Source organism: Triplophysa dalaica, chromosome 17, assembly GCF_015846415.1.
Source record: "Triplophysa dalaica isolate WHDGS20190420 chromosome 17, ASM1584641v1, whole genome shotgun sequence".
Classification (NCBI taxonomy): Eukaryota; Metazoa; Chordata; class Actinopteri; order Cypriniformes; family Nemacheilidae; genus Triplophysa; species Triplophysa dalaica.
In genome coordinates, this window is record NC_079558.1 from 6,539,574 (window position 1) to 6,774,100 (window position 234,527).

The following is a 234,527-nucleotide window of genomic DNA, read 5'->3' on the forward strand; positions in this document are numbered from 1 at the left end:
CAATACAGTTATTTTGTGTTGGGTGTTTCCAAATTCTCCTAAGCGTCAGAACTGTAATGCAGCCTATGGATAATCCATAGAAGAGGAAGTGAGATCATAATGGCCTTGTTCTTGAGAAATGGGGAGTTTAATGTGATCGACTTCTCAATCTTGCCTTCAAAACATTCCATTGTTGGGCCCTTGAGTTTTTCTGAGCTCTGGAATAGTTTTGTCGTCATGGCATTCATCTTTGCATTTTCTATGATCAGCAGTAACTTCAGAACACCAGAATGGACGAAACATGTACACAGCAACTGGTTAAAGCACAACACAGATTTTTGGCGTATTGTTCTGGATCATATAAAAATCAACTCAAAGTTTTTTCTGGCAACAGAGCTGCAAGACAAACAAATCACTTCTGACATTTTGAAATTTCTACACAGATGTTAGCATCTAACTGCCAATCTAACTTTTATGGTTTTGAGGCCTTGTCTACATATACTAGTTTACTATTAAAAGTTGACTAAAGGGATAGTTTACCCAAAAATTTAAATCATAATTTGCTCACCCTCTTTTCATTTCAAACCTGCATTGCTTTCTTCCTCAAAACACAAAATATATCGTAACCGAACAACGGTGGTACCCAGAACCATTGTTTTGAAAGAAAAAGTTATTCACTGTTTTTCTCTTTATATAATATATTCATGACATTGGCTTGTATCTGCTGTTGATTGAAGTCTTTTGATGTGTCCCACCCAAACATCTTGTTTAAAAAGGAAATACATTAACACAGAAAAGAAACCTGCGTTTGCTTAATGGGGTCTCTAAATCTGTGTAGTCTCCAGCAAATGCCAGTTTTGGTTACCTTTATGATCCGTCCCTGGTTTGAGATGATTACATTTCTGTTTTCTGTGATTGTATAATAGAAGTTGGCTGAGTGCATTGCCAAAGGTCCCAGAGTTCTCTTTTTTCCATCCATTATTGTAAGTACACTTTATTTCACTTTCCTTTCTCAAATGTTTCTACTTACCTGTTGATCCCTTGTTCCTTAAATATGTTCATCTTTTTTCTCCAGTTCTGCTTGACACCTGTGTTTCTCTTTCATTTCTCTCTCTTTCTGTTCCCTTACTCTGTTCCTTCAACGAGCGACACAAAAAACAATTTGAACTGACTTTATCCTATACATTTTCCTGTTTCTTTAGAATTTCCTTTACTCTTCCTTCCTTTTTCTCTCTCCTTTAACCCCCCCAACACAAACACTCACAATTTTCCCTTCCCCCACACAGCTGGCGCTCTGAGCTGTTAGTCCAGATGGTTCGAAGGGGAGGTAGGGGCTTGTTCTCCACGTAGCCCCACAGCAGGCTCTCTGTCCTGGGCAGCACTGACTCGGCTCCCCCCTGGACCAACTGGAACTCCCCCCCTAAACACTACTGCCAGCATTAATCTCCTAAATGATCCCGCCAGGAGGAGGATCAATACTCATTTACAGAGATGCGGCCTGATCCCTTAATGTAGAGCAGTGAGGATGGTTTCTACAGTCCCCCTCCCCACGTTGCTGTCGCTCCTTCTATCTCCTCTCTTCCTTTCTCATTCACTTCTTCTCTTCCATTCTGTTTCGTTCCTGTTTACCTTCCTGGTGAAAAAAAGTAACATTAGATAAAAACGAGGTAAAATAGATTGTCAGAAATGTTATTTTAAGGATCCGCATCTATGTTATCTAATCCTTTTGTAAGGTATAGCATTAATTCAGTCATCATAAATATTAATTTTTATATAAATAATATGTGACCCAGTCTGTGAAAACCAGACTAAAATCTCAAAATCGAACTCTGATATAACAAGCATTTTGCCAGAATGTTATTTACATCATAAAGAAATAAAGTAAACTGGCTAAACATGTTTTACATTGTTGATAACAGGTGAAGAAAATTTAGTTTATTTGATTATTAGATAAACTTGATAAATTGTCTAGTTGTATGAGATCACTTGCTCAAATAAAAAATAAATATTGATGATGTCACCACTGCTCCCGTTAAACTGTGAATTGGAACCCGCCAGACATTGTTGGATTTTAATTTAGTCCATCTGTGTGGTCCTGTCACCAGTAACCGGGTATAGAGGCTACTGGCATTTGTATTGCTATTTTAATAGCACAGTGGATATTATAATGTAGTTTCAATATATGCACTAGCATTATTTTTACTCTTTGTTTTCCGTGGTCGCGAGAAAATATGACTTCATGTCGAAAAGGCAGCATCCAAGGAAAACGGGAATAGACTGGACTTTCCACAGAATAATAGCCCTGTCTTTTCCAGTCGGTTAGCACTAGCAGAAAGAGAGAGAGTGAGCACGTGTGTGGTTTTTAAAATGCCTCATCATTGATCTCTGATGAAGCCTGCCTTTTACTGAACCGCCTTTTTTTTCTTTTTCTCGAAGCCAGGGAAAGTCTGTTTTTCACCTTCTCTCTGTTTTAATGCCGTCTGTCTCTGAGCTCGCCGGTCTGCCTGCTGGAGCGGAGTGGCACCTGGAGCAGACTCAGCTGGACAGCTGCTGAAGTCACACAGGGAGAATTTAACTGATGCCTGTTTAAAGACAAGCTAAACCACAAAACAATATTTTACCATTCCAAGTGCTCATGGTGAGGTCCAAGTCCACAGAATGTCGGTGGTGACGATTTCTTTCGAGGCGGCACTGCGTACAAAATTTGAAAGACGATGTTCGTATAATCCCACCGAAAGCTTACCTCACTCCTTCCCAATATTATTTCTGCAACTCTACCTCAGCAATGGTCATGACCAGTGGGGAGCATACCTCAAACCCCTTCATTACAGACAGCGAGCCAAACCTGTCCGCCCTTTTCCACGTTGCACCTTTCCATTATACGCTCATGCAAACTTGCAAAATAATATATATCTCGAGAGGACGGAATGCCGAGTGCTAACTCACTTAATGAAGTTCTGTGGACATTAATGCTATTATTATCTGTTGCTCTATAAAGCCTCTGCACAGCCAAAGAGCACTTTGTCCTGTTGAATAATTCACTGTCAGCAGCCATGGGCAGAGAGAACTGGCTTAATGATGAAGGGACAGGCACCTTACTCAGCTCTGTCTGTTGTCTCTTTGATGAAGTGAAAGAGCCCATGGGTTGGAGAGGCTTAGACAGATGACAGGGGAGGGTATCTGAGGCTACCACCAGAGACCATCTCTAAACTATTCTTTGCAAAGATTCCACCACGTACTTTGAGGATATTGCTTTCAACACGTTCCTTGTCTTCTCTCTAAACATTCAAAGTGAAATTGCCGTGTCATTTGTCTCCTAACCATTGTTTCATTTCCTTTTCTACTTCCTGTTCTCATGACCATGGCTCACCTGGTGAGTGTTTACAGATTTGAATAAACGTGTGTGACGGCTTTGGAATGTTTTAGAAGGTCATGGTTCCTTTCGAACCGTATTGTCAAAAGCCGCTTTATGGAAATAATTTTCTTGGCCGATTTCACCTCAGCGTGTAAAAATGCAAACACACAGAAAGTTAAATGGAGGGAAATATTATGACACAGTAGGTGGCACTTTAACTGTAAATTCAACATGCAGCCAAAACATAAACCAATAATGTATTATTTTTTTATAAATTGTCTAAATTGAACTTTTCTTATGTAGTCCTACAGGCTTTGTTTCACAGCATATCATTGTGAGATTATATACTTTATTCACTTAATCAATGCGGACTATACTCTGCAGACCTATGCTAAGTACACCACACCCAGCTGAGGTCTTACAGAAACCTGATAGTCATCAGGTACAAGAATAGCCCTACCCGCCACTGCCGCAGCACTCGCTTTTGTGACCTGTAACGGAGAACGGCAGACCTTCAGACAGTACAGGATTGGTATCCTTGTTGGTGTCCTTGTGTTTAAAGATATAAATGTGCAAGCTCATATTTTGGTCTGCTGAATTCATGTTTCTTAAGATACTTTGCTCTTTGCTCTTTTTTTCCATGGGTTCTGAGTGATATGATGTCAAAAAATGTGCGACATACAAAGCTTTGGTTTGCCTCGTTCTCCATCATACATGTTTCTCTAACTTCCCTCTGTTCTTTTTATTCTTACAGTACCACTTTCTGTTAGAATCTCTCTCTCTCATTCTCTCTACCGCTCACGCGTTTCTCCCTGGTCAGAGTAAGAGGCGTAAACATCCCTGGGGAACAGCGAGCTCTTTCTTTGGGTGGAGGACTGAATCATTGCAGTGAGGGTCCCATGATCCTCCCTGTGCTTTTGGACACGCACTGCATTCCTATTTCCTACACAATCGCACACACTGAGGTATTTTCATAATACTTTAAATTGATAAAAATACACAGACCCCTTTGCTATAACACAGAAATATCGACATTTATGGAAGCAAACTGAAAGCGAAATGTTAAGCAAATGTTATTTTTTCCATTATGACATGTGAACTGTTTGAAAAGTTTCTCAAAAAAACCTACATGGGCGACCAATTAGCCATTGACATTACTATCAATAATCAATAAATGAATGGCACTACTTTGAAGTTGCAGACATGTTTCTTTGCATTCAAATATAGACTAAATAAAAACGTGCGATTTAAAACGAACGGGCGAAAACTGGCAGCCATATAAAAGATTTAAAACGGTCTGTATTATCTTGACAGGTCTATTGGAACATTTTGAAAACCTTATTTTGAGTGATGTTATTATGAAGTATATAAATGTGGAAAACCGGGACTAGATGTTCCACTAGAAAGCTTGGAGCAAAAAGTCAATTACACTAATAATTTATGAGAGCAGGGTGTCACGTGTTCTAAAAGTTAAATTTTTTAAACAACTTTTTTAATATTTCTGTTCAAAAATGGTTTATATGTTATTTATTGCGTTCTTGCCATTTTTGCAGTGTCATTAGTTGTTTTGAGCTGCATTTTGTCTTTGTTTAATTTGCATAAATAGTTACATCATTTTTCCAATAGAAATATAAAATGTTCAACAGTTAGCTGCAACTAGTTTTTTCACATCGAGTTTTCTTATTTTTAAACAAGAAGGGCAAATACATCAAAGATGTTATTTATGTGTCAATGCGCGCAACTAACAGGTGCACGTGTCAAACTTTCCCCGCCCCCACTCTTAGTGAGCAAAATGTATCATGACGCTTGATTCAGTTTTAATGTTTACCGCTGCGGTTTCCCTTAATGACGGCCATGGAAATGTTTGTATAGGACAGACAATCATCCGCTCTTTGAGCTGTCAATCAAAGCAGATTTTCTAACTGCTCTCCGTGTACATGGACAGGTTGTTTAGTGGCCGTTTCGGAACGAGGTGGGGTGGAGTAACCTCACATGAGGCAGCAGCGCCACAGGGATTGCGTTGAGGGGCGGGAGTTGGGCAGAGACGGGGGTCTGAGCGCCAGAGAGAGAGGTGTAGGAGCCAGAAGGTAATGTCGTAAAGCCGAGTGTCGTAAACCAGGTGCAGGGAGGGGAGGTGGAGTAGAAGGGAGGGAGGGGAGGTGTGGGGGCGAGAGGAGGTGACTCTCCAGCAGCATTTAGACACAGCGAAAGGATCATGGCGGATGGCCCCAGGTGTAAGCGCAGAAAGCAGGCGAACCCGAAGAGGACAAACGGTGAGTAAAAACCCTTCGCTCCTGCCGGTCGTCGCTCACTTTGGCGGGCGACGACTAATTTCATTCAACTCCGGACTCTCGAACTTCCCGAGCGGCACAATTTCTAGTCAGTCAAAGTGCTGGAAAGTAGCGCTGTGTTATAGCGCCTATGTAGTGTACCGTTATACCTGCCGCGCTCGCGACTCTCTCTCCGCCTAGCGGTGCAGAGCGCGAGCGCGGACCGTTATACGCACCAATCCCATATAACTGACTATCGCTTTTGTTTCCCTTTTTATTCCTCTTCGCCTTTCGTTAACTTTATATAAACATTTCAGGTTGAATGTCTATTCGAGTCGAATATGTTACTTCTGTGAACGACACTGTTTGCGTCTGAGTCGAACTGAAACTTATTTTCTTGCTCGAAATGTACCTGTTTGGTCCGATGCGGGGAAATTGTTTTGACAAATCGTTTTGAGACTTTGAAGTGGTGAAAATGTTGGGATAAATACGCGCTTTTATAATCCGAATTTTTGTGAAGGATTTCTTTTATTTTCGTTAACAACAAACTTTGATATATCTGCATTGGGTTGTTCCGCTGTCTGCGTGGTAGCAGGTAACGTTAGCTAGCGAGCTAACAGAAACTAAGAATAGCTTCTTTAAATGGATGAACATGTGTGTCACCGTTTTATCTTATGTCATATTTTTGAACAAATACTTTCATATTGCAAGTGTGACGGTTAGGCTTGTTTTAGTTTCTGTGGTACAGCTACAAGTCTCACTTTGCCTTAGAGCTCATAAGAACTGCCTGATAACACCAGCACGTTGCTCTCTGTGTGATATTCGCTGGGAAATTTGACAACAAAGTTTCTTCCTAAAGAAAGTTTATAATGCGAAGATAAGGGTGTGTTTATGTAACAGCTCTGCCCGTCTCCAGCTCCCATGTGGGACCGGGACTCATAAGCACGATGCCAGTTAAAGCAACCTGTTTGTGGAGCCCGTCTGCCACATTTCTAGATGGGTGGTAACGCTGAAGAGAAAAGGAAAGGAATCTGAACGGCTGTCTGCTGCTAACAACTGCAACAGCCTATATAAGGAATGCGTATACATCCCGAGCAGCGCAGAGAATCCTGATAAATCGCGCTCGGATACTGGTGCTGCAGCTGGACTTATTGCATTGACAGTTTGTTTTGAGGACTTTATGTATCTATAGGTTTTATGCGTTTTAATATACGCGCGTAACAGGTTTATATGGGGTTAATAACTTATCGTGCTTTGGCAGTCGCTCTTCTGAATTATGACGATTTATCTGAGCGCATTCTGTACCGTCGTCCCGGGGTATATACCTTAAACGATGTTTTTTTCGGACAATTGATAGGGAAGATCGATAAGTAGAAAAGTGAAACATGATTTCTTTCTCGCTCGTGCGATGGGGAGTAAGCGCACTTTTAAAACATTTCTAAGTCGTACCTCCGTGGAGGTTTTTGAGAGCACTCACCTATTTCAGATCACTATATATCTTTAATAATTTGGACGGGTTATATTTTAATGTTAGTAGGTTGTTTTGTTGAGAGATAAAGAAAGAAAGACACTTCTGCTCGGACTGACGCCATGCGCGCGCCATGTAGCGGTTCTCTCTGCACGCGCGTGTAAGCGACCTGTAAATATGTGCCTACCTGATCGGAGGGGAAGACAAATGTCTCTTAGGTTTTGTAGAAAATACCATTCGACAACATCCTGCTATTGATTTTTCTCGGTTCCTGAACTCGCTGAACAAGGAAGGAATCTTTTTTTAAGATACATTTGAAAGCAGACGGAAGGCGTTTCTCGTGCGTTGCAGCAAATGTCAACTTGTGCAGGTATAAAAAAGATATATGTGCAGTGTATCTCGCATGCTCTCTCAGCTGTTGTCAGTTGTTTTTTTACTAGAGAAGGACGGGCGTCTGTTATCACCCAGCCTTCTATTGAGCTTACTCTTAATAGCTGTTGTAAAACATCGCCACAGTGCAGAGAGCATCCTCTGTGTCCTCGGTACTTGTAGGTGCTGGACCATCGCTCATTATCCTATACTCTCATCCGGTAGTTAAAAGCTTAGATGTGTTCTGAAATTGTTTCGAAATCTAATGATTTAACATTATGTCGGTTACTGGTGGTATTGCTGCGCTGCTGGATTAGTAATGTTAGTGCTTTGTCATAGGGCGTTTGGCACTGCTCCCCGCACTGCAGGTATCTCGAACACAGCGGCGCACCTGAGCCGCGCAACAGCACCTGCGTGTGCTTGTGTTATTATATTAATACATCTATATATGAATTTTAAAGGCATGATATCATTTTTTATTCTAAATAAAGTGAATGTTTTAGAAAGCAATTTGGTTTATTGATCGTCTTCATCACAATCCCATAAAACTGTGCTTGAGCAAATTGAATAAGGTTCGTGATGATGACATGAGCCATTGTTATAATATCAAAGCACGGATGGGCTTTAAGTGTCCTGATCGTTAACTATTTGAAGTCACGGAGTGAATGTGACCTCGGAGCGCACCCGCGGTGTATCAGCGCTCCCGGTGCGTGATGAACGCATCCTGACTGTGCGCGTCCCTGCGTCATTAACATACGTCCCTCCCCCTCCGCTCCTCTCCACCGTGAGGAGTGTTGATCAGACCGTGAATAATTGGAATGTGGCTGCCAGAGCATTTCACCGTTTGGTGTAAAGGGCAACAGTAAATGTTCACTGTAGGCAAACTGTCTTGTAATAGATGGATTCACTTTCTGTTTACCAGACTTACTTTAATTTTATTACACATAATCAGGATAAATGAAATCTTTGTCCTCAACGCACTAACTTTAAAACTGTTTAAAGTCGGACATGTTGCCTTGTGGATTTATTTATGTTGTATGGTTGATTTATATATACCAATAAACTGTTTGCTCATAATGACATATTCATAATTATTTATAATTCACATAACACTCGATGATGTTGCAATCACACATTAAATGTTTCTTTTAGAACTTTAGATCTATAAAATCCACTTGTTTTTGGCACTGATCCAAAAGGCCTAATTGTTAGGAACATTGCTATTTTGATAAATCACAGTCGAGATGTGTGTTGTTTCTGTAAGACTGAATTATTTAGAAACTGCTAAAATGTTTTGTGGCTGTTAATGGGTCAATTGAGAGATTAGCCACAGGGTTAAATTAATTTAAGACATTCTTAGCGATGGGCAGTATTTAAGGTGGCTTCTATCTTGCCGTCAAGAAAGTGTTTGTCTTGGCTGTCAGATGTATTTCAAACTGCTGTTATGTTAGTAATATACCTCCATTTGGAAGGGTGGTATCAGAGGGGGAGGTTTGGGTTAGTGGTGCTGAATCTTTTACCAGACGCTATAAGCATGTGAGAGCAGCACTTCACCATCAGGTGAAAAATCTATGACATCCCTGTTGCTTTGGTTAAAGGCAGGGTGTTAACCCAAAGGAGAGCTGTTGGGCAGGTGAAGAATTTTTTACAAGTTATGGAATTCATTAGCGAGTGTCTCACACTTTACACTGGACTCCTAAACAGCCTATCCTGAAAGCAAACTATACTCGGATTTATAGATGTGAAGATAAATAGAGATACTTCTCATCAGTTATCTGTCCGCTAAGTAAGTTTGCAGTATTCTGTTGTAGTAAAGTTTAAGGCCTGCATTCATGTGCTTTACTTCAGGAACAAAAAACAACCCACAAATTTGGACTTTCCGGTTAGGAGTGGAATGCTTAATAGCCAACTCTTCTTCAGAGTGTTTTAAGTTGTCTCAGGTGGAAATATCTGTAAAATGTGAGGAAGGTGAACTGTGTCGGACTGCGTCTTAACATTCTGAAGCTTCGTGGCTGTTCAGCGCAGTCATAATCCATTTGATTTAAAAGCACACCTAGCTTATATCACCAAGCGCTCTAAAAAACGCAAGTCACTGAGCATACAGTGAGTCACGGAGCGTCCACTGAAATTGCTTCGCATCCATTTTTTCCAAAACGCTTAGATTCTTTGAAACATAGTGAATGATAAAGCCAGTTTTTTTTAAGTCACTAGGCCGCAGCAGTGACCCAGCATGCCTATTTTCACCTTTCCAGGCAGGACTCATTCTAATGGCGTTCCCGGCCACTTGGCACTCTCGCCGTGCGTAACATGAAGGTGATCAGGAGATTAAGCTGTAAACGTGAAGGTGCTAATAGTCCGCAAAACGACAGGTGTTGTTCACAGGGCAGCCCTCGCTCTGTCCCGTCCTCCTTTGGCTCCCGTCAGGAGTACTGGAGGGCAATTTGAAACCTCCCAGTTTGGGAATAGAGGAATGTGGCTGACCGGTATTAGCATGGCTAAGAAAATAAACATGGCAGCAGCCGTTGGGCGTGCTGTGCTTTGTAGTGGCTTTCCAAAATGGAGGTTATGTTTCAACAGAACTTTAGCAAGGCTGTGTTTTTATACCGTGACAATTTAGGTCAACGATTTACACCTCAGAAATGAGTTAAACGTTTTGCTTGATTGGTTGGCGTTACTCTAAGGTTCACAGACAACATTTTTATAAATAGTCACAATGGCGCACCCAATGAAGGCCGAGAAATATTTAGCTTGTTTACTGTCATAACCTTCGAAGAGTTGTGGGCCAACGTCAGGCTACTGCCAGCTCTGTGATAAAATGGGTGAAGCGTAATTTATTTGGCTGATAAAACTTAAATTACTACACTGGGCTATTTCCACACCCTAAACCAAACTTTCTAAGTTTAAACCAATAAACTAAACTGCTTGTTTTGCTGTGAAAATGTTACTCATGCACATTAAGTCGAGACTTTTTTTGCATGCATTTATATTCCTTTAGGTGTGTGAGAGGTGAGCACTTTTCTGCAGGATAACACGCTGCTGGGACATTTTAAAAGTCATCTGCTAACATTTAGGATCTCTTCCCGTTCGGGAGGAAATTTTCATGTATCCATCATCTTTTCAGTCTATTCCTCCAAAAGTTTGTAATCTAGAACCAAGTTATGAGAAAGATCTCTCTTATTTTCCCCTCTCAACCCTTTCTCTAAGCCACAGTAGCGGGTGATGTTTAGTGACCTCTGCCATGGGCGCCCATGCATTGCCTCGAGTATGACTTCACTTTCCCCCCCTGTGCCATTGTGAGGCGTCCAGCGTAACAAATTGGCTGTGTGTTAAAGCCCCCAACACACACACACACTCACAAATACACACACTGTGAATGGATCTCTAGGTAACAAAGCTCAGAGGCAGCCCCTGTTTTTCTGTTCTTACCCCCCCATTCCCTTTCAGTTTGCCCCCCGTGTGGAGGTCAGCTGGGGGAGGGATTTGTTGAAGATGGGGGTCAGTGTTTTGGAGGCCTGCTGAGGTGACAGTGAAGAACTGTTGTAAACTGGCAAGCTCTTCTCTCTCTTCCTGTGCTTTGCATAACAAACATTGCTTCCTTCTCATTGAGGGCCGGTGTGTGAATGTGAGTTGTGTGTGTTTAAGCATGTGGAAAACACTGTATGTGAGTGAGAACTTATATAGTGTGCCGGTGCATTTTTTTATCAATTGAGGTGAAGTTTGTATTTTCTCTTGCAATGTTCACATTAGTTCTCTTTTAAAGAAGGATCAGAGAAGGAAATTGGCCCATTGTTTTGTTGATTAGGTGAATAAAAGGGAAAGAAAGGAAAATGCTACTTGACAGTGTGTCCCATTCAGGCCTCAGTACGACCCAGAAGAACATTTTATTGCTCAGACTAGGTCACCTTAGAAAACCTGACGGAGATCTCCATTGTGTTTTGTTTAAGATTAAACCTAATCTTAGATGTTTCTCAGAAAATTGCTTAAGGATGTTCAAACTGAAACATATGAAAGGGATAGTAGCCAAACAGATCTCGTCCCCCATTGACTCTCATAGTATCTCTACTTTTACTTACAGGGATTAATGATTGGCCTGCCCACTGGTCCCACGGAAGGAAAGGAAGTATTACCCCCAAAGAAAAACCTGCTCTTTATTTCTCTTTCCTTCATCTCTCCCCAGAAGAGCCCAGGTTTCACGAACCCCCTTTTAGCCGCGCATCGTTGTACTTTATTGCCCGGTTTGTGCGTTGTGTGTATTTGTGTATGCCTGCATGCTTAAGTGAGCTATTGTGTTGTAAAGCTTCAGCGAGGGGGAGAAAAGGGGTTTGCTACCTATGCAGCAGGCCACTGTCGGCCATTGAGGGGCTTAGCGGCAGAAGAAAAGGGCCATTGAAAGAGCGCAGAGAGGGAGGGAAAACTCTTTCTAACGCTGCCTGTGGGAAACTACTGCCCATGCGGAGATACGCATTTGCATATGACCCCTTCTCCTCCTAGAGGAAGACGGAGATGCAGAGGAATCCTTGTCCCTTGTGTGTAGGTGGAGCATTTGGCCTCCTGCGATAGAGAGGTGTGATTTGAGGAACAAGTGCTGGAGAGAACATGTGTCAGCGGCAACGGACAGAAATATCCTGAAGGTGTCTGGATGTGGGAAGAGACACGTACACACATATCATGAACACTTTAAGAATGAGTGTTCATCTTGTAGGGTGTCATCTCGGCACCCTGCAAGCCTATATACATGTTTAGCGATTTAAATTAGCATATTCATATAAATCAAATTTAAAATATATCTGAAGATTATTTATGAATTGATTTATATTTGGAGCGCCTCCCTGCAAAAACAACGCCCCGTATGTATCATTCACAAGTATTGTGCTGTCTGGATTCATCATCAGCACACATTCCACCAAGCATCTGTGTGCGTGTGTTTATGGGTGTGGCAGTTTTTATATTATGTGTTTTATTCTGCTGTGTGTTATTGTGTTGATCTCATCTAATAGTGTGTCTATGAAATAGATTCTCTGGAGATAAACACTCCTCCTTAGTTCCCCTGTCAGTGTGAGTCATATGAACAGGTGTGTGAGGTGTATGACCTCATCTAATACAATCATCTATCCCAATGTGTGTTTGTGTATGCGCGCAGGCATGGTGGGAAGGTCGCTTCCACATCGCACAGGAAATTAAGACCCCCTCCCACACACACGCTGTTACTCTTTGGGGATATTATGTTTGTGTGTACACCTGTCCTAAAGACTCTGTCGTGAGGCTGACAACTTAAGTGGCATTCTGTTCAGGGATAAGATAGTGAGTATGTATCTGTGAGCATGTGCACCTGTTAGGGCTTCTTTTGTGCACCTGAGAATAGGAGTGTTTATAATTACCCCGTGTGGTGGGTAATTTCGTGTGTCTGCTGCGCCGATACATTCATTGTTTTTAATAACATGACATGGGAGTAGTTTTAAGGGTTAGGATAGTCCTCGGAGTCCCTCTCTCGCTTTTTCTGTCTTCTGTTTCTCTCTCTCGTTGTAGTTTTTGCTCCATCTACTTTTTTATTGTATGCTAGTGGATTTAAGTGTTCTTGAGTGTTTAAAGGTCTGGGTAATCTGGGGATCTAAAGGTTGTAGATTCAAATCCCACAAGGGACGATCTATGAACTAGCATCATTGTCCTCGGGACCAAAGCATTTAACCTTAGGTTACTCCAGGGAGAATGTACCTGTGTTTTTCACGTGGTGGTATTCTACTGCAATATAGGGCAAAGTACATATGGTGGTCATGTGATGATAAATAAAGATTTTGTTCTGGATGTAATGTGGATACAGAAAAGGAAAGGCAATGGATGAACTACTTTAACTTCACCAATTTCTATTAAAAAAATATGCTAAAAAAGAAAAATGTAGCATTTCTTTAATCTTACTAACCTCACACTCGTATCCAGTCCTATCATCCCTATATTGCCTCCGTAATAGGCAACGACCTGCAATATCTCCTGATTGATCCATAAGGAATGGCAATCACTTTTCACCGAGGAACATCTTCTAAAGGCTCAAAAAGCACAAACACACCTTCTGCCGTCACAGTTCTCTTTTCAACGTTTGCAGCTCTATTGCATCAGAAAGCGAAATTACATCTGGAAATAAGGCATCCTTTTTAACGTGTTCACCTCTTATCACATCAAAACAACGCTAAGAAGATAATGATGAATATGCCGTATGCTTTTATCTGCTCGTAGGCCCGCGCGGCCTTATGAATACAGCTCTTATGCCGGCGAGCGGCTTGGATGATAAGGTGATCTATCAAAGTGATGTATGAAATGTCAGGGATGGTGTGAGGCTGCCTGAGATCTCTGTTCTCTGTGGTCCCGAGGAGCTCTGCTGGTTTTGCTGTGCATTATGACTCAAGAGGGCACTCGTAATGCATCTCTTTTCGTAGACCCCTGGAGATGTGTGTTTGTTTATCCTTGTCTGTCTGATCTCCCTGGAGAAGCGATTATATAAGTAGGATGTTAGGTCATATTATGATGTAGAGTAGAGTTTACTTGGTCATCCTGTGCAAGTGTGCGTTTGTATGTGTAGTAGTAGCACATACTTAGAGATGATTTTTTTCCATGCAGATGTCAACACTGGTAAACATCTAGAAAGTTAAAAATGTAGTGGAAAATAATGTGGAATACACCATGTAGACCTGTCAGATGTAATAGAATACAGAAACATAGTGAGTTATATTTAACAGGGTTCCTATGTGGAAATTTAAAAGAATTTAGATTTTCAGGCCTGGCATGTCAAGGAAATTAATAATTATGGAAATCAAATTCATCCGATCCAATTAATTTAGTAATAAAGCAATTACAGAGTCATTGCAATGCAAAGAAGTGATAACTTAGAAATTTAAAAAGCAACACTTGGCAATGTACCGCCCAAAATTGTAAAAAAAAATGCTGTTATCCCCCTTTAAAACATTTAAACTGTGTCTTCTGGAAGCGTCTGTGTTTAAACAGCCAGACATGTATATATGTGTGTGTGTATGTGTTTGTCATGTGATGATGAATATGTTTAAGCACTGTTTAGTAAACTGTTTGTTTCTGCTATCCAGCTCCATATGTTCGCCCGAGGTCCCCACAGGTTTGGTTATGTCATCTGTCCATGTGCTAAATGGCATCGCAGGAATTTCTCACCTCCGCCTGTAATAATTATGCTGGGGTCCTATGTGAAGCTGGGGGAAGGCCGAATCCAGGGATGTCATTGCAACATTTCCTTTTAAAAGTTCCCTAATGCGAAGCAGATTCAGATCTAAGCTTTGTTTCTGTGTAGGCTGTGTGATTTTGACATTTTGGAAGCTTTGAGCATTTACCACAACTGGCAATGTGAAACCCACCCCTCCTCTGTCTGTCTGCACCTGGCACCTGATGGTATCAGAGCCTCCCACTCTATTTTTCAGCCACTCACAAGGCAAGGAGTGGTATCCCTCCTGTGTTTGCAGTACATAGAATTCGGCCTTGCCAAGTTTACCTGATAGTTACCTGATACTGAACTGGGGTTTGACATCAAGAGCAAATACATTTCTTGTGAAATAATCTTGCACAGTGTCTTGTTAAGATTGGTAACTTATTCCAAAAAATGCCCATAATTTGCCGTTCTGCTTAAAGTCAACATAAAGCGCAGTTCAACTTTTCTTCTAGAATATGTCATATCTCATGGTGAAACAGGATACTTAATGAGAAGAAATGTGTAAATGCCGAACTTGATTTTATCCATCGGGAATTGTTTCATGGTGGTCCTTATATGACGGAGAGTCTGGAGGAAGTAAAAGGGATTATTGATGTCAGCTGAAAAGTACATTTTTTTAAGACTGCAAAACCAATAATTTATGGTGTGCATTAATAATTGCACATTGAAATTAGGAATCTGTATTAAGGGATAAACATTGATCAACCCAAAATGTTCTATAGGCATTTTTTGTCCATTATGTGTTAACAGTTACTGGCAATGATGCTCTCTAGTCTAGCAGATTAAAGTCCACCTGTTGTGATTCAGGTGTTTGCAATCAAAACAAACGGTGACCTTGCTGTGTTCACCTGTGTGTTTACCTGGTTACGACATTGACAAGAAGTGATGACTAAACACGAGTCCAGTCCAGTAAACCAAAAAGTCACGATTACCTGTCTTCATTTTAGCAAATCATTTTGTATGTCTTTATAAGCATTTAAATGCATCTTTCTAAATACAATCCATAAAAATTTGACAGCTGTTATGATAACAAAAAAATCTAGTTTTGCCTAGTTTCTGAATAATCATAATTCTGATTAATTCATCGTTTTCCATCAGCTCAGCTAAATGTTTTATTCTTAAAAACTCTTAGGGTATGGTTAACGGTTCCACTTTCAAAAATATGTTCAACGTTTAGGAGAAGGTTGTTAAACTTTCTGGTTCACACAATGCCTTCACAGCGTTTATGCACGGCTCGCAGCTTCCCTGAACAAATCCACTACGCTTTTTTCAATGTCCTTTAATGTTCCCGGCCTCCCGTAACACTTAAATAACATAATCACAGTGCTTTCACAACATTTCCCTGCTCTCACAGAGTACAGCAGCTGCCTTGCTGCTCCCCGTCCAACAAGAGCAGGTGCTCCAGGCTCACAGGAATTCCGCTACACGTCTCATAAATAACACCTGACAAAAGAGAGAGAGAGAAAGAGAACATGGTACCTTTGATGGTTTAGAGTGAAAGACTTCAACAGACATGGATTTTGCTTTTAAAGTACAGAGAATACAAACAGGTGAGGAGGAAAAGAGACTGTTCACATTGAGATAAATGGAGAGATGCAGGCTGTGTTCCAAAACTTTAGGCAGCTGCTTTGCTTCCCCGCTGCCCAGTCAGTCAGTGACTTTAAAGGCCATGCTTTTGTTTGAACTTATTGTATCTTTTAAGGTCTCAGACAGGCTCCACAGCACCATAACATCATCCAAGTCAGTTGGACATAAACATGCATGTATTTAATGACTACAACACCTATTTCTTATTAAAAACAGAATCATAAGTTTATCATTCATCATTGACATTAATAAATTCATTTAGACAAAATCATACGGTGAGAAAGTCAAGAAGGGCGACAGAAAGCAGAGATTGAAGATTTCCAGTGGGTCACATGGTTTAGCTTCAGTGGCGTCTTGTGTTTGCCATGTTTTATACTATAAGCATATGCATATCTGAGGTTAACTTTGTGAATGAAATAGTGGAGTTTATGTATCAGAAAGGTGAGATTCGAGTCTTTATGTGCTCACCAGATTAGCCGAAAAAGATAGCTAAGCATGTGCTCACCTTCAGACAGCAATAAAAAAACACTGTTTTCACAATCTGTCAATTTTTTTCATCATTCGTCCTTTTCATCCTGCTCCTTTAAATCGTGCTTTTAAGCTTGATATTAAGTGTTAGAGTGGAGGTCACAAAAATGATTTTTTTAATAAAAGGCAAATGGATGTGTTTAGTTAATGGATGCCGAAGAGAACATGAAAGTGCGTTGGTGAATTCAAATCAAAAAGCAGGGAGGGCATTATTCTGTTCTCTCAGAGTTTATAATTCCATAAAAGAAAGCCTGGCGACTGTGTTAATTGTGCCGTTAAAAGCCTTTAACGTCATCAGGAATGACATTGAATGAGTGTTAAAAACAGTGTTGGGGTAATAATTAAGAAGTGTACATTAATCAGGTTAGATTGGGCATGAATAGACATGTGTAAAGTGATTAATTGAATCATTACAGCACCCCTCTTCTCCTGGTTTGCTTTTCTCAGAGGTTATTTACAAAAGGCTGAAGTTACTGATGCTTGTACGTGGCATATTTTAGCTAAATGAATCATTTCATCAATCTGTAAACTTGTCCTTCACTGATGGCACCCGCTGGAATTGAACACTGCTGGATATCCTAATTTCTGTTTGAGCATAAGGATAGATTGCATATACCATAGAAAGACTAAATCAATCATTCATGCATACAGAACAAGGTAACGTCACCAAATGCTAATGTTTTGGGGAATGTAGCTGAAAAGTTTGTAGTTGTTGTAAATAGACCACATATTGGCTAGCCCTGGTAATACCCGGGACTATAAGTTTGTGACCCACATCCAGGCCAATCCAAACAAAACCAGGAAGAGACAAAGAGAGATTACTTACCCAGGATGCACAGCCTAAAGGTCTTGCCCCCAAAACAAAACAACAAAAAACACACCAAACAAGTATGTGACTTTCTGCAGTTTAGTTGCAATTTTGTAGTTGCTGTTGCCTGACAATAGAACTCAACTGAAGTTTACAAAACATGACGATCTCAGCATCATTAGAAGCAATCGGACAGATCAGTTCTATCACACAAACACAGAATGATCCTCTGACACACTGGATCTCTGTATTCGGTTTCCTCTCACCAATACTAAAGTCTAGCAACACTGTGTGCATACCAACAAGCCTCTGTCTTCTTTTGTACTGTTTTCACTGACTGGCCTTATTCACGCGCCGGGATACATAAGACTCATTCATGACCACTGAATGCCAGAGTCTGCCTTCGCTGGCACAGACAGCCCCTCTGCATGTTCCTGCCTGGTATCCGCTCGCCTGAGAGGGCACTGCCAGCCTGAATGTATTAAGATAATCAGTTAGTGAAAAACGAATCAAGTTTTTGAGAAAAATAAGTTAAATTGGGCTTTCACGCCTAGGATCTTTTCTTTTTATTACCAACTGTGTATTACTAAGATGTATTTAACAGATTTTCAGTTTTATTGCAAATTTGTGACATGAGACAGCAAATTTATAAAATGGAAAGTTTTTTTTGTGCTTTTGATTGTCAATTCAAGTCTAGTACTCTTATATTTGACCATGTTAAAATCCAAGGAAGTGTCTAGATTTGGTCTTACCCTGTGTTTTACTTACACATGTGCAAAACATTATTAAAAAAAACAGTCTACTCAAACATTTACCAAGCGATTACATCAAGTTCATCTTACATTAATTTTAAATCAATAGTTTTTGTTTTGCTTGAAGTTTACATCAGTAACATTAATTTAGGTTTACATTAGACATTTTTGTCTTTCATTTCACAAGAAAGCCTGGAGAGTTTAATGTGTGTGTTATCTGAAAACGAGATGATAGGTGAAAGAGAGTGAAGCAATCATTTGACAGGCAGAGGATGGTAAGAAAGAGCAGAGAGGAGGTATAAAGGAAGAGTGTAAGCGAAAGGGTGGGGAATGGGAATGCACCCATGAGATAAGCGGGTGAGACTCACATGGTTGGCTTATGTGTGTGCGCGTGTGCGAGTGTGGGTGGATGATTTGGTTTGTGCATGCATTCCTAACCTCCACCTGAATACTGACCTCAGTGTGAACTGGACATGCATCTTCTCATTCTCGTCACAAATCTCATTTAACCTCACACTCCCTAGCAACTAACGCATTTCTTCATGGGTATTAAGTTAACATTTCTTCATGTTTTTGGCTTAGGCGATGAGACAAAAAATCTGGCGCTGCCATGACAGCATGTACGGAAACTGCACAAGGCAGGAAAGGCTCGTTTAAGAACAAATGCGAGAAAGATTGAGTATTCTCTGTTGTCTTTTTACCTCCACTTGCGGCTTACATTCGCCGACTTTTTCCACCCACGTTTTTGGACTCATCATGATACAGTTTACCACCAAAGAGCCCGTCAGAAAGCACGGCACAAGTGGAAAATGTTACCGCTGACAATTAAGTTTCAGTGGCTTGAAAACCTGATACGTCTCGGGTAATGAGAACGATTAGGGAAGCCGTTAGGCGAATTGAAATCTCTGTAGAGTGGAAGAGGGGCTTGGGCATGTGGTAGGCAGCTGAGGCAGACTGTACTTACCCTTTCATTTAGCCTCGGTGCGGCCGATATACCCTCTGCCTGAGCTGTCGTTTAAGGCTGAGCCCTCTTTCTGTCGTAATCAAATCAAAGCCTAATAAATCTATTAAATCAAGGAGAATCTCTTTAGCTCCACAGACGCTGGGGATGTCTAGACGTGGCTGATGTGCCGTGCCGAAACTTTGGAATTTGCAGAATATCAAAGTCTTTGAATTTTACTCTCTTGTGATTTAACACTTTATCATCATAGCTTTAAAAATTATTTTTTCACACAGACGGATAGATTGTTTGGCTAGATCAATCTCTCTTTTATTTTAGGATTATAAATATAAATAATATAAAAATATTATTATGTATTTTATAAAATAGTCTTATGACCACGATAATTGTGTAGTGAAAATCTGAAATATCGTGACACCAGTTATTCCTTCATGTAATGGATGTTTTGAAAATGATTGATTTGCTATTTGTTGACATGTTTTTATGGGGTTATCACCATATCGCAGTCATGCACCAGCTTGTCCTTTGGAGACACGTAACATTAAACCATCCCATTTACACAGATAATTTTTTAGCAACACCATGCGTAATGATGATCTTGCTGCCTGGCTGGTTATTAATACATAAATACAGAGGATTAGTCTGCTCGCAGGCTCTCGCTTGGAGGCCAGGATTACGGAAAAGCGCATGAGTTTATACTGCACGGCGCTCTACTCATGTACACGCTCATGTGCGCACACAAATACATAGACCACCTGAAGCACCCGGACGGGGGATGATTAGTTCATGGTTAATCTTCTGTATTGAGGTTGATCTCTGTATGTCTGACGCCACCCCTCCCCCAATTACTCTCAAGACTGACTCGCCAGATAATGACCAGGTCAGACACATAAACACACTCGCAAACACACTTAAACGCTCAACATTTTATACAGTACATAAAGATTTGTAATCTAGACACACACACAGACTTCAACACTTGTAGCCAGATGGAACAGAGGACACTGGGGGGAATCTGGATCTTTCTCTTGCTTTGATAACAGCGTGCTTGTTCGCATCAGCCACGGGCTTCCAAACGGGCGCACATCAAAAGCCACCTCTCTCCCGTCACATGGTCTGCACAGGAAACATGATAATGGCTCCAATCATGCTGATTCAATCAGGGCTTCTCCGCAAGCATTCTGGAGCTAAATAGTTCCTTGTTTACTACATACACTCACAACTCGGCGAAAACCACACAAAACCTGGAATCTGGCGCTATGGGCGAACGTAGAGAGAATAGCGATGGAGTTCAGTAAACAGTTTGTTTTCTCAGCTGTGCTTCTTGAAAACAACAAGGAAGAACAAGTGACCCCTTTACACAATAAAATCAGAATAACATGCACAAGAAATCTTGTATCAAAATTGGGGGGTAGATGCATCATTTTTGTTGACCTAACCTTTTAGAAGGGGAGGCAAAGGACATTACCTAAAAATATCAATTGAGTTAAGAGACATTCAAACCGTTCCAAACACATAATGCAGTTGACTAATCATAATCTAACTAACTCAGATTGTGTAATAATGCACATTGTGGTGATGAACCATAATTCTGGGCATTTAGTTGGTGTAAATGACAATTAAAGCAAACATAATACAATGTTTTTGTGAAAAATTTAAATAAATACATTGGGTTTGACCATTTTTCTTTTCATGGTAACAGATTCATGAGGGCCTTGTGTAACCTTGCGTGGCTTTGCTGCTGTGGGTCGACCGTGCGATTAGTGCAGCTCAATCCATCCACATTATGTCTGAAATAGCGGCACATGAAGTAGTAAGCACAACCTCCTGACCCAAAAATGAGGGGCTTAAGAGACCAGCTGTGTGTGTGTGTGTTTGTGTGTGTGAGTCCAGGAGAGGTAGAGTGCATGTTAGAAAGGTTAAACCTTTATAGCGAGAGAGAGGGGGCTTTAATACATGTATCTAGGAGAGGAAGAGAACAGGTAAAGGTGTAAAGATAAACCTGATTTATTAATACCTCTTCCTTTAGTTTCTCCTAATCTCTCTCCACCGTGTATTTCCGTTCGCTTCCTTCCTGACACTGTGCTTCCTTTCTTCCCTCATTCACAAAACATCCTCCGCAGACGTGCAGAACGAGCTTTGCATGTCCATTGTCCACATTTGTGTACCTGAGTGCAGTTTTATCACCTGTCTTTTGCTTTTTCCTCTTTGTTATCGCACACGATTAATGAGGCCGTTGTACGAAGTAACACGGGCTAACAGCCAACAGAATTATCCTTTCCTCTGAGAGCCGAGAGAGGACACAGGAAGCGAGACGCAGAAGAGATGTATGACAATTCAGAGGGATACTTCACCCCAAAATGTAAATTTGGTCATCATTTACACACCTTCGAGTTGTTTCAAATCTGTATACATTTCTTTGTTCTGATGAAAATAGAGAAAGATATTTGGAAAAATGCTTATAACCCAACAGATCTTGCCCCCCATTGACTGTCATATAGTAGGAAAAATCAGAACAAAGAAATGTATACAGATTTGGAACAACTCGAAGGCGAGTAAATGGTGACAGAATTTTCATTTTGAGTGAACTGTCCCTTTAAACGCACCTCGGTGTGCGTTTGTTTCACCTCTACTTCTTTACATTCACCCTCTCAGCTTACACTCCCACACACTCAGGGTGGCATCATAGACAATCATCGTGTCTGAGGACATGGCACAGGAAATCAGGGTTGTCTTGGAAACGAGGCTTTATTGATTAAGTGGTCATCTTCGCTCGGCACATGCGGCTCACAGCTCTCTCTCTCTTTTGTTCAATCTCTTGTTTTTGGTTGTCTGCTTCCATGTTTTTTATTCTTCATTATCCGAATTCACAACAGGTGTGTATTACACCTATGCATGTTTTTGTGGAGGTTTTAATGTAGGTGTCATCTAAGACATAAGCTACTTAACATTTTTTTTGTAGTCTATTTAGACACGAATATATTTGAAAGATTATGTATTTATCTATCAAATAAACGTAAATATAAATGTACTGAAAGACCTAATTAAAACTACATTATAGAAATAAATCAAAATAACGTAACGTAAAAATATTTTATAGTCCAAATAGTCTGTGATGGAATTATAAAAAAAGAAACTAAATGCTATATAATATATATATTTCAATACAATTCTTAAAAAGTATATATATAAATATATATATATATATATATTTATCATGAAATCAAGAGATGTACTGAAAGACTAAAACAAAGCTATAGTCAGAGTGAAAACAAATAAAATACAATTAAATTACATAATAAAATTAAAATAGAAATAAAAACTAAATGAAAACTATAACTTTCATATTGGCCTTGATATAAATGATGTAATTCTGTAGAGGTTATCTCTCTCTCTCTCTCTCTCTCTCTCTCTCTCTCTGTAATGAAATGATGCCACAGTTTTTCATTTGATATTTACCTCTGTATCTGCACTTGTTCAAGATCTCCCTATGGTCAGCAGTCAGTTGTTTTTGTGTTTTTATTCTGTCCTGGAGCATTGAAATGATTCCGGCACGCACAGGGAAATACAGTAGAAATCAGACTGAGACCACCAGCGGTTTTGCCGCCGGCTGGTAGTGGGATATTTTGAGTTTTATTTAAAGACAGATTAAGTCAGGGGTCCCGAGGTCATTTAGAGACTGAAAGAGCTTTTATGGTTTATACGAATCTAGCTTCAGGCCAGTGTGTGGGTCAGATTTTGCATACATTCTGCTGAATAAATGTGCCCACAAGGATTTTAAAACCCCAAATCACCTGTGTTGTGGGGCCGGCCAACAGTCCCTGAGAGGAAAATGCCTTAATAAACATACTAGCCAAGATGCCTTGATGAAAATGTAAGGATGCAAAAAGGTTTGTGTGAGAGTTAGGGGATAGAAAATAGGAGGCCTAGTTTAAACAATAGTAAAACTCAATTGTTCTGTTATTGTGTAACACATTTTAATTTCTCCCATGAGTGTGTTACTATTTTTATGAATTTACATTTTCTGTCGACAAGCATGTGAGAATTTCTGCATACATAAATGTGTTTGTATGTAAGTGTGATACATCTTCATTGTGTATCAGCCTTTCTAATATCACAAAAAAGATATGAACAGTTTGTGTGTGCGTGTGTGTAAATAGTTTGCCAACATTTCCAAAGTGTTGTTTTCAGGTGGACGTCATTGCTTGGTTGCAGAGAGTTAAATGATTTTCACATTAACAATTGTAGTCATTGCAAATTGCTATCAGTGTGGTTTTATTTAAGAGAGTATATCATCAACTGTGAACACTGCAACACTTGTAGACCATGAAACAACCTTGACTTCATTGAATATCTCAATCCTGTTGGGTAGGCCTTTTTTGCAAAATAATCTGATGGTGCCCTTTGAAAATTTGTGAAGCCCATTCCATAAAAGGCCAACCCTACAGTTAAGATTTAGTCTGACTGTGGACTCCTTCCAGATTGATTTTGATCTAGCTGCTATTTAGTAGTTCGCGTAAGACTGCTAAGAGAGCGAAAGTACGGCACTCTTTTAAACAGCTGGGCTACATCACGTCATGGAAACTCGAAAGGAAAAGTATTACGGTTCGTAGCGAGTTTAACAGGAAGTTGAAGTTGCTTTTGCCAAGGTCATGACCCAGGAAGTACATTACCTCAGATAAGGGCTGGTGGGAATTCAGCCATTGTGGCAGTGTCACGAGAATAGAGGATGTGGATAGTGTAAACTCTGTGTGTAAGCAGTACGTCTCCATGTGATGGAAAGCTGAGCTACATAAAATAAATATAGACTCTTTCACTATTCCTGGTACATTGTATAAGAATGATTTGTGCTGAGAATTTTATTCTAGTTTAGCTAATCAAGACTTTGCATAGTAAAAATGTTAAGAACGTACTTCTGCATGCTAAAACAATAATGCATTTGAAACGTTTACGGAACGTTAGTGAAATGCTGTTGTTTGGTCCATGTTGTAATTTCTTGAGTTATCTGAGGTGGCTTCAGTTTTATACAATGAGAAAAAGAAGCCTCCAGGTGCCTTGATGGAGGCTAGTATGTGTAGAATATTGTTTTTTACATCAACAACAAAAAAGATTGCCCGTAAAATCAGTGTGTTGTAGGTGGTTGTCAGAGTGTTGCTAGGAGGTTGCTTATAAGTCTCTGACATTTTTCTAGTTTCATATGGCTGGGGACCTTTGTCTATGGGATTTAATGGGAAAAGGTCTGATTACTTCGTAAAAAACAACACGGTTATCCACATGACATCACATGATTTAAAGGTTTTATTTAGGTAGCACAAATGGTACAGGACAAGTTGCAAACCTAAGTTTAATACTTACGGTTGATATTCTGGGCACTGACTCAGGTCATTCCTTCAAGTTTTGTTTTTGCTGGCTATCAAGAACCACTAATGTCACAATGCTAAAAACGTAAATGCCTTCAACTTACATCTCTATTTTTACCTAAAATCCTTAATTATGTCAACACATACATCATAGTGGCCTGACCTCCCTCTCTTGCTTTGAAATTGAGACGTTGATGACTTCAGTGTTTTTCTTTCCTTGTCTCTCTGTACTTTTTCTTCTCTCTCTTTCGGTTCTTGGTTCCACCCTTTTTTAATTTCTCTTGCTACATCAAAGCACATGCTAGTGTGTAGGCAGTTAAATATGGCCCAATGTCAACAAGCTCTTGTACTTTTCACTTCTCCTTTTTTTGGTTAAGAAGGACATGCCTTTCTTAACAAACACTATGTCCCCTTCGTTCTGCAATACAACATGTAGTTTTGTAGTTGTCGCGTCGGGGAATTGTGGCATAAAGAATGATCAGTTTCATCAGAGGCAGTTTGGTCTGAGCTCAGACATCACGCCTATGCACCGCCCACAGACCACCTAATCTGAAAAGTACATTCTTGATCAGGCAAGCCATTATCTGATTGGCTGATTTTATACAGTTTACGAGAGTATGGGGAAACAATTTATTTCGCTTTTGTGGACAAAACAATCAATGGATTTGAAAGGTTATCCAGAGCTAAAAAGATTTTCCTAGTTTTATTAGTGGCACTTACAACATATATGTGTCTCTGAATAATTTTCGAATCACTGTAATTTCTTATAATTCCACAGATTAATGTGATGTCGAATCTCCTGTCATGACAGTATGTTTTGACTTGAGACACAGACATCATTAGAATTTTCAGTTCTTACTCATTGTAAATCAACTATCAGCAACAGAACTTCCTGTAGACTCAAAGATGCTGCAGTTCTTCTTCATCATGGATTCTATGTTGACTTAATAAAGCCGTCTGGAGATGGAAGAGGTGGATGAGACAGAGACGCAGGGAAGATTGAGATGATGTCTGGAGCTCACCTGGGTTACACACACACACACATCGCTCTGCCTCTTGTTCTGATGACTTCCATTTGTTCTGTTTCCGTTTGATTTCTTTTTCAATAAGGAAAATATCTTGTTAAAGATAGAGAAAGGGTTAGGAAAATATTATTTAAAAAGGTACAGGAAAAGATACATCAAAGCAGAAAGTCTAGTGTAACACATCCCCTGATGGCGGAAAGTGAATAAATAAGTCAATTAAAGTACATACATCTGTCAAGTAGATGATTTTCAGACTGTTTCAGTCCAAACTTCTGTTGGTTTGTGTGTTTACATGTTTGAGTCTGTACGTTGGCACAAACTATTTAGACAACTTTGAAAATATAAAAATTGTATTGCATCGCAAAACTAAATAATAAACAAGGCATCATCTGCAACAACAATGCCATAACAAATTATTTTTATGACATTTTAAAAAGCAGCATAAGTACTGAAATATTTTGAGAGTCACTGTAAATGTGTGGATAAGCTAGAATCAGAGGGAAAAGCTCTCTTGACTAAACATCTGGCCTAATTCTGTCAACTTTGGGGTTAAAGAGAAAATTAAGGGTTAACGGACGGGGTGGGGGACAAGCCTTGTGCAGCAGAGCAGTTAAACCATGTTGTTAAGATCTCTCAGTCTCTCTCTCTCACTCTTTCTGACTCTCTCACTCTCTCGTTCTACACACACACACACACACACACACACAGTATGGCTATCAGCATATGCTAATAATGTAGGCTTATAGCACAGGGATGGTGTTTTAAAGTAATAGTCATTATACTGATGATCTGCTGTGCCTGATTGTTTCTGTAAACCCACAGGTGTGTTTTTGTTTTTTCTGTGTCTGTTTGCAACTGTGTGCATGTGGAGATGCAATCAGATGATTGTAATCTCTAATCTGTTTTGTTTATCCGTCGTGCTGTTTGTTTTACTCGGATTAAGAGATTGTTTAGAGACCCGTGTTTTGATATTATTTTCCATTAATTGTGGTGTTTTTAAAGAGAAAAAGAACATTACCAAATGCGATCGTTTGCGATTCAGACCATGTTTTGAGAATTTGCGAATCGTGTAAAAAATAAAATAGATAATCTGTGTTGTGTTTTACGGTGATGAAGGTCTTTATACTTTCCTTTGTGAATTGTTTGACAAATTGTGTGAAATTTAGAATCCAGACTGCATGTTTGGATAAACAAAGCCTATTCTGCTTTCTTTTCTAAGTGTGCTCTTGCTTTTATGCACATCTGCATGTGTTAATGCGCGCATGTTTATGTGAATGTTTTGTATTTGGTTATTTGGTCTGGCAGGTAAATGTCACGCATGGGAGTGTTGCCTAGCTACAAAAATCAAATGCCATTAGCCCAATGAGAACGAGCTTCACGTTCCAGACAAATAACAAGCCCACAACATGGCGCCACTCATCTGCATATTTGCAAGCTTTCCGTTTCCTTATCATTTTGATCAAATAATTAAAAAGCAAACTCTGCAACATTTCCAAGAACCTTGTTGTGTTTTTTTCGAAATCAGGTTGTTGTAATCGTTAATAGATTTTTGCTGCACTCATGTTTACATAAGGTATACTAATCTGTTCAGAGATCAGCACCCTGGCCTCACACTTTCTTACACTTCTAAAAAACTAAAATAGTAAATGACAATAATTCCATTATGATGTAAACACCATTATATTGTACTGTCTAAGTATACTAAATAAAAGTAGAACGCTGCATCACATTTTAAGATGTTGAGAATTAACAGACGTGTTTCTTTTGTTTGCATCTGGGTCTGCATCAAAGTCTTTCAGTCCTCTCCTTTCCTATTTTCTTTAGCTTTTCCCCTTTGCACTTAAGGGGGGAATCAGGGACAATCCATCCATCAATCACAAAACACGCACACTTCTGCAATGCATTGCGTCACACCCTCCTATTGTGTTTATTAAAAGAACCATAAGTGAGTTTCCTGAAGTCAAGGGATCTTCAAAGTGTATAAAACAAATACACACAAGCACCAATGTTCACCTTGCTTTAAAGTGTGCTGTCTTAAAAGAGAGTTGTGTGTTAGGAACTATCACAGGAAGGGTTGCGTTCAGGGTTGCATTGACTAATGGAATTAGGTCAATGTGTACAGTTCAATAGAAATAGTACTTAAAACGCTCTTATTATGCGATGGGACAACATTTACACTCGGTCTGGTGTTAAAGCGAACCGAAGTTTTGCTGCATTGTGTTTGTGTGTGTGTAATTGTATAGGTCAGAGATCCCATTAGTAAAGGTGAGATGAAATTAGAGATCTGTGTTGTTTTGCATTGAGTGGTTTGTCAGTGTGCACATTGATTTCTGTCAGTGAGCTATCAGTGTACATCTTTCGCTCTGACACGCACACGAGTCACAGACAAAAGGGAAGCATCAGTTTGCCAATATGTTTGTCCCCCGTGACATCATATATCTGTCAGGTCAGCCAAGATGAAATGAAAATCCTTTTTACTTTCCTTGTGTTCATTTGCATAATTTGTCAATGTACATTAGTCCTAAAATGTTTGTGCGTGAAACAACGCTTCTTGTGGATGATCATCAAGCAATTTTTGCCTCCACCAAGCTCTGTTGTGATATCAAACAGCCACTCATTGTAATCACCCAGTCAAATCCTGATGGAAAAAATCAAGCCCCGCCCTACAGATCTATATTGTCCTCATTAAATATGCGGTTTTAATACAAAACATTATGGAAAGGTTGACTAACTAGTGCTAAATAGATACACAATTTCTGTGTGCGCGTGTTTTGCAGGAACGACATTCAATCTAGTGATCAGCGATCAAAGCAAAAACAGACCAACTGATGCTTGTCACTTCTTGTAATTAGTGACTTCACCGACATTCAATCACTTTATTCTCTCTGTCTCCCTGTGCTTCTCAACACAAACATACTGTACACTCACACTCTCTCATGGCTGGTTAGGTTAGATATAGCTCGGCTGCTTGTGATTGTGTAAGTGATTGCTGTCTTGTCCATTTAGTAGTGTGTAATGGAGCAGCATTGGATGGATCAGTGAGCTCCAGGAGATGGGGGGCTCAAGCCCAACTCACTGCCCAGGAACATGACACACCCTGCTGGCACTCAGTTGACCATCTCAGAGCTGAAAAAGATCTTTGAGATTACGTTTTAAAAAATATTTAAAATTATGAAAATTACTTAAATGCTACTGTATATTCAACGTGTATACTGTACATACCCAATAGCTAGTATTTAAGATTAGAATAGATCCTAAATCGTACTGAATGTTAAAAATGATCATGTCACAGATGGTGTACTATTTAAAATGTTTTTTGTAGATATGTGCATCTCTGCTTGCACCAATGTGGCCACTATTGCCCACAACCCTGTGCCCAACACAGCAGAAGTTGTGACATTTGTTTTCCAACATTCTTAGTGGATTAAACATGGCAGGAAGTATGAGGTTGAAGTTTTGACAGACATTTTAAATGCATTAACTCGAAAGCAAAGTTTTAACGGAGTCGTACGGCATGGCTAAATCGAACATTATCATTTGTTTTAGATGTAATGCAATGTGTTACACAATTTAAGTATCTATTTTCCACATACCGTGCATGTTTGTATCTTCGCTTTGCCCCGCCTCTCTGAAACGCGCAGATTTTTTAAAAAGCTCATCGCTCTGAAAAGCGAGGTGTGCTATGATTAGCCAGTTAACCAATTCGTAGTGATTGGTCGAATACTGCAAGCGTGTGACGGAAATGTAACGCCTCTTACCATATTTGGAACATCAGGTTTTAAAGCAATTGTACTGAAAGGAAAACGCCCAAATGCCGAGTGTACATTTCGGCGGTCTTAGTCAAACCATACCATGAACTGACATAGATTTGTGGGGGTGTGGTTACAAGAGGCGTTTCAGACAGGTCAGCATTCGCTTTTAGATTGAATGTATCTTCGGTTCTGACACTTTAATTTTTGCAATTTTACATGTCTAATACATGCAAGAACAACTTATAACATGCCAAAGACACAGAAAAACAGGTATTCACGCCATATGACCCCTTTAGTTAAATGTTATTTAGTTATATGCCTGCAAACGCAACAGGAGGTCTGCGGCGTCAATATTGTTCTGATGTTGATGACAGAGACCGATATATTCGCCATGTTCCATTTTGTAACATTTTTTTAAGAGTGTCACTTTCAAAATCTACCAGCAGCTTTGGCAATGTCTTATAAATTCTTTGTGAAGTTTTGAGTAAATATTGTGTATGTCTTATAGATAATATATTGGAAATTAACCACCCTGTTCTCTATATCAATATTAGTCATTGGAAACCCATTTTGAGTGTTGATCTTTAAAAAAATTATATATTTGATGACTTTGAGTCACACGGACCCGTGAAACAAACAGAGAGTGAAATGTGCAGATCTCTGCTGTTTCTGAGCATGACGTGGGAGTTTCTGAATTTTTTTTGTTGACTCATCTCTGCCTCTAGTAGCAGTTTGTGAATGTATGTGTGTGTATGTGTGTATGCCTGTGGCATCTCTTCACCTCTGTAAGTGTCAGGCTGTCTGAATGATCAGCTTTATGAGACCTGACCTTTAAATACAAGAATCTGAGCAGCCTCTCTCTAAGTCTTCCTGTGACCGTGTGTGACAGGATCTGCCTCCAGCGAGCTCTCTATCCAGATGAATATGGACTTTGACAGCGCTGCTTTGTCTTTTCAAGCCATTAAGAGATTTTTCAGCGCTGTATGCAACCACAGTCCGACACCGTTGAATGATGTTATTTGGAATATTTTAGGTTGGAAAGGGAGGGACAGCTTGACTGTTTTCCCATCCCCCAAGAATAGACATCCTTTGCTGCACACTTCACCTGTTCCCACAACCCAACAGCTGAGACTGCGAGTGGGCCTCCTTTTGGTGTGGACTACAGACCGGTTTAATCCGGTTTAAGGTGTTCAGCTTGGGCGTCACAGGGTGTGATGTACCCACTTTTAAAACTGAAGTCGTGTCTTAAATTTGAAAGATTTTTGCAGAACTGTTTCAACAACCTGATTCAGCATGCTGTCTTGATGCATTGCATTGCTGTTTATGATAGAGATGTATTTACATTTTTTTTTAAATTAGACAACTGAGAAAAACTATGTTTTTCGCTACTATTTCCTCCGTGAAACTTGGTGACTAACCATAGATGATATTATGTACTGTATGTGTTTTAAAGCTTAACCAATAGTTTAAGCAGTTTTTGTCATCTCTAATTTTTTATTTAGATTTATATAAGTAGGGGAAGTTTTATTTTTAAATGAGAAGCACAATGTACTTAGCTCCTTTAGCCTTAACTCACAATATATCAAGGCCTTAAGCGTCTTCTATTAACTATTGTTGTATATTATGGACACAAGTTTACAGTAATGTTTTATTCTATTAAGAAAAAATATTTACTACACACACACACACAATGCACTCGGATGCTCTTTAATTGACTAATCAGGTCTGAATCGTACTTCAGACTGTGCGCTGTTCATGTCGATTTAATCGTGTGTGTGTAGCCTATAAATAAATGTGAATTTGTTTGAGTGTGTGGTTTGGGTGAGCTGGTCAGTCGAACAGACTGTTCAATGTTTCGTCTAGACTTCACTGGCACATTTACTCCTTCTTTTATTGATCATTTTGTAGATTAAAACTTTTGGACAGCGTTTATGTGTGTGAGAAAGTGAGATGAGAATATTACATGTCTGGAAAAACCGCAGCATAGGCAAGCTGTACCAAGAGGAGAATAATCATCACTTGGATGTTGTTCTTTCATGGAGTCCATAGATTTGTCATTGAACTATCGCCTGGTCCTGGGTGTTTTTTGACAAGTTTTAGTTTAAGTTCACCCAAAAATTCTAGCATCATTTACTCACCCTCTTGTCATTCCCGACCTGCATGACTTTCATTCTTCTGTAGAACACAAAATATATTTCAGGAGATGTGATGGTATGAAAATTTCACATTGCGTTTATAGTGAACAAAATTATCACGGTTATCAGTATTATCCTGTTTTTTAACAAGGTGCTGGAAATTTGCAAAAAGTACTGATAGCAAGTTTAATATTGATGTGACTTGTTAAAAGCACTTTTTGTTGTCGTAAACATCAAATAAATAACATTAATATTGATACTGTCACAACGGGTCATTAGGTAAAAATGTATCTTGTTAAAGGGATATTTCACAAGCAAATAAAAATGTACCCATGTTTTACTCGCCCTAAAGGTTTCCTAACTGAATATGTTTTTTGTCTGGATGAAGTTATATTACCACATATCCTTTTACTTCCAAGCGGTAGAATGGGAAGTTACGGGTGTTGATTTTTTGAAGTTCCATAAAAAACTTAGCTATGTATACTGTGGTAGGCTACATGAGACCAGTTTGCTTTTTATTGCACTTATGCTTTTTGTTGTCCTTATGTTTTTCCAATCGCTTTGAATAAAAGCGACTAAAAAATAATAAACAATAGCGATGGCATAAAAAAAAACATTGATGCAAGATTTACTCAATAGCAATTGGAATGGATCCGTCTTGGGCAAACTCCGCGCTCATCCCGTCAACTAAACTGGACAGAGCAAGGAGCGCAGCGTTAAATTCCCCCCCGAACCTGGAAAAATTACTAGGTTACATACACAGAGACTCGTACATAAAAAACTGTAACGTAAATGAAAATAGGAACAATTACAAATCCAGGGTAAAGAAATGAATACACTCAAAAAAGCAAGGAGTTGGGGGTGGAGGTGGGTTACGAAACAACGTGCTGATGTGGCCATGCATGCCAAAATGGAAGATTGAAATCCACCGATCTATTACGTGAGGCTTTCCCATTGGTTGACCTGCGGATAAGAGAGCTTGACTGACGTGGCCTGCTAGAACTAACACCGTAAGCTTCATTTCCTGCGAAGATGGCTGCATTTTTCGTTTTCAACCAATAGGATAGCCTTTACGTTGGCGACAAATTTCGTCACCTTCATTTGCCTTAAATTACGAACATTTCAGACAGTACTTGCATCGTGCAAAGACCTCAAGCATTAGTCGGTCCTTATTCTTGAAAGTCTAGATACCTGTTTAGTAACCATTTTTTAAAACTTTTCATTAAAACATTGCAATGCTTTAAAAAATAAAATGAAGTGAAGAATGGATAAAGTTCTAATGCTTCTATTGTCAATTCAACAGACCAGTTGAGGAAAAAAATAGATACGAGTAAAATGTTATACATTAAATTAATTATACACTTATGCATACAAACTAAAGAAATCCCCATTTTCGGTTGACACGGGTGTGTGGTCACATCTGTATATTCTCAAACAACAGTTTTGTGCTTTTTATATTGTCTGTGTTAATTTTGTTGGTGTTACCACGACGACGGGACTTTCCCATCCTAAACAAAGTGTGTTAAGTAAGAGCCTAAATTCAGCGCGCGGACACTGAGTCACTCCTTTATCTGCTTTTGAAGCCAAGTGTGGATCAGATTTACAGATTGTGACAGTTCAGATGGAGGGATGAGTGGGAGGTGAGAGAGAAAAGAGTGAGAGAATGAAAGAATGAGAGAGAAAGGTAGTGAAACTGTACAAGGGAAGGTCCAGGTTAGTGAGCTATATCAACAGGTACATGACTGACTACCCAGCAGGCTCGACACAACAGATGTTTCCTCCATAACACACATGCAGTCACAAAGTCTAGGACGGCGTAGACAGAAAACAGCCGCTGATAATGCACGAGTGTCGCAACATTCCGGCTTTACTTTCACTGACAGGTAGTGCACTGCCGTAACATCAAAACCGCACAGTTTCTTAATTTTTAAAGGTCTGGATTAAACCGCAAACTTTAAATTCATGCACATCCTGTGTGCGTCCCGGAGACTGTAACATGCCCGTGAATGGGGTGAGTCTCACCTCAAACGTAAACAGACTAAAGTAAGCGCTGACGCCTTGGCAGCACAGATGAGGCCGCTTGCTTTGTTATCGTGGTGCAGGTATGATCGCGCTCTCTGACCTTATTTAGAAGAACCCAGTTGAGCCGAGCAAGATTAGCTCAAAATACTCGCACACACGTGCAGACCCACACACACACTTACATGAAGGCCAGGCATGCATCATGCATGGTCAGATGTGAGCTCTCAAAGTCAGCCTTGCTCATCACAGGCATGCATCACACTTTCTTGCACAAATGGATGTAATCCAAACTATGAATTTTTTACCGCATAATAATATTAGCATTAGCAATGTGTGTGCACTCAAAGTGTGTCAATCGAAGAGGGCAACCTGCTGCGACTAATCAACATCTTAGCATTGGCCGGATAATGATGCACTTGTGAAGATGTGTTTCACCGCTGCCATCTATGACACAAGCTTGTGTGCTGATTCCCAAAGGACAGGAAGTGGAGGAAACGTGTGAGCACAAAGGGAACGAGACAGGGGATTGAGAAGAATGCAGTTTCTTTTAAAGTTGTGAGTCGGTTGTTTAGGGCTCTGTCCTGTGTAGAACACATGTTCGGAGATGTTGCGGTCTTGCAACACTGCTGAAAAAAATTATAGAACCCTGCCCAAAACATAAAAGATAAGTTAATGGATTTAATGGTTAAAATGAGAAATGTGTTGGTTTTAATAGATACGATAATGGTGTCTACTTGTACGTGATTTATTCTGTTGGTGGGATGTTTTTTGGCAGATTAATCCTTTTCAATTAATCCCCAAGAAACACTACATAAAGTAATTTTGTAATGGTTTTAAATATGGAAAAAGCGAATGGTTCATAATGGTATTTTAATGGAAACCAATGTTTTCTGTTGGTTTTTTATAGTTTTTTCATTAGGAAGAACAGACAAAGATCATATCCAATCTTTGCTTTTTCATTCATCTGACTGGTCAAACTTTGTGATTTTTTTATATCGCTGCTGTCCTTCTAAAACCTTGTATCTCCATATTTCGTTCTTAATTTTTTTACCATAAATCATTAGTAATAGTCACCATTTATGTTTGTCACTGGGTTTTGCAAATATGTAATAAAAAAAAAGTATTAAAAAGTGCTTGTGATTAATCAATGTAAAAGCACAGTGTTTTTTTCCTTTCCTGAAAAACAGCGAATTTGGACAGCCGAGGTTTCAGAAGGACAGCGATGATATTAATCTGTATATTCCTCAACTTCAACTACTTTTCATCCCATTCTTTCTGACATAACGAACAGAGACTTGCATCACATGAATGTTAAATGCTCTGTAAACTGGGGCACACTGTTTTCCATCTGCCTCTGTTGCCTCGGAGACGTCTCCTTGGGAACAGGTTGCCCCCTACAGCTCAGAGCAGACTGTGCAGCCCTGAAGTCAGAAAAAATGCATGCGACGTATGTAAAATCTGAGTTTGCAAACTCTCTAGATGCGCAGATGTGTCAGATGACAAGCTTTTGTTTGATCTAATGATTCCGTCTTGTTGTGGTTAGTGTGTCTGCGCTAGAGAAAAGAATGCTGGGTGGGGATGTGGTTTGAAGCTTGTGACTGTGTGTTTGCTAGAGGAAAAAGAGTTTGTCATAAAGGATTACAGCATATACAGTATGATTCAGAAGAGTTGTATATTATCATTTTTCAGATTGTGCACATATCTAGTTTGAGATAAAAGCAAAAGTGTGTGTTTAATGTGTCTTTCATAGCTTTGATGTATATATAGCTCACTTCTAGCGCAGGGTGTGTCTTCATTCCTTCAGTGCTGTTCATGTGAGCATTGCTGTTATCATACATGCTCACAACTATTAGAAATACAGCAAAGCATTGCAGATTTATTAAAGCCACGGCAGTTAGATTTCATCTTTTTTATCCATAAGGATCACTTCCCCTGTGTTGGTACTTAAAGAGATAGTTCACCCTAAAATTGATCATTTAATTTGAGATATTTCTCAAGTCAGATACAGGTTTTAAACCAAATGACGAAGTTTTTATTTTGAGGTCCCTTTAAATCAAAAAATCGCTTGTGATCATTTTTTACATTTTCTGAAAAAGGGAAGAGATGATGTGCTACCATAATGAGTGTTAAGAGTTACTTTGACATTACAAGTTTTTGGTACATGCTATGCAGTTCTAAGTGGTTGCTAGGGTGTTGCTATGTGTTAGTTAGACCTCGCACCCAAGTCTATTTGACTGGTATACCATTTATGACTTGGAAAATGTTAATTATAATCTGTCTGAAACCTTTCATTCTGATTGTTTGGAAAAGTAATATCACACGTGATTTGTGTGTGTACCGCTCATGGCGCAGGAAGAGTTACACCCTGAAATTTGGTTGAAATCCCTAACCCTAGTATTAGGAATAGTGATGCTTGACTTAGCACCATTAATTACTCTTTGCTGCAGAAACTCAACAGTGCAGTTTACGGCTGTCCAAGGTAATGAAGGTAAGAAAGGCTGACACAGAGATCTGTGGTTACGGCGAGCCACTCAGGGAGAGTGTTATGATTGGACATTCCAGGCATAGCTTCTCTCACCAGGCCTGGAGGAGCGATATAAAAGCTCAGATGAACAAACGAACGAAAAACCCGACCATCCTTTCGTACTGTAGCAGACTTCTTAAACAAACATCCATTCTCTCTCTTTAAAGACAGCTTTAATAGAAAACATGTTCTTAAGCCCAAAAGACAACTGTGCTTGCTATTGAAACCCAATTACAAGCTATTAAGCTTTTTTGGGGTGGAGAACACCCACTTTGTGTTTTCATATGTTGGTGTATAAGGAACTGCAGGTGTAGAATGAGTTCCTTTCCATATGAAAGTGAAACGCGGACCAGTGGGGTTCAGCTCATGACTCTGGGAGGTAAATGTTTCTGTCAATGTGAAGGGAAAAGAGCACAGTTATTTAGTACTCATGCCCCTTTCATGATCCCTTCAGTGGTGATAAATCCCATGAACATGATCCAGAGTGAGGCATGGGTATGCATTAGATTATTTTGTTAAATCACAGTGGTTAATGATTAATATATACTGCTGAAAGCCAACCATGTTTTACAAATGACGCCTTTGTGAAAGATTTGTTGTAAAAATGTTTTTTCACAATATGTGATTCCTACTGACTGATTCAGAGTAGCTCTTCACATAAGAAAAAAAATATTTAAAGAATTCAAAACCTTGTTTGTAGTTGTATGCAGCGAAAAAAAATGTAGATTTGAGAAAAACAATTATTGGTTATAGTGACAGGTCTTGTTTTACCATGCTGTACCATCAAGAGATGTTAAAAGCATAGTTCACCAAAAAATATGAATTCTGTCATCAGTTAATTGTCCTGATGTTGTTCAAACACTGTATGAATTTCTTTCTTGAGAAATATCTCAGTGGTTTTGTGTCCATATAATGAAAGCCAATTGGGGCAATGTTGCATGGTTTACCACTGTTCTTTAAAAATCTTACAGTAAGTGTTCTCCAACATTAAGTCATTACAGTTTGGAATGACACGAGGGTGATTTTTTATTTTTGGATGAACTTCCCTCCAGATTGAGAATATAATTAGCAGATGAGAATGTTCTCGGTGGCAAAGGCCCATGGGAAACCAGCAGCTCACCTTCCTAAATGACAAATCAATACCTCTTGTCTGCCTCCGAGTCTCGTGTTTCTTTTATCTCAGCTGCAGTCAAGATGGAAGAAAGTTCAATCCATTATTTAAAGACTCCTATTTGATGTACTGCTAACAAGCAGTTGAGCTTTGTCCAGGTGAGTCGAGATCTATATTGGAGGGGTTACTTTTGGACACATATGTTAGTAAACCTTCAGATATGGCCACTAATGACCTAGGGCGTTAGGGGGCACCTCAAATGATACTTTATATCTTAGAATATAAGGATACAAGGAACTACAAGCAATGAAATCCAAAATGGCCACCGTAAAGCCAAACATGTTTAGCAAGATCTGTCAATTCTTCTTTTAAAAAAGACTCCAACAGATAAATACATATGTTTTACATTTCAAGATTAGTATCTTATCTTGTTTTAATCTTGTAAAGCATAAAGACAGAACATTACAGGGTATTGGAGGAGATTTCATCTGACTTTATTCAGTAACTACATGAGTAGATTTCTGAGAACACAGGCTTTATCACACAGGTATGTAGCGACAGATTGTAGGCCATTTTTCGCTCAGTCAGCATATTTCCTCGGTAAGGGTTGATTGTAAAATCCATAGATGAGGCAAATCTGGAAAAGTGATTGACCAATAGGAATGTAGACTCATTAGGCTAATGGTTTCAGATGCTGACTTGAGATATTCATGGTGATGTGCGTGGCCTGCACGTTTAAGCAAAACGATCACTTTGTGATTATTTCTCAGATGAGATTGAAACATAAAAGAAAAACGTAAAATATAGTTTTCATTATATTCGTTTTAGATCTTTTTTCGGCAGGGAAATGTAAATAATTCATGCTAATCTTAGTTTTTTTTCTACACGGACCCCCCACATGTTTTATGTAGTGAGTTTTGTACAATTTGTTCTACTCGTGCCGTCGCACGGTTTTGGATTACAGCACTAGCATAATGCGAGCAATACTTTTCTCTGTAAGGCGTTTGTTTAGTCACTTTTCCTGTGTGTACCTCCTGAAGGCTGTAATGAAATCTCTCATGCGAAACGCCGGAACACGGCTCGTGGCTGTTTGTTATGGATCACTCGCTCTGAGCTCACAAACTCTCCGCTGTCCCTTTACTTCTGTCTTCTGCTGACTAGCCTCACCGTTTGCTTCCCTTGGCTGAACAGCCTGATGGGATTGATGCCATATCGTCGCCTTCACAGGACACCGAATTGACTCTCACGGTGATCTGTACATCACTCGGATGTCTTTGACGGGAGTCGTGGCTAGTGAGCGATGAGTCTATCTTTATGATTTTTCATTTCGGCACAGACAGCATTTTTTTCAAGCTGGCTGCATGTGGAGACTCAAAAAGATTGTACGTATAGAAACACTGCAGCCCTCCATGATCTGAAAACCAAAGATTGAGAGATGGAGAGAAAGAAAAGGTTTATGTATTTACATGCTCAGAGCAGGTGCAGAATAAAAGCACAGGCCAGAGAAATAAAAGAAGATTGAGAGAGAGTGTTGGTTAAAGAGTGCTACAAAAAGCACAAAATCAGCTGAATGTAAATGTGCCAGATAAGGCCAGCACAAGAGATATGGAGTGTGTGTGTGTATGGCCAACCCCTCTGCTGACTTTGCTCCTCTCAGAGGAAAATTGATTTGGCCGGAGAGAGGTACTTAGATGAGTGGAAAAGAAGAATGACGGAGAGCGAGCACACGAGAGAAATGGAGAGAGAGAGAGAGAGAGAGAGAAGAAAGAGTGGAGGGCTCTTGGCACACCTTTCATTCCCCTCCCTGCAAAAAACGTATACACCTGCTTTACAAACATCTTGATTGCCGTCTATTACAATGACGCACACTGACACTTTCTTGCATAATGTACATTTTAATAAAGTATTCCTCTGACAAGCATCACAGCTCATTGTGTCACTCGCAGCAGCATATACGATAATCCAACTAGTTGCTTGTGGCACAGAACTGTCCAGACCCTTCATTCCTCATTTTTGTTTAAACAGCTTAAGCGATAAAATTTTCAAAAAAATACTGTTGATGGTACAGTATTTGTTGTTATTCTTGAGCACATGGTTTTGGTTATTTACTGTTTGCTAATCAAACTGTAGTTTATTATATCTACAACAAGAAATATGCTGTAGGTTCTAACAATGACCGTCCATCTCAAGTACCCTTGTTTTATTTACTTTCAACGACGAGGTATTTATAATTTAGCAAGTTGTTTAAAAAGTGATGGACATTGTTCCCTGTGGCAGGTCTCAGTTCTGTCTTTTAGCTGAATTTATAAATCTGAGCATTCAACCTCATCTTGATTTATACACGCTCCATTAGAGGGCTTGTTCTGCCAGCACTTACCCCTAACAAATGAGAACTTGTTAGGTGAGCTTACCCCTCTGTCATCCCCTGTTTTAATAGAATGTCAAATCACACTTAGTCTCGCATGCAAACACACACACCTCCCCTCCCTCTCTCTCTCTCTCTCTCTCTCTCTCCCTCTCTCTCTCTCTCTCTCTCTCACAAACACACACACATTACTAATTAAGGCCGTCTGGCCGGTTACAGAAAATCAATGATGTTTTAGCTTTATCTCTTTCTTTCTCTATGCTGCAGAAAAGGAGGTCACCCAGTCACTCCTCTTTTGTCAAAAAAGTAAATAGGTGTTTAAGGTGTAGTGTGTAATTTTTTATTTGTCAGATACATGGGTGTGTTAAGGTACATGAGTGTACCTATTATCCTGATGCATCAGCACTGACCATTTTTGACCTGTGGATGGGTGTTCATGAAATCTGTTTCAACACAATCATTATTTTGGGAATTGATGTTAAATGACCTCTCAGCTTTAAAAGAGTGACTGAATAGAAGTACAATATATCCATTATTGTACTGTACTGTACTGTAAATGACCTTACTGTTACAGTACTTTGATTGTTAATTCCCAGATGCACTTACAGTCTCACGCCGCCCACGTTGGACCATTTGGCCATGAATGGTTTTAGCACAGTTGTTGTGATTTATTGATTCAATCCTCAGTGATTCTTTGTCTTGTTTCATTTGCTCACTTAAAGGACACAGGAACGGCTCCTGTGTTATTTGGGATTTAATTGAATTGTTCCCTGACGTAGCCTTCATTTCTCTATCAAGATTGAAAGAAGGTTTATTGGCATGATAAAACAAATTTCACATTGCCAAAGCACAGGAAAATTAAATATAAACATTCTGCACAAATGCAGATTAAGATAAAAATAAAATAAACGTATACAAGTATCTCTCTGCTATCTCCCTTCAGTCATCTCTCGCACATCAACTGTCGGTTTCAGTTTTGATCTGAGCATATTCTCAATTGCTCATTTGCGCCCTAATCTTCTACTGCTATGTATACCAATATATTGTTTCTACCACTCCTCTTGCTAGACTAAGTATCCTGGCATTCTCTCTAAATCTTGTGTTGTTTATGTCTTTATGCAGTGAGTAACTACAGTCATGTGCTGGAGGGCCAGTCGGACTCGGACGATGAGGACAAGCTTCACATTGTAGAGGAGGAAGGCAGTCTATTGGACGGGGCTGACTGTGACAGCGTGGCCCCAGACGACGACCATAATGGGACGGCCGACCAGGACGGCAGATGGGATGATTGTAAGCCCGGCCCTATTGATGTCATTGAATTGTAACATTGAAATGTTGCGAATACGAATTGGATACTGCAATGCAAACATAATCACGACTCCCACAATATTGCTATGATGGACTGTTCTGGTTTATCATACGATCTGTAAATGTTTCCTATTTAGCAGGGATAGAAGAACGTATTTTAACACCGCAAATATCACACACTTCCCCTTTGATTGATCTTTTGGATGTGTTTGGCATGCCAATTGCCTGTGATTATGTATAATTGTAGTGTCTGATTTGCATACTGAATTGGTCTTTATCACAATTCCAGGGTTCATGGTTTATTAATGCAAAATGTCTCTTTGTAAGATTGATTGAGACACTAAAATTGAAACCATCATTAAAAAAAACTTTCGCTGTCCTACCAGCTGACGTATTCCCTTAAAGAGTAAGTAACAATGTTTTTTTTTTTTTTTTTTTAACTTTTTATTTATGCATTTTTATTTTACAATTTCACAAAGAACAGAATAACAGCAGGTAGGGTGCTACATATTATAAGTCTTCCATTTGTTTTATACATTTGAGTGCGTTACATAATAAGACCATTTCCACCATCGTAGTTTACATTCATGTGCTTTCAGTCTCAGGTCATAAGTCATTTTTTCCATTGTGAAGATTTCCTCCATGATATTCTTCCATTGGTCCAGTTTCACAGGCTCACTTTTCAACCAATTCCTCGTTATAACTTTCTTACTGGTTATTAGCATCACTTTGAATAGGTAAATGTCTTCCACTCCAATACAATCTTTAGTTATCAGGCCTAGATATAGAGTCTGTGGATCATTCGGTATTTAAGTAACAATGTGTTTTTAAGGTCCTACTTTGGTGTATGGAGTGTCCAACAACATGGTTATATACATAATAGGGTTTTAACACCTTCTATGTCATAATAATAATAGGCAGTTATTCTTGCCATACTTCTTGACTGACTCTCAAATGATTCGTTCAGCGATTCATTCGTCTAATCCCCTCCTATCCGCTAGCCTAGTGTCATGTGGATGGTCAGATGGTGTAGTCTGTTGTGATTGGTCAAACGCGTTCAACATGGGCCTCAAGCGGAATGCCTATCATCATTACTGGATTACGGTTTACAGGTGGTTGGATGTTATTTACATAGAGATATAGATAGATAGTGTATAGATAGAAATGGTGGGGATTTTACCTTACCAGTTTTAGCCGGAGTCTGACGAAGATATATCTGAAGACGATAGTAGATAATAGATAGACGATATTAGATTGAACACTTAAAGTAGCCGAGTTCATAGCTAGATAAACAAACTGTAATACCCCAGAAATAACAGTACATGTTAACGTTAGCGTTATATGCATTAGCTAAACACAGACACTCTTTAAAAGAGCAGTTCACCCAAAAATGAACAATCTGTCATTAATACTCACCCTCAAGTTGTTCCAAATTTCTCCATAGTAGGAAACACGTCTTTAAAAATGTCTTTGTTCTGTTGAACACAGAAGAAGATATTTTAAAGAATGTAGGAAAGCAAACAGTTCTGGAACACTTTTGACTGGAAATGTTATTATTCCTACTATGGCAGGCAATGGCGGCCAAGAACTTAAGGATTCAAGGATTGTTTCAAACATCGTTCTCTGTGTTCATCAGAACTAAGACATGTATATGTTTATACAGATTTGGAACAATGATGGTGAGTACATTTTTAGGTGAACAGTTCCTGTAAGGAAAAGCAAACCTAAATTTACTTGTGATTGTAAATAAATCTATCTGTGTTATAAATGCTTTGATAGAGAGTGACAAGGATACAACAGGGGTCTTTTGTTTGCAATGGTAGCATTTCTGCTGTGTTCCCAGCTAATATGTATTGCCCGCAGTATGGGGCTTGTTTATGGAAGAATAGGCGATCGCAGTGTCTGTTGTGTGTTAGCTGCCGAAACGCTATTGTGCATTAAAGTTAGTGTTGCGGGACGCAGACATCATGGCAGGTAAAATAGCACCGCTATAACCACGCCAACTGCTTGCACAGCAGCCCCAGTTTTTTATTTAGAAGATTTGTTGTGCTGTATTTCCAAGTTCGCCCCTGAAATTCTAAGACTTCTTTCATTTTCATTTCTGCAAGCGTTCATTCAGACCTCTCTCACCGATGCTCTGTCAGTTCTTTGGAGAATTAAAGTTCAGAAGAAGAAAGTCATTGTTTTTGGCAGACATCTCCAAACATTAAACACTTCACAGCAACCCGAGTTAAGAGAGAGAGGGACACACACGCTCTGCCTCACTCTATGTAGAGCAATTCTTTCTTTCTCCCATACCACCTTCAAGTCTTTGCGATCTTTATTTGTCCGCCTGTTGTTTCTTTCTGATGTTTTCCCAGAATTCTTTGTGTCGTCTCTCTTTTAGCACCATACAATCTAAGCACCTGTTGCACCTTCTATGTTTGTAAAGATTTTCTCTCTTTCCTTCCAGTGATCTTCTTTCTCTTAGTTGCTTTCTTGGTGTCGATTGCCCAAGGCTCAGGTCTAGAGAACCAGATATACGAGCCATTAGGAGGCATGTCACATAGAGAAATTGGTCTGTCCAGATGTAATGCACATTGTTCTCCATTCTCCAATGTCACGTTTGAGTTATATACACTTCTCAGCCAAAGTAACCCATCATTCGTTGCGCTCAGAGTTGTAAAGCAGTCACTAGGTGTAGCGGTTCAGCACAATCAGTTCAGCCTCACACCCTTGATAATATTCTCTTTGACTTTTTTCTCTCTTTTTATCTTGGCAGGCATCTCTGTTTTGGAGTACCTGACACTTTGTGGCTGACTTTCTGCGGTCTCGCTGTCTATATTTCTTGTACCTTAACCTCCGCTTTTACTTTCCATCCGCTCTCTCGCTCAACTGCTTTTTTTCTGCATTTCATTCCTCGCGATCGACTGCCTTCGCACACACTGTCAGTTCTCATATTCTCTAAGAAAACGCTTCTATCTCAGTCTTTAAAATAGGGTAAAAACCATAAACTAATACATGATTACCGAGGCAAGGAGGGTGATGCAGTGTTTCCAATTCGATACGCCGTTCTATTCCCCTGTAATTTAACCAAACGTTTCTTGAACAGGCATCAGAGGCAGCTATTTACGTAATGCGGCGAACATAGGCACCTAGCATAATGGAACAAGGAACATGGTGGAAGGCTTACCTCATTTTTACTGTTGGGCTGGATTACATGCTATATTTGAATTTTAGGTTTTAAAGTGCATGAGCATATGGAGATGAAGTAATTGGTCAAGGGGGAACGTGGTGTAAGTGCCTGACTCATAATGGAAATCCCACCAGAACTTTAATCAGGAGAAGTGAAGCTGTTGAATTCTGGGAAATGTAGTGCAGGTTGGTGAGCTAATGTGAGATTTATGAAGTATGAGTCAGGAGCCAAATATGAGGATACAGGGGTCATGTGTCTATAAATTACAAATAAAAACAATAGGCTATTTTTGACTCAATTTCATAGAATTCCCTTATATTTTTCAAAATGATTTATTATGCAAATGAGCATCAGATTTGTAACCTGAATGTATTTGTTTACTTTTGATGGACACGCTATGCGTGTTTTATAGACGTGCCAGCATTTTATGTCTTAATGGTTTGTTTGAGAGCATGTTTGATGTGATATGAGCCACATTTAAAGATTGTGTAAACAACCTTACAAAATAGTCTCGTTGGAGCAGAAAATCACATTTGGGCCACTTTATGCTGCGGTGAGAACATACTGTACTGTTGTCGTAGTTAGCCAGACCTTTTTCTCTTTGAAGGAGCAGTTCACCAAAAAGAAAGATTTTGTCATCATTTTCTCACCCAAAATTTGTTCCAAATTTGTATAGATTTCTTTGTTCACAGAGAAAGATATTTGGAGGAATGCTTGTAACCAAACAGTTTATTGCCACCATTGACTTCCATAGTAGGACAAATTGGAATGGTAGTCAAAAGTGCACCAGAACTGATTGATTTCCTACATTCTTCAAAATATCTCCTTTTGATTTCTCCAGATCAAAAAAAATCATAAAGCAATTTTTCCTGCTATGGTAGTCAACGGTGGCTCAGAACTGGAACATTCTGTGTTCATCAGAACAACAGATTTTTCATTTAAGGTGAAATTTACCTTTAAGTGTTGACTGATATTTTGCTTCTATATTTTGAGCATATAGAGTAACTGCAGTCATCTCAAACCAAACTAAGCCATCACATTACACATGCACACTTAATCTGCCCTTTCCTGTAAATCTGTGTCAAGGGAAGGTCGAGAGTTCATATATAATCTGTCATATGTGCATGTATACATGATGTAGTGAATCAAGCTTTGTATACTAACCACTCCTATCTAATTCCTTTCGCTTCAAAGAAGCTTTTAGCGTGTTGTACAATCACAAGATAATCACTGTCTGTCTCTATCAACAGTTTATTGTAAGACCTGAGGGGATATTATCAATCAAAACAACATGTCACAGGACCTTAATAATGTGGCACAATAAAGCGTTGAGTCTAGATTGCAAGAATTTCTTGGAAGTAGAGCTGAGGAGGGCATAGTGTGAAGGATCAGTGCAGAGACAGTGTTTTGTTCCTCAAACGACTTGCCATGTTCACGTCTCTGGCCCAGTTGGAAAGCAAGTTGGTCACGGTTGAGGTTGTGTTGTGATGTCATGACAACAAGTCTGCTGTAGTGGCTGGATCGTACATGTCAAAGCCTGGAGCTCTGGTAGTCTAGCGGGACGTTTTACAACCTGGTTTTAGCACAATTTAAACCTCTAGAGCAGTTTTGTGAGGGATTTACTGAAAACTGTGTGATTGAATTTATCAGACAGGGTTCGAGGTATGAAACGATGAACCAGGGCCTATGTGAGGGAACTGGACAGAACTGTCACTCGCTCTTTGTACATTCATATACCGGTCAAAAGATTCACATTTATATATTTTTGTAAACAAAACTAAATACCGACATTTAAGCGCACACTTCTAGACAAAACCTTAATACAATGAGAAACATTTCACTTAAGTCTTCTTAAACTTTTGACAGTAACGGACATGTTTTTCTAACCATGAATACGTTTGCATTTGGTTTTCTTTGATGTTTTGTGTCAATATGTCAGTCATAGTAAAGTAAAGTCACTGGTTCAGAAATAAAAAAATCCTTAATAATGAGCTCTGAAAAAAGACGATGCACTTTATTTCAATGGTACTTATCAGTTTAACCATTTTTCTGGTTATTTCTCTGCAAGTGCTGAGAATGTTGTTAAAATGATTATGCAAATGTTCCTATAAAATTAGCATAATCCTCTATTACTCTTATGTTCTAGTGTCTTCTTAAATGATGAGATATCTGTGGTGCTCCGTATAGAACTAAAGGTTCTATACTGCCGTTAGAAAATCCTACTTGTCACCCAAATAAACACTGTCACTCCGAATCAACGTACCTTAAAGAGACATCGCGGCTGACAGGACTACAGCGAAAAAAACAACAGCGAAAGACTAACATAAACAAAACTGTCTTCGTTTTGTTTTTCGCCCTCACATATTGCAGCATCTTTTAAAACGTTCCGACACACAAATGCGCAAATGTCCTCAGGTGTTTCCGAACGTTGTTTTGACTCACTCACGAATGCCATTAGTTGTAATTGCTGACATTGCGGACTCATTTTCAGCATACGCATGAGAGAGCGCATAGCTAAGGCACAGAACAACATGCCGCCTGAGGGCTCGGTTTATCCCAAAGCCTCCATGCGTTCATTTAAGCCAATCTTTCGTTTGCGAGCGCACAACAATGAGAGTACATTGCTCAAATTAAAGAAGCTCGTTTAATGGGGAGGTTGAGCTCAGATTGTGCATTAAGCTGAAATTGAATTAGCTTCACCAGAGTCATTTCTTTTTCATTTGCGTTTAATAGGTAAATGCGCTATTGAGGACTAATATGTGTTTTTGTATGTGTATGTACACAAAGCTGCGTATCTGGAGCTTATGCTAGCTCAAACATTTAGTTAATGTAGGGGAGATGATTTCTTCGATCACAAATAAACCAGAGCGGTGACACGTACGCTTTTTGTGTTCTGCACATGCTCATTAGGGTTTTCTTTTGAGATTTGGTGTTTTAATTATTTGCATTATTATTTAGCTTTGAATAATATCTGTATATATTCATTAAAATGAGTTAAATAATCTGGGAACAGTACTTAATGTGGTTCCCACTTTAATGTGAAGACACATTAAACCTAAAAGCTAGAATTAAAAATAAATTAGCACCTTGTGTAGGTAAAAACTCCACTCCTGTAATTTTATGTAATTGAAAAGCAATAACATTATTACTTGTTTGGATTCAGATGTTATGAATTAATATTTATTTTTAATATTTAAGTGTTCTACAGTCACCCCCAGTCACAGGCACAATTTTAACAGCCTGACTAGTATTAAATTCAATATTATGATCTAGCAGTTTTCAGTTTAAGTGTAATTACGTCACAAAAAAATTTTTTTTATATAAAGTTATTAAAGATGTTTTTGAAGTAGTCTGTGAGTTATGTAAGAAAAATGATACAGTTGCTCACCTCCTGTTGAGTACTGAGTCATTATTAAGTGTTTTCAGACTATTTTGTTTAAAATGACTCATAATTTTTTCTGTATAGTGCATTATATGGCCGTTTTTAAAACACGTCTAGCGATAATCGTTGTAAGTGTGTTGTTATTTGCGTGTGTTGCAGTGAAAGAGGAGTGCATGTCAGACGAGGATGACAGGAGCAGAGACGCTTTGGTTGAGGAGATGCTTCAGCAAGGAGACACGGCCGTTATCTTCCCAGAGCCGCCGGACGATGAACCACGTCAGGGAACGCCAGAGACCAGCGGACATGATGAAAATGGTACACAAAATTGCGTACCTTACGAATTGTTAATACCACTTTTGAATACAGTAGGAAAAAGAGGTTTTGAGATTTCTGCATTTTCCTGCAACTGTATTGACATTTCATCGAAATGTGACACTCCGGGCCGACTTTACCTTGACCACTAGTGACACAGAAACTGCCATTTCTAATACACCTGTAACACCTGAGCAAATGTGCCATACCTGAGCTACTTTCTCACGTCCCTGTTGCCGTCTGATTGAGAGAGAGAGCAATTCACCTGACCGGAGGGAGAAGGTTAATAGATTACCTGTTAACAGGTAATATGTTACCTGCGTGAGACTTGGACCGAAACAAATCCAGGTGTCTTCTGTTTCCCATTTTAATGAGAAAAAAATCTGAAAGCACATCTATGTAGCAGGTGTTCTTAAGTCATGATTAATATTATGACAATATGTACGATAAGCATATCGTGCAGTTGTAAACAATCTATGAAGGTCTTTGAGTTTAATGTAGCAGCGTGCTCTTATTGTGATGGGATGTCTCATCAGCATTAGTGGCTTATTAGTATTCTGTTAATATTTACCATCGTATTGTCTCAGGGGTCTTATTCAGCCTTAACCGGATGATTTTTTTTCTTTTATTATGGCATTCATTGTTCATCCATGTAATTCTTCTTCTTGTTTTTATGGTAATTGTATGTGTAGCGGAGATTCTACTTTTTTAAGTATGTAATATGTATTTTTAACATTATTCATTACAAGTTATCCATAATAAGATTTTTTGTATTGGTTTTCCAATAATTTAAAAAAACATGTTAGCACACTTATTTGTTTTTCATATACATAAATAAATATAATGATAGTGTTTCAGATACAAGCTTTTTAAAAATTCATGATGTTTTGAGGAATTAAGTAAAACAGGCAAAAAGTCAGTTATAGAAGATTAAATTGCAAATCCAAATAAGCTCACTCTTCCTTCCTGTGTACATTTATAATAATCTTTTTCTTATCTCTGTCACTGTCTCTTTTCAAGGCACGCCAGACTCGTTTTCTCAGCTCCTCACCTGTCCGTATTGCTCTCGTGGCTACAAGCGTTACACCTCGCTGAAAGAACACATTAAATACAGACACGAGAAGAGCGAGGACAACTTCAGCTGCTCTCTGTGCAGCTACACCTTCGCCTACCGCACACAGCTAGACAGACACATGACCGCACACAAAGCTGGACGAGAGCAGGTAAACTATTGTGTAAATTGTTAAAAGATTTTTTAATGATTAAAAGTTTATATGAATTGTATTAACTTAGTATCATTTAGATCGTTGGACTGAAATTTTGTTTGCTTAAATATAACTAATGCAAAGTTCTCATAACCAAATTGGAAACGCTATTTTTTATATTTGTATTTTTTTATATAAAGATTTTTGAAAAAAGAAACTATAAACTAAACTGAAAATGCTTCTATTTAAGACATGGCTCACAAAACTTGAAGGGCAGTTCCCTGTGTTACTGAGAGCTATAAACTACATTTTAAAGTATATATTATATTAAATTATTCAATGTTGACATTTAAAAACAATTTAAGTTTAAATTCTTTTTTATTTTATAATTTTTCATATAATGGAATAAAAAATTATCCACTTTCTGTCAAGTTATTATTTTACAGAAAATTAACAGCAGCACAGTTTAACCCACTTGAGTTTAACACAGACATCCTCTCTGTCATTCTTTAGCGACATGTTACTCAGTCAGGTGGAGGAGGGAATCGAAAGTTTAAATGCACTGAATGTGGCAAAGCCTTCAAGTACAAACACCACCTGAAAGAACACCTGCGCATCCACAGCGGTGAGAACTGCCTGAAGTTTGCTAGTTCGTATGTTGCCGTGTGTGTGCGTTTGTTTGCAAGCATGCATGTGTATGCAATCCTGCACTTCTTTGTACAATTTGCAGGGCAAACCTATCTTAAAATACTTCAAATACTTAATGTCTGGGCTTGTTAAGACAGTTTAGTTTGCCTTTTAAATATGGCAGTGTTTTGGTTGGCTTTATTGTTTGAAAAGAATTGTCATATTTTTTATTATTAGCAGCATGAAAGGTGACTTTAACCTTTGAAGTGTCTTTTTTAATGACTTGAAGATGGTTCCCCAACCATTCTTTTGATCATCACATATCTGCAACAAACAACTGTCACCAACAGTTGAAGCAGAGTTGAAGAACTTATGTGTAAAGTATCTGCTTTCTGATTTTTTTAATTGTGTGTGTTATGTAGGAGAAAAGCCTTACGAATGCTCCAACTGCAAGAAGCGTTTCTCTCATTCTGGCTCCTACAGTTCTCACATCAGCAGTAAGAAGTGCATTGGTCTTATCTCAGTGAACGGACGACCGCGGCCCACTCCCGCCGCTGGGCTGGCAAAAACCCCACAGTGCTCTTCCCCGTCTCTGCCCACCTCCTCCCCTACAGCACGTGCCCAAGTCCGAGACAAGCTGGACAACAGCAAACCCCTTCAGGAGCAGCTTCCCTTGACGCAGATCAAGTCTGAGCCACTAGACTACGAGTACAAGCCTGTGGTGGTAGCTCCATCTACAAGGGGGGTGAATGGCTTGTTCCAGGGCGGGGCCACAGCCCCCCTTCAGGGTGCCGTGCAGGCTGTCGTGCTGCCAACAGTTGGCCTGGTCTCCCCAATCAGCATCAACCTGGGGGACCTGCAGAACATGCTGAAGATGGCGGTGGATGGGAACATCATTAGGCAAGTGCTGGAAAGCACGCAAGCCAAGGGTCAGCAAACAGGGATTGTTGGAGCGGGAGGAGTGAGTATTGCTCAGACACCACAGCAAGTCATCCAAGCCATTAGTCTTCCCATCCTTGATCAGGATGGCAATGCCAAGATCATCATCAACTACAGCATAGACCCTTCACAGGCCCAAGTAGTCCTGCAGAGTCCCAAGAAGGAAACTTTGGGATCAAACTCTGAGGGCAAGGGTCAGAAGCTGCCAGAGGACCTGACAGTTAAGACAAATAGGGACAAAACCACCATCGCTGTGGAAGAAAAGAGTGTGTCAAACAACAACAACAATAAGCACTGTGGTAAAGATGGACAGAGAGTCAATGGGAAAAGTCTTGAGGGAAAGGACTTAGAGGAAGGACTGTGTCCTGGTCAGCCTCCGCTAAAGAACCTTCTTTCCTTGCTTAAGGCTTACTTTGCCTTAAATAATGAGCCTACAAAGGAGGAGCTGGCTAAGATCTCTGAATCCGTCAGTCTTCCAGCAGAGGTGGTGAAGAAGTGGTTTGTGAAGATGCAGCTTGGACAAATATCTGTAGACCCCTCTTCACCACTGGCTGAAGATACGCAAAACAGTCCTGATGAATTAGATGGGACTAATTGTGTTTCACCCAGACTAGAGGCAGATGAGCAAATGAACACAGAAGAGCCAGAGGATACGGAATGCTGTAGCCCAACTGAGGGCACAGCAGCTGGGATAAATGGAGTCGAGAGCGCCCCTACATCCCCTTCACCACTAAACCTATCTGCCGACGGTCCCGTCCCAGCCAGGACTAATGAGGAAGGCGAGGGACCTCTCGACCTATCGCTACCAAAATCCGCCGCTACAGCTACCGTAGCTAGCGGTCACGCTAACACTGTTTACTCGGCTCAAGAGGAGCCGCTGAATTTGACTTGCACAAAGAAGGAAGCGCTCAGCAATGCAATCACCAATGCTACCATATACGCCAGCCAATCAAGTGCCAATCCCATAAACATCGTGACCACTCAACTGCCCACGCTAGTGGCTATAACTGACCAGGGACAAGGGCAATGTCTACGTGCACTTACCACCACTAACCAGACCATCCTGATCCCTCAGCTAGCCTACAGTTACACCACTACATCCTCCAGCCCAGCAGGGAGCGAGACACTGCATCAGAATATACTGCAGGTCAATGGCGTCAAGGTGAGGATGCATGTTCATTTGAAAGTTTAATGTGTTTCCTATTATAGCAGATCGATTCCTGGCCTTCATACACTTAATAAATCTCAGGTTATTGAAATAAATTGATTTGTATTTTATTTCGTTGCGTGTGTAGGAGGAAAAACAGGAGATTGGGTCAGAAGTCACGTCAACGTTGGAAGAACAAACAGATTCAGACTCAGGGCCTACGAGGAAGAAGATGAAAAGGACGGAAAGTGGTCTCTACGCCTGCGACCTGTGTGACAAAATCTTCCAGAAGAGCAGTTCACTGCTCCGCCATAAATACGAACACACAGGTACTTTAAAAGTTAGAAAATAGGCAGTTTCTAAGCTGGTTTTTAACGCTCCCTCATCAGTAAGCTGCCGGGCATTAACAGAAATATGATTTGAAGGGGAAATTATGACCGAGTACATTGTATTGCAGCAATTTTACCTATTACATGGCGAGCAGAAGAGAATTTTGAGTTCCAACCGCTGTTAAATTACACGTGCTGGAGGGTGCGGTAACTTATTTTCCCTCATCCGCTGGCCAAATACATTACCTTCTCACACCAAACCCAAGCTGTTGCATCAGTCCTCTGTTAGTAATTTACACTCCACCTCTCTTTTCTGCTCAAAAAACAAGAGAAAGCCAAGAGACGGTCACCTCTCACCGTTAAGATACCTGGCTACAAGCGAGCAGCGCTCATCCAAATAACAAAACTGCACCCTGAATCTTTTCTCTTGCTCTCCTCTGAAGCCGCAGTTTATGAACTTGCAGCCCTCTGTGGAACTGGCTTGTCTTGCGCCACAGCTTGTTTTGATTCATTGTTTGGTCTTATTATCCATGGATACATAACAACATGTAATGCAATTCTTAATGCTTGAAAGATCCAGGGGTGAAGGTTGGGTGTGGGGGATTTCTAGCGGTGAGTTTGGAAATGACAGGAATGTTTCTTGTAACTGGGAAACTTCATGATTTTGTGACAGCGGGGGTTTAGTGCATGGAGTTCGGAGAATTTCACTTAAACAAGGGAGGAATGGGATTTAAGGAAGTGTAGTCCGTATTTCAAACTAAATAAATAATAACATTAATACAATTAATATTTATTTACCTAATAATATTTGAACAAAATGATTTCCTAGGGGTAAAGTAACTTGAGAAGTGGTGCTATGTATGTTTCCGAATTGTTCAGAAAGTATCTAAAGTGGGATAGATGAGACGCTGTGGAAGGTGTATTAAAGGCAACATTCACCATTTTTATTCCTCCTGATGTTATCAATAACCTCTATATGACTCTTTGATCAGTGGAACACAAAAGAAGATATTGTGAGAAATGTCTCTGTAGTTTTGTGACTATACAATGGAAGTCAATTGGGGTCAATGTTGTTCGGTTACCAGCGTTCTTCAAAATATCTTCTTTTGTGTTCTGCGTAAGAAAGAAAGTCATACAGGTTTGAAATAGCACGAGGATGAGTAAATACTGAAATAATGATAATTTTTGGGTGAACTATCCCTTAAATTAATGTATATAAAGTCAATTGCTTATCCCATAAAATCTATTTTTGTTTAGGTTAAATCTGTATTATTGTGTTTGTCGTTTAATATACACAAGATCATAAGGATAATAAAAAAAAACTGAAAATAAGGAAGTACTCTGAAATAATTCCTAATAGATCAACATTTCTCTCCTGCAGGTAAGAGGCCTCATGAATGTGGGATCTGCAGCAAGGCCTTCAAACACAAGCACCACCTGATCGAGCACCTGCGCCTGCACTCCGGAGAAAAGCCCTACCAGTGTGACAAATGCGGCAAACGCTTCTCTCACTCCGGCTCCTACTCACAACACATGAACCACCGTTACTCCTACTGTAAGAAAGAAGCTCAGGGTCAAGGGCTGAGCCAGGGGGTCGAGGAAGAGGACAACCCCGGCGAAGAGCAGCCCCAGATGGGCAGCGCGGCGACCTCGCCCCCCTCCCAACTGGACTCGGACGAGCGAGGGAGCAGTACCAGAGAAGATGAGAGCGAGGAAGAGGATGAGATAGGTTCGGGGAGTATAGTGGACGAAGATGAGATTCAGGTAGTAAAGATTGGAGAGGAAGGAGGTGAGGATGACCAGGGAACAGATGAAGAGAGGATGGAGGAAATGGAACAAGAGGAGGTTGGGGAAGATGGCGAGAAGGAGGTGCCAGATGGAGGTGAGAGGGAGGAAATGGACAGCGAGGAGCCCGAAGGAGATCAAGATGGACAGATGCTGAAGGTCGTGGTAATGCAGGATGAATGTGAGGAGGAGAACGAAGATGAAGAACAACCTGTTGAAGCCATGGACACGGGAACTCACGAACACGTGAAGGAGATGACAGAAAGTGTTGAGGAGAACCTGACCGATGAGAAAAACAGTGAAAATGAAGGAAAAACACCCACTATGAATGGAGAGGTGAAATGAAGGAAGCCACAACTGTGTTTTTATGATTCCTTATTTACTAATTTGAAGGAACAAAAAGACAAATTTTTGCTCTCTGCAGAAGTTTCTCTCTCGGACTGAGAACTGACTGTGTGTTACTGATAGAAGAGGAGTCGAGAGAGACGGAGAGAAAAGAAGAGAGCGTGTTAGCTCTACGCTGCATTTAAGCCCACTACTGTGTATAAAACCCCCAGGTGTGCCTGATAAATACAAAATAGTAACTTTTCCACATAAAGATGATTTTCAGTGTTTAAGTAAGGTTTGTATAAATGCAGTTTAACGAAAAAAGAAAAAAAAAGAAAATGACGCATATATGGACTGAAAGCTAGACATGTTTTGGCTAATAATGTTTTATTACTAAAACGCCTTGGGTCAATTTCTTTATCAGTATTACTAATTTTTGTCACTCTCGGTTTACCCTTCAAAGTTGTACAGCTGGGAGAGATAGATTTCTATACGTTTTTATTGCCAATGAACAAAACTCAGTATTTTCTTGCATTTGAAGGAAACTAATACTGTGCACTACCATATTCCCAGTTTACATATGGGACACCTATGTGGGCCTTGTGTTGTTTAATGTCTACCTTCCAGTATTAGCAGCCCAGACTATACCCATTGCCACGCTGGCGCTCGCTGGCACAACATTTCGTTTCAAGGTGAAGCCTTAAATGTAAAAAGATTAATGTGGTTACGGTGGGGGTGGCGGGGCTGGCCAAGAAGTCCAAATGAATTTTTAAAAGCCAAGAGATCAGAGATAAACCTTAGTATTCCCGGACGGTTGTCGCTAATCGTGTGTATCAGGTGATCAACGCCTTTCCCCGCCCATCCATCCACCTTTATGCAAAAACATGCATGTTGGAAGTGCCATTGAACAGTGCTGTGCCGTTGCTGTGATGCTGTTGCTAGGCAGCATACTCACGCGTTGGGCTCATGCTGTCTTCGTTTTTCGGTAGCAAAATTTTGGAACCCTGCATCTTAACCACTAGTCCTGACTACAGGACAAGACTGCCTCTTTTTTGATCAATCAATCTTGTAAAAGGACTACACTGCATCAAGAATTCAGGAGAGACGATCAATGAACAAAAAAGGAGAAAAAAGATGTTCTTTTCCCCTGTTTGGTGCACTTGTTTATCTTGTTATCTTTAGCTGCACGACACTTTTTCTTCAGGTAACAAATGTAGGCAGATGTGATCAATGAAGAATTCACTTAGTGTATTTCGTTTTTTATTTCGTTCCTTTTTACCTGTCAGTATTAATTTCTGTCTCGTTTGTATTGAAGTTGTTTTGTTGTGAATGTTGCATAAGGTTTTGTTTTCAGTAAAGGCAGTATTACCCTCCCATCCCTCACCAGTATAACTTTACATTTTTAGTTTTAGAGACCTTTTTATATTTATGTGTCTTATTTTTGTATTTTCTTTATGGTTATTTATTACACTATGTAGTGTACAATACTGTAGTTTGTATTAATACAATAATATATTTTAGTATGAAGAATAATTTCGAAGAGAAATTAATTCAAAGCTGGAGAAGAAACTCTAGCGTTTCAAAGTGTTTTAAAACAGAAAAAGTATTATTTTCAGATTTTCAAAATGCATTGTTTAAAAGAAAAGAAATGCCCTAAAGTACATCCGAACTGTTACCTTCTTCACATCATTCACTTTAATGTTACTGTCTTTTACCCCACTATACTTTGAAGCTACTGAACTTCTGAGATCTAACTGTATGCTATACACGCATGAGTCTTTGCTGTTGTATCGAAAAATTGTCCTTAACCATGAACTGTGCTGCCCTTTTAACAAAGCCAAAACATCATAAATGTTTGTTTGTTTTTTTATTTTTGGTTGTGCCAATTTATAACTCTTTGTCTACATCAAGGCAACAAAGTCTTTTATATGTCCCTGTTTTAACCCTTTTTAGTGCTAGCTTTTGTTTGATTATTTTGTTTTGTTTTTAATGATTCCCCATCTCACAATAAAAAAGTTTTAAGAATTCAACATGGAGCTTTATGGTTGGTTTACAATCCTCCTTTTACAAGAAAAAGTAACGGATCGTTTTGTTGAATATGGTTCAAAAGTGTGTGGACTTGTACACCTCATGAAAACAGTCATACTCATTTATTAGGATTGGGTTGCTTTGCAGGTTTTTGGACGGCCTGCATGAATTATTAATGCAGCAAATTATAAATCTATGATCTGACTGAAGTCAGAAAATGTGACGCTTGCTCTGCTGTATGGAAAATAGACAGTATGTGTGCATCAAACTAAAGCAAAAACGAAACGATTTTTCCACTTTGATCTTTAGATGCTTTATATTTAAATGCACTTCAAATATACAGCTTTCATGCAAGTGTTTCAACAGGTTCGGAATACTCAACTCGATACTCATCTGCTGTGTGTTTATCCTCAATTATTTGGAATACAGGTTGGAAGCTTGTTTATACAGTGAAATGAAAGCTGTGTTTCCAGCAGTAGCTGAAAGCTGATGAAGAGCACAGGTACAAGCCAAAAGCGTGAGCAGGAACTGAGAACAGAACATCCCCTGGGAAATTTAGTGGATAGCACAATCAAACACAAATAGACTACATCTGTGCTCAAAACATTACCTTGTACTTTAATGTCATGTCCATTTACTTAAAAGCTGACTTTTATGTGTGGGGATAAAAATGTGGGTTTAACGGTGTGTTTGGAGAGATTTGCTTTTTTGAAATTAATGTACATTAAGTCCAAAATCCCTACCTATTTATTTTTTATCTGGATTGTTTAAACACACTTTAGTTTGCTTTACAGGTTATACAGTGCGTCTCTGTAACAGTTGTTGTAAAATACAAAATTTAATAGTGGGCAGTTTATTTTCGGATAGTTTTATTATTTTCTTAATGATCTGCATTGGCAGAACTAAGTTGTTGTCACATAAATGTATGATTTTCCCCCCGTCAAATGTGCAAATTACCAACTAGCAAAACAATAAGCCAAGCCGCTAAGTTTAGTTTAATAAAGATAACTGATTGAACTGAGGAATGAATGAATGAAGCATTTATATAGCGCTTTATTGTGTGTTGCTGTACACCCAAAACCCTTTACAATCATATGAGGGGGTCTCTCCTCACCCACCACCAGTGTGCAGCATCCACTTGGATGATGGGACGGCAGCCACAGTACAACGGCAATAAACATTTTTTATTATTAAATATTTTGTATCTGTTTACTTAATATATTTTAAGATTTAAGTGTGTCATTACAGTGATCTCTTGTGACAAAGAAGTATATATATCCCCTGAAACAGCTAACTTTAATAGCTTATGTTGCTACTGTCTATGAGGACACAATTATTATCAGGCAACCCAATAACCTACAATTGTTTGTACCTCAAAAAATCCAATTACTTTTCATTGTGACTGCTTCTGTTTAGTTGCATAGCTTGGCTTGGGTGATAGCCAACAAAATATTGTCTCTGTAAATGATCTTTTAAACATTGCCATGATAAACAACAGTGTTTCTTGTTAGAAACGTGAATATTTATAAAAATTAAATATACAAATATGTAACACAGCAGCAGTCCATCTGAAGACCTCAACCTGTTATTTTAATCCCAGCATGATGCAGTTACACACCTCTGATGCCGCGGACGAATCGGACCACAAATTTCTGATGTTTATTTAAGGCAGTGCCCTCCAATTTTCCCTCTAATGAGACTCTAATCATTTGCACGTGCACACTGCTGCACCTGCTTCTCATTCTGTTATGATTACAGTACAGGTTAAGTAACATGTTTCGCTTGTGGAAATATCATTGCTGTTTATTTAACCAGCACAAATGAGAGCAAAACGTAACCCAACCTTCTCTGACATCACCTATCCAAACCAATTCTGAACTAATGTGTAAATACACAATGCTGGTGAATAACACATACTATAACATACATACATACACATAGGCAGAAGTACAGGCACATTAATATAGATGGATCTAAACAACAAGCACCTATTACAGTAAAATGATGTTGCAAACTTGTTACCAATATGCCAGTAATACAATCCTCTGTTGGAGACTGTAAGATAAGACATAAACAATATAATCACTGTAATACAAGCTGACTCAATGTATAAAAATCATGCTGAGTCAAAATGATAAAGAATAGATTTCTATCTTAAGTTCCATCTTAAATCGTGCTTTTCATATACTAAATAATCCAATATCCCTTCCAAATACTTTACTTAAGCAATCACATTAGAAGCAAAATTGCAAAAGCTAATAATATATATATATATATATAATACGTTTTCCAAGAATATTTCTACAAACAAGTTTTTCATAAAAGCAAATATGTTTCCTGTTTTAAGCAAACAACCTAACAATTTTTATTTGGGTTTTATGCTTATTTAAATTTTCAGATAGGATATTTGAGATCATTTTGCTCTCAAATAAATTCACCTCACTCTGTTATCCAAGGGTGTTTATACTTTGTTTTACTATAAAATGACCGAACATGGGGTCATGTTGGATGAGCATCCTCAAGTGAAATGAAGCTTTGATGTTAAGAGATGACAGCCTTTGTCCCCAGCATCCCTTGAGTCACAGCTGCTGATCTCTAATGATGAGGTCAAAGACGTATTTAACTTAGAATCTCTACAAAAAAATTTAACATGTAGTCAGTGCTTTAAATTAACATTAGCCAAAAAAACAAATTCATGAGAATTTAAACTGTGAAAGAGAGAAAGAGAAAGAGAGAGAGAGAGAGAGAGAGAGAGAGAGAGAGAAAGAGAGGGATTTTTACTCCAAGCCAGATGGCTGAGGGTACAAAAATCAATTAGATCTCCACTTTAGTAGCAGGGGGAATTTATCCGGGTGGCGACCCCAGCATCCCCCCTCAAGCCTGAGTAACAGAGGCCTGGATCTCTCATTCTGCCTCATCACCTCAGGTCTAACCCACTTCACTCTGCTCTATACACACTAACTTCATTACACGAGCAGGGGATGGGCGAGAGAGGTAGAAATAGGGCACAGTGGTGCATATCTTGAACCGCACGAATCACCAGAGCTCCTCTTAACATAACTGAATTGCACGGGCATGCTTTAGAGAGGGAGGTAATAAGAGAACATCAAAACGGATTTATTTCAGACTGGTAACGCTTGCCAGCTCTGCTCTGGAGGAGAGAAAGAGAGGAGAAATAGAGTGTAGGTGGATTCTGGGAGATAATACTGTGCAATAAAGAGAAATAAGATGACATTAGGATGGTGTCAAAGCGGAAAAACAGGATAAAAACATGATCTTCGTTACACCCTAGTGTTCACATTACAACATTACAACAGAATGACTTTATGGACTAAAGAAAATGTTTGACATAAACTTGTGGATCCTGTGTGGAGCATATTCTTAAAAAGAGAAACAATGCTGTTTTTTCTCTGTTCATCAGTTTAGTTTTTTAACAATTTTCTATGAGATCTGCTAATGTTACTAAATAAACATATAAATAAAAAACAGAAAGCCAGAACGGATAATTTAGCCAAATTTAAAGGGATAGTTCACCCAAAAATTTTAATTCGGTCATCATTTACTCACATTTAGGTTGTTGCAAATCTGTGTAAATTTCTGCAGAACACAAAGGAAGATATTTAGAAGAATGTCAGTAACCAAACAGCTATCACCCCCCATTTACCGCCAAATATCCGTAAAGAAAATGGGAGACAATGGAGGATGATGACAAAATTATGACAGAATTTTCATTTTTGGGTGAACTCTCCCTTTAAGGTGACATACAATAAGGGTTACTGATAACTATAGTTAGGGAAAAAGATATTGCTTTGTAGTATTATCACAAAAAATCTATATTATTATAATAAAATCTAACAAGTTTAATATTAATCAAATGAAATAAAACAAACATAGTTTTGTTTTGAACTATGAATAAAAGGAAGAACGAATCAACCAACCTATAAATCAACCAATGGATAATCTGCATTCAAGACACCTCGGATTTTGGATATTTCCTACCAAAAACATGGAAGTAGAGTCTGGATTTAAAACATTATTTGCAGGGATTATTTACGGGTTGAAGTAGGACATTTTTAAAACAAATAAAACAAGCATATTTAACAAATGCTGATGTTATGCTTAACATAAACATAAAACATAACAATGCATTTGTTAAATGATATTGTATGATAATGTAGGAATTCTCTAAAATTGCTAAATGGTTGAATGCGTTTTTTTTGTTGTATATTTGGTTCTCTCAAGTTAAAGGAAGCTCATAAAAAATGCCATTGGAAAATTATGAATCCCTCCAATTTAAAAACAATTGAGCACCCCTCCTGTTCTCCATAAAAGTCCTGATGGGAATGTAAATCTGCAAGGACTTTTCCCGACGGGAATGCTGCACGTATGCACAGACAACAATCTAATTGATGACTCTGAAGCAAGAAGCTGCTGTACCCGTGATCATAAATCATAAGATGTGTGTGATCCTGAGGTAAACTCAGAGGAGCAGCAGTCAAAACACCACCACCAGCAACCCTTCATTTATCACACACACGCATCAAGCCTATGATTTCACAAGCCTTAATTAAAAAGCACACAGGACTATTTATAAGTGTGAACGTCACTTAGTAGCACTAATAAGAGTGTTGGTTGTAGAAACACATATTATTAAGCCTTTGGGGAAGCGGAGGCTCTGCTAGTAGGCACACATGCTAATAAGATGCTGACGGGGTCTAACGTCACTTTGAGGGCTCGAGCGGGATTATTAACACCGTAAAAGACCCACCGCACGAGGGACATCGAGCCAAAACCAGAATCTGGAGACAAACTAATTAACGGGCGGAGAGGGACCGAGTCACGAGAGACCAGTGAAGAGAGGCACTGCTTTTAAATTACTGTCGATCTTGTTCACAAGATGCCTCGGTGCATTTTGCTAAGGATATGGTTGAGCTGACACACGTCAGATATATAAAGCTGTAGTCTTCAATATTTCCACTCAAACTCTCGTCTTACTTTTTTTCTCTTAATGGAACAGTAGGCCTACACCATACTGACTTTCTACGTTTTTATTAGGGCCCGTTTACACGAGGCCGTTTTCAAGTGAAAGCGCAAAACAACGTGTGCAATTTGGCTGTCTGTTTACACGGAAACGGCGTTTTAGGTGACGATAACGCAAACTTTTGAGTGCAAGTTTTTGAAAACCACGGCGTTCTCATTTCCGTGTAAACCACGAAGTACGCAAGAATGAGAAAACGACATTGTGCGCATGCGTATTAGATGTGGGGGTGTGGTATGCTACGTGTACACCCAAACACAACGAAGAAGAAACAAATACAACAATGGCGGATTACATGGGTTTTTTGTGCAGCTCAATAGTTTGTTAACACTTCTCCAGCAAAGTGTAGATTTACTACACCAGTGCTTTTGGATCAGACCCGGAGGACGAGTAGATGGTGGGAAGTCCGCCTTCCAATAAACCATCAATCAATCGTCAGGGACTCTGGTATTTTTGCTTTACAAAGTGATGTCGCCAACTACTGGCATGGAATGCGTAAAACAGCGTTTTAGTCATTTTTGCGGTTCTGTGTAACCGCAGATTGTTTTGATAACGTTGTCGTGTGTACGTGAAACCTTTTCTGTGTTTCATCGTGTAAACGTGGCCTTAGTCCTCATAAATTATTCAGTAAATAGCCCACCAAATCTATCCGTTTATTTTGGCTACATCATACGAAAAATAACCTATTTGTAAAACTTTGAGTTTCTGTGAGGTCCGGTTGCAATATATTGATGTGAGGAACCAAATAAAAACGTTTTCATATAATAACATTTTGGTGAAGTCTTTTTTAGTAAAGAGACAATTGATACATGAAAGAGGGATTGTGGGATCGGGACATGACCTGGGTCAGTCCCTTTAAGCTCTGAAATAAAAACAAAAATTAGGTCATACACATTATTTTTATGTGTGTAACTGCGTCATTTATTCAGCGAGTCAAATCCAGTGAATGAAATTTAGTGGCATCTAGAGGTAAGATTACGAATTGCAACTAAAGGCTCACTCCATCGCTCACCCCTCCAATACATTCGAAGCCGGACTAAGATTTGTCACGTTTTCACTTCTTTGCTGAAGGAGATAATGTATTTACGACAATCGTTCAGTAGAGCAGTTTGTCTGTCAAGGGCTACTGTAGAAACAACATGTTGAATTCCATGCAAGGGGATCCACGGTGTAAGTAGAAAGAAATTGCTCATTCTAAAGTAATAAAAACATAAGGCTTCATTATGTTAGGTCTTTATACACATGTAAAGACAATATGTATATTATATTGCATTTCTACATTTCAGAAATGTAAATTTCTGTCAACAGAACCTCAAAAAATTACACATCGCAATCGGACCTAAAAATAACCGACTTTTGTATCATTCAGGCTTGATTAGAGTCATCTCAAAAGAAAGATTTTGAGTACATAAAGTTTGAGATTTGACTATTTTGCACCTTTCATGTTCCAAAAAAAGAGGAAAAAGTGAATCACACAGGTTTAAAACAACATTAGTGACATTCATTTGAATTCATTTCACCTGTCCCTTTAAGACATTTCTGTTCTGTATTGTATGGTGTGATTGTGAGAGTCATGCTTATAAACTGTATGTGCTCACGCTGGCTTCTAGATAAAAGTGTGTGCAGATTCTTCAGGTGTACCCTTCTGCAAAATTTACAAGCTCTTAGTGCCGGGTCCGATGATGGAGTACGGATAAACCAATCACGTTTCACCCAGGATGAGTAAATGGACATGCAGAAGGGTCCATTATCTGTCAGGCTTGCGTGATACAGCAGCTCTATATTTACGGCCAACCTAATGGGGTTGATTGTATTAGTGCACGAAGGGGGGGAACAGCCCTATGCAGACATAGTATTTCCACGTTTCTGCAATTACCTTATGTAAATCTGAACGCGGGCAACTATTTAAAATGCATTGAATTTCCCAACGCAAAACCATCAAGTCCAACCATGCGAACTTCATTAATACTAAAGCAGAGGCTGATAACATTTCTTCTAGTACTTCTATGATTACTGTAGGCAAAGCATAGGTGTGTTTAGGGTTTATTTTGAATGATACTTGAGATTATATTAGCAAAGTCGATTTAAATGGAGCATTTAAGCATGAAGCTTAGATTCGATAGAGAGCTCTACTATATAAAAGAGCTTAAGGAATGACTACAGTTTAAGATGAAAAGGGCCACAAATATGCTAAGCCATTTAGGGCAAAGAAATATATTTCTCTATTATCTTAGCAATAGTGTTCTTTTGATAACATGAAATCTGTTATTGTCGCATTGTATCATTTCATCTGTATGCGAATAAGTGAAATCGACAAATGTCTTTTAGTTTGTTCAACATGCCTATAAATGTCATGCAGGCGACATACTGTAAAAAGAGATTTACAGCCTACAAATTATGTTTACATTTATATGAAGACCTATAAAAGTAGTTACACTGTCAAATAAAACAATTTCATGTGCTCACAACATCCATGCAAATATCATTTCCAAGCCATCTCGCTAGTAAAGACGTGATTGGATTTTAGGAAATCTGGTTTGATCATCTGAAGCTGGGTTTGGCTGAAGTGCTTTTTAGTTTGTGAGAGCAGTTCCATTACACAGCTGCAAATGAGCGAAACGTTTCCACGTGTGTTTTAATAAACTCTATTACTCTGTTCGGGTGGAGCTCCAGAACAGGAATGACAATGGGTCTAAGTTTATGAAAGCACATTCAGCCACACTTTCGGTGGGGGTCTGTCACCTGTATCGACCAAATAAAGTGCAAAGGAGTGTGGAAGATGCAACAGTGTTTCTTTCTGTAAATGACATGCAGAGGAACATGAAGAGTCATGAATGTTTTATGGGTCATAATGGCTCACTCGGATTTCTTACCCACACTTTGGCCTCCACGGACACACGAGACCGGGGGCTTTCCTGGCACCTCCATCCCAAACACACACAGCAGCATATGGTGTGCAATTCACACACCTCTGGGGTCCTGGCGGCTGTAGACTGCGGTCAGAGCTATGAATTATGGATATGAGCTAATTGTTTTCTCATTTGGAAATTTCTGTTCATTCCATGATCTCCACCCTTGGTTCTTTTATATTCTACATAGGAGGTTTCTACTGACTCAAACTGGTTCCTTATAGAAAAACCCGGTATCAGGTCTCCAAACTTAAATAGATATTTCACCCAAAAATGACTATTCTGTGATCGTTTACTCACTCTAATGCCATTACAAACCTGCATGACTTTCTTTCTTCTGCAGAACACAAAATAATTGGAAGAATATATGTAACCGAATAACGTCGGTACTCATTTACTTCTATTGTATGGACTCAAGAACCAACGCAAGTCAATGGGTACCACCGTTGTTCGGTTACCAACATTCTTCAAAATATCTTCTTATTTTGTTTTCTGCAAAAGAAAGTGAGTCATACAGGTTAAAAATGACAAGAGGGTGACTAAATACTGACAGAATTTTCATTTTCGGGTGAACTATCACTAAGATCTCATGAGAAATGAAACCACAGGCTTGCAAAGAACTGTCTCACTACAGCTTCATGCTTACATATATAAATTGTATGTTTTTTAAACAGATGAATTCATACGCAATCTGAATCTTTGTAAGGGTAAGTGCTTTGCATAACAGCAAATGATCCTACTAAAGCTGCTGAGAAAAAAGAAATAATAAAACCGAAAAGCCGACCTCCGCGTTCCTCAAATGCAATTTTGTTTAATCATCGATGTAAAAAAAAGAAGCTGATAGTTCATTGCATCATTTTATCTCGATATGAAGAGCTTCAATGTGACAAATTATAAAGATAAACTGCAACAATAACTCAGTCATTATCGCTTTAATATTATCCATGAGTTTTTCCTTTTTAATCAGAATTAGACGTCAATTTCAGAAACAGCAGTTAGTCTGAAAATTACATTCAAAATGTGCAGTTCACAACGCATGACCCCCCCCTTAATATTCATATTCTTCATCCGTACATCAACAAAATTAGATCTTATCACTTGTTATTGACACACAAACTTCAAACCATTACACTTCAATTATTCATTTTTTTTCTGTACAAGGTTCAAGCTTTTTTCAGTAATCTTTACATATGCTGAGTTCCATTAAAAAGCTGTTTCCCCACCGCAGTACGATTCCAAGTACCATTCGGCCCTTTTCTTGTCAGCTTCTTTGGGAAAGAGGAGATGAATACCGCGTATTGATTTGAAACCGTGTAAGGCCCGAATGCCAATCTAAGCATCTCACCTTTCGTTTTCCATGAAGCCTCATGAGATACTGTATGAAGGGGAGTTGGCGAGATAGCTTAGTAGCCTTTGGCTGTTTTCTGAGAGGCTTCTTTTACAACTCATAACACGGGTGTGGAAAACAACCTGGATCTTTGTTACACAATTCAACACAACACAGTCCATCACTCAAAGAAAACAACACAGGGTCCTTCACAGGCCTCACAAACACAACACCTCAATACCTGCTATTTCATTAAGAGGGAGTTCGTGCTCAGAGATTCTTATTGGTTGACATGTTGGACGAAGAGAGATGAGCATGTCAGTTATCCAATAGCATGTAGGGTTTGGTGTGGAGTCTTTCCAATTTGAAGGACTGAGGATTCCTGAACTAATACTGATTATTACCTATTGTCCATAGGTCAAGTAGTCATTGTCTAATAATACTGCCTTCTTAATACAGTGCACTTTTAGCTTATTCCACAGGAAAAAAAATATCAGAGTCCACAGCCTGGATACAAGATACTTGAGTTCAAGAAACCTCAGATTATCTACATTTCACTGCAAAGACTTCATCGAACCAGACAAAATGTCCGCTCAGTCCACAGTTGTTCCTCTAGTCATCAATACTGGCTAAGATGCAGTCCGTTCCAGTGTCCAATTTATAAAATCTTCTGATCTTCCAAAAACAGTGCATCATGGAGAATAATGACCATCCGTAATTGTCCAAAAGCTTATTCTAAGCCAAGGAATGACGCTCCAAACGAAAGAGATGGAAAGCAAGTTGTATATCCTCTTATATTAAGTGCATAAAGAACTTTCCTGTATTTAATCGTCTTATATCCAGTCATAAGTCTGAGTAAATCCACTCACATTTGCGTGTGTATTTAAGCTTGGTCCAAGGCAGTGGCGCATTCCGCGTTTCGTTCTCTTTATTGTGCAATGGATGAGATGATTTAGCATCGTGTTTACTGGAGTCACTCTCACTTGGCTGGAGGTGTTCTACCTGCCAAATATGTTCTCATACTCCAGAAGGATGAGTTCTACAATCTGGTTTTGATAAACCATGTAAACCGCCATGTTGCCCGTCTCGATCTCCGGCCGTAGCAGGGTCGGGCCGAACACTATAGCCACGCTCTGTGTCGTCATTCGGTTCACCTCGCCGTGGTCTATTACCCTGAAAATCAGAAAACAAAACATCATTCACATTTACGCTTTGCGAATTGCTTTTTTAAACGTAATAGTCACAAACAACGAAGTGTCATTGTTTTTCAATGCCGTTTGACGATGAAATGGTGAAAGGTTTTCCAACGAGTAAATCAAAATTTGTTTGTTTCCTTAGCCACATAAAGGCCAGACCGGCGAACAAATCCACTCGGCATTAAAATGCCGCGTTCCAATTTCACATTAGGAAAAATGTTTAGGTATTGCGCTTAAATAACACAAATATAGATCCTCCCGCACGCAACGGGGAAATGTCAGGCCGTAATTTTTCTGGAACGGTGTGCCTCCGTCCTCCATTTTGAGTTACAGTGGGCCGAGAGCCATTTAAATGCAAATGGAGGCAAAAGCAAATGTCATTGTGCATGTTTGATATAGCAATTACGATCGAGACTCAATACCGCTCCCAAATTACATTCAGAACGACACTGTAAGGTACGGCCCTGCGCGTACACATACGGGAAATAATTCACTCTATTTGTAGAGTGAAAATTGAGTTTTCTTTGTTTATTTCCCACTTCATTTCAAACAAGAACCAAGTGTGTTGAAGATGCGTGACGGCACCTGAAACACATCTTTTGAATTTGCTTTAAAATGATGTGCGTGCACTGACATGCCGACAACAACAGTCACAGAAGAACATATTTTATTTTCTTGACAAATAAAAGCGCAGTTATAACAGAAGGAGCAAGCGGCTCCGACCAAGAGGTTGAAGGAGAAACGGTGCACTAGACTGAACAAGACAAACTCCCTAAAGAAACCCAAACTGATAAAAGATTCACGTTCCTCTCACCTTCCTCTGAGGAAGCACAGCTTTATAGCTCATGATTATTTTAAGGTTTTCAATAGATGTGATAACATAGACACAGTTAAGAATGTATATTTATAGAGTCAATTTATAACCATAAAGCTAAAAAATAAGTGTAGTTTCACCATTGGATTAGCATTTGTATTGTTGGCAAATTTTACATGAATCTTCTATCCACACACTTTTGTTTTCCAATTATGGCATTCTATCTAAATACTAGCCTTTGGGACCCAAAAATAGCTCTGTAACAGATAAATACCCCAATATGATTCATTTTATACACATATTTATACTGTATGAGAAAACAAGACAAATAAAATAAATGTTTTCAAAAACCTTCAAAACCTCTCATTCCAAACCAGCAGAACACAAAAGAAAATATTTTGAAGAATGTTGGTAACCAAACAATCCCACAGACTTCCCTTGTATGGACACAAAACCATTTCTCAAACAATCTGCTTTTATTGTTCCACAGAAAAGACACACATTTCAGAACCCATTAAACATTTATTTTTATTTAATATACTACCATGTCATAGATATTACGCGAGTACCATAATTTGCACCTGTTTTTTGCATTTGTCTTTGGACAATTTTTTATGACAAGCTCCACAAGCTCATTTGTTTCTTAACCTTAATCATCACATACAAACACAGCAAAGTTTCGTTTGCCATTAAACATGTCAATCAGATGATGTTTGTCAAAGTGGGCGGATCCTGGACTAAGCTGTGAAATTGCAACACACTGGTAAAACACCCTGAAACATCACTAACAAGAACCTGTGACTTGACCACAAAACAAAAAGTGTCCCAAATCGCTTATATTTATGTGTACCGTTTCCTGTAAAACTCCAAAGCTTGATGTCACAGTCAACTGTCTACACGGCCCATTGACTCATTTAATTACATTCCTTCTGCATGTTGCACAAAGAGCCCTGGATAAACCATTTCACCCCATGTCACATTCTGATGTTTACACAGTTTAATAAAAGCCCCATGTGCTCTCTTACTCAGTCACCTTGTCTTTTGCTCTATAAGACGTTCTCTCTCTCGCTATCTGCGGCACGTGCATCATACCCAATGTCAATGCATCAGGAGGATATGGTGAATACCCAACCCCACTCTCTCGCTCCCCATGTCTCTCTCTCTCATAATGATGTAGTTGGCCAGTCTCCAGGTCTATCCCAGTAATGGATACAGTGAGATAACTCGATAGAGGCTTGCTGTGCAGATCACGGACCGCACCCTCCTCACCTCTCACAATCACACACACTCACGTACACAAACACACACACTATCAAGCGCTGCGTTAAATCACAAATGAATAATGATGGTTTGGAAAGGAAGGCTTAATAACTCAAAATTGTAAATCTATCTCTGCTATAAAAAAATACTCAAGTAATACACTTTAAAAGGAAAACAATATCGGGGGGGGGTTTCTTACCTTTTCAGGTGCTGGAATAAAACTTTCATTGTTTCCTGGTTTGGTTTTGGCAGGTGTTTGATTAAGTCTTTTATGGACTGGACTCGCTGGTTGTAATCAGAATTTTCTGAAAAGGAAGTCAAATGAAAAAGAACAGCATTATGACAACATGACTCAACTGGGTAATGTAAGATAAATGATTCCCAGGTCACATTGCTCCCTCTTGTGGCTGATGGGTTAAGCAACAATGAAACCAACATCTCTGTACTGCACAATTATTAAATGTTATCATGACGTACAGAAAATTAAACCTGAATACGTAATAACTCATGGAATACCTATTTCCAGTATAATAAATACTTAGGCAGTTCATTTAAAACCAAGTTTTTTTTTATATATTTGGTGAAGTTTATATAGACGGAACTCACTGATGGCCTCCACAAAATCGTTGAAGGATGTGTAGGTAAAGAGAGGCTCTGGAAGCTCCCGGAAAAACATCTTCAGAGCACCGGTGGTCACATGGATGTCCTCCCACTTATTGTCTTCCAGGTTTATTTTTTCATCTACAGACATATAAACATACTTTATACGCATACACACATTATACAAGCATGTGCAGTGCAACAGCAAAGTATGATTTTTATGAACAAATATTTGTCAGGACCCTGCTTACCAAACCTGCTTGTTGGATATTTTTGAGTAGAAAAGAGTGAGATCAGTTTGTGAGATACTATTGTGCATACAATATTTTATACAGACGTACCATGATTGACAGCAAAGCGTAATTTCTGAATGACTGCCAGATTTCCACTGACTCTGTACAAGCCATCAATAGTCAAGCCTAGACCAAAGAGAAAGATGTACAAGAGGATCCCAATGTTATAGTGAACAGTGTTAATGTGTAGAGGGACAACTTAAAGACTGTATTATTAATTAACCTTGAGACACAAACACACACATATGTACCTGTATTCTCAACATGCTCCATGCACATCTTGACAAAGTTAGGTACAGATGTGCCCTCTCTCTGACAAAGAGCTGTCAAACTGCAGCCGAACACCTGATCTGAAAAGAAAAAAAGATGATTAAATATCAACTAAACATCACTTTCATTCATTTTTAAATTCATCGAATAGGTTTTTGTAACAAGAAATTTATTTTATTATTTATATGCATTTAGACATTCTCTATTTATTGGTTATAAATGTAATTTTGATAATGTCATAAGGTTATATTTTTTAATAAACAGAAAATATTGTCTTAAATCTTAAATAGATAATTCACTGACCCAAAAAATGAATACTGTAGATTAGTCCATTTATTGTACCCTATCCACAGAAACATCCTCCTATAGCTTTCTATATTAAGCTGTATGTGCATTGTGCAAATAACTGTGCGTTACCTTTGATGTAGCCTTTGTCTCTGACAGCCTGTAATGTGGGTCTCCGTGTGAGAAACTTCTTCAGCTTAAGTCTGGTCTTCTTCTGTTCGGATGACTCAATACTGGAAGAGCTTTTCATTGCTGCACAAACACACAGGCGTGTGTATTAACACTAGTTTTGCACGATTTATTTTACAGACGACTTATGAAAACAAAAGCATTGCTGATTTATTGGGGGTCAAAAACAACTTCCTTGTTCTAGTTTTTAACAGTTTAAATAAAATACAACCGACAGAACATTTCTAAATGAATCAAAATGTCAAACGAACATCCTTGAGATTTCATTATATATGTAAAATTAACTTAACTGATAAAATGACCCCAACCCAATTCAACTATAGTTTATTTCATCAAATGAACTTACAACAAAATTCAACAAATCGTTTTTTAATACAATATTATACAGTAAAATAATAAAACAAATTAATAGGAATATAAATTAAAGTTATATTATTAGTCACTAGTCAAACACAAACTCTATAAGCATAGAGCAGCTAGATCCGTGTGTGTTTATACCTCTGTTTTTCTTGACGTCTTTATGATCTTTCTCTTTGTCGTGTTTCTCAGTTCCTGGAGACTCAGGCATATCTTCTTCAATGGCCTCATCAGACTCCCATGCCTACAATACACACACACAAAAAAACCTCACAGCGTGCATCTAAATTCCAATGACAAAATTTGTATTTATACGTAGACAAATGTGCATTGTGTCGTGCGGTGTGTGTATTTCACCCACATGTGTGTTGATGGTCTCAGACAGGGCTCTGTACCAGTCATTAATGACACTGTCTATCTCTGACTGGATCAGCAGCTCTGTGCCCACTCTTGTCTTCAGCTGGAGGGGTCAAAGTTCAGATCAGATTCATTGTGCTTATATTAAGCAGAGGCGGGTCATTTTCTATATTGAATACTGATCATTTGTAACATATTGCTGTTACTATTGTTTGTAAAAGCAATTACATTGATTTTACGACAGTTTATTTTAGGCAAGTTGCTTTCTGTTGTGCAAAAGAAACGGCTTCTCTTATTAACTGCTAAATGTCTGAAACGGTTCAAATAAACAGAATTTCCACATTTTTTTACCTCGATAACGTGTTTCTTGCTGGACTTCTCTTTGGATGCCCACTCGATTGAACCGCCTCGGAGGTCTACAGTGAATTCTGGTTTGGACTGGCTCCCTCCAAACTTTAAAAGGCAAAGTTAGATTGAATGAGACAGTATTTAGAAGTATACAATCTGAATTTTGCCATTCGCTATTCAAACTTCTCTTTAGTCCAGTGCTGTTAAACAGAAGTTATATTGGTGTTGCTGGGTCATGAGCGAGATACAAGGCACACTGCATTATAATGTGAATTAGTTTAGGGTGGCAGGTAATGTCCGGTAAAGGTTAGAATTGAACTTTAAATGCACAATGCACATACTTTAGTGTTTCAGAATTTATGGCCCAGGTTGGCAAAGAGCATTCCCACATTCTTCGGTATAAATGCTTTGTGCAATGCTTCATTTGGTATGTTATGGTAATCCACATTGAAAAGGTTTTTAGCCACTCCAATGACAAAATAAATCGGTTATAAAATACAGAAATGCATGCCAGCCATGTAAAGGTCTTAGTGCATCCATATTCACTTACTAACTGTAAAATGGTTATTTGACATGAAAAGTTTAAAGCACACCGTCTCCTGTTGGAGCAACAAAAGTCAAGCACAGAGGTGTAAAAGTAGGACGTGCAGAATTAAAATGGAAGACAAGCTGCCCTTTTTGAGCTGACCTGGAAGCAGTTTATCAACTTATAAATGCTCTCAAAGGCAATAACTGTGCAAAAACATTAACCAATGAGATCATTTGTTCTTCCATGTTTCAAAACTGAGCATTTTATGAACTGCTGTCAGCTTATATCAAGGTTCAACTGTTCCTAGATCAGCTTTAAGGGCGCATTCCGTCCAGACTGGCTGACATACAGAGGAAGCCCGGCCACGCCTACAGTGGGTATAGGACACTGCGGGCCGGGGCTTAATCGAACGCTTCCAGTTACTTAGCAACGAAAGGAGGAGTTCAGGGAAGGAACCGTTGTGGCAGTACGACTTTGGAGAGACAGAAAATGGAAATAAGAAAAGAACAGAACAACAGATTGATGCATGAAAACAGACTCACAACAAATGAGAGATATAAATGAAGGTAAGAATGTAGAGAGGTACACATTTCAAGAAATCTAATGCTATATATCAAAATTTAACAATTCACAGGCAAAACTGTAATACAGTCTGGGAGACTCCTTTAAAGTATTCAAAGCATGTAAACTAAACTTATGCTGTCTCCATAAACTGGTGACTTGTTTTTCAAGAGAACATTTCCACAGCTTCCTCAGTGTAAGAGATGACTGTGAGATATATTGACACATACCCAGCTGGTGCCACTGCCCTGACCCTTCGCAAAGAGCAAAGAGGATCCCTGCAGGACGGTCCAGGTGGATGCCCAATTCTTTCTGCAGGGCACAGTGAAAACAACACAAACGTGTCATCATTCTCAAGATCAGATTAAAGTTGTGAATTTATATAAATTGCTAAAGATCACTTGGTCTTGTATCAACAAACTTTGTTCGCATTTGAAAATCAAAACCTAAAATCAAAAGTGAAGATTTGTGGCTTTACGTTCATAATTATTAGCATGAAAGATTTTGGCAGATGTCTGGATTTAAATTGTACAGCCTTTCTTTTCCAAAAACAAAGCAAAAATATGGATGTTCATCAAGGTACAAGGCAGTGTTTGAATTGTGTCATAGCTCCTAGGGGTCCCCTAACCTGCCCTTAAATAATTGCTATCGATCTTAATGTTATTTATATATTTTGCATTGTGTGTTTTTTATTCACAAATTTCTTAAGATTTAGCCTGTTTGATGTCTGTCTTGCTGAGATTTTTTTTGCCAAATTTATTGATAACAGTCTTTTTCTTACAAATTCAGATTTTCCTTTCCTTTACTTATGTTTTTTCTTGTCCTTTGATTCACTTTCTTTATATTACTACCGCCCAAGCCCCCCTCTCAATTCGAACCCTGGTACAAGGTGTGCCTAACCACGGAAAAATATTAAGAAATAACTTCAAAATATTTTCAGTTTTTCTGAATTTACTATTTATAGGCATGTAATTCAAGTAAAATTACCATTTTTGTTTCATTTTGTGAACTTGTGACAACATTTCTCCCAAATTTACAATATTTGCAAATAATGGAAACAGGACAAACTAGTCAAAATAATAAAAAAAGATGAAATTTTTGCAGATCTTGAATATTGCTAAGAAAGCAAGTTCATATTTTTGTTTAAATAATATTAAAGTGAATTTTGTCATTTTGTCAGCCACATGACGTTCTTCAGGTTATAAGATCTCCTTGGGTCTTCAGAACACAAATCAAGATATTTTTACAACATCCGAGAGCTTTCCAGGCCTCCTCATAGACATCCTGGAAATTCTGTCTGTTATCTGATCATAGTGGTTCAATTTAATTTTTAAGAATTGAAAAGAGGACTTTATGTACTCTATTTAAAACGTGTAGCACATCATGTGGGATAAAGACAACATTTTGAACATTTAATGTTTTAGATGTTATTAAGGATCAGTTAAAAAATGTATATTTAAACAAACAAGCCGGATTTCAACAAACAACTTTCAAGAGTCTCTGCATTTTTTACATTGCCGTTGGGTGACGATGTCATTCATGAGGATTGTTACTGTTTAAATTTAACAGACCCAGGAGTGGTCTCATAATTTTTCTGTGGCTGTATTTTTGCAGCTTTATTAAAAGCCAATATATAAATTGGAGAAAATTAGTAAAGTATTTACCTGACTTTCTTCCCGTGTTCAGTGATTTTGGTGACATTGAGAACCCCACACTTTTCTGAGGGCTACAGAGAAAGAAGAAATTAGACCTCAGTGAATAAAACCGATGAATAAGTTTTAAAAGTAGATGGTTAATTCTGGAAATGATTCACAGTGATCATTTTTACAACTGATATCTTGATTATCAACATGAAACTTTATGTTAATAGATTGTAAAGAGCATGCACACTAGCACACGGGTTAGGATGTACTGCATACTAACAGTTGAGGGGTGTTTTGGTGAGGAGGGACATGAGTCTGATTCGGGAGAGCTGTGTTTAGCATTTACAGACTCCTACAAAAAGCAGAGAAAGAGCTGTTAAAGAGAGGTGGGTGAGAAGATGAGATAATGTGTTAAAGAGAGGTTAGATCCAGTCTGAAGATTCAATGGAGCATCATTGAACCCATGATGGTCATAACTATGCTAATAAATCATGTTTCATAATTAATTTGCATAGACATTAACAGGTTTTGTTAATATGTTACTGAAAAAGAGAGGTTGATGAGGAATTAGTATTAATACTGCAAACACGAACATACACAACTAAGGCAGTGTTCACACTTGACTTCTTTTTTGACAAGAACAAGTTGACAAGTTTTTGTAAATAAAACACGCTAGCAGCGTTGTATTTATAAATAGCAGCCGACAATGTTCATAGATAGTTTTTGTGCACGAAGACAGCTTAAACAGACAGGCTTCATAGGCAGCGTAACGGAAGTCTATTTGAATTATAAACAGAGAGCGTCTTTGCTTTAACCAATCACATATTTAAAAACTACAACACTAATTTCTCGCTAGAAATTCAATCAAAAGTTATTAAAAGTGAACATTTAGCATTTGCACAAAGGTATGCTCCCACTGGCGTTTTGGTCACAATTTAATTTTTTCGAGCTTGAGCCTTCTCAACAAATAACGTTTCTCGCATGTTGCTATGGAAATCGCAGGACTCTTTTCATTGGTTAGCTGTAAAAAAGTTTATTTGAAATAGGGCGTTTTTTTCATAAAGTTCAAAAGAAGTTCTGAGCTGCAGATAAAGATGCTGGCGTTTAAAAAAGCGTTTATGATTTTTTTTTAAACATGGTTTACAGACGCTAGCAGCTTCAAAAGAGAAGTCAAGTGTGAACATGGCCTGAACCCACATAAGCGCTCACAGACACACACATAAACATATATAATCATGTACAAATCACAAACTACATATCTTTTGAGCATGTTTTGATTCATTTTGATTGATTTTCTTGATTCGTTGTCAATTTGTGAAGAGGAGGAATCATAAAGTCTGTAAATCACATTGGTTTGGCTATAGCATAATAAGGCGACTAACTTCTCTGTTTAATGATAGGCCGAAGCCCATTGGGTATTGGTTAACGCTGAACCATCTTTTTCTAAAAAGAAGCTGAAAATGTTGACATAAAAGCAACATAACATCAGGCTGGTTTTGTAGACCATCTTTAAAAAAACACATCCTCAAAACCGTAAAATGTAAGAGATCTACGACTGTTTACAGTCTTATACAGGAGAGAAGTGTTTAATATACTTGGAATCATCTGTATGGAGTAAGATAATGACATCCAAGAAAGCTTTCTACTTGGTTTTTGATCTACTTGTTGGTTTTTACAGTAAATAAAAAACGTGTACCTTGTCGCCGAGGTCTAGCGCATAAGTGCTGTGTCTCCACTTAGTCAGTAAAATGGGTTCCTGTTGTTTCCTCTCCAAACTTTGACTTTTAGGCGCATCTCCGGAGTTTGGAGAAGGGAGATTATACTGGGAACAAACAAATATGAAAAGAGTAAGAATTTAACAGTCTATTTCAACAGTATTGTGGTGACAAACACACCACCGGAGGACAGAAATAAATCAGGAGGGAAAGGAGAGAAAACACAAACATTAAAGGAACCTAAAAAGCTACTTCAAAACCCAACCCCAACCAAACATCCCCACCAGAGTAGATACCAGATAAGCATTTGCTGTATGTGTGAGTTGAGAGAAAAATAAACAGTGTGTTTGCAGCTTACTTTTGGTAACTCCCATTCAGATCGGGATCCATCAGCGCTGTAGTAGTACGGTCTGCCCTGCTCATCCACATGTTTAATCCACTGCCAAAATGAATAAGACATTATTTAAGCCATGCATCATCATTAATACAATGATGTTTCTATTTGCAAGCAGCTATTTTCAGCACCTTCTCATTGGTGTATTCAGAGACGTAGAGTGTGTGACCGTGTTCATCGAGTTCCTCAGACCAGCCTCTAGGAGGCGATCCGTACTGACTGTCTGACTGACTGGAGTGAGTGCTGGGGCAGTTCTCCTCAGATGATAAATGCTGATGAGAACAGTGAGAAGAAAGAACTTGACGTTATGAACATTTTTTTACTTAAATAGCCTGATTCCATCATTAAATTTGCAAATATCTATTAATAAAACTATTAACTATTTTCTTCAAATTAATAGATTTCACCATTAGATGGCAGCAAATCTTCAGATCAAGCCTGCTTTGAATACATTTGGAAAATATGTTGAACAGTTTACTCTCTAAATCACATCTTCATGTTAACTCGTCTTAAGGTGAAGAGAACATCCCTACATAAACATTTGTTATGTGGTATCTACAGAAATATATGTTTTCACTCAGTCCTGCCTAAAGCTGGGGCACTAGTCTGTTAAAGCTTAATGAGAATAGCATTTTTCCGAGGCTTAAATATAGATTGAAGACCTACTTCAACTATGGCCTAGTTGAAACCTGGCAGGGCACACACATACACATTCACATAAACCCGAGTCAAAATCTGCTTTGATAGTGATGAAGATTTTTAGCTTTCCAGGAAATTTGTGTACACCCTGAATGTCAGAATTTTGTAAATACTTCCGTGTGCATATTATGTTTTTGACAGAAACTGGCGTTATAATATTCAAATGATGGACTGTAAAAAGTATTTTTAACTTGTTATTTTTGACGGAAGCAATAATGTATGTAAAGGGCAATGCTGGAAATGTTCAAAATGTTTTTTGTGTAGTTCAGTGCACTTATATTAAGAAATTCAGCTGTCACAAATTGTCAAGTCTGACACTCGTGTGACAAGTGTTATTCAAAAACACAACATCTTGTAACTAAAATTGTAAAGAAAAATATAGGAAGTTTTTAGGAAGTATACAAATTAGGGGTGGGCACCAGCAGGAAGTTGTGTTATGTAGTTAAGCTAATAACTGGGTCACAACTTTATTGTGTCACAATAAAGGAAGTATTACAGTGTATACTTTATCAGGGTATATACAGAAATCATGGAGCTAAATGTAATCATTTTTAAGATCTATTTCAAGACACTTTACATACATTTTAAGATCTCATAGCCTCACCTTTTAATCGGTTACTTTGGTGACATCATTTACTCGCCCTCCGGTTGTTTCAAACATGTTTAAATTTCTTTGTTCAGTTAAACACAATCAAAGATTTTTGTAAGATCGCTTGCAATTGATTTTCAGTTCAGTTCATTTCTAAAAGGACCATAGTAGGAAAAAATATCTTTTTTGTTCTGTTGAACACAAAATTTGGTATTTTGAAGAATTTAGGAAAATAAACCGTTCTGGGGCACATTTGACTACCATTTGACTTTTTCCTACTATGTACCACAACTGATAATTGCTGACATTCTTATTGTATTCTTAAATATCTTAATTTATACTAAATGAGGAAACGAAGACAGAATTTTCATTTTTGGGTGAACTTTTACTTTTACTATTTACTGATTGAAAGATAGAACAACTAAAGAGTCTTAGTTTGTGATAATTCCTTAATAGTGCCACATAATTTAGAAGAGTGGGAACGAAGCCCCAGAGAATTAATCGCCATCTTGGCATCGCGCGTCACTCCCGGATAATCGAAACTGGGCAAAAGGCGGTACGTGGTTATAGCTGAGGCACCTGGTTTGCTGAAACCACTTGTCACTCTATTCATCTAATTTGCAGAACTTTAAGGCTTTATATAAGTTTAACGGGTGATACCACACAATACCACTTACACATTATATTATATATTACATTACCTCCATGTCCCCGCGGCAGCCTCCGTTGTCTCGTGAGCGGGGCGGTTTCCAGGTCCTCTCCTGAGTCATGCGGTTATAATAATAGTTTCTTCCACTTGAGTCTTTATGTGTCTCCCACTCACCCAGAATATGCAATGGGGAGGTAGATGGTAAAGGTGGAAGAGACGACTGAGAGATCTTTAGCTCCTGGAGGTTGGTGTAGACGGGGGACTCTGATCGGCCCTGTCCGGTGGGAGATATGACCTGTGGATATAAGAAAGGTGCTCAAACTCTTTCCTTTAGCATTAGCAGATTATAGGCAGTAGAAATGCCAAGGTCATGGGTTCAATTCATTAAGAATGCACATTATGAAAACTGTAAAAAGTTCAAATAATAAGCTACATGAGTTCAATAAAAAGCTGTATGAGTTAGCTGTGTTTATGTTAGAAAGAATGTTTGCCTATTATAGAGACCACATTGTCGCTGCTGAATGTCGCTGTTATTCTGGTAACCTGCTGTGAACTGCAATGAAAACATACTGAACAATACAAACCAGAGGTGAAATGAGCAACATTTGCATAGGAAGTACAGAAATAGATGGCATTCTTTCACCTGAGACTTACAGTAACTAACACGGCACATTACCAAAGGCACCACTCAGCAGTATAATAAAAAGCCATTTTAGCAATTGGGTAAAAAAATAAATAATGAACATTTAAAATGAACTCAAAGTCAGATGCTACAGACCTTTAAATAAATCCAACTCTTGTGGTTGAACTGCCAGTTATTTTTCCAAGATGATCCTAAACATCGAATAGTCCCTAAATGAGGACACCCAACCTGACAAAGTTGCAGCCTTCAAAAAATCTGACGGAATTCCTGTTTTTATGGAAAAGACTGCTGGCTAATCCACTCATCCGTCCTGTCATGGAAACATATGGACCTCTTTGACTTACTGAAATAATAAAACTCATCTTGAAAACAGGTTCATTTTTTTTTACATATTATTAAAGGCTCCATAATGTTGGGCTAAACGTTATAACGGAGAACCCAAACAGTTCATTACTTTCAATAAATTCAATTGTCGCTAAACTATAATTCATTCTTATTGCAGGGAATTTCTTCATTTAAAATTGCATGTCTATTAATTTGCTAAGCAGCCCATATCTTAAGGTACAGTCAATCTATTATTATATAAAACATATCCATTCGGGATAATACAAGATCTCAATGTAATGAACTTCAAGATTCTTAATATTTGAATAACAATATTAGTTCGTCTAAATTGATTTCCTTCAAAAAAAATCTCTAAGCAAAAATAAAACTACAAAAAGGGAAAACCAGCAGGAAAACATTATTGAACAATAAAAAAGACAACCAAAAGTTGTTTAAATTTGATCACCTTCTGACAGGAACTGCTGCTCATCTGCTGAATATTGAACTCTATATGATGCTCTTCAATTTAATGGAGAAGCTCAAACTCTTCAGCTCAACATATGAATACATGCCTTAACCTCATTTGCATATCTGTCCCGCTATTGCTCTCGGTCTCACCCACACACACATATACTGTATACATCAGCACGTAAAGCATGTTGCATTTACAGCGCAGTCACTATTGTACTCCCCATTATCATTTAAAAGTAAAGACCCAAAATGGCCCCAAACTGAATTCATAAGTTCATTTTATATATTCAATCTACAAAGTTTACACATCAACAAAATAACGTATTCAAATCCACGCTTATTTGAAGTGCATATTATTTCAAAATGTATAAGGTCCATGACAATCTGTCTTGGTATGCCCCATCTATTTTGGGTTACAGTTCATTTAAAGTACTTTTAATTTGATGAGATGTTATGCAATACGCATGCTACATATCTCAAATAATGCCATTCTGAAGTTGACATGTCAGAACAATCAATCATAGCGAGCAATGTTGGGAGAATGCATCTTTGTAAATAAGATTTACAGTTTTCTGAAAGTCAGGCAACAACAGCTTGTTTATTTAGTCGTCTCACACACTAAATAGAGACGAAAGACTGTATTTTAATTAAAATTTCAAACAAACACACACACAATCACTTCAACACATTCACATTCAACACATGACCACCAGATTCCATTCTCTTAAACTGCCACTAGGGGTCGACATTAGACAATTAAAGCCCTTGCAGGGCTGTCACATAAAGGTGAATAGCTGAAAGAAGGGATTGTGTTGCAACCAACATTCCTTTGCCTCCTATGCACCTCATAACATACCGGTCAGTGTTGTAAGAACGAGACCAGATAAAAAACTAAAACACTTCTGCCATGGTATATCTGCACTGGGGAAGTTGGTCTTACATTTACACATTTTATGGTTATGTGCCACATCTAAGCCATGTTTGTGTAGGGGATTTAAAGGGATAACACATTATCCATGGCTAGTTAAATTTATTTATTAGTTGTGATGAAGTGTCTATTAATTAAAATTATGAAAGAACACATTTTTTTGAAGGCCAATGTGTGACATTCGGTGACAAGCTGTGGCATACTCTAAGATGGTTGCATAACAGTGTGAGTCAGGGGAGAGAGACTGTAAGGAATACCACAAAACTGTGACCTTGATCAAGATGTGTGTACAGTTCACAATATTCAAGAGAAACCACAACCTGAATCTGTCGCATTTTCTGATCGCCCTCTTCTCCATAAAGACAGCCATATCTCACAGTCTTCCTCACGGACTGAGTATGGATGACCAGCTTAACCTACATTTCCAGCTGAATGCCCTCCGTCAGGAAGCATCTACTCAACCACACATTAGCACATCTGTGACATATGCAGACCCATGGAGGCGCAGACACACGGGAACCCCTGGGGCCACACAAATGCATGTCGGCTCAAACAAACATGAGGTCCCTCTATCTACAATATGAGACCAAAGGACAAAGCCACACACGTGTGTGCCCCTGGAAGGATTGATGATTTAGTAGGAGGTAGAGAGCAAACTTTATAGGGAATTCAAGATCCATTTCACGCCCCAGTGAGCTCAGAAACGTCCAAACTCTGACAGAGAAACAACCAATTAACCTTTAGGTCCACGGCACACAGCTCAATGCTGCGCTATACCACACATAGACAAACATCTCCTTGAAATTTCTTACAAAACTTGATAAGAATATGAAATCTCAGTATGGACAGCCTCGTACTAAACACAGCAGTTTGTTGGGCTAAAAACTGAAATGAGAAGAAATGTTAAAGATTTTAAAATAATAAATGTGTGCATGTGGTAGTGAGTCTGTGAAAAATGAATAAGTAATTGAATCATGAATGTGTACGAGTGTGTAAAAACCTGGGGGCATTGTGCTTTGATGGTAGTCCCAAATCAGCTATGCCAGACGGAGTTGGCCCGCAATGGATGCAAATCCCTGTCTTCTGATTGGTTCTCCCCATCTCCCCAAAAACCTTTATTAATTATTCAGTTATGTTGGAAAGACTCCTAGTGAGCAACATACTGTACTGACCTTTCTGCCCCTGAAACCATTTCAGAGGTGTTTTGATTTTGCTTGTGTCCTCCCCGAACCACTTTCCAACAACTGCCTTTTAAAATTTTAAGGTGAATTAATATAAGCTACAAACTATAAGCATATTGTTATTACACAACAGCACAGCTGGTAACTGTACTAAAAAGGCAAATTCTTTGTCAAACATGTCACAGTTTTTATGTGGAATCCCAACCCAAAGAATCATTAAAGCAGCCATTCTTTTGCTGTTTTTGAGGCTTTGATTATGTTTTTTTAGGTGTTTAAGAATGGATGTTCATGTTTCTAATTTCAAAGAACGCTTTATATTTCACATATTTCAAGTTTATTGTTCACCGCTGTCCCTCTTCTAACAAAACAAATGGATTTCTGCCAGTCTATAAAGTCCCTCCTTCCTGATTGGTAAAGCTGACCCAGTATGTGTTGATTGGTTCCCCGCTTAGAGTAGGTGTGTGAAGATGTCCCACCCACCCCAAATCAGCAAGAATCGGCTTCTCAGGCTGTTGAGATTGGTCGGTGCCCCTCTCAGTGCACGTGTATACATACAATTTTTGCAATAAACGGTAACAATGGCGTCAACTTCACTTCATCAAATAAAAACATGCGGATCGAACGAAGTATAACGGAGATCTACTAGTGCATGTGCAAACGTCAATCTTTGTTAGAGATTGCAAAAAAATCCTACTAAGGGAAATGAAACCAGACCGAATGGCGTCAGACTGGTTACATTAATTAACACTGATAACAGAAGCATTAGTTTTGCTTTTTTATATTGGACCCGAGTTAGATAATAAAACAAGAAGAGTGACCAGGAGACATTTTCTAAGCAGGAGTTAAAAGGACGTTTCATAAAAGTGTTTAAGAGGCAAGCGCACACACACACACAATATCAGTGTATTACACAGAACAGCTTTCACAGCCAATGTTTAAGTCATGAAAATTGTTATTTGGCCATTGGTTATCTTAGAATGTGTGTAGCTGAATTTTTATTACCAGTTATAGCAATGTGATGAAAGTGAAAGTAATTTAGCGCGTAGCTCAGTCAAATGTTTACAATCTCTGAAAACCAAACACTACTCCAGTAGCTCTTCCTCTTCTCTAAGGAAGGCCTTGCGCCTTTTTTGGCGTATTCCTTTAGGCGGAGGTTATTAAAACCACACGGAATAGTGACATCATGAACCCGGGAAAAAGAGGGCTGTAGTCCGATTCCAGCCGTTCTCTGTAGTCCTTGAAAAGCGAATTCTGTTAAAGTCAATATCTCTCTTTGTACTGAACTTTGACCTTTTTTTATTTAGCAGGTTTTGTTGATGCTCTAACAGCAACATTACACACTAACTAAAGGTTTAGAAATGGGATCACGGGTAATGGGATCTTTAAAAATCATAATTGTGTATTTATTGTTTTATTATGTGATAGACGCCATCATTGTATTAAACACATATAAGATGAGGACATAGCAAAAGCAGGATAGATTTTGAATACAGAAGACTGAGATTGTGTGTTTATTTAAAAAGTTGTGGTGGGGATGCTACTGGACAAAATGTTTGGTCCTGTCTCTCTCCCATCCCTCTTCCCACTTTTCTCTTGCTCTCTCTCTTTTTGGTGATGGATGGATGAACACTTGCAACTGCACTACAGCAAAGCTTAATGCCATTAACACCCTCTGCAACATCCTCCAAACATATTTCACACAGCACTTTCATCTACATAATGTTTGTGAAATGTTACTTCAGAACAACAGAATGTAGCAGAAGCATCTTGAAAATGACTAATCCTACCTGACCCAAGATCTTCAGCCTGTGACATTCAGGCGTAAACTCTCACAGATGGGGTGTTATGTGTACGCTTTTTGCATTGCTTTTTCATTACGTTGCTTTATATTGTGTTGGATTGCATTGTATTGCTTTCCCCAATGAATGCATACAAAATTCTACATTGAAAATGAGTTAATCCCAATTTTTGTGATTTTAAATATCTAACATTTTAACATAGTGAATGTATTTCTATCTTGACCGTAGTTTAGTTTTAGCAAGCTGCACTTTAGCAACATGTTTGTATTTGGCAGCATCCCTGTCTATTCAGTCACTTTACAGTGACCGTAACACAGTCAATTTATCAACCAATCAATAAGTGAGGCTAAGTTTTATTAGAAGCCTACAGCACAATATATCTTTCACATAACGTGTTCTTCCTCCACACCCACCTCCAACAGACAGCCCTCGAGAAGCAAAGCCCCTTGACTAATGAGAAAGTCTTTCATTAGTTTCTGTTGTGGTATTGCCTCTTGATAATTACACAGACTGTGGGTTACCACGCTACAATACAAGAGTCTTAGCAGGGTGAATTTAGCAGCGGTATGGTCACTACAACAGGCCTTATGTCCCAATGATAGCCATGTCATTTAAACATAAGGGCACTCAACAGTGCTCCGTCGAAGTTATGTGTGCCTAGGATGGGACTGCCAAGGAAGAGTAGAATAAGAGAAAGATAGATTGGTGATTGTCCTTAAAGGTGCTATGTGCAAATTTAGCAGGAACTCTTAAAGTAACAGAATACAATACTGTACACTTGGGCCCAGTTTCACAGACAATGCTTAGCTTGAGCCAGGACTATGCCTTAGTGGAAGTAGGATATTTAAGTCGCTTATATAAAAATGCCTCCGTAAAAACATTACTGGTGTGCATCTTGAGACAAAGCAATGGCAATGGTATATTTTAAGGTATGTCAGTGCACATTATTTTCAGTAAAGACAACTTGACCTTTCATTTCAGTCTGGGACTAGTCTTAAGCTTCGTCTTTGAAACCGTTCTTCACAGGGGTTTTCACAAACCTTACATAATGAAGTGTTATGTTTTTATTACCTTAAAATGAGCTATTTCTATCTACATACAGCGCGGGTCCACTTACATGGAATTCGCCATGTTGTTTCTACAGTAGCCCTAAATGGACAAACTCCTCTACAGAGCGCATTTTATAAATACGTTATCTCCTTAAATGTGACAACATCTTTGGTAAGTTTTTTTAAAGAGCATTTAAAATAGTCAACAATACCAAAGCTCAACACACAACGACAGCTGATGCCCTGACACAACCTGGAGGGGTCTTTATGGGGCTTATGTTGGTCTCCTTTCTGAACACACTAGGGAAACAGATTTACATACACACACGCATGTGCGCTTTACATGGACTCTCCATAGACGTAGGTAGACGAGTGCTAACCAACCACACAACTAACACTATGTCTAAGTCTAATTCATCGAACACACATTAATGCAGGTACAACACATCATGAACAGCTCTTTATCTGACTTTATTAATCATACTCATTTTTGACCTGAGAGTCTCTGCTCATTCTTTTTTAAGTGCTCGTACTCAAAATCATAAGGATTCATTTTGTCGTATCAGTTCACAGATAATTTGACTTCATTCCTCTGTCTCTCAAACACACAATCACATCACTGAGTAAATTGATCTGAATGAAAACCGAATGGGATAATCTTGTCAAGGTGAAACAAATTAACTGCAGGTCAAACAGCAGCATCAGCCAAACGACAACATAGAAAATGAGACGCAATGTTGCTATCACTTGTTGTTAGTCTTGACCGAATCCAATACAAGAACCCACAACCGTTTGTTTAGGAGCGATCACATTTAGCACGTAGATTGTTAACAAAGGTATTGTGTTCGATTTACTTGTGTGATTCCCTGGTGTTGGTCAATCACCCTTGTACACACAAGCCCAGCAGGGATAACGAAATGTCCTAGATGCTCGTCGAACGTCTGCCACGTCGACTAAAGGGGATGGCGGTTCTTGGTACAGACAGCACAATAGCTATTCAGGAACGGTTGCCCTCAGAACAACTCACACAATGACTCAACAAAGAGGAACAGAAAGATGAATACACAGACAGGGGCGATTTAGTAGAGACAGAAAGGATTTTCAAAAGTGTTTCCCAAGACACAGGCAGGATTGAGAGGAGGATTTTGGAAAGATTCAAGAGTGTTCTGGAAAAGTGGCTGAAAAGAAGATATATGACACATAGGGCTTGTGGGAAGGGAATTCCAATTATGCAAATCTATACAAGTCAATGGAGCAATATGATGCCATATGTTTGGTGAAGGACACCCATGCATGCCCTGGAGAAGACCTCTAGATGCAGAAATAGACCCAGAACAATGTGCCTTCTCACAATGGCAACAAAGCCAGTGTACTGACAGAACAAAGCGTATATGTGAGGACGCTTGTACAAACGACATGGGCTAATCAGCAAAATGATTTAAGCGGCCACAATGACGCAACCTGCGCCTGCCTCGCTGCCAACACAGCCTCAAAAAACAACTGACGTCATCTTTCTCTCCTACACGACATCATTCACCTCATCTCTTGAAGGTCAAGTTATACATGATATCACAGCACAAAAGTACAACGTTTCCGAGGCGTGAAAGAGTAGAATAGATGTATATTACAACATTTTGTTTTACATCTTCTATATTTACCTTATTGACAACATCAGACTAGCAAGAATCCGACATGGTAAATGTCTTCCATTTATCACACTCATTTTCCATTTCAGTGCACAGGCACTCACCCTGTATTTTGGACATCGAATATAAAAAAACATGTAGGACCGAAAGCGCTGAGAGAATGAAGACTATTCTTCTTTTATTGATGAGGGATACAGATGAAACAAAAGTAAAAAGTTAAGCTAGGCTTTCTGATCCAAATGAAGCCAAGCAGGAGTTAGAGAATATATCATGTTAAATATAGCAGCAGTGAAGTTCTGTTTTAATAGGTTAAATCATTAGGACTTAAACCATTGTAGAGTGTAAGAGAGAGAGAGAAAGAGAGCAAAGCAATGGCTGAGAGAAAGCAGGATGGGTAGCCTGGTACGCTCAAGGTCTGCATGCAGTGCACTGAGGTCAAATGTCATGGCACTTAAGGTCAACCGAGATGCAGTTCACACGCTCCGCAAAGTAAGGGTGCCATTTCAGTCGCCAATGGTCCTGTTGGTGCCTGTCAGGGTGTAGGTGCGAATGGGGTTGACACTGCTGGTTGCTTTTGGGAATTTATGGTTCAAAAGCAGTCTGCAGCGTACCATCGAAGTATATATAACTTATGTCCCATTATGTCCTATAATCTATATAATGTTTGTGTGTATGTGAGAGAGTAACATCAATGAAATGATGAGTCAGCAGTCTGGGCACATTTCATTGGCCGGCCGCAGAGAGTTGCTAGGCAGGGCTTTAAACAAAAGAGCAATGTTGTGATTGAACAGTGCCGGTTCAAGCTCTGCACCATAAGACTTCTGCTGATAATAGTCGCACGGCTATGTCTCGCCTAATGTCCAATACATCACACCTACTCACCACACACACTTTGAATAATGCATACAGCATATGCGTTTGTGTACAAGAATTGTGTTTGTGTTAGAGTCTTTGGTTATACTTCAGAATAAAAGGGAAATACCAAAGTCCAAAGGAGGCTAAATGCTTCACTCTGCAGAGAAATGTATGTGTAATTTGGGCACTTTTGTGTAAATCAGACATCAAAATATGAAATTTCCAGACCGGCTAATGTGCATTCCAAAGACATTTGTTTAGAAATAAAAGTCTGGCCGTCCAGTTTTACAGCTGCTAAAGTGTTGAAATGACAAAATAATTAAATTTTTCGGGTATCCAATCCATATAACTTCTCTACATAGATGCAACTACATTTAAGCATGTCAGAATCATAAGAGCCCAACAACTCAACGCTTAACATTTTAAGAGCTTGATTCCTCTCTGCATCCTCTTTCTCCACATTTTCCCATCTCAAGGTGACCCACATAGTACAGTGCTGTGCGTGATTAACTAGTATTAACCTGTCCCGGAAACCGCCAATCAAACAAGACTTTCTAGCATACTTTATCCACAGGGAATAGTCACCACCGGGCTGTGTTTTCTTCACTTTAACCTGCCAATTCAATAAGCACTTAGTGTTACATTTTTAAGAACACTTCAGAAACATCACTGTCAGCGCCAGCTCAGTCATAAACCATTAGACCCAGACAGAGAAGAAAACACGACTGGCAAGCAGCCCACACACAGCAATTGAAAGCCTTTGGTTCAATCTAGGTTTTAGAAGTTTTCTGCAAAAATAACAAATCAGGCATTTATCTATTAGAAGTTTGCGCTTATATATATATATATATTGTAACTGGTTGTAAAATTTAAATATCTTAAAGACAGACAGAATCACTGACAGCATCAGCAAAAGTGAAACTTGCAAAAAGCAAATGCAGAAAAATGCAGAAACAGTTGCTTGGCACAGACAGAGAGGAAACAGTATCACTGTGAGGAACAAAACGCCAAACACAGATAGGAAATGAAGTTCAACATAAGTGATGTCTGGGTTACAGGTGAGAGATGACCGCTAGAGTAAACAATGTGTGTTTAATAACATAAAATACATACCATTACCTTAAAAGTCAGGACACGTTAGACTTTTTAAAAAGCATGAGAGAAAAAACAAGAGTGAGAGAGATGGTGGGGAATTGATGGGTGAAAGGACATTGGATGTGACAGCGTTCTCCAGCACACCGGATTTGGCACATACAGATAACACACGTTTCTTGCCGAGCACCAGAATCTCCACCTTAAACCTGAAAATTAAATTATCAGAGGACGAGAGAGAAAGTGAAAGGAGACGAGAGTGGGGCATAAGCTTAAAGCTTCTGCATTCGCTGTCATGTCACTGACGTTTCCTTTACAGAGAGCTTTACCATCAAGTCTTGTTGAAATGTTGAAATAGGCGAACTAATTCAGTATTTTATCTAATTTCTATATAAACCATACAGTATATAAACTCAACATTTAAACTATGTTAAAAAAGCAAACTGTGGTTGAAATGAAATTTTGGTCGGACTTATCATCACAAAACTATGGGCACCTCCATTATCTCTAATGCAAAGTTATTCGTCTACGCGTCTCTGTGTACGTGTTTTCCATGACCACAGAGTTCCAGAACATCAATTCTTTGTTGTCACACCCACACATCTTGCAGCAAATCGTTCTGACGTTGTCTTTCTCCTGCCTCTCCGCTGACTGATTAGATGGGAGTACTTTAGTTGTAACAGAATGGCAAAGAGGCATGAAGACCTCTGTCAAATCTCTGATAATGTGGCTTTTGTCAGTCATTCAGTACTTTGGAGGCTCATTCTCTCCATATGTCATTCAATGATGACGGCATGGCTCCTTCAGTGTCCTACAGCTCCGAGACAAAGCAGACGTTTAATGCAGGTTAAACTGCTGTTTCTACTGGTGATTCTAGAACTTCCAAAGCCAATGAAGGAGCTTTTGGTCCCTGTGTGCATGCATGTTTACTGGTTGAGATTCAAAAACGCACGCTTAATGAACACAATGACACAGCATGATATTCAGACCACACAGGCATAAAGAATAGAGAAACTCCTGGCACGACCTCTATAAGAAGCTGTTTATAAAGACTTTTGATTTCTTTGAACGACACTATAGTCAAACTATCGTACCAGAAGCTCAAAACTAATGTATTTGGAAGAAAATTATCTTACACGAGTCAAACATCCAGAATACAGCTTTTTATCTTTAAGGCTGCCCCATAGACTATGCCTTCCTCTTTTCCTTTCAATTGTCTTCACCTTCCTTTTCAAGACTGACCTAAGTGCAGCTGCAGCGGGAATGTTGACTTGTTCACGGGAATGCTAACTTGTGCACGTGAGAGACAGTCATTTTCCCCAATGACTGGCCAAGAAGACGTAACGTGAGTCATGCGCAACTGCACACGTTCTTCTCACAATCATGATGGCTGACATGGGATCCACAGCTAGATCAATAACTATAGAAGCCATATGATTACGACAACCATTTCGGAAATTATTCTACATTATGGGATTTTTTTATTATTGATCGTACAGAGGTCAAAATTGTTGTTCTAATACGAAAAATATGGCACATCTGGTACAATCTTAAAAGTTACATTTTCTTGACAAAACTCCCCCAGAAAATTGTAAAAATTATAATATTCCAGAAGTGCCAGAAAATACGAATAATACGTTTTTCTGTTAAGTAAAACATCTTATTTTACACCCATCTTCTATATTTACATTCCATGACTGTAATTCGATTTTTTTTCCATATTTCAAAAATGAGTTAATATAATATACATAATTATGTTTTCAGAGGTGTCTTCAAAGACCTTACATAATGAGCCGTTATGGTTTAATTACCTTGAAATTATATTGAATTTCTATGTACATACAACTCTGGTGTCCTATCATGGAAGTCGCCATGTTGTTTCGTCAGTAGCCCTAAACAAACAAACTTTTCTACAGAGCACATTTCGTAAATATGTAATCTACTCAAGCAAAGAAGCTAAAACGTGACGACATCTTGGTCCTAACACCATGTCTACGCGAGATCCAACTCAACAAGAGACAACAGAACACATTATAATTAAACATTTTGTCCACACGTTGAATCGCGTCACCTCCGGTGAAGACTACAGTGTAGTCAGCCACCATAGTGCTTCGAAAAGGGACGGGTGAGCGTTGAAGTGAGCAGTTGCAATTTGCAACCTCACCGCTAGCTGCTGCTAAATTTCATACACTGGACCTTTAATATCATAATTTGATCAAATGTAATTCACATTGGTGGGAACAACTAAAAAATAAATATTTAAAATAAAACAACTTATACTCATCTAAACACTACAAAACTGGCTAAATACTACCCCTCGTAAGAGGAACAGACTCAAACACAGGCAGCTCTAAGTGTGTTTGCTTTGGCTCTTTAAACTCTCTTTGTACCAGTATAATGGGGCATGTTTGGGCACCCAGTGCTCACTTGCACAAACGCACACCCATCTCTTTCTTCCCAGTGGCACAGGCAGACAGCAATGTATCACTGAAGAAAGAGATGATTTTAACCTCTCCATGATGGACATAAAAGAAGAGCAAAAAATGATTTGTTTTTGGGCAGGCACGAACTGAATGCAGTCAAGAGTTGAAAGTGAGATTAGAGTGTGGTCCTAAAGTTATAAAAGATATAAGACTTGTCATGGCAAGAGGTTTGTGTAGGTTTTGCCTAGTTTGAAACTGAGAGCTTTGAGTACAAGAAGTCCCCACTAACATATTAGACCAAACTTTTGTGTGTCACACAACCCTTAATCCACTTCTTTTTTTATCCGTCCCAACCCCCTCTTTTGTATGGAGGTACCATAAGAGGCTTTTAAACAGGGGGGGGGGGGGTTTGGTGGAAGACAACAGCAAGGGAGAATAATGTGTGTCCTGCTATGATCTTGGGACAACTTATTGTCTACTAACTCAAATACACAACACAGTCAAGTGTAAACATCATTTCCCAAATTCTGAACTGATAAACAGATTAAAATCAGCAATTTCAAGCACTAAGAAAGAGTTAAAATGAAATTCAAGAACACGGACCATCCGATAGGCAGCAAGCAAGAGGGTTATAATAGTGAGAGTGGTCTTTGACTGGGGTCTCCAAACCAGCCTGACTAGGCAGTGTGTTAAAACACAAGATAAGCTGAGCTGATTTTCTGAGGATTACTGGGGGAGCGTCTTTTGAAGGATAACCCCAAACTGTCGCTCTCTTTGACATGCTTATCGTCATACAGGCCTCAGAGATTAGCACATTTATTCTAGAAGTTGCCTTTAGGGATGGCTGGATACCAAACTTCTGGTTTAACAGGCACGGGTAGCTTGTCTCAATACAAACTGACACATTTAGACAACCAATAAACAGTCATGGGAAATTGCCAATATTAGACTAGCTGGCAACAGTTAAAGCGATAGTTCCCCCAAAAATGGGAATTGGATGTTAAACACCCACAAGGCCATCCAAGATGTAGGCGAAATTGTTTCTTCAGAAGAAATGAAAGATCTTTGGCTGAAACTGTGGTTGTTTTAACTTTAAAAATGTAATTCCCATAAATTCTGACAACATATTTAAGTAGAAGGAAGCAAAATCATCAGTCTGTGCCAGAAACTGAACGTACAATCAAATTTAGATTTTGAAGTGAACTAGCGCTTAAAATATTAAACAGGTCCATGTCAATAATTAAATGAAACTACATGTTTTTGTAAATAAAGGTAATGGTACCATCTCAGGTAACACATGATTCACACACCACACTATCAAACCTTGCTGAATAGCAGAACATTGACATCTGGAATTTTATCATTGGTAAAATAGTATGGTATTGCGGTTTTTTACCGATATACCACATAATCTTATTGCCCATAGGAAATTCTCTAAATAACTTCTCTACAGTAAAATGTGACACATTTACTCATACAGTCATTAAACTCAATTCTCACTTGCCCTACATGTAGTAAGGGAAGTACATGATAAGGTCAAAGAGATCTCTTGCACATAGAATTAAAAATAAACCACATAGACACAAACTGTCACCCAAACAAGCACATGCTGTAATACAGAAAGTGCAAACAGATGATGGCAAGAGGAAGTTCTTCAGACAAAAGTTGCTTCCTGCAAGTCTGGTTCTGTACCAACTGAGTCACAGTAACAAAAGCTGTCAAAAAGAGAGAAAGTATGGGTTTGTGTGCAAGTGAAAGCTCACATCAGAATATACACACATACATCACGCAGACCAAATGTGGACGTACGTGAAAACTTGAAGACAGTGAAGTTCTTGCCTTTAAGAGGGAATCTTCATGTTGTCATTTTCAGCTGTGTAAACACAACATTACACCTCCAAAAGGTGAAGCCACAAAAACATGTCTAGTTCACATTTTACCACAATTTTTAGAACCCTTTTTAAAGAAAAGCATTTTACAGAAAAATAAATTGAAGAAACTGTAATGCAATAATTGTGAAGGCAGCGCTGCAAAAACGATGCATATGATCAGGGGTGCACATACGTTTTTCTATCTGGTTCTCTAGAGAGCACCTGGAGATTCGGTTTGGTGCTCACATTCCACATAGTGTCACAAATTATATTTACCTATTAAAAATAAAAGTAAAAAAGTAGCAATAGTGAACAATAAACTATATTACAAAATGGGATAATACTATATTTATATTATTTTAAAGTACACAGTACAAAGATTTTCTTCTTGTTTTTCTTTTTACGTTAGTAAATATTAATTTTCAACACCAATTTTTAAACCTAAAATGACAACCTTTCTGGTTTTGGCAGGTTGCTTGGTAGTGCACTTGCGAGCGCACATGGAGACTTGGTAGGATCGAGTATATCATAGAGAAGCACAATCTGCGTGAAGTGTCAAGTTTAAACAGCTTGTTCAGGTTTTATGACATTCACCTGACTTCTCCTTTTCTGAGGTCAGTCAAAAGCAACAAATGTCAATTTTCCATGCTTGAGAGATACATCAAACATATAATGGTCTTTCAAACGCAGCAGGGCACACGCCACACCGAGGCCTATCTCCACAGTGACATCCATTTGATAAATGAACTCATGAGGAGCAACAGTCGGGAGGGGGGGTGATCAGCCAATCACAAACAAGGACAGCCGGGGCCTGTGGCCTTGTACTTCCTATCCCCTTTCAACACACTGAGATGTTGACAACTGATATATTTAGACTAGTTTAAGCACATGTAATACGCACTGCACTGGAAGGTGATTCCCGAAGGAAATAAGAACACATGGATATGTCTGCTGACTGCAAAGTGTGTGCACGTGTGTATCAAAACACTGAATTGTGTGGTTTAGTTGTTTGTTGTGGACTACTCTGGATCATTCTACACTCCTGGTTCACTATTGTCACACAGAGGGGCAGAATGTTCTGACTCACAAAAGCGCTTGTTCTCTTTATTATAAGGTCGCTGCTATAATGTCCTACATCATCATGAGATGAGAGACATGTTATCTCAATTCAGTCATAAACACACTTGTGTCTCTGTTCGAATTTAGCCTCTTCCGCAACAAAGTGTTTTGTCTTGGGGTGGGTGCAGCGGTTCTGAATGGGAAAAACATTAACTGGGCAGTGTTGGAGAAGAAAAATCTGTAATGCTTGGAAAAGTGGTGTCATAATATCCTGATGAGAACAGCACAGATGGAATGTACTTTTTTGGGGGGAGTGGTGTTTTTTTTTAATATTTAAAAACCAAACATGGGGCAGAGATGTATACACAATATTTGGGTATAATAGGCATTATAAATCAAAACATTCAAACGATTCACATTGCCCTTCTAACCTTGTGCTTGCTGGGAAAATGTGACAAAGGAGGCAAACAACGGAGCTTCCATCTACACACCTCCCATTTACTATTTTTGATTTTCTGTATCTGTAGTATGCAAAATGCACACTATACAAGGTATACTGTGCGATAAACAATATCCCTCGATGCAATGCGTCATACCTGACTTTCCATTTCGAATGCGAAAAAACAACTGGAGGCTACAATAACTAGACAGCAACAATTTAAGGCATTCCAGACATTACTTGTGTGCACTGGGAGAGAAACATCTGTCAACTGCGATACGGATGTCGGATTACTTAATATCTGCAAAACAGTGCACACAAACACACGCACACACACAGGAATATAATATTGTATATTTACGCATGTAAATATAAAAATGACTTTCATTCTTCCATATAAATGCTCACTCACAACAGCATCACTACTTTTACTAATATAATCAGTACATAATGTACTATTACTTTAATAATTCAAATGTACCATAAACTGCATCAACATGGTGGATTATCGATCAAACATGCATATAGATTTTGATAAATTACTGCGAAACAGATCAAAAAGAAGCCCATTACATCTAGTATAGGTATGTTAATCCTATAGCAAGTGTCCAAATAAAACAATTCATGAAATATTTGGGAATATTCAGAGTAATCATCAATTAAAAAAAAGGTTCTACAAAATGCAAAAACTTTAGGGTAAGGAATAATAATTATCTTTTCATAAAACACTAGAGTTACATACATATGTCATGTAGTCTATATAGTGATTATAATAAGTATTATGTATAAACAACATATATTATGTCCCTATTAAGGCAACCAAGCAAATGTGTGTTTGAGAGAGAGGCTAAACTTACCTCACCCTCTGGGCAAATTCTACCCCAAAAACATCTCAGCTGTACTCAGTGAGCTGATTATCGAGAGATGGAGAAAAAGTGAGAAAGATGCACCGACAGCATACTCATACCCACCTCATCCAAAACACGTGCACACAAACATCAATATACCAAGCGTCCAAAGGCTTTCAGTCAAAAGTCCATATTTGGACAGGAACAACAAGGGACAGCAGGAGAGAGAGACAGAGAGAGATCTTTGATACTAGAGTAAATATTAGATTTGGGTGAGCTGGGATGTTTTTTTGCCCATCACGACTGGTTTTTTATTAAGTTAACTCACAGATCCTGGTTGTGTGTGTAACTTGGACAGGAATGGCAAGAATGTTTGGGGCCTCCTTTACTGTTAATTCAGGGAAGAAGCTACAGGATTTGGACTGAAGCGGAACACAATCAAACACTCTTTGGGTTCCTTAAGAGTTTGTCACAAGAGAAGAAATGACTTCACACCAATGACATACAACTACATCTTCAAAACAGGTGCAAGTTAGTGTGCCTGCCCCGAGAGGCCACAAGAACATCTGCATTGTACGATACGATATAAAATGGGGCATTGTGTGTTACACCACAATAGCAACATGTCATCAACCTAATCCTGCTATTGCATAAATCTACAGACAGAAGATCAAATATAAATACAAATAATCCCTGACATCATGTAAACGCAATCGCAGAGACAAATGCACAAAAACAGACAAATCCATAAAAGAAGCTGTAATATCCAGACCGCAGACAATGACTGTTAACACAACAGAAAACACCCTGCTGAGGGGGCTGAATTTCATTTTGTGCAGCTGCCTATCAGAATAAATGCCAGATTTCTGTAACAGAGAGTAGCTATTCATAATCTTTTTTATTAGAGATGACATGTTACTAACCCCTGGTCGAGCATGCTTGTGTGGCTCCGATGGCTTAATATTATTCTAAACTATGTGACCATCGTAAAAGGATGAATATTTTTATAAGGAAAGAATTAACTAAAGTGAAGCAGGGCAAATTGTGTGCGCAAATCTGCTTCAGGGGATGAAGATAAAGATGGAGCAAAAAAGGCGAGAAATTGGGGTTCTAAATCCATCCTCTGGGCCACTATGGTGGAGTGCTGAGAGGAACGGATTCGGACTTCAAGAGCGCAGGAGCCGTCTGTTCGAAAAATGGAGCGAGAGGTTAGCGGGGAAGAGAAAGGTATCGTGGCCTCAAAGTAATTAAAGGAACAGTTCACCCTATTCAATTCTTTTGGTGTTTCGCTACTTGAGATATAGCAGAAAAGTAATACTTATTGTATTATGTTTATTAAGATTTAGAACGACTTAAAGGCGGCTAAATAAAGATAAAATTGTTATATTTGAAACAATTAATTAAACTTTTAAGAACAGGTACATACAGAATAATAAGGGATAGTTGCTGATGTTGCAGGGGTGATTAAGTAACCACAGGGTTTAGCATTAGCAGCTAACCCTGTCAGACAAAGCCTAACATGACAAATCCCTAAAAAGCTCATAGTCTTGTATAGCCTTTTTAAGCGCTTGTCTGTTTGTGAGTGACATTACGCATCTGACTTGGAATCTCATTTTAAAAAAGCATCATCATTTTCCTTAATGTATTAAAATCAACAGAAAGTGGTAAGAAAATGATCTTGACATTGCTAAAGATATCTCTTCTATGTTTTACAAATCTGGAGATGTCAAAAGGACAACTTTTACATGATAAGCTGCAGGTTGAAAACATTTTCCTCATCCACACTGCGTCTCCAACTCAGAGGACATGAATTTCCCAAAGTACATCACTCTACTTCATTCACACATATACACAGGCACACAAAACGGGGGCAACAACACGATCTAGCCAGATATGACCTACTTTCTATTCTCCCACAATCCCCTTTGTTCCCCCAGCAGCACCCTCTTTCAACCCAAATGCAGAGAGAAAAGGGGGAGGAGGGTAGCAAGTTTGCAACAAAGACTAAACCCCCAATTTCACAAAATGCACCTTGGGACACCAACAAAACACAATAAATTACAGAACTGAAATTGAAAATTTAAGAACCATTTCTTTTTATGAAGTCCAACAGGTTATATACAGTAAACTATACGGTGATTTCAAACTCTGTGTCGGTTTCAAAACCAGTCAATATGCAGTGAATAAAACTTCTATGAGAGAACAAGAGAAGTCAAATGGTGAAATAAAAAGGATTGCAAGATAAAGAGAAGACCGTTTTCTGAAAAAAAAAAAACTGACAGGAGACGTGTGTTAATAGGATTGTTCTCCTAAAAACAAATATGATCATGTTTGATTCATTAAAAGTCATACAAAGCCTTACAAACCTTTCTTCTGTTTAACACAAAATAAGATATTTTGGGAAATGTTTCAATGTTTTTTTTTGGCCGTACATTACAATATCAAAAAGTCAAAGGAAACCAAAGTTGTTTGGTTACCAACCTTCTTTGAAATAACTTATTTTGTGTTGTGTAGAAGAAGAAAGTCATACATGTCTGGAATGACAAAAGGGTAAATGATGAATTAATTTTTATTTTTTGCAGAACTATTCCTTTAATGTCAATGTAGGCAGAAAGTGTAAGGAGTTTCATTAGTCTGGTAGCTGTTGTAGTTGTGCAGTAAGAACAGTCTCAATCCTTCACTTAAGGCTGTGTGACTTTCTTGAAAGAGATAGAGAGGATAAGTTTACTTGTTCATACCTGCATGTGTTCGGTAGAGCTGCTGCTGAGCTCATCTCCAGATTCTGAGTCATTTCTCATCTTCTCCAGCCCATCTCCTGGTGACACGCTCCCATCCGTATCCACCGACGACCCGCCTGAGAGCTTTCCTTGCTCTCTCGGTGGGGACTCCGCTCGCCCTTGCGGCAACGTGCGGTTGCCGTGGTGATAGTTATGATGGTTGTTGTTAAGCAAAGTTAGCTCAGCAACAACGCTCTTCATTCCTGAGTTCTGATTGGTGTCCCGCAGCATCAAAGGCGGGGTCTGTTGCCCTGGCAACGGGGAAGGTGTTGTCAAAGGAGGCGGATGCCCAAAACTGGCCATTTCCGTGGGTGCGCGTTGGTTGAGGTTTTCGCTCGACGTCCGGCACTGTCCGATCTCCAGGACGTTGGGGGGTTTACTGCGAGGCTTGGGCGGCGGCGGCATGAGGGCTCGCCTGATTTCGCGAACATACTGAGCTGGCACGTAAAAAGCCTTCGTGCCCTCTTCTCTACGTACCTGCCACCAGTCCTCGTTGGTTTTGCAAACCAACATGTAGCATTCCCCCTGCCGAATGGAGATGAGTCTGTCTTTGGCCTTGTACTCGTAATCATACTCCACCTCGATGTACACCTGCCCGGGAGCGACGGACAAATCGCAACCTTTTTCCGTCATGACTCAGAGTTTTTATGTGCCAGATTCAGAAGACGGACTCTGATCGGATCAACATCTGGTATGTGCCCATTACCCTCTGCGGAGCAAAAGGAGAATGAGATATTAGCCAAGCATGACACTAACCAACACCAGTCATTTCAGCATGAAAACACAGATATGATTAAACGTAATGAGAATCACACACAAACAAACACTTAAAGGAGATGTGCTACTGTATTTTCTGGCATTGAGGGCAGACGCACGGTAACCCAATCACGCGTGACGACACCATGGCAACCAACATATCAGTAATCCAATGATCAAATTACAATGACAGTTCCAACAAATAGACTTGACCCCTCTCTCACAGTCTCTCACACACCGATCATTGAATGAACTAAGTGACATTTTCCAGAGATCCCACACGCTTTTCTGTCACTGTGCATCTGTCTGCCACGTATCCCTCGTGTACATACATACATCCACAATCCCCTAAGCACCCTTGGGTTAAATATATACTGCCGCGTTCACACATGCTGCTTAAAAATGATGGACTCTGACAGCCTGGGGTCGGATATAAAGATCGACTGGATCCGACCTCTTTTTATACTCAATTTTTTTTGTCTTTTAGCCCATGTGTATTAGAAAAAAGGTGCAAAGTGGCACCGATCCAACATCACTGGTTTAATCTTATGACGGGATGCTTGTGGCTTGCCAACAGTCCATTCTTTGACCTAACTGATGCACAAAGCACACAAATGGCGGGCACTTTCTTGACCCTTGGATGAGAGACAACAGTAACTGTAACTGGAAGGAGTTACCAAGATATCCATGTGAAAACTGTATATTACAAATCCACACTCTAAGCTTACATGCTGTTCAAATGACTATACTAAACATTTAGAAATAGCAATAAATATACAACCTGCTCAGTAAGTGTGAAGCCATGCGGTGCTGTCAAATTCTAGATGTGGATTTGATGCAACATGAGGAAACTCTCAAAATAGCCATCCTGGAGAAGGGCTAAGGGGTTTCTAAAACTGTACACAACCCAATACTGTAACCAGATACAGGGTAGACTAGACTAATCTCTCCTCTGTGAAGACCTTCAACTATCCTAATATCAAACATAGTGTGCCAACTTCAAGCAAAAGGAAAATCATCCTTAATTTACATATTTTTTTTTAACTAGCTCTCATTTGTTTATCAATATGACAATCTGGTTTTCTTAGGTCCTCCTTATCTGGCCTGGCTTTTATCAGAACGTTTGAGGCTCATAAACCCTCATTGAATCGGGTTCTGCATTCATGAACTCTTTGGGTAAACCTTGAGTGTTAGCCTTGGGTTGAGGAGGTTAGCTTTCTCTTTATGATTGTGTACAAACTCTAAAATATGAGGTCTATCAACAATCAGTCCAGTTTTAAAGGTCCAGTGTGGATTATTTTGGGGGATCTATAGATAGAAATGCAATATACATAACTATGTCTTCAGAGGTGTATAAAGACCTTACATAATGAAGCGTTATGTTTTTATTACCTTAGAACGAGCGATTTCTATCTACATACACAGCCAGTCCCCTTACATGGTATTCACAATGTTGTTTCTATTACATTTACCCTAAATACACAAACTGCTCGACAGAACGCGTTTTGTTAATACGTTGTCTCCGGTAAAGAAGGGAAAACGTGACAACATCTTTGTCCTGTGTCAGCCACCCTACTGCTTTGAATGAGAGGGTTGAGCAGTAGAGTGAGCCGTTGGTTGCGAATCCCAACTTCACCGCTAGATACTGTGTAGCAACCTACCCGGACCAACCCTGCATTCCTCCACCCACCTCTTCTACTAGACAAGAAAGTTACTCAACATTGATGAGTAGAGTAGAGCGGACTGCAATCCATTCTCTATTTTATTTCACAGTATGCACTAAAGACTCAAGACGGCCTTGGCAACAACTTTAAAATGTCACATCCTTTTACTTCACTCACATAACAGATTAAGTCTTACTGCAGTCAGTCTAATATACAGAGACTTAACACAGTGTTTCCGTTACTGTTACGTCCTTGGCAGACACTCTTATCTAAAGTGACATACATTGCACTCAAGGTGCATTTAAACCATTTGCATTTTCTGGGAAACAAACCTTTGATCTTGTTCTTACTAGGACCATTCTCTACCGGCTCTCCAAAGGGGAACTTTTAAAAATGTACTGTATGCTATATATAAAGGATAAAGGGCTTTTACGCAAATGTTTTTGAAATAAAGAATAAAAGACAACCCAAATAGAGTTTAGCTCTTTGTGTGAAATGATACTGCGAGACATAGTGAGGTCAAACAGGGACACATGTCAAACTCAACTCAGAACATTCAGTTCTGAACTAACAACGCACATTTAGTCCTATTAAGACAGAGAGAAGAGAACATCAGGTGACATTCAGTCTACTGTAAAATGGCTATTAATAAATTATTCTGACAGATCAACACTTCACTTTATCAAACAACAGGTAGTTCCAGTCTGCATGTAGATACATCTGAACATAGACTTATTTTGTTTCTCTCAATGTAACGCTTCTAATGGAAAACCTCCATATGTGTCCTCCACTAATCTGCCGGTGCCCCCAGACACCACAAACCATACCCTGATCTAAACATAGAACATCTCTCCCCCTCTCTACCAATTATATCCATATTTACACACATACAGATCATAGGGAGTGATACACTGTTAGAAAGTTTTGTCTCACAGTTGTGCCATAAAAGAAAGACACATCGCAGACATCCATGACTCACATTATGTGTGTTATTAAAGAAATAACAGCATTTAATTAAGAAACAATTAAGTTTTAAATCATTTGTACAACAACATAGAATAAAACCTGGTTAGCAAAAATATTTTCTAAATGGTGACAAAAAGGGGATTGTTCAAATGATCCAAGTTGAAGGCTATTTACTGCACCTAGACAATGTACACCAAACCTTCCAAATACTTCCTGTTGAACTCAAACTGACATATATTCAGTATAAAGCTGGTGAAGTCACCTCTAAGTAACAGATGAAAACAATTCTTATAAATACGTTTTAGCAGAAACAGGCTGATTTAATATAAAAAGTAGCACACACAAGGATTTTATTTCACCACATGTCTCCCACTTTGGATCTTGACCGCTAACCAAAAAGAAGCTCTATGAACAAGAAGCAGATGGATGGTTTCCTCTGGGTGTGAGAAAAGTCTTGCTGTGGCCAACACATGAAAAAATTACTATTATATTCTCAAGTTCACAGGCGGAAAGAAATGTCATCTCTTACTGAGAGAGGGGGTCATTTCAATGCAATTTGTCTGAATCTCAAAAACATAACCTATATAGGCTATATACCGGAAGGAAAATGTTATTCTGCCAATTTACTTCAATGGTATATGCATCTCTTACAAATCTGATAAGAGAAAACACCAGAGCATCTCAAAAAACCCATTCAATTTACAGACCAGAGATCAAAGCAAAGTATGGGTGAGATGGCCACAAACACTTGACCTTGTACAAAAACACATGTCTCTGTTAACTTAAATATCACTGTTAACAAAGAGAACTAAAGCGTGTTTGACATTTTCACTCTGAATATGATCACATTAGACATTGTAACATGGTGGTCTTTTTCATTATGTAACATTTAACAACACTAAAGGCCACAGTGACCTATTTTAAAGTCAAGCAGGGGTACATTTACTAAGAAAAGGGCAGGCAGCATGGCAAGATTACAATAGAGATGCGTTCGCCTACAAAAACAACCACATGTTTGATTCCTAATCTGAAATCTGGCTTTAAATGCTGTTTAGATACTAGTACGCAACAAAACATCCGTCGCAAACACATCCTGCACTTCTGAAAAATCCTGAGATTGGACAAGATTAGACTAGATCGGTTAGAAGAATTCCTTTTTTTGTTTGGGCAATATGACAGCTGTTTTGGATTGACTTTAGACTTCCAAAGACTGGAAGCACAAAATTATTATATTTGCCTAAAAACTTCATTCCAATCCTGTATGACTTTCTTTCTTCTGCACAAAAAAATAAAGAAAAAGAAAAACGATGCCAACCAGACAACATTGGACCCCACTGACTTCCTTTGCATGGACACAAAGACATTTCTTAAAATATTCCATTAAGGTTCGACAGATAATACTCACATACATGTTTAGAAATGTATATTTTTAGGAGTACGGTCCTAGTAAAGAAAGTGGCTTAGGTAAAGTTGTCATTTTTTTTAAAACATGTCATGGTGCCCATCACTTATCTGACATGGCTTCTCATTCCATTACACGACTTTCACCTAAAGAACAACATCTCTGCTTAAACAGATAAAATAAGATTAAAACAAACTGGTTAGCTGAGAAAAGCAGAGGCAAATTTTCTCAATTTCAAAAGGTCTGACGTCTAGAAATGTTTCTTCATCATCGTGTTGACTTCAATCGAATGACTCCCTTTAAGACCCAATGACTCCCATTCTGATTAAACAGTTTTCTCGTTTGCACAAACAAACACCAAGGCTGGACAAAGACAGTCAGCATAAAACTGGTTTGTTTGTCTAATCCACTCAGCCACTTAGCCGCCGTGAACACAAAGTGACCTTGCAGACGGGATCGACATTACTTTCTAAAGAGTTTTTCTCTCGCCTGAGCATCTCAGGAAACACCTCTGATAAAATCTACGTATGTCATCTTTCAGTCGACAGTGGCGAGTCTAATATGAGCCGTCAGAAACCCATGCGCAGGGCTGTTTCCCCGGGTTACCAGCCTTTGTTTGGGTAGGGACCGGAATGGTCAATCATCACGGCCGCTAGTGTAGTCCCTCCTCCCCGGATGAAGGAACTGTCTGGGGCCGCTACAAAAGGGGGAAGGGGTAAGATACGTATCGGTTCGATTCAAAAACTTTCAGTCAGATGAAATAACGGTGTTCCTCGAAGAAACGTTGACTGGGATACGTGACAACATGCAGAGACAATGATGCATCACAATAATGCAGAAAAATCGTTGCCAAAGAGAAAATCAATGTGCCAACCACCGACACTAATTTTATATCTATAATAACTTTGATACAACGTTCGTTCTTTGTTATTTTAAATTAATGACAGCTTATTTCTCACATGCCACGCGAAAATGAATCTCAATACAGCAAATACATTCGAAACGCAGTCTAAAATATCTAAATAATTGAAGCAAGAAAATTCCGTGTTGAAATAAAACGACTGCGATTGAAAAGCCCCCCAGAAGCGTTTTGCCGCAGCGTGAAAACAGGTTCCCAACCACAGCCCCCGAGAGCGGCTCTCGTGGTTGAAGTGGTTGGCCGCAAGGTAGCAAACCGCTGTGCAACAATCAATCCAAACAATGCAACTCTTTATGCTTGCAACAATGCGCCTTTGAAGCGTAGGAATGGACGCAAATCTGCGCATACTGACCTAGTGTTCAGGAAAATCTGGGAGCGGTCATTCCCGTTAGCTGGAAAAGTGTTTGTAATAAAGTTTCCCCGGTCTCTGTAGTTGCAGTCCTCAGCACTTGCGTTTAAAGATACTGCGCGGCAGCGACACAAAACACACGATCCGTCTGCCTCGCTTCCAATCGCAATCGTTCTCTGTGGGTGAGTGCGCGTTCGTGCCACTGCGCACTCCCGCCTGTCCTGCGAACATCTTTCGGACTGCTGATGCTGCTGGGTTACTGCGTCAGGCCCCCTCGCGGAGCTGCGGCTCTTCATGCTTCTTCTGTTTAGCGAAAATGTATGGAGCTTTGGGTGGTTCTGAAGGCACAAAACATATTTTCTATTTACCTACATTTTTTTTTTAGCTTTTTTGACAATGCACAGGTCTCAAAAATATATAGATATATCAGAGAAATCGTTTTTTACAGTACTGTTTTTAGAAATGTCCACTAGAGTGCGACATTTGTTTGATTTCACATGCTGTTGCGCCTTCACATGACATAGCAAGTATTTTTCACAATAAAATACATAAACAAGCCTTAACTTAAACGTATATATTTCAAAACATATATGCAATTAATTTATCTGTACATTTATTTGGTTACACTTCACCATGAGGTGCTATTTGTTAACAATTACTTAATGCATTAGCTAAGATGAACTAACAATCAACAACAGCATTTATTAATATTAATTCATTTTCATTTCAGCATTTACTAATAAATTATTACAATCAAACGTTGTCACTGTTAACAATAGTTAATGCACAATGAACTAACATGATTCACTGAATTGACATGAACTAATTGACAATTGTTTTAATAAATGCTGAAAAACTAAATTGTTCATTCTTAAATAATGTTCGCTACTGCATTTACGAGTGTTAACTAATAGCACATTATTGTAAAGTGTTACCATTTATTTTAATGCACGGGTGCTTTAATCACTCGTATTGTAAAATAATATCACCAAAGACTATATATACCAAAAGGCGAAACTCTGGTGCCTTTTGGGAAACAGCGCGGCCGCCATTTTGGGGTGAAAATACTTGATAATAACTGACACGGTTTCTAGCGAGCCAAGGCTTTTGTCATCATATATATTCATCATTCAGGTTGAATTTCAGCTTTAATGTTTTTTTTTTTTAACAAATCAGCACATTTTGCCATGGCGACAGCATTAAAGGGATCCTTCAGCCAAAAATGAAATTTCTGTCATCATTTAATCACATTTGAGTTGTTCCACATCTGTATTAATTTCATTGTTCTGATGAACACAGAGAAAGATATTTAGAAGAATGCTTATAACCAAACAGATCTTTACCCCATTGACTTTTTTATGTGCAACACAAAATAAGACATTTTGAAGGATGTAGGACAGCAAATAGTTCTTGTGCACTTTTGACTACCAATCTATTTTGTCCTACTATGGTAGTCAATTTTCTGGCTAAATCTGTCTGTTTATAAGGGATCTTCCAAATATATTTCTCTGTGTTCAACAGAACAAAGAAATTTAGACATATTTGGATTTCGAAGGTGACTGCACGATGACAGAATTTTCATTTTAAGTGAAGTATCCCTTTAAGCCGAGTCGCTTTCACCCCAAAATCGCGGAAGCGCTCTGCCGGTGTTGAAATGAAACGTTCCGTCGAGTTTCGCCTCTTGGTATTTATATACTCTTTGATATCCATGGGCCTGAAGAGATGACTTCTACATTATTTCCGGTTTTAAAAGGAAGCAAGGTACTTGAAGTCCATCGTCTGATTTGCTATATGTTAAATAATGCGCGTAAAACTACATTTCCCGTCGTACTTCAGAGAGGAACTTAAACAGATTCGTAGGTGTGTGCTGTAAAGGATGGTAAACATAGGCAGGTTCTTTCTTCTCGAATGAAGAAGAGGAACCGTTTGCTATTTGTATAGTCAGTATTATTCAATTTACAAGCATAGCATTTTAGTTGTGGCTTTCACAATGTGTAGTTTCGGTTAAGGAAGTGACTGTACTGTTTATAAATCCTTTAAGACAACTATTTTTACTGTGCTGAGCCTGCTATGGACCTATCATTGCGCAATGGCAAGAAGTTTGTCCATCTGGACTTAAAAGGGGCACCTCCAAACATTGGCTATCTATTTGAGGTACATCTCTTTGTGTAGTTTTTAGCTAATTCAAAAGTGCATGTAAAACTGAGTAATTGACCATAATTATGTTTCCCCAGTTGATCCAGTTATTTGCTGATCTCGGTGCCAATGGCTTGCTTATTGAGTATGAAGATATGTTTCCCTATGAGGGAGAGCTCAAAGTTATTCAATCCAAGGTTCAGCCTCCATACAGGTAAGCTTTAAGGACGTGTCTAAAAATATATGTTTTGGTTATAACGGTAGATTACTTTTTTTATTTATACAGCCGTGAGGAGATCATGTCTATACAAGAAGCTGCCAGCAGCAGAGGGCTGGAGGTCATTCCCCTGGTGCAGACGTTTGGACATTTGGAAGTAATTATGGAACATTTGTAATTTACATTGAGATGCATGTAAGAGACATACATTGAGAGACATATAAAATCAACTACTAAAGTTCCTCATGTTATAAAAAGATAGTAATATCTATATGAACAAATACACATTTATTTTACATTTCTGAACTCTTTATTAGCTAAGAGAATTGTGTTTTTATTTCAGTTTGTCCTGAAGCATGAGATCTTTAGAGAGCTGCGCGAGGTAGACAACTGTCTGGGCACCCTGAACCCACACCGTGATCAAGGAGTTAAGTTGGTGCAAGAGATGCTACGTCAAGTCATGGAACTCCACCCTAAAAGTAGCAAGCTACACATCGGAGCGGATGAGGTACAGTCCAACTCTGTACTATAGAATCAATCGATCAGTCTTTTAAAAAGACGTTTTCTTTCATTCCTGCCACTAAACATTTGACCAAGAGGTCAGTTCAGTTCTTGCAATGAGGAATCACATTTAAGTTAAAGGTGCTTGCTTTATGTTGGTTATAGTCATTTGTATTTTCACACAGGTGTATATGCTTGGTCTTGGAGACGAGTCTAACCAGTGGTTAAGCATTCCTGGTCACAGTGTTAACCAGCTTTTCCTCAGTCATGTCATTAAGATGGCAAAGGGCATTCGAGAGACTGTCCCAAACCTTAATCTGATCATGTGGGATGATATGCTCAGATCCATGACCCCTGAAACTATTAAAGGTAACCATATTACACATTCACACCATTTTTTGAAAACTTTTCTTACAGTATTTAACGCATTTTTTTTTAATATTTTACATATAATACAATTTCTGTTTTTTTTAGAGAGTGGCCTTGTTGGATTAGTACAACCAATGTTGTGGGACTACAATCCCACTCTTGATGTAGCAAACACTGGTATGTTGGCTCAGCAGTTTAACACTGTTATGTTGAACCCAAATACTTAATCATAATGGATAACTATAAATGTATCTTCTTGCATTTATTCTTTGCAGTAATGCTACTTGAACTATATAAATCTGCCGGTATGTCACAGCAGTGGGTCGCCAGCTCATTCAAAGGCTCGACCATTGTGCACACTTGTGTGACCAGCACTCAGAGGCATGTGGACAACCATGTGCAGTGGCTCAAAGTGGCATCCAGCATTTCAGATGGCATTGAGCTACAGGGAATTGCACTTACTGGATGGCAAAGGTTGGGTGATTTTCCTGGCTGTCAGTAGAATTGCATCTGATTGTTGGCCAACACAATGACATGTTTTTTTTTGCTTCAGATATGACCACCTGTCTGTTTTATGTGAACTGATGCCCGTGAGCCTGCCCTCTTTGGCTTCCTGTTTGCAAACTCTTCTTTATGGTCTGTCTTTTGGAGTGAAACTACTTTCAATTGAGTTGTATTACTAGTACTTATATTATAGAACTATGATTTTTATATATTATTGTGATTCATATTATATAAATCAGTATATATGGTCTTTGTGATTCAGGTAGCTTTAATGAAGAAGCTCAGAAGAAAGTGTGTGCGACATTTGGCACTTTGGAAGTAGAAGACACAGAGAGGTACCGCACCTTTACGCTGATGTCCTATAAAAGGATTGAATGAGTGTAACATAATAAACCCCATGGGTTACTTTAAACTAGGCTAATTTACAGAATTTTTGGCCTCTGTGTCCCAGATTGTCTTCTACCTTTGCTGGGGCGAAACTAGCAGCACTTATAGTGCAGTTGGCGTCTATGCTGGAGTCTGAAGAAATCAGACATTTTCACAACAATATGTGAGTTTAGGGACATTAGAGTCTTCCATTTGAAAGTTGGTCAGACCAACACTTTGACTTGTAAGCTTTAGAACTGCTGATAGCATCCTGTTCATGATTTGTATGCATGTTTGTATGCACACTAGGTATGTAAGGGGCTGGTTCACACCCTACCACAGACAAAAGAAGATCATTAACCCACTCATTGCAGAACAAATTAAAACACAAGCAAAAATGTGAGTCTTTTATTAATCACTTTTATGTCGAATACCTTTATCATTTATGAAAACAGGATCATTTTGTAAGCCAGAATTTGTATATTTCTTAAGCTTAAAATGCCCATGGTTTTCCTTCTCCCTCTTCAAACAGGATTATTGATGCTTTGGATAGCAGTTTGCATGAGGTGAGGAAGGAGATGTGTCTGTTATATCCAGATTCTACAGTACAGGAATGGGTGGACCAACATGTTACCCCAGTACTGGAGCCTCTGCAAAACCTCACGAGAGACATTGAATCTGTTTTAAGTGATGTGGGTCTTTGCATTGAGTCTATGTCATAATGCTGGTCAATAAACCTTATTTGAAATGTTTTTTATTATTATTATACTTAAATTGGACTGTAAATGAACAACTAGTGGAAATTGTGAACTACTAGTAGAAAGTGTAAAAAAAACGTTTTTATGTAATATGATAACAAAAATGCATTATAGTGATTGGTTCAATCATATAGTCATTGGATTATTTTAATGATAACCAACCAATAATCACATAAAAATATATTTAAATCCGTATTATTGAGTTGCTATTTTATAGCTCTATGCCTGAAATAAAGAAATGCCAAATCATTTTATATAGACTCTTATTTTGTGACGTACGCGTTATCTTAACCCGGAAGCGATATATTCAGTCTCACCCATAATATTTGTAGCTTACATGGGTCGTTTGTATAAACAAAACGGATCAGTCAAGCGTTTTATAGATTGTAAACTATGTCGCCACGTGTGAGCGTTCCTTACACATCGCAACGCATTTGTCCTCGTTATCAGCGCGTTTAAAACCGACCAGTTTCGTGTAGCGGGGCAGAACAGAGCGCAAAATAACGGAATTTGGTGTCTGATAAAGACGGAACTGACTGTGCTTCGAAAATATGGCAGAGTTGCACGTTGAGCCCAACGCGACTAGCATCCTTGAGCAGACCGATCATTGTGAAATCAGAGGATCAGTGAATGTGAGACTGCCCTCGCCCACCCTGATGATTCCGCCGCGAAGTGGCTTGTCCAGTCCGGGGGTCTCGGGTTCAAGAGCGGTGTTCGGGTTCCCCATGAAAGGCAACCCCAGTTTCCCATCGCCAGAAGCCACAGAGAAGCCTGGGTCCAGGTGGGTTCGACTGAACGTTGGGGGAACCTACTTTGTCACGACGAAACAGACCCTGTTCAGGGATCCAAAATCGTTTTTGTATCGATTATGCCAGGAAGATCCGGATTTGGATTCTGACAAGGTAAGTGTAGTGTTTACGTTACTGTTTGATGTTTTTTCCTGCAGCACACAAACAAAATGCATCGTTCACCTACCCATTATTTAGCTTGTTTGTGATTGATAAATATAATTTGCCTTTCTTCCGTGATTTTGATATTCACAAATCTATGTCTTTAATTTAACGTTGCATCTTCATGGTGTAACATTCCTGTAGAAAAAAGCAGTCCTGTTTTGCCATTTAAAAATGATGAAAAAATTGAAAAAAAGCTTTTGTTTACTTGCTCTAGTTTCCCCCTTAAACATTATAAAGATCATAATGTAATGCTAGAGAACTGAGCATTGCATATTAGTTTAAGAAATTTGAATTCATCTTTATCTGGTCAATGTCTGATGGTGTTGTTAAGGGAATTCACATTGAGATCTAAAGCAACAAATTGAAGGGATAGTTTACCCCAAAATAAAATTCTGTCATCGTTTACTCACCTTACTCAAGTTCTGCCAAATATGTATAGTTTTTTTGTTCTCATGAACAACACGGAGAAAGCTATTTGGAAGAGTGCTTATAAACAAACAGTTCTTGGACCCCATTGACTACCATAGTGGTAAAAAGTACTTAATTGTTTTTGCTCTGTTGAGCACAAAACAATATATTTTGAAGAATGTAGGACAGGAAGCAGTTCTAGGGCAGGTTTGACTCCCATTGGAATATTCAATGAGATCCAAGATATGTTTGTTTACGAGCATTCATCCAAATATCTTCCACTGTGTTCAACCGAATAAAGAAATATGTACAGGTTTGGAACAACTCTAGAGTTCATATTGGGTGAACTATCCCTTTAATACCACACTGTGTGCTAGAATTATAGCTGAGATGGTCCTAAAATAGATAGTTGCATGCAAAGACACTGATCACTGTTCACTTATAAATTCAATCTCACGTTTTTCCTCTCAGGATGAGACAGGAGCATATTTAATTGACAGGGATCCCACATATTTCGGCCCCATCTTGAACTACCTGAGGCATGGAAAGTTGATCATAAACAAGAACCTTGCTGAGGAGGGTAAGATGGTCAGGGCACATTGTCCTTGAAAACTTCATAATGGAACAGTAGTGATCTAGTTTCATTTAAAACCTTTTTTTTTCTGTAAAGGGACCACAGTGTACTCGCGTAACAGTTTCCTACAGAACCGGTGGGGTACTAAAAGAGTCTGAAAGGTGTCAAAAGAATTGTGTGGGTCTTTGTTAAAGGGGTCATATGTCACGGCTAAAATGTATATTTTCGATTGTTTTAGATGTGTTGCAATTTCTATACATGATTTAAGGTTAAAAACGCAGTATATTCCACATATCGTGCGTGTTTGCAGCTCCTCTTTGCCCTGCCTCTCTGAAACGCACCGATTTTTTACAAAGCTCTGAAAAGCATGGTGTGCTATGATTGGCCAGGTAACCAGCTTGTAGTGATTGGTCGAATTCTGCAAGCGTGTGATGGAAATATGACGCCTGTAACCATATTTGGAACATCAGGTTCCGAAGCAATTGTACTGACAGGTACGCCCACCTTACTTGCGAATACCTTTGGGTGGTCTTAGTCAAACCATACCACGAACTGATGTAGATTTGTGGGGGTGTGGTTACACGAGGCGTTTCAGGCAGGTCTGGTCGAGCATTCGCTTTTTGATAGAATGCATCTTTTGTCTCGGCTCTTTAATTTTTTTCAACTTTATGTGTCTAATACATGCATGGGAAACTTATAACACAGAAAACACGTATTCCATATGACCCCTTTAAAAATCTGCAGTTAAAATCATTGCTTAGAATTGTCAATATCTTGCAATCATTAATTTATATTTTTTATATTTATTGTATAAAAATATTGACAATAAATGCATGAAAAATAAGAGAAAAAGCAGTGAAAGCAATGACTAGAAAATGTAAATTTTAATTATCACATTGTAGTGTATCATCTCTTACTGTATTCTTTTTACTGTAGAATTATTTTCGATATTTAATAGTGTGTAACGTGTTATCCGGTACTGCAGGTGTTTTGGAGGAAGCAGAGTTTTATAACATTGCATCACTTGTGCGACTTGTGAAGGAGAGAATACGAGACAATGAAAACAGGACATCACAGGTATGTGGTCAAATAAATTCAGAATGAATGACTTCAGAGTTTTCTAGGCAGAAAGCATTTAAGTCTTTAATTTAAAGCAATCTATGCCTTAAGGGAAAGAGGGGGTGTTCATAAGAATTAAAGTTCATCATTCTGAACCATTTGGGGACAAAAGCAAAGCCAGTTTGGATCTAGGTTTAAGTGCCCAGCTACTTGAAGCTCAAACTTATAACGCCTAGAAACCTAGAAACAACAGATGGAATTTTGAAATAATGACAGGTTTAGACAACTGTTTTGCCCTACCCTATGTCACCATTGTACTCGTAAACATTGTACTAAGACATTTTGTCCCAAACTCGAGCCATTGGCTAAGACAGAAGCTGTCAACATTTACTCCGCCTCTTGTCATTTCAAACCTGTATGACTTTCTTGCTTCCGCTGAACACAAAAGAATGTTATTAACAGCCCCCCATTCACTTGCAATGGGGCTGTGCTGTTCTTTTACCAACATTTTAAAATATCTTCTTTTGTGTTCTGCAGAAGAAAGAGATTCATACAGGTTTGATATGACAAGAGGGCGAGTGAATGATAACAGCATTTTCACTCCTTTTCTACTCCTTTAAGTGTTTAAGGATTCAAATATTGTTGTTCCTATAGGGCCCTGTGAAGCATGTGTATCGTGTATTACAATGCCAAGAAGAAGAGCTCACTCAGATGGTGTCCACCATGTCGGATGGATGGAAGTTTGAACAGGTAGGTGTTACCCAGCATCAATACAAATTCTGTGTTTAATCCGGTCGGGATTAGACCACTAAAAGACTGTTGAGGTTTTGCTCTGTATGGTTGCGACATCTGTAACCAATGATGAGCTGTTTAGTTGAGATGGGGTTTATGAGAACAATATATAATGAATGGGTGTATATAATGCTCATTCTTGTGAAAGGTTAGCCTTGTAAGACCTTCTGCTTTAACTGGTTGTTTTTTAAACTTTTATGGGTCTTTTCTTTCTAAACGTTTGACTTTCTAAAATGTGTTTTTCTGGGTATGCGTAAGTAAACGTTTTTCATGGTATCTGTCTGTTTGCGATGCAGTGAACTTGATTCGACTTGTCTCGTTCCAGCTCATAAGCATCGGTTCCTCCTATAACTATGGCAACGAGGACCAGGCTGAATTTCTGTGTGTCGTTTCCCGGGAGCTCAACAACTCAACTAATGGAATTGTGATTGAACCCACCGAGAAGGCTAAGGTACGATTAATATTTTAACTCTGGTTTATTAAGCAACAAGATCTGACAAAATGTAATGGTTCATCATCGTTGATGCTGATGTTTCCCCCACAGATTCTTCAAGAGAGAGGGTCCAGGATGTGAGAAGCCCGGTGTCTGAGCTTACGCAGATCTCCCATCGCTCACTTCCGTCCTCCAGATCCTACTTCACCATACAGCTGACTCCAAGTTCATCAGCTCACCATCCCTCCCCCTTGTGCCTTTCCACTTAGGGGGTTTAAGCCCCTCTCCTCCCTGCAGTGCTGCAACATTAACCAATCAGCGCCATCACTAACTATCAATGCTTTTATCAGCCAATTGAAAAAAGCATCTGAGGTTAAACCTCGGATAATGATATTTGATGCAAGATTGCTGAGAGGATTACAGGAAAGGATTTATCATTCATCGTAACGCTTATTCATGCAGCTGTCATCTCCCTATTCATATCCTAATCATTACCATCATAATCTTTACAACAGCTGGTCAGTGAAGCTGCGTATAACCGTATGCTCCTCAGGACTTCCAAAGGTGTGCAAGACCATGCAGAAGTCACTTCCCCATATTCAATACAGCTTATCCTAACAAGCACGTTATCTTAAATCATTTGCATCCGCCACATTTCTGTATCCATTTCTCATTTCAGTGTACACATCCCAAACCAAGCGCACAGCAGGTTGCTCAACAGATGAAACGAAGACTGCAGCTTTTGAACATGCAGTGTTCTGTCTGCTGAGTGGCGTTTTGTTAACTCTACCCATTTAGCCATCTGGAAAGGACCAGAGGAGCAGGGAGGAGAACTCATACTGCCAACCGTCCAGTCGCATATTTGTCCACTTATGTGAAGAAATCTCTCATTTCCAGTTCGCTCGGGTCGTCATCCTGGAAATAGATTTTTTCGGCCTGGATATTTCAAATGCATCAAAACAGGAAATAAAAAACAGAAGAAATATTTGGTTGTAGGGCATGACAGGATTATGTATATTACGAACATATGTATTACGATAAGGCCGAATGCAAGTCATGTTACTGTTGATATTTGTACCATAGTGGTCGTTTTTTTTGTGTTTATCAATGAGTTTCTCTATTTGAGATATTCTGTAATCCCTGGTGTACTTTTTAAATGCCTGGTCGCTAAAATTTGTTAGTGTTACTCTGAAACTCTTTGTCGATGACTGGAAAAAAACAGGAGACTTCTTTTATAGAGAAAGTGTCAGGTTTGTCCAGGTGGTTAAGAGAATGCTGTTGGACAATGCGCCAACATGTTTTGTGTCGGGCAAAACTGCATTGATGGCTCTTTTGACACTTTGTTGACATTTTAAGAGCTTGTTCTCCCCATAATAGCATAACATGTTGACTGTTTAACTCATTCTTAAAAAAAAAGACTGATCACATCAGAGGAATGTTGAACGTAAAGGGCTCCATTTAATGTGGACATAGTTTCTTGTCATTTTTTGAAAATGTTAAGTATCAATATCTCTTCAGGTAAATCGTTTTACGTGTGCTTCATTTTGACACTGGAGCTGGTATTTTGTCCTTTGAACTGGTCGCCTCATCGTTTAACTTGGTTCTCCTCTCAAGTAGCAGATACACTTGATATGTAAAACATTGTGGAATCTGAATCTACTGTTACTAGAAGTAAGAATATTTAGGTAAAGTAAAGTATCGTCCAGGCTGTATTTTGGATATTCGGTTGTTCATATCTATTGCTAAACTGTTGATGAAGGTAGGGTTCAGTCTAAGATGGGTTTTTGTAATGTTTATGGTCTGCGGTGTTTAAAGTGTTGTTTCTTGCTCTAAATATGTTTAAAGATTTTCACCTCTATCACATTATTTTATTTAGCATATCAAGAACACAAAGTATTAGTCTGTGAGCTACTGTTACTGTTTCCCCCCTCCTTGAGAGAGTTTATGCGTTCAGCCCCAATTGTTAGTCATTGAAGGATCCTTTAATTGGACATTCTCGTATATTCCCATTGTTCACAGTTAGGTTTCATATCTGTTTTCAAAGCAGAATCCTGGATTCACACCCAAATGCACTGTTTAGTTCTCTTCTTTGACCCGTTATTCCTTACCTCCCCCTAAAATACAGATACAAATGAAGGCAACGTAATGGTCTGGTTACTTCTCATGTCTTTGTAGTCTGAACGGTTAGTTCCATTCCTTAACACGGATACTGAATGTGCCCTGTTTTTGCCCAGATTGTTTTTGTGCCTGCCTATCTGTATTCAGCCTTTTCACTCCTGCCCCATGCACTTTTAAGTTGGGCCTGATTGTGCCTACCTTTAATGTTCTCCCTGTGTGGATTTTGTTCTATTTTTAGAATTGAACCCCATGCATGCCATTATAAATGTCATTTGCAGTCTCAAGTTTTATTTAAGACTGTTCAGGAAACCGAAATGGACGTCACATTGACTGTTGCGTATTACCCAGACTGTGAGAATTTCAGCCTCCTTCTTTTTATAAATCTGTACTTTAGGTCTTGTTTCTCATCTGAATTGTTGACAAAAAGTCAAACATTTCAATTCCTTATTTTGGAACGCTAATTTGGAAGCATGTGATGTGTTGAGTATATCCTGTGTGACAGTGTGTAGAGGTGAATTGGTGCATGGACTGTTGACAGACGGTTTTGATATGTTATGAACATTTTAGAAGTGGAACTTAAAAAAATGGTCAGTCTGCAGCTTTGGACATGTTTCTCTTCTGTAATAATATCACACATTACTGGATAAACTGGCTTGTTCAGGCTAAATATGCTTATACAACACCCTTTGTATATGTGGTATAAGCCCTTAAACCGAAGTTTTCGAAGTAGGCCAGAAGATTAGACCTCTGTCATAAAGTCTTTCATACCAGTTAAAACATGGTCCATGTTAAAAAAAAGAGGCATTTTTGCCATAATAATTAGTCAACAACACCTGCATGCTTTAGTATACAGTACACACACATTTTAACATGCTAAAACCTGCTTTTACATCAGTTGTTTTGGATGTATTGCATTGTCAACAGTATTGGTGTAGTGTCAAATATGTCAATAGGTTATGGAGATTCTGGAAATGAGTAGTCTTGATCAGACTGTCTTTTCATTTTTCTTATTTTTGACGTTCGTCTTCTGATGCATTTTCTTGCCATGTACAGATTGCAAAAAGATAATGTATGATTTTTATCATAAATTGTGTTTGTGTTTCAAAGTTGTGTGCTGTTTGTTGATTACAGTTGATGCGTTTTAACTCAACGCATAAGTGTGTATGGGAAAACAAAATGGAGCAGAATTATTAAATACGAGGTTCCCATCCTTTTGAGGAGTGAAACGATTATCATTTTTATCATTTTGATGAAAGAATCGACAATTAAAAATCAATGAGGTTTAAGTATTTTAGAGCTGAGCATGTTTAAAAAAATTTGTGTTAAACAATTTTTTTGTGTATATATATAAATATATATGTATGTATATGTGTGTATATGTGTATATGTATATGTATGTGTATATATGTATATATACGTGTATATATACGTGTGTGTATACGTGTGTGTGTGTGTGCGTGTGTGTGGGAACCAACCCTGTAAATAAGTGTAAGTGGCAAGTTTGTTTAGAGTGCAGGCTGATTATGGGCGTCGTCGACGTCACACATCAGTATAGTATATTTACTTAAATGAGTGACGTTTACTTAAAAAAACATAACACCTACTGTGTGTATTGAGGTATATACCACTAACGCATCAACACTTAAACACCCGCCTTTCGGAGCATACTAGTAGGCGGATGAGAGAAAATCGTGGGGTAGAAGGCAATATAGGAAATGCCTGCCATCGCCCTTGTGCTCAAATTTCTCTACGTGTTGACTGCAGTTAAAGGAGCCGTACCACTTATCATTTAGGCCTGATTTCTTGTATTAGTCTGCTATGGTCGTGAGGTTGGAAAGCAGGCACACTATTTGGGTTTTTTATCAATCGGCGCTGCAAGCTGCTCCAACCCGAAGTGTCTCCTCCCGCGAGTATGACCGCAGTTTCTGCAGCACAGTCGCCGCGCTGCCGCGGATGAGGTTAATGCATTGAGAAGGTGAGTTTTCCTTTGTCAAAGCCGATTCATGCTATACATTTAGTGTGGTTGAATATGACAGTGCGCTTTTTTGTTCTCAATATGAGCTAATAACGCAGAGCGAAATGTTGACATTGTGCGCACTACCCCGGGTGATGCAACCACATTTAAATATGTGATGTTGCGTGAACACCGTTTTTTGTTTGTTTTCAGGGTAGACGTTGGACAGTCATGTAACTCACGTTAAGTTTTTCCACGACGTGTTCTTATTTAAGCAAAAATCATTTAGCGTCATTGTTTTTCACGTAGCGTTAAGTTAACGTTGAATCGCGTGCGCGTTCTCCGGAACAGCATAACATGATGACATCAGACTTTATAAAACACCTAAAGATGATACACAACAAATAAATGCCAGTGATTTGATGGGTGTTTTAGTTATCATGTTCTACCGTAGGTACCAGGATTAACCAGTTGTATTAACTTGCCAATATCATGGTATAACTACTTAACGTTACTGTAGTGAAGCAACCGTTAACTTTCTTTAAACATTATTAAAGTTTGCATTAATGTTGAGAGGTTTACCGAGACTACCTCTTTTATCGATTTCCTCCATTTGTTTTGTAATGTGTTGAGTTTTAGCGTCACATATCAGCAGCTTTATTCTGAACCTGTGGATGTGAAACACCTTGTCTGAACTCGAAAAGTAAACATGGTCGAGTTTGACAAATTCACAGAAACTTTGTTGCGTAACATCTTGAATGCACTCATTTCATTTTAGGAGGTTAGCAAACAAATCTTTGATGACATGGAATATGCAAGAATGTCAGGCCCTTCCCTTCTGGTGCTGTTGAGAGCCCAAAACACCCAGGTGGAGAAACTCAGACGGCAGTGACTTCAGTTCCATCAGACAGAAAAATATGGCTCCTAAACAACCTTCTAGCATTGAAGAGCAATGTGAGCCTGAATCTGAGGAGGGAGAAAAAACGGGTCCCGGACTCCCTCATCCACTTGCTTATGATGCTCCGGATGGAGGCTGGGGATGGGTGGTTCTGCTCGCCACCATCGTTGTCTTAGCTCTCACACTGGCCTTTCCCTCTTGCATCAGCATCTTCTACTTGGATCTTCAGGTGGCTTTTAATGCCACCAACAGCGAGACGTCTTGGGTGCCTTCAATAATGACATCGGCTTTACATGTTGGAGGTGAGGATTTCACAGCACAGTAGACCATAGTAGCTGACAACGCCAGAGCCATGTGTTTAAATTTCAGAATCATTTGTTGCTATTGATACTTTTTGAAAGTATTAATAAAACCTTTATATTGGTTTCTCTACTACTGTGAGAAGGAATTTGTGGTCATTGTTTGACATCTGTTCTGTTGGTTAGGACTGATAACACATATTTGATATAACCCTGTAGGAGACGGTGAATTACAAGCAGGTGTTGATTGGCCGTCTCATTATGATATTGACATACACTGATAAGGGTAACACTGTGATACTGTAACAAGTCTGTATTGCCATGTAAACATTGCATGTCACATTTCTTTGACCCTCTTGACCAGCCAAATTTGATTTATTCGTGCATTGGCCAAACTTATTTTGAAGAAGGCATTAGGCATGTCAAAGTTCCAGGATGGGGAAAAGTAAATTCAATGAACAGTAGGATTATGCCATGTCATGCTTGGGTAAACCACCTTTAATTCAAGCTGTACGCAATGTTCTTCCAGGTCCTCTATGTAGTGTATTGGTGGAACGCTTCGGTTGCCGGGCAACGGTGATCTTCGGGGGTGTTTTGAGTGGTGTGGGCATGGCAGCCAGCTCCTTTTCAAATTCCATGGTTGAGTTATACATCACTACTGGGCTCATAACAGGTCAGTACTGTTTGTCCCATAGTTTTAGATGATGATAATATGATTTATCCTTGTTTAAAAGCAACAACATGAAATTTATCACAATCTATATATTTTTGTGTTTATCACTAATAATTATCTAAAAAGTTCTTTACTCTATTGTATCTGGCAAAAATAAAAGTATCGCATCAGAATTCATTGATGAACGATTCCAGGGTTATAGATGTGACGTTTGCAGTCAAAACTACAAACTTGAAGAATAAATTTATTTACAATGGACTCAAAATTATGCAACCCCTAGGTAAATGTGATCAAGGAAGGCTGTGAAAAGAAATCAGTATTGTTAATCCTTTGGATCTTTTATTGATTTTTTTACAAAAATCTCATGTTGGGGCTTCTCCTCTGTTCTCTCCACTCATTTTCTAAAGAGTTCAGGTGTGGCCATTGGAGAGGCTTTTTTTATCCCTCAGTGACCCATTTTTTATTTTGATGTTTGTTTTCATGTCATTCTCCTGTTGAAAGATTCAACCTAGGCTCCTTTTTGACATTTAGCGGTGGCAATCAGGTTTAGAATTTTTAATTCATTTGGTATTTGCTAGAATCCATTCCCATTTATCCAAGGGTCGGTTGCATGAACTGCATTGACTAGTCTGTGATGTTAGATCTATTCTTTTTCTTCAAGACTGGTTGAACTGTCGGAGTCCTTTTTGAGTCTACACATGAAACACGCATATTGGAACTAATATGGCGCAACTCATGAATTCTTTGGAATACAGACTGACAGTTGGTCTCGTTTGAAAAAAGAAAAGTAGCTGATTATTGCGAAAAAATACATTTAAAATACTCGTCGCAAAAGGATAACAAAACATTTAAGCACACTCTTTATAAAAAGGAATCATTTACTCTCCCTACATAAATTATTTAAAAAAACACTAAAGAAATCTGTATTCTAGAGTCTTAGACCTTTCCAACGATATATAGTTTGTCTTGATCCGATTAGAATTTACATGCACAATATTGATGCAAACTTAGGTGTCCCGTATACGGAACGGGTGACAGTTAACAGGCTACATCAGTTAGATAAAAAGTTATGTTGGGCTTATTGAAATATAAAAATTTATACTGATTAGTCCTAACTAATTCCTAGTCTGTGAGAATAGCGAGAAATAGTAAGAAATAACAGTTTCTGCAACTGGCCCAGAACATAAAAGATACAGAAATATATCGTCACTGTCCTTCGAAAAATCTTGCATCTCCAAATTCGTTGTTTTTCAGAAATTCATTTTTAAATAATTTCTATAGTGTTTTCCAAGTTGACAAGCACTTTTTCATACTTTGAATTGATTTGATATTTGGAAAACCCAGTAACAAACATAAAATGTGACTAATAATAATGATTAATGGCAACAAAACAAAAAAGGAGCACAGATATGTAGATAGGAGGTTTCAAAAGAACAACCATATTTAACTTTACACGTGGGGTACTTTTTTATAACTGTGTGCACCAAGCCCATCTTTAGTTTATGCTGCTAAAAAGGCTAAATTCATCTGACCAAATGAGCCTTTTTAGCAGCATACACTCAAGTTGGGTTCGGTGCACACAGGGGTAAAAAAGTACCCCATCTGTAAAGTGAACTGAAGAGGAGAAGAACCAACATGGAGCTGGAAATCTGAAGGGTCTGGAGTAAGAAGGGAATTGTCTCATGTCGCTTTCACACTTAGAGTTAAGTTCGGAACGTGGCGCGGTTCGCATGAAAAATTGCTAGTGTGAAAGCTGTCAAGCGAACCCGGGTGCACACCTGGCCACCGACCCCGAGACTACCTGAAGGAGATGGCCTGAGGTCGGTTGCTCTTGAACTGTGGCGGGGTTTGCATGAACATGAAAGCAACGTGGACCCGGGTGCACACTTGATGAGGAAGTAAAGTGATCTGCTAAGGGTTACGAGTGGAATCACACCGGCAGCCCACTGTTCCCTCAAAATAGAAAGGCGTCTGCATACAACGCGCATACAGTAAACCCAAATGTCATTTAGTCTGCTGCGCATTATAGCACCAAGTTAAAAAAACACAATATATTGATCCGTGCTTTGTTTTCTGTCATGCGCAGTGCACATTTTTGATGATGTAAGACGAACACAAACGCACCAGGGTGCGACAGAATCAAATTGAGTCTGAAACCAAACCACTGTGGGGGACGCCGGGGAAAAATCGCACTCAAGTTTGCACCGCAGCAAAAGAGCCCACTCAATGTCTTTCAGATTTTCTTCAAACTCTATAGGCATTATAGGTGAAGACTATAATGATGTTATCTTGGCAAAAACAAGAGGTTGTTGAAGGGTTTGAATAATTATAAACCATTTGCATTAGAGAAAAACAACATTTTCATTATGACATTTAAAATTATTTTCAATTAAAGATCCAAAGGATTAACGATGCTGATTTATTTTCACAACCTCCCTTGATCATATTGTACATTGAACTGTCTGTTTAGATTTTCCTAAAACCCTGTTGACAGGGTCAAGAGATCAGAAAAATTATTGGTCTTTACGTTTTCTATTTAAGATGAGGGAAATATATATGCCTGTGTTTTTTGAGAGACTGCATTCTACTATAGGATATAGGATTTCTGTGTATAAAAATGCCCAACAAATAAAGAAGAGCTCTTTATAGAACATAAAATCGCTTTTTTAATATTCTTGTGCCAATTGATGAGGAATTTGGCAGAAGCATTTAGCTGACTATGAAAAATTGTTGCAAAAATGTTAGTTCTTTAAAAACTTTGAGAACTCATGATTATTTCAATCATCAAGTTTTTACATCTTTTACATAAGCATAATGAAAACCGTTGGAACGCTACCGGTCCAATGAAATCCCTCAGTAACTATTACAAATAAAAATACAATTATAAATGTAGATATTCAAGTTCACCCTGTTTGTAATTTAGTCAGCAAGTTAGCAACCCATAAGTCTATAACATGTAAGTTTGTGTTCACTCCACAGGTTTGGGTTTCTGCTTCAGCTTTCAGCCTGCCGTCACCATACTCGGACATTACTTTGTGCGTCGTCGTCCATTCGCCAATGCGATGTCCTCCACTGGCACCGCTCTGGGCCTATGTGCATTGCCCTTTTTAGGAGACTATCTGCACCGTGAACTTGGCTGGAGGGGGAGCTTTTTGGTGCTCGGCGCTGTGCTGTTCAACTGCTGTGTTTGTGGGGCTGTCATGAGACCGCTCATACCCCGCAAGCCCAGAAAATCAGAGGCGATGATGAACGGCCCCATAGCCATCTCAGAAACGGGGCTGAAAGTGCGATTGTTGGCAATGATTCGAAGTTTCCCATCATCTCTCAGACGAAACATGGCCTTTGACCTGTTCAGCAGCAACCTTCGATTTCGTTGTTTTTCATTGGGCATCACTTGGATGATGCTGGGGTTTGTAGTCCCACTTATATACCTAGTCCCTTACGCAACAGTTAATAATATGGATCGAAGCCAAGCCGCCTTGCTGCTCTCCATCATGGGCTTCGTCAATATTTTTGTGCGACCCCCCATCGGAGTGCTATTCAGCCTGCCCTGGTTCAAAGGTCGCCACATCTACGTGTTCTCAGCCGCGCTGGTGATAAACGGACTCAGTAACAGTATTTGTTGCATTGGCGCTAGTTTTCAAGTACTGTTAGCGTACGTGGTTGTGTATGGAATTTCAATGAGCGTTGTCGGATCGCTGATGTTCACCGTTATGATGGACATAGTGGAGATGAGCCGGTTCCCGTCTGCTCTCGGCCTGCTGTCAATCATGGAAAGCGTCACACTGTTGATAGGACCTCCACTCGCAGGTAACATGACAACCTTGTAATTAAGTGTTTTGAAGTTGTGCTTGAAGTTTACCTTGTTTGCAGATTGGAGATAAAAGGTGAGTACCCAAACAAGATTTAAAAGCCTCTAAACTCCAGATGACGTGATTTTGACAATGCTGTTTTGCTGGTCTTTTAACATTCCTACCAGAGACTTGAGTCAAGACACAAACATATTTTACTAGGGGGTAATGTTACTGATGCATGCATCTTTGATCTATGCATGCAAGTCAAACCAAACGTGTTCAGTTCAGGTCTGGACTTCAGACCAGTTATGATCTTCCTCATTAGACTGAATAAAGAATTTATTTTTTAACCTTGCTTTGAGCACAGCATTGTCATGAATGGGATAGAAAAGGACCATATTCATTTACATGAGCACAAATCTTAATAATATTCTAGAATCTAGAATATAACTATATGCTCCCTGTAGGATTAAGATTTGTGCTCATGTAAATGAATAAAGTAGTTAAACCCTGTTGGCCAAAACGGAGAGGCTCAAGAATAGCTTTTCCCCCCAGGCCATTAGACTCCTTAATATTGGCACATACAGCTCTTTACGGACTCTGACAGACAGTGTAGTGTCATTCACCAGCTGCACTTCCACGTTACCACTGTACTCATAAAACTGTAACATTTCTGCGTCTATAAGCCTCCTTTACCACAGACGGAAACTATGTCACCGCAGTGTAGGCAACTTCTCCTACAGATTTAACCAATTGTACTAGAATGCAGTTGTGTCACTGTATTATAAGAAATTACTTTAAAATGCTGGTACACTGTTAAAATAGAGTGCAACTCATCAATATTTTTAGTAAAAAAGATATCATTAACTGTTAAGGTGGGGTTTCTTTTTTTATTGTAATTAAAATAATTAAAATTAAAATTGCTCATTCATAAATGAAAAATGTTAAAACTTAAGTTGTGAAAACGTAATAATTGTAGAACTTAAAAATACACCAAGGTTAAGAAATACAAAGTATTTCATTGCGATGTAACCAATATGAATAAATTAGACCTTATTATAAAATGCCTTCTCCAATCTTTTAATGGATCGCTTTCAATACTGCATATACAATTCTTATGTTCCTGAATAATCATGGTCTTCTGTTTATTTTAATATATATCCCCGTGCTAGCAGGGGGCCTCCAAAAGAAAGGGGTGGACCAACAAGCAATGTCAGCAGCCACATGGAGCCCCAAGTAATCATCAAAATAGTCAGGATATCCCAGTTAACGTTTTACATTATATCACATGTACGAAGGCACAACCCCCCCATTATAGATTATATAAATGGACAATTCCTTCAGCAGAGTATATGCGCGAGATGTTCGACACTAGCTGGAGAATGTTAACGCATCGCCGGAATTAGTAGAACTGCCCACAAGTGTCACTGTGTGGTACATTAGCTGAAAATCAAATTTAAAGTTGCACGGAAATAAACAACAAAGAAACGCAACTAGATCAGAGGAGAGGTAAAAAGATGAGATACAAAAGATTGTTCTCAAAGTCTCTTCTTTTTCCCCACACAAACTCCCCCGCTGCTACAGCAGCAGCAGCGTCTCTCTCTCCTGCCAGACATAGCACTCTCCCGGCCATGAGCAATGATAATGATTCTGATGAGTTTTTCTCCATGAACACCGACGACACAGTTATAATACTGCAGTCTGTGACAGTAAGATCCGCATATAAACGGCCGCCGCGAGACTCTAAGCGACATTAGAATCGGATGAATGAAAATAGTTCTGAGTAAAGCAGGAGAATCAAAGATATACCCAAATTTCATAATTGCTAAAAGTAAAATGAATTAAAACTAAAAGAGAAGTCAAGATATTATTAAATGGGAGTCAGATGAAATGGAGGTAATTTAATGAAATATGTTTTCATTCAAATATTGACTCTGCTGCATAGACAGATGGGCACATAAAGACATAATATCATAACGTCAGTACAGTGCTAACGATTCGTACTGTACGCACTAGTACAGAAATTTGGTCACATTTAAATGCATGAAAGATCGTAAACCAGAAAGAAAACACACGGAGAGATGACACACTTTGTAAATAGTAATCCCAGGCGTATTTTTTTCCATCTTGTTCATTTGGGAATTCATTATTATTCTTTTTTTAATTTGTGAGTATCTGTGTTTAGTTTTCCCCTGTCGCTTTGACTGGGCGCGAAACGTTGTGTGCTTTGAGGAGGAACCATAAGGGTTGTGTTGGAAAAATAAGGGTTGCAGTAGCAAATAAGGGTAGCAAGTAATATGGTGCATAGTTGGGGCCCCCATAAATGGATTTGCATAGGGCCCCCAAATCACTAAATTCGCCCCTACTGATCCAATACACCCACAAGTAAAATGTCTGATATTATATATTTTACATTATAAAAATTTCTGGTAATATCAGAAGCACTAGCGAGAACAGACTTCTCCGAATTTTCCGAAAAATAAAGTGTGATGCCAGTCTGACGGAAGGGATTGGTTGATATCATTTGTTTTTTTTAATATAATGCAGGAACAAACCTGACAGACATAAAGAATAAAATGAGACGGAAAACATCATCACTGGATTTATTTTATGCAGTTCAGATGTTGAAATCAGCAAGTACCATCGGGTTCTTAGATTAAGACCAAATCAGCAGTACTACAGCCCCCTCTTAGCCTTGGTGTGTTTTTTATATTAATTGATCTTAACTGTAAACAGCCGGTAATAAAGTATTAGGAACAAAATACATTGTTATTCTTGTGTACATATTTTCTATTTCTATTCTCCTCTATATGCACAGTCTTTGGAGTGTACCAGATTAACATTTCACTGCAAATTGTACATGTTTACATTTACAGTGTATGTGACACATAAAATCTTGAATCTAGAAGGGGGCGTCTCAATGCTTTGTTCTAACACATGAGTAGTGTAATAAAACTGAAAAGGTAAATGTAACTCAGTCAGTGGTTTACGTCTTGAAAAAGGATTTATATTACTTTACTTTATGTGACATGCTGGGTAAAGAATATGCTTCAACATGTTGAAGATGCAGTGAACAGATGCAGACTGTTATCTGTTGCATGATCCCTGTTATTACTCAACTGTACTGTCAGTAAATGTAAAAGAACATTGCCAAACACTCTTGTCAGTGTAACACATCACATTCAAAGTAAAAAAATAACAGTGATTATTTAGTGGGTGTATGTCTGTGTACAATGATCGGAATGTCTCCTTCATTGTAAAGCACTAATCTGGATTTATGAGTGTTTGTGGGAGTGGAGTTTGTGTTTCGAGTCTGGTCAAACTGACCGAGCTGTTTTCTTGCTTGTATTTTCTAACACAGTAGTGTCAGTAGTTTGGCCAAGTATAACTTAGCACCTTGGCGTGAGTCTGCCTTCCGCTAAGTGATCACCATTGCCTTAGACCAGAGTCATACTAACCTACAAACTCATAAAGCATAAAAATAATGATGAAATTGCTTCAGGAAAGTCAGAAATTCATTGATTTCAAAGAAGTTTTATTCAACTTTGCTATCTTTGTTACAGGAAAACTAATAGACAGGACTCAAGTCTTCACATACGTGTTTCTGGCCTGCAGCATCTCAGTGACCTTATCAGCTCTGTTCCTTATGATTTCCTTTTACTGGCTGGACCGCCGTGACGCTGCCCAGAAGGACAATGGTTCCTAAACCTGCTGTTAGTCTATACACTGACGGCCATACAGCATTGTGCCTACAAGTGGGGTAAATTCCCCATCTTAAGAAACAGAAAACATCATTAACAAATAAACCAGAACCAGGTTATCTATGTATTAAAGCTCAAACAAATGTGGTATATGCATTGAAAAGTGCCTTGGATTTACAATGCCATTGGATTACAGTAAATAGAGTAGATTATGTCAGGAAATGTTTATGATCATATTTATTTTGTTTAATGACATACTATCTCAAGTTTTATCTCCTCATCTCATGTATATCACAAAACACTTTATCGTGTACATTGGTATCATAATACCCTAAACACTCAATGACAAACGGACACGGTTCAACCTTAAAGAGAGATTGATTGGTGATCTGATGTCTTAACTTTACAACACTGAAATATCAAAGAGTAAGAAAAGAGACTGTGAGACAAAAAACTGTTCCTAGAAAGTCTTGTTTTACTGAAAGAACAGGAGACATACAAATCGTTGCTGTCCTACCGAAACCTTGGATGTCCATATTTTATGTTTTTCAGGCAATGGAAAAAAATGTACTTTCTAAATTATTAATTATTTTGTTGTTGAAGTTGACAAGCACTTTTTAATACTTTTAATTGGTTAGATATTTGCAAAACCCAGTGACAAACATAAAGGCTGACCAATAAAAAGGATTTATTGTAAAAAAACAACACAAAATATGTGGTTACATGGTTTTAGAAGGACAGCAAGAAAAAACAGCAGCAGCCTCTATAGAGGGGGAGTTGAGTGTCATATATCACAGTGTCGTTTAAAGTGTGTTTAGTGCAGTAATACAATTTATTTCTTTATTAAAGGCAAATATATTTGGAATTTTAGTACTAAATTGAAAGCAGATAAATGCTGTGCTTTCTCATTGCAATCAATAAAAAAATGTTACAGTCCCATGGACTAACTTCATGCTGCTACTTGTCTTAAGTTATTGTTTTTTTTTGTGAGTTATTCATTTAATTAATTTAAGTTATTATTGGGCTGTCCATTCAGAAACCTTGGATGTCTCAATTCACTGTTTTTTTAGGAAATTGAAAAAACACTCCTTTTTAAAATATTAAATACTGTGTTTTTTATACTTTTCACTGGTTAGATATTTGCAAACTCTGTAACAAACATGAAGGGTTAAAATAATAAGGATTTATGACAAAAAATAACAATCACAAAATATGGACAGTAGCATTATGTTATTTAAAGGGATAACTGTTTTATAATTTTTCTTAACCTCGTGTCATTTTGACCTGTATAACTTCAGCAGAACACAAAAAAAGAAAGTTGTAACCAAACAACACTGGTCCCCATGGACTTCCATTGTATGGACACAAAACCACAATGATATCAGTTCTCTTTTGTGTGCATGGAAAAAGTTAGAGACAGCATGTTTAGAACAACATGAGGGTAAATAAATGAAGTTTTTTTACTTTGCAGTGAGTCACATCTTTACTACAAACAGGACAAAACTCCTCTTTTATGCCCTTCTCTTCTAGCATTAATGCTGTAATTACTTGAAAACTTTGTGTTGGGTTTTAAAGTGAAAGTTCACTCAAAAAGCAAAATTCTGAAATAATTTACTAACCCCAAGATTGTTCCAAACCTGTATAAATGTCTTAGTTCTGATGTACACAGATAATGATATTTAGAAGAATGTCAAACACCAATCTGATTTCATCCACCCATTTACCGTCAAATAAATACTATGGGAGTCAATGAGGGATGAGATCTGCTTAGTTACTGACATTCTTCCAAGTATCTTCCTTTGTGTTTGGCAGAGCAAAGACATTTATACAGGTTTGGATAGTAATAGTCCATTATGGGCCAACTAGCCCTTAGTCATTAAATGCTTCTTCGTTTTTAAAGTCCAGTGTCTGCTATATGAATAAATTAATTACAACAATGATGCAAAACCACACAATACCACAAAGAAATGTTAAACAAATACAATTAACTCACAGGCAAAATAGGTATACAAAATGTATTAAATGTACACAACAAACTTACATATGCTAAATTAATAGCACATGCAGATTGATTAAACAATCTCCAAGATCAAACATAATATAAACTTACATATTCATTCACGCACACAAGAGCAAAAAAAGTCCAACAAACAAAGAGAGAAACTGTGGGCACAGGTGCCATTATTGAAGCCTGTGAGAACGTCCTGATTGGCTCTGGATCATGCAGGCGGAGCCAAGTGCTACAAGTGCCTGGCAGTATTACAAAAACCTACATTTATAATAATTATTATCTTTTCATAAATATTGTTGTGCTAAATAAACGTAAATGTCAAGTAACATTCTAAGAAGTCATACTTGCCAAACATCGCTCTCTGCTGGTTACTGTTACAAATGACACAGTCATACAACGTCGTGTTGCGTGACCTGCATTTATAGGACCGCACTTCTAGGGCCCTATTTTTGGGACAGCGCCACCTACCGAATCGGAGTTCGGAGAACCGCAGCATACAAATCATAAATTTGAAAAATACAACGGGTGTGCAGAGTATCTCGTATTATCACTATCACTTCGCATATATGTATATATATATATTCTATACGAACCCATTTTTTGGTTGAATGTTATAGTCTATCTAAAAACAACTATCACCGCCCACTAGTATGAAACTGAAATCGAAACCAAGCCACTCTGCGACAGACTTCCAGTGGCCCTCCAAAATAACATATAAAATACAGTTTATGGTGAGACATCTATTGTTCGTTAAGTTCTATATTAATCTTGTATATAATGCACTCGAGAGCACGCGTGTAACTAACTGTAACTTATGTGTTTACTTTCTTTACTACTGCTTACTTGTAAACAGCATTATATGTTGTGTATTTGTTCACTATTTATTGTGAAATATTTAATGTGGATAAAAAGCGTCTAGAAGGCAGACGTTGCGTTAATACGATTCATCTCTGTCTTTCCAGTTTCTTGTAACATTTAAAGATGATCCCAAAGCCACACTCCATTATATCCATTACAACATTAGCAGCACACGTGTATCTGCTGTGCTGTGATCTGTTCCTCTGGGCTTGTGTTTGTTCTGTGCTGCTGAGGTTGGATGGAGAAGGCAGTCTGGATTTAAGGTGCCTGTGGGCTTTCAGACTCATCAGCTGGACTGTGCTTTATTTACTGAGCACACTGGTCGCTGACAGCACTGTCCGGCCGTTCCTGAAGCAATGGGTTGCTTTATTGAGTTTCTTACCTGCAGTGTTTGACACTGTGCAGACAATGCTGCAGGGGACTGTAAGAGGTTTCAGCCCTGTTCCTGATCCGGGCATGGTGGTCTTGAGCTCTGCCACATCAACTCTTATATATGTTGTGATGGAGACGGCCTTCCCACATGGTGGATCCGTAAAGGGTTCCAGAAGCAAGAAAAAGGATGAAGAGGCAAAGGCACTACTGATGAGAGTGATTCGCTACTCCAGACCGGACTACCTTCATCTGGGGGCTGCCTTCATTTTTCTCAGTCTGGCAGCGTTGTGTGAGTTTAAAACCTGAGCCAGAGTAAATCCATATTGCAAATTTAGTTATATTAAATGGATTGTTGATGATAATCTTCATTTTTTATAGTTGAGACATTCATCCCATACAGTATTGGGAAGGTTGTTGACCACCTGAGCGGAAAATATCAACACAACAACTTCTTGTGGGCTATTGGACTCATGGCACTTTGCTCACTAGGAAGGTGAATGTAAATTTGAACTAATGTTGTTTGGAATTACGGGTGTCACAATATCTGATACTAACAATTGTGATTAATGGGGTAGTACTACAGATAAAATACTACTGTAAAAAACTCCCGTACTGTAGTACCGTATGTGGCGGTTTTGCACCCATTTAAAGGGATGGGTCACCCAAAAAAGAAAATTCTGTCATCATATACTCACCCTCTTGTCATTTGAAACCTGTATGACTTTATTGCTTACGTAGAACATATTTTGAAGAATATTGGTAACCGAACAATGGCAGTACCCTTTGACTTCTACTGTATGGGCACAAAACCAATGCAAGTCAATGGGTACTGTCGTTGTTCGGTTATCAACATTCTTCAAAATATCTTCTTTTGTGTTCTGCAGAAGAAAGAAAGTCAAACAGGTTGAGTAAATGATGACAGATTTTCTTTTTTGGGTGAATTATCCCTATAACGCTATTCCTTAATGGTTCTTTAGTTTGCATTTTTGCCTCTCTCTGCATTTGTTGTGTCTTGAAGTTCTATGTTCAGCGGTCTGCGTGGAGGAATGTTCATGTGTAGCCTCAGCAGACTCAACAAGAGAATTCGACATATGCTGTTCCAGAATCTTATGAAGCAGGATATCAACTTTTTTGAAGAAAACAAACCAGGTATGACCTCTTCAAAAAAACTTAAGTTCCATAAGCATAATACATGTTCATCTTATTAAATTCATTTTTAATAGTTATGTATTTTGGTATTATTTTACACACAGCTACAAAACGTCTGAATGTGTATTATCAATAATAACGACCCAGGAAAAATGATAAGGGGGACCCCAGGTCTCAAACTCCCATTTAATGGGGCATCTTATGTAAGAATTTTTCTTTTCATTACAGGAAGTCTTACTTCACGTTTGATCTCTGACACCGATAAGATGGGCCGTTCCGTGGCCATGAACGCAAACGTGTTACTGCGCAGTCTGGTGAAAACATGCGGCATGCTTTACTTTATGCTGGGCCTGTCCTGGCAGTTAACACTCCTCACGTGCATCGAGATGCCACTACTTGCTTTCATTCAGAATGCTTATAACAACCTCTACCAGGTAAGGAAATCACTGGAGACATCTTAGTTAACCTGTGTTTTTTGTCCTGTAAATGATTTTGGCCTATTTCCCCACAGAAAACATCCAGAGAGATTCAGGACTGCAATGCAGAGATTGCTGATTTAGCGACTTCTGTTATCGGGTCAATGAAGACGGTACGCAGTTGTAAAGGGGAGGCTCAGGAGCAGAGGAGATATGAACGGGCCCTGAACAGAAAGCTCCAAGTTTTGACGCGAAAGGGCATCAGCAGTAATGTTCACCTCTTAATACGAAGGGTAAAGCTCCATGCACAGTCCCATATGGCGTAAACTATGAAAAACTTATAGAAATAATATATATTTAACTTTAAAAAGAGTGACACAATAATAAAATGTACTTTTTGTTTTCTGAAGACTGTCCGATTTAAATGTGTCAGTGTCTTTAATAAAATTAAACGTATTTTGCATTCTAGTTTATTTCAGTGGGCTTGAAAGTAGCAATGTTGATCCAAGGTCGTAATCTCATCTCCACTGGACAGCTAAGCAGCGGCAGCCTCCTTGCATTTGTGTTTTATCAGAAAGACATGGTGACCAACATGAAGGTAAGATTAAGCATGAAGATTTACAGGAAGATCCTTAATTCAGATTTAATTCCTTAAATTCTGCCGGTCGTTGTATTCTCAGCAACTGGTGTATATCTACGGAGACATGTTGAACACTGTGGGCTCAGCACTGAAGGTCTTTCAGCTGCTTGACAGGAAGCCGAGGATGAGAGAGGAAGAAGGTCTTGCCCCTGAGAAACTGAAGGGAAAACTGACCTTTGAGAAGGTCACTTTTTCTTACAGCTCACGCCCTGATAATAAAGCACTTGAGGTAAAACTTTGTATTTCCTTTAGAAAAAATAAGATTGTTCAAATGTGCTGTAACCATATTTCTTTTAAACAAACCAAAAGTATACTTAGTCAACTTTTTATGTAGTTCTGTAGAAACTGTCCTGATAGAAAAGTATATTTGACCTATCATTGTACCTATGCTGCGTTTAAGATATTTCTCGCCTCAACCCTGGAAATAAAAAAAGTTGTTCATCAAACGTATTTATTAACATTAAACAGTGCCGTTCCAGAAATGATTTCCGGGTTGAAGTGGGAAATATCCAAAATTCAAGGTGTCTGGAACACAGAATAAATTTTTAAAGGAGATATACTCGAAAATATAATGAATAAGTTTTTAATATACTTAGAGTATACTTAATGTATATTTGTATTCAAAATGTGCTTAAGTTAAAAATGTGCTACAAGTATTGAAGTTAACTATCCATTACAAATAATAAACATAGTACAAATGCAAAACATAGTTGAAAACTAGTTACACTTAAAATTACATTTCAAATTATAATTTTATAAACATTAGTAGTACTAACCCTGTTAATAAACAATATATGCTGGTTTGGTAGGTTTTGAAGCATGGTAGCTGGTGTGTGCTGGTTTAAGATGGTAAGTTTGCTGGTTTAAGCTGGTCATGTTCTGATTTGAGCTGGTTAAGTGCTGGTTTAAGATGATCCTTAGCTGGTTTAAGACCAGTTAAAACCAGCTCAGGACATGTTTAAACCAGCACTTGACCAGCTTAGGACCAACACAAACCAGCTACCATGCTTATTACCGTTTAATTTATGTGTACTTAATAAAATTAACTTGAAGTATGCCTATTTTTAAGGGTTATTTAAAAAATGTATATTAATGATAATAATTACATTACAATACATTTAAATATAAAACTAATATTTTTCAATATTTACATTTTTTACATGTTCATAAAAAGACTTTGTTCCAAAAGAGTGAAAGATTGCATGTTTTATATTAGGACAGCTCAACTTTTTTTATAAATCTTACCGTTCTAATAATTCTTAATATTTATTGAATTAAACATAATTCATAATTGTTGTGTAAGGTAAGCTGCGGGACATACACCCAAAAATATTTGACCACACCATCCTCTTGAAATTGTTTTACAATTCAACCACTATGTATAACTTCTTGCAGTCTGTGACTTTGGAATTGAGTCCAGGGAAGGTGACAGCGTTGGTGGGGCCCTCTGGTGGTGGCAAGACCTCTTGCGTATGCTTGCTTCAAAGATTCTATGAACCGCAGGATGGTGAAGTGTTTCTGGATGGAAAACCTCTATATCGCTATCAACACCAATACTTCCATCAAAAGGCAGGCAATAATATACTAGCATGTGAAACACCAACGTGTATTCTGTCATTGGACAGTTTGTTGACTGAGTTTTTGGTTTCTTTGGCACAGGTGGCAATGGTCTCCCAGGATCCAGTACTATTCTCTGGTTCTGTGAGATATAATATTGAGTATGGTTTGAAGGACTGCACTATGGAAAGAGTCAAAGAAGCTGCTCGGAAAGCCAACGCACACGACTTTATACGCAATCTGGAAAAAGAATATGACACAGGTATGAATAATATGATACCTAAAATGTCTGTTCCACATGAATCCATGCAGAATCTTACTTCTCGTGTTTGATTTTGTCAACTCTTATGTTTAGATGTTGGTGAATGTGGTGACCAGCTTTCTGCAGGACAGAAGCAGTGTATTGCTCTAGCCAGAGCTCTGATAAGAAACCCACAGATTCTCATCTTAGATGAGGCAACCAGTCACATGGACTGTAGCACACAACAAGCAGTACGCACTCCTTTATAAATAACACATCTTAATATATTTTTAGCCGCTTAGTTAAAAATACATTGCAATGAAATATTGGGGATTATGCTTTTTCACTGTTCATTTCTTAATTTTCCAGATCCAAGATGTGCTCAATAACATCACAGATCAGACAGTATTGGTGATAGCTCACCGTTTGGAGACTGTGGAAAAAGCACATCACATTATCTTTATGGAGGACGGGAAGGTTGTGGAAGAAGGAACTCACCAGCAACTGATGGCAAATGAGAAAGGAAGATATTATCGACTTAAGGAAAAACTCTTTCAAACTGAGCCAGATTCAAGAAACTGAGTCGGTTTCTTTTTTTATTTTGATAAACGTATTTTCTACAAGGTAACAGTTTGTACACTTCTGGCCATGGATTTGAAGAAATTTAGCATGAACTACAAATAGAAGAAGTACAATGTGGGTTAAAAGTAGAGACCTGCACATGGAGATGTTAAAGTTTGTAATAGATGTCATAGTTTTAAATAGTATCTTGCATAAACTTAAAGGGATAGTTCACCTTCAAAAAAAAATTCTGTCATCCTTGTCTCATCCTCCTGTCATTTCAAATCTCTGTAACTTTTCGTCGACTGAAGAACACAAATGAAGATATTTTGAAGAATGTTAGTTACCGAACAACAGTGGTACCCACTGACTTGCATTGTATTTGTGTCCATGCAACAGAAGTGAATGGATATAAATGGGTTGTTCAGTTACCAACATTCTTCAAAATATATTTTGTGTTCTGCTGAAGAAAGTAATGTATACAGGTTTGAAATGACATTAAACTATTTGTTTAATGTCGACAAAGTTTAATTGAAAATGAAAAGTTCTCAATGTGGGACACATGGAAAGGAAAGAATCTGCATTTTAGCAGAAAAGTGAAACAGTTTCCATTGTACAGTATATATTAAATAATATTATACAAAAGTTGTGGTGGATAATGAAATCAAATAATGATCAGTGGGGTTGCCCTCAGCTGCAGAAAAATGTGGAACAGTATCTCAGAGGTCTTGTTCGTCTCTGAACCGCCAAGAGCTGCTTGATTGTAAGCGTCCTGAAGGTCTTTATAAAGAGACTAAGAAAAGAAAAGAGTTGTTTTTTTAGACACCGTTTCAGTTATGTACATGTAACATACAGTGACCTGTATGCAAACAAGATCTGGACCTGTTGCAAGAAGAGAGTGATGAGATCTACCTCAACATGACGGACGGTTTCACACAACCTTTGTGCTTGTAACAGCTTTGTATTCCCACGATCTGCTGTTGTGTCCTGGAGCAGCACCTGTTTGGAAATGTAATGATTTGTACATTACATCACATTGCACGTTTTATAAATTTGAGATTGAAAGATTTTATAATAAAAGCACCTGTAGTCGCCTCAGAATTGCATGATGCAGTCCGCACACCGCCACCAAAGACAAACTCTCCACCCGAATCTCTAGCACATCTAGAGGTCCTTCCAAACTAAAATCTTCCAGAGTCATCTAAAGGACAGACATGATAAACTTTCATTGTAAATTAGAGACTGATCATTAAGACCGGTTCTGAAATTATTATAACTAAATGAGCAATGGGCACCTCTTTGGCCAGTAGCTTGACCGGCTGTCCATCAGGGCTGTACGCACATATAACTTGAGTTTTTATAGTTGCGCGTTCTGCTGTCTCCTTCTTATAAACCAACCAGTTTAGAACAGATGAACATATTTCCACACCGCTAGTGGCTGAGAGGTGCAGTTTGCTCTTAAGAAGTTCAGACGATATCCTCACCACCACTGGAAGGGGTCCGGATTTAGGAACAATAGCAGAGTCTTGTGTTCGGACTCCTTTTGAACGCAGAAAGGCTTGGATGCCATCTGCGGCAGTGTTGTGTCTGATAATGTTACCAGGAGAAAATGCTCCTTCCAGTCTTAATGAATCAAGCCAATCTACTGTTAAAGTGTTCAGTGGTACGCTGATGGACCCCATATCCTTTAAGAGCTGTGATACAGCTTCAGATGCTTCAGAGCTGAATAAAGCCGTAAGAGTAAAAGCAAGAGAGCAATAGATGTTTACTGGCAGCTCGCCTACTCTTTCAAGAGGAATCGTCACGTCCAGTTTTTCACCGCAATCCAGTTTCCGGAATGGAAATGAGTACGTCCTGGATGTGCACTCTGTATTTGCAGTCTGAGATGTGGATGATGGATGCACCTGCAGGCACAAAGTCCAGCCCTGTTCCAACGTATACATGCTTGCATTTTCTAATACACACGTGAGCGCCAACGACTCTTTCTGGAGCAGCGATCTCCATCTCGTCACACCATGACAGCTGATTGGTTGTATCCACTTATTAAGTTCCTTGTCATTTCCATCATTGGCCAACAGGAGGTTGCAAACGCTCATGACTTGATTCAGACGCTTGAGAGATTCATTGTTCTCCTGCAGTTTGTGTTTCAAGGACTCCGCCCTGTAAAACAGTCAGAACAGATATTTTTTGTGTATTGTGTAGTGTTCAAAACCTGTGATTATTTAAAAAAATGTCATACTTCTCCCAAATATTTCCAATGGATGACAGGAGATCCTTGACTCTCTGGCCGGCTTGAGATGAAGAAAACTTGGATTTGTTTTCTTTATTGGACCCTTGAGGAAGGTTCACCTGCATGAGTCTTCCACTTGAAGATAAGGCCAACAGATGCACAGATCCTTTGAATGCAAATAAAGGTTTTGGGTAAGGAATTAAACATGTCAAAATTTGAAAATGAACAAAGAGATTCCAGCTGAAATGACATTACAGTACCTTTGGCATTATTGTATGGCCCAGCAAGTGCTATAACCCTGCACACACCAAGACTGTTTGAGCTCAGAGCTGGCTGTTGAGGTTCAGTTGCTCCTTCTGTTTCTGGTGAGGTTTTGGTGAGCCGAAGAGCTTGTAGGTCCTTCAGAGTGCTGTAGAACAGGTATTTATCATCAGCACAGGCGCACAGAACCGGTCCTCGTACACTATGTTCAATGAATCCTGTAAAAGAGATTGAACTGATTACCAAAAATGATTGAGGTAGATTAAATAACAAATGGATGTAGACCAGGTGTTTTCAATCTTTTGGACTCCTATCCTAAAATTTAAAAGGCATCTTTTATAACTACACAATTTATAGACTTAAATTGTATGTAAAGTGCTGCTAAATTTGTTCAGTTTATTATGTTTTTTTACAATTAATTGTTTTATTTAAAAAAAAAAATCTTATATTATATATATATTATTTTAAATGTATACCGCACGAGAAAATGAAAATTCTGTCATCATTTACTCACACACAGATTGTTCCAAACCTGTTTACATTTCTTTGTTTTGCTGAACACCGAGGAAGAAATTTAAAAGAATGTCAGATTTCACATACCTTTTACAGCCATAGCTGGGAAAATACATACTATGGGAGTCAATGGGAGGTGACATTTGACAATCTTTCAGATATCATCCTGTGTGTTCAGCAGAACAAAGAAAAGTATACAGGTTTGGAACAATCTGTGTGCGAGTAAATGATGACAGAATTTTCATCGAATTATTTATATTACATTTTTACTCTACATTTTACATTACATCTAATTGTTTATTTATCACACTTTTATTTATTTACTTTAACTAAACGTAATCTATTTAATATATTATTAACTAATTTGTTTATTTTAATCTAATTTAGTTACTTTTTTATTTTCACTCATTTTATTTAATATTTATATACATATTTATTTTTAATGCCTATTTTTTATTAGAGTTAGGCTTTCCAGCGGACCCCGTCACTTCCTTACAGCCCCCTGGGGTCCTCGGACCCCTATTTGAAAACCCCTGAATTAGGCAAATTTATGTCAAACAAAAGCACACAAGTGCTCAACAGGTAGAGCATATCACTTAAAACGTCATTAGATTGAACCTCAAGGAATACAAAACACATTAACATAAAACGCTTCACCCAATAGCACTGAAAGTGTATTTAAGGAGTCATTCAAATATATATTTATTTCATAAAAAATATGAATGGTTTGATTCTTACTATAATCTGGCTCTTTGCTTTCCGAACTGGTCTCCTTGCTTCTGACTAACAGAAGTTTGCCCCTTTGACCAAGTGCTACCAAACATTGAGGTCCGTCGTCCCCTGAGACGCAGGTTCCAATGAATACGATTGGCTGTTCTAAGCTCTGGAGCACCCTGATTGGTGATCTCTGCTCACCTCTTGGACCATCCATTTGGGGGAGGAGCAAAGGAAAGCAACAAATACGGCCATCAGGTAAACCACAGAGAAGGACTGGAGAATTGACTAAAGAGGCATCTACTCCAAACAAGAGCCTGAAGAGACGAAGCTCAAGATAAGGATGGAGCTCAGACTTGTGAGAGACGGCAGGGTAAATGCAAGTCAGCACAGGAGAGGACTTCCTACTTTTTTCTTCATCTGTTAAGTTTATAACATCTTCTTTGGTGTTCGAGAAGTTGTGTGTCGCTTGGGTGTTGACAGTTGTGACCTGGAAGCATGCAAGTTTCTGAAGGGGCTTGGATCCAGGCTCTTCGTAGACATCAAAACTCCAGGTGGACTTGTGAAGGCTAAGGGTCACAAGGATCTTCTCGACAATGATGATTGCTCGCAGGCTGATGTTTTTGAGGACAATGCAGTCATCTGAGACTCTGGTCACAACAGGGTCAGAACTTTTGTTCACAGAAGCAGAAGAACTAGAAGGATAAACAGCTGATGGTTCATTATGCAATGGAAACTATTAGTATTACATTTTAAGTAGGACACTAGAAAGCTGTTCCACAACTTAAGTATGTGAAGTACAACAGGAAGTATTGTTACCTTGAAGGTGGGGGAAGAGTGGTGCAGTAAAGTCCACCGTTCTCACACAGGACATATAAAGTTAGTCGAAGTTTATCACCACTTAATGCCACATAAATCACCGGCGTTTCGTAGTGGAATATAGTCTGATAAACAACATTTATTACAATGTGAGCTTGTAACAAAACATATATATTACAGTAGATGTGTACCTACCGTGACTCTGTTTTCCTGAATATGAAACACAAGTACATGACTGTCTCCACAGGTCAAGATCAGATTCGTGTCGTATTGAATGATGCGTGATGCGTGTGATTGACAGTCACTAAACTCGGATAAATACTCCACACTGCACCGCATCGCGTCCATTACTACATAACGCGCACGTTTTTATTACATTCTTTAAGTTAATTTCAAAACATGAATGCTGTTACTGGTACAAATAGTGATATTTAATAATATGACAGAAACCTTTTTTCATCAACGCGCCGCTACAGTAACCAATGAGGTCTATCTTCTTCTTCTTCTTCTTCTTTGACATTTAGCAACTAGATTACAGTATACTGCCACCTGCAGGTGAACTACAGGCATCAGAGATGCGATTTTAAGCAGGGTGTATGTTTTACTCGTTTTATTTTTGATTTACTTTAATATGAAAACAATAAACCCAGACTAAGAATAACAATAACGCACATAATGAACGTATTTTTAAATGTAAACTTTTTTGTGTATGTGTGTGTCCTCAAACTGGGGTCCCCAAGATGGTTCCGGGGGACATTTCATTTATGAAACATAGACACTTATCATACATTTTTGTGCAATCAAACATTAGAAAAAATAAGACCACCAACCTGGTTTTAGCATTGTATACTTGCATATGCTTTGGTTTCATCTTTTTTAATCATACGATACTAAATCTTTATTCGGGGGGCCGCAATTGCAATGCACTCAGTTTGAGAACCGCTGCCATATATCTATAACATACATGAATTATATTTAACCAAGAAGACAGGATTTTTACTTATAAGCATCTGCATTGATTTAGTATATAAATATCAAGAAATTAAATTAATTAAAGAACAATGCTGTGGCTATGTGTTGTGCCTGCAGCCTGGTTACACGTTTACTTACGACATTCCACAGATTTATTTAAGCCACTCCCCTTTTTGATGCAACCGTTAATGTCCCCGAAAACCTCGTATATTTTGAGTCTACGTAATAAGAGCACCAGCAAAACAGTCTTCTTATTTTTACATTACTATAGTTCATTAAAAAAGCACACATGCGTTGGTTAAAATAGCCAATACATAAACTGATTCATACTTTTATTGGAATTCTAGAAAGTTAAAGCCGCTGTTTAATAGGTTTTGCATATTTGGGCGGACTGAACAACTGACTACGCGAGATGCCATGTTGTGATAACGATAGTTCTGCGTCCTCAGTTTATAGATACGTTACGTACTACTTGGACTGTCGTCTTGGAGGTGCTGCATTGCATGTTTCAACCTCGGCGTTGCTTTTGCAAGATTTGGACTCGTGCATTACTCGATACAGTAATGATTCATGATGAAAACAACTGTTTATTTTAACGTTATGTGCATTTATTCAGCATAGACGCCAGGTTTGAGTGTTTCTGTAGACTGTAGCACCGAGTTTCAAAACAAATACCTCAAAATTGCTCAAGAGTTGATTTATAGCAAAACTACGTGGTCGTAAAAATGTGTTCCAAGATTCTTCTAGTAAATCTTCGCGCGACCGTACACTTCTGCAAAACCGCGAACATTCTGCAGGGATCTCGGACAGCTTTAATATCTGCTCAACCGAGCTGGTAAGACCTCGTTAAGACATGTTTTGGTATGCTTTGTTGTTTACCAGCTTAAATAGTCATACATCTCACTATTGTATTGGAAATTGGGCACCCGTAAACACGTCTTCAAATCTCCGGAAGGGTTTACTATCAGTTGCTTTCGCTATTATGTAATGTTACATTGAAACAGAGCCGCACGCATTTCAATGTGTATTTAAATGGTAACAGTTAGTTGAAGTGTTTGAAAATGACATGCATAGCATTCTTCTCTTCGCTTTTACTCCAGTGCAATTCACGTGGATAACCCACCCAGGGTCCCGACCCTGACCACCAGCTATGCCCACGGCATCTCCTCTCATTCACTGTTATACAAGACCGTGGATCAGTGTCTCCAGGCGTCAGTGGCGCGTCACCCTGACCGTGAAGCGATGGTGTTTGTGGAGGAAGGACTGCGGAAGACATTCGCCGAGTTTTACCAAGACGTGAGTGGCCTGCTACTGTTTGCTTTACAGCGGGCCAAGTCAGTCTGGAGTTAACAACCGGGGTGTTTCCCCCTAACTGTGGCGTAAAGGGTCCATATTGCACCCACTGTATGTTGTTTGGAATGAGGGATCTGTGACGAATCCAAAAATAAATTCCTGAGCACCCCCATTAATCTAAACTAAATATGGTGCTACCACAGGTTCCATGTGGGATTTAGGGCTCATGTTAAGAGTAAACAACTAATATTTAGAGTTTCTATTTAATGTGGTATCAGTTATTCGTAATTAGGAAGGATGTAATATTTATAGTATGCTAATTTTGGTAGGGTAAAGTAACACAGACAATTCTCCTTTCATTTTTTGTTCATTTATTTTGTTAAGAGTGTGTTGTGTAACACTCTAAACAAAGTTGGCTTTACAACATGAAGCAATTATTTATAAAAGGTATTTAATAGTGTTTGCGGTTATTTTGCAAGTATGTAAGCATGACCTTTCCTCCACATTCACTTGGTGTCAAGGTACAGGTAAAAGTATTTATAGTTTGTACTCTACTGAATTTTTCTTTGTATTGGCTTGTATGGGTTACCTGGCACAGATGGCACTTTTCTCTGCCATATCTAGAGTGAAAGTGGGTCACAATAAATAAATGCATCAGAAGTAGAATATTTATTAAGCATGCAGTGAGTACTTATCGTGTTACAATAAGTACAGTGTGTTTTGTGTAAAAATAAATGAACACGTATGCATTACTTAAAGGGACAGTTCATTCTAAACTTGAGTTGTTCCAAATCTGTTTACGTTTCCATGTTCTGAAGAATGCAAAACAGTTCTTGGCCGTCATTGACTACCATAATAGGAAAAGTTACTGAAAAAGTCAAAAGTGCCCCAGAACTGTTTGCCTTCCTACATTCTTCAAAATATATTATTTTGTGTTCGACGGCACAAAGAAGGTGGTGGTTACAAGCGTTCTTCCAAATATCTTTCTCTGTGTTCCTTTATAATGTGTACAAAGAAATGTGTAGAAAGTTGGAACAACTTGACGTTGCGTAAATGAAGACAGAACTGTTCCTTTAACGATATTAATACCACGATTAAATAACAATATGTCTTTTTTCTCTTCTCTAAAGCATCAAGATACATTAAAATTGTATGTAAAATTAAAATTTGTTTAGAAAATATTCAAAGGCAGAAAGTGTTGAAGTCCCACAGGAGTCATAGTCCATTGTGGAGTGTAAAAATGTCATAGAAATCTCCAATGAACTTTGGGTTGTGAAATACAACACGTCAGCTAAATTCATCCCTTGGGTTAACCATAAAAGTTGATTTCCCTGTTCTTTTATACCGTTATGTATTGATATTGAATGATTCACCCTCTCCTTATTTTGCAAACCTTTCACATTTAAAAAAATCCCACGGTCCTTAACAGTGTGAAATGTGCTTTTATTTTGAATTCAGGTGGAGCAGGCCGCTGCAGGTCTGCTGGCTGTCGGGCTTAAGAAAGGGGATCGTTTAGGGATTTGGGGACCAAACATCTATGAGTGGGTTTTGATGCAGTTTGCCACGGCCAAGGCCGGTATTATTTTGGTAGGTGTGTTTCCGTCTATTTTATACGTTTCTTATTTTCCAACAACCAGTCTAACTTGCTCCAACTATTGTTTTTTTTAAAGGTGTCAGTAAACCCTGCTTATCGGTTACAGGAGGCAGAATATGCACTTAGAAAGGTAAGTTAATGATAATTCATGCATGAAAATACCAATAGAAAGTATGTCACTGATGAGGTTTTGGTTACGTTTAGTTTGGACATATAAGCAACTTCCTCCAGGCCTAATGGCTTATCTTAAATGCTTCTTTCAGGTGCAGTGCAATGCCATTGTTTGTCCAACTCAATTTAAAACCCAGATGTACTGTGAAATGCTAAGGCAGCTTTGCCCAGAAATGGAAAAAGCATCCCCTGGAGGAATCAAGAGTTCAAAGTACATATGACTTGTCAAACCACACACTCAATAAGTCAATAGTATTTAGCTAGCACATCACATTATGTTTTGGTGTTGACTTATGGTTGTCTATTTTTAGACTACCAGATTTACACACTGTGATCGTCACGGATAGTCAGCAGCCGGGGGCTTTCCAACTAAAAGATGTGATCCAGGCAGGAACCAGCGAACACCATCAACAACTACAAGACCTCAAGAAGATAATAATGTCCGATGATCCCGTTAACATTCAGTTTACATCGGTACAGTTTTTCTTTTATATTGTCTTATGAAATCAACATTTAAAGGAGAAATGTGGAGATTTTAGAGGCATATAGTGGTGAGGTAGTGAATTGCAACCAATGGCTCATTCCAATGCTCACCCCTCCCTTTCGAAGCACTACCCTGGCTGACACAGGACTAGGATGTTGTCATGTTTTTGCTTCTTTGCTGAAGGAGACAACGTGCTTGAGAAATGCGTTCTGTGGAGCAGTTCGCCGTTTAGTGCTACTGTAGAAACAACATGGTGAATTGTATGTAAGGGGACCCACGGTGTATGTAGATAGAAAAAGCTTGTTCTAAGGTATTAAAAACATTACGCTTCATTATGTAAGGTCTTTATACACCTCTGTAGGCATAGTTATCTAGAGTATATTACATTTCTGTGACTAGATCCTGCTAAATATAACACAGAGTACCTTTAAGGGTGAAGTGTGCAAATTTTACGGCGATAACAGCACCGATAGAAATTGGGTTAATCATCTTAAATTCTATTCCTGTAACTGTCACTGGATATTAAGACGGTAAAATCTATTAGAAAAGTACAAACTTTAGCTTCTAACTTCACTATATAATATATGAATAATACTGTATATCTTCAAACGTTGGTGTTTATGATTTTTAGGGAACTACAGGAAAGCCAAAAGGAGCCACTTTGTCCCACCACAACATTGTCAACAATTCTTACTTCATTGGCATGCGTGTGGGCTTCGACTGGAGAGTGAGTTCATGGTTGTATTCAATAAAAAAAATAAAAAACGTATTGTGTGGCTGTAAAAAAACCTTTTGTTCCCCCAGTTAAAATGATAAGTTGCTTAAACTGCATATTTACACTTTCTGTACAGAATAACGTGAGAGTGTGCTTGCCGGTGCCCATGTATCACTGTTTCGGTTCGGTGGGTGGTGGTATGGTCATGGCTCTTCATGGCGTCACATTGGTTTATCCTTCTTCGGGTTATGATGGACGTGCCAACCTGGAGGCTATGGAGAAAGAGAAGTATGATGCCACATATTTCCTTTGAAACCACAAATTCGTTCTTGCCATGTAGTTTTTGGATTAGCATTTTGGTCACTTGGCTGCTACGTATGATGTTTTTTGTTGAATTTCTTGGTCAAAAAAATTAAGACATTGCTCCTAATCTGTTTACCCAGGTGTACGTTCGTCTATGGAACTCCAACTATGTTTATTGACATGCTCAGTCAGCCTGACCTGCCAAAGTTTGATTTGTCTTCAGTAGAGGCTGGTAAGTCAATTCAATCTCCTTTAAAACCAGGTAAAGGTGCATCTAAATTGTTGTATGATCTGATAAGGTCATCTGTTTCATGTACAACAGGTATTGTGGCCGGTTCCTTTTGTCCTCCGGAGGTGATCCGTAAGGTCATTAATGTCATGGGTATTGAGGAAATGTTGGTGAGTATTACCATTAAACATGATAATCTTTTCAAAATGCAGATGGGTTGTTGTTTCCTATCAATCAAACTAACAGTGTAATTATGCAATTGCAATAAGTCAATTATATCACTAGAGGGAGACAAAGACAACAGTCTTAAAATGTGTGGTACATTTGGTACATTTTTTTTAAAAAGTCTGCAGTAAACCGAAATTGGATACCTTTTTAAATAAACCACCCCCCAGCATATTTCTCAGATTTTATTTTTAGTCATACATGTTTTGAACAACATGAGAGTAATTAAATGGTGAAAGAATGTTTATTTTTCAGTGAACTGCTGTATCCCTCTTCTAACACCACAGTGTTTTGATTTTGTTTTGATTTTGTTGTCTCACGGCTTAAGAAGTTTTTGACCAAAAACAACACGAAACCAGAAGTCAAAGATGTAAAGAGGAGGTCAGGTTGTGAGTATGTGTCAGTCGTATCTCAGTCACCGTCAGGTTTGGTTTGTTAGCCTCGAAAATTCCTTGCAGGACATTGTCAGACCTATTAAGTTGTCCTCACAAGAAACTTCATATAGCGCTATAAAACTTGGGTCAGACATGGCTGTTGGGTTTATATACTGCAAGTTCTTGGTTCTGCTACCATGCTAATGACAGTATGAAGTGACCATTAACTGACAGTGAGTAAGAACCAACAAGGTCCATTGTATTGAATTCCTTATAAACATTTGGACTTTGCTTATAGATGTTTTTCATTCAAAATTATTTTTCATAATATCGGTATAGGCTTTATCGTACAGATAGCAGAACATACAAAACTTACCTCAGACATGTAGTCAAACAAGTCTTTGTAATTCAACAAAGAACGCCTCAGTCTCTAGATGTAAATTAAAAATTGCTCAAATTTGTATATATATACTAATTTGTATTCACTTATGCATGTAAAATACACAGAAATGCCAACTAAATTCTATGCAAAAGAGGAAGGACCTCTATGTGACTATCATATTTAACAAAATCATACTGTGATATTAATGTAGCATAGATGTAATGTTGCGTAAATGTAGTGCTTATCACATGGTATTAAGACATTTCATCACATAATTGCCTTTTGTGTTATTTTTATAAAATATTTTGCATATTCAAATAATGCTTACAATTGCCAGTAAAATTGTAGCACTACAAGCCCCCTTAAACACATTTAACTGCTTAAAATGCTTTCTGAACCAACGTATCACTAAAATCAAGATATCAGGAGTGATATAAGCTCTGAGATGTCAAGTGTCTGGTATAGTTCAGGTAAAGTTCACCAAAAAATGAAAATTCTGTCATTTACTTAACCTCAGACCTCCTCCCCCATTTACTGCTACAGTAGGGAAAATAAATACTATGGGAGTCAATGGGGGGCACGATCTGTTTGGTTACTGACATTCTTCTAAATGTCTTCCTCTGTGCTTAGCAGAACAAAGACATTAATACAGGTTTGGAACAATCTGAGGGTGAGTAAATGATGACAGAATTTCCATTTCTGTGTGAACTATCCCTTTAACAATGATTATTTAATTATACTGATGTATACCGTTCTTTTCCTTTGGCAGCAGTTTTTCCAAAATGTCACTTTGCAAATGTAAACTGTTGCTCCTTCTGGATGCACGTCATTGTTTGTAAACACATATTTATGCTATTCATGCTATTTAGTAGGAATTGAGTCAGTTCATATAAATGTCGCAAAAAAAGTGTGACTGAGGAAGTTGTCATTCAACTTCAGTATTTTGCATTGATTTTATTTTCTGCACTTGAAGTTCCATCAACTGGACAGTCTTCTTTTCGCTTGTGTTGGAAAACAGTAATACGGTTGCCAGGTCAGTTGGCCGAGCCTGTATTTGGACGTCTGTGACTGGCTGTGGCACACAGTCCAGAACATCACAACCCAAAACAGAAAAACACAAAGACAGAGAGTTCAAATCAAACATAGGATTGAAAAACAACAGTGACACAAACCCAAATCCTGACCACATTTATATTATTTCCATTCAGTCTTTCATCTTAGAAGAGGTCAAATACTTATGGTTGGGATTTAACTCTTGAATCTGTAGAAAGTATTCTGAAAGTATTTAACTTTCATTTCTCACGAAAGTCACTGCAATCGATCATTAGATTCATTGTCATTTTTCATTTCCAACTAAAAATGACTGAAAAATGGCTTTGAATGCTAAATGTGTTTTGTTTATTATTATAAACTTAGTAGTAGTTTGAGAACTAGACCGCTAACCCCATATGACAAAACCAGCAGTTCCCAAACTTCTGTCTTACGAGTATCAAGACTAGTGGTGGGCCGTTAACGTCGTTAACGCAGTGAGACTCTTATCGCGCGTTAAAAAAAATGTCGCCGTTAATCTATTCTCAAAGTTGGGTTGGGAGCTGGGTCTATACTACGCAAGCTATGATGATTTTCACCTTGATATTTTAGCGCGGATGTATACCAGCTTAACTGCACTGTACGGGGCGAGAACGAGATTTTTCAACTCGCGTGATTCGCGTCATTCGCGGAAGCAGAAGCCGCCTCATCATTTCATAACCAGGGCTTCATTCACGCGATTCGCGCAGCAAGTAGGTCTATTGGCTCTTTGCATTAACACATAAATCACTCGCGCTTGACACGCCATTCGCGTTTGCTCTGAACACAACATAACGTTACTGTGAAATTACCGCATCAAACGTGACGTGCTAACATGGATGCAGCTATGAAGCCGCCGGGTTTGCTTCAGGGAATATTAATTTTTAAGAAGCTTCCTTCCCAATAGAAACATCGACAAGACTAAGGTTGTTTGCACCTTGTGCAATGCGGAATTGGTTTAAAAAAAACACTTTCTCTCAACAGGTAGTGGTCTAGCTTTAGTTGAAACCAGTAACTTTGTATTGAGATCTAATGTATTATGGCTCCTGTATGACAGGTCGCTTGTTGCTCCCTCACTCTTTGTAAGTCGCTTTGGATAAAAGCGTCTGCTAAATGACTAAATGTAAATGTACTGTAGGAGCTCTTCCAGTCTCAAGTACCACCTAAACGCAAATCATCCCTTAGCTAATGCGGAAGTAAACACAAGTTCATTTTATTGAACATAATTTAATTTTGATCACCAATTATCATAGTAGAACAGCTTTCTCAAGCAGTTTGTGATGCATTTTGGAAACAGGAGATGAGCCCCTGGTCTAATGCGCCACCTGGCTTGAGAAACCCGTTCTCAAAGACTTACTTTTAGTTATTATTTGGGTAGCACACATATTCCGAATGCCTTCGGCAGAATTCAAATGAGCCATTTTAATCTAGATTAATCTAGATTAATCTTGGAATTAATCTAGATTAAAAAAATTAATCTATGCCCACCACTAATCAAGACCTACAGTAAATCATAAATATGATGAAAGAGACTTTATAGAAATGAACCCTTGACCGCTATTTACTTTACCACCAGAACTTTTTTTTCATTATTTGTTTACATTTGCTGGCTAGTTGTCAGTCAGAGGTCTGTGGTTGATGTCTTTTTTTTTATATTCATTGCTGGAGTCTTGATGCTGTGGTCTCATTTACGAGATCTTATTGACCATAAACCTAGTCTGGGTCTGGATTGACATTCGTTGAGGGTGTGGGTATGAAATATGGACTACGGTTTATAGGCTTAGACAAAATATGGGATGTCGTTTTGTCCTAGCTGCTTACTTGACATGCAATATATACACCAGAACATTAGGAAGCCATTTATTTGTTTATTATTTTTATTTCTCTTATTTAATTCTGACTATAATGAAGAGATAAGAACCAGATCTGAATGAACAGGACGGCCATCTCACCATATCAAGGGCGTGGACCCTTCTTGGCTCTGTCTGTCTTCGTCTTTGCCTTGCAACGGACGAAAGCAGTGCTGTCCCTTATTTGCTTGCCTTTCTGGATTCCGGGGGAAGCACAAACTGCGTCAGGATGCTGGCGACTATTGTTCATCCATCTATACAAGCAAATCAAAACCAACCAAATCTTCAGTATTAGGAATCGGGATGTGAAGTCAAATAGTATGAATGTGTTTGCAGGTTCAAACATCTGTCGATTTTGTATTTTCGTACTTTCTGAGGTTGGTTAAATGGCAGGTGCAGCTCCATGGGTTGTTAAACAGTGTGATGTTTTCGAGGCTTGTGAAGTCCAGGCTGGCCGGCAGGGACCTCAGCTTGTTGTTCTCAAGGTGTAGAGATTTGAGAGCGGTCACTCCTTCGAAGGCAGCGTTGGAGAACTTGATAGATGGAATAGACATCACCATTAGATTTTTAATGTAAGGTATAATCTAATTTAAACTTGGACATTAACAGAAACTATTTGTAAAAATGCTGTTCTGGCATCTTTTTTTTTTACATAAATTGTTCTAATGAAAATAATATTTCTAACGAAGAAGACAATCAAACCCTGCTGTATATACGTAAATGAGACACTTTTTTTTACATTTGCACGTAGAATATTTTTGCAGTTAGCATTTAACATCATTCATAATATTTGAAGACTATGGATGGCTTTTCTCACATGAAAGACCTCTCTTATGTCCTCCAGAGCTTAACTCTTCTTCTAGCCCTCCATCAAACTTCAGAGGTGAATGCAGAACTGCTAAAAACTTCACTAAGGTGTTAGATGTCCTGGTCCGCATGGCGTCTGCTTTATAGGAAGATGGCGGTCGAGGGGTCGGCTCAGTGTAGACACAGCATGTGGGTGTGTGACGTGTTATATAAGCGTAAAACAGATGCACTTATTGAAAGGGCATTTTGGAAATTTCCACTCAGAAGTCTAGAGAGGTGGAATGTTTGGTAATTTGAGGCGAAGGAAGGTTTGTTTTGACTCGCGTTCTGTCCAATGACCTGCTCTTCTGCCAGAAGTGCTTCTGAAGAGCCCAATTGTCCCTTAAGATGAGGCAAAGGCAAGCTAAAAATACTTTTCTCCATGGACCGCAGAACACCCTGCCACTGTTTACCTGTCTGCTAACTCTTCCTGACCTGTTTACAGGGGAAAACAGGACTTGGATACAGAAAAAAGAGTCGTATACAGATTTTAAACAACATGTTGGTGATATTTTTGCGTCAACTATACCTTAAAGTCAGGACAAAAAGATAAATGCATCTCTAACACACTAGTAATGAATAATGATATATTGATATATAAAGAGAGAAATATTTCAGCACATGTGCATCTCAGCATACAGCACACGTATCTAAAGTTCATTTAGGTCCTGAATGTATGAACGGAAGGACTTGAACATCAGAAGGATCTCATTTAAATTTAGAAGCAACACACAGGTCAATATTTTTCTCTGGTGGGGTTGCAGTGCATTAGCATGACCGGCTCAAGAAAAACAAACAATCGTTTATTTAGCCGTAACTTTTAGGCCAGCATCAGAGCAACACTTACTTCGTCTCAGTTGGAATTCATTCCGTCTCGATTTTTACTATTTAAGGGGTTATGATCCACAGAGAGACTTACCTTCTCCAAGCCCATGTCATTTAGATGAAGCTTCTCCATGTAGCGTCCAAAACTCCTGAATGCGTAGTCAGGTATGATGCTTAGAGGATTGTGGGATAAGTTGAGTTCCTCTATAACACGCAGCTTGCTCATAGCCTGAAGAGGGTATGTGGACAGCTTGTTGCGGTCCAGGGTTAGAGTCGCCAAGTTCTCCACTTCATCAAGAGAACCAGGCTGAAGGGAGCTCATATCATTACCACTCATATGAAGCCACCTGAGATCCGCTGCACCTGTGAAAGTACCCGGCTGCAGGTCATAGAGCTTGTTGTTGTCAAGCTGGAGGGTAAACAGGTTGATCATGGGAGAGAAGATGCCCTTTGGAAGACTGGAGATTTGGTTACCATCCAAGTAGAGATACGTAAGTTCAGTGAGGTCCTCGAAAGCACCCGGTTTGATGGCGCTGATGTCATTGTTAGACAGGTAGAGGTAGAAAAGCTTATTCAGTCCTTTGAAAGCCTGTTTGGCGATCTCGCGAATCTGACAGTGCTGCAGGTGCAGAGAAATGAGCCCCTTCATTTCGCTAAAGCCCCCGGTTGGAAGGTTTCCTATGTTGTTGCGTTGGAGGTTGAGCAGACGGGTGGCCTCGGAGATGCGGGGGATTTTCTTCAGACCGACGCCGTCGCAGATGACGTGTTGCAGATCACCGTGACAGTGGCACTGGCTCGGGCACTGAGTTGGTGCAGGAGACACGAAGGGTATAGAAACCTGAAGAAACATAAGGAGGGAGAAGCGTAAACTCTGCATGGTGAAACGGTGTGCTAAGAGTCCACTGCTTTAAGCCGTCTGTCTGTTTGGTCTTCTGAATGCTTTCCTCGAGGAGTCTCCTGCAGCAGGAACACATAAAGACAGCAAAAACACAACCTCAAAGTAAAGAGAGAGTGTGGAGAGAGAGAGAGAGAGAGAGGAGGGTGCAGTGCAAAATGATTCCAAAGGGAGCTGAAGTAAGTATTTAGAATACATGTCTGCTCCTTCCAGAGTCTGAGATGATGATATTTAACCAGTTTATTAGTCGAAATATATTCACTCTTCACTATCATGCCTGAAGCTATTAATAATTAATACTTATCTTAGCTTAGTTTTCTCTCTCTTTTTTTTCATTTGGTGAAAGAAAGGATTACAAAGGATTAAAGTGCATGTTATGTATAAGCAAGTTATATATGATAGCTTTGTAACGGTCTCAATTTCTAATCCAGTAACTTGCGTGCCGGCAAATCATGTGATGTTAAGGCGTGTGTGTGCTTTGTCTTTTGTCTGCGGAGTAGAGTTTTGTTTGGAGAAGCACATTCCTCTCGCAGATCTTTTTTCAGTGTGGTATTGAATATAAAAAAGGGAAAAGCAGATAGATCTCTATGTGATTCTCAGAACGGCTCTATGACTCACCGTAGGGATGTTGATTTTGTAATTTTGGTCTCAAAACAATTTGTAAATGATAGGGAGCAGAAATACCAAAGAGTTCTCAAATGTGTGTGTTATGATGAGTGTGTCAGCTGTGCTCAGGTTAGGCGGAATCTAGTGTTTGCTTAACAAATTTAACATTTTATTGGCAAAGTGTAGATCCTCTTCTTTCAGGTTTACATTCATCAATCCACAGTGTTTTGGTCTGCACATATTGCTCGGCAGGAAGGAGCAGTGGTTGCGAATTTAACTAATGATGTCTTACTTCATCATAATTAATTTATGTTTCTCACACTTAAATCCGATCCAGACTGTATTGGATCAGAGGAGATTCATCTAGTTTAGTTTATATAAACTCTGCAAATTTGCTTTGTGTAGTTATGAGTTTGCAGATTTCAATGAGATTTTAACAAATGGCATCTTGTACAGATTAGAGCTCATTTCTTTCATTACCGTCATGCTTTGCGCTAGACTCTTTGTTATGATTCTGTATCTGAGTGATCTCAATGATCTCAGAGAGACTGGGATTGAAACAGCCTGTGTGCCAGTTCTCAGGTGCGCACCACATACCTCACCTGCGTCCCAGGCCTGGCTCATTCAGTTCATTCAGCCATCTGCTTTCCATTAGCCAGGTTTGTGGAAAATACTTTCCGAAAGCCCACTTTTGCAAACGGTAACGTGAGCAGAATTTGGGCAAGTGATCCATGGCTTAGAATTCAACTTGCTTTGTGTAGTGTTATTTATAATGTAAGCTAGCCATAAAATGCTAGCTGTCATTGTAGCAAAGAGGATATTTAAAAATGTTCTGTTTCCACTTTAACTCTGATTATTTGTAATTAATTCATTTGTATGAAACAAAACATGATGTGAAATACTATTCATTGTGTTTTGGAACAGATCGGCTACGGCACAACTGAAAACAGTCCAGTAACTTTCTGCGGATATCCGTTTGACAGCCTGGAGCGAAAGACAGAGACTGTTGGTTGTATAAGCCACCATATTGAGGTTCGTTTGCAGCCACGGTTTACCACGCGTTCCTATTTGTAACACATTTTTAATTCAGCGCTTTTCACATAGCAACATTCTACATGTCAAAAACAGAATTTTGTTGTTCACTCTAAATGGATGTAATACCTTCTTTAGGCTAAAGTGGTAGACCCTACATCTGGCCACATCGTCCCTCTGGGTGCACAGGGGGAGCTGATGATACGGGGATACTGCGTGATGCTAGAATACTGGCAAGATGAGGAAAAAACCCGAGAATGCATCACAAAAGACCGCTGGTACAAGACGGGGTAAGTACATGCGATATTCCCTTCAGTGTCGACATGAATGTTTTCATCGAGTAAAGTCTGTAATGCCATCCATGCAGTGACATTGCAACTTTGGACAAGTTTGGGTACTGCAGAATCGAAGGACGCATCAAGGACTTGATCATCCGAGGAGGAGAGAACATCTACCCTGCTGAGATCGAACAATTTTTACACACACACCCTAAAGTTCAAGAAGCACAGGTAGGAATGTTAACAAGAAACATTATACTGTTACACCAATATTTCTTATGCACGTCAAAAGTAGCGATGCCTCTGTGTTTGTCCACACAGGTGATTGGAGTGAAAGATGAGCGAATGGGAGAGGAGGTTTGTGCTTGTATTAAACTTAAAGCTGATCAGGAATGCACTGCGGAGGAGATCAGGGAATACTGCAAGGGAAAGGTCAGAACCATATGTGTCAGAAGTGTGCTTTCTGTTAGCCGCCACGGATATACAACTGGAGGTCACGTGCCATTCAACTATTACTGTTTTTTTTCTTCTTCAGATTGCTCATTATAAGGTGCCACGCCATGTAACTTTTGTTCAGGTATATCCCCTGACTGTCACAGGAAAGGTAAGTTAACATTTTGCAGATTCATGTAAAATATGGAGAAAATGTAAAAACTGTTTATTTGGGCCGACTCACATCAGACTCCAGACAGAAGAATTTTAAGCAGATTCCCTGTCTCCTTGAAACCCACTAAAGTGGTTTTAGGCAAATAAAGACCGGGGCCTTATAGCTACTACAACACCTTTTGATTTTTAAAGGCTTGTGGTTGGGTGTTGACAGATTGAACCGTTTAATAGCACTGACATTGTTACTCTTATACATAGATTCAGAAGAACAAACTGAGAGAACAGATTGAAAAACTGCTGGGACTGTGAACTGAAAAGCACACCTGTGAAAGCTTTTAGACCTGCCAACAGGAAGACATCAACTTAAGGGGCATTTTAATTTACCCAGTAAATACTCACTTTGTTTTATAATCATTTTTTATCATTGAAATAGTCACATATTGAAATGTTTAATAATGTAAACTCTTAAAATTCTTTATATTTTTTGTGAATTGTATTTGACAAATGGTTCTTAATCATGGAAACCAAAGATAACATGAAACCATTGTCTGTTTACAACCTTAACTTTAGTTGTTTCAGTATGCAAGGTCTGTTATTACAGTGTATCTCTTTTTATTCAATTCCCATACACTGCACTAACAAAAACTTCCAAGGACATTACAAATGAATTGAGATCAGAGGTGTACGAGGATTTGTGCTGATCTCTTGCTCGCCTGAAGTTCCTAAAATAAAAGTCTTAAAGCACAAATAGTTTTTTCTAGGCAGTTTGATAGTTACACTTTTAACTTCTCTGCGTGTGATCTCTCGTGTTCTTTGGCTGTGTCCTTTTTGGCTTGTGATGTGAAAATCTTTCTAAGAAGAAAGTCTGAAGGATGCTGGTATTGAGACCATATGGAGCGAGGTCCTCTTTCAGTATTTTAATGTGTCTGGTGGAAAGTCATGGCTGCTTTGGTTTGTAATAACACATAGCTTTGTGAGGATCATTCAGGGTAAGGGAGCAATCTGCCAGAAATTCTTTTAAAATGTCCTTGGAACTAATCATAGTGCCATCTTTCATTGACTGGATGCTTCTTAGCATGTTTAATTGCCTGGGAAATATTTTTTTAATGAAAAATGCCCACATTGCTTCCAGTAAAATGATCATAAAATGTGGATATAACAATAAAAATTTGAATTTATGTGAAAAGTATAATTCTTACAATGTAGTTGTATGCGTTAAAAGTCTCCACCATGTGTTTCTTTTTAGTATAACAACTCAAGCATCTTTTGCACACAGGTATTTTAAGAAATATTTAAAGTTTCAAAAGAAAGTTTTAAAGAAAGTTTTAAATCAATCATACCTCATTGATGATGTCTGAAGAAATGTGTAGCTTTCTCAATAACAAAAATGTATAATGTATCATTTTTCAAATAATCTTAAATGACCTTAGACAAACAATACCAGCACTCTTAACTCTTGATGCTAAATTTACTCGTAATTTAGCATTTAAACCTTTACAAATTAAACAATACAATGCAATATTATATTCAGTCTTTTGGAAGTGGAATGCCCACAGCTGATTGGCTCTGTCCCTGCATTGCCTCCTGGGCTTTGTGTACTTGTTCTTGAGTGCAGTAGTCCTGCAGGAAGACCGAAGCCATGTTCTTGAGACGTGGGTTCTGTGTGAGAGAGAAACGCAGCATGCACTGCACCACCGAGCTGTCTGTAGTTTCAGAACGCGAAGAGGCCGTGGTGAGGTTCATTAATGTCGTGATGGCAGAAAGAACAGTCTCGTCTCGGTTAGTTGACAAGCAGGCTACCACTAACGGAACACCACCGCTTTGTAGGATCTGATCCCGACACTCCCGGTCCATACTCATGTTACACAAGCCACCTGTAGATTATAGATCAGTACATTTATTTCTAAAATGCTTTTCAAAAATTTGGATGGTTCGAAAGCACATGTATAGTACATATATATTACTATACCTAAATTAATAAATATATAGAAATATATAGAATGGAATATATGGCCTTACAAATTTTACAATGATGAAAATGTACATAATGTACATAAACTAACCAAAAAGAATTGCAAGTTTGTAACTTTAGTTAAACACCATATTGCAGTCTTTATACTAATTCTTACCATACACACATTCTGAATGATTTTTTAAATACACAAAGAATTGATCTACAACAGAGTGAGATTTCAACATTACAAACTTACCAATTCCAAACTCTACAAAGTTCTCATTTTCTTCTGTCAGCATGTCCAGGAAGAGCTCTGTGACCTGAAGCATTTTTAGGGCTTCCATGTTGGATGGATCGTAGGCAAAGTTGGCCAGGTTTGCCAGCACTTGCTCTTTAGCCTCTACAAAAAGAGCGATTATTTGAAGATGACCAAAGGTTTTAATTGAAAAGTCAGCTGTATAACTTGTGTACTGACTATATTCTGTCAAGTGAAGTAAAGCAGATGCAGATGCAAACTACTTTAAATGCTTTCCATCCATTCCATTGACATACCATCACTGTCGGTGTCCTGAAACTCTGTAACCAGCCCCTGCAGATACTCAAACCTGTCAGAGGCAGAGAATCGATTCTTTCCTGCCATCACCGATAAATCAGGGGGTCAACACCTGCAGAAAGACAGGCAAAGCTTTTATATTATGATTCTTATTGTCATACAGTAAAACTATTTTACGTTACGAATCACACCGCAAATTTATACAACCATCAGCTGTTCATTACAAAAATCCCCTTTGTGTCTTATTCCAGTAGGATTTATATGCGTTTTATTGTTTCCTATCTGCCACATAACATCCCACCAACAGAGACTATTGCAGTTTCGATTAAAACAATTGATTTTTGTGATGGCTTCTTTTTTATTGTCTCTATTATTTTAACAAGTGAACTATGCCAGAATAAAACATTAAGCATGGGGAAGCACTGACTTACAAGTGCATAAAGATGCTAATAAAAATGTAGTTTGTGCTCAAAACGCTTCATAAAGCTATAAATAAAGCTGTATCGTGGAAATCTACCTGATCCAAAAGTGTGTAAAGTTCCCATCACTTTTGCAGATTACAGCGGTTGTCTGTTGCTACACTACACGACTCTGGTCCGTCAGTAAATACTTCCGACTAAAGTTCCTATTGGAAGGTTCCGCCCTCATGAATTTGTTAATCGATACAATTTAAAAACATTGTACAAAATTAACAAATAACTATTGAACCATGAACCTACTTTAATACAAGAATAGTAAGTGATGCTCATGCGTAATTTATTAAATGACGCGCGGGACGTCACCGGAAGTTAAGCAGTTGTTATGGTGCACTTCATTTTAGTCCGTGTGGAAATCAAGAGATGCACTAGTTTGGAGGCTTGTTTTTCTGTGATGATAACACAGAAACGATCAACTTTAATATATCATGATGAAACAGTCCAAACTATCTGCTGGAAAGCGTCTTACAAAGCCGATTCTTTTTGGGACACTGCTCGTAGGTTTGGCTACGGCGTTTTTCAATAGGTGAGGAGATCACACCCCCTTTGACATTGACACTGCACATGTCTGCAAGCTTGTAGACCATGGAAAAATACATATGGTGTGTATTGAGAACACACATGTTCAGTATTATGCATGCTGCACGGGAATATGCTATTATGGACACATGTACGTTGTAGTTTTAGAACAGGATGCGCAAGCCTGTCTGTCATTCTCATGTAACATTATAACCCCAAATATATATGAGATAAATATGAAAAACCACAATTCAGTTATCATTGTATCATTCTCGTTTTTCCTGAAATGCACAACGTTATAGACCAAAAATCTGAGGCTGAATTTACTAGTAGTTTCTAATTAACTAGTAATTATAAGTAGTTTCAATGGACACTAATGAAATATGTGAGGTAGAAGAATTGCAAAGTGTTATGAAGATACGAAAACATCATGTTTCTGTATTGTGCATTAAGGCATCGGTTCATGGAGGATGTTGCAGACTTCAGGAGCTGGAGAGGTCCCGTAATGAGGCCAAACGCCATGAAGTGCTGGAAAGGAGGCAGAGACAAATGGATGAACATGTAAAGAAGACTGGAGGAGGTAGCTGAGATTTCTTCACTGCTGTCTGAATGGATTTCTGTGAGAACCTAATACTCAAGAACCAAACGTGGGACATTTTAGCCTATAAGGTTTTGTGAAGTGTTAATTGTTCCGTTTTTGCTATTAGAATGATTTTACAGGTTGTCTGTCCAATCATTGTATGCATCGATGAGAAAGTTGGGAATAGCAAGATTTCAAGAATATTCACAGGGTGTTGTTGAGACCTGCTTGGAAGGTCAAAAAAATAATCTGGATACATGTAAATGAATGAATTGTTGCACCACTCACGAAGCATTAAAGCCTTATTACATACAAAAACATTTGAACACAATACAGTTATTACAGTAAGAGTCTTGAAGTCCAACTGAGAACACAACCATTTATTTGAGCACACAAAGTAACAAAGTGCATCTGGAACTCATTGCACTATTCAAACCAAACTGATTAGGATTTGTCATTTACCACCAGGAAAAGTCTATAAAAATGAACGTGTGCACATTTGAACTAATACTATGGGGCTGGGAAACCAACCTGAGTGTCATATTAGTCAGTCGATTGTCATTATCACCAGTACAATGATTAAACCTGCTGTATCCTCATTCCTGTCCAAATCCTACTTTTTCACACTTGCACCAGGTCAAATGTTTAAAAGGATGAAACACAGGAAGATCACCCATGTGAGGCACACATTAAAGACTCTAAACTGACCTTGTGAGTCAAGATTAAGACACAAGGATTATATGGAAACCAGTTAACCGTCACATGTACGGTAAATGCATATTAAAGTCTAATCTTCCAATTTACACATTCGTTTTCTTCCATATCAATATACAGTATATTATAGATTTCAGATCCGCCTTCTTACACAAACACATATAATGTGCAAACGAATATTAGTTCCCTTTAAGCAGGTTCCACAAATATTGCCATCTAACAATATAGCAATAAATACACTGGAACGTGGTAAAAGACATTTGCAAAAAACAGAAAGAACGTATCTTAATATGTACATATAAGTTAATATCTTTACAAACAGCAACCATAAATATATTAGATGTTGATATTCACTATTATTTTAGGAACTATTAACAATAACTCGACTAGAATAATCCAACAGAGAGAAAAAGCATTAGGTGCCGCTACTAACCCCATTGGAACCCACTGTAAACTGAATCCAGACGGACAGCATCAGTAGTTTATTAAAAGGAATTGGTATATTGCTGTATTTTAGTTCTTTGTTGTGTATTTGAGGGTTAAAGGGTCTGTAGGTCAAACGCTGAGCACAAGGCTTGATGGAGAGTTGGAGCGTGGAGGGGCGGTGATGCTCGTCACGGAACCAGGGTCCAAACCGTTCACTTTCCTGCTGTGCTCAGAGAAACACACAACTCTGGTTAGAAGCTTTACAGTGGGAATCTGAACTCTTAGCTTTACATTATAGGCCAATACAAACGGTCCCAAAGATCCACTCATGCAGCTGTTAAGATTGTAGTATTTATTTTCAGACTAACAGAATTAAAATGCTAAGGTTACTAAAACTAGAAGGTATGGCCAGCATTTGCATATTAATCTGAAAAATAAAAATGTGTTTTTCCCAAACCAAATGCAGTGTTAAAACATGTAGCAAAGCTCACACCCGAAATGAGAGGAAACTGGTCATACAGGCTAGCAGAACAGACTCGACACTGAAACTCTAGACTTTTTAGGCATATAGCCTTCAAGAGCAGATTTCAGACCACTCAATACTGCCCCCAGAGACAGCGCACAAACACTCTCCTGTCTATCCATACAAAGGTAATCTGATGACTCCCATCAGCAAAACATTTCCTGGAAGCACACACATAGCTAAGGACAGCAAACATTTATACTTCACCAAAACAAAATCAGATCACTAGATGATGTTGTGCTTATTCTACGGTTATTATTCCCTGGCTTTGCGTTGGAACTTTTGTCTGTTTTAAAGACTGTACAGTAGCTCTAATATAGCACTGGTGAGTCTTACACAGCAAAAACACAACCCCTGGATGTTCTCATCATAACCTTTACCATCTCCTGATACTCCTGACATTTTCTGTATCATACACATCAACACTTGGAAAATTGGGAGAGGGTTACATAGCCACAGAAAAAAATCAAGAGGCCATCACCAATTTAGATTTCAAATCATTAATTCTAGATTCTTGTTCTGCCCCACAAAGGCAAAAGATCTAAACTCGCTGGAGTGTGGAACTGGAAAAAAAATATTTTAAATATATTTGTTTGTTATTTTGAAATGGGCTTTTCGAGGTTACAGTTCATTATTTTCTCCACATAACAATGAAATTTACTCAAGATACAAATCCACGTGAAAAAGGAGGGCTTGAATGTCTCAAAAATATCAATAACTTATTTTTCACCAAAAATGAAATTACTGCCTTTTGCAGTATTGTGGTGAATGCAGTCCAGTGTCTGTTAAAATACAACAAAATCAAACCTCAGGAGTGACATAAAATCATCGGACACCGATGTATAAGACTGACAGGATGACAAGACACACGCAACTGTGATAAAAATCAAGGGTATCACATCATTTTTTCCACCCTAGATACAAATATGACTGTTTGCTTAAAGGTGAATACGAACTTATTTTGACCTGTTTCTCCAGTTTTCATTTTCTGCATATAGAAACAATATTTCTATTTGAAATGTGGGGAAAATACTGTTAGTAGTTCATAGAATGAAAGAAAAAGTTTAACCTTAACACATAACTATAAATAATAATTAATAATTCAGTAAATCATTTTGAGATTTGTCTCTTCATTTTTTCTGTGGCTGTGCATTAACTAACCCATCCCATTTCAACTCGGAGATTACCGATGGATTACATAAAACAAACATTACAGAAATCAAAAAGGTGATGTAAGTGCCATTTCATGTTGACTTTTGCAAGGAAAATGAATGATCATTGCTAGGACAGTCCTACAGAACCCTGTAAATATATGAATACTAACAGACTGATGAATCAGTTCAGCACTCAAGATCAACTCCATACGTTTGTGGAATTTTTTGTGCCTTCTGAGTTTTGTGTCGTCAACTATGATCATTATAGAGCAAGACAGCATTCTTTCAATGTTTGTTTGAGATCTACAGCTGTTAACTCAAAACATCAGACCTCTGTTTTGTTAAAAACACTGAACACATTTAAACAAACGTTTGGAGTGAACCTCTGTATACAGTAAGATTTGAGCCACAACCAAGATGTTAGTGGAGATACGATCTTAAAACTCATACATGGGGGTTATTAACTGGCATGCATGGACCCCCACACAAAACTACTACACAGATCATTTACCCAGAAGCAATGCCGGGAAAATGACCCTCTCTCTTCTGCGGAGAGAAATACACAGAAGTCTCAGAAGAAGATCTGATAACCTCCATACGTAAATTAAAACTAAATATTACAAATTAAATAAAGCAGTTCATATTGGACAGTGTATAAAATAAATTGAGGATTAATATACTGCAAAAGACCAGTCACGTTATCCATTTGTATAATGCATAATCAAATAAAGTAACTTTTCATTAACATCTAATGCTTTATTGAGTGGTTTCCCTGAAGTGTGGCAATGGAAGACTCACGCTTTGTCATAGTAGGATGTGTGAAGCGAGTGAGAGTAATTTCCCATCTCTCCATTAATCACATTGCCGTTGACATTCGTGACATAGTTTTTCCTGGCTGCCTGCTCCTTGGCAAAGTTTCTACAAGCTGCGAGTTTTGACTCCAAAGCCTAAGAAACACAACAAACCACATTGAATTAGACGCTTAATCCATTTATGCAACAAGTCGTTCCAAATCTGTAAACATTTCTTTGTTCTGCTGAACACACAGAATGATATTTTGAAGAATGCTTGTAACCAAACAGTTCTTGGCCACCCAAGACATTTAAACAGATTTGGAGCAAGTCGAGGGTGAGTAAATGCTGACCGATTTTTTAATTTTGTGTGAACTGTCCATTTCTAATGTTTCTACTCACCCCAACCTTGCGCAGTAAATCACTGACGATATTGAGGGCTGATATTCTAGCAGATGGAGTGAGGGCTGAACTGGTGCTGCTGGTGACCAGAACTGCAGAGAAGAATCACATCAATTGTGCGAACCTGCTTGACCTCGTATTAAGTTCAGAGAGAGAGATCGAATGGTCATGCTGTTTACCAGTCTGGTTGGAGAAAGCATTGTCTAGGTTCTTGCTAAGAGGCGTAGCAGGCAAGGAGAGAGAGGCTTGGACACCCGAGTCTGTTTTATCGTTGTCAGGAGTTGGAGAGCTAGGAGCGGACATCCTTGACATCTCCGGCTGCCTTTCTCGCACCGCAAGCTCTTGCCGCAGGTCTACACAGACACACGTTTGTTTAGATACATCGTGGCAATTGCTAATCATTAACTTATTATATATGACTTTATTCTGTAAGCAGCTGAGCAAACAGGAAAAGCCATTTCAGTGACAGAACTGGACCAAAAACGTCTGTGAACATCATGTGAGCACCTAAGCCATGACGGAGCAGTTTCTGTATTCACAAATTTGCACAGATTTCATAGAGGAAAGGGCAAAAAACACCTCTGGCTTCATCTTTTAGTCTCTGTACAGACACAAGGAGAGACTCCTTCTCATCCAGTTCACTTTCCAGGAACGCGTTCCTCTCTATGGCCTGATTCAATCTCTGCTCGAAATCCTCCAGAGACGTAATTGTGGCTCTGCAGTAACAGACCATAACAGACACAGAATCATTTGTGAGAACGGGGAAACCAGAAGTCAGAATACATATAATCAAATAGACCCCATTTCCTTTATTATTAAATACCCCGGTGTCAAAAATGGAATCAAACGATCAGGAATTTGCATTTTCCTTTGAGTGATATTTAATATTGTCTTAGCAGACTAGAGGTTAGTTACACTTTCATGTTCTGGGTAAAGTAAAATGTGTGGAAAAGGGTAAGACGACGTCCTCTGACCTCTTAGCTCTCTCCAGGTCATCATTGGCCTGCTCCAGCTCTCTGACATATTTGTGCAGCTGTTCTTTAATGCCTCGAGTCTGACTGAGGTCATCCTCCAGCATGGAGATCTGCTTAAAGCTCTGAGAATAATGCTGCTCCAACTTCTCCTACAACACACAGACAGCAATGTGTAAAAAGCAGAAGATCAGGAATATTGTTCAGCTCACGTCCTCGTACCCTGAGCGACTCGAGCTCGTGCTGCATTCTTTCCTTTTCGGACTGCAGGTCTCTGATACGATTCTCAGCTTGGCCCAGTTGTGTCTCCAGCTCGGCCTCCAGCTCTCTGCTCCCTTCCTGGAACTCCAGCAACTCCTCCTGTGCTTCCTTATAACTGGACACAACACACACATACCAGAATAAACTTAAACACTCTCAAAACATACGAGGGAAGAAAAGAGGCTTGTTCTCTACTTCGAAAAATGGGTTTAAAGCAGATTAAAATGACTACTGGTCCTTTGTTTATGTTTGTTTCCCTCTAGGAAATCAGTAAATAAAAAATATACAACTTAAGTAAATCAGTGCTTCTTAGGTTTACTATAAAAGATGTGCTTTTATTAATGGTGGATGATCCTAGAAATCATGTGGAACAGTAAAGGGTACATGAGAGCTCTCGCCTGGCCCAGAGACTTAAAATAACTTGACAAAAATAAACAACGATGGCATCCATTACTTACAGACTGTGTAATGTAATGAATGCTTTCAGTACAGGATATGCTGAAGACACACACAGAGATAATAGGTCAAACACAACAACACACGTTCGTCATTTCCCATCGAGAAAGAATAATCTCAAAAATGTACTCCCCAAAATGTTGATGATGTCACACAGAGAATATTTTCACTTGATTAATGTACAGCTATTCAGGCTTTCAAAACCTCAGATAACTCACTAGTCGTATTTACAGTAGTCGTGTTTACAGTTCAATGGTGTCCAAACACTGTCTCCTGCCTTCTTTATGTACACCACCCTCCATTATGGCATTGGAGGCATCTAAAAATGGCAAAGTTTCCCCTTTTTAAGTGGACACCAAACCACCAAGACATTTCTCAAAATATCTTCTTTTGTGGACAACAATCATATGCAGGTTTTGGTGTATAAAAATGACGATAGAATATATTTTGGGAGCTGATGCATACTAAATAAGGAGCAGTTTTTAATGTTTCGTTTAGATTAGGGATCCATTGGAGCCATAAAATCCTCATCGTGATTCATTGTTTTCTCGCGTATCTAGGCGTAACCTTCAGATTGTTTATCACAAAGTTGGGTGTGTATGCATGTGTAAATTTCCACTTTGATGTTACAAGCTCTCTGATTCTGCTAATGATCTGAATGCCTTTACACAAACCAAGCAGGTCCAAAACCTTTGATCGAGAAATGCTTTTAATCTTTCAGTCCTAATCCACACTCAGTTTTGTGTAATCTTTTCATACTTCATCATCATTGAGGGTTTTTCAGGGGAAACTGAGCAGCGTGGGTCTGTATTCCCGTCATAATGGATAAACCCCCCTAAGGAAATTCCCACTGTGGTGGATTACATAAAACAAACAGGGGACAGACGGAAAAGCTTTGACTGGCAGATTCATAACATAGAGGAATTGTTGTGACACAGCTCTTGTAATGTTAAAGAACAGGTTGCATTGGTTTTATTCCCAGCATTCACTGGTGATGATTAAAGGAATGCAAATGTTCTAGGGCTGTCAAACGATTAAGTGCATCCAGAATAAAATGTTGCGTTTACATAATATATGTCTGTGTACTGTGCATTTTAATTTTGTACACATACATACTGTTTTTAGAAAATATTTACATGTCTTTATTAATATTTACCCAAAATTCTTATTATACATAATTGCTTATTAATTAAAAAGAATTTGGGGGGATATACACTTGATTAGTTTTAATGTTTTTATAAATACCAATGGCTGGGGCGATATATCGCGACACTAATTATACCTGTCTAAGGTGATTTGGAAATCGTGAAGGCTTCGATTCTGTGTTTTATGCACATCTCTTACGTGAACTACGGCTCTTTGATCAGTAAGAAGTAACTATTCGATCTAAAATCACTATGAGATTGAATCGTTTATAACATACATTTGAAAAAGCAACACTCTTCAAACATCATCATTATTAAAATACTTTATCATGGAATTTGACCATTGGCATTTCCTCTCATTGATGCAGACTCCACCAAAGTCCCCTACCCAGGAATCCTTGCGAACGCCCAATCACAGAACGGATGGAAGGAGTGTCGTGGATGTCAGACATTAACGTAAACATGACGGATACATTTTTAAATGTATGTTTTGAAAAAAAATCTAAATTAATTTATTAATTAATCCCTTATGCACATTATTGCTCATTTAATTTCTATTACGCCAGCTATTCAAGAATGAAAACTTTTAATGCAGTGCATTTTCTAACTAAAGGTAATAAGCCATATTTTGTTGTAGATTTATAATAAATTTGTCTATGGGCTCTGTAAAGCTGAACAACACAGCTTCTGTATTATAGAGAAATATTAATAACAACATATATGCATATTAAGAGGTGTATACAGAAGAATAGTTTATACAAATAAATAACTATACATAAGCAGTTGCATTTACGTTATGCCAAATGAATGCATTACAAACATAAGTATCTATTGCTTAATGCAATAAAATACAGAACAATAAAAACTGGCAGCTCCTGTCCCATAGAGCTACAATGGGACAACAAATGTTCACGCAGCGATGCGCAGACTGATCGGTGAATGACAAAAAAGTACCGCGAGAGTGATTAGAAAGCACCGGTTGCACTTTCCAACGCCAACAGCAGCACATTCAATCTAATATGTGGTGTTTAAATGTTAACAGTTTACAGTTTGTGTCACGTTTTTTTTAATCTAAACAGCTTTATGTAGTAAATAGGTTTACAAGTGTTTAGTGATTTTTAAACGTTTTGAAACAGAAAGGCGCATTTTTTTTAAATATGTTTTGAACTCTTTTGGCATTGTTTAGGGTAGAAAGTAAGCAACTTTTTACCTCTTAAATCATGTAGAATTCATTTTATTTAATTTGACAGGTGTGAGATTTCAACGTGTTTCCTGTTTCCTTTTCTTCCAGTATGTCCTACGAAGGACGTCTCGGTTAATTCTAATTTGAGAATCCTCCGTATACCGCATCCTTTATAGGATGATCCCTATGGAGGACACAAGGACGCACCCATAAGAAACTATACACAGCTATTGTGTGTAAATCGTACGTCTTCTGTGTTCCATATTTTGAGTTTCTCCGCGAGAGCACCGAATGGCTAACGGATGTGGTGGCATTTAACCGTAAATTATTGAGAAACTGAGCACATAAGAAGTGCACAATATATCGTTCCACCCCACACAGACATAGTTATATAAACACAAAGTTTATTCTCAACGCGATTTATCTTTTGACAGCCTTAAAACGTTCATCAGAAAGAGTTTGTGAATAGTGCTGGGTGAGGACATCATGAAAGACCTATCAGGTATCGGACCACAAAACCTGAGCTGAGTGTGTGCTCAGTGTTTCTCTTACCTTTTCTTGTATTTGAGTGAAAGAGCCTTCCAGAAGTCAATTTCCTCGTCTTTGGAGGCGAATTTTGGCATCACATTTGCATCCATGACAGATACACCTGAGAGAAGAAAATATATTTGTGAGTAGACCATGAAAAGAACTAGTGAGGTTAACTGATAAAAATATAGGAAAGTGATTTCACATGAGATGTATTGTTTATGACCCAACACATTGTGGTTGGGAAAAACCCTTTCTATGCACACTGAAAGGAAAACCATGTCTTATGTAGTCTATGCATAGTTTTATGGTCTGAAGATGAGGGAATGTCACTCAACCTGTCTGTGTCCTTTTTCAGGTCAACATACCAATTACAATACCCTCCAGAATTCACTCTTATGATTTTACTAGAAATATAAATCGTTTTTTGGATCAGTGTGCACCTCACTTAACTTCTGGACGGGCCTTAGCTGATCCATCCTAAATAATCAATCGGACTGTGTGCAGACTGACCCAGCCCTTTATAAGCTGCATGTACCCACAGCAGGGCACAAACACACGATCATTGTGCCCTGTGGTTATAGGACACGGTGCCACAGCCCATCAAAAAGCACAGCTCTGAAGAGTTCTCAAAACTATGAAACTATTTGGTTTGTGTACTTAAAGTAGACACAATGCAGCCTCTGATCTACTTTAAAATACATTGTGCATGTTGTGAAACAAAGGTTTTGTAAAGAATGAGGGACACTCAAATCTAATTTCACAGTCACCAGATTCCATAAGTGCTTTGCATTATACCCCGAAAAACCACAACAGTATGTTTCTGTTTTTCTTTCTGTGGATTTCCTTGTTTTATTCATTCTTTCTCATGGCTCTCAATAAGGTTGTATAATTTATTTAAAACAAAAACTAGATTTTGTTTTGTCTTCATGCAGAACGTGTAACCTATGCATGCCTGCAATACAAATAAAGACTGACAAAGACAACCAACAGACAATGTAACATCATCAAAGCAGTTAACAGAAATGAACATAAAAATAGAGAGACTAATGATATAACACGTTATTGTTTTCCTGTGTCTTCCGTAATTTTGAACATAATAGATTTACACCTGCTGTTGCCATGGAGCTCACAGTTGTACTGTATTGTACAAGCATGACACTGACTATTCTAACACCCACAAAAAGAACATAAACTTAATTAATTATTGCTTAATAATATACGAATGTATGGCAACAAAAATGAAATAAAGTTTCAAAAATACAGCATCTTAATGGCCATGAGCCTATAAACTCTTTTATTAACCCCGCGTCTGATTTACGGCTAAACAGATCACATGCATATTTTACACACAAAAACGATAAATACGTTTTATATTCTTTATCGTATCTTAATCTAGCACTCGTTTCAAGCACCAACAACATCAAAATCACTGACACAAGCTAACACTGCCCCGATATAATCGCACTTAAATCGAGCCTAGTAACGTTAAACCACCTCAGCTAACCGAGTGAGCTAACTGACGTTAGCGGGCTAACAACAACAGTGATGAAGCGTTTTGTCTCTACAATGATAACACAAACATGTCAGAAACACACACATTTGACTGTATAACGGGGAGATGTTCTCTTGCGTTAGCGTTACTCAATGATAATGGTGTTGATCAATCGGACGCAGGGTGTTGCTGTTTCTGCTGACGTATTCAGCAGTTACGTTAAATATGTAAATGAGATAATCTGTGCATTTACGCACGGATTTAAATGAGATTAAATGTAAGAGATGTGATGTGACAGACTCACCTACACATTTCCAGCGTCTTTAACAGAGACAGCAGAACCGACTGTGATCCTAACACAAGCCTTCAGCGTTTCAGCATCACCCTATCCTACACTGCTCTCTCTCTCTCTCTCTCTCTCTCTCTCTCTCTCTCTCTCTCTCTCTCTCTCTCTCTCTCTCTCTCTCTCTCTCTCTCTCTCTCTCTCTCTCTCTCTCTCTCTCTGTCTCTCTCTCTCTCTCTCTCTCTCTTTATCTCTTTATCTCTCTCTCTCTCTCTCTCTCTTTATCTCTCTCTCTCTCGCACGCAAGCACGCACGCACGCTCAGTACGATTGAAGGACTGAATGATTTGTATACTTACTAGTTTAATTCAGAGTCATAAAAATATTTATTTAATATTAAAATAAAACTTAAAACCACTTTAATAATAATTGCTTATGGGTCAATGACGTGACATGTATTTTTTGTGTCCAAATTCATTATTTTCCTAAAAAGAATTTGAATAAATACATGTCATATATCAAATGGATCTACAATATGTCCTTTATAAGAAACCCTTTCCATTTTGTTGAAATTCAATAGATTTTTTGAGTTTTGGTGTTTGAAAGACCAAAAATGTCAGGTGGTGCGACCGTCCGAACATACAAACAGAGAACAAAACTGAGAAATAAATGTTAATTTTCTCAATAAAATTCTTAATAAAATATTTTGGCATGATTTTATGTTAAATTTCTTATATATGAGGGGAAAAATACTCAGTGCTAAATACATTAAATGTATATTATTTTAAATTAATATATGGTCGCACCACCTGACATTTTCTGGGTGGTAAAATCAGAAATCTTGTTTAATAATGAATTAATGCTCCCTAAAATGCTGTAAAACCAATATAAATCAACACAATACATTTTTTTGGACTTAAAAATACATTTTCAAACTGTTTTGCTTAAAATATTTTTTTTTTCTTCTTGAAAATCTTATTTGTCATTGACCCACATATTAATAAATACATATTTTTAAATTGCTGGTTTATTACCATCTTATTTCTAAAACAACAGTAACTGGAAAGTTCCCAAATTAAACAACTAAATATTCATTTATAAGATATTAATTGTATTTATAAATTAGTTTATAATGTAATTATGCTAATGTCAGTGTAAAATATACAGTTGAAAGAAAAAGTATGTGAACCCTTTGGGCTTACTTGGATTTCTTCATAAATTGGTCATAAAATGTGTTCTGATCTTCATCTAAGTCACAACAATAGAGAAACACAGTCTGCTTAAACTAATACCGCACAAACATTATACATTTTCATGTTTTTATTGAACACAACATGTAAACATTCATAGTGCAGGGTGGAAAAAGTATGTGAACCTTTGGGTTTAATAACTGGTTGACCCTCCTTTGGCAACAATAACCTCAACCAAACGTTTCCTATAGTTGCAGATCAGACCTGCACAACGGTCAGGAGAAATTTTGGACCATTTCTCTTTACAAAAGTGTTTCAGTTCAGCAATATTCTTGGGATGTCTGGTGTGAATCGCTCTCTTGAGGTCTTGCCACAGCATCTCAATCGGGTTGAGGTCAGGACTCTGACTGGGCATGATGCCCCCTCCACCATATTTCACAGTTGGGATGAGGTTTTCATGTTGGTGTGTTGTGCCTTTTGTTCTCCACACATAGCGTTGTATGTTCTTTCCAAACAACTCAATTTTGGTTTCATCTGTCCACAGAATGTTTTGCCAGTAGTGCTGTGGAACATCCAGGTGCTCTTTTGCAAACTTCAAACGTGCTGAATTTTTTTTTTTTGACAGCAGTGGCAGTCCTCCCATGAAGTCCATTCTTGTTTAATGTTTTCCTTATTGTAGATTTGTCAACAAAAATGTGAGCATGTGCCAGAGATTTCTGTAAGTGTTTAGCTGACACTCTAGGATTCTTCTTCACCTCATTGAACATTCTGCGCTGTGCTCTTGCAGTCATCTTTACAGGACGACCACGCCTAGGGAGTATAGCAACAGTGCTGAACTTTCTCCATTTGTAGACAATCTGTCTTACGGTGGACACATGGACATCAAGGCTTTTAGATATACTTTTGTAGCCCTTTCCAGCTTTATGTAAGTCAACGATTCTTGATCGTAGGTCTTCTGAGAGCTCTTTTGTGCGAGGCATGGTTCACATCAGACAACGCTTCTTCAGAACAGCAAACTCAAAACTGGTGTGTGTTTTTTATTGGACAGGCCAGCTTTAATCAACACATCCAATCTCATCACATTGATTGGACCCCAGGTTGGCTGACTCCTGGCTCCAATTAGCTCTTGGAGAAGTCATTAGCCTAGGGTTTCACATACTTTTTCCACCCTGCACTATGAATTTTTAATTGTTCAATAAAAACATGAAAACGTATAATGTTTGTGCGGTATTAGTTTAAGCAGACTGCGTTTCTCTATTGTTGTGACTTAGATGAAGATCAGAACACATTTTATGACCAATTTATGAAGAAATCCAAGTAAGCCCAAAGGGTTCACATACTTTTTCTTTCAACTGTACATACAGTAGAACTACACAAATATCTTTAATGCACATTTTAAATCGCATGTCTATTATCATTTTGATTCAAAGACAGCAAAAGTAACTGGAAGACTTCCAAAGTATACAACTAAATATTTAGATATTAGATATTATAATTTATTATAATTGTAATTGATTTATTTACATTATCGTCGTAGGCTTATTGTTAATTATTTCGTTGTACATATGCTGGTGTTTTTAAAGATAAATCAAATCAAATAAATCAGAATTAGATAGTTGTCATAATTTCTTCTATAATAATCTAATTTTAGACTGTATATTTGAGATTATTATTTGCCTATCAAATTACCTCGTGCCTTCGGCAATAAAGCATTTTGGACAATACAGAATAAAAAAACTCTAAAGCAGTAGTGGCAATATCACTCCACCAGATGTCGTCGTAATTCATTATATGTTGAAACACTAACTCTGTTTTGAGTTTTGTCATTATATGTAAACCACTTTTATAATATATAATTATTTTCAGATGTAAACAGGTTAGATAAATTCAGATATCAAGTCAGATATGTGTCGGTCATTACACTCAAGAAAGAGATATAGAAAAAACAAACTTTTTATCAATGTCCTTTATTAATCCCCTATTAACCCCACTCGCCAACAATAAAATAAAAATAATTAAATGAATTATATTACACTTCTATGTTCAAGTTCAATGTTCTAACAGTGCAAAAATATTGAATCCAGAAGTTCATTTAATTCCCATTAGGGGGCACTGTTACCTTCTTGCAATTGATTTGAGAATGGCTTTTGTCATTCTATCAGTTTATGAATTACGTTTCATCAGGTTATTTTTATTGAACATTTAATGCAACAGACAATACTTACAGTACAACAAAACATATGTATACAGGACTATACAGGACTTTTGGATCTTAGATTTAGGAACAAGGCATACACATCCAAAATCAGTAGCCAACGTAAAGCGTGAATGATCAAGGATGGTGTAATTTCGGAATATTAATAAAGCTATACCCACAGCTTTAAATAAGAACATGTCATTCTCATAATGAGGGATACAGTGTTAACACAACCCATCAGTAGTTGCAACAATTGCTCAGGCTGTTCGCATTCATATCTGTCACAGCCCGCTGCAAGTGGAAAGAGAGAGGAAATAGTTTGGCGTGTGCTGCTGAAATGAGCAGCTAATCTCTCAGGCACTGTGCTGACAAAAATACGACTTGACATTAGTCTAAAGATTATGCTTTATCCAGTGACAAACAAATCTAAGACTTTTATGAAGAGATAGTATAAGTCTGACCGAATAAGGCCATGTTCAGACTTGACTTCTTTTTTGAAGCTGCTAGCATCTGTTTTACATTATAATCCTATGGAGTAAACTCTTTTTTCAAAAAACGTCCTGAGCGATTTTTTAAACGCCAGTGGCTTTTTCTGCAGCTCAGAGCGTCTTCCGAGGTTGAAAAAAGTTAAACTTTTCTAAAAAAGACGCCCTACATCAAGCTTTTTCACAGCTAACCAGAGACCTGTCGCTTCCGTAACAAGATATGAGGAACGTGATTGGTCGAGAAGGCTCGAGCTCGAAAAATTAAATGGTGGCCGAAACGCCCGTTGGAGCATAGTTTTGTACAAGTTTAAGTTTAAAATGTAGTTTTTACATATGTGAAGTTATTGCAGAGACGCTCTCTGTTTAGTTTTAAATAGACTTCCGTTACGCTGCCTATGTGTTTCTTGGCTGCCTTCCTGTACAGACGTCGCCTCTGAAGTCATGACGTTCAGCTGCTATTTGTAACCAAATACGTCCTGTCAAAAAAGAAGTTAAGTGTGAACGTGGCCTTACCTTGTTATTTTGACTGTACATATTTACAGCTATAAAATGTACAACACTTTTCTGTTCTTGCTCTTGCATGATCACAACATGGTTAGAAGATGGTTTACACACAGATATTATCTGTCAACCCTGTGAAGTTCATGTCGGTCACTGTAGTCAGTCCTTGCCTCGATATGTAATGTTGGTAAATGTTGACGTGGCCCCTTTGTAGAGTGGGTTGTGGCCCTACGTGTTGAAAAATACAAAAACGGTTAAGCTTTTTCGCAAAAACATTCTAAATGCCTTTCTATCCTCAATCCTTCTCAAAGCAAGAGTCAAATTACACACATTACTAAGATAAAAGGTTTAGTGGGTAGTGAACAGTAGGCATCAGACAGTTCACATGTGGCTGGAGATGCCGTGTCTCGAGACCTCACCAGGAAAGCCTAATTAGCATTGCCTAATTTAAAGCAAAACTTGCCCAAAGGCACGGAGGCGTTTCCTTGCTTCAGTAGGGAAAACCAGCATGCCGCAGCAACAATAAAATCCTTGTGCCAACATCTATACTTCACTAAGCCACAGTAATTTGAGCTATTTACAATTAAAAGCATTTGTGTAGGAGTACATGCATGTTTTCTTACGAACACATGTACCTCATGTACCAAATGTACATTCATGGGACAAATCTCGAGTGTTTTTAGCTAACTAACCGTTTCCCATTTGGCACGCGCCCGTTCCTCCTCGAACCTTGCAAATTCACGGCGATCGTGGATGGTGATGAGCAGTTTCCAGATGAGCAGGGCGGCCAGACCCAAGAATAAGATGGCACCTGCTACCGACAGGAGCACCACCAAAATATCAGGACCTTTAGGACAGTCTGAAAAAGGGATCGTGAGAGATGACTTTAAAACCAGAGCTTATCGATAAAAATGAATTTAATAATTGAAATGAATCCCCGAAAAAAGATCATTCAAAAACGTTATTGTGAAAAAAAACACGTTGAACACAAAACAAATATATGGGTTTAAAAGAAGTAATTGGAAGATGAAAATCAACGTAACAAAACGTGACATTATAAAATGCATTATTTGCCATATTAGAATATTTTTTGTACGTTTTTTAACACAATTTTGTGGCCTCTTTGTCTTATTCAGTGGGAGAGATGACAGAAAGCAAATTGGGAGAGAGATGGGGGTGGGGTTGGGAAAGGACCTCGAGCGGGGACTTGAACTCGGGTCGGCCGAAGTGCCACATGACGCAGCACTGCCCACAAGCCTCCGAATTGTATGTTGTTTTTATATGTATTAAACTACCGTATGTTGTATATTATTTTCTGGCTTTCACTTCCTGTTTGACTAGTCGGTATGGATTGCATTGTGTCAGCATGTTCTTTAGTAGCTTGGATGTTGTTTATTGCTGCTTTTACAAGACGGGTGCTCCCTGGGTTCTGGAGATGTGTTACTTTCTAGGTAGCTAATAGAGCCCATGTTTCACATATGGGTCCATTAAAGTACAACAGCAGACTCCTGACAGCAGGCTTCTGTATTTACAGCTTAAATACCCACACAGAACACATATACCTGTAAAGTCCTGAATAATGCAATTTTCTCAATACATCTCTGAAATGAAAAGCATTGGCATGGAGTTACCTGGTTCTTTGACTAGAAACAAGATAGATTTGCCGCTGTTGTCTTCATAGTACTGAAACCTTTGCACGCAATCGTCTTCATCCTTATAGGTGCAATTGACTGCATTCTTATCATGAAAGACTGCAAGGTAACATATGGTCGCAAAGAGGGTTAGAATATCGAGGTAGATTGCTTTCATGATTGGTATATAAAGCAATTTATTATTGTGAATTACATTACAATCGGATTTGTTTTGATGAATGACAAAGCAAATGTGATAACAGTACTTAGATCATCCACCAGTGTGATTTCATCTCTGCAGATTCGACCGCATGTCTCATCGTCGAATAGTTTGCCTCTTTTAAAGTGTTTACACTCGACACAATCCCTAGAGTACAAAAAAAAAATGACTGAAATAAAATGCAATGTCAACAAAAACATGCATCATTGTAGTCGCATGACCTCCTCTAGTTCTAAGATAATTAATGAATTATCAGCTTGAAAAAAAATGTTTTAATCTTATTATGTCTTAATATAGTGTAATCATAATAATAATCATAAAAGAGAAATCAGTTGATATTATTTCCTATTCAAGATCTAGAAGGCCAGCTCAAATGTGTTGCATTATGGGATGCTGTATTCTAAACAATGTGTCCTTTACATACCAAAATATGCATACACATCATATACATCATCCCAGCTAACAAAAATATATTCTAACAATGTTTTGATAACATTCCCATTAAGTTATGAAATGTTATTTATTATTGTTTTAAATATCCCACTAACAATGTAAGAATAGTAGTTTTAAACCAATCTTTCTGTAATGCTTTCAGAACGATAAGCGCAACATATATTGTTAATGACATGAATTTTAACGTTTCACTGCAAGAGGGTAGTTGACAAATAAACCGCACGTTTGTCCTTTTTTGTGAAAGCAAACATATTAAAAAAAACAATGAAGATAAATTGATTTTATGATATTATATTTAATATTATAAATGTTCAGAATATAACATTACATATTATTAACTGTTTGTTTTCAAAAAAATTGTTATCACACCATAGGACACATGGTACTGGTAATTTGTCAACTTCCCATGAACATTTTTGATAATTTAACACATTGCAGAATTAGTAAGAATGTGGTACCATCTTAATTTTTTTTAAATGTAGCCCTTATTTAATTCCAATATCTAATGTTTTCTTTTTATAGAAGTAAACCACTCACTTCTTAATGGTGCAGGCATCAGGACAAGTTGGGCATTTGTCGCAGGTGGAGCCGTAGGCCCCAGGCTGAGTGCACTCACAGCTTCCACAAACACACTGGCCACGGCCACTGCACAGCAGCCCTAAACTGGACATACAGGTGTCTGTGCGAGTAGAACAGTTACAGTTTTCCCCCTTCCAATCCGGATCACACTGGCAAAACCCACAGGAACATGTTCCATGACCTGGAATGAGCAATAACCGGAAAAAATTACACAGAGATGGATACAAGTGACCAGATGACCAGAGCACTATTAACAAATGACTGAACAAAGCTCAGATAGACAGATGTGTAAAATGTTTTGAAAAATAATCTTTTATTATGTTTAACTTTCAGTGAGGTTAGTTTGAACGTGAGCCCATAATATTGTAAGGAGTTACACATTCCAGACATGCATACGTGGATCTTTCCCAAATACTGTGCTTAGTATGAATGACAAAGTGAATTGCGCTTAACTGTTGTCTAAAAACTTTTCATTTTTCATTTCTAAAAAAGGGCATATGGTGCCGTGTACTGTCAAGAATGTGACAGATTTAAGAACAGCTTTGATAAGCTTCATTTACTTTGCTTTCCTTGCATGACTATATTTTGCTATGGGGGAAGGTTGAGGCCCCGTTATGTGTGTGGTTTACATGTGTACCGTTTAAACACGTGTGATAGTGTGCATGTATTTTTGGGCGAAAATTACATTTTATTGCTTTGCATGAGTGTGGTGATGAGGGTTTGTGACTTTGGAGAAAAAAAGGAACTACTGAAGACAATGGCTAACCAAATGCAAAACCAAAAATATAATTTGGCATGTAATTATTCTTCACAGACAAACAATAGAATCCAGAACACTGGCTATTCTTAGTTCAGCGACATCATCAGTGTATGACAATGCAGAAAAGTATTTTCTGGATAACACTGGACTTTTGGGAATATTCTATTGAAGCCTTAAGAAACACGTTTAAATCTGTTTTAATGCATGTTGAAGTTTGTTACACATAACCTAGCCACAGCAATTGTATTAAACTTGAAGGATACATTATGAAACCTTTCTGAATAAAGGCAAAAAAATCTGGTTCTGTTTAACCAACCAACCCTGGACATTTCATGAGATGCACAATAGCAGTTGTGCAAAATAGCCATTTTACATAAACTTTGTAGCCATTCCAATGGAACATCAGCACCTCATTTTTAGAACAAACACTCAGGATTCAAACAGGTCAACACATAGTATGCCCTGCCAAGTTCCCCAGAGCATGTTTATTTATAAGAGGAGCAAGAGACCTTTAAGTGTTATTGTAGGTAATTCTTTCGAGGTGAGGTGAGGCAGAGAATCTAACTTGTAAAAAGAGGCTTTACAAAACACAAGATACATTCTGTATTCTTACAGTATATACTTTCTACCATTGCTTACTTAAAGGGATACTTCACACAAAAATTGAATGATTTAATATTTACTCATCCTTATGTCATGTCAAACCTGTATGACTATCTTTCTTGCAGAACACACACAAAAATATATTTTGAAGAACATTGGTAACCAAACAACAATGGCCCCCATTGACTTCCATAATATGGGCACAAACAACAGAGACATTTCTCAAAATAGTAGTCCCACAGTAGAAAGATTTGTATATAGATATTGAACAACATGAGGGTGAATAAAGTATAACAGAATCTGTAATATACAGCTCAGCTATCCCTTTGGCATGACGTTTTTAACTAACCCTAGCACATTTACATTTTAAGCTCAAACTCATATTACACACACTTTATGTGCAGAATAATTTTGATCTTACCTGAGCAGAGCTCTCCTTTATACCGCAGGCAGCTGAAATCATCACACTCGCATCTTTTTCCCCACACCTTGCCGAAATCATTATTGTAGCAAACACACTGCCCGCACACGCAGTCACCCCGGCCGCTGCAGATCACCCTGTCCGGACCGCTGCAGGCGTCCTGCTTAGTGGGGCTGTAGTCCCCCTCTGCACACTCACACCTGGGGCCCAGTCGTCCTGGGTTACACAGGCATATCCCACACTCGTAGGTGCCGTTGCCGTGGTGACAGACGGGACTGTCAGGCTCGGCCTTCGCTTGACATTTACACTCGCACTCGATGTTGACTGTGATCTGCAGGGTGTCTTTGAAGCCCACAGGCTTGATGGTGAAGGTCTTGCGTTTCTGTTTGGGGCAGCCCCTGGCCCTAGCCTCTACTGTAAATGAGACCTGGAGAGATGGGACAGATCATTCAAAATTCAACAAAACTATGTTTTATTTAAAATTAAAAAAACTATGTCTTATCATTCCAGTGTTGACAGTTATGGTGTGCAGTCTGCTCAGCATACAGTGATACGTGACTGGGCAGACAATACGTGATTGACAGACAGTCTGAACAAAGCGCAGGGTAGATTGAGTCAGAGAAGTACAGCAGAGAACAGGAAACAGGCAAATCTTATCCCTAGACACACTCAGCAAAATGAGTAACGGGACATTACGCCTATTTGTCATGTACTGTATGTGTGTGTGTTTAGTTAACTATTCGTTAGGAAGGAAGTGAAGCAGCACATTTTAATGCAATTCATTTATCAAGGGTGGAAGATGATTACACATTAGAAAGAGCATTTCCTCTTCATCCTCCTCCTTTTGTAGAACAAATATTCGAACGGAAAAGAGGGAGTGACAAGAGAGGGGAGGAATGGAATAAATACTCTGGTTAAGCAATACAAGGAATTTTATAAGACAGCAATAAAAATGAAGTTTGAAAAGGGATGTGAAAAGAAAAAGAGAGGGAGATGATACTGACTGTATCTCCTCTTTTGAGTCCAGAGCAAGATTTCAGTCCTGGGATGACCTCTCCGTTGAGACACGTGGCATTAAATGTCAGACTGAGCTCTTCAGGGACATTCAAGAGCTCCAGCTCAACCTTAGAGCGCAGTTTCTGTTGTATACAAACAAACAGATCAGTGACAACACAAAGCTTGACCTGCATAGTGAAGAAATATGGATGAGAGAATTGTTTTAAAGTAGCTCTTGATCTAAAGAAAACCCTTAGAGTGACTGTTCACCCAAAAATGAAAATGATGTCATCATTTACTCAAACTCTTGTCATTTCAAATCTTGTCTTTCCACACAACACAAAATATATTTTGAAGAATGATGTTAAAAGGCACCCATTCACTTGCGTCTGTATTGTAGTCATTCAATAGAAGTGAATGGGTTGCTGCTCGGTTACCGACTTTCTTCGAAACGGCTTCTTTTGTGTTTTACGGAGGAATGCAAGTGATACGGGTTTGAACTGACAAGAGGGAGAGGAAATGATGATAAAATTGTCATTTTTGGGTGAACTATCACTTTAAGTAAAAGGGGCCTCACAGCGTATGCGTCCTGTATTAACTGGATGACATTGTGCGAATCTTCAGACAGAATCCCCACTGCAGTGCCAGGAATTAGTTCACTGTAGTTCTACATGAGATATAGAGTAACAGAACAAAAGAGAGAGAACAGTAATGAGAAGAGAAATATCAGGCCAAAATCATTTAATGTGAACCTCAAAATAATATAAGAAGAAATAGTCTGGAATTTTACCTTATATAGTGATTCTACATGGGTGGTCACAGCGAAAATGAGATTTATGTTGTTTTCAGACATTTTCTCTGTGATTAAAGCCAGGGAGGGGTAGTCCTGTTGAATTTCACAAGTAAGGTATTATCCAATAATATACTGTACATACCAAACGTAAAGACACTGAACATTATAAGTACCATAGTTGTCGACATGTTGTACACGTTGTCTGTGCCCACATGGCATTGGCCATCATTGGGTCGCACAATGCCTGCCAGGCGTCCGTCCAGCGCCACGTGTGTCTTGGCATCTGTGGTGAAAACCAGTAGGTGGGATGCACCCGGCCTCCAACCAATTTTTTCCTGGAAGAACAAATGAAGACAAAAAGAGTGCTCACATTACAAGAAGGCCAAAACAACCTATTTAAAAGTTGTTTATTAAAGCGTGAAGTTTGCTGGTTTTAGTCAGTAAAGCACGTGCTCTCTGTCTCTCTATGTAGCTTGTTTAAAGTCTCTAACCTTGCACACAGCTGCCTGTATGATGGCATCAAAGCCTCCCTCTGGAGCATCTCTGTTGCGAGACACTTTCTGTTTCTTCACCTCCTCTGTAAAGCGGCTCACCTCCTCCGTCAGAGAGAGAACATGTCTGTAGCCAAACTGAGGCTGACACTTGTATGGGATCCTATAATGAATATGAGAATTTAATGATTGTAGATTTTTTGTCATAATGAACTTCTTACAGCACGAAGAAAATGTTTAACTTTTTATTTTAATTTGTATTTTGTTTTCAAGTATGAATATCTAAACATTCTTGTATTCATGAAAATCAATAAATATTTACTTGAGAAGCAAAATGACCTTGTATAGACAGTTTCATTGGATGCACGTGCCTGTCTTGTGTTTGCTTATCGGTCTGGCTAGTGGCAAATAATAGAATAATTTATATTTATATTAATATCCATTTATATTCATATTTATTGTATATTGATTGTATTGAATTATAACTACTCAAAAAAAATTCAACCTCAGATTTAAAGGGGTCAAGAACACGTGTTTTCCTTTGTCTTTGGTGTTTTATAAGTCGCTCATGCATGTATTAGACACATAAAATTGCAAAAAAGATGCATTCTATCTAAAAGCGAAGTCTCACCCAGACCTTCCTGAAACGCCTCTTGTAACCACACCCCCACAAATCTACATCAGTTCGTGGTATAGTTTGAATAAGACCGCCCAAATGTATACGAAAGTAAGGTGCGCGTACCTGCCATTACAATTGCTTTTGAACCTGACGTTCCAAATATGGTTAGAGGCGTTACATTTCCGTCACACGCGACCAGTATGCGACCAATCCCTACGTACTGATAAACTGGCCAATCGTTGCACACCTCGCTTTTCAGAGCGATGAGCTTTGTAAAAAAACTGCACGTTTCAGAGAGGGTGGGCAAAGAGGAGATACAAACATATGTGGAAAATACAGCGTTTTTGAACCTTAAATCGTGTATACACATTGATTACATCTAAAACATAGCCATGTCATTTGACCCCTTTAACATATGTAACACCAGGGTCTCCGTGTCCCTTTCTGCCTGTTGCTGTGATTGCGCACAGATAAGGAGATCGTCCAGATAAGCAAACCTGAGAAATGTTCTGTGTACTTGAATATGTCTATATGGAAAGAAGCGTCCTTGAGATCTACTCTGAGTTCGTAACGTAAGCTATTTGAACCAGTTTCAGCGGGCATGCTGATATGTCCTGGCTGGAGGTTTTCTGGGCAGACAGGAATCTTCTCCTTCTTTTTTCCTCCAATCTCACTGTTGGCACATTTTCGCGACAGTGGACACAAACAGTGCTTTGGGATCGACAGTGTTTGGGGATCCTGTGTCGAGCTGGCGACCCATCTCTTTGAATAATTCAGCCTGGTATGCTGTCAAAGAGCTGTAACATTCAGGGCTATGACATCCAAAGCAGATGACTTGTACAATTTCTGGAAGCAAGACGCTGAAAATCGTTCTGTCTTACCAGGGAGCGTTGCGGCTGCCGATGAAAGTGCTGCTCTGCGACCTGGAAGCAGGTGGTAGCCAACCGAGAACTCTACCGGAGCGGGGTCGGCTAACACCTTTCCCCCGTATCTTGTGTATAAAGTCACGCAAAGCATTTAATGGGCAGGCGGTGGAAAAAGGCTTATCCCAATGTCTCTTCATCTCCGCCCTGCATGCCAGGACTGCCAGAATGAACTGACCAACCGGCACAAGGGGTGATGGCAATCTCATGCCATCATAGAGGTCCCTCACTGCCTCTTGGCCAACTTGCTGAAATCTAATTCAGCAGAGGTGGCAGACGGGGGATCTCCACTTTGGCTGCTGGGTGGACAAGATTAATTTCGTAGGAGGATGCAACATCCTCTTCCTCCTCATCCTCGTCTAAAAGATGTGGGGATAACTCCTCATCTTCATCGTCCTCTTCCCCCGCTTTACCCGCGAGGGCATCGCCAAAGAGAGGGAGGAGAACGGGGGATTCCACATCCACAATATATATATTAATATGCGACTGTTTAACCGTCTCCTCTCTGGGCTGAGTTACAGAAAAGCATGGGTCCTTGTTTTTTGCTATCGCGACTCTTAGTCTCCTGTCCCAAATCTTAGCAGGAAAACCAGAACAAATCGAGCAGCTACCTTAGTCGCCGTTGCAATTGGTCTGTCGGTGCAACAGATGTGGTGCAATCGGTCACACCTGAGGCGTTCCCATAGTGAGATACCATACGGATGTTAGAAAGACAAGCAAGAAGAACCGTAACTTAGCTAAACTAGTCTCTCCAATATTTTGAATTTAGACTTCGATACCAATGTCAATGTACCATCTGGTTTGTTTAAATGCGACCAAACTACAGGACCCATTCCAAAATTATACAATTATTATACAATAGAATTATAATATAAATTAATATTAATATTAATATTAATATAAATTAAATTAAATTAAATATAAATAGTTGTATTATTAGACACAAGCTAAAGGCTGCCAAACACAAACCGGAAGTTAACTGGGCGTACAGGCACACGTCCGATGAAGCGGTCTATATAAACCTCACTACAGACAACTGATATAGCTTTATTATACCGTATCCTAATACACTCTAATTGTTCGTTTTCCGCATTAGGAGGTAAAAAAATCAAGACAAAACACAAACTATTTTATTACAAAGATACAAGTTAAGAATATAATTTTAGTGTGAATGACTGCAAAGAAAATAAGCAGGTTGCTAAAAACTCCGGTTACTGTGAAACCATAATGCCAAATCTAGTGACGAGTGTTGGTCATTAAACCTTTGCTGGGGCAAATGAGTCACAACATTGAATGAGGTGTTTTACAAAACCGCTTATTTTGTGTGTATCTCAGCATAAAGGATGCCACACAGAGACAGTTCAACCAGAGGTGTGTCAAAATATTTAACATCAGATTCTGTCTGCCACAACACCGCCCACTTACATAACGTAATTACCACCCGTCATCTGTAATTTGAGTTTGTGTTCAGCGTGTAAATATATGTGTTGGTCATCACTCACGAATAGCAGGGATTTAACACAGCCTCCTGAGGAGAGATGTACATGTACGGAGACACCGGTTTATCCACAAAAGCCCCGAAGCCCATTCGCAGATTACTGGTGGTTTTACTCATCTCTTCAGCCAGGCCCCGTCCCAGTTTCCGCAACTGAGACAAGTCATCGTTCATGGAGTAGGACAGGTCCATCAGATAATACAGATCCACAGGGTAATCCTCAACTTGCCGGACTTTAAGTTTGAAGACTTGAGAATCATCTGCAGGAACCAAGGATCATGCATGCAAATTTATCACATTTTACCTTGTTAAATCCTACTCAGAAAATGCAAAAAAAAAACACAAGTCACATCTGAACCCGAACTCACCAGGTCTAAGAGTGATGTACATGCGCTGTGGTTTGATTTGTGTGACGTCGGTGGTGGATCCAGATGCCTTGTCACTAAGAGGCTTGTCCTCTGTTACAGACGTTTTGCTGGTGGGATACTCCAGGCCTCTTTTACTGCATCCTGCTTCTATAAGATTCTTCTTTAGGTCACACCGGGAGGATCCAGAGACATCATGTCCAAATCCCTGTTTGGGCACCCGATATAGGCAGTACAGTTTTTGTAAAAGGCACTTAAAGGGATAGTTTACACAGAAATGTAAATAATTTGATCACTTAAACACTCTTATTTCAAACCTTTTGCAAAACACAAAAGAAGATATTTTGAAGAACGTTGGTAAGCAAACAACATTATCCCCCACCGAATTTCATTGTACAGAAACAAAACCACTAAGACATTTCTCAAAATATCTTTTTTTGTGTTGAACACCAAAAAAAGAGTTTAATACAGGTTTTGAATGCCACAAGGTTAAATAAATGATCACAGAATGATTCTTTTTGCTGAACTATCCTTTAACAAACATTAGTTCCTGCCTCAATGGTGGGTCTGGCTCCATCAGACAACAGATGTGTTTGGGGGGGGGCAAAATTTAAAACTTATCTTAAGGAAACACTTTTCATTTACTTCCTCAACATCATAAAACTGAAGACAAATGACATTTAAAGTGCATGATTGAACATTTGCACACAGCGTTGGAAATGGAAACAATTTCAACTGTTTATATACAATATTTAATTAAAATGTCAGTCACACTCCAAATGGTGGTATTGCTTGGTCAGACCATAGTCTGCTCTTAAAGTGGTTTTATTTAATTCCGTAAACAACAAAAGTTGTAAAATTGCGTTTTGATCTAAAGAAGACAAAACAAACTTTGAAAAATTTGATCACATGAAGCCCTTTTTTAATACTCATAAAACAATGATCTAAACATTATCACATATACTTCTACCAAAGGTCAACCACTTGATTCTTATCCAAGAGCACTTCAATTTCACTCAGCAATATCACCTACGAAAACTAAAGTAAACTACATTAAACACTGTAAAGCACCACACCTCTTCAAAACACCAGGCACAGGTAGGATGAACAGCCAGACACTGCTGACATGTACTGGCCCCTCGAGAAGTACAGATGTTGGAGCCTAAGGAAAAATAAATTGTATACAGAATCTGATCTCCAGTTTCATTATGTAATGCATTGTAATTAAAGGTCAACATAAGCTATAACGTACACAAAGGATTTTACAATCACACTCCCCTGATCAAAGTAAAGATTTTTTACATATTAGATGATCAGATTACAACATAATGCACATGAATGAATACATGTCAAATGTTTTATATAGCCTAGTGAAAAGAAAGAATATGAAACCAGAAATGTTGACACATATCCAATAAAGGGAAAAACAGAGAACGTACCTAGTACAACATCTGTTTGAAATAAACAATAAATCCATAAACTGAAGGCGAGTTTGGATAAAGTCTCCATCTCGGATAAATGTCCGATAGATTCAGGCGTTGAACGCGCTTCACTTCTTCACTCTGCGTCCTCGCCTCCCTCCTCCCTTAACGTTACAACACGGACACCAGAGTAACTCCAAATATAGAGTAAATTGTGGCAAAAGTGCGTTTATTTTCGTTGGGCTGGTGGGAGGCAGAGGAGTGGCCAATTTTACGGACATTTGCTACAACTGGCAACCTTTAATACTTTCATAATGCCATCATGATTAAAACATGGAAAAGTGATTTTTTGCACGACGATCACACAGGTAGACTTTACCAATGACATAACTGAATCAAATGTGGAACACATTACTTACAGTTACATTACGGCATTTGGCAGACGTTTTTATCCAAAGCGACTTGCTTTTATCCTATACATTTTACATAGGTATTTGCAATCCCCCGGGATCGAACCCACAACCAATGTTCTTACCACTGAACTACAGGAAAGAATTGTTTAATTTGGATAAACAATGCCAACATTCAGTTACTTGTTGCATTACTCAAATTGTTGTATTGTTTCACAAAGAACATTAAATAATTGTATCTTTTCACTGCAGAATTTACACACAAAATAGATTTTTTAAAACCCCAAAAGGTAGCCAATAGCTTATTTTAGATAATCGGTCACCGGTGACTTTAGCGAAGGTGTTAACTGCTATAAGAAAATCTTTGCTATATGACGACAATCTCTTCTGATATTTTTTTTCCTTTTATGAGTTGTTTTCTCTTGCAAAGGCAGATATCTGTCCAAATATATACCGAGTGTGAGCTCCTCTTGCTCAGATCATGAGGGATCTTTACTCCCTCTAGTGGCTGTTGTGATCTGTTTTAAACTACACTGTGATGGAGTGGCCTTCTATCTAGGGTGTACTCTGATTGTGGCCCATGCTGGTCCAGACTGTACCCTTCAAACGAATATTATTTAAAACATAAAAAAACATATTATCACTCACCACACGTGTAGAATTTGACACAAAGCAATGGATGTTATGACACATAGACACAATCACACCACTTTATATTTGTCAGCCAACTGGAAAATCAAACACATCATATACTCACCCTCATTTCATTCCTTACTTTTTTCGTGCAAAACACAAAATCTGTATTTTTAATATATTTTTAAGAATGTTAGTAACCAAAAAACATTGACGTCCATTGTATGCGCACAAAACCATTCCTCAAAATATCTTCTTTTGTGTTCCACAGAAGAGTCATATGCAGATTTTAACTGACATGAGGGTGAATAAATCATTCCAAAATGTCTTTAACCACATCACAGGACATAAGACCAAACTAAAGCAATAACATACGCAAACATTACTCCACATGCATGCTTAACTTCAGCTACACATCCGCAAAGAAACGTGTCCCTTCAGAATTTTTTTGATAACAAGCAAAAGAAATAACATTACTCAGCAAATTAAAAGTATGACTAGCTATTATTATTATTATTCCGGTTTTCCAGTAAAAGAACTTGGATTACTTGGATTAACATAAATGCAACAAAGTTAGATGACCCATTCAACCAATTGTTAATTTAATAAATAAATATACAATAAAATCCAACATATTGTTCATTTAATACAAAATTATACAATAAAATATAATTATACAAAAAAATCAAATACAATTAAAATATGAATAGTATTATAGCCATTAGCCACACCGATCAACAAACACAGACCGGAAGTTAACTTCGACCCAGGTGCGTACGTCCGATGAAACATCTATATAAATATAGATCTATTTATTATATGTGAAGTATAAAATACATGAATGTCTAAATCAGAGCATTTTTCTGACAAATATCTTTAATCTTAATTATCATCAACAAAAAATAACGTTTAAAATGTCTCTATTATTATTAAGGTGTTTCTTGACACATTTTAGATTAATTTTTAGTTTGCTAAACAATCACGAAGAAGCATTAAATTTATTTTGTGGTCTTTGATGCATCTGACCTCCAGAATAAGTCCTCTAACAGCTCCCTTCTGATTCTGAAGGCATTCATAGATAAAGCTCAGTGGAACTGCCGGGGTATTTTTAGAGGGTCTATCAGCATCATTTGGATGTGGCTGTGGATTGACAGGACAAGTGTGTTCAGCAGGATGAAGGAAGGAGGTCCTGGATCCAGACCATGCACCCCCACCCGCCAAACCAGCATTCCAATAAAGAGAGAGAGAGAGATAGCGCCTGTTCACACTTCCTCCCACCCCCTTTTTTCCCCACACACTTCACATGTTCATGACCTGTGGGGAGTGATATCTACGCTCACCTCTCAGGACTGGCAGAAGCACTGCAGGCAGTCAAGGCCATTGAGCTCAACTAAAGATCCAGGGATGGGACAAGACTACTGAAGGGAACAGAGAAAATATATTAAAAGACGCTAAAGACAATTAGAAAAATGGTGGCAGAGGAAGTCGTTGTGATCCTCTCCGGAGGTGCACCATGGGGTTTCCGATTACAGGGAGGAGCTGAGCAACAGATGCCCCTTCAAGTGGCAAAGGTAAGGGGACGTAGATAACCCGAACCATGTGTTTCATAGAGAATTTAATTTGCTTTAAAACAAGACTTTAAATGGACAGTTAATCATCATCATTTATTCACCCTTTCTTCATTCAATACCTCATGCCTCTTTCTTCTGTGGAACACAAAAGAAGATATTTTGAGTAATGTGTCCATATAATACAAGTCAATGGGGAGCAATGTTCCATTGTTCTTCAAAATATCTTAATTTGTGTTCTGCAGAATAAATAAAGTCATTCAGGTTTGGAAAAATTAGTGAAATAACTGTACTATCCCTTTAAAGGCCTTGATGTGACCAGCTACTGTATCTAAACCACAGTGTACTTAACTGTACACGTCTGCAACATTTCCATCTAATATTAATAAACCATACATTACTCTTGTCAGATTGTGATCTATCACCTGATAGAGAAGGATTTTTTGTGAAATGCTCATGTCATGTAACCTACTGTATAGTAACAAGTGAACACGTGTGTATTCATAATATTCATTTTGTGTTATGTGTGTATAACATAACTGCATATTGATTTTTAACAGGTTTCAGAACGTGCACAAATGCTTTTTTGATACTCATAGTACATGTCTCTTATTTAATAAGGGCAAAGCCATCAATAAGATAATACTGTCACATCATTTTTTAACCACGGCCCCCAGGCCTCTTCCTTTATCTGTTGATAAACGTCTATTCAAGAGCTTTTTGGCTCTGTGCTGCAAGCATGCCTGTTCCATAGATAAAGCTGAGAGGCTTTCCAAGCGAACCTCTTCACTCTTAACTAATTGACACCTTTTTGTACGGCTTTCTCTGGAATCCAGATCTTTAAAAGAAGCATTCTCACATTTCTATCTAAATGAGCACGTTATTTCAGGACTGAGTAGAATTACAGCCACACTCTCTACTTATAAACACAGTGAGCTACATTTGTGAAGCGACAACTGTGTGCAATGCATTTTGCCTGATCTAAGGGCTATTTTGGAAGGATGAGCAATACCCGAGGCCGTCTGGGCAACTCTGACTTTCCATGTTCAGGCCGAGAAGACAGATGTCATGCTGAGATGGTCTTAGGCTTTATACATTTAGAAAAATACATTGGTTTGGAAAAACAAAAAAAAGCACCAGGGATTTTCCTGAGTTCCATAGGTACACCAAAGGTCACCTCTGCAAAGTCTGTTCCATCTGTTTGGCAGTGTGGCCTTCTTTTCCATCACCATCTCTACTTTTATTTGAGCTATTCTGATCCGGCAGGATCTCTGAATGCTCGTTTTAATCCTGGCATGTTCGACCTCAGTGACACTTGCTCAGCTAGCAAAATTTAACTCTCAACCTGCTCAAGGTTTTGAAAATGTCTGAAGAAATCAAGAGCGTTCTCAGAACTCATAATGTACTGCTTCTAATGTAGCTGTTCGGCTATTCGGATACATTTAATGCTTCCTCGGCTCTGTTACTCAGTTAGTATTTGTAGGACAATCCGCTTCTAAGAAACAGGCTTTTGTTGAGTTTTAGGTAGAATCTATTGAGGGTGAGTGACGACTGACTTTTTACAATGCTTGAGCCCTTTTTTAGGATGTGAAGAACACATGGTGAATTCATGACATGCTATGATTCAGGTCTGCCAAGAGGCAACAGCTGCCCTGGCACCAGCTGCACTTGTTGTTCCCTCTATTCGCATTCTCAGACCATTTGATCGCAATAATAATCTGTGGAAGGTGAACAACAGTAAAGCTTTTATCTTTGTCCCCCATATAAGACAAAGTTTTGTTATAAAGTTGTTATTGGAAAGTGATTGTTAGATTTGTTAGTTAGAATTTTGACAAACAAAGCTCATTGAACATTCTTTTATTATTTATTCGAATAAATAGTGGTAGTCAAGCTTGTATTGTGTTGTTTGGAATCAAAGCTGGAAACGTGGCCAGACTTTTATCCTGGTACGTGTTAAAGAAGTGATTGTTAGAACGTGCTGTCTTATCTGACAGATGACCTCAATAAGGCTCTCTATTCCTTTCAGAGAATTAAAAAAGCAACGTGGGCCTCCTTAAAGGAACAGTTAACCAAAAATGTTTAATTCTATCTTCATTTAATCACATCTTTAAGTTGTTCCAAATCTGTATACGTTTCTTTGTTCTGATGAACACAGAGAAAGATAATCGGAAAAATGTTAGAAACCAAACACTTCTTGGCCACCATTGACTACCGTTAGAAGAAAAACTGCTTTATACATTTATTTGTTCTGTTCTCTATATTTTAAAGAAAAGTAAACTGTTCTGGGGCACTTTTGACTATGATTGTAATATTTTTTGTAATTTTTACATTTATGGTCAATGGTGGCAAAAACTGTTTGGTTCTCTGTGTTGATCAGAACTACGAAATCTCTACAGATTTGGAACAACTCCAGGGTGAATAAATGATGACAGAATTTTAATTTTGGGTAAATTGTCCCTTTAAAACTGTGTTCGCCCTGCCAATTTGTCAATATGTTGTTGCAAATCCAAATCCAATTGGATGAGTCCTACGTTCTAAAGGTCTCTGGCAATTGCATAAAAGATACGGCCTATAGTTGTGAAATCAGGTTTTATTTTAAGACTCTCCATGTAGGAAATAGTCTTATATATAGATAATGGGCTATTAGCTATTACCGATGGGATGTAGTCCACTGAATCTGATTTGAGACCCTCAGCGATCTGCTCAGGCCGACAGATCATTCATTGGTTTATTAGTAACACATGCTGTTAGTCATTTTATTGTATTCGCTGCGGGGGAACCTGGCTGCAGTGAAACAAAGAATCATTAATTCAAGTCAGTTATATTTATGGGATATGGAGGTTTTTTCACAATATTATACATTGTTTCATGTTTTACTACTTGAAAATGTGTTTTACTTGTGTTTAAATTGGAGTTGTTTCATTCCAAGCAAACAACTATAGATATGCCTTGAAGAACCCAAAAAGTATATATTATAAAGTTTTAGTATGCCGGGAAAACCAAATCTTCTCTGACTATAGAATGTAAACATAGTAATACATGTATTAGTTTGGTAATATAAATTAGCTTATGTTTTTATATAGTTAAATATTCGTTTGTCTTCTCACTGAGCTTAGGCATTTAGCAATAGCACTGTTGAATTGTTTGTAGCCATTTATGCTTCCTCTGTCTCCCCCTGCTGGTATAGGTGAGAAAACGCAGTAAGGCTTGCAGGGCAGGTCTCCGAGAGACAGATGAGCTGGTGTCAATCAATGATATCCCCTGTGACACACTGTCTCATGCTGAGGCAATGAATCTTATCGATGCTGGCAGAGGAAACCTCCATCTGCGAATCAAAAGGTCAGAATGAGATCACAGTTGTGTTTTTAGGTGTGCTGTTGAGATCCTACTGAATTAAGCACTGTGCATTTTATTCAGGGCCCCAGCGGCATTTCAGTCAGTGGTGCTCCTTGGTCGGGCTCCCTCCCCCCGGATTGATAAAGAGTATCGCGCAGCATTACGAGCTCTATCTCCCCCGCTCAGCTCTAATCCTCCTGGTGTCAACAGAGCATCGCTCATGTCCCCCACCGGTGGCATTGAGTGTCTTACATCCCCTCCAGACAGCGAGGCGTACTATGGTGAGACAGACAGCGACGCAGATGTGACGGCCCAGGAAAGGCAACGCAGACAGAGACGAAGAAGCCCCAGTTGCTCCCCCGCCAAAAGCCCAGGACAAGTCTCACCCCAGGAGGAGGAGACCTCGGAACTCAGTGGCTATGAAAGTGCACAGGATGTGAGCTGGGCAGTACCTGATATGAATGGAATGGCAAAGCAGCACCACGCGATGCCCGGGGTGGCCCGTAGAGAGGTGGTCTACCAGCCACAGCAGCCTGAATGGTCGCATAGAGAAGAGAATTCATCTGAGAATTCTGACCAAAGTCCATCCGGAACTGCAGAAGTGGACAGCGGCTTTCAGGAGCCGCCCTCTGTACCACCTCTTGTTTCTCCAGAACGGGCTAAGGGGGCTCTCATGTTGGCATCTCACAAGCTGATGGTACCCATGGTGGGCCCTGTGAATAAACCAGTGGATGAAGAACTTAGTGCTACATATATGGACAAGGCCAAGCAAGCTAGTGAGTGTCATTTTTTACTATCGCTTTAAACAAAATAGTTGAAATATAGAAAAATATAGTGTTTCTACATGTCACTATATCATACCTGGAACATGCCATGTATACCCTATGGGAAGTTACGTGTAATAATTCTAAATTAAGTGTTGTGTTGGCTGCTATACTTTTCTTAATTTCTAGTCAGATTATATAAATAAAGAAGACATTAATCGTATAATAATAAATAAGTATTTGTTGAGAAAAAATAAAAGAGGAAATAAATGACTAATATAAATTAATACATTTAAATAAGAAAACAAAATATGAAACGAAAATTAGTAATTATTAAAAACGAGTTATCTACTAACTATCAGAGCCGTTGATACACCACCTTCAATCACCTCACATAACTAATATGTCGCCATATACAACACCACTCGCGATTCGTATAGTTTCATACTTCTTATTGATCAGGCATTGAAATCTGTGAATGAAAGGATGCCATGTTGTTCAGATACTCTAAAGCTGTTTGTCTTGTTACTGAACCAGTTTGAAAAATATATATTAGTGTGATTTGCCCATGAAACATTTTTTACAGATTTTGCTGCAAATTTAAAAATATATATTTTAAGCAAAAATTCACAAACAGTCAAAATTTCGGTCTTTCCACATTCAAGTAGAAAGAAGCTGCACTTGCATGTCTACGACCTACATTGAAAATAGCAGGTCAGGGGCATCACTGATGGTTAGTGGGTGAAGTGGGACTGTAACATAAATACATGTAAAATCAAAATCAGTGTTTCTGTCAACAAATGTGTTTATGTTTGTCTAAAGTTCTGCTTTTAATAGACTATAGATAGAGAATATTGATTGAGAATATTCATAAGCTTGCTGTGTGGGATTTATAATTAAGTTCACAACTGATGATGATGTGGGTTCTTACAGTAGCGCTCTGCTCATGGTTAAAACAGGGGAGGGGGCCGGACGGAAGAGAGGTAGAAACTATATTTGTCATCTGACTCAGGCCTATAATACAGATCAGTGTTGCATGCTAGGAAAGGCATGTCCAGTTGCTCTGTAGTCTCACTGTCATTTTATTCCCTCCTTTTGAACTCTTTTTACTATACTAATAATAGCACAAATAATCTGCAAAGAGTTTTGTCTCTTTATTGAATTTTAAACACTGTAATCAAAGTTTGATGGTCTTGTTTCTCATTTAAACCTTCTATACATGCTTATTTGTAAAATGTTTATTTAAATCACCCATATTTGCACTGACAGAATGAAATCAATGCTCATATATCATATTATTGGATTTAGATGCTTTAGGTAGAAAATGCCAATGACAGATTTCACAAAGTATTATATTGCTTAAATCACTGTTTAATGTGTTTAAAGCTTTTCCATCCCAGTCAGAAACAGACTATGAATATCAGACGCATTTGTGTCAATGAAATAGATTTACAATGTTTAAAAGTCATGAAGATTACAAGACGTTTAAAAATATTTTAGAGAAGCATATTAGAGCCTCCCAGGTAAACAAGTGATCAAACAATATATCTTGTGTAGCTGATGGGGTGCTAATTCCTCCCCCTAAAAGCATTCAAGCAGGGTTATCCAATGGCACCCTGCCCACAGTCTGAAGGTCACTTTGCTTTCTAAGACTAGAAGGAGAAATTCTGAGGTTCACTCAATTCTGTATTTAATTCTGTAACTTGTTTGTGAGTTCTGTCCAAACACATGTGTGTCTCACAGAGGCTAGAAGCATTCGTGCAGTGAATGGAAAGGGTCATTGACAGCTGCTTTTCTCTGTCACTGTAAGTGGTGATATTACAGAATAAGCCTGGGAATTCAGACAGTCGTGGTAAGAAAAGATGGAGTAGTGTGCACACTGCACACCTGTTATTGTGGCAGCACAGTATGGGGTCAAAAGCATTGAAACAAATTACTGATGTGCCGATCAGTAGCTTTAAATACATCTTTCTCAAAGCTGATGGTAAACCAACATTAAATAGCTTTTGAGGAGGAATTATTCCCCCTCGTGTCTTTCCAGACCTGTATGACTTTCTTTCCTCTGCAGAACCAAACAGAAGACATTTTTAAGAACTTTGGTTACCAAACAACATTTACTTCCATTGTATGGACACAAAACCACGGAGACATTTCTCAAAATATCTTCTTTTGTGTTCCACAAAATAAAGAGTGAAAATACATGTTTCGAACGTCATGAGAGTGAATAAATGATGACAGAATTTTTTTGGGGGGTGAACTTTTAAAAGTTTTGAGTAAGCGCATTGTGGTGTGGTATAAGGTGTCAAATGTGTGATGATGAAAACCAGCAATGAGCGGTGAGTATTTTGATCTTCAAGACCCCACATGACGGGTCACCCTAAGTCGGTTCAGCCAGAGACAGAAGTGTGCCCAAACAGGTGGGAAATGTCTGTTAGCACCGGTCATTGATTAAAATAGCCCAAATGACATAATGGGGTTTCTTAGGGTCGGTTACAGGGTGATGAGGTTTGACAAAAGGTCTTTAAAAGGCCTGACCCCTGGCTATGGACTGGGTGATTTTACACCAATGTGGGCAGAGGACCCAAGTAATTCTGGCTGTGCTCCATTAGTGTGTTTGGGCAAGTGCTGCCAGTAAGGCTGAACAATATGAGAAGCCTCACATCGCCTGGAGCGGTTGAACATGAAGAACACATCTACTCAGGTAAAGACTGCAGGGTTTTTGTGGAGCTTCGAAGGCGCTTTGGATTGAAATACTGACAGGAAGATGTTGTTTTATTGGGCAAATAATCTTTTCGGAAAGTGGATTGAATGATCTACAAGATAAAATGGAAATAGGTGTTGTTGTTATAATACGGTAACATTTATTTGAGCTTTTGGGGTTCTCTTATAATTTCTTTCTTTATTTATTGGAAAAAAGATAGCAAAACAGTTGTATTTTGATACTTCTCATCAATATATTGTTGACTTTTTATACCCTTTACTGTTTATATTTTTTACAGATAATTAAAAAGTGCATTTCTTTACTGCACCAACCTTTCAGATGAGATTATTCTGATCCAACCTTGTTGTTTTGTGGATGGTATATGCCTTACATATTAGCCTGAAATGTCGTGCCTCTTGACTCTTTTGGGTTTGTTTGTAAAGTCATATCAGATGTCTTTGCTCTGTGTTTTAGCACAGAGACCAGTTCTCCAGGGACTGACTTGTTCAAGCTGTTAGAATGTGATGGGCTATTTGTAGAGGAGATTGAGCTCACTGATTTACCATGAGGGTTTCTGCCAGACATTTCAGCATCCAACCCACTGCATAATGGTGTCCTTTATCAGAGCTATTCTGACTCGACTAGAAAGTGTGTGCCATTTATTGCAATGCCAACTTGATTTATCACAAAGTAGTATCTGATTTGGTTTGTTTTTGTCCCTCATTAGTGAAGGCACTTTTATATAAAAGTCGTAAATGTGACAATATAGACTTCTCCAAACAGGCCTGACATGCCAGGATGCAAGATACAAACTTTTGATCCCCTGATTGATGTTGTTTCCAATGCATCTATGGCTAATGGAAAAGAACAACACTGTTCATCATAAACTAATGTACTGAAAGGATAAACATGACATCAAGAGTATGAGCCATCACATAGTAAAAACATTATTAAGAAGCGGCTATATAACTTCTCTATTTAGTATATTATGTGTAAGTGTCTTAAATTACACTTGAATAAAATAAGGTAAAAATGTGTAATATTAAAATATAAAAAGAAAACCATACAAATTTTATTTTTGTAAAGTAAAATTACATGTTTTTCATGTTATTTTACACCCGACATGTAAATTTGCATTATGTTTTATTTTTTTAAGAATGAAAATATGCTATCAAAAGACTTGACTATGTTATGCACATAGTCAATCTTTATAGTAAATAAATAGAACCAATTGTCTAATTTGTGTTTATTTCCATTTTATGAGAAACATATGGGACAAAGTTGATAGGCTACTTAAAGGAACAGTTCACCCAAAAATGAAAAGTCTTAATTTACTCACCTTCGAGTTGTTCCAAATCTGTATACATTTCTAATTTCTGATGAAAACAGAGAGAGATATTTGGAAGAATGCTTGTAACCAAAATGTTCTTGGCCACCATTGACTACCAAAATGACTTTGTAGACGTCTTTGCTCAAAACTTCTTGTTTTTTTCTGGTAATTTTGAAGAATGTAGGAAAGCAAACCATTCTGCTGCACTTTTGAGAACTATTGTAATTTTTTCTACTTTGGAAGTCAACGGTGGCCAAGAATTGGTTGGTAAGAATTGAAATTGTCTTTCTTTGTGTTCATCAGAACACATTTATACAGACTAGGAACAACTGAGTATTCTTTTTGGTGTGAACTGTTCCCTAAATGAAGTATAATTTAGATCAATTTAACTATGAAGGAGTAGTTGTAGTGTAATTTCATCTGTAATTTTCTTTTGGGTATTCATAAGTACTAAACTGTTAACTGGCATGTGATATAAAATGTAAAGCTTTGTGACACTGTTCAAGTAAAACACATACGTTGATCACTATCCACATTTTTTTCTCTCTCCTCAGAGCTGCACAGGGGTGAGAGCAAACAGGAAAAGCAGGTGAAGGAGGCTAGAACCAAATGCCGAACAATTGCCTCGCTTTTGACTGACGCTCCTAACCCACACTCTAAAGGTGTGCTTATGTTCAAGAAGCGACGACAGCGTGCAAAGAAGTACACTCTCACCAGCTTTGGCAGTGTGGACGGAGAGGGTTGCAGTACCACTGAGGGAGAAACAGAGGACGAAAGCTTTTTTCCTGGCAGTGATTCTGAGCTTGATGAGGACGGTTTTTCGGCTGCACCAGACCCCACCTGGGATAGTGGTTACTTGGACGTTCTAGATAGGAGAACTTCAGCGTGTATTGTGCCTGACAGAGATGTGAAAACCAACCTTGGCCTAAACGCCACCTCGGGTAAAGGGGCCCAGCTTTTTGAACAACAGCGGAAAAGAGCAGAAGAACATACATCAAACCTGGTTACACCCTCCGTATTACCTATGTCAAATCACCTGGGAGACATAATGTTGGCAGATACTCCAAACGCTCCCTTGACTACTTCTCATAGTACCAATATGTTGAACGGGGAACCTTTGGTGGTGAGCAGGACAAGCGTTGTGTTGTCCTCCCCGGGCCAGATGCTGATGCCATCTATGGCAGGAGCTTTAACAGAGCAAGCAGATTCATCAGTTGCAAGCTCAGTCCACAACAGAACTGCCAGGCCATTTGCCCCAGGCTGTGTAAGCCACAGAGCAGCAACGGCTCCGGTAGTCTTCAGACCCAACACTGCCAAAAAGGCTGAATCACAGATCAAGGCTGTGTCTGTGGCAACAATCCCAGCCTCCTTCTCTCCTGCAAGCTCAGAGGTGAAGAAAGCTGTGTCTACAACATCATTGTATATCCCTGCCAGACCGGCCACCTTCAATAGCCTTTCCTCTGTGATCGGTCCTTCCTCTTTGTTCTCTCCTTCCTCTGTCACTTCAGGTCCGTTTTCACCTCCCCCTTCAAATGCTCCGTTCTACTCCCCAACCTATTCCAGTTCCTCTGGTCCTTTTTCTCCAACAGCGTCTCACACAATATCCTTAAATTCCCCATCTGGTATGGTCCAGCCTTATTCTTCTCAAACACAGGCAATGCCCCTCAGTCCTCCTTACCACAAAGTTTCTGCACAATATCAGCCACCTCCACCATTTCATGTGCCAGCACAGCCCTTCTCTCCCCCCTTTACAAATGCCCCAGCCCCTCCCAATGCCTTTACTCATTCCCCTCCCAATGCCTTTATTCATCCCCCTGCCCCTCCCAATGCCTTTACTCATTCCTCTCCCAATGCCTTTACTAATTTCTCTGCTCCTCCCAATGCCTTTGTTCATGCCCCTGCCCCTCCCTATAACTTTAATCATGCCCCTGCCCCTCCCAATGGCTTTACTCATGCCCCTGCCCCTCCCAATGCTTTTACTCATGCCCCTGTCCCTGCCCCAGCCTCAGTTCATGCCTGTACGCCTGTAACACCAAATGTGCAAACCTCCCCAACCCTCAAGGTCTCTTTCAATCCATACATATCTGTGGCATCCACTACACCAGAATTACCAGATACACCAATGCCCCAAGAGTATCAAGAAGCAAAATCCACAGAGGGGATTTCTTCTCGAGAACAGCGGGTCTCAGTACCTGCTGGCCGTACTGGCATCCTACAGGAGGCTTGTCGTCGTGGCAGCAGCAAGAAACCAATGTTTAATCCCCAAGAGGAGAAAAAGCCTCCGTCATACAACCCTGAACTACTGTCTCTAGTGCAGAACCTCGATGAAAGGTCCCATTCTGGTGCAGAAGCTGGGTTTGAATCTGGCCCTGAGGAAGACTTCCTCAACCTGGGTGCTGAGGCTTGTAACTTCATGCACGCACAGAAAAACAAGATGCCACCACCAGTTGCTCCGAAAATAGGTCGTCCTGCCCCTGAGATTTCCCAGATGCAAGGGAAAGGGGCAGAGTTGTTTGCGCGGAGACAGAACCGCATGGAGCGCTATGTGGTGGATAAACAACCAAAGTCTCCAGCGCAGCCTCGTGATCCTTCACCCACCCCCTCTCTCCCAGCTCACTGGAAATACTCTCCCAACATCCGTGCACCACCACCTATCAATTATAATCCACTGCTGTCACCATCCTGTCCCCCAGTGGCCCAGCGCAGCACCAAGGCTAACCATGCATCAAACGTTGGGGTTAAAACAGCACCCGGCCAGCACAAACCTGGCATTAAGGCTCTTGACTTTATGAGCAGGCAGCCATACCAGCTCAACTCCTCCTTGTTCAGTTATGGCGGTGGACTCCCTCAGACCACCGCAAGTTATCAGCAGCAGCAGAATGGTGTAAGCATGACAGGTAATTCCATTAACATGCCCAAGCAGGTCCCCTTAAAAGCAAGCCGTGTATATGAAATCAAACGTTTCTCTACACCTACTCCTATGTCTGCACCCACAGCCCTCTCCCCTACTGTAATTGCCCCTCGTTCCGCCACCACTCTCGGGGAGCCAATGTGGCGTAGTGATGTCACGTCCCCACCTCCTGTTGCTCCACGGCCCATGGCACCATTTTCCCCACCACCTCCTGCACCGACAGCAGCCTTGCCAGCTCTTCCCAAAATATCTACTGCCCCTGTGCCTTATTCAGTGCCAATTCAACAGGCCACAACTCCCCTGCAAGCCTACACCCCATTCCAGGCAGCCAAGCAGTTCCAAAGTGCCCCAGAGTTGAGTCCCCTGGCTGCCGGTCTACGATCCTCTGTGTCTGGAAGCAGCCAAAACCTGCGGGTACCGAGACCTCGCTTCAGTACATCGAGTATGGGGCTCCAACCAAATGTGTGGAGGCCTGGATCCATCCTATACTGAGAATCCACTGTGACACTAATTACCAGCCAGGGGCAAGAGCACTCATAAGCTTGAGCTCTGTTCCGTCAAACAAATTGTTTGATTACAGGAATATGACAAAAAGCATCAGTCACAGAACTGTTACAGTTTTCTGCATGTTCACAGTTTTTGCACAAGGTTGTTCTTCTTTCACTCTACGAAACTTGAAGTGATAGTTTACCCAAAATAAAAATACAGTCATCATTTACTAACCACCATTGTTCGATTACCATGTTTACATACATGTTTGAAATGACAAGAGGGTGAGTTAAAGATGACAGAAATTTCATTTTTGGGTCCCTTTAATGTACCAAAGATTTATTCATATCTGATTCATACTGTTAGTTCAGATCTCATGTGCTTTACAATACATACAGTTAACATGTTTGCAGAACCATAGCATGAAATAGCACAGTCACTACTTGTTATAGGAACTACATGAAAGGCACTTATGTCTGATAACAATCAGTTTTGATGTACATGGGGCCACAAGGAAATTAAGTGATAGCACTGAATTGTGTTTGAAGTTTGCCACAAGAAAAAAGGGATGTTGGGTTAGAAAACTGTTTATGATGAAATCCTATTGTGTTAGTAGATACTTAAGGCCAGAATCATTGTAGATTTGAGTACATATGATACAGAATGTTCAGAGATGTGTTTGTGACAGAAGAAAGAGGTACAAAGATTGTGACAACAGCTGAAATGATTTAGAAGAAGAGTCCTGGAGAGATGGTACAAACCAGTGCCTGCTACGCTCGCGCTCTTGAATTTCTTGTTTATAATCTTGCCTCTGTTATGTCTTTGTTTTAACACTTGCAAATCCTTGGGCAAAATATCTCTTGAGGCTTGCTTAGAGGCTTTGCTTCTTGCTTGACGGGGATCAAAATGGATGCTTGATGCATGTGCTCATTTCATCCTCATAATGCCGCAGATGTCGAGTTTGGAGATTGACTGAGCGTTTTGAAAAGCATGTCAACTCAGCTGTCTGGAATTGTGCTGGAGCCTTTTCGTATGACAACTCAAGAAAAACAAACCCAGAAAGCACTGCTTTCTCTTTATAACATATTATGCGAATGCAAAGGAATCTTTCTGCGGCGCTGGCTCTCATTGCAATTAATACTTAGGCCTATGCCAAACAAGTATTACAATCGATCACTTGTGTGAACTGTTCAGCAGGAATTGTGAAATACGGACATGACTAGTTGAAATTTGCTTTTTTTTTAAGAATAATAACCGATGAACTAAATGAAGGACATGGCATGGTGGGTACCATTTTCTTAGGATGAGATGGTTGTTTGGAAGTAAATGTATTGTTGTCATTTAAAGTGAACTCCGCCCGAAATTGAAAATTCTGCCATTAATTACTCAAGTAATAACTAACTCAGGTACCTCAAGTACCCTTAACACCTCAGTTTTTCCCCAGAATGCAAATTTAGGTCGTTTTGGAAGCTTGACTCCTCCATAGATTGCAACGCAACCAAATTTCAAAGCGCCGAAAGTGCGTAAAGACGTCGTAAAAAAGTCCACGTGACTCTGGTGGTTGAGTAGTAATTAATATAATGTGACGAGAATAATTTTTGTGCGCAAACAAACAAAGCTAACAACTTTATTAAAACTTCCTGATTTGGTTGTTGTTTTCCAGCGCGCGTTCCCGACAGTGCATCCGGTGTAAACATCGCTCGACGCATGCGTGTTATGACGTAGAGCCTGTGTGGGCGTTGTTTTTGGTAGCGTTGCAATCTATGGAGGAGTCAGAAAGCTTCCAAAACTTCCAAAACGACCTTAATTTGCGTTTTGGGGAAAACGGAGCTTCTAGGGATGTTAAACTACTTGAGAGTGACTAATTAATGGCAGAATTTTCATTTTTGGGCGGAGGTCCCCTTTAATTAGAAAGTGATAGTAGATGTATTTCGATATTTAAAGTATGAAGCACATTTTAAAACAAGAATAGAGGGAAGTGCAAGTCAGAACTTTTCTGACCTTGTGAGATACTACAGTAGGGTGTGTTGTTGTATACACTAAAATGTTCATAGGCATACAGCGTCAACAACAAGTGTGTACAAATAAGACTGTCAGATTGTATGTCAGACTACAGTGTTTTTATAGATGAAATTCTTTAGTACATGTGTTATATCTATGCTTTAGATACAGTGTTATGAAAATATTGTAATGAAATGTAATAGTGCGTTGGGTAATTTGAAGTTTATAGTAGGACTATGTTAGAAATTAATGAATGCCTTGTTTTTTGGGGGGGGGGGTGAGGGGCTGGGGGGGTTAGAGATAAGAATTTATTTGTACTGTTTGACATTGACGTAGAGCAATTTAAATAAAAATACAAAATGTCTATTTTGTAAGCTTCTTTTGTTTTTGTCAAGGTTATTAACTAGTTTCTCATGTGTTGTGTTCCATCTCAGCAAATTCATCTTGAGATTTTATTATAATAGTCCTACTGTAGAATTGTCAAATTATTATTTATTTAAGAGTGGATTTAAAAAAAACATAATTATAAATATATATGAATATGGCAAAAAACATCAGTCACAGAACAGTTACAGTTTTCTGCATGTTCACAGTTTTTGCACAAGGTTGTTCTTTTTTCACTCTAAACTTGAAGTGATAGTTTACGCAAATTAAAATTCGGTCATCATTTACTCACCACCATTATTCGGTTGCCAACATTCTTCAAAATGTCTTCTTTTGTGTTCTGCAGAAGAAAGAAAGTCATACAGGTCTGTAATGACAAGATGGTGAGTTTAAAATAACAGAATTTTCATTTTTGGGTCCCTTTAATGTACCCAAGATTTATTCATATCTGATTCATACTGTTAGTTCAGATCTCATGTGCTTTACAATACATACAGTTAACATGTTTGCAGAACCATAGCATGAAATAGCACAGTCACTACTTGTTATAGGAACTACATGAAAGGCACTTATGTCTGATAACAATCATGTACATGGGGCCACAAGGAAATTAAGTGATAGCACTGAATTACGTTTGTAGTTTGCCACAAGAAAAAAGGGATGTTGGGTTAGAAAACTGTTTATGATGAAATCCTATTGTGTTAGTAGATACTTAAGGCCAGAATCATTGTAGATTTGAGTACAAATGATACAGAATGTTCTTAAATATATTGATTTGATAAGGTCGGATGGACTACATTTATTTGATAAAGGACACGCAATAATCATAACAGCCTCTGAGTGGCGCTGTATCACGTCTTACAACATGCCTTTTTAATGCATCTCTGTCAACAAACAATCCCAGGGGTAAAAGAAGACAAATATTACAAAGTTACAAAATTAGAAAAATATCATATGAATGAAACAACGTTGCAGTTTTAGAGAGTACTTAGGTCGCACTTAAAATCTTTACAAAAAAGTCCTTAGCGCCCTGAAATTACACTACATTTACACTAAATTACCAAGTAAAATAAAGAAGTTGATCAAACGTTTTTGATCTGTTACATTATTTTCGAAATTATGAAAACCAAATATATGTGCATAATGTAGAAAAAACAAAGGAAGATACACAAATCATTCCAAAACAAAGATGATAAAATGATTTTTCTTCAGCATCATAAAAATGAACATATATCTGGTCAACATCTGGAAACATGTGTCTTTCACATAAGGCTTGGTAGGATAAAAAGATGAAGTAATATATAAGATATGTCCTTAATCTGTTTGTTACTAAATATATACAGGGCAGAGTCCACACTTTTTCATGGAATATTATCAATTTGCCAGTAGGACACAATATTTCTCTTAAATCATTCTCCTTAAATTCATTGCACTTTAAAAGATCTTATTAAAATCAGCTCTGAACTAATCTATGACTCAGCCACTGTATGACACTGTATAACAATAAGTATATGTTGTAAATCAAACACATTTTCACACCCACATTAAAGAAGTGGTCGTTCTACTGGTGTGAACTTTAATGCTTTAACTCTGTAATCCTACCTCCACTCCTAATCGATCTGCCTTCTGACCCTTCTAGGCTCTATCCCCTCACGGTCATATGTCACAAGTATCAGGTGCTAACTTTAGACACAGGTCTGTGTTTCCATCGGGAGCCACATTCCGTCAATCTGTAACCCTGCTGGTGATAACCGGTAATGCAGCTGCCCTGTCCTGTCTGGGGGCAAGAATTGGACTACAAAACAAACACATACCTACTGTATTTTTCTTTAGATTTGCAATATGATCAATTAAACTAGTGGTTAACTACAATAAGGTCAAGTATAAGTTTCATGATGTGACATGTCACCTGCTGACCCAAACACTGAAGTCATACGTTGAAACGGGTAAGTTGACTGGCATTAGACAGGCATTACATAAAGAAAAAAAGAAAGTCAAACTAATTTTTATTGTCCAGATTTTTATACAATATAAATGTAAAAAATATTTGCTAGAGAAGGACCACCACTCTGGCCTGCCCAAAGCTCTCTAGAGCACACTGAAGTAAACCCCCTCCCAAACCCTTCACCCCCACTCCCGAAAGATCTGCTATCTCAAATGCTGCTAGGATTTCACTCTTCCTGGGATGTAGAAGAGAGCAGCAGTTACTGGTATACTGGATAACCTAAAGGAATTGGATTAACATAAAACTGTACTCCTGGGAACCTTGGTTTTCTCTGAAATTCTTGTTGTGGTTTGTGAAACATTGATTGTTCTATCTCAGGTAAGAGGGATGATTGTGTTGTTTGAGTATTTTGATGTGAAAAAATGCAGGCTGTAAAAATTATGATTAGCTATTAATCTGGTATTAGGCGGATGGAAGGAGTTGATGGCATCTTAGGATAGTATATCATTGTTATACACTTTTTAAATGGCAAGTCTATGTTTCAATTGCATGCTTTTACTAAATCAAATGTTTAGTATGTATTTATTAACATACATATATAATATCATTAAAATAATTTAATTGTAGAAATAATAAAACACACACACATACACATGCACACAGAACCACTTCAACTCTGCTATTTCAATGTAAATATAAGGCTCCTAAATATAACTAAAAGTTGACTTTAAGTTAAAACTGTTGTTAACTGTACCTCAAACTAATAGTTTTACGTTTCTTAAAAAAGTGTTTAATATGCGTTCTCTTATTCAGGTTTACCATGGTTCAGCAGCATGCATGTCTATAAGGTACAGCAGTGTATTTCAGGAATTTGCTGACTAGTTGCGTACCGTGGATTTATTTAGTTTGCGACAACAGAAATACCCCTCTTCGCAACAAGAGACCAGTGTCTCACACACGGCTTTTGCTTAGTTTCTTCTTAAAATATTTGTTCAAGTTTTACCCATTGGCCGTCATAAACAGTCTTCAGTGTTTGTGTAAAAAAACTACATGACACAAATTATTTATTTCATCCCCAGATTGCAATCATGCCTGGCTCTGGAACACCTGCTCCGCCTAACAAGAGGAAGCAGTCTTCTAAAATCATCACAGACCTTTCAAAAATCTCACAGTATGGTCAGTGGTGAATATTCATGCACAAACATACATAGTTTATATAAACAGCATGTATACATAGTGTTAGGTACTCTGTTTTACTCTCAGTAATGATCAGATGAGTGTTGTAAATGTCAAACTTAATGACCAAAGCCCTTATTGGTGTCCGCTATCAACTTAGTGCAACTTATTACTAGCAATACCAAACAGTCCCCAGGCTCTCACTAACTTTCTCTGTGTGCAAAACCCCACGGAGGAACGCTTAATTAAAGCATAACCTTTAAAAATAAAAATACACACACTTGACACAATGGCGCAGTTGTTGCACGAGTGTAAGAATTATTTGTGTGTGAATGGATCTCAGTTATGATGCTTCCACCATATTATGAAAACCATTGTCATGAGCGGTTAGCCTAAAGAGTCTATGGCTTGCCAATTATTAGTCTATATAAAGAGAAATTTCAAAGGCTTCACAGCTCTCTTGTAATGAACACCTCAGTGTTCAGATGATGTGTGCACGGCCGTCTGAACGTCGCTAAGTCTTATTACATCTTAGCTCATCCGTCTGGCACAGACCTCATAATGGCAGTCTGTTTATATGTTAAAATTCTTGCAGCTAGCATTTCAGAGCCAATTAAATTAACAACTCAACTATTGCCAATAGTAAGAGCTGTTCAACAGATTTTTCTTTCGTCTATTTTAGTCCCGTCTGTCTCAGAAGTGTGCACACAAGGGGTGACAGTGTGATTCATGATATGTAAAATCAGTGAAACTCGTGAAGTCTTAAACGAAACAAGCTATAATTGTCGTGGTCAGAAGCTTGATATGAAAACTTCAATAATGTAAAGTAGAGTACATGTTGTGAAACCCAGGCATCTGCAAAAATCTGACACATTTTTTTTTTTAAGTTAACAAACCTCTGACCTTAGTGCATACACAAGCTTTAGTTTTGTAAAGATATCAAATCAATGACACAAACATGCAAAACTCTGAGGTTTTTTATTCCCACTCAGTTCACATAAGCACACACATGTACACACACACACACAAAACTTTTGATGCTGGCCAAGAGTTGATTTATAAGGCAATGCAAACAATTCTCAGCACAGCATCCTTATTGTCTGTGTCAGATGTGGCTTGACTTCATTTTAAAGGGCTAAACTGAACAGTAATATGTATAAATAAAGAGAAAGACCGCACGGTGTCTATCCTGTAAAATGGATAAGATCATACATTTCGCGTTTCAAAAATATGAGAGATATGTTTTAGATTATATTTATCATCAATCTGTCTTTCCCCTGTCCCATCATTTTAATCTTGAGCAGATCAGGAAGATGAGAAAGCTGAAACCGAACTGGACCTTGGGACCAAAATCAAGGCCCCTAAAGACGTTATGTTGGAGGAACTGTCCCTCATGAAAAACAAGGGCTCCAAAATGTTTCAGATGAGACAGCAAAGGGTGGAGAAATTCATCATCAGTGCCGAGAACCAGGTCAGGAAAAGCAGCATGAGAGTGACAATAGCTAATACAAGATAACGTTTCATAGAATGACTGTTGTGCACAGAAAATAATAATCTGGAGGGGTAGTATAAATAGTTAGTTTAGTGGTCCTTGCTGAAATGCAGATGGGTGGGCATCAACTGTAAAAGATTATTGCCTCAAGTCCAAAAAGTGAAGGGGTGTGGTACATTATATAGACCATGACCATGTGAAGCATTTACTGTTTAATGGGGATAATGTACGGTTAGATAGTAAATATAACAAAATAACGACACGAAGTCGAAAGGTTTGATTTACTCTGAAGGAGTTTATTTGGCAATAATCTCGCTTGCGTGGCTCTTTCGCAAATAAATCAAAACAACAACCTTGAAGTATTGATTTGAGTTGAAATTATTTTCTATTTTCAAAAGAAAGATAATAAGCACTCTCAGAGAAAAAAAAATGCAACCTCAGTTGCGATTGACCAGAGCAGAGTATTACAAAAAGCATTTAAATAAATAATTAAACATCTTTTTGTAAAAAAACTGATTTACATTTACTCTGTGATGTTTTGATCGAAATAGCAACTAAATATTTTTTTGGCAGATTAAGCATTACCTAGCACCAGATACTGCTGATAAAAACAAAGCATCCATTTTTGTTTCTTATGCATATACTGTATAGCAAAACCTGCAGGTCCTAGCTCCTCCTCTGGGCTGTGAGATGCCAACTCCACCTGCTCCATCTCCCAAACCTGATCCACCTCAAGGTACATCTCACATTAAACAGGTTTATGCGACATGTAAACTGACTTGTTTTCAACAGGCTGAAAAGAATATTGTGAGATTTTTGTAAAATAAATAGTAACAGGCAAACATGTGGGATATGCTTCTTTAATCATCTCTTCGGCAGAGGAAGTAAATACTGAGGCAGAGAAGGAAGAGAAGGAAGAGAGAAGACGCGAGTATGCTAAAGCATACGTATCGCCATGGGAACACGCTATGAAAAATGATGAGGCACTTAAAGAAACCATGAAGTTTAAAATGCCAGGGCCTCAAGTTCACGAGGACCTTCCCAAATACAAAAGCTTCAACAAGTACTATTATATTTATATTTTATTAAGTTCCATTTGCACCTCCTTAAAGGGAAACTTGACCCAAAAATGAAAATTCTGTCATGATTTACTCACCTTTCGAATTGTTCAAAATCTTTAGAAATGTCTTTGTCCTGATGAACACAGAGAAAGATATTGGGAAGAATGCTTATAACCAAACAGATCTTGTCCCCCGTTTACTCCCATGGTAGTTAAATAACATAGTTCAGCTCATTTTGAAGAATGTAGGACAGCAAATAGTTCTGGGGCACTTTTGACTACCATTGTATTTTTTCCTACTATGGGAGTCAATGGGAGGCAAAATCTGTCTGGTTTTAAGCATTCTTCCAAATATCCTTCTCCGTGTTCATCAGAACAACAAAATGTATACAGATTGGGAACAACTGGAAGGTGAGTAAATTATGACAGAATTTTCATTTTTGGGCGAAATATCCCTATAAAAATAAAAACGTACAGCAGATGCACATGAGAACCATACCTTGCATTTAACCCTCTCACCTGTTTGTTTTTCCATAAGAACGGCTCTTCCTTTCGGAGGAATTGAAAAGGCATCTCTTGTGACCTTTGAGACCCCTGAGGTCAACGTCACCAAAGAGGAACCTCTGCCTGAGTCTACTATGCAGTATAACCTTTGCAGTCGGCCTTCTTTCAACCGCACTCCAATTGGCTGGGCATGCAATGAGGAACACAGCCACATCAACATCGAATTGGATACCTTACCCTTTGACGGAGAAACTGATGACCTTTGAGAAATCAGCCTGTCATATGCTGAATAACGCAGACATGTACATACTTACATTATGGCTAATGCATTAATGTATACACACATGTACACACAGACAAATAGGGACCTTATGCACTTTTACTCACAGCTGGCAAAGAAAGAACTATAGCAAATTAGTATTTATTTACATGAGAGGCTTATAACTGTTGGCAGTAGTTAGCACATTGTTTTGTGTGCTGTTCTCACGTATGAAAACCCATTTCCTGCAATGACCCTATAATGATAGACATTACAGTGGGATAGACATAAAAAGTTCAAATGATCTCATCACAATAAACCTTAATCCCTAAAGAGAATGTATGGTCTGATTTCTCATTCAAAAGTACAAACAGCTTGTGTATTGTATCGTGCATCGTATGTTTATCAGTGTTAACTCCTTATTTAGGAAATGGCCTTTGTGTTCTTAAACAAATATTTTACGTTCACCTGTTGAGCATCCAACTGTTTTTTTTTTTACAGAAAATGATCATAGTAAGAAAATTAAGGATTTTCATACTGTCGATGTCTGTACCGGCCCTTTAAAATAGATCTAAAATCTGACTCTTTTCATGTTACATAATCTCATATTTGGATGAATTATAATTTATATTTATAAAAAACAATGTTTACCGCGTTCCACTGTTATAAATAAAATAATAATGTAATATACAATAAAGCAACACATGCAATATTTTGTCTTTCTCAACAAAACCTTTAATAGTTTGATTTAATTTTACGTCCTGTTTGAGCTCCATTCCTGTAATGAAGGCACATGCCGTTGTTTTCTTTTTGTTTCATTATGACCTAATAATTTTGGATTCCGGACACGCCGAAATGATTTATTTAGGATTCATTGTTCCCCACAAGAAGCCAGAATCGATTACGTAATCGTTCTCGGACGCACAGTTGTCACCGCCTCCACCAGATGGCAGCGATGGGTTTATCGTACCTCGAAACACTTATCGCGAGAACTGTATGTATTAGCAGCGTTGCCATCGCGAGATCTTCACACATATGCTGTGGCGCTGGATGGCGCTGGTGAAGATTTGGGAATGTGCGCACAGATTTCGTCCAGGTTCATCTGAGCTTGGACAGGACGCGAGTCTGACTGCATCTGTGCGGTGATAGAAAGGTGAGTAGGCACACTTTAAACTTCGTCAAGGAGCGAAAAAGTAGACATGTCATCATGTTTAAACTGTTACTTGATGATCTCCAGCGGTGTTCCAGATGTGTCGGTTGTGATGTAAATTTGCTTGACATCAGTGTCCATGCGTTTCCATGCTTTAAGCTTGGACCATTCAAAACAGTATGTCCTCTTAACCGATATGGTCACTGTGAATGTATAGCTATCGTTGCCATTGGCACCTTCATCTCGGCATCCTTAACATTTCCAATAACCATTACTTCGCGCTTTTACTTACTGCGCTTTTAACAATAGTTGTTCATTCATTACAGTAATGCCTCACGTTAGACTTAGTATTGGATTTTTATTCTAGTTGTTTTCTCTTTACAAGTAAATTTACAATAAAACTATTTCCCCCTGCAGTTGTCATTGACAGGCTGGCGTGGACAGCACATGGTCGATGTGGTTGCATTTTATGTGATTAAATTAATCTCGTCCTCTCAGTCGGCTAGCGGACTCATCGCCTGTGTTACTGTGTTAGGTGCCTATATAAACGCATTTTGGGGCAGCAAATGCATGTTCACGAGCATCTTTAGTTGATTTACAACATGCTCGTGATGTCCGAAATACACGTGCGTGTTGAGTCACAACCTTGAGCGTCAGCAGGCACATATTTCATCTGCACATGATGCACTGAATAAATGGACCATTGAAAAAGTTAATTCAGGTGAAGACTGGTTTATTTATCAGTGTTCATTGTGCTGTTTTGTCTTGTTTTAGAATTCACACATCTAGTAAACATTTTTTTATTTAAGTTGCTTAATTATAATTATTAACAATCAGACGTAAATGCTGAAAAAATATTCAGTTTTGCATATGAAACATTGCACACATTTCACACATTCATAATCTGTTTTTGTGTACCATGCACACAACAGATGCTCATATCAGCAGTGACATCACTTATGACGTTTGGTTTTAGATTTACAGCTGTTTGGTTATATTAGATTGAGAGAAACAAACTCCATTGAAACTGAAAATGCAAAGGATGATTTCAGATGCAGACGCATTATGGGTAAAAAAACATATTTATACACTAAACTAGACGCTTCTGTGTTATGCAACATTCATTTTCATGTATATAATTATATTTTTTATGAAAAATACTGGTTACGCCAATTGGTACTATCCAGTTACACCACTTGATCATGTTGCTTCTACTGCCAAAGACCATTGTTTGTCTAATACATTAACACTGGAAATCATGATGCTCAAGCATGATGGTCAACAAGTAAAGCTGAAGTGGTTTTACTTTTCTTCATGCTGAAAACAGAACCAGATTTACAGCTGTTTGGTTATTATTGATTGAGATAAACAAATTCCATTGCTACTGAATGCAAAGTAAATAATGATTTCAGACGCAGTGCCTTTTGTTTCTATTTGTTTGCCGGTTTCATCACATTAAAGGCATATAATTATGTCAATGACGGTCGTTCTGTGTAAGAGCTGCTTAGGCCATTAGAAGTCCCTTGTGCTTTTATACACTACATGAGTGGCCCTCATGGCGGTCATCAGTCAAAAGGTTTTCCGCTCTCCACTGAGAGAAGTGGCGCGTTGTGTTGGTAAAAGCATGAGAAAATGAAATGAGGGGCTCTCGGTGGCCATGTAACCTTTTTGGCTGATTTCATCATGCGGCTCAGGTTGTAGTTCTTACACAACGTGATTGCAAAGCTGTTTTAAAGCCCCACTCCGAGCACGTCATCCTGAGTGTTTACTGCTGGGGCGGGGGGTTTAGAAAAGATTGGATTTTTATCAGCTTGTGCGATTATATTTCTTCTCTGAGGCAAAGTGGAGATGCTTTGTGGTATTTTACATGAACATTTAAATTTAGTCATTTTGCAGACGCTTTTATCCAAAGCGACTTACAGAGAGTTCAGGGAGCGATAAAGCGATATCTCATACAGGAGCAATAATACAATAGGTGCTAAAACCAAGTTACTTGTTTCCACAAAAGCCAGAAGAATATCTGTTGAGAGAAAGAGTTTTTTTTCTTCTTCTTTCATTTGCCTGTCAAGTTTTCACAGAAGAGATAAGTTTTAATTAGTTTTTTTGTAGTATTTGGCTAGGTTGTTTAAAGGTAGAAGTGTAGATGATGGTCATAGAGCCGATTTTTTTTCTCTCCGTCTCTTCTTCAAAACATTATGGCCCGGTTTCACGGACCGAGTTTAAGGCTAGTCCCAGACTAAAATGAATGTGTGACCTGTTTTAACAGAATATAATTGTCCAGAAATATCTTAAAATAAATCAGTGCCATTGTTTGTCTTGAGGTGCACACCAGTTATGTTTTGTTCTAAAGCATTTTTATAAAAGTGACATAAATATCTTAATTCAACTAAAGCTGGCCTCAGACTACAGGGTTTTTAAAATCCTGACCGAATAAGAAATCTGGTTGCAGCACACATAAGGAGAATCTTGACAGATTCTCTTATTTAAAATCCTAAACATGCTCATACTAAAAGATTTAAAACTCTTGGTGCATCATAAACTACAGGAGAAAATTAAGAATATTGTACCAGTGGATGCACGCATCACGTCATCCGCTCAGCAAGAACTGAATGTAAACGGTAATGTATTTGTTATGACATGAAGACATCTAGTAGTGGTCAAGCATTCATTTAGACGTAATAATAATTTGCTCTGTAAATAATTGTGAAAACTTCACTTATGTGATATATTTTTTGTTTATCACATACATGTTTTACTGCTGTAACTGTTTTACCAGATTTATTTAAAAACATCTTTTGCCTTTGAAAATGTCTAAAAGGATGAAAAAAAGCAATTTCCCCAGTGAAAACTTTATTTATTTTTGGATGTGATGTAAATTAAATGATTACCATTGGTGTTTCGTTCGATGATATAAATACAATAATATCAACATCTCTGCATTTTATTTTAGACTGATACTTCAACATGTGGTTGTTTTGTTCTTTTGCTTGTCTTGTATAGGCTATATAACAAATCACTGGACATGGTGTCATCTAGTGGATTTTCCTGAATAACACGCACAATTACTTGATATTTCACAATTCCTTATGACAACAACAAATTTTAAAGTTTAACTATCGAGACAACTAGAGACATGGTAAATTTGTACTCTACATAGATCATAAACCATTAAAATTGGTTAAGAAATATAAACATGCTAGTGCTTTAAACTCTTTCACTGCCATTGACAAGTTATCTCATCATTAAAAATAAATGGTTCCCCGCCAAAGACGAGTTAATACGGCAATCAGTGTTTTTACTGTTTTACAGCAGGTGGCACTATTACACACCTTTGGGAATAAGTACAGAATCCCAGAACCTAGAACATATATGTTTTAGCGGTTTTTAATGATTGTTCTGAGTGTAATCTGGACGGAATCTGTGACAAAAAACGTTAATTATCTCAGCTGTTTAATCAAAGTGATGCATTTTTGAAGAAACCTACCCACATCTACAGACTGATAAAGAACGAAGAAATGAAGAAAGAAGAATACGGTTTCTTTTGTTTGAAAGCTGAGACTCTGTTCTTTCATTTGAAATATTGTTTGTCCATAAATCTTTACAGAAAATTTACTGTGACCCATTAAAGTTGGGTGAAAATGTTAAAAAACCCTGGCGTAGGGTGGCAACTTTTTTTAAAGAGGCTGGATGCGAATGAGTTAATATCAAAAAAGCTCAGCTTTCCCATTCACTTCTATGGGTTTAGTGGGGTTCTGCCTTACCTAATATGGCGGCGCCATTGACTCATCGCAGCGAAGTGTCTATTATGTCTATGGTCATAAGGATTTTGAAGACCGGGAAATTTTGAAGAGGGAACATAGAAAGTTTGCAGTGCAAGAAATAAACCTGAAGAATATAATTACAGTTGGAACGGATAGTTTGTTTTATTATTATATATATATATATATACTTGGGTGGGAGATATTTCTGGTTCACACTCTTAACACAGTAGGTGACAATAATGCACCTTAACGTTGCTGCAGCAACAAGAAGAAGCAGCAGCTCGTATTAACATCTGTGTAAAACAAACAATACAGTGGGAATGGTGTAAGGACAGCTCGAAGGACGCATTATAGAGGTATTTGTTCGGTTTACATTTTAACAAGATGTTCCTACATCTCTGCTATCCATCACACTGCAGCAGCTGTCATGGTTGACATTTTAAAGTTCTGTCATTCACCTCCGTCATCTTGCAGTTTTGACTCTATTGGCTGTTGTGAAAGTACCGACATCATCATCCCGAATGAAAATCCCAAATATCAAATATGTTTGATATGATCGGGGTCGTCACGATTTTTCTCAGAGCAGATCAGGAGGTGTAAGATTTGATAAGTGAAGGTCTCACATTACGTGATAATCTGGACCGAACATCCAACCTGTTCGAGGCCATGGATACGATTTTTTCAAAGATTCTCGGGAGGAGAAATCTGGGTGAAATCTGGCCGTGAATCCTGTCGTCTGAGGCTACCTTTAGGCATAGTCCTGACTCCTGGTTTAAGATAAACCATGTCTGTAAAACCGGGCCTTTGTTTATTAAATGGTGATGCTCTAAAATGGATCTCATAGCAATTCAACAAAACAACAAATTGTATATGCTTATATTGCTGTTATTGAATATATATTTATAAGCACGATTTGGAATACATTTCGGTTTCGCAAATTGGTAGTTTCATCACATATTGGATTGATATGGTTCGATTTGAGGCTGTGTTGTGTTTTTTTCCCGATCTAAATAGTCGTCTTCATTTTTCCAAGCAAGTGTAACAAAACCAAATGATCATACGTATCATTTGTGCCATTTTCTTCATGTGACATATAGTCGGTGTCAATCTGATTGAAATGCTTCTAAATCTAGGCAGGGCTGGAGATAGAGAGTGAGATAGTAAAAGTTAAGAGGTGACACAGCATCTTGAGTGGTCTCTCTCTCTCTCTCTCTCACTCTCTCTCCTCCCTCCCTGTGTCCTTGACACCTTGTATTCTCTTCTCTTTTGTCTGCTAATAACACATTGTTGCTTTAATGTTCCATTTTCAAAATGGCTAAATACACAGCTGAGTTACAGTTTGAAGTACACACCAAAGTAATTTTACAGACAGGGTTGTCCTACAGTAGGTAAAGTGTTTGATTTCTGGAGATTTCTGAATGAGACACAGAGCTTCATTGCTTCAGACGCATTTGATGTGGATTTCACTAAAACTGGTCTTTGAGAGTGTCCATTTGTAGTGTGTGGGCTATTACCCAGAAGTCCATGCAGTGAAGACTAGATTTGGAGGAGGATGATGAGGGCTGAGGGAGCCATATGAAACAAGGCCCATCTTAACTTAATTAACACCTTGTTTAAATAGTTAAATTATACTGGCCACACTTTCATATTCTTTTGTTCAACAGCCTCTTAGTTATTTAAGCAATATTCTGGAAAGATAAGGTTATATCAACGCAAACAAAGCTTTTCTTCCATTACTGATTGGTTTGCGCACAATTCATAGAAATGGCTAGAAAAATACCGTTATTTGACTGCATTCATCCAGGGACACCCAGCCTCCTGCAAGGGGTCCTCAGAAAAAGTTTGATTAAAGGGGTCATTTGACTTTAGATGTAATACATTGTGTATACACGATTTAAGGTTAAAAACCACTGGATTTTCCACGTACCGTGCATGCTTGTATCTCCTCTTTGCTCCGCCTCCTCTGAAACGCACTGATATTTTACAAAGCTCATCGCTCTGAAAAGCGAGGTGTGCTATGACCAGTTCACTAGTGCGTAGTGATTGGTCGAATACTGCATGGAAATGTAACGCCTCTTACCATATTCAGAACATCAGGCTGAGCCGGCGACGGTACAATGAGATTTACAAGACCGCTCACCTTACCTGCGTTTAGATTTGGGTGGTCTTAGTCAAATCGTGTTACGAATTGACGTAGATTCGCCGGGATGTGATTACACGAGGCGTTTCAGGCAGATCTGGGTGAGCATTTGCTTCAAGATAAAATACATATTTTGTTCCGACACTTAAATTTTTGCAATTTTACGTGTCTAATATATGCATGGGCAACTTATCGCACACCAAATACAAAGAAAGACACATATTTCCGGGCGAATCACCCCTTTAACAAAAGACTTTGTTGAAAATTTCAACATTACATTTACATTTTATCCAAAGCGACTTACATTGCTTTATCCTATACATTTTACATAGGTATTTGCAATCCCCTGGGATCGAACCCACAACCTTGTGTTGTCAACGCAATGCTCTTATCACTGAGCTACAGGAAAACATGTCTATGTTCATCTAAGTTCGTCTGTGTTCTAAAATTTATTTTCAAGAGTTGAGGTTTTCTATTGACTAGTGTCGTCCTTTGATGATTAACATTCATGATACACAGAACTCCTATCGAATTAGATTTTTGGGTGGGCGGAGCTGTCAGCTGCGATGTCACAGAAATAAAAATGTTTCTAAAGTCGAATTTTTTTGCTAGTTGTGCATTACAGTCGCGGGTGGTTAGGACAGAATAATGGAAAAGATCTGTTTTTTTGTGTGTCGGGGCGTCATATAACATTACGGCACATTTGTTTAAAAAATGTTTCATGTATTTAATGCTTTTTCCATTATGTGTGGGCTCCTAGTCGTTACTTTATTAATGTAGTGATGCATAATGTTAAAGCTGAAATGCTGCCATTCAAAATTCATTCTACATGTAGAGGCATAACATATTTTCCTGTGTGAATGAGTTTTGTGATACATTATAAGGGCCATTTCAGAAACAATAGGCAGAACCTCTTCACGAGAGTCATGTAATTGAAGCGGTGTCTGCCAGAGCCAAATTACTTCGGCTATATACATGAAGTAATAATGGTGTTCTCACTTCTCATAGTTCTTCTTGACGGGCTTGTTCTCCGCAGAAGTTAGAAAGCATTGAAGAAAGTCCGGAGTGAACTCGGGTCCTTCCCATTGTCGGCTATGTCTATTTGGGGCAACACATAACCCACTTACTGAGAAACCACATTCTGCCTCCTGTATTATGTTTTGAAGGATAGGGCCAGACAGAAGAGAGACCAGAACTCTCATGCAGAGCTGTTGTGTAAGATCTGTTCTCTATCATCTACATTCTGGGTCGGATCATGTTTTACCACGGCTTGAAGACTCCCGTCTTTGAGTTTGCACTTGGGCTCGGTTTGCGGTCCGCTACGGGAAACTGGAGATGATGTTGCGGTTTGGATACTGACCATATGCCACAGGAGCTTTAATTTGTATTCACTACAGAGTGAACATGATCCTGGTTTGAGGCTTCCGTTTTTTCCAGGGAGCTGAAAGAAAATAGAGCGAGATGGTTGAGAGGTGATGTTGAAAGTGTCAGTCTCCTGCCACCTGCTGAGGCCGCTTTTCTAATGACTCTCTCGCTATCGCACCGTTGACATGGTAACCTGTGTCGTTTCAGAGGGTGTGACCTCCCCGTCCATCTATGTGCTTTTTTAATCTAATTAGATGGTGCAGACATCGATGCTTAAGATCAAGATGGCAAACACTAAAGGGATTGTTCTTCCCAAAATGAAAATTGTTTCATAAATGACTCACCCTCTTGTCATTTCCAACCTGTATGACTTTCTTCTGCAGAACACAAAAGAAGATATTTTGAAGAATGATGGTAACCGAACCTTGGCGGTACCCATTGACTTGCATTGGTTTTGTGTCCATACAATAAAATGCAGTTCAGTTTTGCTTTTTTGCGAAGATTTGGACGCACATCTTTGCTAGACAATTCCACATACTTGATTCAAGTCAGCCAGGGTCGATGCTCATGGAACTGTGTGCGCATCGGTTTCAGTCCGTGGCGTATCGCTAATGGGACAAATGCCAGTAAAGATCGGACACGAGAACATTTGCACCTTAATTCATTTTTCCTGATTCCGTGCACGGGATGAGTATTGATTCAGTCCAGGTGGGATATATGAACTCGCAGAAACAGAAAACATATCGACTGCCTCATTTCAGACAAAATCAATTTGTGTAATATGACAAGCAAAAGAGCAATGGGGCAGATGGGCATTGAGTTAAGAAAAAAACGAAGCCGATATGATTTTCCTGTTCAAATGTCACAAGCTACAGAGAAGTGTGGTTCATGTGGTAATAAAGCACGGTTGCTTTATTGATATGCTTTTTCTGTTTTGTCAACTAAATAGGGACGGGTTAACATTGTGTTGACAGTTTGTTGTCAGATTTTTAGTAGAGATGCACCGATTGCAATTTTCTTTGCCTATTCTGATTTCCGAAATTATTATAAGTGAAACCTGCCGATTCTGATTTTTGCCGATTTTAAATCCACAAACTATAATTGACAGTATATATAAAAACATTAACTTTTCTTCAATACACATTTTTTCATATTTTTTTTAACATTACATAAATTGTTGAACATTACAATTTCCCTAAATACAGTTATACAACCTGCATTAAATTACAGAATCTTCTCTTGCCCAAATAACTCTTAAATTGAAGAACTGTGACTGAAAATAAGTATAAATAATAAAATATAACTAAACTTAATCACTTAATCTACCTTTTTCATCTTTTTACTTTCACAAATGTCTAAACTAGCAATAAAATACTTAAACTATATTCTTGTGAGATTTTTTTCACGTCGTGTTCAATGTCATTTTACCTCAGTGAAATGACCAAAGTTTTAACGTAAGACAATTAACCGGGTTGAATGGAATTTACATTTGTTTTACACACAGTGAAGGACTTCAACATTTAGCATGTGTTAGAGTTTAGCATCACAGTTAGCATGTAGTACATACCCGAAGTAGACGGAGCAACGAATGTGAACTACTGGACAGTCAAAAATTGTCTTTGCACTACATGATGTGTGTTCGCACGCGCAGAGACTTGCGCAGTTCGGTGGAATCACACAGTCATGAGCGTAAATGAGCCGTGAAAGACAGCCATCTTGCAAGGATCGTTTACTTGCGTATTTGACATTTGGAATCGGCAAGACCTGAGACTGACCAGCCGGTCACCGGACACGGCCGACCTTGAGAAAACCGGCAGATTCCAGTTTCTGACCGGTCAATCGGTGAACCTCTAATTTTTAGCTGTTGGGTTGTGAGGGCTGTGATTCCTTTCCTGGAAATTTTGTAAATATACCTTTAGATTTAAAATGTAGTGCAGTTGTGTGAACTGACATTATGTTAAACTGGACCTACACTGTAAAAACACCCAGTAATTTTACAGATTTTTCACATATTTTTTAAATATTTCCAAATAATATAAAAACTGTTAAAGTGCAGCAAAAGCTGTTATTTTACGCTATATTTTTGGCGGCCCAGGTGTCTAAAAATTTCTGTGTAGCTGTTTTTTTTCATATAACAACACGTCTAAAAAAATATGATCAGGGTCACATAACACTGAAATAAGTTGGCAGATTTTGATTTGAGAGAGATGGCACTGGTGCTACCAAGTTAGTTAGGTACCAAGTTAGTTAGGTACCAAGTTAATTTCCTTAATTTGGTAGTAATTTGGAGTCATGGGTTGAGGTATGAAAAAAGAATCACTAAATCGTCAATCAAATGTGTTTAAAACATTTATAAATCAATTAGAAACTAGTACATTTCCTTGTTCATGAATTAAATATTTTCATTGTATATGTAAATTCTCTTTTACGATCAATTTGTGTTTTGACGAACGTTTTACAAACAAAGTGTGCTTGAACGCAAGGAATTTATCTTCCAGCCTTCAGTGCATATACAGGTTAAAAAGGTGACAGGGCGCAGGTAACAAAACGTAAAAAATAAATATGTGAGAGACAATATACATTTGAAAAAAAGGACAATATTAAACCAAAGGACAATAGACAGTGTATAGTATGTACAGATGTGCTATATACAAATGATACTTTCAACACTTGACCATATTTCAAATCAAATCAAAATCAAATCCCTTTATTGTCACTCAACCATATACACAGGTGCAACAGTAGGTGAAAGACTTGGGTGCAGTTCCAACCAACATGGCAGTATGACAGATATTTCTTTTACACATTTACACAGTAAACATTTCTGCACAAGTTTTACACCAGAATACAAAAAATGACATGTAATATACATAATAATAATACACAGCAGCAAATGTACACAATGTGCGTAGTGTACACAGGATAATGACACAAAATTTGCAAATAACTAAATAAATAGCAGCGAATTTACACACAATGTGCGTAGTGTACAGTGATTGATATGTTTTGTGTATTACAGTAAGACAATGTATAGTTGTGCGTGCTAGTAGGGGATAAAGTGCAGTGCTAATGAGTAGATTGTGAAAGTCAAGAGTTTAAGAGTCCGACTGCTTGGGGAAAGAAGCTGACACGTAGCTTTGAATATATTTAAAGCACATCCTTCTTTAGGCTTATTTCTTCTTATAATTGTTGTTAACAACTCATATAAGAAAACACAATTCCTTAATATCAGTAAGTGTATTTGGGCCCGTCCGTTGTTGGTTGATGAACATTATGAACAGAGATCTTTAATATGCTGCTGCGCCTTTAAGAGCGTGCGCACTATACTGTAACACACATGCGTTTTGTTTCCCAACTGTTTGTTCACAAAACAAACTACCTTTAAAAGGATTCTTGTTAATATGGGAATTGAACGTAATTTTGTGTTTATATGTCCGTTTCTGAGTAAGAAGGCATGAAAGAGAACCAGTTTAGTATTTTGTGCTCTGACTCCCTTGGCGCACGCATATCTCACACAACCAGTGAGACCTGAAGGCTTTTAGTGATTATTCCTTATGATAGCTGCATTGATACACGTTTGGCTTTTATCAGTAGCGACTCACAAATTAATAGGATTTAACATGATGTGTAACGTTAACATTTTGTATGCCTTCAGTATTGTTAGAGAGCTTTATATAATAGTATAGTGCTTAAAGTTAAAACACATGTTTCCTGGATTAGCTTTACATGCATCTTTGCCATTTTGTACCTTAGAAAGGGGGAAATTCTTTTAAACTGTATGTGGTAAAACATATTTATTTTAGTTGCAAGATTTACCGCTACACTTATTTGCACTGTCGGTCCTTCCACTTCATCATGGCATTAAATGCGCCTCTTACACCTGCGCATTAGGCTACGTCTTTGGAGACGGGGGCACTTATATATATATAAGTGAATTGTTAAAGGAGAGGAGACAAAAATGAGTGACTGAATGCGCCACTTACGCAATATAATTTTTTTGCGTATTAAATTTATAATACGCAACAATTCTAAATTGTTCAGTTTGGCAGTCGCACTGCTGCGACCATTAAGAAAATCTTGACGCACTGGCAGTTAAAATAGTTGCAAAATGCAACCATTTGGTCGCAGTCTAGAGCCCTGTATTGTTTTATTTAATTTGGTCCTGAAACACTTTGATAAGACTTGATTGCTTTCTCAAAGCACCATTTCTTGCTTTTTCAAAACATATTATACATAGTATTAACATACTTGTACGCTGTTACCATCAGACACAAATACAAGGGCTTGCTATCGACATTGTAGCATCTGTGCCGTTATGAAAATTTTAATATTGCTTAAAGGGATTACCACAGTTGCATCCACGCTACACCAGCTGATCAAACACCATTGTTGAGATAGGCCTGTCAGAAAACCCAATTCTTTCACTGTGCACGTCAGCTCTGTACCCCTGCCAAAACATGCAAAACAGATTGTAGGATTCAAAGCTCTTTTCACGTGAATGGTTCTTGGGATCAATGAGCAATATCAAACGTGCACCAGGCCCTCTCGATAAAAAGACAAATCATAGTGGCAGATAAAGATTTTTTGTGATTTACAGAAACTCCGGGAAATGACGAAATGATCATGCTACTCATTAAGGGGTCAAGGTTTGACGGGTTTGTATGCTCTGGTTAGCCCCTACTGGTAGATGCTGTAACTACACTATCTGACTGCAAAAATGAATAAAAAATGTCACTTTATTGTCGGCCATATAAAAGAAGGGCTCCCAAGGAACACACAGATGGATGAAATGCACCTTAAATAAACAACAAGCAGCTTCGGATGAAAGCATTTGCCAAGTATGTGAATTTAAGTTATTAACTCTCCCCCGAAAAATGAAAATTCTCTCATGAATTACTCGCCCTCAGGTTGTTTGTCAACCTTAGGATCTTTGTATAGCTTCAAAACGCAAATTAAGATAGTTTTGAAGAGGTCAGGTTTCTTACTCCCCATAGACTGCAACGTAACCAAACTTCAAAGCGCTGAAAGTGAGTAAAGACATCGTTGAAATAATCCATGTCACTCCAATTGTTTAATTTGAATAATATAAAGCGACAAGGATACGATTTATGCGCAAACAAACAAAAATGCTGACTATATTCAATTATATTCCTGTCACCCGAGTTAGTTTCCAACGCGTGTTCACAGTGCGTATAGGCTCAACACCGCAGACACATGCTCACCAGAACCACGTGTTTTGAAGCTATATGGAGGTCCTAGGGTTGACGAATGACTTGAGAGTGAGTAATTCTTGACAGCATTTTCGACGGAGAGTCCCGTTAAAATTTCACTTTCTGACTTTTGTCTCTGTCGCCATCTCTGTTTGAAATATATTTTACATCCTTATCTTTCTGAAAATGTACCGAGAGCCATCAAAATTGAGTGAAAATGTTAAAAACCGCTAGCGTTGGCCTTTCAACATTTTTTTAAGGCTGGCGGGGAAAGAGTTAAAAGATAAGAAGAATTCTCTTTATTTAACTTGACTTATTTTATTTAAGCAAATGTGGTTTACTGTTCATCAACATGCCATTAAAATAAGCTTCTTAAAGAAGTTTTGCAGATCAGAGTCTTTAAAATAACGTAATGCAAAACTTGGGATAGCTGTATTGGAAGTAAACGTGCGGTGCGCGTAACACTGCAAACACTAGCGCTCAATGAGAAAGGCCAAATATAGTATATGAACAAGGTGCGCCATGCCATTGCAATAATTGGAAGTAATGCAATGCTAAATAGCTGCCTGGAGGCGCTCTTGCTAATACGTAAATAGCTGTCCGAAAGGCGGCACAGTGACATGACTTTTATTAACCTTTGACTTTGGGATATTGCTATAGATGCTCTCTCTGCGTGTTCTGGGTGAGAGCAACGCGAACTTGCTGCTTTCGTATGCATTGTAAAAATTAATTTTCGGACATTAAAATTTTATTACAACGGGCATACAATTAAAGCATACAATACAACTCGCTATTAGATATTACTCGTGGGATGTGTTTATCTATCTCAGCGCGCAGACATACAGACAAACACGGACAGAGACAGTTCAGAGTGTAATTAAGCGCACGGATATCAGTGCTGACAACCGGAAACCGCAATTCGCTTACACGTATTGAACCGTGGAGGTCGTACCGAAATGTTCAATATTTTATTGAGAATTGTGGCATCCCTAATTGACACAAATACTTCATTATATTATTACATAATAAATGACGAAAAGTGTTTGAACAACACTGCCATATTTTTGGACATCGCAATTCACGATAGTCGCCGGTGAAGGTCTTTGGAACGCTTGCCTTTAGCCAGTCAGCATTGTCGTCAAGTTTTTGCAACACAAAAGAGTGATTAATCACATGGCATTTATAGCTCAGATATTTGGCTCTGTTAAAGAATGCAGGTTCCTGCACCACTGAAACTGCCACTGAGATGAATGGGAATGTTAGTCCATAGTGTTCTCCAGGTATTATACACCTGCTATATCACGGAACACTTAAAGCTGCAGTAACGTCTTTTGTGCGTTATTGTGGAGTGGAGGCTTGAAGCAGAGGATAAATAACCGTGATCTGTTGTGTTGCATGGGCCGGGTTTTCTGCAAAGCAAGCAGCAGAAAGAGACGACAACAAGTCAGAAAGTGCTGGCTGGAGCAGAGCTGTGAAAGGTGTGCATGGGGCGATGGCAGCGTGCCGGCCAGAAAGAGGAGATGAATTTGGCAGGTGAGAGGAGATAGCGGAGAGAAGTGTAGACATGCAGAGGGATGAATGTCGGTAACTGGGTGGGGCAGTGAAGAGCAGGTCCAGCTAAGTATTGTGCAAGATTCTATGCATTTCAGTGCATTTTATAATGGGTTAAAGGGATCATCATTCATTCTCATGTTAAAGGGACATTTCACCCAAAAATGAAAATTCTGTCATTGTTTACTAGGGGTGTAACGGTAATTCGTAGTACGTTATTTCACTATGCAAAAATGAATGATGCGAGAGATGGGGATATTTTACTATATGATGTTTGATTCTATTCGTTGAGCAGTCAAGACACTACCTTCTCTGCGCCATGGCGTCACATATGCTTATCTGGCATGTCCGGCAAAGAGAAATCTCTCGGAGAAGAGGAAGCACAAGACGTAATCTGTATCTCCACATGGTTTAAAAAAGCGTCTTATTTTCCTTCACAATTGCTGGTAAAACACAGCAAACTTGAAGCGTGACTGCTGGCGAGTCACCCCGAAACTCATTTCAAAGGCAAGCGGAAACGTTTTTATTTGCCAATGTTAATTTATCTGCTAACGCGAAATGCATAAAGTCAGTCAAAAGAAAGAAGCCATCAGAGAAGTGATGAAGTGAGTTGAATGACATGCTAAAGATCGAGGCAACTCTGTAATTAGAATCATTGAAGAAATTTAATACAGTTTATGTAAATGTCTTTTTGAAAGATATTTCTCAGTCATAACTGTCTTAAGTGACGAAGATACGTGAGCCTATAGCATTTGAGTGTGAGCTCTGTCAGAGTGTTTAATTGGTTGAATGTACTGAATGAATACGCCCTTCACTCAACAAACAAGTCAATCGAGTCAAAATGAGACTGAATGAACTGGTACATGTCGTTCATGGTCTAATATTCTTAGTGTTACAACAATGCATATCCAGTAGTTAACTGTTTCTGAAAATAAAGGTAATGACCTGGTTTAATTAAATTCAAAGGTAAAGTAAATTATGTCAAAACAGTTCAATCTTTGTATGGAACATTTAATTACACCAATTAAATTAGTTAAACCAGATAGATTTTAGTAGATTAAATATAATGTAGATTTTGTCGACTACAGCTAAAATGATGGGGATGACTAAAACTAAATCCTTTTTTTTTGTCAAAAGACTTCAACTAAATTTGCTGTGAAAATTGCACATTCCTTTCAGTGACAAACCTGCTGTATAAAAGGTTTGGTTAAGCCTTGAAATGTAAAAATACTTTATTAAGTTTTATGTGCAACAAAAATAAACTTAAATTGTTAATATTTTGAAAATAAATGTTATTTGAATTTCATTTCAATTTTTTAGAAAAATATTGTGATACATATCGTATCGTGAACCCTGCATCAAGATATGTACCGAATTTTGAGCTGAGTGTATCATTACACCCCTATCATTTACACACTTTAAGGTTGTTCCAAACCTGTATGCATTTCTTTGTTCTGCTAAACACAAAGGAAGATATTTTGAAGAATTTCAGTAACCAGACAGATCTGATCCCCCATTTAAAACACTGACCATTTGTTGACTTCCATTGTATGGACACAAAACCACTGAGACATTTCTAAAAAAATCATCTTTTGTGTTCCACAGAAAAAAGGAAGTCACACAGGTTTTGAATGACATGAGGATGAATAAATGATGACAATTTTTTTATTTTTAGTTGGATTATCCCATGTCATACTCTGGGATCCAAACTCATGACTGTGGCATTGCTACCTCCATACAGGAAGACTGTAAAATATGGAGCGCTTTACGGATTTGTGTGTCGTCTATTCACAAGGGCATGCTAATCCTTTCTTTCCTCTTTAATTTTAGTTTGTGCTGCGATAGTGAGTGACGGAGATATGTGTGAACTTTGAGCGAATCCTTAATTATGCAAAAATAGGCTTTGTGTCTTAGAGCTCCGGTTTATCTGTTAAACATCTGTTAAACTTCGCCAGCACCTCAGTCCAACGCAACAGTCTAATGCTCCATCATGTCTGTGTACAGTTTGGCCTATATTAGAATATGTCCTGTCGTTACATAATGTTATAAGATTTAAAAGTTTCATCCTTCCCAAGCCTTGGACAGCCTTGGACTTATGGCCCTCCAGGGATATTAAAAGCACCCAATGTGATATCATTTCGTCTCAAAAATATGTGTGTGTGTAATAATTCCTGTAGTGTTGACTTTAAACTACAGGACTGCCTGTGATAAAAGGTCGTCAGAAGAGATTTTGAGATGCCCATCTTAACAGGCGACAGTAATATAAGCATTTCCCTTTGGGCACCTGGAAACAGGCCAGTTAAATAATAGCGGAGATGATATTCTCATCACTGGTGATGTCATTGTAATATTTCTGCTTCATCCCCCTCCCGTTTTCCTCTTAGGTTGATTTCAGTCATACAGTAACATAGGGATGTGCGGAATGACCAAAAATGACTGATTTAATTAATTAATTCCATTCCATTCCATTTTCTACCGCTTATCCGAACTACCTCGGGTCACGGGGAGCCTGTGCCTATCTCAGGAGTCCTCGGGCATCAAGGCAGGATACACCCTGGATGGAGTGCCAACCCATCGCAGGGCTAATTAATTAATTATTACAGTTAATTTACTGTAAATGCTCACCATAGTTATAATGTAGGCAAGTTATGAAAATGTACTAAAGAGATCAAATTAAGTTCTGATAATCAGATTTATTATGAAAGGCTATAGCTAGAAAATAAATGTAAACAAATATGTATACAGTAGAGTGATAGACAAAATGTTTAACAATGAAGTCTAAATATATGCACAGCCTATATGACTGGTTTTAAAAGCACTCACTCGACGAGCATCATTGCGAAAGTTTCACCTCGGCTTGCCTAATGTTAAACTTTATTAAAATATTAATATTTTTCACGTTTTTTTTCTCATCATAACGGCAAACTTGCAGAGCGCCGAGTGAACCACGACTTATTTACATTACGGCTAATACACAGAATAGAAAAATCTGTGACGGTTGACATTTTATTGTGCATTTTATTGTTTATTGTGAATGACGGAATATTCCGTCATTCTGCCCAGCCCTAATTTACATGCCAATAATAAATAAATATAGTAGAGTTTAAGTAATCTGTCTTTTATTTAAATACTATCTTCCACATGCATATTCATATATTTTTTCAGGTTATAGAGTTCAAAAGGTAATGTGTAACAGAAATGACGTCTGCGCTCGCTCTTTTTGTTCATCATTCATAAACTCAATATTTCGCAATCATTAAAATCTAATGTTTTTCTTTTCTGGATCATCAATTTTGGTTTTAATTCACAATTACCCATTACCTCACAAGCGGTTCTCCATCTCAGCTGTGTTTTTTCCTGTCTTGTCACAGGAGCGGAACGAAATGGTTGACATACAGCTCATACGAGCTCGGTCGCTGTCTGTGAAAATCATGTCAAGGGCATAACCTCTGCATGCTCGACATGTATGATGGGTCTAAGCGGCCATTGTTGGGCTGCGAGGGTCTGACTGTTAAAGAGATATTATAGACACATGTTGGGAGAAGAAAACATAACAGTACAAGAGACGTTTTCTGTCGGATAATTACCCAACAACCCCCTCGTCTCTACTCTGACCTTTCGTTCTCTAATTCTGTCTGACATTTTGGGCACACGCTTGTGTAATTGAGGCAAAAAATGTAGAGGGACATGAAATGCCAGCTGTTTGAGTTTGTCCGCCTCAGGCGTACGGACACCGTTTGTACAGGTGTCTGTGGTCACCCTGCTTCCATTTCTGTGATGAACTGATTGTGCTAGAATTGCTTGCCGAACAGTATTAAAATGTCTTTCTGATAGTAAAGTTAAGCTTTGAGACTGGAGCCTCTGGTGTCATGGTGTTTCCACATATACAACTTTGTAAATGTCTTTTTTTGGTGCCGAGCTTCATGTGTGGCCAACATTTTGTGCCATAATTGCAACATCACAGTAGGAGAATTGTTCACTCAAACATGAATATTCTGTGATGCAATATTTACTTTCTGAATGCAAATGATATTGCTGGATGACAGGATGACTATCTTAAAGAGAAGCATTCAACAGGATTGTAAGAGTAGTCCATGCTATATTACAAATATGTTAATATTGATTTCTGACTTTTATATTTTAGTTACAACAGAAACAATAACAGCATACAGATTTCGAGCATTTAGGAGAAGGACTGTGCACTGATCAAATCAACTAGGGTCCTATGAAATCCAGTTTAATTTTTCCCCCCAAATTTTTTTCCATCTTTTACTATACAATAGTAATATATTTGGCCACAAATACTTCAGTATACTATAGTATTCACTTTTATATTATTTTTATACTATATTAAAATACCTAGAGAAGATACTTTGAACCGTACAGGAAAAATCTGTGTAAATAGGGTATAATGTTAATAATCCAGTTTCACACCAGTACATTTTTTTGACTTTTGGTCTACTTATATTTCAGTACTAATGTTAAGTGAATATTTTTTAATAATAAGTACTAATTTACTAGCACATTTACTTCAATTTACTAAAGTAAATACTAAGTGGTCAAATCATAAAAAATTCAAGATGCGTGGTGTGAAATACTCAATGCAGTTCATGTGTTTGAGTCCTCATATAGTGTGTACTGCAACACGTGTGTGGTTCACGCAACCCGCCACTCATCACTCATAGACACGCAAAACAAGCAGATTACTTATTTAAAATGGAAATCATAGGCCCCTAAAAGATACATTCAACCGATTTTGTTTTGTACTTGTACCGTTTAATTGTAAAGAACAAGATTTCTCAAAAAGCTTTATTTAAGTTTCGCCCATTAGGCTATTCCTTTTCTCATATTCATCCTTTCAAAGACTCGCTGGAGCACCTCGTTGAATTTCAATCACAGGTCACGTATTGACACACATTATCTGCCGTCTTGGCCCTGGGAATCCCCAGAGTGCACTTTTTTGTCTCTCTCTCAAAGCTTGTACATATTTAACTCTAATTGTTCCTGTGGGCACGTGGGGAAGAAGGGACATTGATGGATCAACCAACCAAAATGTTTTGGACCCAGCTTGTCTCTGCTAATATAGCTATTAAATTATCTCTGCGTGCATGTCGCACATTAGGACCCTGAGTATTGGAACCAGCCCAGCATCCGGTGTGATGGAGGAGGCAGGTAGAGAGGGACGGTAATTGTCAGAGAGGGTGAAAGTGCTCCCGGACGGGCACTCTGCAGTGTAATGCTGGCTGATGGATGAAAGGACTGTTAAGAGGGATAGATGGGCCCATAAGTGTCTGATCCAAATGCTCTCCGAAGAGATCCCTCGTGCCTGTGGTGCATTGCATTTTAACGCACAAGCAATGAGAAGGAAAAAGCAGGTGTCATTGAATCTGTAAATTGCTTAAAGAACTCATTTGCACCTTTGCACGGGTCTCGCATTCATTTTAAAGCTGCATGCGGCGGTGATTAGATCGCTCGGTACATGCGCATCAAGTCGAGGGTTTCGTCGCAAGGACAGCAAATCCTCTATGAATTGATTCTTTAATTATTCGCTTGCTTCCTCATGTTGTCCACAAGTGCCCAATGAGGACACTAGTGATCTTGCGTTACAGATTATGATGTGTTTTGTGACAGGTCCAGTTTCATGGCAGGTGAATTTTCCAAATTCACTTACAATTGGCAGGTGTGGCAAAAGCTAATTTTGGAATCTGCAAAACTTTCAGATTGTTCACGATTTGTCATAGCTGAGGTTAGAAGAGCCAGTGACCTTGGCTTCGAGCGCCCCGTGGCTATCCCAGCTATATTCGTGAGGGACAAACCGCTATCTCTCTCTCTCTTCCCCACTGATGACTTGATAATATGTGCCAACGCTCCTTGTGAAGTGCTTAGTTTAATTAGCGCTGACTGTTTCAGATAAATGTTTGGATCATAGCGCTGACGCTTCAGGATCAAAAGAGATGCTTCTAGTCAAGCATCGCTCCTTTTATATTTGTGCCTTTGAGGTTTTTTGATAATGAGCGTTCATATGAAGCGGAAATTGTGATCTTGGATCTGTTTGGTTTGAGTTCAAGTCATATTCCACTTACAGGATGATAAGTGGAAGAAGAGGGCCATTATCAACCAAAGCCTGTTTTTAATCGCCTGTCATTTTACTATAGATAAAGGAATCTAAGGGTTGAAGGGTTTGTTCTTTCTACAATAACTCTGTGAGACTCTGATCCCATATCGTCTAAATCTAGTGTGATGTTAAAACTTAGACAGCTTTGTTTAACAGCAATGCACTTTCTAGTTCTCTAACTCACAGATTTTGACTTACAAGACTGGAATTTTGCCACTTTGGCACTTAAAATTTATTGGGAAATCACAAGGAGGAAATGATAACGTTAACCTGACAGCCAAGAGGATTCTAAATAGGTAATGTAAAAAAATCTAATCAAGGAATATTTTTATGAGTAATAGAACATTTGCTTTTAGACAGCTGTACACTCGATTAAAGAAAGTCATATTTTCATGTGCTCAGTATATAAATATTTCCAACATATATTTTAAGCATATATAATATATTTAGGAACACGCTCTGAAGAGCAGTTTGTACCGTGGCCGCTAGGTGTCACTGTCCTGCAACAGAAGAAAACACACGCAAACACATGCAAAAACAAGCAAATTCAGAAATCTTCTCCATTAGTTTTGCGACACATGCCCTGCAAATACTCGCAACACAAACAAACACAGAAACGCGCTGCAAATTCTCGCAACACAAACAAACACAGAAACGCGCTGCAAATTGCACGGACAACGGAAGTGTTTCCGGGGGACCCAAAAAACTGATGCACCTGATTGGGACACGCTTCATTTTGACTTTTCAAATTCGTTAGTGGAGTTGTCAGCCACACTGACTTTGTCGACTAGAATAAGTTTTTAATCATTTTTTTAAACCTTTAAACTTTTTTATAGTGACACTTGTTTAAGTAAGTCGAGCAGTTACTACGTCTCATCGTTTTTGTTAAACTGTTCAAATCGACAGGCTAATAATATCTTACGGACGTACGTTAAGAAAGTTAAAATAAAGTTATAAAGCAACTACCTTCAATGTGGCCGACAACTCTCAATCAGGTGCATCAGTTTTTGCGGTCCCCCGGAAACACTTCCGTTGTCGTCTGTGCAGTTTGCAGCGCGTTTCTGTGTTTGTTTGTGTTGCGAGAATTTGCAGCACGTTTCTGTGTTTGTTTGTGTTGCGAGTATATGCAGCGCGTTTCTGTGTTTGTTTGTGTTTCGAGTATTTGCAGGGCATGTGTCGTCAAACTAATGAAGATGCTTTTGAATTTGTTTGTGTTTGCATGGATTTTCTTCTGTTGCAGCGCAGTGACACCTAGCGGCCACCATAAGTTTGGCCATTTAGGGCTACTGTTGAAACAATATGAGGAATTCCAAACAAGGGGACCCGGGGCGTATGTAGATAGAAATAGCTCTTTCTAAGGTAGTAAAAACATCATGCTTCAATATGAAAGGTCTTTATGCACCTCTGAAGACAGAGTTATGTATATTATATTGCATTTCTGTCAATATCTCCTCTAAGAAATTACACACTGGATCTTTAAGAAAAAATGATTTATCACATTCACAGCTTTCATTGTATTGTATGGAATAAAGAGCTTTGACAGAGGTCAACCCAAAGGACGATTGTCAGGATAAACCTTTAGACATGAAATTATCATTCTGCTGGAATGGCTTGTTTAATCTGGTGCAAAAAGGAATTTTATCCCCCACAAGAGTTAGTTTAATACTTTGTATGTTATCTGTGAAGCCTGTTGAAGGCTCTTCTATTATCAAATTGTTTTTATTTGTTTGCCTCACATGTGGTCCTTTGCGACCCATCTCGTGCAGACAGCTCTTTGTTAGATCTCTGTGGTTTTCATGAACCCAGCACAGCAGTAAATCTCCCTCTACCCAGCGTCACCGCTCTACCAATCAATAAAAGATTAGTTCTACTTCTCTCGCACCGAGAATGCATTAGCTAGTCGCTCATAAAGCTTTCTTTACATTTATACATTTCTTATACCATTACAGAGACGAAAATCTAATCAATATTTAAATCATGTGTGGGCTTGTAATTTGATCAAATCATATCAGAATGTTATTTATGTAACACTGCTCTGTGGCCATAGATACATTTATTTTAGTTCCTTCAGTGTGAGTCACTCTGAAGGAAAAACAGTGTGTAATGATCATTTATAATAACACATACGAAATTAAATCAGAAATTCAATTTCTTTAATATTATTGTTCTCTTAAACAGTGGAGAGTAAAAGACGACTTTTGGTTAAATCTTCTAAAAATCTTGTGTGTGTCTGGCATTTCATGCAATTATCGAAAGGTTTGAAAGTCGCAAGCTCAGATTTGCCAAGATACCAATGTTTGCAATCGAAGCGCAAACATTTTTTATTAAATTCTTCCAAGATTAAGTTATATGAGCTGCTTTCCAGATTTTATAGCTCTGTACTCTTACTAATTCTTTCATCATTTACTCATCCTCATGTCTCTCCAAACCTGTATGACTTTCTTTCTTCTGCAGAACAAAATGATATTTTGAAGAATGTTGGCAACCAAACAACTTTGGATCCCATTGACTTATATTTTATTATTGATTGTCATAGCAAAATGGCAAAAATTACGATAGAATAGATAGTATACAAAATGCGTGTTTCCTGGTGGCAATGCACTGTGGGTCAATTCGAAGTGTCAATTCAAGATTTAAGATCACAATCTCTTTTGTGAGTCATTGGCTGAGTCACTTTGGTCTTCAGGGACCTACAGTCATCAAGATGCATAAACAATACCTTGGCTCTCTGCTCTCTCTCGCTCTCGTGCTGAATCTGAGTTTAGCCCTGTACATGACCCAACACTGTACAGGGCAATTTAGAGGAGAAGATAAACAAAGCAATTCACTTTAGCATGTCAAAAGCAAGCAGGATTTCACACACAGCCGTACACTGAAAACAATTAGGCTTTAAACATTATAAATTATACTTAATTCAATTATGGACAGTGGTTCCACATAACAGAAATATGTTGTGTCTACTCAAATACTTAATGTATGATGAACTAAACTGACCTGAGTAAACTTAAACAACTATGTGCAAATAATGTCCAAATAACTTGAATCAATTAAGTTCATCCTACTTCAATTATTTAAGTATAGATAACATGATTCCATTATGTGAACCACTGTCAATAATTAAATTAAGTTAGTATAAAGTAAGATAGATGTTAATTTAAAATGTAAAAATTTAGTTTCAATACAATTGTGTTTGAAAATAAAACATTATACAATTGTGTTAAAACAAATGTAATTGTTTAAATAAAGTGAACAGTATCGTTCAATATTTTTGTATCATGCTCATGCAGAAATTCTGGCTTGCGCAGGTCTGTTTCCTCCTGCAGCAGCCGCGCACTACCTATTCATTGATTAATGATTAAGAGCGACACGTTTTGAACTCAAACAGAATTGACCCCTTTTGCGCCGATGTCACACTCACGTCACGGCATTAGCTGGAGGCAAAACAAAGGGAAAACTGGAGGCGGCCAATACAAACCATCACAGATTCGGCTACATAAGGAGTTTGAAATATCATCTTGTTGCGTTGTTTAGTGCCACAATCGACAGAATACAGTCTCCAATTTGATATTTTAACACATTCCTCCTGCCATTGCAAAACAAAAAACTGACGACAGTTGTAGTTAAGCACAAAAAAACGAGCAGACTGAACAGAAAATATCATCAAAAATGCTAGCGTTTCACTTCATAACACTTGAGTTTAAAAAACGACTTTTGTCGGTGTGGATTATGATTTGGGTAACTGTTTTGTGTCAGGTTTGTGTTCAAGTAAATGCATTTGCTAACGTTTGTCACTGTTAGTACACATTTGCATCTATAGATGTATACACTCTCATTTTATCCTTTCTTTACACGCTTGGTTTCTATGTCTGGTAGGTTTAAGTTAGATGTCTGCCCACTTAACTGGAGGTAATCCTGTCAGTTCGTCTCTGTATCCATTGAGTGATACAGGTCGGCCTTGAGTTAAATTTAACTTTTTCAAAAACAATTGCGGTCCTTAAATGTTAAAATTTAAATTTCTGGTTCACGAGTCTGACTCTCTAACCAATAGGCCACGAGTGCCAGTCCTATACAATAATATTTTATTTACATTTACCAGACGCTTTAATCCAAACCGACTAACATTGCATCGTATTATACTTTTGTTTCTGACTATGTTTAATCTTCTCGGATCTAACCATTGGCCTTGGTATTGCTACTGCCATGCTCTAACCATACAGCCACAGGAAAACTGTCTTACATTTACATCTTTTGGATACTTTAGCCTCTTTTATATTGTTCATATCGTTATCGGAATTATACCGTATCGACTGAAATGAAGAAATATATTTCAATATCCAGCCCTAGTGGTTATACACATAGCAACCACATTTTGTCCCATTTATAGGTGCCGTTCTTTGGATGTTTTCGAAGCTTTGATTATGCTTTGGGGTGTTGATATCACGTTTCTTGTTTCAAAAAACACTTCTTATTCACATTTCACATATTTCAAGTCCATTGTTCACCGCTGTCCGTCTTCTTACAAAACGATCATATTTTGTCCGGTTTCTATAGTCCCTCCTTCCGAAACGCTCTGATTGGTAAAGCTGACCTAGTCTGTCGTGATTGGTTCTATGCTTATAGTGTGTTTTCTGAAGATGTCCACCCATACCATATCAGTGAGCTTCAGCTTCTCAGGCTGTTGTGATTGGTTTGTTCCCCTCTCACTGCACGTGTATTCATAAGAATTAGCTTTTAGCAATAAAAAGTAACAATGGCGTAAACTTCATTTCAACAGTTAAAAACATGCGGATCGATAGAAGTTTACTGAGGTCTGCTAGTGCATGTGGAAACGCCAATCTTTATTAGAGATCACAATTTTTTTCCTTCTATGACGAGGGAAATGACACCGGACCGATCGGCGTCCCTTTTTTTGCGTATTCCTTTGGAAGTAAGTTATTCAAAAACTCGGAATAGTGACATAATTTCCCCGGGAAGTAAAAGGCTTTAGTCCGATTCCAGCCATTCTCTGTAGCGCTTGAAAACCGAATTCTGTTGAAGACAATATCTTGCTTGGCATTTAACTTTGAACTTGATCATTTTGCAGATATTATTTATGCTCTAACAGTAATGTTACACACTAACTAAAGTTAAAAATTGGCATCACGGGGAACGGCACCTTTAATACAATTTGTCTTTCCATACAAATACAAATTTCAAAAATTGAATTGTGGTTAATTTGTGGTTACTGTACTTAACCATAACATAGTAAAACCATGATTACTATAGTAAAATGTTTCATTTTCACAAGGGCTTTTATTGAGATATATCAGCGGATCACAAGTTAATTGATAAGAGGAATTTAAATGTTAACTTCCTATTAAATATCAGATTCCTAGCTTTCGATTCCTATTCCAGAATTGGATTTGATTTTCGATTCCCAACCCTATTGTGACTTCTTCCTTATGTCCCCTTTTTGTTTCAGAAAAGCTTAAGACAGTAATTTTAAGACATCTGATAAAAACGTTTTTTTTGTTTTGTTTTAATTGAATATTTTATGCATCAAATTGCTTAAACAAAAAATAAGCTTCACATTTCTGCTTTTTTACAGACTCATGCACATACAATCACCCCATAAGTTTGTATTTGTGATCTAAAATAGCTAAATGTTGCATCAGAGAATGCTAAAGGAAAGCTTTGGGCTGTGATATTCATTGCGGTATTATAATAGTGCAGAAAGCATATCTGTAACACTGTGTTCAAAGAGTGGATATTTAAACTTCTCACACCCAAACATAATGTGATGTGGGCAGAATCCACAACAGAAGACATTGGATATGCTTCCAGGTCCAGATGTGTGCTAACAGCAGTAAGCTCATACTGGGGAGCAGTGTTGGGTAAAAAGACGCTGCTGTAACAGCCGTGCTCATTTGTGTATATTTGCTTTATATGTCTCAATATCATCCCCTCTCAGAGCAAAGTAGATCGGAAATGAAAATATGTCAAAACCAGAGCGGACGTGCTTTTTAAGATTTTAACTAAAGATTATGAGGGTACATGAATTTAAAAAAGAAAATGAAACACAATGATAAGCTATTTACGATAGACGCTGCAATATTTCATGAATATGGGGACTTTAAAAGTACTGTAGATAAAATGTCTGTTCGCTTATAAACATACCTGTCAACACTCCCGTTAGAATTTCCCGTTTTTCACATCCACCCCCAACACCCTCCCGTGTTGTTTCACCCGTGAAACCCCGGGACGCGATCGTGGGTCTCACTCCTGAAACCGGTCGTGACCGGTCCAACGGGGACCTGAGGACCTTCATGAATGGGCCCGGGGGAAGCAGGTACGCTTATAGAAAAAAATGTGTTTGGTGTCTAAAGACAAGACACAGCGTTTCTCATTCGCTTTATGTGACCCTTCATTCTTGTTAAGTCGATGGAAGCACAGGCTCACAGCCCTGGCTGAGTTTTCTGTTAAAAAAGGGGGCGGAGACT

The 234,527-nt window shown here is 38.5% G+C and overlaps 14 protein-coding genes and 1 long non-coding RNA gene across 25 annotated transcripts; 9 read left to right on the forward strand and 6 right to left on the reverse strand.

Moving 5' to 3' along the window:
• The first annotated feature begins 5,290 nt into the window (after positions 1-5,290).
• On the forward strand, positions 5,291-56,159 carry zeb1b (zinc finger E-box binding homeobox 1b). The gene is made up of 8 exons (XM_056771531.1): positions 5,291-5,607; positions 40,716-40,883; positions 47,618-47,773; positions 48,791-48,993; positions 49,489-49,600; positions 50,025-51,703; positions 51,837-52,017; positions 53,399-56,159. Exons 1-8 carry the CDS (start codon positions 5,550-5,552, stop codon positions 54,145-54,147), a joined length of 3,306 nt encoding a protein of 1,101 aa, XP_056627509.1. The 5' UTR covers positions 5,291-5,549; the 3' UTR covers positions 54,148-56,159.
• Positions 56,160-64,948: 8,789 nt separating this feature from the next.
• arhgap12b (Rho GTPase activating protein 12b) lies at positions 64,949-103,915 on the reverse strand. Of its 7 annotated transcripts, XM_056772018.1 has the most exons (20): positions 103,644-103,915; positions 97,546-98,293; positions 78,232-78,474; positions 76,374-76,514; positions 76,207-76,287; positions 75,830-75,955; positions 75,516-75,587; positions 74,414-74,485; positions 74,155-74,216; positions 72,721-72,802; positions 72,279-72,401; positions 71,404-71,505; positions 71,057-71,155; positions 70,837-70,939; positions 70,282-70,401; positions 69,846-69,944; positions 69,643-69,720; positions 69,308-69,442; positions 68,901-69,006; positions 64,949-66,604 (listed from the first exon to the last, which is right to left on the reverse strand). In XM_056772018.1, exons 2-20 carry the CDS (start codon positions 98,215-98,217, stop codon positions 66,430-66,432), a joined length of 2,691 nt encoding a protein of 896 aa, XP_056627996.1. In that variant the 5' UTR covers positions 98,218-98,293; positions 103,644-103,915; the 3' UTR covers positions 64,949-66,429. The 7 variants fall into 7 exon arrangements, with proteins under 7 accessions (XP_056627996.1, XP_056627997.1, XP_056627998.1 ...); XM_056772019.1 differs by lacking the exon at positions 75,516-75,587 and having other exon boundaries at positions 103,644-103,914; XM_056772020.1 differs by lacking the exon at positions 74,414-74,485 and having other exon boundaries at positions 103,644-103,913.
• On the forward strand, positions 102,643-108,745 carry hexdc (hexosaminidase (glycosyl hydrolase family 20, catalytic domain) containing). The gene is made up of 13 exons (XM_056772025.1): positions 102,643-103,087; positions 105,682-105,794; positions 105,875-105,990; positions 106,063-106,150; positions 106,337-106,501; positions 106,680-106,863; positions 106,969-107,040; positions 107,139-107,337; positions 107,417-107,499; positions 107,630-107,702; positions 107,819-107,917; positions 108,043-108,132; positions 108,266-108,745. The coding sequence occupies exons 1-13, from the start codon at positions 103,048-103,050 to the stop codon at positions 108,453-108,455; spliced, it is 1,512 nt and encodes a 503-aa protein (XP_056628003.1). The 5' UTR covers positions 102,643-103,047; the 3' UTR covers positions 108,456-108,745.
• Positions 108,746-108,810: 65 nt separating this feature from the next.
• Positions 108,811-116,058, forward strand: kctd2 (potassium channel tetramerization domain containing 2). Of its 2 annotated transcripts, XR_008909447.1 has the most exons (7): positions 108,811-109,393; positions 110,324-110,432; positions 111,412-111,503; positions 112,140-112,235; positions 112,603-112,728; positions 112,822-113,274; positions 113,390-116,058. XR_008909447.1 is itself a non-coding variant. In XM_056772027.1 (6 exons), the coding sequence occupies exons 1-6, from the start codon at positions 109,043-109,045 to the stop codon at positions 112,849-112,851; spliced, it is 804 nt and encodes a 267-aa protein (XP_056628005.1). In that variant the 5' UTR covers positions 108,811-109,042; the 3' UTR covers positions 112,852-116,058. The 2 variants fall into 2 exon arrangements, 1 of the variants encoding a protein (XP_056628005.1); XM_056772027.1 differs by having other exon boundaries at positions 112,822-116,058.
• A 352-nt stretch (positions 116,059-116,410) lies between these two features.
• On the forward strand, positions 116,411-127,099 carry slc16a5a (solute carrier family 16 member 5a). 2 transcript variants are annotated; one of them, XM_056772132.1, is made up of 5 exons: positions 116,411-116,803; positions 117,561-117,982; positions 118,509-118,652; positions 121,632-122,462; positions 126,010-127,099. In XM_056772132.1, the coding sequence occupies exons 2-5, from the start codon at positions 117,700-117,702 to the stop codon at positions 126,150-126,152; spliced, it is 1,401 nt and encodes a 466-aa protein (XP_056628110.1). In that variant the 5' UTR covers positions 116,411-116,803; positions 117,561-117,699; the 3' UTR covers positions 126,153-127,099. The 2 variants fall into 2 exon arrangements, with proteins under 2 accessions (XP_056628110.1, XP_056628111.1); XM_056772133.1 differs by lacking the exon at positions 116,411-116,803 and adding an exon at positions 117,014-117,232.
• Positions 127,100-128,699: 1,600 nt separating this feature from the next.
• Positions 128,700-133,976, forward strand: tap2t (transporter associated with antigen processing, subunit type t, teleost specific). The gene is made up of 12 exons (XM_056770547.1): positions 128,700-128,889; positions 129,121-129,677; positions 129,767-129,881; positions 130,407-130,537; positions 130,766-130,971; positions 131,049-131,246; positions 131,423-131,551; positions 131,634-131,822; positions 132,989-133,162; positions 133,253-133,412; positions 133,506-133,642; positions 133,761-133,976. The coding sequence occupies exons 2-12, from the start codon at positions 129,140-129,142 to the stop codon at positions 133,971-133,973; spliced, it is 2,190 nt and encodes a 729-aa protein (XP_056626525.1). The 5' UTR covers positions 128,700-128,889; positions 129,121-129,139; the 3' UTR covers positions 133,974-133,976.
• On the reverse strand, positions 133,975-139,589 carry faap100 (FA core complex associated protein 100). 2 transcript variants are annotated; one of them, XM_056770545.1, is made up of 9 exons: positions 138,685-139,589; positions 138,490-138,614; positions 137,695-138,365; positions 136,443-136,661; positions 136,192-136,348; positions 135,248-136,112; positions 135,037-135,153; positions 134,865-134,951; positions 133,975-134,745 (listed from the first exon to the last, which is right to left on the reverse strand). In XM_056770545.1, the coding sequence occupies exons 1-9, from the start codon at positions 138,835-138,837 to the stop codon at positions 134,617-134,619; spliced, it is 2,523 nt and encodes an 840-aa protein (XP_056626523.1). In that variant the 5' UTR covers positions 138,838-139,589; the 3' UTR covers positions 133,975-134,616. The 2 variants fall into 2 exon arrangements, with proteins under 2 accessions (XP_056626523.1, XP_056626524.1); XM_056770546.1 differs by having other exon boundaries at positions 137,695-138,381; positions 138,685-138,824.
• A 78-nt stretch (positions 139,590-139,667) lies between these two features.
• On the forward strand, positions 139,668-154,415 carry acsf2 (acyl-CoA synthetase family member 2). The gene is made up of 16 exons (XM_056770548.1): positions 139,668-140,296; positions 140,562-140,757; positions 142,213-142,341; positions 142,425-142,478; positions 142,612-142,730; positions 142,831-142,993; positions 143,635-143,730; positions 143,855-144,006; positions 144,162-144,253; positions 144,344-144,420; positions 152,246-152,353; positions 152,492-152,643; positions 152,721-152,862; positions 152,953-153,063; positions 153,167-153,235; positions 153,496-154,415. Exons 1-16 carry the CDS (start codon positions 140,187-140,189, stop codon positions 153,544-153,546), a joined length of 1,821 nt encoding a protein of 606 aa, XP_056626526.1. The 5' UTR covers positions 139,668-140,186; the 3' UTR covers positions 153,547-154,415.
• chad (chondroadherin) lies at positions 145,507-150,893 on the reverse strand. The gene is made up of 4 exons (XM_056770551.1): positions 149,915-150,893; positions 148,519-148,682; positions 148,252-148,403; positions 145,507-146,303 (listed from the first exon to the last, which is right to left on the reverse strand). The coding sequence occupies exons 1-3, from the start codon at positions 150,695-150,697 to the stop codon at positions 148,256-148,258; spliced, it is 1,095 nt and encodes a 364-aa protein (XP_056626529.1). The 5' UTR covers positions 150,698-150,893; the 3' UTR covers positions 145,507-146,303; positions 148,252-148,255.
• A 142-nt stretch (positions 154,416-154,557) lies between the features above and the next one.
• Positions 154,558-156,341, reverse strand: armc7 (armadillo repeat containing 7). The gene is made up of 4 exons (XM_056770552.1): positions 156,262-156,341; positions 155,744-155,856; positions 155,448-155,591; positions 154,558-155,111 (listed from the first exon to the last, which is right to left on the reverse strand). Exons 2-4 carry the CDS (start codon positions 155,829-155,831, stop codon positions 154,765-154,767), a joined length of 579 nt encoding a protein of 192 aa, XP_056626530.1. The 5' UTR covers positions 155,832-155,856; positions 156,262-156,341; the 3' UTR covers positions 154,558-154,764.
• Positions 156,342-156,548: 207 nt separating this feature from the next.
• Positions 156,549-157,918, forward strand: LOC130439366 (uncharacterized). Its single transcript, XR_008909445.1, has 2 exons — positions 156,549-156,746; positions 157,193-157,918. It is a non-coding gene; the product is annotated as an uncharacterized LOC130439366 (long non-coding RNA).
• ndel1a (nudE neurodevelopment protein 1-like 1a) lies at positions 157,685-167,839 on the reverse strand. 2 transcript variants are annotated; one of them, XM_056771966.1, is made up of 10 exons: positions 167,673-167,839; positions 165,898-165,994; positions 162,523-162,676; positions 162,304-162,452; positions 161,909-162,045; positions 161,509-161,682; positions 161,330-161,421; positions 160,935-161,083; positions 160,648-160,682; positions 157,685-158,682 (listed from the first exon to the last, which is right to left on the reverse strand). In XM_056771966.1, the coding sequence occupies exons 2-10, from the start codon at positions 165,981-165,983 to the stop codon at positions 158,672-158,674; spliced, it is 987 nt and encodes a 328-aa protein (XP_056627944.1). In that variant the 5' UTR covers positions 165,984-165,994; positions 167,673-167,839; the 3' UTR covers positions 157,685-158,671. The 2 variants fall into 2 exon arrangements, with proteins under 2 accessions (XP_056627944.1, XP_056627943.1); XM_056771965.1 differs by lacking the exon at positions 160,648-160,682 and having other exon boundaries at positions 167,673-167,833.
• A 2,952-nt stretch (positions 167,840-170,791) lies between these two features.
• On the reverse strand, positions 170,792-183,994 carry itgb3b (integrin beta 3b). The gene is made up of 15 exons (XM_056771631.1): positions 183,812-183,994; positions 183,449-183,534; positions 182,376-182,580; positions 182,015-182,267; positions 178,971-179,133; positions 178,653-178,814; positions 178,477-178,572; positions 178,264-178,353; positions 177,695-177,829; positions 176,691-177,117; positions 174,865-175,087; positions 173,921-174,021; positions 173,655-173,774; positions 172,716-172,882; positions 170,792-172,251 (listed from the first exon to the last, which is right to left on the reverse strand). The coding sequence occupies exons 1-15, from the start codon at positions 183,879-183,881 to the stop codon at positions 172,183-172,185; spliced, it is 2,367 nt and encodes a 788-aa protein (XP_056627609.1). The 5' UTR covers positions 183,882-183,994; the 3' UTR covers positions 170,792-172,182.
• Positions 183,995-186,142: 2,148 nt separating this feature from the next.
• synpo2lb (synaptopodin 2-like b) lies at positions 186,143-200,287 on the forward strand. Its single transcript, XM_056771902.1, has 4 exons — positions 186,143-186,407; positions 189,592-189,743; positions 189,822-190,516; positions 195,090-200,287. The coding sequence occupies exons 1-4, from the start codon at positions 186,306-186,308 to the stop codon at positions 197,936-197,938; spliced, it is 3,798 nt and encodes a 1,265-aa protein (XP_056627880.1). The 5' UTR covers positions 186,143-186,305; the 3' UTR covers positions 197,939-200,287.
• Positions 200,288-202,517: 2,230 nt separating this feature from the next.
• On the forward strand, positions 202,518-207,059 carry myoz1b (myozenin 1b). The gene is made up of 6 exons (XM_056771827.1): positions 202,518-202,643; positions 203,345-203,441; positions 204,746-204,912; positions 205,585-205,669; positions 205,813-205,996; positions 206,532-207,059. The coding sequence occupies exons 2-6, from the start codon at positions 203,354-203,356 to the stop codon at positions 206,761-206,763; spliced, it is 756 nt and encodes a 251-aa protein (XP_056627805.1). The 5' UTR covers positions 202,518-202,643; positions 203,345-203,353; the 3' UTR covers positions 206,764-207,059.
• Positions 207,060-234,527: the final 27,468 nt, after the last annotated feature.

Excerpts from the sequence above, each read along its gene's own strand:
- zeb1b (XM_056771531.1), top strand. The coding sequence starts at position 5,550 with ATGGCGGATGGCCCCAGGTGTAAGCGCAGAAAGCAGGCGAACCCGAAG. Across the intron at positions 5,608-40,715 it reads GAACCCGAAGAGGACAAACG|TGAGTAACTACAGTCATGTG; the intron begins GTGAGTAAAAAC and ends GTCTTTATGCAG. Across the intron at positions 47,774-48,790 it reads CAGCGGACATGATGAAAATG|GCACGCCAGACTCGTTTTCT; the intron begins GTACACAAAATT and ends TCTCTTTTCAAG.
- arhgap12b (XM_056772018.1), bottom strand. The coding sequence starts at position 98,217 with ATGACGGAAAAAGGTTGCGATTTGTCCGTCGCTCCCGGGCAGGTGTAC. Across the intron at positions 76,515-78,231 it reads GCTGCCGCGGGGACATGGAG|CATTTATCATCTGAGGAGAA; the intron begins GTAATGTAATAT and ends TGTTCTCATCAG. Across the intron at positions 74,486-75,515 it reads GCCTATCATTAAACAGAGAA|GAGTCTGTAAATGCTAAACA; the intron begins GTTAGTCGCCTT and ends TGCTTTTTGTAG.
- hexdc (XM_056772025.1), top strand. The coding sequence starts at position 103,048 with ATGAAGGAACTGTCTGGGGCCGCTACAAAAGGGGGAAGGG. Across the intron at positions 103,088-105,681 it reads CGCTACAAAAGGGGGAAGGG|ACAACTATTTTTACTGTGCT; the intron begins GTAAGATACGTA and ends AAATCCTTTAAG. Across the intron at positions 107,500-107,629 it reads TTTGCAAACTCTTCTTTATG|GTAGCTTTAATGAAGAAGCT; the intron begins GTCTGTCTTTTG and ends TTTGTGATTCAG.
- kctd2 (XM_056772027.1), top strand. The coding sequence starts at position 109,043 with ATGGCAGAGTTGCACGTTGAGCCCAACGCGACTAGCATCCTTGAGCAG. Across the intron at positions 109,394-110,323 it reads CGGATTTGGATTCTGACAAG|GATGAGACAGGAGCATATTT; the intron begins GTAAGTGTAGTG and ends TTTTCCTCTCAG. Across the intron at positions 112,729-112,821 it reads AACCCACCGAGAAGGCTAAG|ATTCTTCAAGAGAGAGGGTC; the intron begins GTACGATTAATA and ends TTTCCCCCACAG.
- slc16a5a (XM_056772132.1), top strand. The coding sequence starts at position 117,700 with ATGGCTCCTAAACAACCTTCTAGCATTGAAGAGCAATGTGAGCCTGAA. Across the intron at positions 117,983-118,508 it reads ATCGGCTTTACATGTTGGAG|GTCCTCTATGTAGTGTATTG; the intron begins GTGAGGATTTCA and ends ATGTTCTTCCAG. Across the intron at positions 118,653-121,631 it reads CACTACTGGGCTCATAACAG|GTTTGGGTTTCTGCTTCAGC; the intron begins GTCAGTACTGTT and ends TTCACTCCACAG.
- tap2t (XM_056770547.1), top strand. The coding sequence starts at position 129,140 with ATGATCCCAAAGCCACACTCCATTATATCCATTACAACATTAGCAGCA. Across the intron at positions 130,972-131,048 it reads CTTATAACAACCTCTACCAG|AAAACATCCAGAGAGATTCA; the intron begins GTAAGGAAATCA and ends ATTTCCCCACAG. Across the intron at positions 131,552-131,633 it reads ACATGGTGACCAACATGAAG|CAACTGGTGTATATCTACGG; the intron begins GTAAGATTAAGC and ends TTGTATTCTCAG.
- faap100 (XM_056770545.1), bottom strand. The coding sequence starts at position 138,837 with ATGGACGCGATGCGGTGCAGTGTGGAGTATTTATCCGAGTTTAGTGAC. Across the intron at positions 136,349-136,442 it reads GCCATACAATAATGCCAAAG|GATCTGTGCATCTGTTGGCC; the intron begins GTACTGTAATGT and ends TTGCATTCAAAG. Across the intron at positions 136,113-136,191 it reads ATTGGAAATATTTGGGAGAA|GGCGGAGTCCTTGAAACACA; the intron begins GTATGACATTTT and ends ACTGTTTTACAG.
- acsf2 (XM_056770548.1), top strand. The coding sequence starts at position 140,187 with ATGTGTTCCAAGATTCTTCTAGTAAATCTTCGCGCGACCGTACACTTC. Across the intron at positions 144,254-144,343 it reads TTTGTCTTCAGTAGAGGCTG|GTATTGTGGCCGGTTCCTTT; the intron begins GTAAGTCAATTC and ends CATGTACAACAG. Across the intron at positions 144,421-152,245 it reads TGGGTATTGAGGAAATGTTG|ATCGGCTACGGCACAACTGA; the intron begins GTGAGTATTACC and ends GTTTTGGAACAG.
- chad (XM_056770551.1), bottom strand. The coding sequence starts at position 150,697 with ATGCAGAGTTTACGCTTCTCCCTCCTTATGTTTCTTCAGGTTTCTATA. Across the intron at positions 148,683-149,914 it reads ATGACATGGGCTTGGAGAAG|TTCTCCAACGCTGCCTTCGA; the intron begins GTAAGTCTCTCT and ends CCATCTATCAAG. Across the intron at positions 148,404-148,518 it reads CATTTAACCAACCTCAGAAA|ATGGATGAACAATAGTCGCC; the intron begins GTACGAAAATAC and ends TTGCTTGTATAG.
- armc7 (XM_056770552.1), bottom strand. The coding sequence starts at position 155,831 with ATGGCAGGAAAGAATCGATTCTCTGCCTCTGACAGGTTTGAGTATCTG. Across the intron at positions 155,592-155,743 it reads TCAGGACACCGACAGTGATG|AGGCTAAAGAGCAAGTGCTG; the intron begins GTATGTCAATGG and ends CTCTTTTTGTAG. Across the intron at positions 155,112-155,447 it reads CTTTGTAGAGTTTGGAATTG|GTGGCTTGTGTAACATGAGT; the intron begins GTAAGTTTGTAA and ends TATAATCTACAG.
- ndel1a (XM_056771965.1), bottom strand. The coding sequence starts at position 165,983 with ATGGATGCAAATGTGATGCCAAAATTCGCCTCCAAAGACGAGGAAATT. Across the intron at positions 161,422-161,508 it reads TGCTTTCTCCAACCAGACTG|TTCTGGTCACCAGCAGCACC; the intron begins GTAAACAGCATG and ends TCTTCTCTGCAG. Across the intron at positions 158,683-160,934 it reads ACATCCTACTATGACAAAGC|CAGGAAAGTGAACGGTTTGG; the intron begins GTGAGTCTTCCA and ends CTCTGAGCACAG.
- itgb3b (XM_056771631.1), bottom strand. The coding sequence starts at position 183,881 with ATGGAGACTTTATCCAAACTCGCCTTCAGTTTATGGATTTATTGTTTA. Across the intron at positions 178,354-178,476 it reads ATGTAGAATCACTATATAAG|AACTACAGTGAACTAATTCC; the intron begins GTAAAATTCCAG and ends TATCTCATGTAG. Across the intron at positions 172,883-173,654 it reads GTTTCTAGTCAAAGAACCAG|ACTGTCCTAAAGGTCCTGAT; the intron begins GTAACTCCATGC and ends TCCCTTTTTCAG.
- synpo2lb (XM_056771902.1), top strand. The coding sequence starts at position 186,306 with ATGGTGGCAGAGGAAGTCGTTGTGATCCTCTCCGGAGGTGCACCATGG. Across the intron at positions 186,408-189,591 it reads TGCCCCTTCAAGTGGCAAAG|GTGAGAAAACGCAGTAAGGC; the intron begins GTAAGGGGACGT and ends CTGCTGGTATAG. Across the intron at positions 189,744-189,821 it reads CTCCATCTGCGAATCAAAAG|GGCCCCAGCGGCATTTCAGT; the intron begins GTCAGAATGAGA and ends CATTTTATTCAG.
- myoz1b (XM_056771827.1), top strand. The coding sequence starts at position 203,354 with ATGCCTGGCTCTGGAACACCTGCTCCGCCTAACAAGAGGAAGCAGTCT. Across the intron at positions 205,670-205,812 it reads CAAACCTGATCCACCTCAAG|AGGAAGTAAATACTGAGGCA; the intron begins GTACATCTCACA and ends TCTCTTCGGCAG. Across the intron at positions 205,997-206,531 it reads AAATACAAAAGCTTCAACAA|AACGGCTCTTCCTTTCGGAG; the intron begins GTACTATTATAT and ends TTTTTCCATAAG.